The 288,358-nt window shown below is 43.1% G+C and overlaps 1 protein-coding gene across 3 annotated transcripts; it reads left to right on the top strand.

Annotated features, from left to right (window-relative positions):
• Nucleotides 1–71,620: 71,620 nt before the first annotated feature.
• On the top strand, nt 71,621–236,116 carry ntrk3b (neurotrophic tyrosine kinase, receptor, type 3b). Of its 3 annotated transcripts, none has more exons than XM_056413122.1 (17): nt 71,621–71,985; nt 97,598–97,672; nt 101,364–101,435; nt 133,681–133,749; nt 143,801–143,955; nt 144,487–144,629; nt 146,255–146,396; nt 160,065–160,367; nt 163,417–163,440; nt 164,136–164,191; nt 165,132–165,234; nt 202,477–202,665; nt 213,573–213,703; nt 216,739–216,911; nt 218,172–218,415; nt 230,602–230,760; nt 235,931–236,116. In XM_056413122.1, the coding sequence occupies exons 1-17, from the start codon at nt 71,744–71,746 to the stop codon at nt 236,114–236,116; spliced, it is 2,466 nt and encodes an 821-aa protein (XP_056269097.1). In that variant the 5' UTR covers nt 71,621–71,743. The 3 variants fall into 3 exon arrangements, with proteins under 3 accessions (XP_056269097.1, XP_056269099.1, XP_056269098.1); XM_056413124.1 differs by lacking the exon at nt 163,417–163,440 and adding an exon at nt 160,975–160,989; XM_056413123.1 differs by lacking the exon at nt 163,417–163,440.
• The last annotated feature ends 52,242 nt before the right edge of the window (nt 236,117–288,358 follow it).

Here is a 288,358-nt window from a genome sequence, read left to right as displayed (position 1 = left end):
CAAATGTAATCATATTCTTTATTATTGACCTGGATTGTATTTCACTTTGGAACTTATTGCAATATATATGAATATAAACAGTACAGTTGCAGATACATGGTTTACTGGTTTCACTCCTGCCTTGTTTAAGCCTATCCGAAGCTACAACAATTCCTTCTTAAGTCTGTTCTTTCCTATTCATGAATCTACAATGAAACAATATTAATATCCGGCATATATAGTACCACTAGTTTAGAAGCTCTGTTCATGATTGTGTGCTCTCCAACTCATCCATCCTACATCTGATTGCCCTGTCTGTGGATGCAGGGACATCTTTACATTGGTTTTGTTTCTTTAAAAAAAAACCAATTTTTGGATAGTATCTTAATTTACAAAGTATACATCAGCACAGGTGTAGTATTCAATATATACCATCCAGTCTTTCAAATTAAATAACGTTGAACATTTTTGGGAGAGTGTACATACAAACAGAGAAATACATCGGACAAGGGGGAGACGAGGGAGGGAGAGGGATAGAGGTCGGAGAGGTTTCCGAAACTAGAGCAGCGTTGCAGGCTCATTCAATTATTATCTCCACAGGATCTGTCCGTATTGGATTTGCATATTTCACCCACTTGTCCCAGAGTTGAATAAACATACTTCTCTGAAGGCGGAGGGAGAAGGTGATCCTTTCCATAGCATAGATGTCATTTACTATGTCTATCCACTCCTGAATCGTGGGGGGCTCAGGAAGCAGCCAGCGTCTAGTGAGCGCTTTTTTACAAGCGGTTATTAAAATGCCAAACATGTATTTATCTCGTCGCCCTGTTTGAAAATCAAATTTTCCGAAGAATAAAGTTGCAAATTCCAGGGGCAAGTCAGTGTTAAGTATGATTTCCAATATTTGATGAAAATCTGCCCAGAAAGGCCTGATGACAGGGCACTCCCAAAATATGTGCCAGTGATTTGCTTCTTGAGCCCCACACCGTCTCCAACATGTGTCATCCCCTCCTTGTTTCTTATCCTTCTTCAGAATCTGTCTCTGATACAATTTAGGCACGATACAATGCACCTTCCCAGAGAAATGGACGGAGACCTGGCTTGGTCTGATGCCGTGGCGCTGCTGATTCCCCGCCCTCTTCTTCTCTCCACCTCCATCTGCCTGATGGATCATGGAGGTCTGGATCGTGGTCCATGCCTACTACCAACTATTCATACCCTTTGTCATACTCATTGAATGTGTTGTAACTCTGTAATGATTCCTCCTGGTCACATGACATACAGGACTGTCTCAGAAAATTAGAATATTGTGATGAAGTTCTTTATTTTCTGTAATGCAATTTAAAAAAAAAAATGTCATGCATTCTGGATTCATTACAAATCAACTGAAATATTGCAAGCCTTTTATTCTTTTAATATTGCTGATTATGGCTTACAGCTTAAGAAAACTCAAATATCCTATCTCTAAATATTAGAATATCATGAAAAAGTATACTAGTAGGGTATTAAACAAATCACTTGAATTGTCTAATTAACTCGAAACACCTGCAAGGGTTTCCTGAGCCTTGACAAACACTCAGCTGTTATAAATCTTTTTTTTAACTTGGTCTGAGGAAATATTAAAATTTTATGAGATAGGATTTTAGAGTTTTCTTAAGCTGTAAGCCATAATCAGCAATATTAAAAGAATAAAAGGCTTGCAATATTTCAGTTGATTTGTAATGAATCCAGAATGCATGACATTTTTGTTTTTTTAATTGCATTACAGAAAATAAAGAATTTTATCACAATATTCTAATTTTCTGAGACAGTCCTGTATATTGCTTCTGTCCATCCTGGAGAGGGATCCTCTGTTGCTCTCCTGAAGGTTGCTTGTAAATCCCTCTGAGGCTAATTTGTAATTTGTGATATTGGGCGATACAAAATAAACTGAATAAAATTGAATTGTTTGTATCTCTGGGTTACACTGACCGAAGGGATTGATTGATTTTATCAACACAATTTGTCTAGTCACCCTCTCCTTATGACCATTGTGGCTCTTTAGGTTGAATGTGGTACAAGGATAGTTGTCAACATGTCACATTGAACCTGCCCACTGAACTACAGACGCTTTCAGAACAGAGCTGCATGTTGTTGTTTTTTTCTTCATGCATTCAAAAGTTTGCATCTACTTTGGCTGTTTGTAGTGAGATGGATGGATTCATGGATCAATAATTTGAAAATTGGGTATGAAAAGACTGCGTAATCCTTTGCTTAATGTGTCAGTGAACAGGGTCAATTATCACGACTTGACGGGGCGCCACGGAACGTAGGACTCAATTGCGGAAATGAGGAAGTCAGAATTCAGGAAAAAGCAACATCCTTTACTGGGCAACGTTTAGAGACGAACCGACACAGACAAGAGGTCGACACAGACTAAATACACAGGGGAACTAGAACGGGCACTCGGTAGAGCGCATACCTTCGCATATCACAAGATTGGGCATTGAATTCTGAACATTTTGGCATTAGTTGCATGTCAATTGGACAAAAATGTATCGTGCTATGGTAAAAAAAAGATTTTGACCTTTCCATGACCTTGACCTTGACCTTTGACCCGATTGATCCCAAAATCTAATCAAATGGTCCCCGGATAATAACCAATCATCCCACCAAATTCCATGTGATTCAAGAAGATTTGACCTGTTCATGACCTTTGACCTTGACCTTTGACCCGATCGATCCCAAAATCTAATCAACTGGTCCTCGGATAATAAACAATCATCCCACCAAATTGCATGCGATTCGGTTCAATACTTTTGAGTGTTACTTCTTACATTAAAGTGCATTGATGATGTGACCCATGCAGATAAAGACCATCACTGGGCTAACGAAGCCGTGGCTAAAAGCAAAATCCTACACAAAAAGATAACCCGGCACTTTAAAGACAGTCTCTCTGCTAAACAACCTCACACTCTCGGCCCACACAAGACCTCCCCCACGATCAGGTTCTGTGCCTGTCTGCTGCCAGCGTGAAGAGGACTCTCGTCCATCAACACCCACAAGGCAACAGGTCCAGACAACATCCTGGTCGTGGTGCTGAAGGACTGCGCAGAGGAGCTTAAGGACGTCTTCACGGATGTCTTTAATACTTCTCTGAGACAAGCTGTTGTTCCATCATGCTTCAAGGTAACCACCATCATACGTCCTAGCTTTCCATTACCCGAAAGTGAGCACTGCCCCCATAATCATGTCCATTCTCCCCACTCTAGATTTTCAGTTTGCATACTGGCTAAACGGTCCAGCCCTCACCCACCTGGACAAAAAGACTTCTATGTAAGAATGCAGACTTTAGCTCAGCATTCAACACAATCATCCTAACAACATACTAATCTGCAAACTTGACCAGCTGGGGCTCAACACCGCTGTGTAACTGGCTGCTGGACTTCCTGAGTGAGAGGCCACAAGCAGTACGTGTTGGCAACAACACCGAGCAGCATCACACTCAGCACAGGCCCCTCAGGCTCTTCACCTTGCTGACTCACGACTGCAAAACCAGCTACAGCACCAATCACATGGTCAAGTTTGCAGTGATAGGTCTCATCACCATCTACAGGAGGGAGGTCAACCTTCTGACCACGTGCAGAGCCAACAACCTCCTGCTCAACAACAGCAAGACCAAAGAGATCGTTGTTGACTTCGGAAAATCACCCACCACTGACCATCAGCAGTGCGGACATTGAGCAGGTCAGCAGCATCAAATTCTGGGGGTGGAAATCAGTGAGGACCTCTCGTGGACAACACTACAGAAAGCACAGAGGCGCCTCTTCCTCCGGAAACTGAAGCCCCATCCATCATGTGCACCTTCGCGGCACCATCGAGAGCATCCTGACCAACTGCATCACTGTGAGCTGCACAGACCACAGCAGGAACGCCTGCAGCGCATAGTGAAGGCAGCTGGAAGGATCATGGGTGCCTTCCCATCCCTGCAGGACATAAAAGTGTATATATATACAACACCCGCCTCACCATAAGCGACCTCGATTGTACCCTCACACGGTCTCTTCAGCCTCCTGCCCTCTGGGAGCCTCCGGCTCACACCGCCAGGCTGTCATCCTCCCTCCATCCTCTTTCAGACTCACATGTCTGAATGCTGCTAGCACAATTTATGTTGTCTATATGTTTACATGTTTCTTACTATTTTTGCACTTTATGTTGTCTATATGTTCACAAGTTTTTTACTATTTTTGCACTCTATGTTGTCTATATGTTGCACAATTCACTTTATGTTGGACAGAAGAGAAAACACTCGATCTTCTGTATGTTTGCACATATGGAAAATTGACAAATAAAACTGACTTTGACTTTGACTTTGATCTGATTGCCCTGTCTGTGGATGCAGGGACATCTTTACATTGGTTTTGTTTCTTTAAAAAAAAAATATTTTTTTATTTTTCGTTTTTGGATAGTATCTTAATTTACAAAGTATACATCAGCACAGGTGTAGTATTCAATATATACCATCCAGTCTTTCAAATTAAATAACGTTGAACATTTTTGGGAGAGTGTACATACAAACAGAGAAATACATCAGACAAGGGGGAGACGAGGGAGGGAGAGGGATAGAGGTCGGAGAGGTTTCCGAAACTAGAGCAGCGTTGCAGGCTCATTCAATTATTATCTCCACAGGATCTGTCCGTATTGGATTTGCATATTTCACCCACATGTCCCAGAGTTGAATAAACATACTTCTCTGAAGGTGGAGGGAGAAGGTGATCCTTTCCATAGCATAGATGTCATTTACTATGTCTATCCACTCCTGAATCGTGGGGGGCTCAGGAAGCGCTTTTTAGCGTATTAAAATGCCAAACATGTATTTATCTCGTAGCCTGTTTGAAAATCAAATTTTCCGAAGAATAAAGTTGCAAATTCCAGGGCAGTTCAGTATGATCAATATTTGATGAAAATCTGCCCAGAAAGGCCTGATGACAGGGCACTCCCAAAATATGTGCCAGTGATTTGAACATGTGGCATCCCCTCCTTGTTTCTTATCCTTCTTCAGAATCTGTCTCTGATACAATTTAGGCACGATACAATGCACCTTCCCAGAGAAATGGGGTCTGATGCCATAGGCGCTGATTCGCCCTCTTCTTCTCTCCACCTCCATCTGCCTGATGGATCATGGAGGTCTGGATATGCCTACTACCAACTATTCATACCCTTTGTCATACTCATTGAATGTGTTGTAACTCTGTAATGATTCCTCCTGGTCACATGACATATATTGCTTCTGTCCATCCTGGAGAGGGATCCTCTGTTGCTCTCCTGAAGGTTGCTTCACTTTTTTCCCTGTGAGAGGTTTTTTTTCTATTTTTTGGGTGTTTTTCCTGTAAATCCCTCTGAGGCTAATTTGTAATTTGTGATATTGGGCGATACAAAATAAACTGAATAAAATTGAATTGTTTGTATCTCTGGGTTACACTGACCGAAGGGATTGATTGATTTTATCAACACAATTTGTCTAGTCACCCTCTCCTTATGACCATTGTGGCTCTTTAGGTTGAATGTGGTACAAGGATAGTTGTCAACATGTCACATTGAACCTGCCCACTGAACTACAGACGCTTTCAGAACAGAGCTGCATGTTGTTGTTTTTTTCTTCATGCATTCAAAAGTTTGCATCTACTTTGGCTGTTTGTAGTGAGATGGATGGATTCATGGATCAATAATTTGAAAATTGGGTATGAAAAGACTGCGTAATCCTTTGCTTAATGTGTCAGTGAACAGGGTCAATTATCACGACTTGACGGGGCGCCGGACTCAATTGCGGAAATGAGGAAGTCAGAATTCAGGAAAAAGCAACATCCTTTACTGGGCAACGTTTAGAGACGAACCGACACAGACAAGAGGTCGACACAGACTAAATACACAGGGGAACTAGAACGGGCACTCGGTAGAGCGCATACCTTCGCATATCACAAGATTGGGCATTGAATTATGAACATTTTGGCATTAGTTGCATGTCAATTGGACAAAAATGTATCGTGCTATGGTAAAAAAAAGATTTTGACCTTTCCATGACCTTGACCTTGACCTTTGACCCGATTGATCCCAAAATCTAATTAAATGGTCCCCGGATAATAACCAATCATCCCACCAAATTCCATGTGATTCAAGAAGATTTGACCTGTTCATGACCTTTGACCTTGACCTTTGACCCGATCGATCCCAAAATCTAATCAACTGGTCCCCGGATAATAAACAATCATCCCACCAAATTCCATGCGATTCGGTTCAATACTTTTTGAGTTCTGCGAAAGATTTTGACCTGTTCATGACCTTTGACCTTGACCTTTGACCCGATCGATCCCAAAATCTAATCAACTGGTCCCCGGATAATAAACAATCATCCCACCAAATTTCATGCGATTCGGTTCAATACTTTTTGAGTTCTGCGAAAGATTTTGACCTGTTCATGACCTTTGACCCGATCGATCCCAAAATCTAATCAACTGGTCCCCGGATAATAAACAATCATCCCACCAAATTTCATGCGATTCGGTTCAATACTTTTTGAGTTTTGCGAATAACACGCATACAAATAAATAAATAAATAAATAAATAAATAAATACACGGCGATCAAAACATAACCTTCCGGCATTTTCAATTCAATTCAATTCAATTCAGTTCATTTGTATAGCCCAATTTCACAAATTACAAATTTGTCTCCGAGTGCTTTACAATCTGTACACATAGACATCCCTGCCCCAAAACCTCACATTGGACCAGGAAAAACTCCCAAATAACCCTTCAGGGGGAAAAAAAGGGAAGAAACCTGCAGGAGAGCAACAGAGGAGGATCCCTCTCCAGGATGGACAGGTGCAATAGATGTAATGTGTACAGAAGGACAGATTTAGAGTTAAAATACATTCAATGAATATGATAGAGTGTATGAATAGTTCATGATGGAGACCTCCACGATCCATCAGGCAGAGGCGGTGGGGAGGAGGTCTCAACAGTGGGCGAGTCTCAACAGGACAGTGGCGTGTGATGGCAGGAATTCCACGACCCAGACCTCGATGATCCATCAGCAGATAGATCTATGTCGTCTCAGGGTCCGATGACCCCATGAGACGTAAAGTCAAGGACTCCGGGAGAAAGCAGAGTTAGTAACGTGTGATTGAGAGATGAAAATTCATCCTTAAGGAGAGAAAAAGAGGAGATAGGTACTCAGTGCATCCGTCCCCGGCAGCTATAAGCCTATAGCAGCATATCAAGGGGCTGGACCAGGGCAAACCTGATTCAGCCCTAACTATAAGCTCTGTCAAAGAGGAAAGTCTTCAGTCTACTGTTAAACGAGGTGACTGTGTCTGCCTCCCGGACTGAAATGGGAAGCTGGTTCCATAAAAGAGGAGCTTGATAACTAAAGGCTCTGGCTCTCATTCTACTTTTTAAGACTCTAGGAACTACAAGTAGTCCCGCATTTAGTGAGCGTAGCTCTCTAGTGGGGCAATATGGTACGACAAGCTCCTTAAGATATGATGGAGCATCACCAATCAAGGCTTTGTAGGTTAAGAGAAGAATTTTAAAAGTGATTCTTGATTTTACTGGGAGCCAGTGCAGAGCAGCTAGTGCAGGAGTGATGTGATCTCTTTTCTTAGTTTTAGTGAGAATACGTGCTGCAGCATTCTGGATCAACTGGAGGGACCTAAGAGATTTATTAGAGCAGCCTGATAATAAGGAGTTGCAGTAATCCAGTCTCGAAAAATCACGCGTGAACCAATTTTTCGCTCCTTTTGAGACAAGATGTGCCTGATTTTTGAAATATTACGTAGATGAAAGAATGCAGTCCTTGAGATTTGCTTCACGTGGTAGTTAAAGGACAAGTCCCGATCAAAGATAACGCCAAGATTCTTTACAGTGGTGTTGGATGCTAGGAGAAACCACATCACCAGATAATTGATCTCTGAGGTGCTCAGGGCCAATTAAAATTACTTCGGTTTTGTTTGAGTTTAACATCAAGAAGTTGCAGGTCATCCATGTTTTAATGTCTTTAAAGGGTACCTGTAGTGCAAAACAACAACGTGCTACATCCATTCGGCGCATCAAAGAAATCATATTTACCCCGCTGCTATTGTCAACAAGTCACGCATAGCCCGAGGATTTACATTTCTTTCTCAAAATTCCGAATCCGGGGCAGCCATTTTGCTTCAGCTCAAAGCTAACTAGAGTCGTTGAAAGAATTCACTTCTACGCTTCTTGGGATAGATCGTGGCCTCAAGAATTACACAATCTGTATCAGGGTGCTCAATATGTCGATCGCGGCGACCTGCCAGTCGATCGCGCGTAGTATTGGTAGATCGCATGACATAAAAAATTGGCCCGCCCTGTCACTTTCATAGCGCCACATTACAGCAGAAGCACGTCATTTCTGTCTCGTGTTGCGTTGACAGTCCTCTGCCCGCCGTCATATGGAGCTCCGACACCGGGTTTTACGCGCGCCGGGACGTGACGGAGCAAAGAAAAGTCACTAGCACCCCAGAACATGTGGCCGAACATTGCATCAATGAAAGACATCTCCAGCGCTGGCTTATGCGCGATGTAGCTATCAAACTCACTCTTTTGTGTGAAGCAGATGAGGTCTAATGACACTATATCATCGGACATAAGTTAGTGCTCTTTACAACAAATGCACTCTCTGTCTGTTTTTGTTTTCCCACAACTGCACCAAACGGACTTGCGTGCACGGTCCGCACGGTGAAGCATCAACTTCATCAGAATCATCGCTATCATCGCTGTCACAATTCACTAAATGGGGATAGTCTGCTTTTAAAGGTTCAAACAAGTATCCAGTTGCTGAATCAGACAATCTTTCATCGTCCATATTCTCAATCTCTCAGCATTTGTTTGCGGCGCGACGTTGTTTACATTGGTATCTGAACACATCCGCTGTGGCTGGCTGTCGATCTCTCAACGATCTGACGTCACACCACCCGCGACATATTCAAGCTCCAGTGCAATGTCGCATGTCGGATTTGAGGACTTTGAACAGCCTAAACTACGTATTGTTATTGAATACTGGACCGTCAGTGCATGAATACACTTTAGAAACACATTATCTTTTGATCTGGCTACATATTGTTTTGCACTACAGGTACCCTTTAAGACATGCTTGAATTTTACCGAGTTGGTTGCTCTCCTCTGGTTTTATCGATAAATATAGTTGAGTATCATCTGCATAACAATGAAAGTTTATAGAGTGTTTCCTGATAATATTGCCCAAAGGAAGCATGTATAAGGTAAATAAAATTGGTCCAAGCACAGAACCTTGTGGAACTCCGTTGGTGGTTATCGAGGCGTCATCGTTTACAAATACAAACTGTGATCGATCTGATAAATGAGGCACAGGTGGAAGGTAATGAGGCACAGGTGGAAACAATGAGGGCGGGGTCTGCAATCACACAGGAGGGCGGCACACAAGGAGGGAGGAGTCTGAAACGAGAGACAAGGTGAGTGACAGACACAACAGAAACAGACAGTGAACACAGAACTACCCAGAGGGTCTGGGTGTAACACAATAGGAAGGTTTATCTTTGGAGTAAATCCCACAAATCTCCATGGAAGACAAAACTTAAAATGACAATAGATGTACAGAAACAATTCATAATACAGAAAAATCACAATCAGAATAAATGGACTTGATACATTTGTTGAAACCTGAATCTGAATCTTTTATATCTAAATATGATGAATTAATAATGTCTATCAAATTACATGTATGTTCCAAATCCATTAATGTTGCTCTGACGATGACGGATCGGAATGCCTATTCAATACCTATTCAATACCTTTTGTTTCTAAAGTTTGGAAAGAAAGTCCGGACGGTTTATTTGTTTCGTATTATGTGCCATTCATGTTGCTAATAAAAATAAAATCCTATCGAATCCAAATAACACTCAGTATAAAAAGGTTGTCTTGCCAGCAGCGGTTTAAAATAAGATACCCAGACAGGCGAGCTCCTCGTGACACAGCGATGTGTCCCCAACCCGGCACATGGCTGTTCGGGAAACACTGGCTGCTGAGCGGATCAAACATGTGATTTTACAATTATAATCTTTTTATCCAGTTGGTCACTCCGTTGCCCTGGAGATCTGTGTGCAGTGCTGACAGACCTGATTTGTTCTAGCTGGAGCGGGAACGAAATTTGGAATGTCCACCCAACTCGGATGACTCAATCGCAGCGCGCCGGCCATGCTTCATTGCCTCGTCTCATATCTCATCCCGACCAGCCCCTCCATTGCTTTTCTCTTTCTTTCTTCTTCTCCCTCTGCTAGTTTTCTCATTACATTCCTAGCACTCACGCGAAGGAAATAATACAGAGCTTTTCTATTGGTCTCCGTTGAAAAATGCATTTCCCTTCATCTAGCCCTACATGTGCGTGCTGAATCCAAGTTCACTACCTGTCCTATCAAAATGTGTATGCAGCCCCCTCCCCTGCTCTTCAGCCCCCATAAAAAGGCTATTTTCTCCTCTAATGTTGTTTCCCCCCTTCTCTTCCCTTGTATTGATTGGACAAGCTTGCCGGATCAATAGATTGCTGTAGATCAGAGCGATTGCAGTTCAGGCGGGTTACCGCATCTCCCAGCATTCAACACGGCCTCCCTATAAACCACTCAGAGAGGCTCTTATTTCTGCGCCAAGGTTATGAAATACAGGGCTGATAAAAGTTGACGGTGCGGGCTGTTTGTTGTGACCGATGAACAGGTTAACTGCTCTGGCATCGTGGCAAGCCTTCCGCGAGCGCTCTGGGTCTCACCTCATTGTGGAGCAAATTACCTTGAATCTATGGTCTCTTTATTGCACTCACAAATCCTGAAAGTTGTTAGAGCCACAGGGCTGAAGAACCGAAGGGAAGATTGTATACTAATGGCCCCATGATGCAAGTGTTTTTTGTTGTTGTTGTATTCAGTTGAGATATCAAACCATCAATCACTGTGTTTTTTTATTAAACCAGAAGTTATTCCCCACTATTGCTTCACTCGCTTTTCTTTGCACATTTTTGACATTTTGTCTGACACTGCATTCTCGGCGGAACAAACCCAGTCTACCTCCACTTTAATTTCTCCTGCATTCATCCTGTTGAAATCCGAGAACAATTCCGTTGTGTGTTGCACACAGGTAGCGTCCTTCAGAAATAAAGCCTCATGTGTCCACCAGGACATTTCGGGAAGAGACCACACAGTTTCCCGACGTCTATCCAGTTATTCACCACCGCTGTTCTAGCTCCTTCTATTCATTTTCAGCTTCTAATATTAAATCCCTGAGAAGTAATTATCATCCCCATTTATGTATCTGCTGTATAAAATGCTTTCTCCTATCAATTGCAGAGCAAGCAACTTATAAATAGCAACGCAACAAGCCATGTTTTTAAAAACGTATATGGATGTTTTTAGTAAAACCATATATTTTATGTATGCTGCTGTTTCAAGTCAATAGGGCTGTTCAGTCTTATTTTTTGCACCCAACAAGCATTGCTAAAAGCCCCCTTTTAAAATATTCTGCAGACCTTGAGACTGTTCTCTACCCTTTTATAACATCTTGTTTATACGACTGTAGAAAATTCCACTACGGGTTGAATCAAAGGTTGCTCTGTGCTGCGGCTTGTCCAAAAAACGTAGGCAATATTCAAGGCTTCTAACAAGCTTTAAAGAGATTGCGAGCGCATATTTCCGTTTTGAAATTTCTCAAGCAGCTGACGGCTTCAGAAACACACATTATTTATCTGAAAACAACAGTTTTCCCTTTAAAACAAGTTAATGCACCGTGTTCCGTTTTGCTCCATTTATCCAAGGTTTTCTCTATGCCGTATTTAGTCTGCCTTAAGGGCTCCTCTTATTGTTTAGGGCTTTTCAAAGTTCCATTTTCTATTCTTTCTGTGCTGTTTCTGCTAACATGTGTCCTCTCTTCTAATTATGTAAACCACTTTACCTGCTAATCACGATGGCCCTCGGCAAACTCGTCATCAAACACATTTTTTTGTTTTGCTGCTGGCTTATAATGATGTATTAAGGTCCTATTTCCATATTGGAGTTATTGTACTTCTATACACGTTTTTTTTCTAAAGGGATACTACAAACTCTGAAACAAGGGGAGGGTTTGAGTAGGAGAATTGGGGCAAAACATTATTATTTGTATTACGACAGAAACTTGTTAATTTATTGTGGTAGCCAGCATATAACAGACAAGGTCTGAATGAGGCCACATCCATCTTGCGATGCAGCCTGCGAACACAGTATCCAGCACTCCAAAGCTCTGTCTATTTTTAAATGACTGACTTCTTCACCTGTGCTACATGCTCTGGGACATTATGCTAATGTTCCGTCCCTTTGCCAGCAGCCCTGACTCTCCGCCTGTAATCACTATAGTGATTATGGATCGTTGGCTGCAAACGCTTCTTCAGCAAATAAATTCTCAATGACCATTATCATATTCTGTCCTGGTGGGGCGAGGTGAGAACAGAGTGGGTTTAAACATAGTCATGAATACATTGTGATCGAAAAAACGAAACAATTGTTTTCCATTTTGGAAAGAAACTCAACTTGCTCTTCGTGGAGAGATCTTTAAGATTTCTCCCTAAAGCCATGGCAGCAAGACCCTGGAGCCAACACACCCACAAAGAGCGACCGCCGCCATGCTTGTTGGAGCGCCATCCTCCTTGTGTCCCTGTCTACGTGGCACCACGGAGGTCTCATTACAGGCAGGGAACACACTCTGCTCTGATGAGAGCCTGTTGGCCATGCACGATATCTGGTTCAATATTTAATCATGCCAGAGAGAGTAAACAGCATCTGCAACTCCTGCCAACCCCGTTTTCTCTGCCTCTGCTAACCCATCTGTATTTTGACTCATTCGGTCCACTATCATCTGTCTTTTGTCCTTTTTGTTTCTTTCCTCAACTTCAGATCATGTAGATCACCACTACAGAGCGCGCAGCGGGTAGTTCAGAGGTCCTGGGAGAGGAGAGCTTTAACGGGAAACCGACGCGTCTGCGCCTTTCATAAAGTTTGAAATCCGATACATTATGTTGCCTTTGACTGCAACTTTTAAGATCCTTAAGGTCCTGCTTAAGACAGATTTCTCATCACACATTATCTAACAGTTTTTTTCAGTATTCATTGATGGCCTATATTCACAAGTGGCTTTATGCTAGCATGCTTACTCCTGATCCATTTCTCTGACTCTCCCTTTTTTAATAGACCCTTGTCATTGTCATTAGTTTTTTTACGAGTTCCACCCTCTGACCTAGATTAATTGGTCAGAAATGCATTCAATGCCATTTGAAAATGCCATAAAGTATTAATAACACCTGTATTCATATGAATGACAGTGCCAAAGAAAATCTAATGATTTAAAGAAGATCACCATCAGTTAATCCAATCAAATTAATATCGCCACAACATGCACATTCTGTGTGTGGACTAATAGCAAACTGTCTTTGGAGGGTCTATGGGACAAAACGTGGTTCATTGATGAACTCTGCTAACTAAAAAATAACTTTTCATTTGTTGTAAAACACAAGGTTTCGCCGAGCTGCGACGCAAAGAAATCTGTCACCGGGTCTATTAATTCTGCTCAGTCTTATGAGCGATGAGCACTGCACACGGATGTATTGCTGCTACAACTCGAACACAGGCATGCGTCTTAATAATTGACGTGGTCAACTTCATAGTTTTGAATCACGCCCTTCGCTTGTGACAAACAGAGTGTGTTAAACTTAGGAGGTTACCATGCTACTTCAGTGTGTCAGACACATATTTCATCACATTATTCATTCATGCATTCTTTGGCCAAGGTATCGGCAGGTGCTCGAAGTAAAATGGGTGCCAAAAAAACCCCTCTAGGAGCCTGTTGTCCTCTTAGCGACCCAGCTGGCCATGCACGGTGTTGTTGTTGTACAGCGTTAGCAAAGTTCCAGCACAGCCTGTTTAATGAGGACAGGGGGAATAAATTGACCGGGGCTTCACGCTCGCCACCATGTAGCCTTTAAGGTGTCAGCTATGGACCCAGCGAACAGCTGTGTGCAACTGTAAGTAGCTGAGTTGATGGCGAGTGCAGCCGAAGAGGCGACACACCATCAGCAACATTCTGCTCTGGTGCTGCGTTGCTGCCACAGTAAGAACAGCATAACAGACTGTGAACTTAATTCCTGCTGGACTGACACCACTGATACCGACTGGAGACTGGACTCTGAAGAACACAAGTCTGTGTGTGTGTGTGTGTGTGTTTGTGTGTGTGTGTGTGCGGGCCAAAACTAGGACTTGCTCCATCCATCATAACCCAGAAACCGAGAACATTATTACACTCGCAGCCCTGACAGCCATACTCGACAGTGTGACCAGTTTGGAGCTGGTCATATTGTTGGTTGTCAGGGTGAATTGTTGAAACACATGCTGAAGTTCCTCCAAACTGGGTCAGCGAACCAGTGAATCACCGCGCTGCTATCTTATACCCCCACCCACATCCTCCTCCTTGTTTCTGACTCTGTGAAGAAATAGCCTAACTACCTTTCTCCTTCTGCCGGGTTTTCTTGATGTATTCACAGAGCATCTGTCCCGGGAATATCGTCAGGCTACTCAGTGTCCTGCATTTCTTACTCGCAATATTTGTGCAAATTTGCCGATCTGGGTAACAGCTAAATGCATCAAATCTCATGTTCCTAATAGTAAGACTGGATAAGTAAGCAGTGGCTGATCCTCTTCTGAGGGTTTTCTCATGGCGGTTCTTTCCCACAGGGTCACAGTGCCAATCCCTGAGTGTGTTCCAGAGAAAGCTCAAATAAACCTGAATCAAAGTCAATCACTCCCCGTCTCTCGCTTCAATACGAATTGCCTGCGGCCGCAAAAAAGGTGTGTGTTCCACATAACCCAATCACCACATAATCGCAACAATTAGATGCACACTAAACTGTGGCTTGCATTAAAGTCCACTCATCGCCGTGGCTTGTTTTGGTATCGGGGCCCCTCTGTGCCCACACATAACTGCATTCCCCCATTCGATCCCGCTCCCATTTCAATTAGCTGCGGAGCGACTTCCCTCAGGTAGAATAAACTTGTGGACCCTCAACAATACAAGCAAGTAATAGTAATGATGATGCAGGCCGATGGTCCCCGAGCGCCGCGACAGTGATTAAGCATGCATGGCTATCAAAAGTGACGTACATAAGTGTTAGATGAAAGTAATTGATTATATGAATTAGCATTGACAATGTGCAGCCCAGAGGACAGGGATGAGGTTTTAATTAATTTGCTTGATTGTTTTGACGCCGAGTTCCTCGTAAATGGCTTATTTGAATCTTTGCTATCTACTTTTATCTCTTAAGCTATTCTTACAAAATTGAAAAGGTGTTTATGTTGAAAATAGACATGCATTCCAGGAACATGACAATCACTTTGTATGATTTTTTATCATTAGTGGAAATTTACACTATATCTCCTCTTTTAATAATACGTCTTGCAATATTATTCCAAAAACTATGAAAGACCGATCAATGAGCCGAGCCGCTGCAGTGGGTGACACGTTTCTTTGTTCCTGTGAACGTGGGCACTGTAGTTTAACTTCAACCCCACATGTACTTTCATTGTTATGCAGACATCATAAAACCAGAGGAGAGCAACCAACTCTGTAAAACTAACTCAAAATTAAAGTGTCTAAAAAAAAAGACACATGTCAACATGCGTTAAAAACAGACAAAACCACCTGCAGTTTAAACCATCCCTGCCTGAGCAAGAGATCTACTAATTTAGAGATCTGGTATCTGGTGCAGATTGAGCTCTGGTGACCAAGGTCTGGCATCCAACACCACCGTAAAAGAATCTCGGCGCTTTGAATTGGACTTGTGCCTTAACTCCCACTAAGGACTTCTCCTCCCTCATTTAATATTCTTTCATATAAAATATCTCGTCTCGTAGTACAAAAAAGCAAAAAAAGATTGTCTCAAAACTATTCAGAAAATCATACCAGGACTGGATTTTTACTTCTCTAACGATAGCAGTAACTCTTAGGTCCCTCCAGTTGATCCAGAATGCGGAAGCTCGTGTTGATCCGAATGCTAAAAAAAGAAGAGAATCAGACTCCATCATAGCTGTAATGCACTGCTCTTGCAAAATCAAGAATCACTTTAAAAATCCTCTTTAACCTACAAAGCCTTGATTGCGGATGATTGGTCCATTCTTAAGTTATCTTAAGGGATATTAGGGTACCATATTAGAGCAACTAGAGAGTTGACCACTACTTACTTGTGGTTTCCTGCAGTAAAAAGAGTCTAATGGGAGAAATTTAGTTATCAAGCTCCTCTTCAATTTTATGGCGGGAACCACCTTCCAGGGTCCAGTACACAGTCACCCTCGCTTAAGAAGTAGACTTAGACCCTTGACCTGACAGAGCTTATAGTGTTAGGGCTGAATCAGGTTTGCCCTGGCAGCCCTTGATATGCTGCTATAGGCATAAGCTGCCGGGGGACTTTAGGATGCACTGAGTACCTATCTCCTCTTTTTCTCTCCTTAAGATGAATTCTCTCAATCACACGTACACACTAACTCTGCTTTCTCCCGGAAGTTTTTTGACTTTTACGCCCATGGGGGTCATCGACCCCCCTATGGGCCATAGAAATCTATCTGCCTGATGGATGCTGTCGTGGATTTCTGCTCATGACCTACGCCACTGTCTTGGTGGCCTGAATTACTCACATCGCACCACATGTGAATTAATCCGCAGTTGAAAATAGACTCTCCCAAAAGCAGGATGTACTCTTTGTTTGAGTATCGTTTGCTAAAAAGTGTCCAGCAATTCTGTGAATGTGTTTACAGTTAGCCATGTTCAAGGTTCATGTGAAATGTAAGCAGTAATTTCCCTCAAGAGCATCGACACTGCCAACAATCCATTCATGCAATCCCTCACATTTTTGGGATTACAATTTTACATCACAAGAAAATTCTCACTATAGACTAAACTAATAAGTGTTTATTAAACAGGTAGTGCAGATTAGGATGAACACGTTTTTTCCAAAATGTAATTTTTCTCTTCATTTGGTTTGTTGACAATATTGAAGACAGAGAACACGGCAAGCTTTATCTTTTTTATAGAGCTTTGAGAAGGTTTGGCAAGTGAAGCGGGAAGAGGATGGGTGAAGCAGAAGCAGAAGAAGAAGAAGAAGAAGAAGAAGAGGCCGTCAGGGCTGCTAATTACGTCTGCTCGAGGTTTTAAACAGCAGGTCCTGCAGGTTGAAAAGCAGCTTCACTTTGGAGGCTGTCGGGACAGTCAGGTAGGGTTGGATGATGGATGAACCGGCAAATGGCCTACGGTGGTCCGTTAAAGAAAGCTCATCAGCAGCGCGTACTCTACAGACTCAATAGCTTGTGGGGACGGACAGTAGCCTCCAACATTCGTCGCCATGAGAACTAACATGTCAATAAACTGCTGCTGTTTTTTAAATTTGTTATGATCAAGCCAATTTTACAATTTTCATTGACTAGTACAACATTAGGTAATTAATCAATGAAAACTGACTGGGGATTAGTCATCATCATATATTGCTTTGTCATCGTCAGCAGCATCCAATCAGACAGATGGTTCTCTAACCTTTTTTTGATTCAGTGTGAAAGGAAGTGACTTTTTCTTTACAGCTTTGAGCCATCTGTGTTCATCCATATTTGCAGAGTTCTACATGGATGGGTATAACACTGTCACCGCAAAGGCCACGGGCTTATTATATTGAATGAATTGCGGGGAGGTTAAGAAGAAACCATACAGATGGCAACTGCAGAGCCCGCTGGCCTGGAGCAACACCTGTAGCAGTGTGATTGATCGAGAAAGAGGGTGTTAGGAGACAGGAGGCCGTTCTATAAATCAAATAGTAAATAATAGCTAAAAAATATTTCCATATGGGCTAAATCTGTCTGTGTCTCTACACTAATGCATGCATTTGGATGTCTTTAAATGTGCAGTTCATAATGGGGTATTATTGCAGCATGCTTTGTTGTGCAGGTGTACGTCTTTTGTCATGTTAATGGCCCTCATATTGCTGATAGGGGCGGCAGGGTACTCAAGTACTAGGGGAGAGACAGACCTCCGTCAACGCATATTGACCCTTTCAGATTTTTGTCTCAGATTTTGTGGGCTGGAGGTCATTTTGAAAAGTTAGAGTCAAATATCTTAAACTGCTCCTTGTAAGATCAGACTGAAACCACCTCGCTCCGTGGCTAAACAAATAAAACCTATTAAATACTTTGGAGGCGTTTGTCTGTGTGCAAAAAGCTTTCCATGAAATGTGATACTTCGTCATTCCTGTCATTACCTATAAGTGTAAAATAAACTAGTCCTATCACGCTTGTGTACTCGATAGCATACGTAAATATTCTATCCTGAGGCAAAACTAAGTTAAAGTCACAGCGAGCGAATGCAACGGCTAATCCCCCGTTTCTAATCCCAGCCCGAAGAGAGCATCAACATGCTGACAAACTAAGGGTTTGGTGAGAGAATTGCTTGGATGAAAATGTGCATTCGCTCAACGTGGTATTGACTAATGTGATGTGAGGTGGTTGCGAGCAGGATAATCCAACGGAACCATGCACGCGGACGGCCAGTGCAGGTTTTGTGTTGCTGCCATGTTCTCCCGTGATGTCCCCCCGTTCCCCTCCACTCACTGGCCAGATACAGCAACAGCTGCCTCCACCGAGACAAAAATAATTAGATGATTGTGATAATGTGGCAAGGAACGGCGTTCACTGAGAGAGAAGAAGGATTTGTCAAAAATGTGTTGTACACAAAATGCAGTTGAAAGAAAAGAAGAAAAAAAAACACAAAAATAAATGCAAAGACACTGGACACTGATGCTGTAAAATAAAGTATGTTTGTATGAACAGTACGTAAGCCTTTTTAAAGACACGCATAATGATGCTATTTAAATGAAGGTAACACAAAAGGTTAAAATTAGAGCTGAGGGAGCATTTAGTCAGCAGTAAACAAGTCATTAGTCATTCCACCTCCTCACAGGATCCACTGAAAGAAATGTTTCTTTATATTCCACACTCAAAGAAATGACTCATTGGATGAACTCAATTAAATTGTTGGCAGGTTTTCCATCCAATAATTATATGCAACTCCAACTCAAATTTAGCACATCAGTGCAATACAATGTAATTAAGTTAGTCCAACTCATTTGTATCAAATAAATCTAAAATAAAATAACGATATTCATTAAATTAAATTAATTTGTGTTTGTCCAACTCAAAATATAAACTAACTAACTAAGAAAATATGCAAACTCCACACAGAAGGAAAGCCCCGACTGGGATTTGAACCCACAGACCTCTGGCTTTGAGGTGACGGTGCTAGCCACTACACCACCGTACAGCCCTGAAAGTGTCTTCACCTTGTAAACAACTGATTTTCAGAAGGCGCATGCGCAAAGGGTAGTCCTCAATGAAACACATTTATTTTGAGTTGATATGCACACCATCTAACCTAAATAAATCTAATAAATGAAAGAACTCATACATTTTGTGTTCCACCCATTAAATATAAATATCTATTTTTGTAATTGATTTATTTAAATGTGTCAAACAATATTTAAATGTGTCACCTCGAAGAAGGGCTTGAATCGTTTTTGTGAGTGTAACCTAAATAAATCTAATAAATGAAAGTATTCATACATTTTGTGTTACACCCATTCAAAATAAATATCTTCGTTTTGTAATTGATTTATTTAAATGTATCAAACAATATTTAAATGTGTTACCTCTAAGAAGGGCTTGAATCGTTTTTTTGAGTGCAGTTGTGAGAATATCAACATTTATACACCACGTACAGTTTTAGTTTCCTCGTTTGAAAGGTTTGTGGCAAAGCTGCTTCACACCGTCTCTCTACAGACATTCCCTCTGGTTTTGAAGTGAAAGAACGTTGCTCCTTGTAGATTAGTAAATGTTCTGTTTTTCACAGAAACTGTCTCAAAAGTGAGCAGTCAGTACAAATTAATCAAAGAAATTATAAATAAAAAAAACCTGTCTGTTCCTTCGAGGGTCCCCGAAGAGACCTCACGCAAATTGAGAACAGGTTGCCAATTATTGGAGAATATGATGGATATGAGGAAAACATGTCTAAGAAAACCGATAAATGCACATTTATAAAAAAGTTACAAATGACTGATAAACAAGCTGCCAGGCAGTTTATCTCGGGGTCATCTACAGGGAGAGCGATGGTCCGCGGGGGCTATTTTCCATTCAGGACAGCTCATCTTCATTTCTCAACCAAACTAATGGCCGAGGCGAGTGTTTGAGGAGGAACAGGAACACCATTAACATACGAATGTGCTATGTTTACCATCTGGGATAATTGATGGCTTAAAACTTAAAATGTTTCCAGAAAAAAACTGGTACTCTTTGATGCATCGATCATTGGTGGACCGATAATTCACTATTCACAGGCAGTAGCTCGACTCCATCAAACAAGGCAGTATTTTATTTTGACACTCAATAAAAACATTTCTTTACTAAAAGTCATTAACTACTGCTTTACTTAATTAAATTGAGATAAAAGGTAATTATTAAAAGACATGGTATAATGTAATTAAGGAGATCAGTACATACAAAATAATATATATATATATATATAATATGTATAGATATATATATAATATTATTTAAATGGTAGTCTCTCATAAATACGAAAATATGAATGTTTAATATGAATAATAATTATATTCATGATAACAATAATCAATAATACTTCTTCTTATTGTTATTATTATTAGAAGTGTGTCTGATCGTATTAAAACGCTGGAGGCTTTACCTGACTGGCAATCAAGCTGGTGAGAGGAGAGCCAGGGACCGCTGGGCTTGTTGGGGCCTGTAAACCCAAAGGTGCGTGGACTTTGGAGGCTGAACGATAGAGTGTGCATGGACCCCGCCCTCCCTCTTGTTCTCCAACATGCTCTTAGCCCTCAGTCTCTATCCCACGGCCCCTAAACAGCATCAAGCGAGCCCCACTGTGTTTTGCTCCTCTGCTATAGATCCACTCGCCCTCATGTGGAGCATCAGAGAGCTCCAGCGAGCGCACAGAGGGGTCTGTGAGCCTGACTGGCTGGCAGGAGAGATGTCAATCCCCCAGAACACTTTTTTGTTGTAATATTGCCAACATTCTGAATCTAAATAGTTGATTTCTCACCTCATAATGTACCATAAATGAGTTTAATGATGAAAAAACATCCTTTTTATTTAATATACAAAAGCATTTCTTCTCAAGGTGACCATCGCATTGTTCCCATTTAATCTTATTTCATGGGAAAGAAGTTTGATCTTTATTTTGCCTATTGTGATGAAACAATTACACCATTCACTGTTTACGTGCACTTAACCTACCTATTATTGACTTTCTGCAGTAATCTGATGTAAATGAGAAACCTGGCTTTCTTAAACCTACAATCCACCCTCACAGGCCGTGTTAATTATCATGCCTGATTAGACCTCGAGGAGTGTGTAGGTTTGCACAGACTGAAATCTGTCTGATCAACGCATTAGCTTTGTGGCACCTGTTTGGGTTGAATGTCATCACCGAGATCATTCCATGCAGTTTGTTGACCTCGGATCATTCCAGCTCCACCTAACGTCAGCCTGAACCGGAGTCTATTAGGCTGGCAACGTGAAAACACCCGAGAACCCCACGCGTCTATTTCTGCTGGAGAAAATTATTTTCTTGATCATGTGTACACTTCACTGGAGTCCCAACAGGGTTTTCTTTTTCTTATTTGTTTCTTCTTCACATGTACAGGACAAAGTCTTACGAAAAGGAAGGAAGTGACAGTAATGTGGTGGGATACAAATACTTACTTGTAAGCAGTGTGTTCTCACATAGGAAAGAATCAAATTCAGAGACTCAAACTTAAACCAATCAATCAAAAATGAGTCAGTTTCTACGGCTGAACAGAAGAGCGTTTGTAATATCCAGACGCGTGCACACTGTACGGGAAGAACTGTGCTGTCACACCACACAGCCTGTCCTCTCACTGCACCGCCGCTCCAAATGTTACGAGGAAAAGGCTGCAGACTCGTTTCACAAATTCACTTACAATGAGACAGCCCGACTCGAAGAAATTGTCACAGGATCTAGGAGGAATCTAATTACTGACCAGCTGAATGTAAAGAAACCAGCTAACGACATTGCATGTAAACATATTCATCTGATTTCTTCTAATAACCTGGTTTCCAGCGTGCATGCAATAATAATAATTGTTCTGTTTAAATTCGTTACATCAGTCCTCTTTGCTCCAATCATGTGTTTATTGTCCCACACACTTTAAATAACAATAATAATGATGATGATATTAATAACAATACTTAATTGTTATTCCATCAGTCTGGTTCACACTATGTCAAGTCAACTTGGCAGCAGGCAAGAATTAATTAGCAATCATCTTAATTAATCCAAATTAGCTGCCCCTGTGCCAACTCCTGGTGTTGATATCAAAACAGCAGCGTGAAGACGTCAAACATGAACAATCAGTCTGCTGGTGGTTTTGTTTGACGCGTATCTTTGGTCCCTGGGTCCTCTGATCCCCGGCTCAATATCCTCCTCTCAAAGGGCTTTATGCTCTTAGCCCCCTCGGGTCATTTTGGTTCAATGTGTTTCCCCGGGTCAGTTCTGTTGCAATCACCCACCTCCAGCTTATGTCACAGGGAGTATGCTGTTGTTATACTCCATGAAACCGACCCCTTCAAATTTGCGGACATTGAAAAACGCCACAGTGGCGGAATGGATTTTGAGCATCTATCGTCCATAAATCCGTCTCCCTTCTTTCTTTCGTCCTGAGGACTTAACCCATGCCAATCTCCTCCAAACAGGACCCTGCCAACATAGGCATGATCTCGCTATGTTCACCAACTGTGTTGAACCAACTACTCATTATCCTCAGATGTGTCACGTGATACAAGTAGATGGCCTCTCTTTCAAGCTCGCAGTGTGACAAACTGGTACCGACGGACCCGGGCTGACTTGGTGCATATAAGAGACGATAAACAGGTGGCAACTCCTACTGCATACGAGAGGAAGTATATATGGCACCGTGTGAACATTACAACTACTCGTTAAATGACTGCAGTTCTCAACTGCAAATCCTCTTGTAATAGAGTTTGGTTAAGTAATGGGGTGTACGTAAAACTCTAGTACAGGAAAAAGCCGCCCAGAAACTGCATCGAGAAGAGGGCAAAACAATTGGACTCTATTAGCACTTTAAAAAAATGCTTTTAGAGGCACAGTTTTTTAAAATCTGGAGCAATACTAAATAGTTATGAGTGCCCTTTTTGCTGCGTTGCACGTTAGAAGTTTGCAGCTCACTCTATTTCCAAAAGGGCTTCTGGTAACCCAACTACAAGCCATATTGACTGAATTACTCAACCACAAAACGTCTGCATTGGCGCTTACTTGATCAAATTATCTCATTAATATTGAACTGCAACAGCACCTCCAGGCCATCATACGACTGGGCTGCATTTTAGCTTCACAAATTACTCTGTGATTGGACAAAACATGCTGATATGCATTTTTCTTTTATGAGGAGGGGGTGTGGGGGGGGGGGGGGTGGGTAGCATTAGTGGTTTGGTATAGCCAGAGGGGGAGAGAGATTGGTTATTTGCAATAATTACATTACGAGAGTGATACTGGCTGACTTAAAATGGAATAAACATGAGTGCTTAATGGACCCCTGCATTATGCTTCCCATCCCCCTTGCATTGTTCTTAAGAAATTGGGCTTCTGAGAATGTATAATTACCTGTTTTATTCTTGGCCTAGCTTATGAAAGATTCACGTTACGTTTAAGGCAGGCTTGTGCCTGTGTTGTTGCAGAAGTGCTTTTGTATGCCAATATCTGGGGTACTTATCACGGACACGGACGTCTCTCCTTTACGTACTCGCGGCTACTTTGTCAACTCTGCTCAGACATGTTGGCCGAGTGCAGCCCAGAGGAGCCCTCTTAAGAGGAGATGGAAGGGACCAAATGTCAGAAAGTAAGCGGCGCGGAAAAACATGGGCTTATGATAATAGTCTACGGAGAAATGGTTTGCTGGCCCTCTGCCTTTTAATATCAGTTTGCATTTTAATTATATTATTGATTTCTTTCTATTTTCTTTCTGCAGAAGCGGCCTGACAATCCGCCTGTGGCCAACGAGGAAGAGAGCGAGGAGACAGAGGCAGAAAAAGGCGAAGGGACGGAGGGAGATGAAGAGGAACAGGCAGACGGAGACAAATAGAGGGAAGGGTGGGATAAAGGATGAGGCAGAAGCATGAGTGAGGGGATACTTGCAGAAATGGAATGACTCCCCAATCAATTGGCTGCCGGTAGCCCTGCTGCAGGACTGCAGGGGATCCCTTAGCGGGAACATAAAAAGGAGAGGTCGTAATAGGCCAATACATTAGATAAATGGCATTTACTGCTATGGAAACGACTCCGACCTGGCAGGAGGTTGCCCACCGTGCTGGCAGCAGGACTTTATTTATAGTCCTCTGCTGCATCTCGTTGTGCAATTTCTCTGCCAACCTACCATCACACACACACACACACACACACACACACACACACACACACACACACACACACACACACACACACACACACACACACACACACACACACACACACACACACACACACACACACACACACACACACACACACACACACACAAACCACCACCACCACCACTGCCTTCTCCTCCTCTTCAGCCTTGTCTTCTCTATCCTTCTTCACCTCCCTCGGTCTCAGTGAGCTGGCACCCTGCCACCCACGTGCCCCTCCTCTGATATAATCGGGGTTCCTGGCATCAACGATGTTCAATGATGGCGTTGTTGGCGACTCACCACTTCCGGTCAGCGCAAGAAAGGCCCTGCTTTGCCCAGTGCGGCGCCAGGGGGCACCAGAGGGGAGGAGCAGTCGTGAGGGACGAAGATCAAACAAGTCAAGATTGTGTGAAGCATTGCCGCACATTTCAGCATTCTAATCCCAACTATGCCTTGGCCCTGTTGAGACTCCGCCCACTCCTCCTCTCTACCTCCATCTGCCTGATGGATAGTGGAGGTCTCGATCGTGGAATATGCCGACTACCAACTATTATACACTGTCATATTCATTGATTATGTTGTTTCTGTGTTTTTTAATTTCTGTGTAATGATTCATTCTGTACACATTACATCTATTGCTTCTGTCCATCCTGGAGAGGGATCCTCCTCTGTTGCTCTCCTGAAGGTTTCTCCCTTTTTTCCCCGTGAGTGTGGCAGCTGTCTCCAATTTGTCCTCGGCTGCTGGTGATTGGCAATCAGTCAGCAGCCGAGGCCGCCCTCATAAAAGCTCTCAGGTGAGAGTGGAGCAGGAGAGTGAGCAGAGGCGCAGTGTTGCGGTCTGCTCTGGGTTGTGTGAAACACAATAAAGAAATGTTTCTAAACAGAACCTTGGTCTCGTCGTTCATGGCTGATCCTTGGTGCTTTTGGGGAAAACCCACCGGTAGCGGCGTGAGAGTTGCTACAGGGAGTTTATCCTGATCCGATGTGAGGTTTTGGGACAGGGATGTCTATATGTACAGATTGTAAAGCACTCAGACAAATTTGTAATTTATGAAAATGGGCTATACAAATAAATTGAATTGAATTAATACATAAGATAAGTACATACAAAATAATAATGTGCAATGTGAAGGCTATCGGTTCGAGTTACAAACTGTTGGAGAATTATCGCCTGACTGAATTCTGTTTCAGCACATTGTCTGTATTACAGACAATTCAACTGTTTTAGTCCGGTCTTACGTCAACCTTCTTTTCAGCTACAGGGCCACCCACATACTGGTAACTACCTGCCCAGCACCAAACCACTCGTCAAGGTTGGCAACCAGCTGGTGAACGAATGGAGCATCTAGCCGCTAAAGAGCCAAATGTTACCCTCAGGATTTGGTGGAGACCAAAAACAGACCAGCAAGTGATTCTTGTCAGCTGGAGGTTTATATGAACAGCCATTTGCTATCACCTTCACAATGTCAACATTATGTTAGGTGATCATATTTCGTGGTTGTGTTTACAGCTTGTCGCAATGCCCCAAAGTGGCCACAAAGAGTGTTTACTGCCGGTGTTATTGAGATTATCATTTGCAAACATAGCAAGCAAATCAACGGTGCTGCTGATACAACATTGCAAGAGCTCTTTCTTCTGTGGGTTATCTGCCGCAGTCAAACCTATTCAGCTATAATGAAGGTCTTCTTTTTTTCTTGCTGGAATAGGTCCCAATAAAAGAAAAGTGTGCTTCTGCTTCCAATGCCGAGGAGCTAAGGTAACATTTATAAACTCAAATTATCTCACATCTCTCAATGAACCTTTGCCTCCTCCATCATAACGCAATTATTACAACCCCATAATGGCAGGCATTTTAATTGGTTCATGATAAGTAAAGTGCATATTTAAATTGAATTGTGATGATTTAGGATTAAAGTTGTGAGTCAAGCCTCAGAGCGCTGACATCCGTCGGGCCTGTGTGAGGACGTGTTTTAATCGTGAGATGGTTGAGTGATGGCCTTACAGTCCGACTGAGGGACTTAAATGGCACTGTAAAAATGAAACAACACAAAGATTAGACCGCCGCTGGCTTCTGGAGGAATGAATGATGTGGTACAGACCCAACAGGTGATGGCTCTTAGCAACGTCTATTCATTACACAGATTGTCTTAACAATAGAGCTGGACGTAATGCATCTGCTTTACACATCCTCCATTATTTATAAGTGTAGAAGCGCTTATAGTCAGAATGGGTTCAAAGCTATAAAATGTTTGTTGAGGGACTAGTTTTTTACTCGGAACATCCATTGCAATGGTGAGATTCTGAAGGGAGAGACTTGAGTAAAAATTACCATAACTGTGTTTTTCACAGTAACAAAGCGATAAATAAATAATTTATATTCTCATATTGCAATAATTCTGTGCCTGTCTGTCGCGCAGTGGGCTTTTTTATGTGTACGCACAGGCCCACATCTTCCTGTTATGCCTTCAGGTATTCTCAAACCACTTAGCACGGTGTGGTGTTCGACTGTCTTAAGACGAGAGTTTTAAAGCTTTTTAGCCACACTCAAAAGAGCGTCAAAGTGTGTGCGTGTGTGTGTGTGTGTGTGGAAGGGGAAAGAAGAGAAGACACAACAATCATTCAAAATGTAGGATAATAGCTCACACTTTAGGACAATATTTCCTCTGAGGCTATTGAAATATATATAGGGGAGAGAATTCAAAACCTGCTTTCTTTCTCATTTTCTCACACCTGGTCGAGGCTGCGAGAATTGGCCGCGCTGTTCGTCTGTTCTGGAAAGGGGAACAGAAAATGTCAGATGCAACCTCCTGATTTCTGCTTGTCGGTCGGTCAAGCATTTGGTCAACACAAGATCAGGAAATGTCAAGGTTTTGTTTACACGTGTATTTTCGGCCTCACAGCAACCAATCCAGCTTTAGTTTAGTGGTGGCGGCGTGCGACTGGAGTGTGGTTTATTTATTGCCTAATCTGACGATTTTATCCACGCCTCAAAAATCATAAAAGTGGTGTTCATTTGTGAAAATATCTTGCTCAACAAAACATCAAAGTATCACAACACAGAGCTTATTCTCTGCAATAATCCAAATTCAAACAATAAATCCTGGGATGCTTACTTAGTCTATAAAAATCCGTTATCCCATCAACACTTTATTACAAAGCCCATTTTTACTCCTCATATACTCATGGTAGCAGTCATGTGTCCTGCTCGGTGTCCCGTGCTAAATTGGCCTCAACAGTTGTAGTTTATGTAAAATCTGAGATTTATTTCTCAATACTTTTTATATAACAAGACTTTCGAACAGTTTTTCCAAAAAAATTTGTTCAGGATTTTTTTGGACAGGCCTGAAATCATAGCTGAATCACACCGCCCCAAACAATAAATACCTATTTAGCCACGTAGCATCAGTGGTTCTGCTGCTGCAGTTACGTCACTGCAGCCTACAGTTTGCTAGCAGTGCCGTCCAGGTCCCGGTGGGCCTCCACATTTGTGGAATGGGGGTGGACCTTGTCGGCCTCTTTTCCTGCTCTCTCTTTGCTGCCGGCTTACTTTATATACTCGCCCAATTTTTTATTTTTATCTTTCAATTTTGTCTGGTTGGTTAATACCACATCTTTCTCACTACATTCCGCAATGGAGGACAGCGCTGTGTGTATGAAATATAAAGGATTAGCATTTCAGAAATGGAAAACTCTCTTCCCAAATGCCGTGTTTCAATCTTTCAATTACACAGGAAACACATTCACACGGCCTTGGTATAATTCTATTCATCGACATTTGAATACATAGATGTAACCTTTCAACTAAATAATAAAATGGGCAGTTTGCCCATTAATTGCTCACATTCTCCAGCTGTTGGGTTTCTGAGAATTCTAGGTGAACAAAAACATGACATGGTCTTCCTGTAATACACACACGTCTTTCAAACTCCACTGAGCCAAACACCACAGACTCATGCCGGGTGGACAACTTGTTCATATAATCATGCCCGTTCAGTCAGTGCTGTAGTGTATTTGGACCGCGTTCACCGGTCAGCTGAATGGAATATATTGTATCATTAACCATGGCAATAGCTTCACTTGGTTGGTTGTTCCACCACTTTGGTCCAGACTGAAATATATCAACAACAAATAGATTAACTATAATGATGTTATCTCCAAATTGTTGGTATCAATAACAATAGATATCACAACTGTAGAGAGAATAGTTGCCCAATACCTTGAACTCTAATCACTCCCTTGACTTTTCATCTCGCATCAGGTCAACATTTTAAGTTGTCCAATACATTGGTTTATGACCAAATACTTGCAAAGCTAATCCTATTCTCACCAGCATCCATTGTAGTTTGTTTAGAGTATCACATATCAGCATGCCAACACATTAGACCAGGGGTCGGCAACCTTTCCTATCCAAAGAGCTATTTGGCCCTATTTTCCACCAAATAGGAGCCGCAAAAGCTATTTGATATCAAAGCTAATTACGTTTTATATATAGTCATATTATATATACAAAAACTAGAGTTTGTTGTATTAATGAAATTATAGAACCAGAAAAAAGACCATTGTTGTCATTGTATTGATATTTTACCGGTTGTAGAAAAAGAAATACACTGGTCAATTAATCAGAAACTGCACTGCTCCTAGAATACTAAGAATAGTTTAAATGCAATAACTTATTATTTTAATGTATTAAATATGTCCACACCACTACGTAACCATTTAAAAATGCATATCTTCTGCTATGTTTACAGTGAGTGTCGTCACTTGGACAGAGAGCACCGAGGACGGAGGAGTTATGAAACGCTCCGGAGGACGGACACGTTTTCACTAACGGACTCCTTAGTGTCACCTGAGCTGCCACAGAACCGGCAGCAGGAGTTGAGTTTGGAGACTTCGTGAAAGTAGATGTATTTGCTCAGTTTGCTGCAGCAGTTGAGAACTTGCTCTTGTTCCCTCGTCTGCAGCTTGACACACACACACACACCAGACAGCCAGCAAAGTACTGAGAATGAGAATACAAATAAAAAGCAATGAAATTCAAGTGTGTCGCTATCTTTGTGCTGCCCGAGATACATGCGGGAGTAACGGAAGATTGTAACATTAACCTGTTATTTAAAAATAACAAAGCTGTTTTTTGCAAGAGGAGATATGAGATAAAAAAGCTTGTTTTTCCTGAAATATCAAGATAATCAACACATATTATTGTAATTTTTTTTTTTACTTTTCTTAATTTACTTCACCAACGAGAAAATTTACAAATGATCTATATATGCTCCTTTTCTCTGGATAACATATCAATTAACGAATCATCTTGAAATAACAAATAAAATGTTATTAAGATAACGAGAACTTTTCTGAGATAAGATATTTGGTTATCTTGACATAATGGCATGAAAAAAACAATTGTAAGCAAACACGGCCTCCGTAAACAAACCCAATCCCTTTTCTTGAGGTCTCTGCATGGCGACTCCTCATGTACTGTGTAGTTTATTCCACTTCCTTGACGCACGTATAGAAATCCGGTCCAACACACACATTCATATACGGTAACATGCAGAACTTCACACACTAACTCACGCACAGATCTGGCATCTATTCTGTGTTCTCAGTACAGATGGGTAGTTAGGGGTGATTTTATGAGGTGTGTGTGTGTGTGCGTGTATGTGTGTGTGTATGTGTTAGAAGGGTGATAGTCGGGCTAATCGTCAGCCTGCTGATACATCATGTGCTCTGTACCTCTCACTTCCACCTATACCATCACCTCTCAGCTTCCAGCTGATTGTGTACATGTATGTGTTTTTTACGGTGTTTAATATAATGTCGCACACATTCAGCTCGTGTATTCGCACAGATGGAGATACCAGACAGAGATAATAACAAATCACACATATTAAGGCAGATAAACATGCATAACATTAGAATCAATGTGTACATTTGCTATGTGTGTGAATTTCATTTATGCCCAATATGCAAAACACTCAGCAGTCCCCTTAAGCCTAAATAGAAAAACCCACTTTCAGACTCAATACCGGACTCAATGACTCAATAACGCTGCAAACAGCAACCAGCAGCAAATTAAATCAAATACTTTGATAGTGTTTAGGCTTGATTCATCATCATGGTAAGGCGTTACATTCAAATGTGAAATATTTTGCAAGAAACTCCAGATTTAAATTGTTTCTAGATTTATTGTAAAATAAAGCTTGAAGCAACCCAAACCACATGATTTGAAGGAGTACCCCCCCCCCCCATACTATCAAAAGACCCTAACTCTTAAGGAGTGCGTAGGCACAGACGACAGTCTGAGCCTTCCTCTCAGCGACTCGCATCGAGGCGATTTGGCCGTCCTCTGGGGAGAGCTCCGACACAGCGGCGCTAAGCCGGTAGCTCGAGAGTGTCCCCACGCCTCTGACCCTCGAGGACTTCTCCAGGAGCTCAGTCTCAGACCCAGATGTCTATCATCTCTGCGATGTCTAGGATCATAACACTCACGGATCTGATCGTATAACGGATCGGCACAAAAGGAACAAAGGGTGCACGTATACATTCTAGAGATCCCAGATCACGTTTTGTTTTGCCGCCGATACTAAATGCTGATCATTGATGATCCATATCGGCAGATGCAGGTCTCCAAGGCTCTATTTTTCTGCTGTCCCAAAAATAATTCCAACCGCTCTGAAGTCAGTGTAAAATAGTTCTAAATGTTATTCATTTATTATAGTTTATTAAAGTCATATGTTTTACTTTTTATTTATAAAAACATATTAAAATGATTAGAAAGTCAAATGTTTATTGATTAGTAGTTGTTATGATGTATTATGAGCTAAGTGCAAGTGTGATGAAGTTAATTAGGTCAACATTTTTTTCATACTTATTTTATATTGCTGTGAAAACCATCTCTCTCAAGTTTTTAACCACCTTTTACAGGATGTCACCCTCTCAGGCTCTGCTTCCAGCTCCGCCAGAGAGGGTGACATTCCACGCCCCGAAAAGTAGCCTGCGATGCCAGGGGTCAGACAATGTGTCCTCACCCACAGGGTGTTGGGCCCACAGGGTCAGACAATGTGTCCTCACCCACAGGGCAGCCTCCATGTAGTCCACGGGTCAAGGTCTGGTCACTTGACGCTCCGGTCTCAGTTCTGGTTCCAGGAGGGGGCCCAGTTTCCATGATCCAGGTGAGGTGCTGTAGCTCCTCCTAGCCCAATTCTGCTCGCACAGTATACAAATAATCAGTGAAATTAAACACGGGACTTGTTGGTTTATGACTTCTTTTTTAATTTCCTGGCAGCTTACAGCCTGAATCCCACACAATTACTGTAGCAGTTCCAATTGTCCCTCAAAGGACTTCTGGACTTAATGCAGTGATGGAATTGATCGGTCATCGTACTCCCAACTGCAAGTGTCAGTGATTTTTTCTATTAGAGTAATGAGGTGTTTCTCTCAGTTTATCTTGTTGAAAAGTATTATAAATTAACCTCAGGTGTCTGGGGTGTTAGAGCTGTGAAGAAACGAAGAACAATGCATTGCAGATCAAGCAAACCTTCAGCCAGAACCAATCAATTAGAGACTACAAGCTCGTCCTAATAGAATGAGACACATGATGAGCTCCCTGAAAAGAATAAATAGCTTTTATGATGCTTTACCCAATCCCCGTGGAAACACAGGCCTCTTTTCAGATACGCTCCTTGTTGGGTAAATGTGTTGGAAAGTTAATCTGTTGGTCTCACATCTACAAAAAGCACCTGAGTCACTTTTATGTAAAAGTCACGAGGGCCATCCCAGTAAATCAGACGTATTAACATTAACTCGGCAACAGCCTGAATTGACTGTGTTGGATATAACATAACGTAGCCTGGATATGCATCAAGAACGATTGAATGCAGAATTGGTTAGGCTTATTAAAAGCATAACTTAGCATTACAATGATTTTAAACAAATAAAAATTATGTGTTCAGTGTTTTTCACCATGAGTGTGTGTGTTTGTGTGTGTGTGTGTAGTCTGACAAACATTGCGTTTTCCTTCCTCATTGACCGCCTGTAAAGCTGATTTATTGATAATATTTTAAATAATACTTACTTACTTGTCTTCTGTGGTGTTTTTATTGGTGCACAGCTATGTTTCAACACAGAGAGTCTGTTTCCTGTTCCTGGGGAACGAGCGTCGGGTCCTGAGTCTATTAACTCCAAAGGGAGAAGTGAACTTGAACACAAATATATTACGACCATTTTCACCGTAAGTTGATGTTGGGTCCATTTACCAAAATCCACATATCATTTGAGCACAATAAAAATTCCTTGAACACTGAAGTCAGGAAAAAAATAACATTCCCCATATCACCTTTCAGCCTCTGTAACTAAATTTCGTGATGGAATGCTAAATGTGTCAGCTGTGTAAATATCTCTCTTTAGCAAAATAAAATATAAATACATTATCTATCAGTTTTCATCCATCCACACGGCGGTCACGCTTCCAAATGACGCGGGGAGGTGAACATGCAATGACTTTGCTCGTTTAGGAGACAGGAAGTGTCAATTTCAAACAATTAGCTGAGCGTATAGTACCACGTTTCGTTATTGCATCTTTAGTAAAGCTGACGGCAGGATGGGACCAACAAAACGCTGAATCAACCTCAAGTTAATGAGGAGAATCTTCTCATGCCAGGTCCGTCTTAAAAACTGTGCGAGCACGATAACCTGGAATTAAAATGAAGAAATTGATTGTGAAGCTTAACAGGAGATCCATTTGAGATGCGGAGGCAATAATTTAGTCCTCAATTAGAAATCATAGTGTGAGAGAAGTAAATAGACTTTTCTTGATCATTGCTCCCCAACTCACGGCGCTCCTCCAGCAACGCTCCGTCTCACACATCAGATGCCAAATATTACCTGAGCGTAGTGGCTCTTCCTTTTATCGCCCTTCCTTTTATTGCGTTCTTTCTTTAGTCTCACCTGCAGGACACAAAGCAGCACTTGTGTATAAATTAGAGTATTGTCTGTTGTGAGCCATCGCTGATGGTATTTGTGCTTGGACACCTGGAGTTGCACTGCCACAGTGCAGCGATTGAAAACATATAATCCAGTCACTGACGTGGATTGACCGATTTTCAAGCAATTTTACACTTGCAAACAGGTTAAACCATAGGGTTACACATAAAATCGTAAAAAAACACAAAAACAACAAGAGATGCTGAGTGCTAACAGCAGCTGATCCCCGTCTGTTTGCAAGGTGCTGCAGGCTGATGAATAATTGAAACTGGATGTACAGCCACAACGTGGAGCACTGGGCTGGCTGTGACGGAACCTGGCTGAACAAACGGAGAGCAGCAGGAGTGTTTTCGCAGGCTTGGCTGCCGCTCCGCGATTCCACCTCTCGTCTGGCGGGGACAGATCGCCGTGTAACGAGCCCGATTAGAACACGACTCCATCGCCACATCAACGGCTTCCCTTTTCATACCAGGAGTGGGGTCACGAATCCTCGGGGCATTTCAGCACCCACTCCGTCCCCAAAACCCTGTGAGAGCAGGGGGAGGCAACGTCTTTTGGGGTCATTTTAAGATCTCTGCTGCCGAGAAGCGGAGGCGGGCGCTGATTAATACAGAATTGTGTTAATGATTTCGGAGGATGGGGACAGGGCAGATGAGGTTTCTTATTATCTCCCCACGGTCAGGTGATGATGGATCAAGGCTTTCTCTAGCTGCTCTCTGGCTTTTGGGGAAGGGACAGAGACAGACTTTTGTTCTCTCCGTATTTTCTCAAGTCAGCAGGCCTCATTTTCTTTTTTTGGCGCCTTTCATTTTTTCTTTTGGTCAGGGCTTTCATACTGGGTTGGAAATATCTCAGGAAGAAGATTATGACCTAATTTCCACCTGATCTCTTCTAAAATCTCAAACATGCACACATGCACCAGTGTTCTGCATTGCTCCAATGGGTGCTCAGGCGATGCAACCCCCCCCCCCCTCACTTCTTCTTTCTATGAGTATAATTGCCGGTCACTACACTTCTTTTGTGTTGTTGATTAATAAATATCCATATTAATCGTCGATCGCATTCGAGCAACACACCACACTACATTACAAACTCTCCTGCCCCAGCAGCTCCACACGCCCACTGCTCTCACAGCACAATATTCAAACACCACGGAAGATATTATCGGTATTGCTATTTCTGGAAGCAGCTGAATACTACTTCCACCACAAGATTAATTTATATCACAGCTACGGAGACACCCTATTTCACAAGTGTCTTCGGTAATGTGGTAACACACGACCCACTTCCAGATGGAAACCCGAAGAAAAGGGTCTATAGGCTCCTCTCGTGCAAAAACTAAATCAAGAGCCAATTGTCCAGCGTCTCATGTCCCACAGTGGAGAGTCAGTTGAATATAATGCCGTGGGGAAACCCTATTGGCTCACAAAACCGGCGATGCATTTTTAGGTGCATGCATGTTTATTCTTTGAGATTTCTGGAAAACAATTGTTGGATGTCTTTAAAAAATGGTCCACAGAATGACCCGAGCATCCCGCTGCCCCACTGCACCGCCGACGTTTCTCAAAGTCTGCCATCCAAGACCAGTCGCCTATTAGCTTGTGTTTTACAGGGCAGGGGACTTTGGCAACACATGGAGATTAGATGGAGATTGCGAGGCTATGGGGAGCAGTGGTTGGCCAGTGGAAGTCCTTTGGCTTAGTTTCGTGATGACAAAATATACAAATTGGTTATACTGCTACAGTGAAAAGACAGAACACGCAGGGAGCTTGAGTGTTCAATAGAAGTTTACATCCAAGTTCCATGACTTCAGATTATTGCAGTACACATAGAAAGTGGGAGGAAAAACCCACATTGATGACACAAACTGTAAAATGAGCATATTAATACCACTAAAAAGCCATTCAAAATAATTAAATTAAAATATAAATACAAGTATTAACTAGTGCAACTAAAGAATTCTCCAAAACCAAATTAACTTTCTTTGTAATGATCAAGAAGATCTTCTTTCCTCTGTCTGACAGTCTCTCTCTCTCGATCAAGGCCATAGCTGTAGTCATTCCAGTGCTGTTTAATGAACATATTTCCAGTCCACCCACCTGCTTATTCAGAGCCGCCCACATCAAATAACCTAGGAGGAACCTTGACTGTTGCTGTGATGAAGACGAGGCTCACCGCTCCGCTACTTCAGCTCCAGCGCCCGCGAGTTCCTCCTCCTAATATCCTTCTTCCTGGAATGGTCCAGAGCCACGATTAAGACCGTGTGCAGTTTTTCTTTTTTTTGTGTGTGAATAGAAAGTAAATACAAAATCTGGTTTATGGAAATTTTAAAGGCTAACCTTACGGTCACTGACAAAGTTGCACATACATATAGAATTATATATACACACCCACTCATATTGTTTTTCAAAGCTCTCGCAAGTTTAAAATCTGTACATGGAGGAAGACCCGAATAGTTTGCATGAAGAGTGGAGGCCTTGTTTGGTTTCATCTTGGAACGAGCACGAGGAACTCTGACTTCATCAACAGAAGTCCCATGGAAACGGTAATGCATTAATCACAGAGAGCAAGTCAAGCGTGCTAAAAGGGGAAGTGACAGTCTGAAAGACAGAACTGTGGCGTTGACACAGCCTTTCCAAGATGAAAAGCACTTAAAAAAGAGACCGGAGGAAGCCGCAGATGTGGCGCTCATCCAGCTCAATACAGTCTGATCACGGCCAGCTCAATCCCTAAAAACATCAACTCAAAAGAGGTTTTGCTGGTCACAAGCAGCAAGCTCTGAGGCCTTTTCCTTCTGAGTTAATTAAGGACCCTTCTTCCAATTCTCCGCCCCCACAAAGTACAAATAATAAAACTGCTCTCTTAGTAGCAGAGATCTGGTGGCTCACTAAGAAGAAATAACTTGAACTCGAATTTGATCAACAGCAGCTCAAGGATGGCCTCTCATCCTAGAGCCCCGTGTGACCCTCATCCATCCGGCTTCAGACCCTGCTCAGACAGAGGTGGTAAATGGATCACTCCTCGCCTCAGACTCGGGCTCACTCTCCGTATCAGCTTCTAGATGATCTTAGTTTCACTGACACTGCTCCCACCTGGTTGAGATCATTCTCATATCACAGATTCATTTCCCACCACAACTGTTCACCAGACCACAGGAAGGTCAGTTATGGTGCTACAGACTGTTCTCGGTTCTGCTCTTTTCTCTTTTAACAGGCCTTGGCCCATAGTTACAAACTATGTTCACATTTATTTCTCCATTAAGATTTTTTATCAAATGGTGTAGCTGGAGGCATGCATATCAGACATTAAACAATGCATGTCATCAAACTTCCTTCTTTTAAATGTTGAAAAAAACTGAAATGCTATTTCTGGGTCCAAAGCAGATAATAAATTAATTCTGTGATTTCACCCTAAACATGACTGGCCCCGAAATTTCTTAAAGCCGTTGTATTAGAAATCTCAATGTCCTATTTGATCCCAATTTCTCCTTTGAAGTATATATCTACAATATTACCCAGACTGAATAACTTCTGAAACATTGTCATGATTCAAGCCATTCTTTCCACGTCTGATGCTGAAATACTTGTTCCTGCATTTGTCCCGTTGAGGCTCGAGACACATCTTTTAGCTTTAGCCTACAACCTCACTTAGTCTACCATAAAATACTATATTACAGTCATCCAACTTACAAATCTGTAAATGTTTGTATATTTAGCTAATGCTTCTAATGTTTTTATTGTGTGTGTCCAATTCTTTCTGTAATACTTTGCATGCAGTTTCTCACTTCGACACATTTCTATTGGTTTTTCGCTGCTGTCCCTCGTTGTATATGTACAGCCCTTTGCGGTGGATGCTTTGTTGTAACGGGCTGTGATTATCTTTCACTTGACTATGCAGACTTTTGTTGACTGCTCAAAAGAGTAATCCTTCTCTCCTGATATTGCATATTTAACATGTACCCCATTGGTTTCCGTGCCGGGTTGAGAGTTAGCTCTGAATATGACGGCTGTCCGATTCGTCATGCGCAGACCCTTATAATCTGATGTGAGGGAAACTCACACGTTCCTGAGGAATCTGTCATGCTCAGCGCCGATTTCAGAAATAGCAAAAGTATACCGTCTGACTAAGGCGCCAGAGGGACAGATGGCATTTTTCATGAATCACCTTTCCAACATGTTTGCGACCAGATGGTCCGGTGGCACAGAAGAAAGATCCACAACATTGTGAATTACGGAATTTCCGTTGAAACCTCTTCGTGAACATCTTTATCTAAAAATACAGTAATGTGGGTGCAAATTTTATTGTAGCCTGTGCGCTCATCTGGCAAATCTCTGGCTTTGTATCTGATAAATATGCCACATAACCAGTCATTATAACTTCTGTCTGTCTGGCAGGAAGTCGACGTGGATTTATCAGAGCTTTTATTCTTTTGTTGAAAACGGCTGCTGCTGCTAACCGGTTAGGGTGAACTAAAACAGTTCAGTATGAAGCTCAGTGGAGTAGAGGGAAACTGCATAAGTAGGTGCTCATTTTATTTGGGTTCATTAAGAGCCCCTTTAATTTGAATTAGTGCCCTTTAATGTAGGAGTAGCATGCTTATAATTGTATTGTGTTATCTCAAGTAACAATTATATTAATTTCCTGTGGAAACAAACCAAATGTTGCCAAGGACAGCGTGGTGTGAAACTCCATTATCATCCATCCTCAGCACCAAGCAGACGCGGAGTGGACAAGCCAGAGCTCTCTCTGTGCAGAGAGGTGCCGGCAGTGTTACAGATATTTTGGGACCTCCCTGGAGCTGCATTTGGAACACAAAGATACTGACGACCTTGTGTGCCAGAAAGAATGTGTTTAGGACCAGCTCTCCCACCCCTGACAAAAGAGGATGACTCCACGCCCACCCACTGGATGACAAGGACCATAATGCCCTCAGCCATGTTTGCTCAGTCACAGTGATATTATTCTATTATTGCCGATATTAATTTTTCTCAACTAAAAGCAGCAACAGACTGCAGGAGCTGCAGACCGTGATAAAAGCACCTTTCCTGCCTCCCTCCACGCCTCAGATGTTTATAGAGCGGACCTAAAGACAGGTGACAGGAGTGAGACCGGTCTTTTCTTACCCCTCCCCTGTCGTGACAGACGTATGGGGTTCGGACCGATGCAACCGTTTCAGTGGTCACCCTCAAATATGTGCAAACCACAATTTAAAGATTTGCAGTGGGAATGGATTTGCTTGGTTTCGTGATGTATGACAAAACAAATGAGGGCATTTAAAAAAACGTGTTTGGTACCTAGTCAGAAACGTCTCAGGGGGAATTTAGTCTTGTGACAACAACACACACGTTATTCTTATATTACAAGTATATCCAGTATGTGTTGCAACAACCCACCAACAAAGACTTTGAGGCCCTGTGATGTCTGAAATGTCCAGCGCTGCCGCTCTCATCACCGCAGGAAGAGTTCCGGGACGCTCCGCCGAATGGCTGTGGGTGAGCGATTCATCCCCTTGAAGGACGCTGAGGGTTGTGAGCAGGAGGCGAAGGTGATCCCTCATTTCTTTGAGAGCCATCAGGTGAGCTCAGTCTCCCTCAACACAGCTATGCTGCTTTAAACCAAGCTAACCTCTATTTTATCAATAAAGGCTTTTAAAACCTTTCATAACAAAAGGTCTATTGTTGTGGAGAACGTAGCGCCATGTGCAGAAGTTATACGTTGTCTTTGTCTTGTCCACGAAGAAAAAGCAATAATACTGGTCGTGAAGATTTTCATTTTTTTGCGTCCATTCTTCTTGTCTAACCACGGAAAGTTATTTAGCCAGCATGCAGCGACGGGCCTCTGGTGATCTGTGGAGGAGCTTCTTAATGTTTGGATTATTCCTCCCACCTCACATCTCAGAGGAACAGCATAATCAAGCGAGTGCCTGCAGACCCGCACCGTGTGAACCTCTGCAACTGTGTCATCACATTTGGAAACTTGGAGGCTGAAACTTACTTGACACAAATCAGAAGCAAAATGTAACTTGGATTTCCTGCCATTTATTTTCTTATTTAAAGCCAAACAAAATAGAAAAGCCTGTAGTGCTTTATCAATGACTGACAGTCACGCTGCTGGATGTTGGGGTTCCATCCTCTGTCCAGCATGGTGGGAGGAGCCCAGCGGTAGTTTTCAAGAGTTCTGAACTGGTTCTGGTTCTCGACGTGACTCCTGTTGAGACTCCTGCACTCATACTATTAGTGTTGGTTAGTTTGATGTGTTTGGAGGTGAGGTTCAAATAACAGGGCAGTATATTTTATTATTATTAAATGTTATATATGTTATTTACCAATAAAATGACCAGACAGCAACATTCAAAAGAGAAAAGTAACAATTGTTGTATTTCAGCTGTCTTCTAAAACATGTTTTTTTATTTTTATCTGTCGAAATATACCTGTTTTAAACCTCTGCCCTAAACACTCCGATTTAGTGCCTGTTTTTAAGGGCCCCCTCCCGAAAAAGGCCCAGTTCAGTCTGATTGGCTATTGAGAAAAATATGGCACACCTTTGCCACAGTGGTTCTGAAGGGGAACCGCATCTGAATGGCTTTGTTCAATTCAATTCAATTCAGTTTATTTGTATAGCCCAATTTCACAAATTACAAATTTGTCTCGGAGTGCTTTACAATCTGTACACATAGACATCCCTGCCCCAAAACCTCACATCGGATCAGGAAAAACTCCCAAATAACCCTTCAGGGGGAAAAAAGGGAAGAAACCTTCAGGAGAGCAACAGAGGAGGATCCCTCTCCAGGATGGACAGAAGCAATTGATGTCATGTGTACAGAAGGACAGATTTAGAGTTAAAATACATTCAATGAATATGACAGAGTGTATGAATAGTTCGTAGTAGGCATATTCCACGATGGAGACCTCCACGATCCATCAGGCAGATGGAGGTAGAGAGGAGTGGAAGGAGTCTCAACAGTGGGCGGAGTCTCAACAGGGCATGTTGAATCACATGCACAACAATTGCAGTTAAAGGAAGCAACTAGACACACATTTCATAAGCTTTTAAGCCCCATTTTTGATATTGTGTTTTAAACTGTCTATAACATTATCATAAACATGAGCAAATATATTAATGTTCAGACATCACATCAGTCATCGGCCTCATCCGTGATGATGACGAGTCTGCATATAGGCGGGAAGTTGAACAGCTGGTCCTGTGGTGCGGTCGCAAAAACCTAGAGCTGAACACGTTTAAAACTGTGGAGATGACAGTGGACTTCAGGAGGAGCCCCCCAGCACTGCCCCCCCTCACCATACTCAATAACACTGTGTTGGCTGTGGAATCCTTCAGGTTTCTGGGATCCACAATCTCCCGGAACCTGAAGTGGGAACCTAATGTCAACAAAATCATCAAGAAGGCCCAGCAGAGGTTGTACTTCCTGCGCCAGCTTAGGAAGTACAACCTGCCTCAGGAGCTGCTGATCATGTTTTACACCGCAGTTATAGAGTCTGTTCTGTGCACTTCAATCACTGTCTGGTTTGGATCGGCCACCAAACTAGACCAGAACAGACTCCAACGGACAGTCAGGTCTGCAGAGAAGATCATCGGTGCCAACCTGCCCACCATCCAAGACCTGTACACCTCCAGAGTCAGGAAACGGGCAGGAAAAATCACTGCAGACCCCTCCCACCCCGGACACAAACTATTCAAACTCCTCCCCTCTGGTAGACGCTACAGATCACTGCTCGCGAAAACCTCGAGACACAAAAACAGTTTCTTCCCCCTCGCCGTCTCACTACTAAACAATAACCCACTGTAGAATATATATTTATCCCTTCTCTTCTCGCACTCTTCACTTCTTCTTGTATATACTTAAGTCACTTTACTCCTTAGACCGTTGCACTGTTTGTTCTGTTCTGCACTACTTGTTTTGTTTGTTCTGTGTTGTAATGTACATTTTGTGTAAGCACAGAGACACTTTACCAAGACAAATTCCTTGTTGTGCAAACTACTTGGCCAATAAAACTGATTCTGATTCTGATTCTGATTCAAATTAAAGAAAACAACTTGGGCTACAAGGATCAGTGAGCCATTTCAACACACCTCAAACACCAACTGAAATAAAAATCATAATCATAATTGTGTCAGGTGTCGGCCGACCCAGAACGTTTCGGAACTAGCGACATGTAGCTTTGTGCTATTGTAAAAACGAGATGTTAGAAAGCAAGAGGACTTCACACAGATTCTAAATATCTCTAAAGTATCACGGAGATATGAGCCAAAGGACACAGAAATATTAATCGCTTCATAGCTTTACAGCCAGCAAATTCAACTTACTTTTGTTCTTGAGAAGAAGAAAAAACGATTCCCCCCCCTGAATTCCAGCTGGCATGGCTTCAAGTGTGTGTGTATGTCCCTTTAAAAACCAGGTGTCATAGGGGGGAAGCGTCATTGTCAGCTGTCAGGAAGTTACATTTCAGCTAATCGGATTTCACATTTCAAATATGGTGACGCCTTTCTGTCTCCCATTGGCTGACAGTGCTGTCAATATTGTCTTTCTTGGTACCAATCGATTCTATTGGCTCTAAGGATTCCAATGACGGAGATATCTGGCGCGCAACAGCTGGGCTGTGACAGATCCAAAAAACAGCTTTACGCAAAGCACCACTTTGTTTGATCGTTATCTTTGGTTTACTGTTTTAAAGCCACAGTATTTGGGTGTATTGAACACCAAAAATAAATTGAAAGTGAAATAAATGGTTTGGTACATGAGAAAAGTCAAATGGCACAGATGGTGCTCCAATGTGCCCAAATGCAAATTTTAGAGACCTCACCTAACTTCTCTTTACTAAAAACTCTCCAACTATTGTTCTGCTTCATTTTTTCTGAGTCATACTTTGCAGAGAGTCTGTTCATAAATTATGTTATTATCTGGGTGATTTAAGGCCTTTGCTGTGCTTTTCTTTGTAATCGAACCTGAAACTTCTATGAAAATAGAAGTTTCAGTTTCTTTATTTACTCTTAACCAGTAACATACTAATATTTACACATCTGAACAAAAGCTCACATGTGTTGCCTTTTTTATAATACCAACATTATTCAAATAGCTTTTGTGATTGCAGAGCTACACCCTTTTTAGTTTGGGTATGTCATTTCGAGCAGAAACCTCAACAATCGGGTGGGGTTCAAAAGGTGGTACCTGACAAAAACATAGACTTCTTGTATAATAATCTATAAACTTTCGTGGAAGAGATAAAGGGACTCGCGCATTTCCCTTTGGATGATGTGGCCAGCTGTGCCTGTGTGACAACTTTGTATTTATCAAAGAACATCTGGTGTCAATCAAACAACGGCCGAATGGCCCTAAATCCATATTCGATTTGTGGGAAAAATGTAAACCCAAACCATTAAGGTTACATTTCCCATTCCCTCATTGACATCGGCGTTCCCTAAAGCCGGGCCTTGCAGAACAACTTGTTGGAGACTCTAAACTGTTGTTGCATTTGGACAGAATGCATCCGATAGTTATGCAATCCACTGGGCTTGGATCATAGCAACCGGGCTGATACCATCCATGGACACTCACTGTGACCCAAGTAATGACTTCCAAACCAAGCCCAATGCACCCTGCCCGACACTTATCAGACATGCATTAAAGTAGTTCCCAAGTACTTTTCAATGATGGTGCACATTTTAGTTGTGAGGTCTTTGTGTGTGTGCGTGTGAGTCAGCAGTGCAGCACGCACTTTAGCCCAAGCCAGTCTATAGAGCGTATTCACGTGACTTCAGAATCTCAATCGCGCCATCTTGGGGTCCCACTTATTAAATGTCAGAAGAAGTTGACCTGGCTATCGTGTCCGCTGTTTGATTATGCGAGAGCCCAGCAACCTCATGTCCTTCTGCATTACCAAAGAAAGATTTCAGCGGTTGGAATTGAATATTTGCAACGCTTTTTTACCTGATTTTACTCGCTCAACACTTTGTGGTTAATTCGCTAGTTACCCCTAGTTACCAGCACATAGCCCGGTCACATTCCTGTAAAACAGTTTTCATTTCCGCTATCGACCATGGGACATCAACAACTATTTCTACGTTATACTTGTTGTGGAAATACCACAAATGTCGGAACATCAAGCGCCCCGTGTCTGGGTTCATATATGATCCGTAGTCGCACAGCTCCGCCTCCAGGACGAGTGTCTGATGAAGCCGCTTCCAGCTCCTTCAGGACCAGCAGTGCCTGGCTGGCCGTGCTGAGTGCTGTGCCCATGTAGCCAGTGCTTTATTTTACCTTGAAATGAATCACAGAGTAAAGGCAGACATCGCCCGACGGAGTTGCCATGTTCATGGCTTCCTCCCAAGTTTCCATCCACAGTTCCTTTTGCGCAAGTGAAACATTGATTTTCGCTCGGCGAAAAAAGCAAAAAGATATAATTGACGAGTGCATTTGAACTTGTTATTTAAAGTCTGTTATTTAAAGTCTTGACAAAAAAAATGATTATTATTATTATTAAAATACTGATTTTTGTTCTCTTTTCCGAGATAGAGGGAAAGACAGGCCCCTGTCTGTCTGTCTGTTTGTCTGTCTATCTACCCCTCTGACTAACAAGTAGGGATGTTTAATGTATTATAATCCATAATGCATTATGTTTGTTGCTATGAAACATGCTCTTGCACCTCAAATAGGCTTGTGTGTTCTCCTTGCCCGAGCGCCTCGATGTCAATCAAGCTGTGAATGTAGAATGTAATGTAAATGGCGCTGTGGTAGCAAACCCCTCCAGCTGGCTTGTTTGACTTGGCTGGCTGGTCGCTCCACATCGTAGGCACAGCCATCTTTTACTCCTGCAGGCTCCCCCCCCATTGCCTGCTCCTTGTCACTGTTTATCTATGGATTACACCTTGTCTGCTTGTCTGCATGTCGCACTCCAATTGCCGCTGAGTCTTCTTGCTGAACAAGCATCTCTCTTGGACGGGCACTGTGGTGCAGATGAGGAGAGTGGCATCTTTTTTTCATTCATACAAAAAACGTGGTTCATGTGAAAGGTGTTCAAGATTTAGTCCTTTCTCTATAAAATGTAATTGTGCTCCCACAAATTGGCAGTATTACATTAAACCTCTTCTTTCAAGCTAGAAATTGAAATGTGTACACTGGGAAAGTTTGTGTAACTCCTTCAGCTGATTTCTGCTGGAGAGGTTCAGGGAAGCTGAGAGAGCAATTACTATTATTTCAATCTTTGATTTCGCATTTGCTCCTCCAAAAGGCCGGCTTGTCACTGTGGGTTATGTACTTTCTGACTACACCATGACAAGCCTCTAAATTTAAGTTATTGTCGCCTCTGGATGAATAAATTAATGACTTTTTAATTTCCAGGCTGTATTTTCTATTAATTCCTTCCAATCCTTTTGGTTGTGGTCAGGCTCATTTTCTGAACATTACTGCACACATAGTCCACCTGCAATGGATAATTAATCATTGGCCGATTGATACGAACCAATCTCCTTTGCTATTCCAGATACTTTCTGATAGCAATGGGCCTCTTGCAAGAACCGCTGGTACTAATAGATTCTTTCTTAAGTGGCTACAATATCAATGAGAACATCTCAAACTGAGAAACGACAAAAAGGATGCTCTAATTGCAGTTTCATGTGAGAGAGCATCTCTTTAGAGAGAGTCGTGATATTAGCCGAAATAGATGGACGGTTCTTTATGCACATTGACGTCCAGTGGGGTGGGGAGGGGGAGGGGACCCATTATTATGCCTGAAATTGCAAACTCACCTGTTATGGCTTGTATTCTTTAAGTCATATTGAACCATTTATTCTTTATTCCAGTGACAGTACGACCCTCAGGTGACACGCCAATAATAGCTAAGCACTCTTCTTTCCATTTTATGGCTGAAGCAGGTCCATTTATTCTGTGGCTGACGGTGTTAAAAAAGCATAGATTTTCCTTTATGGATGTCCGAAAGCATGACGAAACTTTTTAAACTTCAAAAGCGCTTCTTTTTATTATTTGGTGTTCATCAGTGAACACTTCCGGACACGGGGCCTTATAAGGTATTATGTGTTGCATTAATTACGCAAATTCAAAGACTGCTTGGTGGAGGCACAGACACAAAGAAAACACACACATTTGTGTCACTGCGTCAAATAATAGTTCACATTTTGAGAGTGAGGTCCCATTACTTGATGAAACATCGGCTTGACAGAATATATGCTGCCGACATGCACAGCGATGCACAGCGGGCTGGTTGCAGAACCCCCCCCCCCCCTCCCGCTGCAAAGCAAACACCCAGAAGCATCAAACTGACGCTGGCTGAGAGAGAAGCAGGTCGCCGTTTCATTATGCAAACCTGCGAAATTGTCCCCCAAGACAGACAGCCCTCCATCACTAGGCTTTAAACTGCAGGTGGAGAATATTATCGAAGGTTACATTTTAACACAAATCACTCAGTGCATATAACGAGTGAGTATTGACGGCCACAATAAAAAGCATGTGCTTCACTCCGATCATTAATAATGAAAAACAAACAGCATGAGGCAATTGGGTCAAAAGCAAACCGCAGAAACCTTTAATTAGTAATAAATGTAATACATATTTCTTTATTACTGGCATGAGATCACAAGCTGGGGAGGAACAAAAGAGACATAAAAATTAAGCGGGGAGGTTAGACATCTGTTTATTTGCTGCCTCACATAGAAGTTGAACAAAATAATCTCGCGTATGAACTTAATTTCACCCTCATGCCACGCTCTGGTTGTAACATGGAGCGAATTAGATGCGGTGTGGGTGGCCCAGGGGGGAGTGAAACAACGCTATACATGCTGGAATCCTCTGATGGAGCTTTCATACCTCTAGGCTCGGAGACTGAAATCCTGAATACAATATTCTCTGTGGCCTTAAGCTCTCTTTAAGATCCTCTGCCTTCTTTAGTTGTGAAAGGCATTTGAGGAATTCATTATTGTTGAGTATTAATGATTAATACTATTCCAGTGTAATGCATTACATCTGTAGTTCGATCCCTCCGTACAGTTTTGAGACCATCCGTCTCGTGCGTGTCTAACCGTTTCATCAATGCAGCTGTGAGCACAGATGCACATTTCAGGCGTCGTGTCTGTTTACTTCTGCTTTACGCCCATAACTACGGCGACGGCATCTTGGGCTGTGAGCGCTGCCAAAACACGGGTGACCTACACTCAGAGCTCATGCCTAAAACGCATCCTGTGTGCTGATGCAGGACTCGAGCTGCTGCTGTGCTCCTGATGCTGCTGTTTGCCCCACTCAGCCTGTGTCAACACGGCAAGTCGGAGACCGAGTCAGGTCCCAACTCAAAGGTCCCCTCTATCTGATGGTCAGCAGACATATCTTGGGTCATATCATGTCTTGGGTTTTGTTTATATTGTTTCCCTTTTTTATGTTTTATTTCCCTGCCTCTTGTGTCCTCTGTTCACTTCACTTCCTGCCCCTGTGACTGAATTCTTCTTCGACAAAACACATTTGTAATGTTGACCTCGTCTTTTAGGAGGTTAGCTTTGTATGAAGCTATTATATCTACTATGAGCTTAGGGAAAAGAAGAATTTAATTCTCGTGCATATTTATTTGAGAAGAATAGTCCACGGCACCAGACCATGTGGAAGCGTGTGCCTTTAAAAAAAAAAGGAGGGTAAAAGTCTGAAGGACGCCTCACTTATATGACATCCGTCACTCTTTGAGAGCAGGTATCATATTTGTTGATGGACATCTCATCTCGGAAAGAGCCTTAAAGTTGCTGGACTGCGTCTGCCGGTTTCTGAAAGTTGAAGTGTAGTGAAGGTGACTGGAAGCACATTCTCACCTGTTCACCCGTCTCACTAACAACCCTGTAGTTGCTCTCTCTCTCCTTGCCTCTGTCTCTGCTGTGACTCCAGTTGTTCTCCCTGCCTTTAGCTTCCAGGAGTGTGTGGCCCTTAATCATTGTAGAAACGACACGCTTTTCGCCCCGACGTTTGCTGAATTGCTACTCCACTTTGGCTCCGTCTAGGGAAAGAAAAAACCAAATTTCATTCCCCTTTTCACCAGTGGAAATTTACAATAAGTAGCCAATGAGTATCTGCGGTACTTGGCAAGGAAATGACGGAGCAATACATGCAAAGACAATTTTATTTCCTCCTAAAAAAGGGAAATAGGCCTATTCTGTGGCTCTGGCCTTCTATAATGCTTCCTGTCATTTCTCCACAGTGGTGTTTGTCCTCTCAGCTGCCTCCCCGCCAGCCAGCGCTGCCTCCTCCACTCCCCTGCTATTCTGGCCAAGCTAATCCACAACTGTCCCACATGCCGTGTCTGCTGGATGTGTGAACAAAGCTCGGAGGGAGCGAGGCGAAGAGGAACCTCTTAATTGAGTCGGACGCAGTCGGGCGGGACGGCTGTAAATGTCTTCCCTTTTGATTCCCTGAGGAGCCGAGACTGAAAACAAATGGAGTCTGGCTCCCTTATTTTCTCAAGGTCCTGGTAGTGACCTGCTGGCGCTGCGGGACGAGGGGGGGCAGCAGCGTCGATGTTCGTTGCCGAGCTGTCCAGCGGTCTGTCAGTCCGGTACAATGGAAAAAGCTCCTCAACACCCCCCCCCCCCACACTATTCAATCCCAGCCGGAGCACACAACACAGCGGGCACTGCTGACGCCTCAGTCGGCTTGCTCTCACGGCGGTGACCCGGTGAGTAATTGGTCAATAGAAGTCAGCATGCATCGACTTGTGTGGCAGCGACGGCTCACTGTGCGCTCGCCCTCATTGGCCACGCTGCCGACATATGTGCACGCCTGCGCCGGGGAAAAACTCAATACGATATCCTGGGGGATAAAATGGATAATAACAGAAAAGCAGGAAATAGCGTGAATAATTAATGCAACAATAACGGCATACAAGCACTCCCATTTATCTAATCATCCCGCAGTGGGAATGTCCACATAATAAGAATATCATCTGTCGGTGTGGCTGCCAACGGGCCCGGCCCATTTGGCTGGGAACTAACAGAGGAGTTTGGCTACCGGTTATCGCACCGCTGCATCTCAGCAACTGGGGAGCTGACTCATGAATACAGGATTTCCATCCTCACACAGGATTGAATTCAGCATTTGTGGAAATGATCCAGATCCTCTGACAGACAGAGAGAGGGGAGGAGGGGGAACAGGTTCAAACACAAACACAGAGTTCTGCAGGAATGAGTACTTTTGAGTCAGCATTTTTTACATCTCCGGTTTTGATGTCTCAAAGTCAATTTGATTTTAAATGTGGTTAACGTTAAATGTGGAACGTGAAAATAGCGAAGCCGCGGACCACCGTCGTGTGCCTCCCGGGGGCCAGAGCGGGCGACGTGGAGTCTTGTTTGAAGCTGCTGGCTAAGGATAAGCGGAGATAGTCAGATTGTAATACACGCCGGTGGTAATGACGCCCGAGCCCGCCGCTCGGAACTCACTAAAATTAATGTGGAATCGGTGTGTGCTTATGCCAAGACGTTGTCGGACACCGTAATTTTCTCTGGCCCTCTCCCAAATTTGCAGACAGACGAATTGTATAGCCGAATGTCGTCTTTCAACCGCTGGCTGTCGAGGTGGTGCCCAGCGAATAATGTGGGCTACGTAGACAACTGGAAGACTTTCTGGGGAAAACCTGATCTGATGAGGAGGCGGCATTCATCCCACGTTGGACGGAGCGTCTCATTTCTGCGAATATGACCAAGTTGATCACCGGACTTAATCTATGACAACCCAGGGTTCAGATCAGGAACCGGGAGCAGAGTTGTAGTTTAACACCCTTCTCTGCTCTTCCATTCGAGCAGTTACCCACCCATGACTTTAGAGTAGAGACTGTGTCTGTCCCACGGCCACTTCAATTAAATAAATCAAAAGTAAGCAGAAGAGGAGTCGTACACAATAACCTTATACAAGTTAACACCATTATTTCAGCAGTGCAACAAAACAGGACTATTAAATGTGGTCTCCTAAATATTCGATCTCTGTCATCTAAAGCTGTGTTACTAAATGATTTAATATCAGATAATCACATTGATTTATGTTGCCTAACTGAAACCTGGCTGAGCCATGAAGAATATGTCTGCCTGAATGAATCGACTCCTCCAAGTCATATTAATACTCACATTCCTCGAGGAGGTGGAGTAGCAGCCATCTTTGAATCGAGCCTATTAATTAATCCTCAACCAAAATTACACTACACCTCATTTGAAAGCCTTGTTCTTAGTCTTTCACATCCAACCTGGAAAACACTACAGCCAATTCGATTTGTGATTCTGTACCGGCCACCAGGTCCATATTCAGAGTTTATATCTGAATTCTCAGAATTTATATCAAGTTTGGTTCTTAAAACCGATAAAGTTATTATTGTTGGAGATTTTAATATCCATGTGGATGTTGATAATGATTGCCTTAGTGCTGCATTCATCTCCTTGTTGGACTCGATTGGCTTCTGTCAGAGAGTACAGAAACCCACTCACAGCTTTGGCCACACCCTTGATCTTGTTCTTACTTATGGCGTTGACATTGAGCATTTGAACGTCTTCCCACAGAATCCTCTTCTGTCAGACCACAACCTCATAACTTTTGAATTTATACTACCGGAGTGTACTCCGTTAGTCAAAAGTTTCTACACCAGATGTCTAACTGACAGTGCCGTAGCTAAATTTAAAGAAGCGATTCCTTCTGTATTTGATTCGATACCACGTCTCAATATAACAGAGGACTCCTGGTCTAACTTTAGTCCGTCCCAGATTGATCATCTTGTTGACAGTGCCACAGGCTCTCTGAGAATGACACTGGACTCGATAGCCCTCTGAAGAAGAAGACAGTGAGGAAGAGGAGGTTTGCTCCTGGTATAACCCTCAGACCCGCAAACTGAAGCAAACGTCACGAAAGCTTGAACGCATATGGCGTTCAACTAATCTCGAAGAATCCCGCTTAGTTTGGCGAGATAGTCTTAAAACATATAAGAAGGCCCTCCGTAATGCCAGAGCAGCCTATTACTCATCAGTAATAGAAAAAAATAAAAACAACCCCAGGTTTCTCTTCAGCACTGTAGCCAGGCTGACAGAGAGTCACAGCTCTGTGGAGCCGAGCATTCCTATAAACCTCAGTGGTAATGACTTTATGAACTTCTTTAATGAAAAGATTTTAACTATTAGGGACAAGATTAATATTCTCTTGCCCATAACCTGTGCCAATCTGTCCTCAAGTGGAATGGCCTTGGAAACCGCTGTATGCCCTGGTGTATATTTGAGGGCTTTTCTCCCATCAACCGTGTCCAATTATTTTCAACGGTTTCTACTTCGAACACGTCTACCTGTCTCTTGGACCCCATCCCGACGAGGCTGCTTAAAGACGTGTTGCCTTTAATTGGCGGCTCTCTATTAGATATTATCAATGTGTCTCTGCTAACAGGCCACGTACCACACTCCTTCAAAGTGGCTGTTATTAAACCTCTCCTGAAGAAGCCCACTCTGGATCCAGAGGTGTTGGCTAACTACAGACCGATCTCTAACCTCCCCTTCCTCTCCAAGATCCTTGAGAAAGTGGTCGCAAATCAGTTGTGCGACTTTCTACATCATAATAGTTTATTTGAGAAATTTCAATCAGGATTTAGAAAACACCACAGCACCGAGACAGCACTGGTGAAAATTACAAATGACCTCTTAATGGCAGCAGATAAAGGACTCCTCTCTGTCCTGGTCTTGTTAGACCTTATTGCTGCATTCGACACCATTGACCATGACATCCTGTTACAGAGACTGGAGCAGTCGATTGGCATTTCAGGCACGGCACTAATTTGGTTTAAATCCTATTTATCAGATCGATCTCAGTTTGTATTTGTAAACGATGACGCCTCGATAACCACTAACGTTAATCACGGAGTTCCACAAGGTTCTGTGCTTGGACCAATTTGATTTACCTTATACATGCTTCCTTTGGGCAATATTATCAGGAAACACTCCATAAACTTTCATTGTTATGCAGATGATACTCAACTATATTTATCGATAAAACCAGAGGAGAGCAACCAACTCGGTAAAATTCAAGCATGTCTTAAAGACATAAAAACATGGATGACCTGCAATTTCTTGATGTTAAACTCAGACAAAACCGAAGTAATTTTAATCGGCCCTGAGCACCTCAGAGATCAATTATCTGGTGATGTGGATTCTGTAGACGGCATTGCCCTGGCATCCAACACCACTGTAAAGAATCTTGGCGTTATCTTTGATCGGGACTTGTCCTTTAACTCCCACGTAAAGCAAATCTCAAGGACTGCATTCTTTCATCTACGTAATATTTCAAAAATCAGGCACATCTTGTCTCAAAAGATGCAGAAAATTGGTTCACGCGTTCGTTACTTCGAGACTGGATTACTGCAACTCCTTATTATCAGGCTGCTCTAATAAGTCTCTTAGGTCCCTCCAGTTGATCCAGAATGCTGCAGTTCGTGTTCTCACTAAAACTAAGAAAAGAGATCACATCACTCCTGCACTAGCTGCTCTGCACTGGCTCCCAGTAAAATCAAGAATCACTTTTAAAATTCTTCTCTTAACCTACAAAGCCTTGATTGGTGATGCACCATCATATCTTAAGGAGCTTGTAGTACCATATTGCCCCACTAGAGAGCTACGCTCACTAAATGCGGGACTACTTGTAGTTCCTAGAGTCTTAAAAAGTAGAATGGGAGCCAGAGCCTTTGGTTATCAAGCTCCTCTTCTATGGAACCAGCTTCCAATTTCAGTCCGGGAGGCAGACACAGTCACCTCGTTTAAGAGTAGACTTAAGACCTTCCTCTTTGACAGAGCTTATAGTTAGGGCTGAATCAGGTTCACCTGGTCCAGCCCCTTGATATGCTGCTATAGGCTTATAGCTGCCGGGGACGTTTTAGGATGCACTGAGTACCTATCTCCTCTTTTTTCTCTCCTTAAGGATGAATTTTCATCTCTCAATCACACGTTACTAACTCTGCTTTCTCCCGAGTCCTTTTGACTTCACGTCTCATGGGGTCATCGGACCCTATGAGACGACATAGATCTATCTGCCTGATGGATCATTGAGGTCTCGTGGAATTCCCTCTCCACGCCACGCGCCCTGTCTGTTGAGACTCCGCCTACTTTGAGACTCCGCCCACTCCTCCTCCCCACCGCCATCTGCCTGATGGATCGTGGAGGTCTCCATCGTGGAATATGCCTACTATGAACTATTCATACACTCTGTCATATTCATTGAATGTATTTAAACTCTAAATCTGTCCTTCTGTACACATTACATCTATTGTTCTGTCCATCCTGGAGAGGGATCCTCCTCTGTTGCTCTCCTCCAGGTTTCTTCCCTTTTTTTCCCCCTGAAGGGTTATTTGGGAGTTTTTCCTGGTCCGATGTGAGGTTTTGGGGCAGGGATGTCTATGTGTACAGATTGTAAAGCACTCCGAGACAAATTTGCAATTTGTGAAATTGGGCTATACAAATAAACTGAATTGAATTGAATTGAATTAAGAGATCTTAATGTTTTAACGGTTCAACGTCTTTCTCAAGGAAACTTTGATGGGAGACATGGCCGATGATAGGCACAAACCGGCTGCAGAAGTTATTGAATGCATGTGACTACAGGGAGAGGAGGCGTTTCGGGCCACTTAATTTATACAGCAAATACTTTTAGAGAGAAAACACACGGTGAAGAGCAACTAGCTGGTGGAGCCAGCTAGTGTTCATTGACTGGCCATAAAAATTGATCCAAATGAATGTGAATGTTGGATGTGGAAGCACTGCTTGTTAACAGGGTCGATGTAGATGTAAAATGTTATAAGTGTTGTTTACAGCTTGTCTCCAATGCCTTGCCTCCCAAAAAATCTGTTAATTTAAGGTTTTGTGGAAAATATTGAAAAAGTGTAGCGCTCGCTTCAAGCATAAGTGTTTACTTTTGCACCATTTAGACCAAAACCAACAAGTCCCTTTTTCACGACATGATTCCACCATTTCACACCTGCCCAGTGCGACCTCAGCCGTTTAGTTTGTGACCCCGGGGGAGCTCCAGCATTCGCTGCTCGCGGAGTCATTTCGGTGTTAAATACATCGCCTGGTGGCACCCCGACAGGAGACGAGCCCATGATGCTCGCATCTTGCTCTCGTTTTTCCAGGCCAAATTATCCCAGCAGGTTGTGGAGTTGAATAACCAACCTGATGTTCACCAACTCACATCTTTCAAGTGTTTCGGGGGTCTTTTCACTCAAATTTACACAGCCAGAGAACTAATTGTGAGCCATCTAAAAATCACTCGTTATTCATTTTTTTTAAATGATCTCTGAGCAGTAGCCCCCGGGAAGCATAATGAGCGGCACAAATCCTGCAGAGACGGGAAGTGAACGTGGTGGATTTTGTTTGCAGTGTCAGTTTTACTCGAAGCGATGTTGGTCCGTCAGGTCTTAAAAAAATAACAGAAAATCAGGCTGAACTTTTAAAGATTCACCTTGCTGCTGCTTCTCCACGGTGGCACACATAAAGGTCACATTTATGACTGGAAGCTGGATGCACATACGACAGTAGGTATTTTTGTGAGCGTTGTCTCTTTAAATCTCTCATCCGATAAAAATCATTATGCACACAAACCGTGCACACTCAGACAAAGATGAATTCATTACGTGGGTGTAATGGATGGCGGTCGTCCCAAACGGAGCTAATGAATGAATGACGTTAGCAAGGTGTCATGATCTTGAGTTTGTGTCGTCTGTCTCCCTGTGATTGTCTGCCCTGGTCCTGATTGTTTCCTTCTGTGTGATTGCTGGTCCCGCCCTCATTGTGTTCACCTGTGTCTCGTTCCCCGTTGTCCAATCACCTCCGCCTGCCTGTGTATGTAAACCCTGTTCGTCTCATTCCCAGTGTAGCTTCGTACTGTTTGGTCGGAGTTTTTGTCGTTCCTGTCTGGTCTGGTCTGTGATTTTTGGTATTAAATAATAGTTTGTGCAGTAATGTCGGCGTTTGGGTCCTCTCTCGCTGTGACAAGTCATGACAGAACGAAGCCACCAATAATGGACCCAGCCTTCAGTTTCCGCTGCACGGTTCCTGCCTGGCCAGTTAACGCTCATGTTCTTCTCGAGGAGATGTGGGAGTCCCTCCAGGCCCTGCATTCAATGTTGGCGGTTCCTGTCCCCGATATTCCGTCACCGGCTCCTGTTCCCGGTGTTCCAGTTCCCGGTGTTCCGTCGCCGGTGTTCCGCCGACTGTTCCAGCCCCCGATGTTCCAGTCCCCGGTGTTCCGCCTCCGTCCTGCCCGGCCCCGGTTCTCTCCATCCCGCCTCTGTACTGTCCAGCCCCGGTTCCTTGTGACCCGTCCAGTCCAGTCACAGTTCCCCATGTCTCGTCGCCTGGTCCTAGTCCCAGACCCCGCTACCCCTGTGACGTCCTCTCCTGAGCCCGGTCCCCTAGCTCCCCGCTCATGTCCTCCGGCCCCCCCTCCACAGCGCACCCCTTGGCCTGGTGATCGTCCTGCGGCCCCCCCTCCGGACTGCTTCTGCAGCCTTGGACCCTCCTCCGGCTCCCCTCCACCCACCCGTGTGGAACGCTTGGGACGTCTGGAATTCGTCCCTTGAGGGGGGGATACTGTCATGATCTGGAGTTTGTGTTGTCTGTCTCCCTGTGATTGTCTGCCCTGGTCCTGATTGTTTCCTGCTGTGTGATTGCTGGCCCCGCCCTCATTGTGTTCACCTGTGTCATGTTCCCCATTGTCCAATCACCTCCGCCTGCCTGTGTATGTAAACCCTGTTCGTCTCATTCCCACTGTGGCTTCGTACTGTTTGGTCCGCGTTTCTCTGTGCTGTCCTGACCAGAACCAAACTTGATTAATACATTTTTAATCCGTGGGAGGCAGGGACGTGCCTTGATGTTTCATTTAACCGGTGTTGACGGCTGAGATGGTCATGCCTTTGTCAGACCGACACTGGGTCGGTGATTTTCTCATGAATTCCCCCTTTCAGAAACCCATTTGACGCCCCGTTTTGTCTACGTAGTGACCCCATGCATTATAATGATGGTGTGGTTTACGTTGGTTTATCTTAAGGAATGACCAGCTTGGAGCAGCAGCCAGCTCCCTTCCCTCACCGTACAGTAGTGGGGCGAGATAAACCTCCAGTTGAGGAGAATTGCTTCTAATTATAGGCGACAGACACAGAGTCCCCCAGTGCCTTCCTCCTCCCAGTGGGAAGGGAGACGCTTCAAAAATAAAGGAAACCTTTGCCCTTGTATTGCAAACGAGAGAGCGAAATGCAACATGAGGTCCGGTGATGTGTGCTGAATGTATAAATAGTTATTCTATTATTAAAGAAAGATGTGCTTGTGACAGGTTTCTAGCCGTCCCTAGTAGGTTCTCCCTATAAGCACCACGGAATGAGCAGTCGGAGTGATATTTGGAAATATGTTTTATTATTCCCGACAGCAGACAGTGTCTCTGCTCGGCACTCCACTCCCGTCTTCAGTCCATCCAGCTCCTTTAAAGACAAAGCCTCGCAGATACACAAAACACAGATTGTCATCAGCTGGACTGATTACCCATCAGACCAGCTGATGACAATCAGACACCGTTCCCTGAACCACACCCCCGCTCCACCCACTCTGCAGCCAAGCCTAAACACACCCCGCTGCCACAGTGCTAAAAGGCTATCGTGAGTTTACAGTGATGAACTGTTCCCTCAGTGTGAATTCAAGGCACTTAGACTGCACTTGACTATTTCTCTTTCACGCGTATTCACCTTTACTCTATGAATTGCAATTGTTACTACATTTAGATCACGTCAATAGTTACAGAAACAGTGTTTCTGTTTCTGATTGATTATTATTAATAGACCTGAGCCTACCTGGGTTGGTGGTAGGTCCCAGTAAAGTGATGGTCCTTGCACTGGAGCTAGGGGAGAGAGGAGTGGGCTGCTTGCTGTGAGGCTGCAGCTTTCTTTGTTTTTCATCCGTTTTATTTTTATCCCGTTTCAGAAAAACATTCTTTTAATAAATGTGACTATTCTTTTTGAACTGCTGCTGCTTCTCGGCCTGTTTCTTCAACATCCTCTTTTTCATGTGTTCTGGTGCCAAACCACCTCATCTGGCCTCATGAATGCAATATGAGCTCATGGTCACGCCAGACCAAGTAAACACGTTGGGAAGATTGTGTTATAAATTCATTCATTGCTTGCTTGAATCTACTCATCTCTGTATATGAAATAGAAGTATGTTACTGTTGTCGTTTCTGGACCTATGGAGCACATTTGAGAGACTTGTTTTCAGATATGTGGTGGCGGCAGATACGCAGATCAGAAAGTAGAAAGGGGAACTTGTTTATTGTCAGGTGAAAGAAAGACAGGGTCAGAGGCAAGGCAAACACAATTAGGTTGAATCTTCAACGTAGGAGCAGCCAGGAGCAGCCACTACAAGGTCAGCTGAGACAGGCCTTCAAAATAAAACAGGAAGCACACAGTGTGTAACAAAATGCACCTCAGACATTTTCTCAGTATAATTGATTATTCATGTATAATAAACAATATATCCTAGAATCTTTTTCTTTAAAAGCAAAATGTGGTTATTGACTTGGATACTAAGCTATAGCTGGACATTTGCAGCTGATGTTACTGCAGATAAAGACACTGTTTAATCCATTTCTTGCACTTTCACCCCTCGTTTCTGTTTTTGGTTTTGGGAAAGGCTTGAGTCCTGTTGCACTCACTTAATCTAAAGCTGTGGATCAGAATGTTAATCATAATTGACAGAATACCCTGGTTAAACATGGATATTTCAGCTGATGATTATGTTTTTGTCTTCGTCTGTACCGCTTTTGAAAATAGAGGGCAGATGAGTCACGTGTGGCTGCCGTGCCGATACGTCTGACTGTAGATGCTCACAGTTCCGTGTGACGGTGCTCAGTTCACGGATTTGATATCTTTTGATGAATTCACACCACCGTCACCAGTCTGAGGGGATTACTTGCTTCGTCTCGTGGCAGAGGCACTGGGGCGGTGTACATCTCAGGTTAGAATGTGTGATGCACTTTGACTTGACTGTAGCATTTTGAATGGAGGAAGCTGAATGGACAAATGAAGTTTCGGGGCTGCTGTGGCGCACGGCGGGGTGCATATACTGTACAGCTCCTAGACCGCTGGGTGTGTCGTCTGCATCCTCCACAGAACTGGAGGGTCTCGGAGGGTAAACATGAATCACTCCTCTTATCCCGTCACTGTGAGTAAGGCCTTTCTTTCCAAATTCGCCAATTTGTCCTGCCGCCTTCATCTCCCCTTTCCTCCCACTCTTCATGATCAATTCTTTCTTTCGTCGCTTTTTCTAGCGTTGGTTGTCTCACACAGGAGCCTCTTCAAAAATCAATTTTTATATTTCTCTGAGATTCCCTGTAACAGTGCGCACAATAAAACATTAGTCCCCATTCATTCCTCCACAGTACTTTCACCGGAGTAGAGACCAGAGAGTTTGAATGACACATCGACACAAGCTGTGCTTCAGAAATAGAACAAAGTAAAGATGAAAAAAAAAGAAGAAGAAAAGTACCTGACCTACGTTCGGCCACGCTTCCCTTTCTTCTTGTGAAGTAGTGCGACACATTGGAGTTGAGGGCAACATGAACAAAACGGCTGAATCACAGTGAGTGAGAACTTTCTTGAGTGAGAACTAGTTGAAACCCTTCAAACCGAGTATCTCTCTCTCTCTCTCTCAGTTCATTCTGAGAGTCACTGGGTGTGTGAGCGATTGTGTTTCTTTTTCTTTCTTTCTTTCCATAGTTACGTATATTAATTTAATTTGGTTTATTGTTTGGGTTTCATCTTAGTTTAAATTGTTTGGTGTTTCTGTGGGTGTCTTTCCTCCTGCCGGTGTCTCGCCGGTCGGCGTCTGACGCCATAATAGATGGAGACACGCTGTCCCACCTCATGAGGAAACACGGCATCAAGATCACCTGCCGACTTCCCGTGCAGCGTGGAGGACATTGGGATGGCCGTGGAGGAAAAGGTCGGGCACGGCAGCCTTAAGTCCGCCCCTCGTTTAAACGGCGCTGTGGTTATCTTTCTGGATCAGGTGGAGAAGGTAACTCGTGTGGTAGAGGCGGGCCTCACGTGGGTGATTTGTTTGTACCGGTGTTTCCGCTGGTACAGCCTGCAGCTCGTGTCTAACGTCCCTCCGTTCATCACCGACGAGTTCCTCAGCGGAGAGCTTCCGACACGGGAAGGTGGTCTCTCCGATCAGGAAAATCTGTGGCGCCCGTTCCAGCGCAGCATCGCTGCTGTGCCTGACCCACATGTGGGGAGTATGATTGTGAGTGTGAATGGTGATGGTGATGGTAATGGTGGGGATGCTACCCAGGGCAGTAAGGGCGAGGCTGTGGTGGGAAATGGAGAGGATAGAGAAGGGAATGAAAGTGGTGCTGAGGAAAAGCCCATAGAGGTGGCAGAGCAGGTGGGTGGAGGTGTGGAGGCGGAGGAGGAAAGTGTAAATGGGGGAGAGGGTCTGGGCAGGTGGAAGAAGTGCAAATCTGATTGGCTCCCGTTAAAATAAATTGGACTGGAAGCAGCGCTGCCGGATCGAAGCACACACTATTATTTTTATTATTATAAAATAGCTATAACTTTGTAATTATGTTTAAGGCTGAGAAGAACCGGACGGCCCGCCACTGATATGTGTATATATATATACATATATACATATATATATATTTTTAATCTTCATCCAAAATAGTTTGACCATTTTTTGGGGAAAAGATTGATACACAAGCTACAGCCAAGAGACGATTAGTTGGAGAGGAAGCAGGCGGGTCAGGAGCAGAGGCAGTCTGAGGGCATTGATGAGGAGGGGTCAGGCAGAACCGACCCCCCTCTGATTTTAAGTAGTAGTCAGATAAATAAAAATGATGCGGTTGAAAAAATTAGACTCTTTCTACTGAAAACAAAAGGCAAGAAAGGAGTCAAAGTTAGACTTCTTTCATAACCTCGAGATATCACATGAACTGGATGGAGGAGTCTGGCCTCTCTCAGACGGGCTATACACTAAATAAACTTGTGCCAAAGATAAAGAGAGCAAAAAATAAGACCTGCAGGTTAAAGCTCCAATGTGTGTTTTTATTTAATGTTTTGGGTTCTGTTTTTTACCGCTCTTTTAATGAATCATTGGTGTTTTAAATTTTATTTGTTTGTTCCGTCATTTAAGAGTGGGTGTTTGTAGTCTTTTTTTTTTTTTAAACAGCACATGATTTTGAACACTTTATTTTGATTTTTTTAAAAACATTTTAAATATGTGAATAAAGTGTTTTTGAAAAATAAATAAAAATTCTCTCTTTCTCTCTCTCTCTCATGTGTGCATTGATCCAATGTGATGAGATCCTCCATTAGTCTTGAGCACTACACAAGGAAATGGATTCCTTTCTCTTAAAACAAATTATGATCTTGATAATGCAATATCGAAATAGACTTCTCATTTTTAATTTTTGTTTTATTCAATCTTAAATCTCAAAGGCTAGCCCATTGAGATATAAAATTCAATTCAGTTTATGTGATATGACCCCAAATCACATATGACAAAATTTGCCTCAGAGGGCTTTAAAATCTATACACATGACATCCCTGACCTTTGACCTCACATTGGATCAGGAAAAATAGATTACATTTTTTTTTCTTCTTTACTTTCACGTGGAAGAAAGTGAAGAAAAATTCAGGAGAGCAACATAGGAGGATCCCTCCAGGATGGACAGAAGCAATAGATGTCATGTGTCATTACAGAGTTACAGCACATTCAAAATCGTTCTTTCCTAGATTCCTGGCCAAGACGGCAGCATTAAGTGCGCACAAAAGTACAAATAACCAGCTGGTCGTGAAGTAGTCACAGAAGACAATCTTTTATCAACAATTAGAAAATAACTTTGGCTCGTCCTCGCCGCCGCCAGTATATTAGGAAACGTTCCCAATATAGGCTACATTTTTTTATATTGCAGATACCCCTTATTTTTTATATGATATACATGAAAACTAAATTGGCATCACACGATTATCTAGATAGGACCTGTATTACTTTGCTGGGAGTTGTTGGGACGACATACATACTGAAAAGGCAAAAGAGCCAAAAGTTTCAGATAAAAAGGACACAGAACTGACTCGATGCATAAACCAATGAATTATCAGCGTGATTCAGGAACAGGACGAGTACTCTCACTCTAATGGTCCTTAATCTTTTATATTTGATGGAAATTTGATCTTGACCAAAAGGGATTATGTGTTAAGGGGTGAGCAAGGCAGGAACCCAAAAGCAGCACAAGGAGTCTTTCTTTCCAAATAAAAAGGTTTCTTTTAATTGTTCACTGAGCAGAACCACAGTCTGGCAACAGGAGAGAAACAAGCGATCCAACAACATAAAGGGGTATGAGGGCAGTTTAAGTAGCCAGCGTTCTAATTGATGATCTGTCACAGCTGCTCTGGCAATCACTGCCCAGGGGAGGGAGGAGACAGCCACACCTTCTTGGTGAGCCCTAGACAGACAGGGTAAACACACAGGAGACAGAAGGACAGGGAAACACTGTCTTGTCGACAACATGACAGTACCCCCTCCTCAACGGGAGCCTCCAGGCGACTCTCTGGGCTTGACAGGGTGAGTCTTGCGAAAATCTCGAATTAACTCCGCATCCAAGATACGGGAACGGGGTTCCCAGGACCTCTCCTCTGGGCCGTATCCCTCCCAATCAACCAAATACTGAAAGCCCCGGCCTCGTCGTCTGACATCAAGTAGTCGTTTGACTGTATATGCTGGATGGTTGTCAATGACCCGGGCGGGAGGAGGGATTGGTTGGAGGGACCAAAGGACTGGTGAGGACCGGTTTCAGTCGGGAGACATGAAAGGATGGGTGAACCCGGAGAGCCTTGGGAAGGATGAGTCTGACAGTGGAGGGTTAATGATGCTCTCAATCACAAACGGTCCAATGAAGCGTGGTGCCAATTTCTTAGAGTCAACCTTCAATGGAATGTCTCTTGAAGACAACCAAACTTTCTGACCTGGAGCGTAGTCTGGTGCCTGGGTTCGGTGACGATCAGCAGTCCTCCTGTTTCTCTCGGTTGTCTTTAACAGCGCTGCCCTGGTGTCTCTCCAAATCTTGCGACAGCGTCGAAGATGATGTTGCACCGATGGGACAGCCAACTCCTCCTCCTGTGCCGGAACAGTGGAGGCTGATAGCCTAATCTAATGAAACCTCAAATGGAGAAACACCTGTGGCAGAGGAGGAGAGTGAGTTGTGTGCATATTCAACCCAATTTAGGTGAGCATTCCAGGAAGTAGGATTAGAAGCGGCAACACAGCGCAAGGCGGACTCCAGATCTTGATTTGCTCTCTGTCTGTCCATTGGTCTGTGGATGGAAACCAGACGACAGACTGACAGTTGCTCCCAGAGCGTGGCAGAATGCTTTCCAAACTTGAGAGATGAACTGTGGGCCACGGTCTGAGACGATGTCTAATGGAATGCCATGAAGGCGGAAGACATGGTTTGTCAAGAGGACTGCTGTTTCATGAGCTGAAGGGAGCTTGGGAAGACCAACGAAGTGGGCGGCCTTAGAGAACCGGTCTACAATGGTAAGTATCGTGGTCATACCATCAGAAACAGGGAGACCGGTGACAAAGTCCACGCCGATGTGAGACCAAGGACGGCCAGGCGTTGGCAAGGGGCGGAGCAACCCTATAGGTGGTTGATGAGAGGCCTTAGCCCGAGCACAAACAGAGCAGGCAAGGACGTATTCCTTAGTGTTGCTACCCATGGAGGGCCACCAGAAGTGTCGTCTGAGGAGGGACAACGTCCGACTAATCCCTGGGTGACAAGCGAATCGAGAGTTATGTCCCCACTGCAGAACCTGAGAGCGGGCAGCCTCAGGAACAAACAACCGATTTGCAGGTCCTGTGCCCGGATCTGGTTCCTCCTTTTGCGCCTCACGGACCGCTGACTCAACCTCCCAGGTTAGAGCTCCCACAACCAATGATGCAGGCAGAATGGTGTCGGGCCCACTGGGGGTCTCCTCAAAGGCAAACTGGCGAGACAGGGCATCGGGCTTGATGTTCTTTGAACCAGGGCGGTAAGTGATGGTAAAGTTGAAGCGGCCAAAAAATAATGCCCACCGGGCCTGGCGGGAATTCAGCCGTCTAGCTGACTGGATGTAGGCCAGATTCTTGTGGTCTGTCCATACGATGAAAGGGGTCTCCGATCCCTCCAGCCAGTGTCTCCACTCCTCCAGAGCCAACTTCACCGCCAATAGCTCGCGGTTACCCACATCATAGTTGCTCTCTGCTGGAGACAAGCGTCGAGAAAAAAAAGCACATTGGTGCAATTTCTGGCCAGGTCCGGAGTGTTGGGAGAGAACAGCCCCCACCCCAATGTCCGACGCATCAACCTCAATGACAAACTGCCGCGTAGAGTCGGGTTGCACCAGAATTGGTGCAGAAGTGAAGCGGTCCTTTAATAAGGCAAAAGCTTGATCCGCCTCAGCAGACCACCGGAAAGGAACAGCAGGAGAGGTGAGTCTTGTCAAGGGGGCCGCAATCCTACTGTAATCCCGGATAAACCGACGGTAATAGTTGGCAAACCCAAGAAACCGTTGTAACATCTTCCTGGAGGAGGGTTCGGGCCACTCTGCCACCGCTTTGGTCTTCTCTGGGTCGGTCCTCACCTGCCCACTCTCGATGATGTAGCCGAGGAATCCAACAGAGTTGACATGAAACTTGCATTTCTCTGCCTTCACGAACAACTTGTTCTCCAACAGTCTCTGTAGTACTTGGCGGACATGATGTTGATGTTCTGAGCGGTCCCGGGAAAAAAATCAAAATGTCATCAAGATACACAAAGACAAAGCGGTTCAAAAAATCTCAAAACGTCATTAACCAGTGCTTGAAAAACTGCAGGTGCATTTGTTAGTCCGAAAGGCATTACCAGGTATTCGAAGTGGCCCAGTGGTGTATTGAAGGCAGTCTTCCACTCGTCTCCCTTACGAATTCGCACCAAATGGTATGCATTCCTTAGGTCCAGTTTGCTGAAGATGGTGGCTCCCTGTAAGGGTTGAAGGCAGAACTGATTAATGGTAGAGGGTACTTGTTCTTAACAGTGATGTTGTTTAAGCCACGGAAGTCTATACAAGGGCGGAGAGACTTGTCCTTCTTGCTGACAAAGAAAATCCTGCCCCTAAAGGGGAGGAGGATGGTCTGATAATGCCAGCAGCCAGTGAGTCATTAATGTATGTCTCCATTGTCTCTCTCTCTGGTCGTGACAAGTTGTACAAGCGACTTGAGGGAAACGTGGTACCCGGTAGCAACTCGATAGCACAGTCGTAAGGGCGATGGGGTGGCAGAGAGAGTGCCCTCTCCTTGCTGAATACCTCGCCGAGGTCATGATATTCCGTAGGCACAACCGACAGATCCAGAACAGCAGATCTTGGGGAGGCAACGCTGACCTCTATTGGGGGCAACGTGGACTGCAGGCAGGATGAATGACAGAAACTACTCCATTCAATGATCCTACTTGTTGTCCAGTCAATGTGGGGGTTGTGTTGCTTCAGCCATGGATGTCCGAGAACTAGAGGTGTCTTAGGAGCAGAAAAAACAAAAAACTGAATAAACTCACGGTGGTTACCAGACAAAATGAGGGACAGGGGCTCAGTGCGGTGAGTGACCAAAGCTAGAGACTTGCCGTCTAATGCACAAACTCTGACTGGAGGATCCAGAGGTTCCGTTGTGATGCCCGCCTGGGAAACTACCTCTGTGTCCAGAAAACTCTGCTCAGCACCAGAGTCAATCAAAGCTAATAAGGGGAGAGTGAGCTGTTTAAGACAGAGTCTGGCTGGGACTTGAGTTCTGGATCTGAATTTGCAGGGGTCTTCTAATGTGCTCGCCAGGACCCCCACGGCTACTGGTGAGCCCTGTCTTTTGGGCGGAGCGGACACGCAGCAAGAAAATGTCCAATCCTACCACAATAGATGCACTCACCTGCTCTGATCCTTCTCTGGCGTTCAAATTGAGAGATTGAAGCTCGGCCAACCTGCATGGGCTCCTCAGGCTGCATCGAGGAACAGGGGTTTGGCTCATGGGTGTTAGAGAAACCGGAGGAAGGTCTCACGAAAAATGGGGTGGCATGGACGCTCCCAGAAGAGTGGGCCGGGTCGTTCCTCTCCCGACATCTCTCTCGAATACGATTATCTAACTTTATCGCCAGATTGATCACCATGTCTAGGGAGTCGGCCACATCATGAACCGCGAGTTCATCCTTGAGTCGCTCAGACAAACCGTGCAGAAAAACTCCTCGTAGAGCCTTGTCGCCCCATCCGGACCCCGCTGCCACAATGCGGAACTCCACAGAGTAATCTGCAACACTCCTTTGGTTCTGTCTTAAATTAAGCAGACGTTTAGAAGTATCTTCAGCACAAACAGGATGATCAAAAACTTGTTTTAGTTCACTCATGAAACGGTCAAAGCAATACCCACTGATTCCTCCATCTCCCAACACAGACTTAGCCCAGACTAATGCTCTTCCTCTTAGTAGTCCCGTAACATAAGAGATCTTAGCCTCATCGGACGTGAAAGTGAACGGTTGGCGAGAAAACACTAGTGAGCACTGGAGTAGGAATCCTCTGCACCTCCCCAGATCTCCAGCATAAGGTTCAGGAGGTGGCACAGGTGATTCCTTGATTACCTGAGGCGGAGCGGGGGATGGAGCTGATTGACTGCTGACAGTGTCCAAAAATCCTTGAATCTCCGACAATTGGGTCTTGATGGTTCTGCTGTCATCCAAAAGCTCTTGTATTGCCTCCTGGTGTCGTCCTAATAAATTTCCATGGCCAGCAACTGCCCTTTGAAAATCTTCCTTGTCAGCTGGGTCCATTCTTTTGGTTGGATCGTTCTGTTAAGGGGTGAGCAAGGCAGGAACCCAAAAGCAGCACAAGGAGTCTTTCTTTCCAAATAAAAAGGTTTCTTTTAATTGTTCACTGAGCAGAACCACAGTCTGGCAACAGGAGAGAAACAAGCAATCCAACAACATAAAGGGGTATGAGGGCAGTTTAAGTAGCCAGCGTCCTAATTGATGATCAGTCACAGCTGCTCTGGCAATCACCGCCCAGGGGAGGGAGGAGACAGCCACACCTTCTTGGTGAGCCCTAGACAGACAGGGTAAACACACAGAGAGACAGAAGGACAGGGAAACAGAGGAAACACAGGGAAACACTGTCTTGTCTTGACGACAACATGACATTATGATCAACTTCCGAGCAAATGTTTTAGTTTACAAGGTGGTAACGGTGGCTCAGTGGTTAGCACTGTCGCCTCACGGCAAGAAGGCCCTGGGTTAGAATCCCGGTGGAATCCTGGTCGTTCCAGGTCCTTTCTGTGTGGAGTTTGCATGTTCTCCTCGTGACTGCGTGGGTTTACTCCGGGTACACCGGTTTCCCCCACCATCATAAAGAAATACATCGTATGGATAAGAATGAATGTTCTGGTGACCATTCAGTAGAGCAGCTGGAGGTTAACTACTTTGCTGTTGGGTTTACTCATGTATGGAGGTTGGTATACATGCTTATTACTGACTACAGCCAAGAGACAATTAGCATATACGTTGAATGTCGACCTTTGTTAAAGAACAACACATTTCAGATAAGCCTTTTATCTTGCTTTCAGAAACTCACAATGCCACATGGTTAACGTTGCGAAACGACTGGTAAGGCAACACAACTACTAAAGATCATGGTTTGTGATAAGATAATGACATAATAATGTGACATTACAACCACAACAATCTAACTGGCGGACATAATTAGAAAACTTTACTACAATACAAGTTTAAAGTCAATGATTCCACACAATGGACTCCTGGGTGAAAGTCCTGTGTTTGTTTGACCCACGCACTGCCCCTCCCACGAGAGTAGGGAACGTTCTTGCTTGTTATACTCGTTATCATACTGCCTAACTTTTGACTGTCAACAATGTAGGCAAAAAAAGATCAATGTGAGTACAACAAAACAGCAACTTCTCTGTGTGGGAGCTGGAAAGGCATCAGTCCAGTGGTCAGCTTGGGTCAGATGCCAAGCCAAATGAGAGTTAAACTACTTTTTTAAGTGTGTGGTTTATTCTGCTAGCAGACAAGGCTGAGCCACGGGGTGTCAGGTCTTTTTAAAATTCCTCAGATTAGTCCAGAAAACTAAATTGACCAGTCGCATTGACAAAATGCTCAAAATACAACACATTTTCAGCTGCACAAGATCCATAACTGTAACATGAAAACACACAGAAACCTCATCTGCTTATCCATCATTTCCGCTATTTTTTCCTCACTTTTTTACAGCATTGACATATGATGTAAAAATATTTCCAGCAAACGCTCAGGGTTATTAACAAAATACCAACTTATTTCAAGGATCTTTGAGTGGATATATGAAACCCGTATAATAATGTGTTATGGAGACTTGTAGGATAAGGGAGGAAAGAACTTACGAGGAACTTGAGCAAAGCCCCTGTTATTTCACTTCTTGCCTGTTAGATAAGAAGATTGATACCGCTCTCATGTTTGTCCATTCAATGTAATGCTGGAGCCTGCAGGCCGGTTAGCTTAGCTTAGCACACAGACGGGAAGCAGGTGGAAGCAGCTATCTTACCGTACTGGTCAGTTTAAAGATAACAAAACTTGCTCTCAAACTCACTTTTCATCCCGTTGTATCTTGTAATCCACACAAATCGTGGTTATACAGGGACTATTTCTTGGTCGGCATTTTCCTATTGTCGTGAAAAATGTGTCTACCTGGAGTGTGTTCAAAATGACTTTTTACTTGAAAATTACTCGTCGCACTTTCCACGATCTGGAGAGAACTCACGAAATGTATAGTGGTGCAGAATTGTTTATGGCTAAAAATAAATGAATGAATAAATTTGACTATTGAAGCTCTGTTAAAAAAACATTTACAATTAACTGTGATGAAACAAAGTCTTACTGCACTTTTGTTTAGTGAAGCTGATAACCAGAACCAGAATGTTCTGCTTAACTTTACGTCTGATTCGTTGCCTCGGTTCTCGAGCCAGACTCGCCTCTCGCTCGCCTCTCGCTCCTTTCACTGACACGCGATGGATCTGAGAATGCGTCATCTTTTAAGTTACTCAGTTTGGAGCGATGGCAGAAACGCTCCCTGCAATTAATTAGTCCTCCACAACTCCATGCTCTGCTCATGCAGCCCTTCATCTTCAGCCGGACCCTTTGAAGGCTGCACGGTCATAACGGGTGTTCCTGATTGATTCTAGCAGACCAGCTGAGCTGGTTAAGAACTGAAGAGGGGTGGAATTCACGGCAAACACATTTTAAATGAGACGGGCCTTGTGCACTGTCCACGAGCCAAAGAAGGGTCATAATTGATTGAGCAGGAGGAAGAAGGAAGATGGGCATCAGGTTGTGACGTAAGCTCCACATGGTGAGGTTGTCAAGAGGGTGATTTTTTAAAAACCTCATTCATGGAAATATTTCAAGTAGCTGGATTTCATCGGAACCAATCAGATTTGGATATTGCTCTGGATGACCGTTGTCGGAGGGCTTCCACACAACATCTATTTTCAGATTAGGTCAGAAGGACTTTGACAGGCGGTTGCTGCTCCCAGCTGCCCATCTGCCCTGAAACTGTTTCAGAGGGGAACATGTCATGAGCAGGTTGCATTGGAGGTTTAGAGAACATTAAATGTGACTAAATGAGTTCAATTATATAAAAGCAAAACACATAGATGCATTCAAATATAAATGAAATACGTTGACAATGTTGGAAGTGATTCGATATAAAGTATTTATATACTGCACATCTTTATATAATAGTCTGTAAAAATATATCAATATTGATTTATGTATTATTTATTATTATCTAATGATATTTATATGTCATTATATAAATATATAGAACTAATCTTAACTCTTATTCTTAAACTGTTTCCACATCTTGTTGATCAAGATAATGTTAAAAACATATTTATGAACATTTTCAATAATTTGGCCTCTGCATTTAACCTAGCCTGGTATTACGAGCAGTGGGCAGATTCCCGGGGCTTTGCTCAAGGGCACCTCGTGCACATCCAGATATATAGCAGGAGTTCATTTAACTTCTCGGGGAAATATGTCGAACTTTACTGGCCTAATATGTGGATGATATGTGCACTCCGGTGTTCTTCAAGTGTTACATCATTAATTGGCTTTCAGATTTTATAAGTTGTATTTCTATTAGGAGTTGAATGAACATTTCTGGGGGGGAAATGTTACATGGTATAGTTTCACAGAATAAAATTGGACCCTATAAGTAAAGTGACTTATTTGATTATTTAGCATGGAGGCGAGTTGCGCCAGCAAATTCTGTGTTCCGTGCAGTCGTGTAAATTACCAGTAAATAAATATAAATATTGTACATTATTTATTTGATGCCATTTACTTTTAAAATTGCCTTGATAATTACATTTGAACGTTAAATCCCGTTCATCCTGCCTCCCGCTGAAGCCGGCGTTTCCACATCGTCACAGGATCCAACACAGAGAGCACCAAGCACTGCCTCAATGTTGTATCTCTTTGCTCTTTCTAATGACTTTGCATTCACAACATCATGGTATCGGGATTTCTTCTTCTTTGCCACTTAAAACGTCAACGTGGCTGTGTATTAATGATCATCATAGCTGAGCTGCTTTAAACTTCACATCTTAACTAATGAGGGCAGAAGAAGTTCCTGACTGAGTTGATAGAGGAGATTGTGTAAAAATAGAAATTAGGGAAATCAGCAATAAAGCCACAGCATGAATAACCATTTTGATCTCTATATTAAAAGCTTGTGTCCATTCGCGGAAAAGTGTAAACATCTTTAACGTTTTCATGGATGAATGACAATTACAAAATGCATGTTTGCATAAGTACAGGCTATTTGCCATCTCCAAGTCAATATTTAGATTCACCTTACGCACCAGTTCCAGCCTTGAGTCTGTGTGGAGAAGACTTTATCAGCTTTGCTGCATTTCTCCCTCTCCTCTCCTTCTTTTACATAACTGCTTGAGCTCTGCCAGGTTGCATGGGGACTCGGCTGCTCCAGCACATTAACACTGACAGATGTGTCCGTGCTTTCTTCTTCATCTTCATCACCTCGTCTGCATCTGAACTGTCCAGGCACAGGGACTATTTAAACCAATCACAACCCAACACGGGGGATCTGTGACTTCTAGAACCATCAGCGTTTATTAAGGTGTGTCTCCCACTAAAGAGGGTTTGGACACCATATGTATATATATTTCTACACTCTGTATATATACTCTGTATATATGTACTGTATATATACAGAGTATATATATATATATACATAAATACAGATATCTCCAAGGATAGATATATATATATTTCCACACTGTATATACATGTGTATAAATATACATACGGACAGATCTCCCCTTCTCCTATATATATATATATATATATTAGGGCTGTCAGCGTTAACGCGTTAATCTATGCGATTAATTTGGCCGCGTTAACGCACTAAAATATTTTAACGCAATTAACGCAATTTTTTTGTACATTTTTTTTTTTTAAACCGCGGCAGTACGGTTTGACACTGTTTCCGTTTTTAAAACAATTATTTCTCCGCGAAAATAAGGAGCATAAATCAGTTTAACTCGTGGATGAATCAGTCAGGTTTCCTCCTGCTCCTCCTTCCTCCCGTCTCCCCCTCTGATACGCAGAGGAACGGAGGGCGACGTGTCGGGACACGCGGCGCGGAAAGAACTCGTCACACGAAACCTTCACCGTGATTTGTCAATCCGTTTGTCTGTCAACATTTCGGTAAAAAAACAACCAATGAACACTCAGTAAATCACAAAGGACCTCCCACCTCACAGGTTAGGCTCATTTAGCAGCCTGTCAGTCAGAGAACCAGAGAACACGGCGTGAGGACAATGAGCCTCATTTCAGAGCTGAGATTGTTCTGGAATGTTTGATGTAGAACACGTGGGGGTGTGTCACATGCAAAAGACTTTAAACGGTGAATTTAATTTATTTTGTAAAATGTATAAAATGCCCACAGCCTCCAGAGGGTTAACGTGACATATTTGAATGTCAGTCAGTTACCAAGGCCACTGGTTCTGCTGCTGTTCAATGTTAAAGATGACGGGACCAATGGGGTCTCAATATATATATTTTTTTTTACTAATCTGATGTTTCACTGAAGAAACAATTTATCATCCACGATATTAAATACCTCGCTGGCACTGTATATGTAGGAGCCTCTTTGAAAACAGAGTTTTCAAAATGTGCGATTAATTAGTTACTTTTTTTAAATCGATTGACAGCCCTAATATATATATATATATATATTGGAGAGATCTGTTTTCACTTTGACATAAAAGGTATTTATTTCTGTTTATTTGTCCTGATTGCTCTTTTTTGATTTAGTGACTATAGTGATTTTGTAATTTAGTTTGAGAGATTATTGTAAATGATTTGAGTTTATCCTTCAACATTTTAAGACTCAGTCGGTTTTATGATAATAATACCTGTTCTGGCTTTCATTTTTTCCACTGTCAGTTTAAGGACTCTGTCACGCTTCTATTTGAATGCCATCATTTGTATTCCGATGGTTTCTATGTGCATACCGCCGTTTGCTCGCTGTCGGCTGCATGCAGTTGCTGCAGGTGTCAGTGTGACTGTAGCTGGTAGGAGGGACTTGATGCTCCAACTTCTCATTCAGCGCCTCTCCGCTCTCCAGCCAGTCGTCCTGGTCCTGCTCGGAGAGAGACGACGGCAGCAGCAGCGACAACAACACGGCATTCCGGGGGAACACACCATGCATCTTGGGCTGAACGGACGACCGGAGCCTCGCGTTATTTCGCTTCCATATTTGTGATTTTGGATAAAACATTTTTTGGTGTCCTTTTTTTCTTCTTTTTTTTCTTTCTTCTTCGTTTTTTGTGTGTGACTCCCCTCACCCCCCTCTCTCCTTTTCACCCAATCTCTGACGCGCAAGGACACTACAGCATCCATCCACGGCAGATAACGCTCACATAGAGCCTCCTCTGTACAGACGCACCACCACCATCAGCCTTCCTACCTACCTTCTTTCCTTCATTTCCTCCCACTCTGCTCTCTCCTATTTTCGGCATCTATAACCCAGAGGACATCGGGACTTCTTCTCCAACCCCCCTATTTCAACCCGGAGACATGGATCTATGGTTTCATTCGATCCGGATTTGCTGGTGGAGGGTTTTGTTCCTGATGAGTGTTTTCCAGGACTATCTGAGCTCCATGCTGGACTGCCCGCCGACCTGCAGCTGCTCTCAAATAGAGATCTATTGCAATAAGTCCGACAACGGCAGGTTTTTCCCTTTACTCGCCCTGCAAGACACTGGAATCAATGGGACCAGTATTGACATAGCAGAGTTATTCAAAAACATCTCCTCTATGTAAGTAGATGCGGCATTTCGCCGTGCGCTTTTTTTCTCTCCTTTTTTTGCATTAATTGATCATTTCTTAAGCGAGGCTGTCTGTTGCTTTCTTTGCTCTGATTTGATTTGTTGGCTGATTATTTCGATCTTTTTCTCTTTTTTTTGCACTTCCACCCCTCTGTTAATTGTTCCTTTTTATGATCACATAGGATCGTCGGTCTTGGAGGTTGAATGCGCTTATTCCATCTCCCCTGCACACATCCCTTGCACCCTTTTGTCAAACTATCTGATCTTGAAACCTTTTTCTCTCTTTTATATCGTCGATCTCAGATTGCGTGTGTGCGTGTATAGGAGTGAGTGTGCGCGGGCGCGTGCCCTCGTAAAGTTGCTCCCTCCGCAGCGGCTCCCTGCAGGCCTGCGGGATCCAAAACGACAGAAGGATGTTGCGGACAACCCCTCACTCAGATTCCCGCGGCCTCGTGCGACAGTGGCAACTGCGCCGACAGATTGTGCCAAACCAAACAGAAATAAATGGCGCAGTGGGCTTGACCGGTTGATCACGACCCGGAATTAAAAAAAATGTTTTATTATGTGCGAGATGGCGCGGGGGTCGTTAGACAGTGGTGGGTGGCTGTTGAAAACGTCTCTTGTTGGCCATTCACCATCATCCAAAGAGACTGATATGTAGCAGCAGGGTTTCATAGGATCCATGAAGGGTTTGGTTAAAACAGAGAAGTCCCCTCCCATCTTTTATAGTTCATGTTCAGTTTGCCCCTCCCCCTCTCTCTTCATCCTTCCTGCCAACATCAAAGCTTTCTTTCTATATAAAAGTCAGGCAAAAAAATAAAGCGTGGCACTTGGGCCTTAAAATAAGGCCTCTGGTGTCGATGAGGCTCATTTGCATATAAAGTAAAGTACACACATCTACCATTAATGCACTGGAACCCCCCCTCCCGCCCCCCACCCTACCCCACCCCCGCATCGCCATGCTTTTGCTCTTCTGTTTACCCCTTTTCATCCGTTTGAAACAGACAACAACTTATTTTAGTGGCACAGCTCATCACTTCCCTGTGCCACTAGAGGGTAGTCTGCTACCCTCTTTATACACACACACACGCACACGCGCACACACACACACACACACACACACTCACTGGAATCAGCTCTTTTTGCAGCACTGGAGCCAATTCAGTTGTAAGCTCAGCAGCTTTAAAAGCAACTGAGGCTGTTAAAGAGACGAAAGGTCAGAGGTCACACGCGCACACTGTTGGTGCTAAAGAGTTTCTTCTTCATAAAAAAGCATCTCCAGTCATTCATCATTCATCTTCTCTCTCACCTCGACCAACAGTAGAATAAACTACCACCTGTATTTTCATTGCAAAGTGGCCCACAAAATAATAAGCACCAAGCTACACATTGATCACCCCCCTTTCCTTCTTTTTTTGCCTTTGAGACACTAATTCAATTGACCCGGGGCTAATTGTGCATCTCGTGGCCCCAGGCCAAGCCGCTTGTTTTCTTGCTGCTCAGCACGGACAGCACAACCTCCACCAAGCAGCAGCAGCCCAATGACAGCTTCATGAGACCACGTCTGATAGGAATATTCATACATTCCAAACACACACACACACACACACACACACACACACTCCTAATGATGCGGTTTAAAAGCATGAGTTGATTATTTTGGCTTCAAAGAAAAGCGCTCGCAGCATATTTCATATTTACTGTGATAATTGAAACATACAAATTAAGACGTCTACTTGATAATGGTAGTTATTTGTTGAATGCTAATTTATAACCTGGCCAGAAAACATCTTTACAGATAATAACCGTAACTGATACAGTCAGTGATGGAGGCCATGTGATGTCTTTCTCTCTCTCTTTCTCGCTCTCTCTCTCGAAGGTGTTGCCTGTGTGCTTTTTTGAAAACAGCAGGACTATATCTCATCATGATTATATCTCATCATGAGAGAGAGAGAGAGAGCATTTATGGAGATGGAAAAACTAAAGTGGAAACCGTAGGATGATCGGTCAACCAAAACTGCCTGGTCCAGATAACAGTTTTCCAGTTGTCTCCCATTAGAGAGTCATCACAAGAGGCATCACTGTTAAAGTGGAGGAGATAAGGCCTTGCTGTGATACTTGCTTTCCCCCTTGTTCTTTCTCTCCATGAGAGCAGGTGAAGCAGGTTTGACAAGTTTGTGTAAGTGCAGCTCTGACTGCAGGTGCTCGTTTCGTTGCAGAATCCAATCAGTTTCCACTGTGGAATGACGTGATGACGCTTGACCTCATTTTGTGCTTCCCTTTTGTGTGTGTGTGTGTGTGATAGCGTGGTTTGAAAGAAGAGACTTAAGTCTCAGAACTGAATATGTACAATCTCTACATTCCATACATAACGATTCCCCTTCACCCCCTCCTCATTTCCTCTGCTCTTGAGTACATCTTTCCATCCTTCCATTCGTCTGTTAATCCGTTCATCCATTCATTCCATGTGTTAATCAACACGTATGCGTTCGCTGTCAACGATGAGGTGTTAAATCCATCTGTGAGCGTTAGCAGAAGCAACCTCTTTAAATAGTTGCCATTTTCGACAGTAATATGACAATAAAACAGCCGTATAATGTAATATGGCAGTAATTATTTTACAGGGACTCATCTTTAATGAAGTCGCTGTTCACATAAAAATAGAAAATGTTCTTCAGTGTGTGATATATATATATATATATATATATATATATATATATATAGCATATTCAGCACACCAAAAGATATGTGCTCAAACACAAAACTTAAGTACAAGCTGAATGTTGTACACATGTCCAAAGAATATGAGGATATTTCATGAATGTGTTCCACTTATCTCCACTTCTGGCCACAGAAAATAAATATGATATAAGTTTGATATAAGTTTATCAATATATGTGGTTTGTCAGCTATGTATAGCCCCTCCCAACCCCTCTCGACATCTCTAAAAACACAAGCTGTGCTCTTTGAATCATATTTTCTAGTTCAGTTACCTTGTTAAGTCCTTCTTGACTAATACACATGAGAGGAGCCACGATTGGCTGTTGTGATGTGATTGGCTGTTGTGACGTCTTGAGCGAAGGTTTGGCGCGAGCACAGAGAACAGTCAGTGAGTTTACATGATGGTATAATTCGAATCTTGCTTTAGTCGGACTATGCTATCTTTTGGGGGATCCGCTGTTATCCCAATATACATGGCAGTGAGTAATTCGAATCATTGGCCGAAAGCATGTCATATCCGATACGATAGGCGGCGCTGTTTTCATTACAACTCGTGGTGATACAGCAATTTCCGCTTGACCTCTTCACCACCACCAACAACAACAACAACAACATCAACATTTCGAGAAAGAACCATGAACTTTAGTATGTTCAACTCCTTCAATACATGAAGCATAAATTCTGTCTGCTCTTCGGTCCAGAAATGTGTGGTGGCTCTTGTGTTCTCCATAGCGTTGTTTGCAGCGCCGCCGCTCCCATAACGCGCACGACGCGCTGCGCGTAGGGCACCAAGTCCTGAGGGGGCTCCACAAAATAGGCAACTAATAAAATCCTCATAGTTATAATAATTATAATGCCGATATTATTTCAGTCTAGAAATATTAGGCGCCTTTTAGGCATGTATATCACAAAACAGGCAGAACAAGAGATATATTTAATCGCTCAGCACCCCCGTTAACACTTCTCGGGTCGCATCGCTCTGCCGTGATGCGCGCCGACACATCCGCGCACACAGACCCTATCTCAGGGGGCATCATGAGGAGTTATGCTTAGGGCACCAACATGGTTAGCAGCGGGACTGGTAATTTGTTTGTTTTCTGCCGGCCAGGCTGCCGGCAGTGACAACTTATCGTCTCTTTCGACTTCCGGGTCACGACATGGGAGGGAGAGAGGGAGGAGGGCAGCGGGATCTGGAGCATGCGCAAAGACGCAAAGTCCAGTTCCGAATCGAATTCAGAGTTACATGCCGCGAGAGTCGAATTATCAACCGGATCGGACCGAGCTATCCAGGGGTGTTAATCGGACCGAAGTCGGACCGCACATAGTCCGACTAAGGTGTTTACATGAAACGGATAACTCGATTTCAGTCCGACTAAGCCAATAATTCGATTGCATGTAAACGCACTGAGTGTGAAAGCATATATGCGTCCGGCTCTGCGCATACACGGCATTCTGTGGTGGAGCTATACATCCAAGTGAATAATAAACACATTGTTTTGAGTCTGTAAAGATGCAACTCCATGATTTAATCATGAAACTAATAGCATCGTAAAATTACACCCAGCTGTCTGAAGACGATTCATCCTCTGGGGGCCACGGCAAATCACTTCAAAATTATATCCTGTGACCTACAGATTCTGCATTCTTATGGAGATATATCGGTTAAACAGATTATGGGAGCGCTCTGAAAAAAATTGTCTTGTGATGCTATTTGATTTTGGCTGAAACACTCATTAGAAGGTATTGCTTTCTCTACATTGGGATGTTAAAATCCAATGTCCTCCATCTGTCTTTGAAAAGAGAATGTTTTTCTATTAGGGTCAAAGATTTCAAAGTATTTCTTCAATCAAAGAGATTTATGTGGACTGGTAAAATTGCCATCTGTTCATCTGCAAACAAACTTCAGACTTCCACAATCTGGAATGGTTCAGTGGTTAAATATTTTTTTTTCCTGCTCTGTCAAATGCGGCTTGACGTTAATTGTTTGCTACCTATAACATCTTCGATCATCCAGTTAATAAAAGTCAGTGTCATCTTATTTCCTAGGATTCAAGATATCCTTTAGAAATGCATCGTGATGTGAGGTTCATCGTGATTGATCTCGTGTAGAATTAATCTTGAAAGTCAGATTTTGGAGACGTGGCTCAATGCCAGCCTCCTCTGCTCCCTCAAAAAGTAGTTTGAGAAGTTCTTTCACTCAGATTTTTACATTTTCTTCAATGGCTCGGGCTCTGCTTGAAACTATCGATCTGTGGACACCTTCAGATACCATTTCATACAACACTGACGCTGCCAGAGAAACCAGATTTACACATGAAGGTTTCCAAGGGCCGCTTATTGGTGACTTGTGTGGGCTGCGAGTTTCCCCTGGCTCAGACGCGGAGCCTTACTGCAACACTTAAAGCTACAGTTCGTAGCATCGAGGCGGATTTATTGGTAGTATCGGATTTAATATAAAATACTCCCCCCCCCAAGTAATCCCCTGAAAATATAGTTTTGGTAAACTGAGAGTGAGCAGTTTATATATCCAAACAGAGCGGCTCTCTACGGTAGCCCACAACGGACAAAGTAATTACTGGCTGGAGATAGGGTTGTTCTTGTTCTCCGACCTACATGCTTGGCATATGGGAGAAGTTTCACTTAGTTGCAATCTATAAACTCACCACTAGATGCTGCCAAATCCAACACACTGTCCCTTTAAATGCTTTTCTCGCCGTAGTAAAGCTCCTGTGCACCCTACATAAGAGTGCGAATGTGGTCAAGGTAGTTTAGTTAAGTTAATTTGCATAATAAAAAAGAAATACACTAAACATTGTGGTGATAAATAATATCACAGAGCAGGAAGAGGCAGAAAACCCACTGGGCTTATCTGAAGCCTCCACCTAAATAATGTTAAAATGCCCCAGGATTGTAAACAACACAAAATGAAGATCCATAATCAGCTTCAATTCCACACATCTGCTATTTAACGGCTCCTGAATGGTAATTGATAAGTTAACGCCCCGTTAAACTGAGACTCTATGCTGAAGTGACCCCACAATGAAAACAATCTTTTCAACATTTGGATCACGTATTAAGAGGGACACTCTGGCATAGTATTGCATCTCCATAAAGTCGGGGACAAATACATAATGATGGTTGAACCCGAAGCAGTGCAGCCTGAGACCTCGTGAATTTTATTTTTTATTTCCCATGATGCAGCTCTCATTGCTTTCTATTAGACCCTCCATTCTTGCCTTTCAAACTTACACCTCCAGTTTGGGACAGACCATGACATCACCAGGGTTAATTCCTTAAATCTTTGTCTCAACTTCTACAGGCTGGTTAGTAAACGGATTGACCCTTTTTAAAAATAAAATTAAAATGCGTCATAAAATAAAAGTGTGTGGCATTCGTCCTTGATCTGATACATGCCACAAAATGCCGAAACACTTTTTGGACATTTGATTATGTAATCTAGTTTAATTGGCAATAAACAGATTTGCAGTCTGTGGGCATTTCAGAGATTCAGATTAATATGTTTTGGGAAATTAACTGACAACTTCCATGGTTTCATGCCCAGTCAGCAGGAACCCGGTCAAAGTTTAGTTTGGCCCCCTAATCTCGGATGTTAGATGGATGTACAGATTGGAATGTGCCCGCCCCCTCTTCCCCCCTCCATCCACAAGCACTCACACACTTTGAGTCTGACTGCAACACTCCCACCTCCGCGGCCTCACTGCCAGTTTATGTGTTTATTCCCCCACCTCCTCCTGTTCTTTATCCACGTCTTTGTCTTTGTTCTCTTCTCTCCGCCGGTGACGTTTTTTTAAAAGTCTGGGTTTCTGATGCCCAGCTCACCTGTATCGGTTTAGCGTCTTGATTTAGTTTTCTTTGTCACCTTGATGTTTCTCTCTGTCGTTGTCTTTGCTCTTTGAGTTTTTTTCGGCAGTGAGTATCATTTGAAGGCACACATACAGTAAATTACACTTACACCTCACCTCTGTTATCGGCTCTGCCTCACACCAAGATTCGGATACCTGCTTTCATATCTCAGCACAAGGAACACAGACATGTTCTAATGCGACATGCTCCACTGTTGGTTGTTATTATTACGTTTGATTAGTGCCGATACGAGACCCTGAAACCAAACACGTTCTTGATTTATCACTTTGAGAACAAAGAAACCATTTTTTAAATCTTTTTACAAGCAAATCAATCTTCTCAAATGGTGAATGTCTAAATAGAAGTTTGCTTGAATCACATAATTACATCTCAAACAGGCACATCTTTTTATTTGATATCACTAACTGGAATCTGACCGGATACAACCTTTAGTGTTTGATATTAAAAATAAATAATTATATTGTTGATATTGAGTTTTGTTAATCTGCTTTATTTTCTTCTTCTTTAGAAGACACAAATTCAATAATAATGACTTGCAAATGGTTTGGTTAGAAGCAGCAGTATTTACTGTTTTGGCAACACAATTGACTACTACCATTTCGAAAACTATTTAGAAATGCAGGATGGATGCGGCAGGATGTGTTTTTATGGCTATAACAGTCAATCAAATAACTTTTTTAAAGACTTAAAACCTTTAGATTTTTGTTCTACATATAAACGGCATGTAAACACAGCTCAACAAAATAGTTTAAAACTGGGAATAGGTAAAAAAGATAAAAAGAAATCTGGCTAGTCAGTTCACGCCGACAAGTCTTTGATTCTCTGCGCTATTGATGCATTTTGGAAAACAATTAATTATTTACAATATTTTTTTGCTTTAATAAGTTTCAAATATTTTGGTAAGAAGCAGCAGAATAAATGATGGAGTGTTTTTTTCTGCTCATCCAGCCCCGAACACTATTTCAAAGAAGTACAGAAGCTACAATGCTTGCTAAAGCATTTTGAATGTCCGCCTTTGTTAGTTTCATGATAGCAATAGCCAGATTTATTAATTTGTGTCTCTTCGGTGGCTATAAAAATGATTTTGAAATGAAAGCGCCTTGTCTTTCGGGGTTCAGGTGGCCGTGATATCCTGTCGCCACGGATGCCATCTAAGCGCCCATGACGGAGTTGCCAAATGCCCAGACCTGCCAGTCGGGGTCCTTACCACATGGACCCCCTGCCGCCTCCGCATTGCGGGGCTCACCCCAGGCGCTGTGCGACGGGCTCTTCTCTGATAAGCATATCATCAAGTTTGCATGAGCTTGTCTTTGTGGAAAGTAGGTCACGGCTGCCATCTGAGAATTAGCACGAGCGGCGTGTTTCTTTTTCACACCGTGAGAAGACTTTCGCCCATTCCCCCCCCCCCCCCCTCGCCGCATCTGCAGGCTGCCCTCACACCTTAAAAGATGCATGCTAATGAGCACAGACACACACACACACACACACACACACACACACTTTAACAATCAAAAGTTGCATTGAGGATGGAGGGGGTTAAGAAAGATACTGAAGGCTCTGCTGATTCTCCCAGGATTAGAAGAACCCTTTAAAGCCTGGCAGTGGCGTTCCAGGGGCTCTGTTGAGCTTCTGCTTTCATACTGTAGATCACGAGTCAGTGGGCAACACTTTATCGTGTCAAATTTGTGAGATTGAAGGGAACGGAAGAAAATAATCATGTATCCATCTATTTGAACCTTAATTTTTTCACATGGCATGAAGAAAGAGCACAAAAATGAACCCTCGTAAAATGTGTCCCTCATGCATAATCCATCAATTTACATTAATGGACATGGATATTGGTGCTATGTGATTGCTCAGCAGTACGAGGAACACTTATCAAGGACTTGCTGCAGTTAGATATCTGAAGGTTTTTCTGAGGGTTGATTACAGATACCATGTTTAAACATGGTGTGTTTAAGCTCAGTGAAGCCACACAGAGCAGCATCACAGCGAATTCCTTCCTCTGCTCCTGTCTCCTTTATAATGCGCGATGGCGGTGGTTTGGAAACTCTCTTTTTTTTCAAACATAAGTCTCCATGTATTATCAAGTAGGAGGAGTCACCCCGCTGTGCTCCATGTCAGCACTGACTGGCAGAGCCGTGTGAATAATAAACCTCCCTCCGTTCGCGCTGAGCTTTGTCCATGTTCTCTTACGTGCCGCACATGTTGATGGATGCTATTTCCACGGCGATCTCTTTCTTCTCTTTTTGTGAAGAACTAAACGCTTATTATTTGTTCATTTATGTGCACCTGACCTCCTGCATTGGCCATAATTGCCTGCAGCAAAATCTCGCTTCAACATGTTTCAGTGTGACCCCGGATGGCTTCAATTCAGGATCACTTGGGGGATGGAGCTTATCTCATCTTTGCACAAGATTATTCCTATTCCCTTTCTTAATAGATTAATCATTTTCATAGCCATGGCGTTTTGGTTTTGTGTTTTTGGCCTTTCTGTGTCTTCGACAAGGCGGAGCGGCGCATTAGGCGCAGTAAGCTGCCCTCTCCTGCCATGATCCGTCCATCAGCTTCCCATCCGTACGAATGAGTGAATTCCCTTTAATGCAATGTTTGAGCTGATGTTTGGGCCGTAAACACTCAGAATGAATGGCTCTACCTGGCGATTTAACTGCGACCGCCAACATCATCAGCAGTGAGGACAGGATAAAGCATCGCAGCACAAATGCACCTTTTTATATATATAGTCCCTGAGCAGCCTCTATTTATTGATTGCCTCAGATGCTCTGATATCTGTATTTGCTTCATTCTGTAGCCTATTGGTGCGTATTGCACTACATCAAAACATTATGGACCTGGCAGGCCATTCAGCCATACTCACCCATCATTCTCAGTGAGCCGAGGACTCTCAGTGGCAGCAGTCAAGAGCACCAGGAGGGTTTTTTAAGACACAGTCAGCTATGTGTGGAGGCAGATGAGAACACATTAAAGTAAATGGTCCACCGGGACCCAACTCTCCTTCCTCTACTGGCTCCCCTGTTGGCGCAATGACCTTGCTACTCCAGTCAGAACATCCCAGTCCATCTTCCTTCATAGGCTGAGCAACTCATCTTTTTAAAAAGTACCTGACATCACCCTCACTTCCAGCTGATATATCAATCCTCCTATATGCCCTTTCCTTAAAGTTGGCCATTATTTATCATATCCCAAGCAATTTGGAATTTGAACGATTGGTTTTACAAACTCTTCAAAACCATGACTCTCCATGCGCACCCCACCCTCCCGTACCCACACATACACACTTCATATACAGAGCTGCCAACTCTCACGGTTTGACCGTGTGACACACGCTTTTGCATGTTTTCACACGCTCTCACGCCACACAACCAATTTCTCACGGCAAAAGAAATTCTGATTTTGGGCCGAGGCGCGTTGGTTCCTTTTCAAACTCCGCGACGATAGATGGCGCTAAGGAGCGCATCTGTAAACCTATTCGCTGCATAGACATCCTATTTACCCCAAAGAGTCCCGGAGTCAGCAACAGAAGAAGATTTTCAAACAGACACAACGAGCAGAGACTACAGTGTGTTAATGCAGGGCTCTCGTGTCACGCATTTCGGTCTTACGTCACGCACTCCCGCCACACATCGTATTTCTCACGCTGAAAAAACTCTCTGCTATTTAATGTTTTAATGTGCCGCAGCACGCAAACATGAGCCGCGCTGCCCTCACCGTGGAGGAATCAAGCGCTCCCCTGGAGTTCTGCTGTGAGGTCCCACTTATCAGCCAATCAAAAAAAAGAAATGGGCTACACAATAGCCAATCAGAAAATAACCTATCTGGGTAAGATTTAATCCAGCAACCAATGAAAATAAAGCATCCTGGATAGATATGTCACTCTTGCCCATCTTCAAAACTTAAGAGCCCTGTTAATGACATGTGGTTCAATTAAGTACTCACTCTCTTAAACTTTATATCTTGAAATAATTCGGTGTGTTTGTGCGTGTGATTTTGTGTGGTGATGTAAACTCAGCTGTCATAACAAGCAGCAGGAGAGCATCTTGTTAACCTCTTGGTATCCTGCATGCTCAACACATCAGAGCATTGATTGTTAAGGCTGCCCACATAGCATTTATCACTTTATTTACAGGCCTAGGAAAAGGACCTTCTCAAAAAATTTCCAAACAGCACTTTGAACAAGTAAGATGTATTATAAAGAATTTAACATAAAGACAGGACATTTGTGCAATAGAATTAGGCATGTTTTTGTAAATGACAGTAGAGTTATTAAAAAACATTTTAATTCTTTACGGTAGCAAAGATGTCTCGTAAAAGACCTTTGCCAGGCCAGAATGCAGGGTACAACATGGGTACAACGCCACATTAATTCAAATGTCCTGATATTATACCCACCAACGTGTGTGGCTGCGTGCGCGGCAAAATGTTGGTCACCCCCGACAAAATCTCACTCCAAGGTTTTTTGAAAAGTTGGCAGCTCTGCATATATGCCACATGACATGACTGATATCTATAATAGGAGATATGTGTCTGTCCAAGCCAACAGCCTTAAGCTCTTGATGTATAAAACATCAGCTCTTTTGTGTCCATCGCTATCTGCAAACTAGCTCATTCGCCTCTTGCCGAGAGTAAGATGAGGACATCGATATCGTTCTTGTATCCGTCTGCTAAACGTGAAGCTACAGGTCAGCAGCACAAAGACTGCAAACAGAATAGCATGTTAATTAGTTAGCTTTAGAGTGGTTGGTGGATGGATTGTGTTAATCTTCTGACAGAGCAGGGCTAGCTGGTATCCCCTGCTACAAGTCTTTATGCTAAGCTACGCTAGCCCACTGTTTCTATATTTAGAAAACATATATGTGTGGTATCAATCTTCTCGTGTTACTCCTGCCAAGAAAGCAAATAGGTGCATTTCCTGTCCAACTGACATATGGTAATTGGTTAAATGTGCTTCTTTAAAACTAGCTTCTATATTAGGTTGTCAATGACACAAAGCATGCACATGTGACGTCCATTCATCCTGCTTTTCCTTTATATTGCTGGTTGCTTGAAGTATTCACTGTCTTTGCTGGTGAAATTAAGGTGTCTTGTTTTAAGATGTCTCCTGAGCTTACTTAGAATTATTGTTGCATTAGATATGTTAGGCACATGAGGTACAGCTAGCATCCCTTCTCCACAAAAGTAACTTTTAGTGTGATTTGAGTTGACTTTTTATTTATTTGGTGAAATGTTACTAAAAAATAATAGTTATAATTATGGAAAGGGTGTTTTTTAAAATTGATTTAATGTTTGGGTTTAGGTATTCAGATGCATTCCAAAAATATAAATGCAATTGGGAGAGTGAGCATTGTTTATGAGGCTGTATGGACACATTTTTGCAGCTGCTGCTATGACACAGATGTTCTTTAGGGATGAAGGAGGCTGTGAAAGCAAAGGCTTCAACATGAAGACGTGTGTCGGAATCTTTAGAAATAATTAGCTATTAGTTGTTTGCGACATGCGGTGTTTGCATTAACAGTTGTTGTAAAGTTAAAAAAAATCCCCACACAAGTTATTAATGTGGTCCAAATTTAATCATAGTATGTTTTTTCGCATTCATTCTATTTCCTTTTTTTCTCTTTACAAACAATACAAACAATGACTTTGAAAACACTTCTGTGAACAATTTCACTATTTCTAAATCACTAAGAGACACACTTCTGGCCAACGTTGACCTCATACAGCCAGAATCAGGACACGGGAGATTTCAGCACATTTCATCATCCCATATTTCATGCACTGCATGAATTTAGTTTGTAATTCATTATTCACATGAGGTCCCCACATAATGTGAGTCAATGTCAACAGAGTCAACAGGGCTAAACAACAACAACAACATCCATGAGTGCATATATTACTGGTCGGAGTGACACCTTTGGTAGTTAAACTAATCCGGTGCTTTGGTTAAATTATCCTCCAGGTGGAACCGGCATCTCTTATTTTTAAAGACTGTGATTGAAAAACTATCTGGCATGTCATCCATGGGACGTGACTTGTGGCGGCAGCTGCCCACATTTGATACCGGGAACTGGAAAGGCTTCTTATTTCCAGAGGAAGCAATCACCTGTCGAGCATCACTCATGTGTTTCTTGTTACTGGAAAGATGAACGTGTTCCCCTCAGGTTATTTCAGAGAGGACACAGTAGGAGTGACAGGGATTGGATGCTCAGTAATATACAGATTTCATGAGCGGCTCAAGTGAATTGTTTTAGAGCCTGAACATTATTTTTCTGAAATAAATATTCCACATATACAATATAAAATAAGTGCGGACAAGCCCCCCAGATTGATAGTCATACAAAAAGTTGTTTTGTGTTTTTCTTTTGTTTTTTGGTCTTATAGTGGTCGTTTATTCGTCTTTTTAGTTGTTTTGTATCATTGTCATATTTTTGCGTCCCTTTGTCGCCATTTTGCACTTTTATGTTGTTATTTTGCAAAATATAAAAAGTACACATTGCATTTTCATATTCATGTGCGTTTTCATAGTACGATATAAAGTGGAACAGGTGGAGGGGTTGGAGATAAAATACAGCTTGATGAATTTGATCTAATTGTGAGCATGAGTTGTTATATCAGCTGTTAATCACCGACAATTGCAGTCTACCAAAAAAATTAAATACTCCTTTCTCTATTCAGTTTAGCAAAAAATCTCAATGATCACCTCTTTGATGTGAAATAAAAACTAGAACACACACAGTCTTTAATCCTTATTTTTTTAAGGACATAATAGTAGGTTTTTTATAATTTTTTTTGCTCATCATTAAACACCTCGGTGTGTTTTACTCCCCGAAACAAGACACCTTCACTCACTGTCAACCCTGTTATCAGTGTCGGTGTTCTTGCAGGAAAAAAAAGCCAAAACATTGTTATTTTTGACACCTGGCTAAATATCACCGCGGCTGAGTCCTATTCCAGCTGTGAGCCTGGTTCCTTTGCGGCATGTGTAATTTCCTCCTGTCAGACCCCTTCGTCAACACGGAAATGCTAATTTCTCCCGAGCTCTAATTAGCAGAAGGAGTCAGGTGGAGAAGTGTCACACACATGATTCAGCTTAACCTTTTGCTTTGATTTCCCTCAAGCCTTGTTTCTGGCATTCACAGGAAAACAACTCTGTTTGCCCCTGTGGCTCTGAAGCTATGTCGTCTCAATCTGTATCAAGTTTGAAGCTCTTCCCCGGCTTCAAGTATATATCCTTCTACATATTTATAACCGTACGTCAAATTATTACGTGGTTGAAGTGTCCTCATGCTTTTCGGGGTCGGCTGGATGGGGCACGGGTTCTCCTCTCATCCCAGGCCTGCAATTAATGATTGATTCGTCATGAACGGATGTATTGTAGGGAGAATTTGAAAAGCATTGTCACTAAATATAATATCGAGGTTTCTGTCTGCCGATATGGTTGGAAATAATGTGTACCTTGCGGGGGTGCACTACAGCCACTGACATGCAGAATCACACATTTCTTGCATCATTACTTATATTTCCTGCATCTGTTATGTGATTATGTAAGAGGAGGGGGAAAAAAGCTCCCGTTGCACCAGATGTCCAGTCGGCACTTGCTGTAGATGTTGTCATTGGTCCACCTGAAATACAGACAAATATTACATATTCAGCTTACTTTTAATCATTTCTTTGCAAAGCTTTGCAGCCAGTCGGTGCCATCATCATCATCATCATCATCATCATCAGCAGCAGCAGCAGCATGTCAGTGTATAATCAGTGAACGTTGGGGTGTTCTCTTGCCCCACGGTTCAAAGCAGGTAGGTATACACTGACAGTGTGTGTTCTGAGAAATAAAGTCCGCCAACCTTTAAATATCAGGCTGTCTTCAAAATGCTGAAATTTACATTTAATAATAGCTTTGAGTTTACTGCCAGTCTCAGTGTTGCTGCATTATGTTGTCTGACTCCGTACCACCCTAAACAAGGAAGTCCAATTCACTTTTGAGCTGGGCTTTCAACAAGAAACAATTATGATGTCAATATGAATCGATTATACTCCTCAGGGATACAAGACTACGTTTTGGCTGCAAATGTAGGCGGTGAACATAAATGGAGTGAGTTTTTAAAATAATCCGCAGTAAAGCAATCATAGCATCACAGACCTGTTACAAAGAGGTCAGTCAGAGGTCAGAGAATCTAGACAGCAAAGGGTGATAAAACAAAATGCATGATAAAGAACTGTCACGTCGAGAAATGAAAAATTAACAGATCTATAAATGTCAGGTTTTACTTTTTTTGGTGTAAATTTGACCAGAATGCTGCGATGGAGTGCAGCGGAGTGTATCTCAGCCTAATCCCAGTAGTTACTTTCCCTCAGCTGATGGGACAGCCTGGACAAGGAAGCTGAGAGGCTGCTCATAGCTTTCATGTCCCTAAGAAGTGTCCAAATACATAAAATGGGACGCTCTCCAGGAGAAGAAGCCTTTATTGTAAGTGCACAGTGAAGCATTTAGCGAAAAAATGACAGTGGCTTAAATGTGTGGCTGCAAATTTGGCAGCTCTGAACATGACGTCATTGCTGAACCAGCTGAAATGCTTCTCGTCACACAACGATAAAAGTCAACCAAGCGGATGGGGATGTATCAGAAGTAGACGCATTGAGCTAATTTATCATGATTGTGATATTTGTCAAAAAAATCTCACAATAGAGATTCTTATCAGATGCTATTAAAGCTAATTATACTATTTATACTCGCACGATTAGGTAGATCCTTGAGGCTCACTTTCAGGACCGCGAAGTGATCGCAGCTTCAGATAGAGATCGTGGACACGAGCAGAATGCACACATTACGACATTAACGCCGCACCGACACACAAACGAGTCGGCTAGCAACGAGATGCAACGTTTTCAAAAGTGTCCCATCAGCCGGGCATCCGCCTGCTGGGAGAAGCAGTTGAGGAGCTGTCGCACTCACGAATACTTTCCTATCCAGAGTACATTTAACTGGTAATTGAGATGTGAGGGAACTACGGAGCAGAATGATCTTGTCTTTCAACGTTTGAAAAGATCACAACCGTCATCTTGACATGCTGGCAGGTGTCCCGTGCAAATCCATTTCTTGAGAAAAATAAAATAAATTATTCACATATTCTCCTCTCCACAATAACAGCCAGCCGCCGCTTTTGGGGGGGGGGGGGGGGGAAATGACTTTAAAACGAGGATGAACCCTGAGCTCGGCTAGTGAAATCAATCTCGTCACGGTGGGGGAACGGAGCGGTTCATTACCGGGAGGGCTGAGGAGCTCTCCGACCAGCCCTCTAATATCGCTGTGATCCCCTTCCCTTTTCTTACCTAATTGAATTCTCTAGGAGAGATGCCCCTCAGCTGCAGATTTATCATATCCTGAAATTGGAGGAGACTTGCTCCATGAAGGATGTGAGCGGAACATTTAATCCACTCCTGGTGCTGTAAACCGAGCTCCGCGGTCCCCTGCCAGCACTTGACTTTATTCCACAATGGACCACTGGCCTTCGTAGAGTGGAGTATTTATCCCGCATTGCCCAGGACGAACAGGAGTCACAGCAGGAGGTGCAAGCATACCGCATCAAATATGCTGCCTGCCATGTACAGTATGACCACCGCTCGCAGCAGATGGCATCGTCATCTATAATCAAAGCCCCTTAACCCTTGTGTTGCCTTCGGGTCATTTTGACCCGATTCAATATTTAACCCTCCTGTCGCCTTCGGGTCAATTTGACCCGATTCAATGTTTAATGTCGGTGTTCGAGTCAACAAACAAACATAAAGTACCTCACACTTAAACTTGGAAAACAATATTAATTCTAATAATTTTCTGGAGATTTTAATAGCTGGGGTCATATTGACCTCAAGGGTAAAATATGTTAGTAAATATAAAGGTAACAGGAGGGTTAAACATTGAATCGGGTCATATTGACCCGAAGGTGACAGGAGGGTGAAACATTGAATCGGGTCAAATTGACCCGAAGGCAACACAAGGGTTAAATGCAACTCACTTGGACCATATGCCTCTCTCTCTCTCTCTCTCCATCCAATCTCCCGTTCTCCTCCTAATTTGTTTCCTCCCCTTTCCTCCCTGCATTGTCGTGCTGGAAGGTTTTGACACCAAAGATAAGATAACCCGGAGGATTGTGTTTCAAAGCCACTTCATCAGGAAGGTGGTCTAACGTGGGACGCGGTGTCTTGTTGACATAAAGATGGAGTGCCGATAAGTAGGTGAATCATACAGAGGAGGCAGCTGTGGAGGACAGTTGCACACTTTAGAAATCTGCAGAGGGTTATTAAAATGACCAGATCCCATGACTCACCCTATAAGAAACTGTCTCTCATTATTATTATTTGAATCTACGCCAGGAAGATCCTGCAATCGTTTTCCTGTGTGGACGCTTCGTTCGTGAGTGAGTGAGCACCTCTGGGTCTGTCCGCGGCTAAGCCCGCGTTCTGCTGCGGCAAACTGCTTTATATGTTGGGCTGCCAGTTATGAATGCACGCTCAAGGATCTCTCCCGGTTGCGGCGACTCACTCTTTCCTCAAAACGCCTTGAATAGCCTGCTTTACTGCGCAGACTGTCTGCGGTCTCCTGACTCATTGCTCTTGGCCGGTAGGGGCAGCTAGTGATAACGTAGCAGAGTGCACCCGATCTATTTTACATTTGGAGCATATAGATCCCATCCTGGCTTCTCTTCTGTCCCATATATGTTATTTTAACTACCCTATTGTAACGTATATTATGGTGTGGTTTCCTATATCCTATCCTGTATGATTACCTTATTTATCATTTCCTTTCCTATTATATCCAAAGCCTCTTTATTCTCATCTATCATATCTAATCCTTTGCCCTATTATGTATCTTATCCTGTCCTATCCCATATATCATATTCAATCCTTTATTCTAAATCTCTCCTATCATTCCCATTTCCTTTCCTATCCTGTATTTAATGCTGTACAGTAGCCTCTCCTGCCCTATATTGTAGCTTATTCTATGCTATATTGTATACCATCATATCCTATTATATTTTCAGATAAATCCTACCCCATCCAATTATATATCCCATCCTATTTGTTCGCTCAACACATCATATCCTATCTCAGGGGTTGGCAACTTTAAATGGCGCCATGCAGTAGTTTAACCAACAGGTGCTCAAGGGACTTTTTGGGAATTGCTGATGTGCCAACTCATCGGCTTGCCAAGTTGCCTTTTTCACAGCCATTGGTAGTAATGTGTGGATTGATTCGGCGAGGGCACGCCCTTCTCTGCTTCAGATTGGCGAGGACTCGTTCTTTCTTTGCATAATTTATTAAATGTATTGTTGATGAATAAGATGGGTGAAAGGTTGGCAGGATTCATGACTTTAACTCAGACGTGTATGTGTTCATAAGGATGGCAGCCCTCTTGTATTGTGCTCCCATGTATCCTGATTATAGTACAAACATGTTTTAATTAAAACAATGATATGTTCCTCTGCACTTTGCCTACATGGATGATATAATAACAGATCTCGTGGATTTTTTACTTTTTATGTGGTGTCATAATTAAACTAAATGTTGATATAGCACATTGGTGCTAACAAGAAAATGAAAAAAAGGCACTTCATAAAAAAAAGTATTTTCCTATCTGGTCCTGTACTGCTCTGTATCTCCTCACTGTACAATTCCTTTCACAGTATTACCAGATATCTAACATTTATATTTATACTATATCTTTATAGTATGAGATTGTGTCTCGTGCGTGAGGAGAATTGCCAAGTTTGAAGGAGAGCCGACTCAATAATTATGCATGTCTCCAGATGGGATGGACTAAGTAAATTCCACATCTCCATGCTCCTCCATTTGCATGCAGTATATGGACTCTCTGGCAGAGATCCAATGCTCTTGGATCACTTATTTGATTAAACATAATCATGCTCAGTAGGACAGTGGAGCTCTAACAAGGAACAAGGGTTGAGGTAGAACTGCTGTCGGAGGCAGAAAGCCTCGTGAATCAGGCTCAGGATTGAATAGAAAGAGATTCCTCTGCTTCTCATAGTCAGAATCTATACCTGGAATCATAATCATCAGGATTCTATACATGTTTAAATGTGTTTCCTGTCTCATCTTACATTTGACATTTTCTCAGTGTTTTGTTCATTCACAAATGGTTTCACTCTATCAACCTTCCTTTTTGTGTTCGTTTCAACTATTATTCTCCTTCTACACATTGGTAACTGATGTCCCCTGAAATCATTCAGTATTTTGACTCAAATTAATCAAAATCGTTGGAACACCCGTTGATTTCACCAACCGATTCCAAAATGATTGATCCACTTATTTAAAACTAAATGAAATGCTTACATTCATCTTTTGTGAGCTTAAAGTTGCATCAAATAGCAGCTCTAGAGACAGCAATGTCAATGCTAAGTTTAAAACGGGTTACGTCGCCCCCAAGTGGCCAAACAATCCATCGCCGCTTCTTTCAATTGTTGATCGGCATTAATTCCAAAGCTGACTGATTTCTCGAGATGAATTTCTTCTTTTCTTCTTCTCAATGGCATGATTCAGGGCATTTCCATGGTGCAATGACAACTGTGGGTCGACAGTGTTGACGCACTCTGCTTGTTGCACAGCCGGAGGTATGAAGTGTTGGGAGGCAATATGCGTTTAGCAGATCCATCGCCTTCGGAGCCGCCGCTGAGGAACTCACCAATCCCGAGCGGATCATAGCTCGATGACTCTTGGCAAAATGGCACGCTAATTATTGTCATTTTCATTTTCGGCAGAAAGGCATGAGCTTAGTCATGTGTGAAGTGTTGATACCTTTCAGAGCGCAGACCAATGCTCCTGTGACATTTAGCGCTGCCAAATCTCTGCTGCGGATTGGCTGAGCCTGTAGAGAACAGTGCCATCCAGAGGCTTAGGTAGTTTCCCACCCGGGGCTGGATCGGCAAACCGGTGACACAGAACAGTCCGGGTTCAGCCGTGGGACGAACAATAAACAACAATACTCGTGGCTGATGGCTCTGCCACGGCTTCAGAGCAGCGTTGGCGCTAACGCATGCAGGACGTGAACAGAATGGTCCATTTATTGAAAGTTGTTTTCACTCTGCACAAAGAATAATTCAATCACTGGAGACTTTGATATGAATCATTAAGTTTCTGAATTTCATAGTTTATTATTTTCACATACACACACACACACACTCCATGACAACAGCCATGCGGCCATAGTACTGTCTAAAATATGCAAATCCCTGTTGACAAAATGAGTGATCAAACGTTAGACTTTATGTGTGTCTTGTCTAAACAATTGGAGCGAATAAAAACTTTTACTGGTATATTATGATTATAATGTGGAATAGAATATTATTGTCTTTTATCCTGATTTAAATTTTTTTTTTTTTTAAATCCACTACAGCATAAAATAATAGAGGTTTAATTCTAAGAATGTTAGAAAATAAGGACTCGAGTAAGGGTGCGTTTGAATGTAGAAAATAAGGAAGGAAAGCGAAGCTACCTATTCCTTATTCCACTTTATCCTTCATGTACACACCACCTGCTGTTTGAGTGCTCTTGCAAGGCACAAGAGCTTTTCAGTGTGTGTTGCTCTATCAGCACGAAGCAGGGCGGGGCACCAGCAATGCTCTCCGAAAAAAAAAAGTAAAGGTACAACGTTGGCTTTGTATGTTAACCCTGCCAGATGCTTTTTTATGATCAGATTTTGTCCAACAAATGGAAGGCGGATATCATTTCATAGGCCCATTCATTTAGGAAGGAGGCTGTGAATCTGATTGTGCTTGGATACAGGTAACAGTAGTGGGGTTGTCTCCGTGAGAAACCACATTGATTGTAATACGTACTTTCTATTTACAAGCTTTGAATGCCAAATGTCCCTGGGGATTTTTCTGATGATCAGTTCCAGCCTCCCAGTTGCAGGTAAATGTGAAAGGAAACAGCTCCTTTTTCTTTGCGTTTCATCATCGCTTCTTCCATCATTTTAATGCAAACACATCTTTACAAGGCAGCTTGCAAAAACGACAGCAAAAAAACAAACAGGTTATCTTATTGATGTGAGGGGTGTGCTTTAATCTAGAGGAGTGCCACTTCACCCCGCTCATCTGCACACTGAAGTGTTTGGGCTTGAGGAAACTGCTGCTCAGTAAACAGGAAGGGAGGCAGAATGTAGATCAATATCCTAGAAACACACCAGAGACATTGTATTTTATTAAAATTTTTCCCATTAAGGTGAGCATTATAGATCATCGCAACAGAGTCGTAAATCACAGGCAGCCAGCGGTATTGAGCGGAATCAGAGGAGATTACAGAGAAAGAGGAGATATTTTGTAGTTCGTGCTACTGGGAGCCTTGTGTATCGTGTCCTTATATTACCACATATTTCCACCGAGGGATTGGTTCAGTTTAAATGTGGCATCAAAATCATATTATGTTGATCACAACACAAACACCACATCTTCATGACATGGCTCACTGGATAATCTCCAGTTTCTAACCGTACTCCAGACCGAAGTCACGTTGGTTTTAAATGTTCCGCATCTCTATCGTCCCCTTCTGCCGTTTCATTGGAGCTGTAAAGTTGGAAGTGCCTTGCTAAAGGTCTCCTAGAATAACAGAAGCTCATCAATGGCAAAACTTCAATTTGAACCCGAAGCACATTTAAAAACCGGATCAATTATTGCAAATAAAAACCTAAACGATAGCAACGATCTTCTTATTAGCTTTTCATTAAGCTTTCTTCTCTTCTTTCGAATTCTGCCTTTGTACTGTAATTTGTTGTTTTCACCTATTAAGCCACGAACACCCCCACCCCCACCCCCACACACCCACACCCACACACACCCATCCATTATTTATGTTGCTCATATTCACAGGGGCTCAGAACAAGATAGCAGGTAGGGGTTCAGTGCGGTGCCCAGGGCAGCTTCAACACAACAGATGGCTGTTGCTGGGATCAAATCTGTCACTGTTTGGTTCCAGGGTGTTCTCCTCAAGCGCTGAGCCACACTGCCACCCAGTTCAGACTGTACTTTGTTGGAGGCCATTTTCGAAAGCAGATGGATGGTGGCTTTAATTCCGTGGGCTGGTATGCTATAGATAAAGCTATTAGAGCTGCCTGTACAATTTGTTCTGAGAGGAAAGTCCTTTTGGAAAACAGGATTGTTATGAACGACTTTGAAGAGAACAAATAATTAAAGACAGATAAGAGAGAAAAGGCAGAAATAAGAGACACATTCTAATCATGTTGTCAAGAGAAGAAAAAAAACCTCACATCCAAATCTTCTTCCTTCTGTATAGTATTCATTTTGACAAAGCAGCGATTTAAGATTACTGCACTGTGTCTCTCGTAAGCGCGGTGATGAGAACGTCGACTCGAATGCCCGTTTGAGCTTCTCCATTATTTTTCAAATTGTGTTGACTTTCATTCTGGTGCCATTTTTTATTTTGTGAATCATTCAAGGATGTGGGAATAACAGGGACATGGATTGAATGCCCCTGTATAGTCAAAGCATATTTGTTATTCATATCCATCTTTTCACGGCAGCCTGATTCACATGCATATTCAACATGCCGCGGACAATCAGACGCTCCGAGCAGACAACATGCTCGGGTCCGCGGGGAGGTTGTTCCCCGCTTTCTCTGTGCGGTTTGTTGACGGCAGCTTGATGGAAACGGGGATAGTGCAAGGCATAAAGCGGCGCTGCAAATGAAAATATTTTGTGCTGACATAAATTATATATATTTTTTCTTCTTTCCAATATCACACTATTGCATCAGTATCTTACGAGGGCATACAATATTGTTGAAACGATGTCCCACTGATGCAAGCCGATCATATTGCCTTTGTGTATTTAATCACTGTGGATGACACATTCCTGTTGAAACATTCCCAACGAGGACAGAAACATTATGAAGCTGTCAGCTGGTACAGTGCATCGAGTTAGCCTGAACAAGCATGGAGAAAAACAACTGCAAATATCTGAACAAGGTTCAGTGCACGTTAGCTCTTTCATTATAATGGAATTTTGTTGTGTCCTACTTGCCTATAATCTTTTTGTCATGTGCAATCTCCAGAGGACAAAGAAACGTGTCACGTTCAAGTGGTTCGAGCTCGATGTCTCTACATCACCAGTCACGTATGTCAGTAAGAAAAGCACTGAAGCTGAGATTAAGTTCAACCACTTCCACATTCATATTGTTCACCTTCGAAAAAGAACTAATGTTTTGATAGGATGAATCAATATTATTCCTCTTGTCAAACTAAATATCATGTGTGCTCACCTATGCTAGTTCCAACACATTTTAACCACTATGATATAATATCCGTCCATCAAACGATCGGAAACAATGGATAAGGGAAGCGCTACAGTCTACGCCTGCTTACTTATCGCTGAAATCCCTCTTGTAACTAGGCAGCCCTAAAATATTCTGTTTCACTGGGACTTTACATTCTGCACCGGAGCTTTGAGGCCACTGTTGAGAACTTTATTGCAGTTTTAGCTGAAATCCTGTAAAAAAAACATTTGGGCTTGTGTCATTTCCAGAGTTCCCCATGGTTGATACAAAACAAAACTCTCCTTTAATAAAAATCTATAGGAATTCTCAAAAAACGTGAAAAAAAGTTGATTGGATGTTTAATTATTTAAGCTTGCATGTGAGGTATAGCTGAGTCTTTTTCTAGATATTTAATACCGTAAACATGTTTCTTACTTTTTGTTCAAATATATTTTTATCCAGCTTTGAAATACTCTGCTTATTTCTTTGGCCCTCTCCTCTGGATTGCGTCATCTTCTTTTTATTTGCGAACCTTTTGTTAAGTGCTTAAATTTTGTCATGCCTGTATGTGAGGAACAGCATCCTTTAGAGGCCGGCCACATGGGTCTATGAGTTTAACTCAAAGTAAATGATGCACGGAGTGAACTTGTAAGTCCAGCTAGTTACAGAATGTGGCAATCGGTAGTTGTTAACAATTGTTACCTGCTTACATTTAGGTTTACTTGAGGCAAATTCAAGGTAATAACAAAATAGCTAGCCCCTGCCCTCAATTATTTGGACTTTAAATTGTCGTTCAGTATAACCTTGCCAGTGTTGCCAGTTTCATGGAAAGATAAGACTTTCCTCCCAGTCCTGGGGGGTAACAGTGAGGTCACAGAGTGAGCCAGGCCTAGCCTTACTTCATGCGTGAGATATCTGATCAAACAAACACATTTGAAAAGCTAATCGTAATTCATCGAGGCATTTAGGATAGATTGAAAAATTGTGAACAGATTGCAATCAGATCTGTGATCTGGTTGACAGAAACAAATGTGTTTTAGAGCCCCTTTACACCTGGCATTGAAATGCATTCTGGGTGCTATTGGTTAGCGCTTGACCACATGGAAGTGCAGGTGTAAATGCCCACTTAAACACAAATTAAAACACAATTGAATCCCTGTACAACATCTAAATACCCAATGCTAGAGTGGTCATTTTTTCCTCAAAATCAACCCAATGCAAAAACAGTGTTAGTCACAGGTTCACCCGCACACAACGGCATATGTCTGCATTGAGTTGATTGATTGATTGATTTATTTGTCGTTTGCCAGAGTACAGGTACAAAAGCATCGAAATTGCAAGAAAGGGTGGATGAAAGATTACAGCATAACATGAGGGAAGAAGGCGAGAAAAAAACACCAACCCCCCGACTATGCCCCGAGAGGGGTACAGTGTGGGAGCAGGAAAAAAACACCTTAGCACATAAGCACATACATTTTAGACATGACTTGCAACGAGTAGGAAGGGGGGAGGGGAGGTAATCCAACAACTGGGTGATCTACCATTGGAGTTGGTTGACGCAGACCATTTGGCAAATCCAAACTAAATTTCCTGTGACTCACATTACAACCCCAACTGCTGGTTTTATGGCAATAATCATAATTTTAGGACTCATTTACTGGAATAAAAAACTTTCTGAAACGACATTACTCGTGTTCTCTTACTGCTGACTGCTCCCACCGGCCAGCCCTTCTAAAAAGAAGAAGAAATATTGGCAACCCAGGAGCCAACAATAAAGTCATGCACGGCCGGGTTCCAGCAGTACTGTTCACGTTTGGCAGACCTGTATCCTCCTCCCCACCAAAGCAGGAGATGCACCCCAGGGGATTTAACAGACTGCGTTGTCGTTGAACACGAGAAATGCACAAGAGCCAAAATATGTGCAGCGGGAGCCGGTTTGCCAAAACCAATCGTGAGAATGTTATCCACCAGACAGTGGTTTGTCACAGAAATACAAACCGCTGTCTGGTTGCAGAACTGAGACTGAACAGGGAAGTGTGAGTGCAATCATAATCTTTCGGTTTATGTTGCATTATTACCATTGTTTTCTATTTGCATGCATCAAGATTCACGTGTCTCTATTTCTGCTGTCGCGCTGTCATGTAAACACGTCAATGTGTGTAGCGCCGGTGGTTCTGTCTGTGATATTAATTTGAAATCTGACATTTAGGATTAGGTTCCGCTTAGCATTTTAATACCCCCCCCCCCCCCCCCCCCATCTCCTCATTTCCACCGGCTTAATTGAAACCGGTGTGTCCTGCGTGTGTTGCCCATTTAATTTCCAAAACCACGACAATACAAACGCTCGTGGTCCTGAAGTGAATTTTAAGATGCCAGGACGGGGTTGGCCCCAGGGAGTCTAGTGAGAAGAAGTCATCTGCGGTATTTATTTGGTTATTTAGACCCCCACCCTTCAGAACCTGCCTCTTGGCAATTAAATCTATTCGAAGGCGGCATTAAGCACTCTTTCAGAACTGTTCCAATAATTGCTATTTAAATGGATATGGATTCAAAAAAGCACTGGTAACACGCAGCTAACTCGGGACAGACTTTTCCCCCATCACATCTCCCGGTTTGCTTTCCTTTCTCCCAACAGATGAGTGGGAGGAACTCTCATTTACTGTTCTCTTTTTCTCTCTTTCTCTCTCTTTGTCTGCAGACACATCGAGAACTGGACGGGACTGCAGACTCTGAGAGACGTCGACATGGAGCTGTACACCGGATTGCAGAGACTGTGAGTGTTAATGCCGATTTCTGTGCGGGGCGTTGATGAAGACACAGAACTGGAGCCTGTGCTGCTGTCATCTGCTTTGTTTACCGCACGGCAGTCAATGTGTTTTGTTTTTAGTCGTTTTTTGAGAGCAGTAATTCAGCTCAGAACACAAGTGGCTACAGCTGCGGCGTCAGTGGTTTTAGCGATGCCTCCCCGGATGTGACACAAACCACAAGCTAATACACAGAGATGAAGGTGGATTTATATCTTTATTACGGACAAACTAAATATGTTTTGAGAGCAAATTTCTCATTTGTAAGAAGAAATATAAAAACTGAGAATAAATGAAACTAGAGTTGTTAGTTGCAAATCCAAAATCTTTGCTAAAAAAAACAACTGTTGCTCTTAAAACGAGTGCATGCAGAATGTGGGGCTTCATGTCCACACAGCAGCCCTCCATGTCGTTCGTCAAAAAAGAGACTCCATGGCATAACAACATGAAAAAAGTAAAGTGCTGCTACATTTAAAATACTTTTGACAAAACAGAGCAATGTAACGTCAACGTTTTTTGAGCACCAATTTTGTATTTGCAGCCCAAAAATCTAGTTTCAAAAGCAAAACTAACACTTCATTTATTCTCAGTTTATATATTTTCAATTAGGCCTACAAATGAGAAATTTGCTCTCAAAATGTTTTTTTTGTTTGCGTAATAAAGACACAAATATACGTTCATATTAGTCAGGGGGAGGGGAGTGTGTGCTTCTGGTCCTGACACAAGCCGATGATTAAACAGGCTTTTAATTCTCGATAGTCGCACGCCGGTGGAACATCCCCTTCGCTTTGCTTAGCCACTGATCAAATAATGCTAAAAAGCAGCAAGGAAAACTGAATTAGGGGTTCCCTGATGTAGCGTATTTTTTTATTGTTTTATTTATCTCTTTTCACCCTCCTTTCCTGCCTTGCTGCCATTGACGAGCAGGCCCCATCCTTTACATTCCTCTCAACTCGCCACTCCTCCATCTGCCGCTGCCTCCGACCTCCCTCTTCCTTTTTTTCTCCTCTTTTCTTTCCCCGCTCTCTGCAGAGATCCGTATTTTCACTTGCCCTCCAAAAGTCAAAGCCTCTTCCCTGATCCCCTTGATCCCCCATCAGGGACGCCAAGTGCAATATCTCCAGCCACTGCTAAATTAGCATTTTTCTCATTACCCCCACCTCTCTCCCGCTGCCTTGTCTCGGAACCGCCGGCTCCTCCCCGGTTGGAGTCGGAGGCTTCCCAGGGAAGGCTGCTGCGTTGTGGAGCTGTTAGCGGAATGAAGGGACGAAGGGATTCACCTCCTTTTTTCTCTCCATTTGTCCTAATTCATATTTATTTGAGTCAAATAAAAAGGAACGCAATAATTGATTCAAATAAACATTGACTTGTTGAATATATTATTCAGCAGCACGCTTTCATCCCCTCAACTGTTTATTATTCATATATTCTAAAAGCACCACCATGGATGACCCGTGCCTTTCTACGAGTGTAGCCTTTAAGGCACTTTGTATGAGAATGTGAACATTCATATACAGGACTGTCTCAGAAAATTAGAATATTGTGATGAAGTTCTTTATTTTCTGTAATGCAATTAAAAAAACAAAAATGTCATGCATTCTGGATTCATTACAAATCAACTGAAATATTGCAAGCCTTTTATTCTTTTAATATTGCTGATTATGGCTTACAGCTTAAGAAAACTCTAAAATCCTATCTCATAAAATTTTAATATTTCCTCAGACCAAGTAAAAAAAAAGATTTATAACAGCTGAGTGTTTGTCAAGGCTCAGGAAACCCTTGCAGGTGTTTCGAGTTAATTAGACAATTCAAGTGATTTGTTTAATACCCTACTAGTATACTTTTTCATGATATTCTAATATTTAGAGATAGGATATTTGAGTTTTCTTAAGCTGTAAGCCATAATCAGCAATATTAAAATAATAAAAGGCTTGCAATATTTCAGTTGATTTGTAATGAATCCAGAATGCATGACATTTTTGTTTTTTTAATTGCATTGCAGAAAATAAAGAACTTCATCACAATATTCTAATTTTCTGTGACAGTCCTGTATAGCAGCAAACAACTATTTGCCTATAGATACAATCGCCACATGAGCTGTGGATGAAGACTTTGCTCCATGCAAGTCACTGCCTTTGAAACGGCAGACCCTCCCCCACCTTCGTATATGGAGGATAAGACAGCGAGATGGCAGTAATTTCACCCAGCGATGTCTCTTATACAGAGTTTTTATGTCTTGCAACCAAACTCATCCCTGTTATTATTGTACATATGTGCTTAAATATGTGTTTTCATTTCAGATAGTTTCCAGTTGGCATTTACCACGATTTTGGAATTGCATGTCCAGGTTGATTCTTTAAAACTTGTCTTCACCTTGTTTTGATCTGTCCAGTATTTTACAGGCTGGTTCACATACATTGTTTGGACTAAAATGAATGCAATTTAATATAATATGTCTAGCCTGCAAAATCATTTATACCTCGTGATCTTAATCAAGGAAGTATAAGGAGCTTCAAACGTCACACAGGGAGGAGGCCGAGGTGAATGGATGGGTGGTGGAACAGGTCTTTTATCCTGAAGACTGCTGTGTAACCTGAAGTCACCAGATTTTTTAACTTTTGTAACTTTTGTTTTTTGTTTCGTAAAAAAAATACAACTTGTTTCCTATGTCGATGTTTATTTATTGAAGTTTGCTAAAAGGAAAACATAGAAAAAAGCACAAAAGTGAGGAATAACTTTACGTAACATATAATACGAACCGTTGTATGAGGATACGTTCATCCTTAAAGTAGGAAAGGTCTGTGGCCTTTCAGTTTGTTCTTTGGGGGTTTGGAAAACTACATTAAGCAAAGATAAAAAAAACTTGGTTTGGTCTTTCCTACAAAACCCATGATTAAATGTTGCAAGCCTCAAATCCCTGCTGCTTACAGAGATGTAGCTGTTGGGAGGATAACAACCAACGCTTTAAAGTATCTTAAACTGTCTCACCTATCTCGCTGATTACTATGGAGTGAAGTAACAGTGAAGTATTTGCAAGTTTTATTGGGAATCCATCAGAAGGTATCGATGAGCCCCAACAAACTATTAAAGGTCCTAAAGCCCCACTTTGGGAACGTTGGTTGTGATGACATCCCTGTCGAACACCTCAGAGGTGATCAAACTTCGAGAAGGTAATTGGCACCAACAGGTGGGTATCATGATGTCGATGACTTCAATTGGATGAGCCAATCTGTGATTCCAAGATTGTCAGTCATTACCATCGAGGTCCCAGAACAGCAGCTCCAAAAATGGGTCGCCGGGAATCTCGAGACTCCTCGTGAGGATTCCACGGGGTCCCCGACAAAATGGGGATTAGTTAAATTTCATGGTTATTTCACTCCATGCAAGTTGACACAATGTTGGAATACCCGCTCCAATTGTAGGTTTCACTCGCTTGGAAGAGACATGGTCTCCTTACTGGAGTTTAAAAATGTATTCTTGAGTATGCCATCTTTCTACCTTATAAACTATTTTCTTTCCTTGTGACGAGCACAAATATATGCAGAGGCAAGAACAAGAAAGAAAAAGAGGGAAACAAACATCTAAAATGGCCCGATGTGTTACGTGCCCACGCTAGGTCCCATCTGTACTTCATCCTCTTTCTTTTTTTCCCCATTTCAGAACTATCATAAATTGCAACCTGAGGGTGATCCAGGCTCGGGCGTTCACTCAGAACCCACACCTACGCTCCATGTGAGTAAATATTTCTCTCTCTGACAGCCATGTTTCCCGTGCCTTCAAAAGATTTGTTGTGATCTGTAATGCCCAGTTAGTGTCGAGCAGAAGATGATGCAGTCGATAGAGGGGCGGGGGCTCAGGCCATTACTGTCGCGAGAGCTGCAGCATCCTAAATGAGACATCCATTCTTTGCCTGGGATAATTGCATCCTATCTGGCCGCGCTTCATTGTGCGAGCGGCGGAGCAACATGCCAAAGACGCACTTCCATTTAGTCTGCACTCGCCAGATGTACAATTTGTCCAGGAGGCCGTGCATCAAAAAGCCACAGGGAGAGCAAAGTCATTTCTTTAACAAAGGCTGATGTGTCACCGTGTGACAGCTTGCTATTCCCCAATTTTCCAGGAGTAAACACGCCGAGGAACTCACCCTCTTACCTGAACACGTTGCCATTTGCAATTTCCAGTTGTCAGCTGAGAGGCAATTTAGTCTCTCGGATGACTGCTGTTAGACTTGAATCTCTGCACGTTGTGTGTGTGTGTGTGTGTTTATGTGAGGAAGAGATAGCAGGCGTTGGTTAATAAATTGGATGCGAAAGTAAATTTGGCATTCGAGAATGAAACACAGAAAGGTCTAGTCTGACCATCGAACTCACTGCCGTTGTGTACGTCCCTTTGGTGTGTACGGGTGCGATGTGGTTAAATGTCTCTCGGGTGGTGGAGCTGACTGAGCTCATCAACATTTAATGAAGGTAGGTTATTTCAATCTCCCCCCCACCCCCCACCCCTCTCTTTAATTTTCTCCCCAGAAGACGGATTCACGAACAAATATTGTTTCCCCTCATTCATTGTCTCTTGTGGTGTGATGGGAAATAACGTGTTACTCAATGCTCAGTTTTCCCTCTTTGAAGGTCTCACACTACGTGCAATTATCTTCACATTTGGGCTAATAAAGCATGATAAATGCTGTTCTACAAATAGAAAAGATCAATCAAGTGAGTTCACGACATCCTCACTCCTCCCACATGGAGGCGTTCGCTCGGTAGTCAGCCTGGCCGCCACAGGCTCCATTTTATGTGGTCTTATTAATGCAGATGGAGCGTTGCTAGGTGACACCGAGGATGATGATGTCAAAAAGATTAATTATTATGCCTTAGCTTAGCCTCAGAAGGCTGACCTCATGGATGTCTGTGTCAGACGGGTCTGCTTGAAGCCCCGGCCGTCAAATGCTCAACCGGTTGCTCCTTTTGTCATGTTGTTTGTGGAGGTGGACCCAAGAGCAGTACACAGACAGTATAAATGGTTTAATATCCTTTATTACAAAAAAACAAGTGGCTGGAATCTGGTAGCAGGTTGGAGGAGTGGTCAGCAGGCGGGAGGAGGCTGAATTAGACAAAAGAGATGACCGAGTGTTCGAGCTGTAGCATTAGTTCCTGGTTGCGAACTGATGACCTGGCAAGGGATGAGTGCAGGACTGGAGAATATCAAGCCTGGAGCTTGATTGGGGAATGACTTCCAGCTGCACCGGTCAATTAGTGGAAGAGCCCAGCCCAGAACATGACACCTTTTTATTAGGAGGCGAAATTTGTATCTGTCCCTTGGCAAATGTACAGCATTTGTTCAGTCATGGATTAGCAGCTGTAACTAAGGTGTTGAAGGGCCATGGACGGGGTCCGTGATCGTGTTTGATGGTACAAATCAGCTTCCAGACCAATGAAGCTAATATCAGCGGGTTCAGTTATAGTGTGTGGCGGCTGCAAATAATGTAACCCAATCTGAAAAAGTAATGAAATTGAAATCCATTTGCTTCGTACACGTGCATGTGTCGCTCAGCACCAAAACAATGCCAATAGAAAATCAACTGTGAGATCCTTTTTCATGGCAGACACACAAGTTATACACATCCCCGTAACTGTGCAACGATCAGAGCACAAGGCATCATCAGGTTCTGGAGAGTGCAGCCAATGTGGGATCTTAAACTAGCATGATATCTAATGGCCAGCAGGGGGCGACTCCTCCGGTTGCAAAAAGAAGTCGGATCGTATCAAGATGAGAAAATGATTTCTCACTTGATTTATTCCATCAATGAACATTGTCAGTTTATGGTCTCAATCTCTAGTTTCAAGTCTTCTTGGAGACAGCATGATGTTCATTTAGTAAATGATGGTCCATTTAGAGTCAAATAGACCTTGTATCAGGTTGCTACAACTACCAGAGTTGTATACGGCGTCTCTATGTTACTCCTCCGCAGTCAAATTAAGGGAACCTTCATTCACCGGTTGCAAAAATTCAAGATGGCGTTGGCTATATTCCAAGATGGCGACGGCCAACGGACGATTGGGTGACATCTAAGATGACTTCTTATAGAGTGTTGCCAATGTAGTACCAAATATTAAGAATGAACACTGATGGTGGATGTGGATGGGTCTAACGGGACCAACACAAGGCTGGTGTTAGAGGCCGCGAGTCCCAAAGCATAGTTTTCAGCGACATATTTTTTTTGCCTTAACCTACCTTACCTTGGTCTCAGCAGAAACAAATAGTTATGGGGTGATCTCTTCTGGACCGCTTTTTTCTTCTTCTTTGATGCCAAAATAAAGCTAAGTACAGCATATCCTGTAAGAGGACTATATTGTGATCAGCTGGCTGAAGATGTAGATATTGAATCAATGCAACAGCCACTATGTTCAATAACCCTTTATCCTGCTGATGTGTCCTTGAGCAAGACACAGGGTCTCTTATTTTTCCACTTGGAAGGGAGTCTCAGCTGAATGACATGAAGGTAAATAGCTGTGTAATGTACACTCATAACACAAATATTTGAGCAGCACTCTGAATTAATGTGAATCGGAATTAGTTTGCTTGCAAAATGCCAACAGGAAATCAACAAATGTATTGACTTTTATGGTGAATGATGTGCCATTAGTTTGACAAGATGACATTCCAAGACCCCACTCGCTCCATAGGTTAGCATGGCTTCATACATGTAAATGTTCTCTATGGAATCGAGGGTGGACGGTTCTTAAAAGAAACAGATGCACCATGAGTCCGAATATTGAACAGTTGAAAATGTTTGAACACTTGCTCATTCTTTTTCTTGATGATAGTTGGATAAGAAGATCCTCACCGCTCTCATGTCAGAATGCAGCTGCAGCCAGCCAGTTAGCTTAGCATAGCATAAAGTCCTTAAGTTTCCAAAGGTGATGAACCATCTCTTCTGAGGCTCACTTCTTAAAACTTCGGGTCTTGTCTGTCTACTCTGTACATGTGATAAAATGGCACAATGTTGTTTTTTATTGCCAGAGATATGCCCATAAACCAAATCTTGATGTTTTAAAGAGAGAAAAACAAGATTAATTATACGAGTCCATTTCTTTTTTGATGACATATGGCGTTTTGTTGGCAATTGATGATGGTATGAACAGTTGGTACATTCCTCTCACACCAGATGGTGTTATTCCTTTCATAAAGTTGAAAGACATACAGTATATTAAAATGGTCCAAAGTATTGAAATGTTAATATAGTCTTTTGCCCTAAGTTTAATAATAAAGTCATAAATAGTCATATAACTATTCTCTAAAGGCTCGTAATTTACTGTGGTCTTTTTTCTCTCAGAGATTGCTATGTCAGAGTTGAGAAATATCTGCTGTTGCAGCTTCTTATAACATAAAAAGGGTCTAATCTTGTCTCCATAGGGTGAAGAAAATGTGTTCGCTTACTTAACCCATAGGTGCAAATGAGTCAATTTATTAATGTCAAAGTGAAAACTCATCTCGAGTCCAGCAACAGTCACATATTTCTGCAGGTTATATGCCTTAAAAAAATGCAACTCATCAAGTAAACATATTACCGTGGCGCCAGTGACACAGCAGCAAATCCTCCCACAGCATTATTGTTGGGTCTGGAGAAGCTGATGAAACCACCTCAAACCTCCTAAGTACCATAAAGGCGACAGTAAAGGAACAATCAGTATTATTTTTGCACCGTCTTTGCAGAAAATGACCAAACTCAGCGCCAGTAAGTCCACAGTTGGTGTCAAGCTGTCTCTCGGCCTCACTCACATATTTAATTTCATGCGTGTCCAGCCTCGGCTCCCTGGATACCCCTAATGTGTGCCACCAAACTCTGCTTTTGTTTTATTTGCCCGTTTGTCGAAAGACACTTGGCTACCAGACGACAAGGAAAAATGGATCCCTTGGTGGCTTCACATCTTAATTTCACACCGAACAACCGAAACTAAAAGGAGACAGTTTTCTAGTAATTGCATCTTTGTTATCTGCAGGCTTCAGCATCGTGGCGGTTATAAAGGTTAGACTTTCTCCTTCCAGCTCTTACATATAACTAACAAAGTCCATATTACTGTTCTGTTTACACAGTAGAGCTGCCTGCTGTATATTTACGTCAAAGGACCCTATGAAGAAAAGACGAGGAAATGCCTGTCATTACTTTATTAAGAGAACAATATTACAAGCAGTGTTAGTTGTTGTGGCCAGCTGAGGGGTTTAGCATAAAGCATAATTGTCTGAATTTAGTCTAATTGAGTAGGTGTGAGATCTCCTTAGTGTGGGTGTTAATCATTCTTGATTAAAAGTACTAGTATTTTTTTCTCCCATCCTCTATTTAGTTTTTCCATTCAGTTCTTTTCACAAAGCGTCGCTGAAATGACAAGAATGAAGCCAATGCTACTAAATCACAATGTTGCTCTCTGGGGTGATTACATAGACACCAACAGATGGCTTTTAGTCACTTAACAAATACATAAATATAGCCGCTGTTGACTCAGATAGTATCACATTCAGTTGAATGATCGGCTCACCGAGCACAACTGGTTACAGTCCCCCCCCCCGAATGTTCTCGAACCAGGACCCTTTAACCCTTGTGTTGCCTTTGGGTCATTTTGACCCGATTCAATGTTTCACCCTCCTGTTACCTTTATATTTACTAACATATTTTACCCTTTGGGTTCAATTTGACGCCAGCAATTAAAACCTCCAGAAAATTATTAGAATTAATATTGTTTTCCAAGTTTAAGTGTGAGGCACTTTATGTTTGTTTGTTGACTACCGAAAGAACACCGACATTAAACATTGAATGGGGTCAAATTAATCTTAAAGCGGGGGGAGGGTGTAATATTGATTCGGGTCAAAATGACCCGAAGGCAACACAAGGGTTAAAAACAGCCTCCGGCCATAGTTGCCGTGTTGGATGTTCAGTAGCCCGCAATCGATTGTAGTTGTCATTCAGTCAGAGATGGACTCTTATCCGAGCTTCTCACCTGCTGGATGTGATGGCGGAGATATAAAAGGCCCTCGTGAAATGCCTTTAGATAATGGTAATTGTATGGCAGCTTTAACCCCCCCCCCCCCGAATGTTCTTTGAGATTACGCAGACACCTGTTGCCACTGAAGGTATTTTCTCCCCGCGCCTCCTCCCGCACCACCAGCGTTCACGGGAAAAGGACATCGTCTCGTGCATTGTTTCCGCTGAGGTTTTTATTTGTATTTTTTTAACAGGGTTGAACGGTGTTATCTCAGGAGTGGCTGCGCTGGGTTTTTCGCTTCATTATCATTAAATCATGATTGTTTATTGCTCCGTCTCCGTTCTCTCCTACAAGCGGCCGAGAAGTGACAGTGTGACCTTAGCTCGGTGAGGTGGGCGGAGGAGGAGGAGGGTTAGGGTGCCACTGAAAAGCGGTCGCACCACACAGGGTTGTCCTCGTTAGCAGTTAGAAATGAGATGCTTTTCCCCGAAGGCTTTGGGTGAGGACATGTATCCCTAAATCTATTTGTCCTGTGATAGGCTTTTCTGGCACACAATTTGATAAGAAGCTTGATGTCACTGATGCTTAACGAGGTATAAAGGTACCAAAAAAAAAGGTGCTAAAAAATAAATGCCTGATGAAGATCTCGGTGTGATCGAAAGGCTGCACTGCATTGTGCAGATCTATTGTTTGAACCTGAGCTTGATACTACTCTCATAACTGTCCAAAGATTATTGTTTAAATCCACCCGCTAGCACTTTTAAAGCTCACTAACACGTCGTATCTCAGTCCTTTAATCCATGGAAAAGGTATCAAGACAATAAGTTGTTGTTGTTTCTTGCGGAGTTCCGTGCTTCTTTCTTTACCAAGTGTTATCAATCTGCTCAACTAACTCTCTGCAACAAATCAAATTTCCTCAGACATAAGCCTTGTGACTCTTGTGTAATGTGAGGCAGGGTGACTTGCACCTCTGATTGAAGACAACAGCAGACCCCTATGGTGGATACGTCGCAGCGTCATCTCAACAATCACTTCCTGTTCCATTTGCTCCCTTTTTGATTCATCCATGTGTCCGGGTTTGAATCCCCAGATTTCTTGCTTTGCTTTCGTGACATTCATCTTGCACGCGTTCATCCTGCTCTCAAAGAACCAGGTGGAAATGAAGTCGGTCAACAAAGGCGCCACTGCGGTTCCCAGCCTTCCGGCCTGGCTAAGCCAGGCGTTGTGCACCGTGCTCGTCCCCCCCGCCTCATATTAAAGGTCAGCATCTGGTTGGTGTGGCAACTCTTCCCTTTCCAGAGCAGCCGAGGGAGAGGCCCAATAAATCTGGAGGGAACGTTGTCACCGGGGAGCCGGAAAGGTCACTCCCCACAGGGAGAAGGAAGTGGAGACACTGCCTCATTAAAACTTCCTGACTACCTCTTTTTTTTTCTTTTCTTTTTTTCTTTCAGTCCTAAATGTCACTTTCGTACTCGGGTCAGCTGTTCTGCCAGCCTAACACCAGCTATAATTAGAAGTCTAATTATAATCTGTTTACCTTGCCGAGGCTTTTTAAACTCACGTTATTTTTTAAATTGACTTCCATTTCTCCCTCTTCATCCTCTTCTGCCTTCTGCTCGATGCCTTAAAAAAAAAAAGAGTTGTTCCTTTAGGTCTTCAGGCAGCCTATTTCGCTTCAGGCGGCGGCTGTGGAGATGAAAGGTGGCCGAGGAGATGAAACGGTTATCCAGATGACACCTGCGGTCTCTATAGTGTTCCGCCTGCCGCTTCCACCGGCACATAAAAAAAAGATCGAGCGGTGTATCTCAAAGGTGTAAATCAGGGGTCACCAACATTTTTGAAACCAAGAGCTACTTCTTGGGTACTGATTAATGCGAAGGGCTACCAGTTTGATACACACTTAAATAAATTGCCAGAAATAGCCAATTTGCTCAATTACCTTTAACTCTATGTTATTATTAATAATTAATGATATTTATCTTTGTGGAAACACTGATCATCTTCATGATTTCTCACAATAAATATATATAGAAACAGATAAATATCAATATGCAACACTTTATTTTTATATTTTCTCTAAGTGCACATTTTTCAAATTGAACATTTTAAATGATCACTTCTAAGACAGTCTTGTGAAATCACAATATCCCATTTTAACTAGCTAGCCACTAACATTTTTTAACAAATCATGAATTACTTTGCACCATGTTTGTACAAATAATAACTCATGTAAAATACAAAAGTCAACTCTCAAATTTTTAAATAAATCATGTCACACTTTGAACTGGACACCAAATTTGTTATCTGTTTCTTTGTCAGTTAGTGGGAAGCCTGGCATTGCATGCTGTTAACTAGTGTGTTGTACTCTGGTGTGTAACTTGACACTGCAACTCTGAGTGAGTCCTGCAGATGTGCATCAGTGAGGCGTGTTCTGTGTTTGTTCTTGATGAAGTTCATGTCAGAAAAGGCTGATTCACAAAGATAAGTTGAACCAAACAGGCTTGCAACCTTCATAGCTGCTGCGCATACACCACTGTACTTTTCTGTGTCAACAAGGCACCAAAAGTTTGGTGCAGCCTGGTGGGCTTTGAGGTGGAGGTCATTTTGCAGTGTTACAATTTCAATCTCCACCTGTTCAGCATCCAGGCTGAATGTTGCACTTAACTGCTCAGCAATGCATGATATGTCCACGTTCATGAAAGGATTAGAAATGAACGACACACATGGCTCAAGCTGATCCAGGTCACAAAACCTGTTCTCAAACTCTTGCCCAACTCTGTTTATGACCTGAGAGTACTTTTCTGCAACTTTGTCAAAAGTCTCAGATGCAGAAGCATTGTCTTTCAGCACCATCTGCACAGAGGAAAGTGCAGCACTTTTTACTCTGTAAATGCACAGAGAAAAGGTTCATCTTAGCTTTAAATGCATTTAAAGCACTTATCATATCGGCGATAGTTTTACCTTTGCCTTGCAGCTCACAGTTCAAACTGTTCAGTTTTCCAGTAATGTCCGTTAAAATGCAAGGTCAAGTATCCACTCAGTGTCCTCCAGCAGCACGGTGTCCTCACCTCTGGACTGCATGAACTCTTTGATTTCACCCAAAAGTGACAAAAAACGTTGCAAAATTCGTCCCCTGCTGAGCCATCGGATTTCTGTGTGTAGTAGCAGGTCACCATATTCAGCTGACAGCTCCTCCAAAAGTACCTTGAATGTCCTGTGCTGTTTAGCTCTGGAGCGGATGCTGTTTATGATCTTCACGACGGGAGTCATTACGTGCTCAAAGCAGATCACTTTTGCACATAAGGCCTGCTGGTGTATGATGCAGTGGTACTGCAGAAACTTTGGGAACTCTGGGTCAGCTTTACAGTGAGCAACGAATCCTATGTGTCGGCCGATCATAGCAGGAGCCCCATCCGTAGTCACTGATACCAGCTTTTCCAGCGGCACCTTTTTTTCCACCAAAAACTCCTTCACTGCGTTATAAATGTCAACTCCCCTCGTAGTTGTCTTCAGGGGCAGTAGTGTCAGAAGTTCTTCTTTGTGGAGAAATCATCAAACACCATCCGGATAAAGACCATCAGCTGCGCCGTACTGCTGCTGTCCACCGACTCGTCACACTGGATGCTGAACCACCGGCACCTCGCCAGATCACGGTCCAGCTGGTCGGTCAAGTTCCCAGACATCGCCGACACTCTTCTTACCATTGTAGTTGCCCGAGTTGAACATCGGAGAGACTGGAGAGTACATCGGTTCCATACTTCGCCTTCAAGCACAGTTTTAGCGATTGTCAACATTGCTTCTTTGACAACCTCCCGTCTGTAAATGCCTTCTTTTCTTCATCAAGAATTGCGTAGCTCTAAACGACGCTCGGTTGCTTTTGGGAGTTTTTAACCGGTCTAGTGAAAAAAGACTGCTGTTTGCACAAAGCTGCCTTTAACTCGCGGGCTTTTTCTGCGCGCAGTGCGCTGCCCGGTGGGTAGTTAGCATGGTAGCTTGTGTGACACGTAGTAAAATGTCTCTCCACATTGTGCCGCTTTGCTATTGCCACAGTTGCCCCGCAAATTAAACACACGCAGGATCCTTTCACAGTGGTAAAAAAAAACTCTACCTCCCATTCGTCGTGAAAATGATATGTTTTCTTTCTTTTTTCTGACATTTTTTGGGGTAACTCTTCTCCTCATATTAGCTGCGTCCGCTAACGTTAGCTTGTTTGTAAGAGCGCAACAAACGCTACGTTTTGGTCATGCGCACAATACTGACCTTTGAACTTTACTCGGTCAGAGTTCATTTATATTAAACACAAAAAACATTTTACATTTTAAGTGTTTATATATATATATATTGTCATTTGTAAGTTACATGTAAGTGTGATTTAAACAAGAATAGCTAAATAAATAAATACAATTTAAAAAATAGAGGCAGCTCACTGGTAAGTGCTGCTATTTGAGCTATTTTTAGAACATGCCAGCGGGCGACTCATCTGGTCCTTACGGGCGACCAAGTGCCCGCGGGCACCGCGTTGGTGACCCCTGGTGTAAATGATCGCTAAACCCACGCCGTCCGTGTCAAGCATCTCCCATTCATCCCGGGGAATGTGGTAATGGTCTAGTGGGATGTTGGAGGTCATCTCATTCGAACTCGGTGCCGTCTTGACTCGTTGGCCATTTGAGGGATTCAAATGGAAACGTATTTTTTCTTCTTTTTTTCCGTGAGACGGATCCTGCATACATGATGCTACTGTAGACAGGTTAATAGTTCAGTGTGTATAAAATATTTCCTTTCACAAAATACATGCTGATACACCATAACTCCTGACTGCTCATCACCCTGCTGAGATAGTCTCACTAAACATCTTGTTGAGATCCTTTTTTCTTCTACAATATAAGACTTTATATGTGAGCGAAGCTTTGTTACGTCAGCTTAAGATAAAACACTTTTTGAGGCACACATGTAGCAAGGCTAAACCAAAGTCTGTGTCAGTATTTCTAAACAGATAGCAACACAGCATACGTTAAAATAACACTTCAGCCTTCTGTGGGCAAAGCTGTAAGAGTTCATTCAGTAATGTCGGTCTAAGGCTTCTGTCACTGCATCTCTTTTGGTAGTAACAGCTGTTTATTTTTCCCTGGTTGATTGTATTTGTTTTCTTCTTCTTTTTAACCAATCACAGTAGTCTTGGGCAGCTCTTAGTGAGTCGGACACATTTCTCCCCTTTCCCTTCTCCATTTAGCATCGCTCTGGAGGACACCTTCTCACACTAATCTTAACCCCACCGAATGATTTGTAGACTGCAATCCTGAAGCCCCGACTTTGGTGTTTTGGCCTTCTCCATCACGCTTGTTGGGCATCTTGGCTTTTTGTAAGCAGACGCGACACGAGAGGGTGGAGATAACTACAACCGAATGCTGATTAAGAACTTTTTAGGCCCCACTAAAGTGGTTGGGGCCTTGCCGAATCCTCACTTGAATCAATAGGTAATTCAGAGAGCACACTCACAGTCGGCTCTCGCCCACCGTGTTCTGCGTGGTCGCATTCCTGCTTTCCAAATGTGTTAAATTGAACAATAGATTTTATAGTAGACCACCTCCGCCATTTAATAAAAAACACAACTCAACACCCACAACTCACCACATGAAATCACTCTTCAGTGTGGGAAACAAACCGTCAAAGGCTACAGTTGGTGAACCAAAAAACAGTGTTTAATAATGCCCCGGCTTGGCTTTCCAGAAATGGATTTTTCCAATACATAAAAATACAAAAACAAAAAACAAAAGAAGGGACTATTTTCATATGAAAAACTGCCGCTCAACAACAGAGAAGAACACGTACTGTGGTGAGGCTTATTTCCCAGACGCGGCGGCTTGGGAGAGCGAACAAGCAGTTCAAATTGAATAAGCTTATTCATAAATGTATACTCCGTTCAAATTTACATTCCTACCTCATGCTCCAGTGCCTGGATGAGCGTGTGGCTAATCTCACTGTAAACACAAACACGGAAGGCTTGCCACCCTTTGATAGCGGTGTCATGGAACATGTGTGCCTGACCTTATTTGGTGGGGGTTTGATGTTTTCTGGATTATTTTCACAATCACTTAATAGATGCCATAATTCTAATTGATGGATTTGCATGTTACATATGTGATTCATTTGATATCACATAATCCATACAGAGATGTTAATTTTTCTTGACCCTCCAACTTGTAAACTCATTGTAATACATAACCGCAATCGCTCGAAGCGCCATTAGACCGGGTTTTCTCAAACTATGGGTTCAATGATTTATCAGCTTCTTAATAGCCAACAAAAGAAACTTACTGTCAACTCTGGATTTTCAGATAATTCAACAGACCACACAATAAATAGCATCCTCTCACAGCTAACACAATCAGATCATACCCTCTCTGCCCAGTTAATAAGCGACTTGCAAGATTCTTGCATTCTTTATTCTCATACAAAAATAGTTTAAAAGTTTGCCAGCAGTAAAAAAGAATTATAATTGACTTTATTTTTGAAAGGAGCAACGCCGTAACTTTGGCAGAAGGGAAAGTTGAGTCAGGTTTGTGTATTTTAGTTCTGTTCACCTTCATCTCTTCCAAATAAGTTTAGCATGACTGCAAGTTTCAATAAATTTGGCTACTTTGTATTGTCCCCAAATCTCAGCGACGACCAAAACTAATTGAAGGTATGTAAAAAATCTTGAACAATAACACCCAAATTGCTTTTTCAGTCTTTCTACCTCCTAGTCAAAATATTGTATGGCTAGATGGAAGTTAGATGCAAGTGTGTGTTTGACTGTGTGTGTGTGTGTGTGTGTGTGTTTGTGAGTCCCTCTGTGTTTCTTGAGGGCTTTAATTACTTTTCTTGCTTCACTCAGTCAACATCTGTACAAGTTGATGTGGGAGTGATGCATAGCTATGAAATGCAGGGTCATTCACACAATGTATAATAAAACATTAGCAATGTGTAACGATTGTTATTCACTAGACAGCAAGGCATTACTCACGAAGCACTGTCCTCTGGGTTTGATGGATGCCCATTTGACACTTAATCAGATGTTGGCGCGAGATCGCAGAGACCGAGCCGGTGTTCACAGGAACAATCACGGGAAGAGGACAGGTTGTCGAAAGACCGAGAAGAGCCTGAGCAACTGAACGTAATAAAGAAGATAGTGAAGAGAGATTTAGAAACTGTGGCTGCAGCAGATAACGACAGGGCAGAAAGGGCAAGAGACAAAGAAATTAGGTATGAAAGCACCAAGCAGAGAGAAAGGAGGCCTTCACCTCGAGGCCCATTCTGAGAGACAGAGAGTCGCCAGGCTGCGCGGGCGATCTTTAAATCCACAATTATGGCTCACGGAGCCTAATGCTTTATGACGGCTCTGCCCAGTCCCGAGACGGCGGTAGGTGGCTGCGGGTCGTGGAGAGCCGCAGGAACAAAGGGCTTCAGTTAATCTGCAAGGGACTCCATGTCAACCGGTGTGACTGGATCGATGACGCCTGCAACTCTATCCGACCCAGCAGCCTCAAGTTCCAACCTCCCACCGACAGTTCACTGCATCCTCACCTTCCGAGAACGACGCTTGATCTCTCTCTCGGACAACAGAGAGAGAGAGAGAGATTTTTCGTTTTCCTGAGTTGACAGAGCAGCGTAAATCTGTCCGGCGGTGTCCAGGAGCATCTCAGTGGCTCCCTGTCCTCTTCGCCCCACGCAGCCTTTTCAAGTCGTGGTTGCGCAGCGTCATCACGCTCCGCTCTCTCACAGTGTTCACTGGTCGCTGCCCGAAACTAAACGCTGGCGCAGCAGCAGCAGTCAAATCCCAGAGGCCAGATGAGGGCCTCTGATTCCTGAGGCAGCACTTTGCTCCGGCCTCCCTCCCCATTCCATCCTCCCACATCCATCCCCAATCACTCTGCAACCTGTGAACTGGCAGACAGTTGTCTGGCTGAGGCCTGACATTGGTGTACACAGCGCCAAGCCCTTCCACACAGGCCACTGTCAATCAAACGACACCGGCGAGGAGCCCTCCGATGTGTTTGGACAAGAGGATGAGGATCTCAGCACAGCAGATTGCTATTTACTGAGCCGGGCGGGGCCGCTCTGAGGGTCTGTCACCTGGCCGATGCCGTGAGTGGTTGTGGTTGGATCTCTCTGTGAGACAAACAGATAGATGAGACTGACTTAGATAATGTGAAAAAGGAAATAATTTGTATTTATTTACTTCTGTGTATTCATGGGTATTTCACAGACATTTAATTATAGACAATCAAGTACAATCATGACTAACTATTTCAATCTATTAAAACTATTTTTTATTTTTGCCTTAACTATCTTACTATTAACTGTTTTAAAGTCATAATCGAGAGTGGAAAGTTTATTGTTATCTACAGTACATAATTAACAATGGACTAACTTCATTGGCTTGAATAAAAACTGCCTCATACTAATTCACTCGCCTGCAGTTGGTTCACGTTAATTGGTGTAAACTCTGGTTTGGCCACTTGGTGGTTTGCTGGTAATGTGCTCGTGCTGGTCAGTGACCAGTCACGCTCGGACAAAGCTGGTTTAGGGGAAACGTCACTAGAACATCAGGGGGATAATTTCCGACTGGTGGAAAGGTAGCGGGGAGCTCTGTGGTGGTTGAGTGTATAGCAGATAACGGGTGTAATGCATTGAAGTAATCTCCCCTTAAGCACTTAAATGAGGACATAATGTGCTTTGAAAGTTTAATCGTGATTTTATATAAAATGTCTGAGTTGAAACCCGGAGGAGTCAGCGCTGTGAAGAAGCCAATCCTGTCGGTCTTTGAAGCAACTACAGCACATCCGGTATCAAGAAGGTGGGAGAGTAGGTAGCTGTTATCAATAAATATTGCATCACTTTGCAATGTCCTTGTGCCAGCTGTCTCCAATCTGGCCTCGGCTGCTGACTGATTGACAATCAGTCAGCAGCCGTCAGTCAGCAGCCGATGCTGCTGATATAAAAGGGCAGCAGAGCTGGAGGTTGGGAGGAGAGTGAGCAGACGCGTCGTCGTGCGGTCTGCTGTGTGTGGTGTGCGTGTAAAATAAACCATGTTATCCAACGGAACCTCGCTGTTGTCTGGTAATCCTTGGAGCTTTTGGGGGAAACCCACGGGTAGCGGCGCGAGACCTGCTACAGTCATTTTTGGGAATTTGAATAGTGTAAATAGCTGCCCACTAATGTAATGCCCATGTACATATGGGCTAAATGTGTCAATTAATTGTCGAGAAGGAATGCCAGATTACTTAGGAGTTCACTTGGAATGAATTTAAATGGAAATATTGGTCAGAAAAATTGCAATTACATATTTTCCTTAAACTATTTAGCTGCAATTTGACATTATAATCCACACAGCTCTATTCCAATGTATGATCAATGATGTGCTCTTGCAGTTTGTTTGATCTAGATCAGTCGCATGTGTGTACGTTATACCGAAGACAAAATGTAAAGTGGTATCAAATGAAGTGCGCTATCAAAGCAAATGGAGCGTATAGGAATTATTGAGACAATATACTAAGCGGCTTTACACTCCAGATGGCTATTGATCTTTAAAATAGCGAGCACATTTAATAGAAAAAAAGAAGAAGATAAGAACTGTATTTGAGCCTCCTATCGCAGCCGTGGAGATGAGAGTGCTGGAGTCAGTGATGATTCTCAGAGGTGCTAACCTGCCTCTCTCCAAACGTCTAAAATACTCTGAAGTGATGTTAGCAATCACAGCGTAAGACTCTCTGAACCCTTTGGTAAACAGGAGAGCATTCTGATAAATGTCTCCACGAGTGCACACACTCGCTCTCTGCTGTCATTATCACTGTCCGAATCGGCGCTTTCCTAATTACGCTCCCTTTACTTTCTGTTTTTTTGGTGTCCCTCTTTTTCGTTGCTTTTGGTTTTTAAGCGGTATCTTTCTCATTCACACAGTTGAGACAATTTAAACGATGAGTGAATGAACGTACATTTTGCGATATAGAGCATTTCCTCCATTTTTGGTTTCAAAGCTTGTGCGTCGAGAAATGTACGTTCTCTGTTCCACAATCAACAATAAACACGCAGATTAATGCACTGTAAACTCTCAAGTCAGTCAGAGAGGATTTGTTACTAAAATGCTCAATGGGCACCGATCACCTCAGTTCAGCAAGCAGTTTAACTTCCTTCAGAGTTTGAGTCGGATCTCTGGCCGTTATCAGAATGCAGATTCATCTTTAAACCCCAACAATTTAAACCTTTTTTTAACAACACCTCCTTTTCACTGGACCATCTACATTTGCTAGTAATATGAATATGTAGTTTTTAGGTTGGAGTTGTTTCCTGTGTGACAACTGCAAAGAAACTTGATCAGGACTGAAGTGTGACGGTCAGTCCATTCCACCACCTCCCTTCGATTAACAGCTGCAATTGTTGTTTCTCTTTTGATATTCAACCAAGTTTTTCAGGTGCAGATTTAATACATATCATTCAGCTCTGGCTATAATTAAACCTCTTCTGCTAATGATAACATTAAACCTGAAGAATGTAAAGAAAAAGCTATGGCAGTTAAATTAAGTAATGTCAGCGTAGAGTGAAACATTGGCATCGCCTTCCTTGCCTTCACCGTTGGCTTGCTGGCGAACTCAGACTGCAGAGGATTGCTATCGAGACTGTCGACTATTGGTCTCATTTTTCCGAAGTCCATTTTCTGTTCAGGCTTTTGCGCATGAACCTTTCCCCTCCCTCTCCCTCTTTCCCTTAGCTTTCTCTTCATCAAACAATCACATTAATATGCTCACAGTCATCAGGTTGTTTGTTGCATTTAGTGGGACAGAAACTGAACATAGACACACAGAAGTATCCCTGATAGGATGTTTGGCAGAGTGCTAGCCAATGACTGAGAGGATGCTGGGAGCCCGGGCTGTCTGAACTGTCTTCACTGGCCCTTTGTCTCCAGTGGGGCGATGGGAATTATGCTCTGGCAGCCCCGGCTGGGTCAAGGTGGCTTCCTGCTGTCTGAGACTCGGAGGGACGCCCGGCTCGATGCCAGCCACGTCACCCCTGCCAGTTTAACAGTACCATCTGCCCCTGCTCCTCCTTCCACTCAGCCAGCCTCGTCAAAACAAGTCAAGATGGCAGCCCCAGGTGGCCATGTATGACAGCTACGGCAGAGGGGATGCTGGGAGATGCTGTGCGGTAGTGGCAATCATCCAGGAAAGCCCAGGCTTGGGTTTTACCGCATACGCACCTCAGCACACGAGACGGCGATATAGCGGGCTGCCGGCCCCTCCACCTGACAGACCCTCCACCAGACAGAGACCCCTGTTCAGGGATTTTTCAAGTTCTTTTGATCAGCTCAAAGTGGCTGGTAGACCTAACCCTCACCCGCAGCCGCGTTTTGATTTCTAAGCTACTGTTTTGTCATTTGTATGGAGGACTCAAAATGACTTAAGTATGCATGAATAAATACAAGAATAAATAAATAAATGCTTAAATAAATAAATAAATGTATAAATAAATAAATACAAAAATAAATGTATAAATACAGAAATAAATACGAAATTAATAAATATAAGTTATAACTCAACAGGACATCATTAAATAAATGTATTTCTGTATTTCTTCATTTATTTATATCTCTATTTATGTGTCCACACGTATTTCTTCATTTATTTATGTGTGACATTTACGTGTCCGTATATTCAAATGAGCTGGGCGGTCCGAACCTCATTGTTGAACAGGATTGGTCAAGTCAGGGAGCAAGACAGAAGCAATCGATCCCTAGCACTTGGATCTGTAGACGAACAGCGTTTATTATGCATTCTTGTCTGTACATTATAAATACTACTGTTGTTGAGTCACAGAATGTAATTTAAGGATGTTTTCAGCCGAGAAGTTAGTAGTTTAAGCATCAAATCTGTGGTTGGTTTATCGAGATTCAGCCTAATAAGGATATGCGACGGAGATTTGAGGTCCTGCTCGCGGGACCTCTGAGCTCCGGGCCCTGTGTGGCCGCCGAGAGAAGCCTGATCTCGGCAGGACTTTTTAAATGCTCCGCTGGCTCTGACGTCTCCGTAGCGGCTAAACATGAGATATAATTAGGTTTTGGAGGATCTAAAGAGCACAAAGAGTTTATTATTTACTAAAAGATAACGTTACGTCAATTTGACTGAGGGTTAAGATTCATAACTTCATAATGTAGCGACCCTGGGTCAGGAAAGCTACGAGACGTTGTATATTTATTATCGTTTATTCGTAGCCTACGCCAAACAGTGAACACCGCAACACATTCTACTCCACTGTAAAGTATTTTACAGTGAATAATTGGAGTAAATTCATGCGCAAGAACAGTTGATGTGGTCACGTCACAAGACCAGAAAGACCGTCCTGCGTCCTCGAGAGTCTGGACTCCCAAGACCAGACTCACAAGACCAGATTCCAAAGACCAGACTCCAAAAGAACACAAGTCTGTACTCAGTGTTCTTGGAATTGATAAACGGCTGAAGTTAAAAAGCTGTCTAGGCTAACTTCTGCTAACGGTGAGCTGAGCGAGTCAACTTCAGCATCATGTGCCAGGCAGAAGTAGTAGAGCACAACACATCAGGTGCATCACATTCCTGTGACCAATCATGCTTTAGACAGAGGTTCGGACCTCCCCAGCTCATTTGAATATACGGACACATAAATGTCACACATAAATAAATGAAGAAATACGTGTGGACACATAAATAGAGAAATAAATAAATGAAGAAATACAGAAATGCAGAAATATATTTATTTAATGATGTCTTGTTGATTTATAACTTATATTTATTCATTCCTGTATTTATTTATTTATTTATACATTTATTTAAGCATTTATTTATTTATTCTTGTATTTATTCATGCATTCATTTATTTATTTATTTATACTTAAGTCATTTTAAGTCCTCCATACATTTGCTCCGTTTCTGTTTCCTGAGTCTTTGAGCTCTGGAAAAAACAACGTCAATGGTTTCAGAATCTTTGTTGAGTGTGGCGACCTCATGTTGTGAGATGGTTACAGCACCTGTGGAGCTGTTTAACGAGGGCAAATGTATTTATTTAGATACCTATTTATGGCATTATGTTTAGATTAAATACCTAAATGTATTTTTTATTGCATCGTGTGGTGGCTGTAAAAAAACAAACATTGCGCTATTGTGCTTGTTAATATGTTGCTTTCATAGCTGTTAAATAGTCGATAGCTTCCTCAGAAGAATATTTAAATCATACCATGTACGAAACTTAAAGGAGCACAGCTTGCTGGTGCAATAATAACAAGTTATTAATATAATACAATTTATTTGTAAGCTTCAGTTCATCTTAAGATTTTAAAAAGCATGCACGGTTAATGTACACATAACCTTATTTGGTTATTACTGTTTGTCTGCACAAAAAACAGGTCGAGAAGAGAAGTTGACAGTTTCAGGTGTGAGATAAAGAAAAAAAAAGCTGAACCGCATCCCCAAATGTAAAATGTCCTTGCAGGTAATGTCATCATCGTCTAATCTTTTCATTTGGCGTCCGCTCACCCCCCGCTCCCACACACACACACAAACACTGTGGAGGAGTTTAAACCCCCTCGCACCTCAGTCGACGTGATTAGGCCCCGCCCCCCCCTGCTTCTTTAAACCATCACTCATTGCTGGGGACGCTGAGGAGACACCACTTGGCCAGAGCCGCCCCGGTGTGCGAGGCATGGCAAGGCGATGGTGTTATTGTTGCAGGAGTGCGGCGTGATGAAAGGATAAATGGATCCACCGGGCTAATGGAGCGAGGCGGCCCAACCTGCAGCCCACTGAGTGGAGGCAGCTGTAGCGGAGCTGGGAGGAACCTCTCTGGCTGGGCGGCCGAGAGGTTTTTCATGGTTTGAATGTCGCAGTGCTCATTTCTGCTGTCGGGAGCGCCGATGATTTGGATGTCACCTGCTAGGGTTATGTTTCTGAAACACGAGGTCCGGCCACCTGAATGTATCATCATCATTCAGCTCACGGGCCTCCGAGAAGCTGCAAGCTGTGCAGATGTTAGACATGAAAACTCTGGTGGAGCTGAAAAACAGCTGCTGCTCACTAAATCTCTCGTTTAGAAGGAGGCCTTTTGTTTTTGGAGAATACATTGACCGGGCGCAGCGATGAGGCATTTGATGTCCGTGTTAACTGCCATCTTTAATAATCCCTATTAGTGTTTTCACTCTGTCCTACTAAATGTTTCTTATTTAGTATGTTTCATTTGGCGTCGGACAGGATCTGACGACAGGATGGTCATACATTATTTCCATCGCTTTCATCTGCTATTATTATGCCTTTGAGCATTTCTCAGCATTGTTTTGGGAGTTGGTCAAGTAATTATTTCCAATTGGCTGCCTCTGGAATATTATTCATTTTGATGCAGTTCCTTGGTGAATTTAAGAAAACGCCTCCTTTTGGATTAGTATAATTATTTCTCTAATATCAAATTCCAGAGGTGCTGCCTGGCTTGAAATAATTTATAGTGGCTCATTTAAAGTTTTGAGTAACCCCTTATTGCATCTTTGTAATATTGCTCAATGGCAACTATTGGGACCGCCGTCTGTCACTACTGCTACCCACCGCAGTTTGTAAAGATTGATTTGATCTATAAGGATGCAGATACTACACAGGGAGGGAGAGAATGCAGTAAACATGTGTTCTTTCATCTTGTCCATATTCATTTCTTTAAATTTTTTTAAATTATGTATATCTAATCAATGCACTGGGCTAACAGAGCGATAATGCAATTAGTACAGACGAACAGTTGAGTAAAAACAATGTAAAAAAAGTCAGATTTGTTACGTATAGATGACTACGTATTGCTCCTCCCCCCCCCCCCCCCCCCCTACATATCCATGTTGTATGTCGGCAGTTGTTTTCAAGGGTTTGGGTGGCAGGCCATCACTTTTACGATAACAACACATTATCTGAAGATGCATCGAGGGTAGATCTTCATCCCCCATACCCTTATCTACATTTCCATACATTTGCATGGTTGTGTTAGTCAGTGAAGCACAGAAAAGCAGAGTGTCCTTGAAGCCAGTGTCTTTGAGCTGCCAAGGAGAAACTACTCTCCAGATTCAATTCTTTCTTTCTTCCATCTCCCTTTTTTCCCTTTAATTTAAATGAGTGGAGACAGGCCCATTTTCATGTATCAGATTTTGAAAATACTTGAAGGCGATAAAGCGTACACACTTGAAGCCCCGGGCCACTGGCTTTCTTGCTCTTACATATTGTTGTATTTAACACGCTGTTTGGATGTCATATAGGAAGAGTGCACTGAGCAGACGTGTCCCCAGGTCTCATATACACGTTCTGGCATCACTAGGAACCATTTATGATAGAAAGACAGGAGTCTGGCAAAACAACTGTTAGATTTGAAGAAATATGGAGTACATCTCAGGACATGACCCTTTACATAATGAGGTGATCTTACATTGTATTATCTACGTCTGACTCAAACATTAATCCGTGCATTTGTTGAAATACTTCAAAATATTTCAGTTCCTGCTGCGACTGGTCTCCTGGTTTCCACCGTAGCCGATGTCCACACATGGTGTGGAGATGCACGCTATGAGGCTAAGCTACACTGCGGCCACAGAGAGATGCCTTCCTTTGAAATGAATGAAAGATTCTCCATTACTACAAAGCGCTGGCAGCCGTGCTCGTGGGCAATGTCTCACACTGACGTGGCATCTGCATCGCATTCCTGAGGGAAGCAGCCAAACTCAACCCTCAAAAGTTGATGGGGGCATTCATGTTCTTGCACTGCATTTAAATAACTGGACATGAAGTTGCTGTTTGTGTATTGATGATGGACAGGGAATCATAACATGAACGGTGATGTTCGCAAGCTTTGATGGCCAGTTCACAAAAGTCTCCACATTTGTAACCCACCGCTGTATATATATTTTGACGTGTACTAAGTGACAATGTTACAATGCTGCTTTAGATGAAAAACTTTGTTTTTGCCGGTGAATGTTATACATCAGTGATGGAAAGCAATTTATATTTACTGCAGTATTTTTCTACATTGATACCTCTTCTGTCTGAGGGGAATATTGTACATTTTATTCCACTACAGTCATTTGACAGCTATAATTCCTGGTTATTTTACAGACAAAGCGAGAGATTAACAGGATGCCTACATTTAGTGAAAGCACAGCAGTTAAATGCCACTTGAAATTAATGCAATTATGACTGACATAATAGTATAATGTATAATGACCCCATTGTACATGATGGGCCATTTATCTGTAAAAAAATATTAACTCTGTGCTTGTACTAAATAAACATGTTTGGCCTGCTGGTCCACCACTTTGGTTTAGACTGAAATATCCCAAGAACTATTGGATGGCTTGCCATGACATCTCACACATTGATGTTCCCCTGAGGATGAACCGGAATCATTGTGGTGATTCCTTCCAATTGAGCGTCATTTTCTTTGACAAAATTAGATTTCTCTTTGAAGTTTGGAGTTGAGCAAGTCTGCAGTAAAAACCAAGGATTTCTCAAACAGTTTCACCTCGTTGCTTTTGATAGCTACACAGGATTCCCCAGGTCCACATCGGGGTGGTGAGAGCTTTGATTGCGGAAGCTTCCTGTGCTCTTAAGTTATGTCCATTGTCCTGCAACTCCCATGGCCGTTTTTCTCCGTTTATTGGTGGGGAGAAACAATCATTTCGGCAAAGACGGACTTAGGGGCCAAGCCGGGGTTCTCTGTGGAAATGCTTTAATTAACTGAGACAATTCCTTACCCAGTCCTCTGGACTGTGGGATTACAATGGACAGATGGCCCTTGTGTTGCACTCTGTTCTGACTCCAGCAGCAGCGGATTTGGATTGAGATCCAGATGGTGGGAATGCCTCGGCTACTCTTCTGAAATCTCAGGATTATGACTAAGATGGACTCACTCATTCTCTCACTCACTCACTTATTCACAGAGTCCTGCTACGGCGAAATAGACACACGGCTATCTTCAACGTCTTATCCGTGACTTTCTTTATGGATGGAAAGTAATGGAGGCCAATGTTGTTTGAACTCAATAACAGAAATGACCTATACCTGAGGTGCACTATTACCTCTGCCCGAACAAATCAGGGAGAATGTTCTTCCATCCCGCGGATATTTCCCTATTTATCAAACAAATACAACGATGGAACGTATTTATCGTTATCATGCTCTGTTGACCTGCTTGCTTGCTGGAAAAAGCACTCTGAGAAACGTGGCCTGAAGAAAGGCTGAACATGTGTCTCACAGTCATCTGGAAAAATACTCCCGGGTGACTTTATTGGTGTTTTAATCAACTCTAACATTTCATCGATTTCAGCAAAAGGCCTTTCATAAAGCAGCAGACCAGAACAAGAGGGCAGTGGGTTCCCTCAGCGAACGTCTCTCTCCCCTCTCAGAAAAGCTCCACCACAAACCCGGCCGCCACTGCCCTCTCTCCTGGAGTAAAGACGTGTTCTGCGCACATTTCATCTGCCTGATTACCAAAGGCATTCCGAAGTACGGCCGCACACCTGTGGCAACGCTGTCAGCCCGGTGGAAGTTCTGTCTCCGCTTGTCTCATTATATTGATGACAATTTTCATTAAATTGCTCAGTCAATTTTCACATCTCCATCCCCTATCTGGGAAGAAGAAAAAATAATCAGTCATAGCTCAAAGGCTTCGTTCTCTTGTGTCTTGGAAACAAGACTTGCATCTCTGCCTCACAATCACCTACGGAGACGGATGGCTGTGTACAATATTGTCTTTCGTTAATTGCACTGATATTGCAGGGATGTATTCCAGTTCCTTATGCGCTCACCTGACTCAGTGATTTTGGGCATGCGGTGCCTTTTTCCCGTCGGATCTTAACCCCTTTTCGCTTCGTCCCCTTTTTTACATTCACCAAGCCCCCCATTGCTATCAACTAATTTAGAAACTCTTCAGAGATTAGTCAGCCAAACAATGGCGCTACAGAGAGACTAATTTTTTGGCGTTATTATACAGAAAGCAGGATGCATAACACGCTACTGAAAAGGCAGAAATAGGCCCTTATTAAAAGTCATCATTCCACGTCTCTCGCAGCTGTTGCCGGAATGAAAGTAACAGATATTAGGGGCTGTTATGAGTCGTCACGAGGCATTTAGTTTACAGGAGTTATTGGGCTCAAGACAAAGTCATCTATTCTCAAATAGTGATAGATTAAGGAAGCATTATTTTTGTGATCCCCACACTTTTCTTCGGTCACCATCATTTGGTCAAAATTGTGCTTCTTATAATACTTTATACAGGACTGTCTCAGAAAATTAGAATATTGTGATAAAGTTCTTTATTTTCTGTAATGCAATTAAAAAAACAAAAATGTCATGCATTCTGGATTCATTACAAATCAACTGAAATATTGCAAGCCTTTTATTCTTTTAATATTGCTGATTATGGCTTACAGCTTAAGAAAACTCTAAAATCCTATCTCATAACATTTTAATATTTCCTCAGACCAAGTAAAAAAAAAGATTTATAACAGCTGAGTGTTTGTCAAGGCTCAGGAAACCCTTGCAGGTGTTTCGAGTTAATTAGACAATTCAAGTGATTTGTTTAATACCCTACTAGTATACTTTTTCATGATATTCTAATATTTAGAGATAGGATATTTGAGTTTTCTTAAGCTGTAAGCCATAATCAGCAATAAATCAGAATAAAAGGCTTGCAATATTTCAGTTGATTTGTAATGAATCCAGAATGCATGACATTTTTGTTTTTTTAATTGCATTCCAGAAAATAAAGAACTTCATCACAATATTCTAATTTTCTGAGACAGTCCTGTATATGATCATCAGCACATCCATCAGTCTACAGCTATACAGTTTAGTGCTTGCTATAAATCCAATGTTAACTCATTGACATCTTCATTAGACTCTCAGAGCAAACAGGAAAGTTCAAGTGGGGCCCTTGGGAGTGGAGGTTGGATGGGTCAAATGAGAGCGCTGTCCATGTCCTGTTTGAAACCAAGACAGCGTGGACTTCTTTCACTATAGTCTGGTAAGGTAACTCCTGTACTTTGCTGATGCTAGTTCCATAAAAAGAGTTATTTTACATAGGAAACATCGTCGTTTTAAACCAAACCACGATGGTTTCCGAAGCCAAACCAAGTGAAAACCAACGTGAAACCATAATACAGACTGCTCCGACGTTTATCATCAAAAGCTGCCGTCACATGTTTGACAAACATTTGGATTAAAACAGCTGAGGGTTGTGTACCTTGCTCAAGGGCGCTTTGATAGCAGGCCCAGTTTCATGTTATTTAACCCGGCTCGGCTGCGGAGGGGGAATAAACAGGTTTTTACGGCAGATGAGAGGAATTGTGCTGCGAGATTAGCGAGACACATGCACACACAAACTACAAACAGAGGCTCTCTCTGAGATTAAATAATTGACTATTTGTATCCCTCTTCCCCAGAGCCTGTGCTTAATGCAGATTCAGTGTGAATACTATTCCCGATTATAATGAAGTGGTGGCTGTTTGAAGTTTCTCCTTGGCTGTTTTGACGGAATGAATTCCATACGGTACCGCCGACTTTAATTTATAGATCTCCCTTCCTCTTACACTTTGTATTTCCAGTGATTGAACTGCCTATGGGGGGGATTTAATGCACATTCCCTCTTATTCCTGTGTCAATAATGCTATGCAAGCGCTGTCTCGCTGAAGCACATCCATCAGGAAGATGCACGAGGGAGATGTGCTTATTCTTTTTCATAAATTGATGATTTACTGCTTGTCCTCGGTGGATCGCTGGCAGACCATTGTGAGGTATCTTGACACGACAGGAGGTTCGAGATACAAAATAAAAATATCAACAGAGTATATTTTTGATAGTATAACATAATAATAGAATCAAATTAATTGAACTTTATTGTTGAACTAAGATGGGAAAATAATGTTGAAAAAACTACTTTATTGTGTCGATACATATCATTAAAAAAATCTTTTTCCTTTTTAATTTCTGTTCAGTACATTTTTATGTTGAATCTACATACATATTACTCTATATTCATAAAGCATAATAATAAAAGCAAGAAAATAAAAGCAAAAAACACACACAAGAAATAAAATAAACAAAAGAATATAAGTAGGCCTACGACTAATTATCTTTGGTCTCACCCAGGAAATATTTCCCAGAGGAGTTTCACCAGAAGGAACACAGACCTCTGGAGGACAAGTAGCAACTGAAGATTTATCGGTTATGACAGGTTATTGTTTTCTACCTGTGATCGCCCCCAAAGACAAAGACGCCGGATGACAGACCATGTACTGAATGTGTAACCAGGGAGGGATAAGATAATATAATTATGTTCCACATTTTGACATTAATAAATCATTACCTCATTGATTTTTGTAGACATTTGGGAAATGACTGTCAACAAATGAGGCAATCACTGAGTCGCCTGTCAGCGTCTGCTCCGCATTTTATATAAAGTGTCCCCAGGTTAGATTGTGCCAAAATCAGGTGAAATTTTTCTTTCGAAATATAAAAGGAGATTGTTTTTTTAGCACAAATCAGAAAAAGGACAGGTGAACAGCTGATCCTCTTTTGTAAGACCTGAGGGGGCCAGAGTCTCTGTATCGCTGTGACTTTGGAGTCATTGCATTATTAGAATGCAGGTAGACATTTGATACAATATGTTGATAAGAACAGATTTTTTTTTTTATTAGATTTTTTTTCATGCCTTTATGTTTTGATAGCAGACAGTATAGAGATGACAGGAAGCTGCTGTTCTCTCACAACGCTGGCAATGGCAGACAATCCCGGCGTCGCATGACACAAACAGACACAATACAAAAAAGGAAAAAAATATATTTTGGATGTTTGTGTCATGAGCCTTGTTGGAAGGAAACAATATCTGTAGAGTGCTTTGCATAATGTCATTGTCAACAAGCGGACCCTAACAGTGGCAGTGTCTACTGCTCTCTCTCATATGGCCATCAGAGGGCGACTCCTCCGGTTGCAAAAAGAGATTGATTGATTCTCACTTTTTTTCACCTCGCTAGACATTGTAAACTTGAGTTTCACGTCTCAACCGCTAGTTTCAGGTCTTCTCCGATACAGAACCATGTTGTTGAGTAAAACAGACGATCGGGCTGGCTCTGCTTTAGGGCAGGGCAACCCTGTGATTGACAGCTCGCTAATACACCGTTGTCTGGGAGTTGTGTTTTCGCCTTTAAATATACTGCAAGGCACTTTGCGCAGAATTTAACCCCAAGGAACTGATGACAAAGATAACAAATAACTCAATAGAAGTAGCCAATCTACTTGCTAACGGTGTCCTTTACGTTAAAACAGTGGTCCCCAAACTACGGCCCGTGGGCCGGATCCGGCCCACCTCCACATTTGGACCGGCCCCCTGAACAATACCAGAGACGCGTTCCGATTTATTATTTTTTTCACCTGGCCCGCTGCCGTTGAGATTGCAGTGAGACGCGGAGAAAATGTGAAGTGGTGCTCTTCGCAATAAAACATCTTTGATGGGACGTGTCGCGTCTCGGCCAATCAGCGTTCAGATGTCCACAGCGTTTGGGAAGTTAGGTTAGCTTGAATGTTAGTCCGCTACATCTGCTGCTGTCACGCTGCACGGTGTACCGATACTAACAAAGTACCCGTACGTTAAAAACGAGATTTAGCATATTTTTAGTTTCGATACTTCATTAAAAGAGCACACTCTCACCTCTCACTAGCACCACCCCCCCCCCCCCCCCCCCCGGCTGGCCCTCCAGCAGACAAGGGAAACGTTATGTGCCCTCTCAGGAAAAAGTTTGGGGACCCCTGCGTTAAAAGGTCATATAGAGGGATCAGTATTACAGAGATAGATACACTGATTAACTAGTTAATAGCCCACACTGTCACTTTAAGGATGCGCTTGGTCGTATAGGCGCATTGCAGCCACTGAAGTCATCTTGAGGATTGCGTTTTTTCGATCGAGCCTGTGGAAACATGCGGCATGGCTTATAGCTCAGTAAAATAAATGAAGGTCAGGGTGCTGGGTGGGCATAGAAACCAGAAATCCGTTAGAGCTCTTTACAGCTTTTCTTCATTTTTATACAAATATCTATTACACCAATTTATTTCTAACCTCAGCTGTACCTTTTACCACGGTTCAGTGAGAGGCTCCTTTTGCAGCGGTTGTACAAGTATCTACAATTAGATTGGGTAGAAAAGACTCCGGTTTTTGATGGATTCTCAAAGAATCTGAGCAGCAAAAGGGAGACACGTTTTACACCAGCTATAATACCAAAGCGTCAACATGTTAGGTGGAGGTTGGAGCGAAAACACATACATGAATAGGGATTTGAGGAGGTACAGATGTGAAGTTGTTTGTGTTTTTGAGATTAGATGTGGTATATTTTAGGACTCACATTATATTTATTTCATGTTTTTTAAAATGTGAATTGAATTCTAATGAGATGTCAGCCCTAATAATAATAATAATAATATCTAACCAAGGAAGCCAATTTATTTCTACTGATCCTTTTCAGCTGTTGACAGAGGCATTGCAGGTTTGTCCTCACATGCGTATCAATGGACAGAAACCCCACCTTCATGTGCAAACCGGCAGGATACACAGAGATTTCCGCCGGGCGGAGGAGGGTTGAGCTTTGGATCGCCGGACCAGGAGAAGCATGGTCGCAGTGGGTGGGATGAAAGGCATGAAATAAGTTCTGGGTGTTACAGGCAGATGCTGGCAGGAAGCTGGAGGGGTGCATGAGCAGATCTTATCAACAGCTAACACTCGTCTTCTTCACTGTGGAGATTGTTTTTGATATTTGACCTTCCGGCTCTAGAAGAGTCTTGATGGTTGCAGTTCATCCTGTGCAAACATGGGCCAGCATTTATTTTGGGAATACCTTTGGGGATAAGCGGGGGAGTCTTTGATGAGTTATGCACCGGCTCAACAAAATAAATACATAATAACAAGTGACATTTAAGACATTTCATCTTCTTTGTTTCCAGGCAAAGAAGGATCCTTTTTGGCCGCTTTGGGTGAACAGAAGCAGAGTGAACGTATGTTTTCATTAAACAGGTTTAAAAGCAATTTTTGTAAGAGCGTATTTACCCCTTTAAGTAATCTATGACACAGTATTCTCTGAATTGTACACAACAGTTTCCAGTTTCCAACTAAATATTGTCTAGATTAAAGTACTTTGACCTTGTGTACATTATTAATGCAACATTCATTTATAAAACGCACATGACTGCTTTGTGCTGCTCCTTTTCTAAAATGTCAGCTTTTTAAGTCTGAAGATTTCTGATTACAACCCGTAATATTTTAAAGTTCTACTACAGGTTTGTTTTCTCGGCTTACAGTTGTCAGCCTTACTCGTAACATAAAGGCCTCCGAGACATTTTGGGAAGTATTTTTTTTTTAAAGAAGAGAAAAGGATGCAATTAGTTTATGGCGCTGCGGCAAATATTAGCCGCCTCTGCTCAGCTTGACAGATGACGACTAGATTTCTCGACGTCCACGCTGCTGATCCGTTGAGACTCCTCGTTCAGTGGCTGTCTGGTTCTCCTCTGCGTGGCCCTGAATGTCAATCTGCAGTGCTCCCCCACACTCAGACAGTAGCCACCAGTGATGCTGCACTAATTAGCCAACCCTCTCGAGTAGCCGGGCCCTCCCAATGGCATCTGTGCCAAACAGAATTATTAAAGAGGGAGGGAGAAGGAGTCACACCTCCTCTGCAGAGGAGCAAACACCCGGGTTTCGGCTTAGCATTCACTTCGACGCCCTCCAGCTGGGGAGCCGATGCTGCCATCAATATTAACACCCAGATACATCCGTCGCCGTAGCGCATATTTTCCATCCCAACCTCATGAAAATTTCATGTGAATCACATCATTCCTTATTCAAATGAGCACTGTCTGGAGATGATTGGTGGTGGCTGAGTGACTGAACAGCAACTGTCTGTTTTATGGTGTATTAAAAGCAGGGGAGGTCTATGTGTGTATATTTGTTGGTGAGTTTATGTCCTTCCAGGCCCCAGGCCTGGCTTTTCATTTTCCACACCACATTGATGCCTTATTTGCTGATTTGTTTATGTATTTAATAATTCATTTACCCCTCACTATCCAATTTAAACTGTCATTTCTTGTCGAGATGCGAAGGATGACCTTTGAAAAAGGAACACTTCCCGCAGGAGACGTGAAGGAGGTCACTCTCTCGCTCTCACTTATCGTTGTGCCAAAAGCGGAAAAACATTTGTCACTCATTAAGGCTCATGTGTATAAAAACGTGTATTGCTGTTTCAAGGAACATTTTTTTTTGCTACACCCTAACACAAATAAGCCTAAGCATAGTTGATATTTTAGTGTCTCTACGAGAAGTAAATGGCACGTCTGTAAATAACATCTGCATCAGCATGTTAAGGATGAAGGCAACAGTCCTCTAAAGCAAAACATTTTAATTCTAATTTTCTGGAAATAGGTTTATTTGATTTTTTCAGAGACCATTATATGCAATGAAAGTGGTGTCAATCTTATCATCTGACTCTGCACGCAAGCAAATAAGTTTATTTCCCAAAACGTCAAACTATTGCTTTAATTGGATCTGGGAGAGTGACATAATTAACACAAATACAACATAATATGAATCTATTTCTGATGATTGTTACAGTGAATAAATACATAACCAGCTCTACAGGAACAGTGTTGTTCATTAATGTCACTGTCTAGATCTCCAGGTGATGACTTGTACACTCTAATCCAGGGGTGCTCACACTTTTTCAGCATGCGAGCTACTTATAATGTGACCAAGTCAAGACGATCGACCGACGGGTGACATTTTCTTTGCTCCGTCCCGATGCGCGCAAACTGGCGTCGGAGGTCTGCGGCGAGCGAGACGGCGGGCAGAGGACTGTTAACACGACACGTAGAGACAGAAATGACGTGCTTCCGCTGTAATTTGGCGCTATAGAGAAAGTGACAGGGGGGCGGGCCAATTTTTTTTAATGCCGTATTGAGCACCCCTGCTCTAATCTATATGCTTTATGCTTCTATCTTTATCTTTATAACAGTCTCTGAAATCACTTCTTTTTAATGAGTATATCTATGCAGGGATTGCTGTTAGTGACAGTGTGGGCTCCCTCGTAAACGTAGAGGGGGGGGAGGGGAGGGAGGGGCTTTGCACAGGGTTAATTACTTTTTTATTTTATTTACAAAGCTCATACAGCTCGCTATCCACAATGTTTGAAGAACATGCATATGGCATCGCAAAGGAAAGTGAACACATTTAAATGGACTTGTAAAGTTAAAATCCATATACTCCGACATATATGCAACCAAAATGAAAACTGCTTTGGCTAGAGTTATGATTATTTGTATTGGAGGCTAGCATCGCTAACCTGCTGTTGGTCCATTGTCCAGAGGCCTGCGGGGCACTTTGAGGTGTTTCCAGGTGTCCCTAATGTGGCTGCAGGGTCCTCTGCTGGTCCTCTCTCTTCCAAAATAAGAAATAGTTTCTCTTTTCTTTTTTTATTCACTCACCAGATGTGTGTGTTGGGATGTGTGTGTGATTTGACGAAAGTGCCGAGCGGCCCTGCTCTTAATCACCTAATGAGCTGCTATTTGCTCGCACCCCCCCCCCTCTCTCTCTCTTTTTCTCTCTCTCTCTTAAATATTCTTTCTGTGTATAATTCAGTCCTTTGGGATAGCAGGTTTTCTTTGGGAGGTGCATTTTTTAATGCATCATCTGCACCAGCTCTCACCCCACATCCCCTGTACTCAGAGCTGCAATACATTTGCACAAGCATTATTATTTAACCGCCGCGCGAGTGACATACCTGTGCGTGAATGTGTGTGTTTTTTGCATGTGAAGAGCGTGTGTGATATCACAGCAAACAAGAAAGATCTGCAACATCCTCAGCTGCCTGTTGCTATGGCGACACTCCTGGTTACAGGCGTATCTAAGTCTTCAATACCTTTAATGTTGCAATTTTATAACACATTCATAGCATGTTAGGGTTTGAACATTTGATTAACTCCTAATGTTTACCAAGCCCATTTGCTGTGTTCTGAAATATACACCGTTTTTCATTTATATGCGCTATTAGTGGTTGAAATGTCTCTTATCACCCACCGTGTTCCGTATCCTGCGAGTGTCGCTCCAATTAGAAGCTGAGTGGATGACTCCTCGATACCCTTATAGACACTGAGCTGTAATATCTGGTGTTGCGTTTTAAAGTCACAGTAATGTGTAAAGCGTGTGAGTCATCAAGCGAGCGTTCAGTACATGAGAGGAAAGAAATGATCAGATGGAGCGTTGCTCTTGGACTGCATCACAGGATTTGATAGTATGCGGCTGCGTCAATGAGCCCATTTTGTATCTCCTATGAAGTGTAGAAAAACTAAATGTATTTCCTTCATGTTTAAACTGGTTCTGGTCGGATCACTTGTAAGTCTATTGAATTTAGCGGCTTCCTGAGCCGGAGGGGGATCCTTAACTCAATTGAATTATTTTAGTAGAAAGCGGCCAACTTTCTGTTATTGAGTTGGCAGAGCCTTGAAGCTCCACACAGTCAGGCCTGTTCCCCTTTTCCTGTCAATAGTACTTTGCCTTATTTTCAGCCATAGATTCAGGCCTGTTTATCCACTTCCCCCACTTGCTTATTCATACTTATACTTTATTCTATTTTCGTTCGGCTGAAATATAGAAATGTAGTTTATTCAACCTAAAGATATGCAAAACAGGACTGTGGACAGACAGTATGTGCACGATGATGTGAAGTTGGGACACCGACAGTTAAACAAATTAAACTCCACAAACAAACAAAAAAGAGAAAAAAGTCAAAAAAAGACCCGGGGAAAGATTTGCTCATTGGGTTTTCTAGATCCAAAGCACATCAAAAAGAAAAAGAGAGAAAAGTGAGACTAAATGGAGCAGAGGGGACATCAAACTGGAGGCATGAAATTAAACACACCCATTTAACCCTTGCTTTGTTTTCTTCCTCTCAGAAACTTGTCGAAGAATCCACTCGCCACCCTGTCGTGGCAGCTCTTCCAGCACCTCCAAATCTCCGAGCTGTAAGTCCTCCTCCCGCCTCTGATCTCTCTCTCTCTCTCGTTGGCTTCCGTTCTTGTTTTATTAGAGCGGTTCATCGTCTCTCCCTGCAAACTATCTGCCGCCACACAAATTGTCCTCACTGCACGCCTCCCTTTGTTGTACAATACCCTCTAATTTGTCCAAACATGTGTACAGGCCAAAAAAGTAATTTGTAGACTTCACTAAGGCACACAAAGGAAGTGTGGTGGTCTGGTATAAGAGGAGGGAGCCTCACCCCTTGTTTTCTTGTTGGTTATGAATATTTCAGCGGTCATCGTGTTCATGAAATGAGTTTGCTCTTTCACCACCAGGGACAACATTACAACACCAATCTGCTTTGTAATTTACAAATCGCTTCGCCCGTTGGCGCCGTCCATCATGTGACAGCTCGAAACACCTCCCCCGCCCCTCCTGGCCTATCGAAGCCGAGGTGTAGCAGAATGCGAGGCGGTGCTATTTCAAGCAGGCCTCCTTATTGTGCTATTTCCGGGAGGGAGAAGCGGGACAGGTCCTCTGAGAGAGCAGCACAATGCTGACCCGGGGTCGTCCTGCTGCCGTACGGTGTGAGGTAGCAGAGCGGAGGAAAAGTGCTGCTTACATTGGCAGTGTAATTATGCATTTTTCAGCGTTTAGCTTTCACGATCCTGAGGAAAACTCAGGATGCGTTCTTTTCCATCCTGTGTAGGAAGAGACTCGTGGGGGACCCCATACCGGCGCTGCATTAGTGTCATCTCACTGTGGGCCCTCAGCGGAGGCAGATGGGTCTCTGAAACCCTCTTTGTGCCTGTTATTGGGTTGTGAATTCCATTCATCACTGGACTGCACAAGTTCTGTACTTTTGTTGTCTCACCAGCTGTCCAATTCTGCCTTTGTAAAAGATCATTTTGGCCTAAAGCTCCTCTTGTTGCTGCGGCTGCCGTGCCTAATCTTCTAATCCCGTGCTTCTATATGCAGAGTATGTTATAAAATACACTCAGATATTTTACTGCACAATATCAGGCATCAGTATCTAAAAACACCTAAAGGCATTAAAAATGTAATTTCAAGATCAACGTTTTACTATGAGTGAAAAAAACCTGCCTGAACACACTGCTGTCTGCCAAAGTCCATTTTGGTTAATACCCAAAAGATAATTCAGTATTTGTATTTTCCTCTGCGCGCGACTGACTGGTTTGAAGTGTTAGAAACGGTTGATGTCTGTATACTACTTCTTTGCACCAATCAGGATTGAGACACTTTTGAATGAGTATCCGTTGGTTGATTGTTTGTTCACTGCCGACCAATCTAATCCCCATACAGTCTACCAGAACCCCCCAAAAATACACATTTATCAAAGCCAGAAGCTGTAAAAATTAATCATTGGATTTGAAACTTTCCGACGGCCCTGACACACGATATGCGTGACAAAAGCTTCCATTAATAAGTCACAAAATGTAATCTTAAAATGATATATTATATTTGAGTGATAATTTATGAATAATTTCACCTCAAATAAACCTTTTAACCCTTGTGTTGCCTTCGGGTCAATTTGACCCGATTCAATGTTTCACCCTCCTGTTGCCTTTATATTTACTAACATATTTTACCCTTGAGGTCAATATGACCCCAGCTATTAAAATCTCCAGAAAATTATTAGAATTAATATTGTTTTCCAAGTTTAAGTGTGAGGTACTTTATGTTTGTTTGTTGACTCCCGAAAGAACACCGACATCAAACATTGAATCGGGTCAAATTGACCCGAAGGCAACACAAGGGTTAAACGAACCAGATCCTGTAAAAAAAACACGATTGACTTGCCTGACAACCAACATGCTCACATGAAAAAAACGGTGACACTGTGACTGTACTGCAGGCTGTTTAGAGAGGACAACAAAGTAGCAAAGAAAACATATATATGTATCTGACCCTAAATAACTCATAAATCAAATTTGTTATGGTTTAGTGCAGCTTTCAACATGAGAACATACAAGAAAAGCAAGATCAGGATAATTGTGCACACTGAACCACGAAAGAGAACAATATTAATGTTCAGATGAAGGGCCTTACATTCTTGGACAGAGTACATATCATGCAACAGAACAACTAGCGCGGTCCTCCCTTAACCAGATCACCGTCGCAGCTCACGGAGCGCGACTCGCTCCGATGTGCAATCCCATTCCTCCCCCAAGCAACCATTTTAGATGCGGACAAGCGGTGCCTTTGTTGTTCTACATGGAACGCAGGGCCGGGGTGATGCCCGGGCTTACCCAGGGAATGCTGATGAGCAGCGAGGGTTTGTGTCTATTCAATTTGCTGTGTTTGGTTAAGAGGTGTCAGTTGGAGTGGCGTGGCAGCACAGACGCGGGCCGGGGCGTTGCGAAAGAAGCAAGCCATGTGGAATCAGGCCTCGTTAACATGAAATGAGTCACTCCATCATTGGCATGAGTCAGCAGCGTGGCCGTGCTCACCCAAGCCATATAAGCTCGGCAAGTGCCAATCATTCAACCGCGCCAAATGAAGCGTGCTCACCGTGCGCCCGTAGCCTTTAATTATCAGAATGATACACAAAGCAGGACCAATGATAAGTGCCCACCCATGCTGCTGAACCACAAGGATGTTATGTAAAAAGGGGGAGATCAAACCGGCCGAAGTAATTTCCGTTTCATGTGACGAAAGGGGAGCGTGGCCCTGTGCCACGATGCTGTCGCTACACCGTGTTATCTCAGTCACTCTAGGCGCTGTTATTCTAATTGTATTTCATGTTATTTTAACAATGAAAGAGTAGCAATTTCAAATCTGCAACACGGTGAAAGTGACCTGCGCCGACTCGGAAATATGGAAATAATTTTTTTTAAGCCTGTAATTACAATGTTAGCCCTTCGAAAGCATTACAGTAACAACGCGTTTAAGGATTACCTCATTGTATGTTCCGGTAAGGTCCATTGTTTTGTTAAACTGCTGCTCTCTAATTGCTTCCGCGACATTGTTCTTTTGTGAGAAGTGAAAATAAAAGAAGCGGAAATGGAATTCAGCGGTGGCACGTGGAAATTAGACTGTAATGTCGCCAAAGGGGCAATTTGTGGTACAGCACAGTAAACAGTAAGCATAACGTAGGTGCAATGAAAACACAGAACAACAAAGACAATAACACAAGTCCATGATCACGATGTATCAATACAATTTGAGAAAAATACAAACCGATCTGTTGTCTGTTTCTATTAAGAAAAGAGTTCATATTTACATATCAAACGCACGCGTGAAATCTCCAGCAAAATGCGCTTTCATCAAAGAGCTGCGATTGGCTCTCAAGAGCTCCACATCGGTTCGGTGTAAAAACATGTTTCACTAAATAAAAAGAGGTGTGTAACAGTTAAAATAATTATTCATCCAGCTGTACTCTAACGTGATGGCGGCGCCTGCAGTTAAAGATCCCACTTCGGAACAACTGGCGACCTTGTATGATGATGAGGCAATGTTTAAAAAGGAAAAAGTACTTTCCTTCAGTCAATGTGCATTATTAAGTCTCTTATTCCCCTTTATCCGGCACTTCCAATCAAGCCGAGAATCGCTTTGTTTCTCAGGTTGGTTGCACCGATTTTTCACACTCCCTGCAATATCTTCATATCAGTGACAACGACAAAGCTATCCGTGAGGTCTCAATAATCTCAAGTCTTTTGTGGCTCCTGTGAAAAGGCCTGTAAAGTAGTTCTGAAACTGGGCACTTCGCAGATGATGGAAAACAGGCTTCCGGACGCGCGTGAATTAAGTTATCAACATTTAATGGCAGGAAGTGTAAAACAAACATTCAAGGCGCTCTTCCTCGGCTCCCGGCTGCTCCGCCCCTCAGCCTTGCGGCCTCAGGGATACCTGTAGGAGAGACCCGATTTCTCTAACAACTGGGGTGGCTTTAGCTCAAGGCACTGAACCCCAGTTGCTTCACTGCTTAATAACTAAGGATGGGTTAAATGGAGAGAACTAATTTCCCCTTGGGGATTAATAAAAGTGTATATTTATTTATTATTTTAATCCACGGAGCTTTAGACTCCAAATCACTGGCCCCAGTCAAAACGTCACTTCTGGTCAAGTCGCTAAACAAGTATTTTCACAATAAGAGTCCCGTCTTGTTATTGTCCGCATTAAAGTCACTTTCACAATAAAAGTCTCTTGTTATTGTAAGTCACTTGATGGAATTCAACCGGCCTCGTCAATCTATAATACTAACATACAGTCACTCTCATGCAACATACATTAATTCTTGCCATTTACATTTGCATAGAGTAAACATTACCCCTATGCTTCATAATACATTAATAACAATATCAATATTCTCCCTAATATTTTCTATTATAATATCTTTCTATATGTATTAATTTAAAACATAAGACCTCTGCAGATGTTATCAAAATAAACTATTACAACCTAACAGGCCCCAACATTATATACAATATGCGGCCCGGGATGAGACGCGGATATTCGCCTTTGTCTCTGTGCCCTTTGGCCAGGGCGCCTGGTGCTCGGCGCCAGCCAATCGGAGAGCGACAAAGTGCCAACATTGGTCGCCGTACCATTGCTGGGTGATTATTGTTGGCGGTTGTTTGAAGCGGAGTCAGCGAGGAGGCTCATTTTATCTGGTCCACCAAAAGAGTAGTTCATTCTCCTTATTTGGTGAATGTATCGATCGGCCTCATATTCCTTGACTCTAATCCCTGCCCTCAGGAGGAAAATGACGTTTTCTTTGAATATGGATGAAATATGCACAGATCAAAACCTGAAATCTTCAGATGTGACCGCTAGTGGATTAGGATGAATTCAACTTTACGTTTCAGACGGCTTGCTGACAGGTAAATTACTGAACGTTGACCTTCATTTGTCATGATCTGGAGTTTGTGTCTCGTTTTGTGTCTTGTTTGGAAGTCCTTGTGTCGTCTGTCTCCCTGTGATTGTCTGCCCTGGTCCTGATTGTTTCCTTCTGTGTGATTGCTGGCCCCGCCCTCATTGTGTTCACCTGTGTCTCGTTCCCCGTTGTCCAATTACCTCCGCCTGCCTGTGTATGTAAACCCTGTTCGTCTCATTCCCAGTGTGGCGTCGAACTGTTTGGTCCGCGTGTTTGTCGTCCTGTTAGTTGTTTGAGATTAAATATTGTTTTTTGCGACATCCGTGACTTATCACAACATCATTTCTTTAGGGTCCTGTCGCACTCAGAGGAAACTCTCTCTGAGAGTACATGAGATCTACAATAACTCCTCCAAAAACATCAAGGACTGCCTTGCGAGAGGAAAAGAGAGAATTGAAATGAGGAAGTGGATTCGGGGCAGCAGTGGCCTAGACAAAGCAGAGGTCATCGCCTCAAAACCCAGACTGCTTGGTATTAAATACTCTATGTGGGGGGAACAATCCTTATTCACACTATTTTTTAGAGAATCAGCCCCAAATGCAAATATCAGGCCTTTCCCTATCAAAGCTACTGGTGCGGTGCTCGTGCTGAGCGGGCCGGCTGCTTGCAGCATTCTTGAGAACTCATTGTTTGTGGACCCAAGTAGGTGAAGAAGAGGCACCAGTAGAAAGAAAAAAAGAGTGTAACAGACTCACAGAGGATGACTCATTGAAATAGAGTCTCTATAAAGTATGACCGAATATATAATTAGAGTGATTGCCATAAAAGAAATCTCAGTTAAGTATCCGTTAAATACAATGAAATGAGTTTGAGATTGTACACTTACTAATAAAATAAAAATATATATTATCCAAAAATAGCCATATAAAGTATATCTATGGAGTGGGCCCGGCGGCCGCCAGGCGTGTGGCTGAAGCGAGGAGAGGCACTCGGAGCGGTGCGGTGGAAGCAACTGTTTAGCTCATTCAGCACCGCTTCTGGCTTTAAAAGCCCCTGCTGATGAGAAGAGTATTACATGTGACACCGGCTGTGTCAACTCTCGCTTTATCCACATGCATTCCCTCTGATTGATTTATGCTATTCTTTGGTGGAACTCTAATCTCCCCAACCCTTGCTGCAAAATAAACTAAACGTAATTTGACATTCTGGCAGATAAAAAAAAAGGAATACAACTGCATGGTTACATCTGTTAATTCAGCTTGTTGTCAATGAGTAGATGTCCGACTGTCAATTAGTTGCTTCAAGACTCTGGAAGCCAATCTGATGGCGTGACAGCAAGATGATCTTTTTTTTCACACACTAATGATAATGACTGCTGGCCACGATGCTCGGTTGACAAGTGATTTATGGGTAGCGTAGTGCACGAACACAACAGCAAGGAGAGCTGGGGAGAACAACAATAAGAGTTATGTGATTCTATAACAAATACAATTCAATACCATCAGAGGAAAAATTACTGTTTCTTAAGCTCCGCCCTTAGTTATTGTTGCTATTTGCCAGTCAATATTTCCTCGAGTGCATCCACATACCTCGTAAAGTTTACTATGCTAGCGGTGGCAGGTTTACCACTTAAAAATCTGTGATTTTTCTCATTTCTATCTAAAGACTGGAGTTTGTCAGATGAAATGATGACAACAAACCAGACAGCTGTAAAAAAAAAAAAAGGGTTAATGGTGACATCAGACATGATATAATACTAAACAACAACGTGCTGTACTTGTAGTAAAATGGAAATCTCAAGACTTTACAGGACATTTTTTATTGGGTCTACATTTTGTGGACTGAGAAACCTTCTGGAACTGGGAGAGCACCGAAGTGAAACCATTTTTAACATTCAATCAGTAGTGCTGACTAGTTTTCATTGTTAAAATGTCATTTTGAGGCATGAAAATATCTTCCTTTTTTTTGTCCAGTTAAAATGTTACCGTGAATGATTTAATGTCAGAAGAGCTCCGGTAGTGTCGCCGCTCCACTGTGTGTGTGCAGGGAGGCGTCCACCTCTCTCTGTGTCGAGCATCAAAACAGTATCCGCAGGAGGAGACAATGAATAACCTCCTGCATCTTAACTCAATTCACCAACCTGTTGTCATTCCTAAAAATATTGTGCAGTCTGGAACATGGATGCATTACTGAACAGGCTGACGGGCTCAAAAAGACTACAAAGAAACACAGCACGACCACAAAGAGGCCAAAACAGCAACAAAGAGATGCAAAGAGACACCAGCAACTGCAGAGACTCAACATGACTACAGAGAGACAAAGACTCAAAGCCTCATTTTTATTGGCGGCTACCTTTTTGGGAACATCAAAACAAGATAAATATAAATTTTCTTCCACTGTAAATATGCAGGTGGAGAATAGGATATTCCCTCCCATGATGGGTTGGCTGATGAGCCGGTAGAATGTCCTGGACCGATGCACTTGTTTTGGACTAAATTAAAGGGAGAATCAGATCAAGGTCAAGAGTCATTCAACACATATAATATATTCCTCAATACTTGAACTCTCAAAAAGCTGATTTAGTGTTTTTTCTCAAAAAGATCTCAAAATAATTACATTGAAAATCACAATTTAAAATTAGAAGACATTTGACTGTACAATGTTGCAGAAGATTAAAGGGAAAGTCACTTTTAGAGTAAATGTTTTAGTTTCCTACATGTACTCCTTTATAGTTGAGTCGTAAAATACCCCTTCATCTCTCTCTCCCTGACTTATGACTAGTCAGGGACAGATCCACAAATCTGTTTTCTCCTATTAATATGCATTAACATCTGAGTCTACTGTATTGTAGTAAAAGTGACTTACAACCCCTGGAACAACTAACCGTTCGTCTTTCTGCTGACTTACCACAAAGCCGGACGTCCCTGGAAATACAAACCACCGTCACCCACCCGTGATCAGAAGCCCTGTTGTAAATAATATGATTTATTATACACACAGGATTTCAAAACCTCAAATAATTCCTGACAACTGCATGAGGAGAGGAAGCGGTGCATTCACGCTGAGATCAACAATGCGGTATACGGTATATTGGCTGCGATGCCGAAGCACCTGTGTTTCTGTGTGTGTGTGTGTGGGGGGGGGGGCGGGGGATTCCCAGTAAAAAACGCCTCCGGTGGTGATCATTACCTCTTTTCTGGAGTAGTGGGGTGGATCGTTAGCCAGCTTCAAGGAAACACCACGCTGTTAGCTCTCTGTATCTCGGGTCACAGTCCTGTTTGCTTTTGTTCTTTTCAAAGTCTAATCTGCTCTCCTCCAGACATATACCAATTTCCTGCTGTCGGTTTGCTGGTTTTATCTTTTTTTAATCTCCGTCTTCTGTTTGTTTTATAGCTTGTTTAGATGTTGGAGCTGGAGAACGCTGTAACAAACATTTCCCCCGTGATGTACAGGTGAAGGGTTACAGCTTTTATTATTTAAGTGCTGTACCCTGCTATTTTCAGCTTTTAGCTGCATGTCGGCTGTGATCGGCTCTGCCAAGAGGGATACAGGGTACTGTATGGAGGTGGTAGTTCTGAATAACAATTAACATAATTTATCTTTGCTTTGGTGACCTTTGTAAGAAATGAAAAACACAAATTGCCGCAGTTACCAAACATGACACAATCCATATATGTGTAGATTGTATCTCATTGACTGTTTTAGATTGGATGTGCAATATTCTCAAGTAATATAGATTTTGACTGACATTGATGTTGGCATAAATGGTTAAAAATATCTTCAATGCTCACTGCAATAAGAGAACCGAAAAACTATTATAATGAGAATGTCAAGAAAGAGAAAAGGATAGACAGTTTCTTGTCGGCTCAATGGGAATGATGCCTTCCAGAGAATGGGAAAAGGCTTGGCTCTAACTTTATTATCACCTGATAATAAGTGAGACCCACCTGCAGAGATCTATTCTCATTACTCTATATAGCATGCTGGACATGCATTATTCATGCTCTCTGCAATATCTTATTGACCTCTGTCAAGGACATTTGGCATTCATCTTGACAAAATAGGCCAATCGCAGCCTCCAATTTGGACATATGCAAAATACAGCGAAGGCGCACGATGCGGAATGATGCGACTCTCGCACTGCACGTGGCCCTGAGAGGGACATTCACGCACGAGTAGCCTGATGATTCCTGCCAGCCGCTAATACGGCCCGAAACTAAGAGCCTCAACACTGCCTTGACCTTTGACCTTCTCACATTTTAACACTTCTGGCCTTCCTCTTTTCTCATATGGTCTGCTGATTTCAATAAACCCTCTATATTGGATCTGTGGTGACGGTCACACACCCACACACACACACACACACACGTACACAACATTGCAGGTTTTGCATGAAACCGCCACTTGCTACGTTTCTGTGTTGACAGGGATAACTGCATTGACATTGTTTCTAATAAGCTCGAGGGTTGCTGAAATGTGACGTTTGGTGCAGCTGACGATAGTTATTGCTTTCTTTTCTCGCTGTTGCTAATGGAAACGGTTAAGTGTGTGCCCGCGACCTGGTGGAAGCGGCATAATGTTGCCTCCAAAACACTGGATCCAAGACGATAAACCATCAACGAATCTATGTGTCAAATATTCATATGCGTATGCTCACTTCTTCCCAAACGTGTGCATCTTTGATCTAATTTAGAAAATGAAGGAGTGACACTTTTAAATAGAAAGGTTTGAGTGACAATGCGAAGCACTGTGCGTATGACTGGATAAATGAGAGAAAAGGTAACAAGGGCTGATATATATATATTCCCATTTTCATTTTGGGGATAAAGAAGTTCTTTAAGTTCTCTCCTGTCATGTCTCCCTCCAAATCTATGTGACAGAAACTACCAGATGTGTTACTCAGTGTGACAAGTAGCTTGACTGGTGAGCCTCTCATTAACAGGATAGCAGTGAGAAAGCCATCTTGGAAGTTCAAAATGGCAAAGAAAGCTTTCCAGACACTTGAAGCCATCTCTCAGTTCTTCTGGGCTTCTCCCGCTGCACAGCACCGTCCCGAGCCAATGAGCTCTTTTGGCCCTTGTTTTGTCAGATCAACTTTACATTTATATTAATACCCCAGCTATGTTTGTGGCACTGACAGATAAAGAGAGAGTAGCATTGTGTTCTATCCCTAATGATTAGACTTATGTTGTTGTTGTTGTTGTTGTTTCTTAATCCAGGCACCTGGACGGAGTGGTGTTCGACTGCGGCTGCGACATCCGCTGGATCCAGCTGTGGCAGCAGCGAGGAGAGGCCGGGCTCCACACGCAGCAGCTCTACTGCAGGAACGGGGCCTCCAACATACGACTGCACAACATGTACATCCACGACTGTGGTGAGTGGAGGAGGGAGGAAAGGTGTCATCTATGTATTATCTTTTATTTGATTTTCAAGCAGAAGAGAGGAGGATAGGGGGAGATGGAAGAGAGGGTGAAAAGGGGGAAGGCTGATGGAGGGAGACGGTAAAATCAGGAGAAGGAAGGAAGGGGTTAAGGTTGATGCCGAGGCAAGAGAAGAAAAGCAGGGAGACGAGTGGGTGGCGAGAAGGGGAGGAGGGGAGGAGGTGCGACAGAGTTCAGAGGGTGAATCTGATGCAAGGAGCTGTGCGTTGATTCTGATAGAGGATGTAGACTCTGCAGTATTATCTCCTGGTGGTGACTCATCCCTGTGCCATCTACTGTGTCTGTGTGTGTGTGTGTGTGTGTGTGTGTGCGTCCCTGTGCCTCCGTTGTGCTCATTTTGTAGCATTAATGAAAAGTGATTAATTCATTGTGTGTCCAAATATGTAGATACAGGCAATGACAGGTGTGTATTAACGTGAACCTAATGTGTGTGTGTGTTTGTGTGTGCGCGTGTGTTTTTCTAGACTTACCAGACATCAGTGTGAGCCACAGCAGTGTGTTGGTGATGCAGGGCGACAATATGACGGTGAGCTGCAATGGATCTGGATCACCGCTGCCTGAGGTGGACTGGACCGTCGGAGGCCTGCAGTCCATCAACACGCACCTGGTCAGCCAACACACACACACACACTGCTTTAAATTGACTGTAATCGTGTGGTTTTTATGACAGTTACTAAATGACACAAACAATGACAGAATGGCAGATAATGAAAAAGATCCCAACATATGATACATTGCATTAAGGTATCTAGAACGCTAATTTTTTTATAGAAAAAGTGACAGGAAGTCATTTGGGTCAACACATGTATTATGCGCTTGCATGATATGCAGTAGACCTGCTGGGAAACCTCCCATCATGCACTGGGGGAATAGACTCCCTTTCTTTATTGTTATTGGCGGTGTGTTGTGTGGCACTCCACAACGTTTCCACAATCCCATCATTCATGCGTTCAGTTATGGTAAGTGAATCCGGTTACACTGTGAGGGATGATGTTTACACTGTTGGGGAGGTTCTTGCAAATACGAGAGCAAAACAAATATTGTTGGAGCGTTGATCATAACACCACTGATGGCCCACCTGGTATTCATACTTATGAGCAGTTGCCGTCCCCCTGGACTTTATTAAACTACGTGTCCTTTTGGCTCATGTCGTCCACAATTTGGATTGCTTCTGTTTTTGTTTTGTTTTGTGTTGACCGCTTCATCATATGCAGGTATCCAACTCTTCATCGAAAATATGACACCAACAGATTGTAAAAGGTATCTAAAAACTTCATTTATCGCAATAAACCCAAGAAAATGTAGGACTTGTTGCTACTACAACATCGCCGGATACATGTGAAGCCCGCTTTGAATAATTAAAAACATCCAGACGTATTTCACGTCATTTTCTACGATCAATTAGAGCAAATTCACGGATAAAGAACTGGGACCGCAGCATAGCTCATCATGTCGATCTGCCACTGTGCAAAAACAAGTTCTTTGCGAGACCTCAAGTTCTGGGTTGAACCCGGGGGCCCCGCGGGGATGTCTTGGCGATAACAGAGATAAACAGCGAGGAGACGAGAGCAGCGGTGTCTGGAAATGCTGCGTGGATTCTCAGGTGAAAGTCACCTCCGCCTCAGGCTTGATATTGCCGGGTGGAAAGAGCTCATCGGGATGAGTGAGGTGGCGGGAAACCGGGTCAACACGCATTGTATTCAGCTATCTTAAGATATATATATATAATTTTTCCCTAATCATTTAGAAATTAGTTCCTTGCATTTAACCATGTAGTTGTTAAGGGCAATGCGTTTTATTGATGCGCCGGGGGGGGGGGGAGTTGATGCCTTGCTCAAGAGCTAATGACTTGAAACCTGTGGGGAGAGTGGGATCGAACCTATTTGGTTGGGGGCCAGGACCTCCCTCTTGCCACACGCTACAAAAAAAATGATGAAAAGATGAAAAGTGGTGAATCGGTTAGTCACATTAGTGCCATCATATACAATATGTCCCACTTTACATCTGATTGTATTACTGTGGGATTAGAATCCCACAGTAATACAATCAGACTAGATCAGTGCAGTGTTTAATTCCAACTGGTAGGTCGAAATCCTTCATTTTGATTCAATTTAATCAATTCAATCAATAATTAACTTTAATTTTAGTATTTAAATATCTAACCCCTCCCCTTTTTTATATCCTTCACATATCTAACTGTCTCTTTTTCGGTCTGTGTCTCTCTTTCCCCAGTCTAATGTGTACTGGCCCAACATCCACTCCATCAACCTGACGCTGTTCAACATCAGCCGGGATGACAACAACTTCCAGCTGACCTGCATTGCTGAGAACGTGGTGGGCATGGCCAACTCCTCCGTCCAGCTCAACGTGCAATGTGAGTTACATTTCTTCCGGGATTCGATGCAGGGAGACTGCAGAGGAGCGAGGCGGAGAACACATTTAAGCCAATGGTGGACAGCTAGTGACACACACCTTTCAAATGTACACTGCGGGATCTACTTGTACCTGCTTCTGCTTTTTCTAGTTTATTGCTTCAATGTGTATGTTATTAAAGTATTCCTTTGAAATGAGCAAAACTCTGACCCAGAGATTATACTAATGCTGCCTGTGTGTTAAGTGGAGGAGGGTATTTTGACGAAAAATATATGCTTATGTTCTTATTAATGCATTTTATTAATGTTCTACTTCATATCAGTTGGCGCAAGGGGTGAAAATACTCGAGTAATCATACGAGGACACCTATGGCATCAGAAAAAAGTAGGGCTGTGAAACGATTAAAAATTTTAATCGGGTTAATCACAGGTTTCTGTGGATTAATCATGATTAATCACATATTACCGATATTCTCGGTATATTTTGTGAGAACATAGAGATTTATGACAAAAGACGGATATATACATTCTTCTATACAATGGTGCTGCAACTCAGCAGTTATTTAGCAGTTTTCTTCCATATGGAACATTAATACATCTTCATCCTAAACAGAATGTTGAACCCTCCTGTTACCTTTCGGGTCAATTTGACCCCATTCAATGTTTAATGTCGGTGTTCTTTGGGGTCAATTTGACCCCAGGCTGTTTTTCACTGTGTCAAACTTATAAGAAATATCAACTTTTTTATATATTTAAAGGGCTATTTAGGTAGTCAACATTCAAACAAACATAAAGTACCTCACACTTAAACTTGGGAAGCAATATTAATTCTAATAATTTTCTGTAGGTTTTAATTGCTGGGGTCAAATTGACCCCGAGGGTAAAATATGTTAGTAAATGTAAAGGTAACAGGAGGGTTAACCTCTTCCACTCCACTGAGGACGCCGGCGTCCTTAAGACCCTCCCCTTCCCTTTAAACGGCTTGCTCACGCAGACCACGTCAATAAACATGGGCATGTTTGGTATCCCAGCATTCAACATATCCTCATCTTTGCAAAGAACATATACATTTTCTTTTATTTCGTAATAATTTTTCACAAGAGGAGCCCTAACACACAATGTCTAAAGTCGCGATCAATGTCGGGTCTTGCAACATTTCGACGGAGAAAACGTACAGAATACACTTTCTAAGTAGATGTATTAGCGGAGGTATTAGCGGAAGTACTAGCGGAAGTTAGCAAAGAGCTAGCGGAATCAGAAAAGGTAAAAAGTTTTACAAAAACTTTTTTTGGTGCGCTGTGTCTTCCTGACAGTAACGTGTTGAAGCCAGGAGACCGCGCTGTCTTTGCCCGGCCATGAACACGGTGATTTGCTCCGTTTTTGTTTGACTACATTTTATGAGTAACAGTTAGGGGGGTGCTAGTGACTTTTCATGCGCGAAGACCGGCATCTGAACTCTGCGGCAACCGCGATCGACATATTGAGCACCCTGCATTAAAACATTGGTGCAAGTGACTTTTTTTCGTCCCGATGTGCGCACACACGCCGGCATCCGGCGAGACGGGGATCGGAGTCGTGTTAACGTGACACGTAGAGACAGAATGACATGCTGCTGGTTCGAGACGACCAACAGACGGATTGGAAGCTCATTCTGCGCATGCGTTAAATGCGTAAAAAAAAATAACGAAGTTAAACCTGTAATTTAATTAACTGAGTTAACGCGTTATTTTTCACAGCACTAGAAAAAAGATAAAATGATCCTCAACAAAATAAATGAACAAGGGAGCTCGGTACTCAGAATATGCTCTTCTGCCAGTCTTCGTTATTTTTCTCATTCTATCAGGCCAGAAAGGCACGTGCATGCACCGTAACCTTGACCCCCATCGGCACATCCACCGGACTCTCAAACCCACGAGTTGTTGATACGCTGTCTCGTTTGTCTGACAGCTGAACACCACATAACACTTCTTATGGCTTACATTTAAAACAGACTATCAGGAGAATACATAAATCATTTAAGCTGTGTTAAAATGGAAGGAAAGGATTCCTCTCTCTTCCTCGCTCACACACCAGTGATAACAGCACACAGTCTCGACTGACACCTGGTCAGATACCACACAGGGTAACCACAGGGTCAACAATCATCGAACAATCTCGTTCAGTATTTATTTCTTAAAATACAAAAAAAATGATCACCAAAAATTAAAAATAATAGCAAATTTTTTTTTTTTTTTTTTTTTTTTTTTTTTTTTTTTTTTTTTTTTTTATTTTTTTTTTTTTTTTTTTTTTTTTTTTTTTTTATTTTTTTTTTTTTTTTTTTTTTTTTTTTTTTTTTTTTTTAAAAAAAAAAAAAAAAAAAAAAAAAAAAAAAATAAAAAAAAAAAGGAAAAAAAAAAAAAAAAAAAAAAAAAAAAAGAAAAAAAAAAATTATTATTTAAAAAAAAAAAAAAAAAAAAAAAGCATTTATTTATACTTAAGACATTTTCTGTCTTCGGTATGTATGAAGTGTAATTCATGGTCTGGATATAAGAGGAATATCCTGATGGTTAACAAATCATTGTTTTATCATTGCTGGGGAGAATCTTCTTTCTTTTTTTTCTTCTCTTTTTCCGCATCATGTAAGTTAAAAGAATAAATGCCCTCCGGTAAGGCTTACACTGTACTGATGTCACATAAGGCAACTAAACTAATCAATGTCAGAATATGCTGTTTTTCTCAGGTGGTTAGACCTGATAAGAAAGGCAAGCTACATTATATTAAGCTAGATAATACGTTTATCACAATCCCAGGGTAATTTAGAACCACCCTGATAAACCGAAATTACTGCAGGTAAATTTCACCTTTAGCCCGATAATAGCTGTTACCTCCTATTGCTAGGGACCACATCTTCTTCTTGGTTCTATGAGACGGGCATTGTTTTTTAGCTGGGCTCCCCATGTTGTTTTTCTCGTTTCTGTGAGTGTCAAGGGCAATCCCCCTCTCCAGCTCCCTCAGCATGTCTACTGGTATTCTGGAGTGGATTGACCACGCCTTGCTTCTACTCGCGTCGGTGGCCGGTAGGGCTTTGCCGTGATGGTCTCCTCTTCTCTCTTGTCTTCTGGCCTTCCTTATGGTGCTTCTGCTTTGGTGCAGTGTGTGATGTGGTACCAGTGTGGTCTGCTGTGGCTAGTCCCCCTTCCTCTTGTAGGTTTTGAGGTAGAACCAATGCCCTGGATGGACCGCCTCCTTCTGTGAGTCTGGACCAACGTGCCTCTCCTCCGTGGCTCCTTTTAACTATTGAAACAGTGCTTCCTGCATACTTGCCGCTCGCTGGACATAGCTTCGTTGTTTCTTTGGTTTACAGATTCAATGGGGGACCTCAATGAGGTCCCCCCAGGTAGGTATGGGCCTAGGCTGTCCCGTCAGCACTTCCTGGGGAATTACATATATACTACGGATAGTTTGTATTCTCATGCTCATTAATGCCAACAGCAGAGCCGTCAGTCAGTCCATTTCAGTCTACCTGCAGATTTTAGCTTTGCTTTCAGTGTAATACCAGCTCTCTCCCTACCAGTCCCTGGGAATGGGGATGATACCCCCAAACTAACCTTTGCTTGACCCTCAATAACTGACATGTTTTTTCATTATTGTGTTGTCAAAATTAATCGCTTGAAAAAATCGAGACAGTTTGCTGTTGTGGCTCCTCAGTCGTGGATCGAGCTCCTTACTGACATCAGGACAGCACAAAGTCTCAATATCCCCCGCCGGAACCTAAAAACACATCTTTTCTGACAAAACCTTGAATAAAAACAAACTAGCACTTCAGTGGCAATTACTTATGGTATTATTTATGGTAATACTTTCTTGAAGAAATATTACCCTCTTGATTACCTTCACATTGAAAATGCGGAAGGTTATGTTTTGATCGCCGTGTATTTATTTATTTATTTGTATGCGTGTTGATGTAGCAAAAACTCAAAAAGTATTGAACCGAATCGCATGAAATTTGGTGGGATGATTGGTTATTATCCGGGGACCAGTTGATTAGATTTTGGGATCGATCGGGTCAAAGTTCAAGGTCAAAGGTCATGAACAGGTCAAAATCTTCTTGAATCGCATGAAATTTGGTGGGATGATTGGTTATTATCCCGGGACCATTTGATTAGATTTTGGGATCAATCGGGTCAAGGTCAAGGTCAAGGTCATGGAAAGGTCAACATCTTTTTTTACCATAGCACGATACATTTTTGTCCAATTGGCATGCAACTAATGCCAAAATGTTCATAATTCAATGCCCAATCTTGTGATATGCGAAGGTATGCGCTCTACCGAGTGCCCATTCTAGTTCTTGTTGTTTTGAGTTGCCTCACACCGGACCCACAACAATCCTATTTTAATTTGACCAGTAATGAATGGAGGCCAACGGCCATTAAATTTCCCGTATATGATCAATAATTTCCCATTTATCTAATTCTCTATCCCATACACTTTCTGCGTTATTTATAGTTATCTTATTCCAGGTTAAAAACAAAAATAAATGAAAAAGGGAGCTCGGTACTCAGAATATGCTCTTCTGCCAGTCTTCGTTATTTTTCTCATTCTATCAGGCCAGAAAGGCACGTGCATGCACCGTAACGACCCCATCGGCACATCCACCGGACTCTCAAACCCACGAGTTGTTGATACGCTGTCTCGTTTGTCTGACAGCTGAACACCACATAACACTTCTTATGGCTTACATTTAAAACAGACTATCAGGAGAATACATAAATCATTTACAGTTTTTCTCGATTGATTACACACAAAAACTGGAACTTATAACACAATGACCACAACCTGTAACTCATGTGCCAACTCCCTAAACCAATTCTGCTAAACTATAAGCACAAGTATCTGCTTTAAACACAGATTTCAATTGTGAGCCACACTTTCTTCAAAATACAACACACAAGTATCTGCTTTAAACACAGATTTCAATTGTTAACCACACTTTCTTCAAAACACTAAACACCATCCTTTCTACTTTGCACACTTCATCAATGTCAAAACCTCCTTGTGTTTCGACAGAACACACTGCTATTCAATTTGCAAAACTTCCATTTCCACGGCTGTTGTGCAATTTGGAATCAAGGCTTTAGCAATATAAGGGCCACAGGTGACCTCCTGATTTGAAGAAGAATGGATGAAAACATGGAAGGTAGAGGAGACCAAAGAGGCAGGGGAGTAAGGGTAAGAGGACGAGGAAGAGGAGAAGGAAGAGGTGGAAGAGGAGGAGGATGTTGATGAGGTCCTGTGGCCAGACAGGAACCGACGACAGGACGAAGACATTTTAAGTCCTTTTATTTAAACTTTTCTTTCTTTTTTTGTTGACTGTTGTGGTCTATTTTCTATTGTTTATTCTGTGAAACAATTATAAAAAAGAAAGAAACATTTTTGTTTTATATTTGTGTGTTGTTTTATATTTTGAGTTAAAACACTATACATTTACAATATTTTACAACAGGAGAAAGCGTACAGTACCACTGGACATGAAAAGGCATACTGCTCCTGATGAGGCCTTCATACTGGTGTTTTCCCATTTCATAGTCGTGTTTTCCATTGAGCACATCAGTGTTCAATCGATGCTTAGAATGTCTACTCATATAATGGGCTGTGTTTGTCATTTGAAAACAAAATACCCTTTTGAGGTGACATAACACTGTTCTGAAAGCAAAGTGGCATTTTGGAGGAGACATAAAGGGTTTTGCATTTTGTGTGAGTGGTTTTGGGATTTGTGTTTAGAGTTTTGAGAAAACGAGGCATGCTTTCAAAAAATGTGTTTAAGCAATCGAGAAAAACTGTAAGCTGTGTTAAAATGGAAGGAAAGTATTCCTCTCTCTTCCTCGATCACACACCAGTGATGACAGCACACAGTCTCGACTGACACCTGGTCAGATACCACACAGGGTAACCACAGGGTCAACAATCATCGAACAATCTCGTTCAGTATTTATTTCTTAAAATACAAAAAAAATGATCACCAAAAATTAAAAATAATAGCAAATTATAATTTTATAAAACAATAAGGCGTTCAAGCTATGAATGAATGATTATTGTGCCTTCAACTGTTGAATGGTGTATGAGAGTGTAATCTAATTCTATCTTAAAAGTTCTTATTCCTCCTTTTCAGTATTTTATTCTTGTTCCTACCCTCACCACTTTATTCATTTATATAGTTAATATCTGAGATTATTCCCTATCTCTGCTGTTTTGATGGTGTATGTAAGCGTCAGTTTGGCTGCCTTTAGTATGTGTGTATATATATTAATCTCGTTGTTATACTACCTAACTTTGGCCACACAAACTTGTCCCAGGGTTAATTCCCTGCAATACCCTGTCTGCCAACTGAGGTATGAGTCTCCCTACCTCTATACGCGCTATTTCGTAGCATGGGTGAAATCAGAATCAGAAAGAATCAGAATCAGAATCAGAATCAGAAACAGGTTTATTGCCAAGAATGTTTTCACAAACAAACAAGGAACTTTTTTTGGCGGAAGGTGCAAGATTCGCGCACCAAGACACCGAGGCGCCGTCCGCGGCGCCATCTTGGAAAGGGTGGATGAAAGATTACAGCATAACATGAGGGAAGAGGCGAGAAAAGAAAAAGCCACCCCGACTATGCCTAGAGAGGTACAGTGTGGGAGCAGGAGAAACAAAAACACCATTGCACATAGCACATACATCTTAGACATGACTTGCAGAGTAGGAAGGGGAGGAGGTAATCCAAAGACTGGGCGATAGCCCCGCCATTGAGGCAGAAGGTAACCAGCACCGACAAGCAGCCAGCCGGTCCTTCGCCCGTCACGGCGCCGGACGCGAACCCGTCCTGTCACCCTGGGGGCAAAGCAGGCGGCGTGGGATGGGGGGTAGTGAGTGCATTTCAGTGTGTTTAAGTTCGTGTGTGAGTGGCCTGATGTATCGTCCTCCCCCAGTCCACAACAGACAAAGTTCCCAGACCGCAAGATGGTCGTTGCCATGGAGATGGCCTTGAAGGTCCTGGGAGAAAACAACCACAGGTGTCTGTGGATAGGGGAAGGAATGAGAGAGTCTCGCTTCAGTGATCTTGGGAGTTGTTGTTCCAGTCACGGCCTTGGCCAAGGCCCGTCCTGGTAGAGGGCCGAAAGCAGATAAGATTGGGATTGTTTGGTCTTCCAGTAGCTGCAATTCAATTTTGCGCACCTACTATTCCTCCATTTTCCTCCCGTTTGCCAATAGGATTTCAAATCGATCCAATTTCATTTGCAGAGCCATCAGCTTCTCCACGATGTTGTCATTCTGACGGTTTAATGCCAAAGTCTGGTGCCAACAACTCTGCCTAACGTCAATCATGTCGGGCAGCCCTAGGGGGCTTTTAACGGCTGTCACCGTTTCCTTAATTTTCCGATAAGCCAGGGCAGCGCCAAATCCAAACAGCAGAAATCCTGTAATCAAAGTTCCGAATAGGTAGATGTCTTCTCGTCCTCCACGGAAAGGGCTGCTAGGCACAAGACCGCCACTTCCCCCAGCGTCCATCGTGTAACCAGCAACCCGTCCGGCAGGACAGGCAGGTTCCCAGAACCCGAGCTTCTCGTCGAGAAGATGGTGTCAGTGCGTTTAAGGACCAGTTGATTACGTCCATGGTTTTTAGTTCAAGAGCGATCACGGAGAGAGTCTCTCAAGTATAGAGACAGACAAGACATGACGAGAGAAGCCAAGCAGGGAGGGGAAGGTCATGGGGAGGAGAGGGAGAGAAAAATGCGACCGCCTTCGTCGAGAGCCAAATCCATGCAGTACCACCCCCGACCACTATGTGCCCTCTATCCTGTATCTCGAGGCACTCTTGTCTCCTCTTTCTCTATTTCCGGTCTCGCTCTTCCTGTCCACGAAGGTTAGCTGGAGGCTAGCCCTCCTGCCTTAATGCTTATCAACAAAGAAGCGAGTGTGTATGCCACTGTGAACCTCCCTAAAATAAATTTGACTAAATTCAACGGACTCTCAAACTAACAGATTGTTGACACGGCCTACTCCCACCTGGTGATAACGGCCCACAGCCTTGATGACCCTCGGTCCGCTCCTACGCAGAGTCTCCCTTGGTTCCACATGAAATGATTTCGCTCAGTAGTTAATGTAATCACTTCTTCATTACGTTAATTATTTTATTACTCCTTGTTATATTTATCGTATAACGCACCCACCAGTCAGAACATCAACAGAACATTCACAAAATGCTCGTTAGTTTATATATGATATCTAATAGTTCCCAGGGGAATTTCTATTCCTTTTAATTCCACCTTTTCAGCTCCAGATTCATATTTTATTCAATTTATTAATAACGTAGGTCTACTGTCATATCTATCAATCTACCCCTTTGTTAAACATCCTTTTCCCTTTTTCTTAAATAGTCAGAGCAACACACACACACACACACTTTCTTGGCTTCTCCAAGGTTCCTGTCTGCGGCTTATGACACAGTTCTGCAAAACTGTGTTTCACACAGTTCTCTATTCTATATGACACACTTCTGATCAATCTGTCCCAGTTTATTTTATAACCTATGTCTAAACTATGGGCTGAGGCTTGTTCTGCTGTTGACGACAACATTTAGTTTTTCCAATCACACAGTTTTTAGACAAAACGTCGTCGGTACACCTGTTCTTTATGAGGCCTCTTATTGTCAATCGCCAAACAGCCGCAGACCCTCGTCAGGGGTCCGTGAAATGGATGTCTTTACTCCCTTTATCTTAAACCAGGTCACTCATCTGAGTTCAGGGTCCCCTATGTATTTAGTTATTTGTCTACCAAGTTAGAACATGTCACAGCAACATACACAGGCCACGAGTTAATGGCCATAACTCACAGACAACTTCATTTCAATAAGCAGGCAGTTTATCAAGCATAGTTGGGATTTTAGTAATATAACTATATATATACAAATATATATGTACGTATAAATAACATATGTTTGATATATATTCATATTTATATATAAATTATATATTTATAAACAATATATATATATATAAATGTAATGTACGAATACTTTACAGTGAATAATTAAACTGATGAGCAAGAACAGCTGATGTGGTGACGTCATCAAGTCAGCTGCTGTTCCAATCGCAGAAAGACCGTCCTTCGTCCTCTCGTCCTCTGTAATCTGGACTCCCAAGACCAAAATCCCAAGTCCAAACTCCAAATGAACACAAGTCTGTACTCAGTGTACTTGGAATTAATAAACGGCTGAAGTAAAAAAGCTGTCTCGGCTAACTTCTGCTAACGGTTAGCTGAGCGAGCCAACTTCAACAACATGTGCCAGGTAGAAGTAGTAGAGCATAACACACCAGGTGCATCACACTTCTGTGACCAATCATGCTTAGACAGAGGTTCGGACCGTACCAGCTCATTTGCATACAAGGACACATAAATAGACGCATAAATAAATGAAGAAATACAGAAATGGAGAATAGATTTATCTAATGATGTCCTGTTTAGGTATAACTTATATTTATGTATACCTGTATTTATGTATACATTTATTTAAGCATTTATTTATTTATTCCTGTATTTATTTATTTATACATATATAAATAAATAAATAAAGGAGTTATGCTTAGGGCACCAACATGGCTAGCAGCGGCACAGGTGTGTATATATATTATATATATATATATAACTCTTAGATAACTTAACCCTGTGGCTTGGCCCGGAGCAGATTCGGGACAGGTTGTATTCAAAGCCTGTATTTATTATAGGTGTCTGACGTTTTTCTTTACTGTAGCGAGCCGGCTGTTTTACAGAGCGCAGTCTATTGTGGCTGTTTGCAATGCATCACGCTGCAGGACAGGGGAGATTTGTCACCAATTCAAACACACCTCTACGAGCTGGAAATGACAGATTGGCTTTGCTACATCTCGTCCTCGGGGCTTCCTCCACACGGACACTCTATGGATGTATATCTCCAGGCATTCTTTTTTCCTTTTCTTCTTCTTTTCTATTGATGCTCTCTGCTGGTGCTGCAAATTAACTTATTAATTTGTCACTACATGCTCCGATGGTAATTACATTTCCTCCCCTGCGCAGCCTATTGTCTGTGGAAATGTCATAAAATAGCTTAAACTGCCACTCTGATTAGGGAGTAATTTGATTGACAGCAAAATTACCAGCCGTCAAGTGACATTCTCTGCATTCAAAAGATGAATTCCATTTTTCTTTTTTTCTTCTTTCTTTTCGAGAAACCACAATGCAATTTCTGCCAGCCATTGTTCTGCTGCTGCCTGGAACAACAGCTCTACAGCATTGTGCAATCACACAACTTAACATGTGTTTCCTTTGGTCCTACTGCATATAGCTCTCTATAAAGAACAAGCTCCTGGGTTAGGAGTTATATTCCCTCAGAAGTAGCTCTACAGGTAGAGCAAGGCATTATATGAGGCGGTTCTGATTGGATCCCTACATAATATCCATGTGCTGCTTCTTACAGGTTAAAATCGTCATCACGATATGCCATCTAATTTCCCCTTGTGTGGATTAATAAAGTATATATCATCATCATCATCCATGATATCCTATCCGGCTGGAGCTTGGCATTTGAAGTGTGCCACCAGTGTTGCCACTAGATAGCATTGCACAACTAGACTTCACGAACACTGTTCTCACGGATCAAAGGCAAAGCCTGTTATCTCTCTGAGCGCCACAAGGACACCATGTTGTTGTTGTTACGGTCCAGTGTGGAGCGCCGTAATGGCTTGTATTGTATCGGCTGAGACTGAGGTCACAGTCATGCTGAGGGGGTAATAGATCGTTCTCTAACTGTCCATCAACATGAGAATTCGCTCTTTTTCTTTCTCTCTCTCTCTTTTTGTGTGTGTGTGTGCTGCACAGCTGTATGCCGCAGTCACTTCATGCCCATTGTCCTCCCGCCTCACTTTTTCTCTTCTCATTAATATATTTTCTCTTTTCTTTACATGAGCTCCAAATCAAAGCTTTGTACACGCCCCCACACAGCCAGCACGCTCACACACACACACACACACACACACACACACACACACACACACACACACACACACACACACACACACACACACACACACACACACACACACACACACACACACACACACACACACACACACGTTCTTGCCTTAGCCTGTAGTGCAATTGAATGACTATTGTCACTATTGTCTAGCATGAACAATTTCGCCAAAGCAGTTAATAAAATGACAGCTTTCAAATGTCAATAAATACGTTATTCATCTTTATACTGGGTGATTATTCGGTTTGAAAACATGAGCTGTCCATCGGGACATGGCGGTTAATAACCAGGGCTGCAATTATTTGTATTATCCATTTATTTGACAATCATTTATAAAATAGTCAATCTCTGTCTATAACTTTATTAATGACAAATCTCACTTGTTGTGTTTACAATTAGGGAGTTGGTTATGCTGAAAAAGAAGTGTGTTGTGCTAGCGCATCAGAAAGCCAACGTTTTCACTTATCCAGTAAAGTGTCTTAACATCTGCAGAGATGGGATGGATGAATCGTCCTTACTTTGCTGATGTCCTACAGCGCCACCAAGATGTTGTCTCAACATATTGATTGGCCAGATGTTAGCTTCAGACATTCTTGGTTGTCGCAAGAGGAGTTTCAACATGTCTGGGGAAACAACAAAGCTGCAATTCAATTTCAATTCAGTTTATTTGTATAGCCCAATTTCACAAATTACAAATTTGTCTCAGAGTGCTTTACAATCTGTACACATAGACATCCCTGCCCCAAAACCTCACATCGGACCAGGAAAAACTCCCAAATAACCCTTCAGGGGAAGAAAAAAAGGGAAGAAACCTTCAGGAGAGCAACAGAGGAGGATCCCTCTCCAGGATGGACAGGTGCAATAGATGTAATGTGTACAGAAGGACAGATTTAGAGTTTAAATACATTCAATGAATGTGACAGAGTGTATGAATAGTTCATAGTAGGTATATTCCACGATGGAGACCTCCACGATCCATCAGGCAGATGGCGGTGGGGAGGAGGAGTGGGCGGAGTCTCAACAGTGGGCGGAGTCTCAACAGGACAGTGGCGTCGTCAGGAGCAGGAATTCCACGACCCAGACCTCGATGATCCATCAGGCAGATAGGATCTATGTCGTCTCATAGGGTCCGATGACCCCATGAGACGTGAAGTCAAAAGGACTCCGGGGAGAAAGCAGAGTTAGTAACGTGTGATTGAGAGATGAAAATTCATCCTTAAGGAGAGAACAAAAAGAGGAGATAGGTACTCAGTGCATCCTAAAACGTCCCCCGGCAGCTATAAGCCTATAGCAGCATATCAAGGGGCTGGACCAGGGCAAACCTGATTCAGCCCTCACTATAAGCTCTGTCAAAGAGGAAAGTCTTAAGTCTACTCTTAAACGAGGTGACTGTGTCTGCCTCCCGGACTGAAGGTGGAAGCTGGTTCCATAAAAGAGGAGCTTGATAACTAAAGGCAATATAATCTGCTTTGTTTGGACTACCTTTCTTACAGAGATGGACACTTGGAGGGTACATACACAATACGCAAAGGATCATTAGTCTTAGTTAAGGGGGGAATCTGGGGGCCCAACAAAAAACGTTTGCCCTGGGGTCTCCAAACAGGTTCACTTGGCAATGCAAGTTCCCCAACTGGTGCCTATAATCATCAAATATTTGGTATTTTTTATGAAGAAACGACTAATCCCAACCCTATTTCTTGATTCAAATTACAAGCTTTAAAAATGTTCTATTCATTTGCACACTGCTTGAAACTGCAGGTGGGGATTCATCAGGGCTGCTTCAGGGTTATCTGAATGACGACATAAACACACATCCAAGGAGATCTAGCCAATGTAGATAGGATTGCTGACACACGCCTACAGAAAGTGCAGGCATTGAAGCCCAGCAAGAGACAAAGCAATAGCTTATTATGAGTGTGTGTGAGCAGTGGAGTTTATGGGTAAGTAGGGAGTGGGGAGGGGTCTGGTATGTAGAACAGACACAGAGGTAATACTGACTGCCAAATATTTCTTTTTGATGATGTAGCTGCGAGAGTGGCTCGTCACATAGACAAGTCAGTGTATGAATTGTTTATGAAATGTGTCTAATGGTATTAAAGTGATACATTGCCTCTCAGCTTGGCGGCGTTGTGGACTCGGAGGTGTGTTGCTGTGTGTCAGGGAAGACAGGCTTTGTGCTTGTTTATGCTGCAGAGATTCCTCCAGGCAAGAGGAGCCCCTCTGTCTGCTTGTTTTTCTCCACCACTGTGTACTGCTGCAATATGTAACACACAGTAAAAGGCTCATTGCCACTCGCAGGCAGGAACCCTGTATTCCTAAATGCCATGGTCCCCAGAACAAATCAGAACAGCTTTGTAATGAGTTGGCTGCTGCATATTTTTGTTTTTGAGGTCTTTCACACAAATAGGACAGGCTTTCCTCGACCGATAGGTTGTGGAACTCTGGAAAATAACGTTATGACACAAGAATCTGACTAAAATCCTCAAGAATCCTGTCTTTAATGTTTCAGGACGGGCCATACCAGGTTCAGGGGCATCCAGGAAGTGCTCACTCTGGTGTTTCCCTCGTGGTATGGGTGGATTGCCCTTTAGCCTCGAATCTGTGCCGTGAATTAAATTGTTTGTTTCCCTCTTCACTGCAGTTCCTCCGGTCATCTTGAGACTGGCTGAGCCCGAGCAGCGCCACGATACCTGCATCGAGTTCACGGTTCGGGGCTACCCCCATCCCAAGCTGCGCTGGTTCTACAAGCAAAAGGAGATCCTCCAGAACGAGTACATCCGAACCGAGATGGACTTTTACCAGGACTACCTGGAGGGCTGCCTGACCTTCCAGAACCCAACGCACATAAACAACGGCAACTACACTCTCGAGGCAAGCAACCCTTTGGGAACGGTCGCCAAGACCGTGTATGGCCACTTCCTCATGGCCCCTGGCGCTGAAGAAGGTGAGTGGATCATTCTCGAGGGGTAGCCATTCCTCACTGTGCTCGTGGCTGATGAGCTATGCACTGTTTGCAGCGGCTAGCGCGGATGTCCTAATAATCAAAGGAAAAAAATAATTATACACGGGTTATTAACAATTTTTACTGCCTGAACATTGCCTTCCACCTACTGGATTTGAATTGGAATAAAAGTACAGGAGAAAAAAGGAAATACTTGATTTTTCCCAAGAGCTGGCATGGCCAACTAATTTTTAAATGGGCATCACAATTTGAAACAAGTTTTTGACGAGTGGGATTTCTATTTTAAACTGCCTGTTGTATGAATTACAGGTTTCACCCTAGGTGGAAGAAGTACAGGGAGCTTTTAGTTGCTATTAAAATCTCCCTGTGCAGGGTTTAGGTGTGTGGAGCTATTCCCTGCTGGCTGGATCACAGCCAGGGTTTATACACAGTTCAGTCAGGTAGATTGTTCGCCTGCAGTTCACTCCAAGTTCACAGGGAATACACCCACAAATACTGGCAAATGTGTCCCCATGGTCAATATTCCAAGGTTAATCTTTTGTGTCAATTAATTGACAGGACGTGACTTTCTCTGTCTTCTCTTTTGCAGACATAGTGGAATTAGGTGAGTGTTTGTATTTTAAAATAACCCTGCAGTTTATTTGGTTTTCATTTATTCTTTTACTTGTTTGTCTGGGATCAGTATGCACACACATACACACCTACACACACAAACACATCACTTCATGTTGGATCGTCACTGTTGAGATAGTAACCATGGGGACATTTTTTGACTAACTCAAAGTTCTGGTCCCGTGGTTATCTGCCTTTATTACTTTTCTTATGGGGGAGAGACGATGCTTCAGTAATGCCCTGCGTAACCCGAATACGTTTACATATTCTTCTGACACAGCGAGGTGACCTGCACTACCACAGTCTATTTCTGCTGGTCGGTAAGCAGCTCATTGACTCAAGCAGCTGGGCTTTGATGCCTCGATCAATCGTTCACTCAGCCCGGCCACGCTTAGTTACTGTTGCAACACCTGACAGTTGATCTACCACCCAACATTTTTTTAATGGTCGACGACAATTACCTTGGATGGCACCTGGATTCTCGCAATCACAGCCTCTCGTGATCGCACATCACACAAAACTCTTGAGTGCGCCTTAAGGCAGAGCACGACCAATCGGCGTCATGGAGCTACTGACAGCTACGGGCTCAACAACACTGATGGCTCTGACAAAAGCCAGTAAAAGGAGATTGATCCATGGTTCATCTAATCATCTGCCAAGTACTCAACAATGTCCAATGACTGTTGGAAAAATGTAAGGTAGACAAGGCAAACTTCGACTTAAATTAGGCAACTATCAATTTAGCCAAAATGTGTCAGCTGGAGCTATAAAGCAATACATTAGCAAGCTATTCAAGCTCGAGGGATGTCCATGAGTTGGTTAGACATGCCAGGCAAGGACGAGAGGTGAATGAGTCAAATAAACCAACGATCGTATTTTTTCTAAATCTTCGTAGGTGGTTTTGTTGGTTTAACTTACGTTTACAACCATAAGGATTTTCTCTGACCCAGTGCCTTCGAAAGTGTCGGACAAAGCATATTTCAGGTAATGTCGGCAGGGGTCGCTGGAGTGAACATTCCCCAAAACTAATAAAGAGAAAGACAAAGCCACTCACTTTTGCTTACATTCTGATATAGTGAAAAGATAATGCTTAATGACCACCGCTTGGAGGATTAAAAGTCAGAAAGCCTCAGTATGACGGAGCATTTCCGTGGTCGTTGCACTAGAGACCCCAGGTTTTTAGTCATTCTTTTCTCTCGTGGGACTTGCATCAGCAAATCGGCATTTCGTCATACCGCTTTCTTTCTAACCCCTAAACAAGCTAATTTCGTTCGCTGGTCACATGTGAAAGTGGCCAATGCAGTCATACTGCTGGAACGATGCTTTGGCCAACTATCGCACTGCATCGTAAATCTCCTGCCCGAGATCTCCATGTGTGATTTGGCCCCCGGCTGTTGTGGCAGCCTCTCTGTTGACGGCTTAAACTAAGTGGGCCGGTCTGATCTCTGACCTTCGTCGGAGTCTTCTTCCATCTCCATATGAAGGGCCATTCTTTCTCATCAGCCATGGATTATAAAGCAGCTTGGCTGGCGATGGGAACGGAGGGGCGCCGGCCGAGGACTTCACGGTGCCACACATATACGCACACACCCGCACACTGTGAGGCAGGTGAGGGAGAGGTGTTTGGGTGATAAGAGTGTGAAACATTAAAGCGGCGGCGTGGGAGGGAGCTCAGCCATAGAGGAGGAGACTGACAGGCCGGCTGATACTAATACTGCTGAGGAGAGAGGAGGGCAGGGGGAGGGAAGAGGGAGAGGGATGAATGCTGGGAAGGAGGGACAGATAGATGGTAGTTAGGGCACACTCACAGACTCAGACGCAGAGCAATGCACTTTACTGTTATGTGCGTCTCGGAGCCAGTGGCAGCCAGTCTACCATGCAGCCATTAATTTGCCCACAATTACTCTCTGATGTCCTGGCTGTAGGCCTCGGACTGGATTGTCCCTGACACCAGTTAATTTTGTTTCATGGCTCTGTCTCCATCCTCTTCTCCCCACACTCCCCAGAACTCTCATATGTAGCACGTTGACATCTTCAGGATCATTTTGAGACACTAATATCTAGTCCAGCAAGATCCAGTTCAGTCTGAAAATGTGTGTCAGCTCATTTAATTGGATCCAATTTAACATGTGTTGCTCTTGGCTATATGTATAACTTATTTTTCTGTTTTTCTGGTTGTATATTTGTGTGTAATGTACAAGCATGAGCATGCGTTGGTGCAAAAACAACAACAACCTACAATGTCTTTTCTGTTTATGTCACCTAAGACTTTAGGATAGCAAGCATCAGGCTTTGTTTGGAACCTTGTGACAGATGCCAGATGTAGTTGTGCATTTGAGATTGTGCAGGCTACTAACTGAAAGCCTTTTATCAGCATCTACACAGAAACATGAACAGTTCATCGAAATTCCACAACCAGTGAGATCGTGGATGAGCCCTACCGGCCAATACCGATGTTTTCTTCTTTACTTTTGGTCATACCAGCTGGTTTACGAGGCCCCAGACTGGCTGAATGTATCATAATGTAACTCAATGGAATATCTGATGGCATCAGCTGTTGGCTCTGCTTTATATCCAACCTAGCTCTCTTTCTGCCGATTATCTATCACAACACACCTCCTTAAGTAGTGTGTCATGCCTGAGCTACCACATGGGCAGTGCGGTGTGGTTTTTCCCAGAGTCTCAAGTATTTAGCAATTTATCGCTGTTTTTTTTATTAACATTGTAGTCAATGTACTATTGACGAAGTAGATTGAAATGTTTATATGAAATGACAAACACATGAATGAGGAACGCACAATATGATATGTTTAAACTGGCAATATCGCAAAACATACATACAAAATATTTGGCCTTGTGTAGATCCTGAAAAGTGTATACACCAGAGACCACATCAGGTCGTCTCATTCTGGCCATTTAGGCTGTGCAATAACCCGTGTAAGTGTCACTTTCAACTATTTATTGTGATGATAGACATTAACAGGTAAATACAGGGGATGTGCATGCTGCCATCAAAAATCCCACATAAGTGTGAAACTCAGTTTAATATGTATTCACTGGAAGTGTGGGAGTAAACCACAGCCATTAAAGGTTTATTCTCAGCTGCTGATGCCTGCTTTGTGCATTTCTGTGTTTCAGTTACTTCGATGCCGTCAGATGGTGATTCGGGGCGACCAGATGAAGACACTTTTGGGGTGAGTTTTCTCCCTAATGATGTTGATGCAACAGCTGCTAAAGACATTGCCCCTGGGCTTAGCGGAGCTGCTGCGCGTCACAACACTAAACCGAACTGCTGTTGTCAGGGGACCCTCGGAGGGAGTTTGTTCTGTGTGTTGACAAACAGCGCTGCTGAGGAACAAAGTCTACAAAACGCCAAACGATGTTACAGTCCTTTTTTTTCTTTTTCAGAGCTGTATGTTTGAACATTAATGATGTTAATGATGCACTCTGTTCACGCCCAGTGCGGGCGAGTTATTCCACGGTTGTCCAGTAGATCGAAAGAGATGCTAATGGAATTTTTTTTAATGGCACTTTGCCATGTGCTGCTTTCTAAAGTAAGCTAGTTAGTTGGACATGCTAATAGTTCAAGTTTACATCAACCACCTTTGCTCATGTGTTTCTGGTGTGACAAGGTATTTCTTCTCAACCCAGTCCTATGTACACCACTTACTGTAAATACAAGAAGATCTCCAAAGCTTGACAGGCTTGCCGTTTTCTTGTCAGACATTTTGACGGATCATAGCGGCAAAAGCAAGTAAAACAAATGTCATTAACGATGGCTTAGTCCTAGTTGGTAGATTGTATTCTTTTTTTGATAAAACAACAGCTCTTGATTGGATTATTCAACTGTGCATTAAATATGAGATCAATTAATTTAGTTGGTAACGGTGTTGACTTAAAATGTATAATTTTTTTATTGTATAAAATTACATTCTGTGAACTGCAAAGCATCGCAGCCAAGACAGGTATTGAGTTGTGTCTTTTCTTACTCCAGACTGCCGTAATCTATGTGAAAGCAGTCGTCACAGTCTAGCGAGATTAAACTCTGATTTGCAGTGTTTAAGGTGATGATGAATCTGGATAGGATTACGATGTGAGCGCAGTCTGACGCAGCGTTTCCCTCCTTCCTCTCAGGTTTCCATCGCCGTGGGTTTGGCTGGCTTCGCTTGCGTCCTCCTGCTCGTCCTTTTTGTTCTGATCAACAAATACGGCCGGCGCTCCAAATTCGGTATGAAAGGTAAGTCTCCGTGAATAGGCAGAGGGACAGATAGGCAGCGAAACAGTTAGCTTTAGTTTTCTTTGGCTTTTCTGCCAGTTGCATCATTGTGCAGAAAATCCATTCCCCTGGCTAATCTTCTCTCTTCAAAACCTTTGTTCATCAGAAAATGTACATATGCCGCTACTGTAGAAATCCTACTTTTACTCCACTTTTGCAGAACCGCGACCGCACTTTAGTCACCCAAGAGGATTTTTTAAAAAGAAAAAATGGGATGGGACTATAAATAGACTTGATGATTGTTGCAGGTCACAGAAGTTCTGCTGTGGCAGCGGGAGTTCTGCTAAAGGCCATACACTTGCAAGCACCCGTGCTCATGCGGCGCAGGCAGCTGGATCAATACCAATGAGGACATGCGGGCACATCCAAACGAGGCCTTTGCGCTGCACATGTACGCCAAACACATGCAACCTGTCTGCAATGTGGAGCGATCGAGGAAAGGGATCCCAAATTAATTAGCGGACCCGGCGCTGTCAATCACGCTGAGAAATGCAATAGGATTAACATGGCTTTTGTGCATGCTGAGCTTTCATTTTGTGTCAGCTCCAGGTTTTGCTCATCTCTTCCGGCGTTGGCGTTGGGGAAGAGGCAAAAAACAAAAAGATGAGAGAGGGCGGTGTAGAGGCTCAGGTCCAGGTTCAGTCTTAGTGTTTGCTTGCACGACTGCAGCTCTTATCAGTTGGCAGGCCGAATGGCGGCATTTGCTCGTGTTTGGTGTTCGTTACGTGGGTGGGGGGGGGCGGCGTTGTCAACCATACATCACATATTCCTGTGCCCCTGTCCCTGTGTCCCTGTGCGTGGATTCCAGCTTCTGATCCTCCCCGTACACATTTGCACTGGCTCACTCACTGCTCCTACCTGTTGATTCAGAGCTCGGGTCACTTTCTTCTTCTCTCTTTCACCAAGCAACGTTCAAATGGTATGCAGGCATGACCTCGCGGCATCGAACCATGCACATTCCTCATTTCACACCGTGAGCGTGGTGTAAAGTTGCATTAGCTGCTGTCACCCCTTAATTACCTACATTACAGGATTAGAGTTTGTTACTTACCTCGGTAAAAGACTCTCTGCTGTAATTATTTAGGAGAAAAGCTGGCTGTAATCAAGGATGAGCCTTAAACAGTAGCTAATGAGGCTTTACGTGTTTGTAATGTCATGGCATGTCATATGAATTAAGCCGCGTGAAAACACTGGTTCGAACGGTGAGGAAACAACAGTGTCAGATCCCGATAAGAAATAAAAGATGCTGGGAAGAAGAGATCACGTAAAGCTCATCATGAGCTCCACACACACCGCCACAGCTGCACATGATGCGGTAACTGTCTTATACTCCGATATACGGTACTACATATATATAGTAGAGGGATCAGTTTGATATTTATGATACCATGTAAAACTCAATCAACCATCAATCTTATTTTTACACTTGCTTTCGAATGAAAAGGAGGCGCTGCTTCATGTTCTTCGTTGGTCGGAGCGCATGGCGTCAACAGAGGGACTCTTCTCCAGAAGGGTGCTTAAAGTGCAGTTTCGGTTCTCTCCGAGCTGGAGAGATGAAGAGTGTAATTTATCTCCTTGATGGAGAGGTCCAGAGTTCTCTTGGACACTGTAGGGCCTTGTTTTAAAAAATTGCATCGCTGGGCCATCTCGCTGAGCGCCACTCTCCAGCAACTTACGCTGCTTGGCACGGTGTGCTAAGATTGCTCGCTTTGCTCAAGGGAACCTCAACATCTTCTGTCAAGAGACAGAGAAAGCTTTCTTTTTAAATACGTTTCTTTTCTTTTTTCTTTACTCGGCTCATATTTTGTTCCCAGCCACTTGTGCTCAGCTGCCTAGTTAAAGGTAAGTTAGTACTGTGGCTATTCGGTGGTGCAGTGGGGCTTCCGGCAGGTGGATTACATATATCAACATTTAATGGCAAGAAAAGTGAAAAACACATTCAATCACACTCCTCGTGTCTCTCTCTCAGCTCTCCCGCACCTCCGACGGCACCTTCACCTTCCCCGGGCGGCTTACCTGAAAGAAAGAGAAAGATCAAACAACAAGTCATATACTTCTTCTTCTTCCTGTCGTCTAACGCGTCACTCCGGTTTCTTCGCTTTCAGATTCCGATTTAAGTCACCTTCTGTTCAATTCTGTTGTAATTGTGAGTGTTGTCAGTGATTTCATTTCAACCGTCACAATGTATAATAATAATATACAGTCACAGTCTATAATATACATTAATTTCACATTTATATTTACATTTTGCATAGGTACCTTTTATGCTCATAATATAATAATAAATAATATAAATATCTCTTAATATTGTCTATATTATAATATCTTTCTATATGTATTAATTTAAACCATAAGACCTCTGCAGATGTTATCAAAATAAACTATTACAACTTAACACTACTCATATTGAAAGTGGAGCATATCACTATGTTGAGCTATTACTACTGTTTTTCTCCACTTTTTACAGTAAAGCCAGTGTTATGAAGCGCCTGTTTCGGCTTCATAGTGTGAGCTAACCGGGGGGGGCAAAAGCACAGAGGAAAAGCTCAGGTGGACATTACCCTACTCTATCTTTACATAGAGAACAGTCCTTTGCTGCTACATTAATGCTCTGAATACAGTACAGAGAACCGTCAACGAATAAAATACATCAATATCGGTGTCCTTAGTTCCTCATCTCCTTTGTGCATCAGGCAGTAGTTTGTATCTCCAGACTGCGGTTGCTACACATGAACCACTTCATCTTAAATGGAGACGTGCTCGTTCCACTGTGCCTGTGAGTGAGTGAAGGTATAAATGACTTAAAGAGAGGTGATGTCAGTGTGGACTCTTTCAGGACCTCACACTGTGCTATACAAGAGCCTGATTTGTCCTGTGTGTGTATGTGTGTAGGTGTGTGTGTGTGTGTGTTTTGTTCTGGAGAATCAGCTGGAAGGCCTGAAGAAGTCATTACCTTTGGTTGGAGCCATGATGGATTTTCGCTCCACTAAATTACTGCGGCTCTTTTGGCTGTATGAGTTTGATCACCGACCGTTTCTGGGCATCCAATAAAAACGCAGTTTTTTTAGGTTTTCTTTTTTCTTTCTTTCTTTTTTTTCTTTGTGTGGCTGGAGGGTGTGTGTGCGTGTGTGTGTGTGTGTATGTGTATGTGTGTGTGAGCTATACATTTAATTGATTTGCTAGCATCTCAAGGCCTCGTCGCCCGGTCTGTCGACTGGCCGCTCCGCATTTACTGCTCTGACTGATATATTCCCGCTCCGTTTATGTGGTTGTAATTGTGGTTTTATGAAAGGTGCTTCACCTGTCTGCATGTGTTCCCTGAGTGCCCATGAACATGTATTTTCACTGTAGATAACCTGTTGCTCTGATCAATATGTTGTCAACTCGCCTCCCAGCCTCAGCATCTTGCAGTCTAAGCAACGGACTTATCTTTTACAGGGAATCACACCAGTGGGTTTGAAGTGTCTTTCACAAAGATTTTTTTCAGGAGGGAATCAATAATGCTTCTTTAGAAAAAGACACTCAGCATGTCAGTAATGCGTATCGTGCTCCCCTGTCATCTTTTATTATGTTCTGGTAGAAATTTACCTCGCCCTTGCTGCTGTCAGTTCAGCCAATATACAACTAAGTGTATATCATTTTGTCATCTTCGCTGTCTTCAAAATAAAATCTCTTAGATCGTGGCATTTAGTGTTGAGGCCTATTTGTTGCGCCTTTTTAAAGAGTGGGTGCAGTAGACCTCATTTTAAAACTGTAACCGACTGCAAAAACAGGAGAGAAAAAAGTGATTTCTTGCATTTCTGTAGTTTCTGTATTGTCCATCAATTAGATTTAAAGAAATCTGGGGATGAGTAAAAACGAACACCATAAGATAATAAAATACAAAGGAACTGAAACCTGACAGATAACTGTTTGACTTCTCTGTTCAATACTTTTTTGTCACTATAACATATACAGTTACTCATCCCCGATCTGAATTTTGGAAATGAAAATATTTTGTAAAATAATATTTAGGAATCCTAATAGGGCTCGGGAATCAATGCCATATTGTGCTGCTTTCTGGGTATTTCTGGGGCTCATCCACGATAATTGTTGGCAGCTGCTTTGTGTTTATATAAGGAGCTGATGATGCCGGCGCTATTTTTGGCTCCATGTCACTGCAGAGTTAAGGCTGAAAATATACAGTGAACAAACAAAGACGGTGAAGGTACACGTTAGGAGAGAGTGACACATGATTGAGGAGACGGCAGCACCGGGTGACGTCTATTTTAAGAAAGTAGGACACAGGTAGTCCAGTAGCTCACAGATGCATGCTTTTCTGAAACAAGAAACATGATATTCTTTTTATTGCACTTTTCTTTTCTTTTTTTAAATGCAGGATTCAAAACACTAACAAGTCTCTACTAAAATTGTCTTTGTAATGGAGCTATAGCGCAAGTTCAGATAGGAAGACCATACCCCTCATGCCAGGCATCTATCCCTCATATGTCTGCTTATCATTTCTCACATGCTCTCAAATGCTCACTCATTGTTTACCCGCTGTCATCGCTCGGCGCCGTCAATCATGACACCGGCTCCGCAAATCAGCTGGTCCACTCTATCCAATAAACACGGGGAAACAATGTCATGGCGAGCCAATCATCTCGCTGCTGTCTCATTCAAATATGACTGTCTCTCTACCTTCAGTTGATTCAGGTTGATGTTACGCACCCCTCCACCTCCCCATCTACACCCAGTCTTCACGAATCCATCAGTTTCAACACATCATTCCATCAGCTCATCAGCACCACCAGGTCTGGACTCCACGGGGGGATCCATATTACAAATCTCCCCGTAAAGTCCAAGCGCCAAAGACTCTGCGTTGCATATCATCTGTTAACTTATTGTTACATTATCCTTTCTTCATCTAACTGGTCCCTCCCAGATTGAAATGTACTGCTGCTGTATGGCTTCCTATTGTAGGCCTAGTTAGGAGGAAGTTACTTCAACCAGAGATGTTATGTTATTCCGCCAAATAACCATCGGTAAAATCACAGCTTGTTACTTTTCAACGTCAACAAGTTGACAACTCAGAGATACGGTTGTTGTTTTGCAATCCGGCCTAAAATGCAGGATTGCATATTGAGCCTATGCCCCGATAAGATCTGACGTTACCCGATTAGTACGATCGGCTCACCTGCAGATGCTAGCGGAGCATGTGTGGTGTTAGCCGGAAAATCTGTCAAACTTCTGCTATTCATTTTCTGTAAGCATTTGGTTGTGTTTTACAAAGGGCTTAATGTGAGCCAGGTGATGAAACAATAACAATCAGTTGAATATATACGTAGGCTATGGATGTGGTATCGGGCCAATTCGCAAGATCATGTATCGAAATCGGGAAGGAAAAATTGGGATTACACGCTGTGACAGAGCCAGGCTGTTTGCAGTCTTGATGCTAAACTAAGCTAACTAGGCTGCTGACTGTATACTCATATTTACATATTTACTCTGGATCTGATTTAATCTGTGACATGGGGGCTGATCCATTCAATTTAATTCTGTATTTATATTTCTTATTCAGTATATTTGTATCCATGTATTTATTCGTCTCATGGTACGAGTTATTAAAGCAGTTTTTAAGTCAAGCCTGATGTTGCCTTACACAGGAAAGAATGACCTCAGGCACTTCAAAAACACAGTGAGCGTTACAGCTCATCGATTAAACACTGGTATCTAATCAGCATTCTGTGGCGGCCCACACCCAGGTGTCGCTTTCGCAAAGGAATCATGCCCTCATTCTTTAACCCATTAAATACAATGGGGCTGAAAGCGCTGACGGAGGCAAAAAGGAGCGACCCGTAAATGCTGCAACGCCAAGAAAGTCAGGGTGAGACGAAGCAGTGGTAGAAGCGTCCGGGCAGGAGACCACCTGGGACCCGAGGTGAGAAGACGCTGTTTGTCATTTAATCAGGTGGAGCCATCGAGCTATTTGCCCCCGAGTGCTCAGTGGAGCTGTGTGAGGTCAAACTGTGACTTTTAAGACTTTCTTCACAGTTTGTTTTATCAGGTTATCCGACATGCAGATAGACATATAAGACATCTCAGAGATGACCAGAACCCACTGATACACAATTGCTTCACACACAGACACAAACACAATCCGCACTCCTGCTCGCCTCTATGATCCAGGCGTGTGTGTGTCAAGGCGGCTTACCCTCCTCTTCGCTACATTACCTGAACCAGGCCTGGGGATGATTAGGCCAACACACACACACACACACACACACTGCAGACTTTACCACATCACTGCCTCTCTTGGCCTCCAGTGGCTGGAGTGACCCACAGACAGACGGCTTGCTCTGCGACTGGACGGATGTAGAGCACACGCTCGTCCAAAAATCTCTTATTTAAATGTGACTTACATACTGTAGTTCATTCAACACAAAGCTGCGCGTGCAATGGAGTGGTGGTAGGTTACTGACTGCGGTTTTGCGGGTCACACTTTGCTTCCTTTCAGGCAAACATTGCACTTGTTCCTCCACTATATTTATCCAGCAGCTATAGTTACATTTTACACAGAAGAAAAAACCCATAAGGACTTTGTAAAAATCCTGCATCGTTAAAGTGTTAGCTGCCACTTTATAACTAGTATAAAGTACAGTAGTTTAACACCTCGACCACCTTACAATGCTGAATTATTGTAATATTCATTCAACTCAGTTTATTTATAAAAGGAGCTTGATAACTGAAGGCTCTGGCTCCCATCCTACTGTTTAAGACTCAAGGAACCACAAGTAGCCCCGCATTTAGTGAGAGCAGCTCTCCCGTTGGGCAATATGGTACTACAAAATCAATTAAGAAGTTATACAAATTGATATGGTTTCCGAAGCAAAGAGTAAATTATTAAGCACCAGTTTCATCAATTTGTCATGCTCGTAAAGATATTCAAAATGCAAGTAGCTCACTGGACCGCCAATTTCACACGTTGAAAAATTCATCTCCATGTTGCCAAGATATTGCATTTGAAGATCTTATTTCGGTGGACGTGACACAGGATCATGAAATACATAGTCAGTCGACTCTGAGCAAAGTCTTAAAAGAAGAAAACAAAGAACTGAATGTGCGAATGGAGACTTTTGACTGGAAGAAACCAAATGGTTTGTCTTTCCTGTTTCTGGACACGGTGTTCAAGGGACATTTCAAACACCTTGTAAACCTCATTGTATTAGACTGATTCACTATCCGTGCTGCAAAAGTACTCCATGAAAATGATTTTATTACATTTTGTATTTGTTTTCCCTTTTGATGTTAACAAACAGCCCATATAAAACTACTCAGCAGAGGCATAACAGAGCACAAACCCTCCCCTCCTTTCTGGCGCAAATGGTGTTTACCCTCTGATCAGAATTGCTGCCATCTTAATGGCTGTAATTCATTCTTCTGAGCGCATGCAACAGATGGAGAATGCCAAGAAAACAACAAAAAGGCATACTGTGTGTTTGTGTGTGTGTGTGGGGGGGGTTCTTGCTTGAAAGAAGGCCCCCTGTTATTTCCAGGAAGTAGAGTTCCTCTTCCATCAGGTCTGCCACCGCTGCACATCGCCGGGCATTTTTACTGAACACTAAAAGGATTTGGATGCCGCCTGTGACCTCTCAGCCGCTGCATTATCTCACATGTCGTTCCTCAGCTCATTTTGCACCTCATATGGAAAATGAAAAAAAAATTGAAGAAGGAAAAAAGGGTCCTGTTTACTTATTTATCTCAGTTAAAAGTTGCGTGAGAGCCTTTACTGTGAGTTTGGCTTCTTTGCCTTTCCCTGGATGGATAAACAGAGTGCAGGATGGCCTATCGGGTTGTCTCGTGCGCCCGGTACGAACAGGGTTGCTATTTATTGTATAGTATAGTATTCTGGAACTCGAAATGTCAGCGCAAGCCTGCGCACGGCTAACTGCCCTCTGTCCTCCCGGTGTCCTTCTGCAGAGCCGCAGCGCCGCTCTATCAATGCAAAGTTACTTCGTGAGCTTGCAGAGTGGTTTTGTTAAAATGCACTTTTGACTGGGTGTTTGGAAGCCTCTTCCCTTTTTATATTTTTTTTTATGGGTTAGCTATCAATAGTTCAGAAGGTTGCTATAGGGTCCAACGAGTTTAACAACAGCTTAACTCTCCTGTTATGTTCGTTTCTTACATACAGCCATGAAGTTCCTGGGTCAATTTGAACCGGTTCATGTTGAATCACTCAAAAGTGGTCAGAAACCAAAAAATCCTAATAACTATAGTTTGTACCTCATCACCAATGTCATTGCTAACAATTCAATCAGTTTTTAGTGGAATGGAGTTATTCAGCCCTCCATAGATCAGAGTTCAATCAGGAGTCGAGAACTCACTCGTTTTAATGAAATATATGTGTGTGTGTGTGTTGAAAGTTGGTGGGAGGGAGAAAGAAAGAAAGGTAAGCAGAAGAAGTTTTATACAGAAAAAGTACTTAGAAATATTTTTCCTAGATTTTAAAACTTTAAAACGAGTCAATGTGAGAACATATTTAAATTTTTAACCGCAGCCTTTCAGAGCTGCTTTGGCTTCATTCCGCACAGAGAATTGTTCAACAAAAGATAATGTCTGCTCCCTTTTTTAAATGTTTAATCAGCCACAGAAAAGCAACACGAGCCCAGCCGCGTGAGAGCATTCAGTCTTGTAATGAATACACATGTCGTGGCACTTTGAACCATTTAAGAGGCAGGACTGTCTACGGCGCGGCTGAACAAATGGTCCATGTCAATGCATCAGGGACAACTTCTACATCTCCGTGTTTCAATTAGTATCGATCAGCCGGAGCTCCACGATGCCGCACGGCTTCAATGTGTGCCTGTTGTGGAGCAGAGGAAAAAAGACATGCACAACAGCACACACGGTGCTTTTTTTTCCAGTCCGATTAAGTTTATTAGTGTTGTTAGATCAATTACAACGCCAAATCTTTTCTGAGCTTTCGCACTCAAAAGCTGCCCTGAGTTTATTGCGGCAGCACATTTCTTAATTTCTACTCTGCACAGCCCACACTGTTTTACTTCTTTCTTTTCAGACTTTACATTTAGAGGACATGGGTTTTGCTTGAATTCACAGTTGGAGGTTTTGTTTTGGCTGGAACCCAGAGCAGACACAGAGACAACAAGGTTGGGTGAAGGTAAAGGGTTTATTCAGGAGGAACCTGATGAAATGGTACAAGAGGGGAATGCAGATTGAATGATGAGGTGGCGTGAGCTGTGGCGGCTGAGCAGGCACGGAGATCCTGGGCACTAGGAACAGAGGTTATTAGGAAGTCAAAAAACACAATAAGAGCGCAATCTAAACACTAGAGAGGTCGAGAGTGTACACACTCCTGGAAACAGTGAAATAATCTGGCAACTGGTGAGAGGGATTAAGCGGGGGTGTTTTAACAGGAAGGAACTGATGATTTGATTGAAGACAGGTGCTGGACATGACATATCAGGCGTGGAGATGAGTCCAGGTGCCAGAAGCCACGCCCATGGCACACACACACACACACAGACGTAACAGCGAACAAACGGGACACAAGAGGGACAGAAATAAAAAGGACATGAATCATGGCTGAGCTGTGACAATTTATACGTTTTACTTTTCAGCCGTAGTCGCTCACTTAGTCCCCCCCTCACCCACACACACCATTGTAAATCACCGTTCTGGGTAAAGATGATGCATTCATTCCATATTACCTTTTATTATTTGCGAGGGGCTGGATGATCTTTTTGAGCTCCGTAAGTAATCAGAGCATTTATTTCTGCCTTGAACTTTCATTCAACCTCCCAACCATACAGTACCCCCCCCACCCCCACCGCCCATCACCACCACCGCCATCCCGGAGGACTTTGTAATGAATATTGCGCTCATATGTTCTGCAATTTTACACAGGGCCTGGAAATAGTCTCGCTACGTAGCGCTGATGAGTTTCCGGTGAGTTAATGAACATGAAGGGGCTCAGTCTCGCTACGCGTCCCTCGGCGAACTCGGACATCACGCCTCACAGCTTGCAGTGCAGCTACGACGGTTCCCAGTTGGTCACACTGAGTCAGAGGGACGTGAGAGACATTTTTTAAAAAGCCACGTTGAAGGCCTGCTGTGGCTAAGATACGGCCCAAATATGAGAGTTGTCCTCTTCAACTGCTATTACGACGACTCAGCAACCAGCTAACTGGCTGTAAAGACAGCAAGCTGCACCGTGGAATAGAAGCGGCTGAATGAGTAGGTGTGCATAACTCCGTCGTAAGCTTTTTATAATATTTTTGCCATGAATCCTTTCTGAGGGCTTTTTATACTTCACGGGAGAGCGTCCACTCAGAGTTGTTTTTCCGGGGGTCTGTGATGAGTCCGTTTTAAAATTAGAAAAGAAGAAAAAGAGAAACACGTTGTGACCACTAGATTATTCAGTGTGAATTCTAGCCACCGGCCTGGCAAACAGCTCGTGTTATGTAAGCACCTAATGTAGGGTACCGCATGCTCTCGACTCCCACGCTGGATAGGATTGTGATTCTTTTCTACCGACAGAAACAAAATACCAGCTCCTGCACTGGCATTGATTTCCTCGCTGAATCAATGGTGGCGTGACGGCGTGTTTTAGTAATGACAGCCTTCTATATAATAAGACATGTACTGCATTTACTACAATATATCCAAATATAATGGCAACATCACTTTAAACATTGCATCATAGGTTTAAACGTGGCATTGCTCTTGACAGGATTCTGCTACACTTTATGCTTGATATTCTACTTTGTATTAAAATGTATGCATATGTAAGGATGACAGTATTAAACGCAATAATGATAGTTCTCCTACAGTAATGGCACTAACACTGCAGTGTATGTTCAATATATAATTATTTGAATCATACAGTGGCAGAGCTGTACTATATGTTATTATATTTAAAGTTATACACTCATTTTGCTTTATTATACATACATTTATTGTAAGTAACTCTAAAATAATTATATGATATGCTTATATAAAAGGACTAGAGTAGTGTACCTTAGTCACAGTACTACCACACTATTTTTGATAATGATATCAATAATTCTACAATATTCTCAACATGCTGGTATCATCAGTGTTATGGGAAGCATATTAAATAGCAAATATACTCTACTGTTTATATCTGTATATGTTTACCGTCACTGGCTTGTTGATGGAATGCAAATTCGATTAAAGTATAAATACGACACATCCTTTTATTTCATCTCAAGTTACACTAACCATCATTGCATGTGCTGACAAACATTAGAGTGAAGGTGTCGATGAATAAATAATAATGGGTCTTTGTGACAAGTGCGTCGCTGTCACTAGTAGGTTCCCCCCCCCCAAAGCACCAATAAGCAACAAGCAGCCAGAGGGATATTCGGTAATATTGTTTATTCCGACAGCAGACTGTGTCTCTGCTCTCCACGCTCCTCTCTCAGATACCGAGGACACCAGAGAAACAGACTCCGCCTCCCTCCATGCTTTTAGGAGGTTGAGGTGGTAAATCTGTGTAGCTCCGCCCCTATCAGAACGCACCACCTCATAGTCGACATCCCCCACTCGCCGTGTGACCACAAAGGGCCCTTGCCACTTGGCGAGGAGTTTAGAGCTGGAAGAAGGAAGCAATACAAGTACCTTCTCTCCCGGTGTGAATTGTCTCAGCCTGGCACCTCTGTTGTACAGCCGCTGCTGACGCTCCTGGAGCAAATTCTCCCGTGACAGCTGACCCAGTGTGTGGAGCTTTGCTCGCAGGTCCAGGACGTGTTGGATCTCGTTTTTACTGGTGCTCGGCCCCTCCTCCCAGTTTTCTTTAATGAGGTCGAGCACCCCCCGTGGAGTCCTGCCAAACAAAAGTTCAAAGGGAGAAAATCCCGTGGAGGCCTGGGGAACCTCCCGAACTGCAAACAACAGAGAGTCAAGCCATTTATCCCAATTACGTTCATCGTCATTAATAAATTTACGGATCATGGACTTCAAAGTCTTATTCAGACGCTCCACCAGACCGTCGGTCTGTGGGTGGTACACACTGGTCCGAATAGACTTGATGCCCAGTAACCCGTAAAGTTCTCTCAGTGTTCTTGACATGAACTGGGTGCCCTGGTCAGTCAGAATCTCTTTCGGGATTCCGACTCGGGAGATGACCTGAAACAGCGCCTGCGCGACACTCTTTGCAGAAATGTTGCGCAAGGGCACCGCCTCCGGGTATCGTGTTGCGTAATCCACGAAGACTAACACAAAGCGATATCCGCGTGCACTCCGGTGAAATGGCCCGATGAGGTCCATAGCGATTCGCTCAAATGGAACCTCCATTAATGGCAGAGGGCGCAAAGGTGCCCTCGGAATGGCCGGAGGGTTTACCAATTGACACTCCGGGCAGGACGCACACCAACGGCGCACATCCGCCCGGATGCCCGGCCAATAAAATCGGGTCATTATCCGGTCCAGAGTTTTATCATACCCCATGTGACCAGCCAGGCACAGAGAGGTTTCGCTCAATGACATATTTATTCTGTCAGACACACACCGAGCAGACCGCCAAACATGCGCCTCTGCTCACTTCTCCCCTCCCTCCAGCTCTGCTGCCCTTTTATACAAGCAGCATCGGCTGCTGACTGATTGCCACTCAGTCAGAGCAGCTGACTGATTGTCAACCAGCCAGCAGCCGAGGCCAGATTGGGGACAGCTGCCACAGTCTTAATTACAAAAGTTCTGATCAGTCAGCAATGACCTCGGTGATTAACATATTAACAGCTATGTTCAGGCGGTGTGAGCCAAAAGGACAAGAGGGCTAATAAACTATTTAATTGGCCTGTTAAATTACATTTGGGGTGGAGATGTGTGGGGGGGGGGAACTGTTTATCACAGTGCAGTGTACAGTTTTACAACAGTACACTATCACTGTAAATGACTATGAACACAGTGAGGATCCCCGCGCTGCAGTTCTCCCACAGAGGCGGCTCCAAAGTACTAATGCAGTCCTGCTCTCTCTGGTGAAATAACTGCCTACTTTCACCTATTCGGCCTGTAAATATGTAAACAGTCTAGGCAGAGACTCTCGCTCTGAAAATATTCTTGGCTACAAATATGAACAGTAATAGATTCCCCGTATGCAGCGCTTCTAGCAGGCCCAGTGGGTCGGACTTCCTTCCGCTGACCACGGAGCTGTCCCTCCATCTGCTGCAGTCTATTCCCATCGGCCCGTGTTCCTCATCAGCCTCACCTCTGGGACCGAGGTGTCCGTGAAAGCCTCCATCTTTTATGAGGATGGTTAAAGTTTTAGCTCTAGAGAGCAATTGTTGTGTAATCACAACTAGTCGATTCATTATTCATAGAAGCACGTGCCCACAAAGTGAATCTCCTGCAAGCTCTTTCTGCATATCTATTTGAGTCTCTCTCTCTCGTCTCTCTTCCCACACTAATGGAGTTAGTGAACACAGAGGATGAAACAATTAAAACAAAATTAATTTGAATGAATTAAAGAGCAGGGAGCTGCGGTGTAGCTGACACTTCTGAGGCAAGACCAATTGTCAAGCATTTTTACAGTGGCCTCTCGCCTCCTCATTAACCTGTGCACCAACACACGGTCGAGGCATCGATAGTGCGCCGCATTTCAAAGTAAACCGAGGGGAGTTAAGATGTACGGAAGGGAAAGGGTTAACGCCGCTCTGGGCTCTGATGGCCGACTCAGACATCTATCTCTGAACCACTGGAGTCCCCTCGGAGTGGTCGCCGTGCGTCTTTCCCATATTTCCCAGTTTGCAGCAACAGTAGATGCACGCCATCCACAGCCCCAGCTCACAAAAGAAACACACTTCAGAGGCTGATAAGGAAATGCCAAGGCCATCTGTGCTGCTCTAAGAGGGTGTGAAATGAAGACGGAGAGTTCATTACTGACTCCCCAAAGGCAGCAGATCATGTCAGTTTTACAGGTCACTGCATTTGATTTCTTGATTTTCTATTTCATTTTTCCCCTCTGCGACCCTTCAGCGCTTGTTAATGAGTCCAGGAGTGTTCGTGGTTCAAATGCACTTTAACAATTGTTACGCTCAGGGAAACGGCAGCTAAACGTCCCATCGGATGAGGCCAGATAGCATCTGGGTGCCGCTGCCGTCACTCTCTCCCTCCTTGACTCAGTTTACGCGCTTATGCGTGGCGTGATGGATGAACGCACCCGGCAGGTCGTGCGTCATGCTCGCTCAGCAGCGCCGCCTTCATTTGACCGGGCTGTCTGGGATCCAGGAGGCCCACCTGCTCACCACAGGTTCTATAAGAGAGCTCGGCTCATGCTGTGTTCTGTTGCTGATCTGTGACCTATCTGTGGCAAGGAGCAGTAGAAAACTGGAGCCATATATAGCTCAAGGTATTCAGACCCAATACAATGAGGGATATTTAAGGTGACCTTCTTATAATGACATATATGATTAGCTCCGGAACAGATAAATGCATTTAAAGGCTAAAAAACACTGGAGGCCACTCCCTTAATTGAATGAGAGGGCTTGTTTTCTTTCACGCAGGACAACAGTCGGTCGGAAAGCGCTCGGGGTCTTAGTTGGTTGACTGCACCCTGATTGTATGCAGGCGCCAAGCCAGGACACATAGATTCAGCTGCAATGTCATTTTCACCAGTTCCTATGCTTTCTTCTCTTGCGCCACATTAGTGTTCACTTCCACTGTGTTTATACCGCGATCATCCGGACTGTCAGAAGGCCTCTTCTGATGCCCGTCGATCTTGGGGAGTATCGCATCGATGACAGTTTCCGTCCCTTCTCCACCTGATGCCACTGCATTGCCTCCTGCTAAGGGCCCATTTAAGGTTTGTCAGTGTGCGCCACGATTTATTGGACTTTAACTGGAAATCTGACAAGAAAACCCTTGTGTGCTTGCGCCTTCAGTGTGCCACCCAAACCTTGACCTCTCTGTCAGAGGGAGGTTTTTTTCACAGTCGTTCCGAAATAAAAAACAAAGAAAAACACTCCCAGAAGAGATTCTGTCTTTCTCTGTTTCACTCTCTGTGCATTCTTGAGCCCTCTGAAAAATCCAATTGATGTCGCGATATTGTATTTGCGGCCCTGTAATATTGTGCTGCAGCTGCATGGCAAAGCAGCTTTATTTCTGTGTTTGGGCTTCATGGCAGCTGACTGGCAGCAAGATAAACTCCATGTGGCCCAGGGGAGCGTGGTGATGATGAGCTAAACAAACAGGCTAACGGCGCCGCAACACCACGGAGTGTGCTGAACGCAGCACGTTCTTTATGCATGGAGGGGGCGGGAGGAGGTGGGGGGGATTCAACAAGGGTGGAATAGAGGAGGGGGCTGGGGGCTGAGGAGAGCAGGAGGAGGTGTTCAGGGAGCTCTGACAGGCTGGCTCAGCTGTGTTTTAGCTAATGGGTGGACTAGGTCTGGAGATACATTAAGAGACCACAGCACTTTCTGGGTCATGTGAGAGCTGGCATCACTTAAATGTAACATCCTTCCACTGCCGACACACACACACACACACACACACACACACATTTTGTAATGGTGGTGTGATAGGTGTGTGCAGACAAAGACAGATAGGAAGACAAGGCCTAGCTTGTGTGCTCGTGCTTTATGTGTGTGTCCAGTATATTTGCTCTGTCAACAGCAGAACACAGTTGAAACCGATTTCCACCAAGAGAAGGGCAGCAATATGTTTTGGACCAAAGCTGCGGTGAAGATAAGATCCACAGCACTGCAGCCCACAATCTGATCCTGCCACTGGGCCAGAGGGCAAAATCCAATTTCCTCCACACTACGAGAAACGAAAAAAGAAAAGAAAGACAGAAGACGCAAAACAAGAAGAGCAAAACATTTTTTACTCGATGATCAATGCTTTGCAGAAGATGACGGTTTATCTTTTGCATAGGCCTACTCCAGTTTGACAAAGTGTAATATATTGTTTGTACTCTCGGGAGGTTTTTGGAAGAATAATTGTACGATAAGGCCAGGCACGTCTTTCACCCGGGCTTTTTTCTCTGTCTGGCCTTCCTCCACCAGGCCATGTTTGCCCTCCCACAACATGACATTTGAAGCGCAAATTGTCTGGCCTTTCAGAAGGCCGGACTGTCTAGCTCGTCAGACAAAACAGTCTCTCAGATAACTGCTCTGTCCTCAATTATTAGACTTCTCTGAACTGAATGCTCCCTGCGCCCTGCATGTCTGTCATCTGCTGCAGATAATCATGGGGTGGACGGGGGAGGGCACAGGGCCGATTTGCTACTGGACTTTATCTGACTGTGTTTCTCGAAGGTGGGGACAGGCACTTGCTCAAAGGTCATCATGACACTATCTGCCCAAAACAATAGGAGATAGAGAGGCTCAGTTGTCCTATTTTGTAAAGAAAGGTGTACAGTTGTCCATGGATCGGATTGTGCCATGTATTACACATGTGCTTGTCGACATAAAAGATAACTTTGCTTGTCAAGTCGCAGTTTGTCATATATTTGTCTTGACATCAGTGAACTACATCTCTTGTCATGCATGTCACCAACGCGGACATCACCTTGGCTTGCTACCTAGCTCGGCGATGACTTAAATCACTCTACCTGATGTGTTCTATACAGCAACATTCAGTAGTCAAATCATTATTTGTCTCTCGATATTGACTACTGGATATACGTCAGGTCCATAAATATTTGGACATTGACACAATTTCTCTGTTATCGCGTGTGGGCTCTGTACACCACCGCAATGGACTTTGAATGAAACAATCAAGATGTGCTTTATGTTCAGACCTTCAGCTTTAATTTGAGGGTATTTACATCCAAATCAGGTGAACGGTGGAGGAATTACAACACATTCTATATGTGGACCCTCCTTTTTAAGAGATAAAAAGGAATTGGACAAACTAACATAATCATCAATGAAATCGTCAATTTTAATACTTGGTTGCAAATCCTTTACAGTCAATGGCAGCCTGAAGTCTGGAACCCAGAGACATCACCAGACGCTGGGTTTCATCCCTGGTGATGCTCTGCCAGGCCTCTACTGCCACTGTCTTCACTTCCTGATGCTTCTTGGAGCATTTTCCCTTCAGTTCGGTCTTCAGCAAGTTTAATGCAGCTCCATTGGATTCAGGTCAGGTGATTGACTTGGCCATTGCAGAACATTACACTTATTTGCCTTAAAAAGCTCTTTGGTTGTTTGGCAGTATGCTTCGGGTCCTTGTCCATCTGCACTGTGAAGCGGCGTCCAATGAGTTCTGAAGCATTTGGCTGAATATGAGCAGATAATATTGCCCGAAACACTTCAGAATTCACCCTCCTGCTTTTGTCAGCAGTCACATGATCAATAGATACAAGGGAACCAGTTCCATTGGCAGCCATACATGCCCACGCCATCACACTACCTCCACCAGGCTTCACTGATGAGGCGCTATGCTTTGGATCAGGAGCAGTTCCTTTCCTTCTCCAGACTCTTCTCTTCCCATCATTCTGGTAGAAGTTGATCTTTCTCTCATCTGTCCATAGGATGTTGTTCCAGAACTGTACAGCTCTTTTAGATGTTTTTTGGCAAACTCTAATCTGGTCTACCTGTTGTTGAGGCTTACCAATGGTTTACATCTTGTGGTGAACCCCCTGTATTTACTCTGGTGAAGTCTTCTCTTGATGGTTGACTTGGACACAGATGTGCCTACCTACTGTAGAGTGTTCTGGATCTGGCCAATTGTTGTGAAGACTTTTCTTCACCAGGGAAATAATTATTCTGTCATCCGCCACAGTTGTCCAGGTCTTTTGCATAGTGCGAAAGCAACCAAAGAGCTTTTTAAGGCAAAGAAGTGTAATGTTTTCCGATGGCCAAGTCAATCACCTGACCTGAATCCAATGGAGCTGCATTTCACTTTTTGAAGACCAAACTGAAGGGAAAATGCCCCAAGAAGCATCAGGATGTGAAGACATTGTCAGTAGAGGCCTGGCAGTGCATCACCAGGGATGAAACCCAGCGTCTGTTGATGTCTCTGGGTTCCAGACTTCAGGCTGTCATTGACTGCAAAGGATTTGCAACCAAGTATTAAAATTAATAATTAAAATGATTATTATGTTAGTTGGCCCAATTACTTTTGATCCCTTGAAAAGGAGGTGCCACATATAAAATGTGTTGTAATTCCTACACCGTTCACCTGATGTGGATGTAAAGACCCTCACATTAAAGCTAAAAGTCTGCAATTAAAGCACATCTTGATTGTTTCATTCAAAATCCATTGTGGTGGTGTACAGAGCCAAAATTCTGAAAATTGTCAATGTCCAAATATTTATGGACCTGACTGTATTTCTTTGCCAAAATAAGGTCCCATGGCGAACAAACAGGAGGCGGCGGGACTTTTCCTCTTTAAACTAACCGTTTGCTAAACTGCACCCCTAGAAAATTATTATCCAATCAAAGCCTTGCAGACCAGATAAAACAAATGCTTGCGGAATTCTTTATGTTAGCCGACCAATGTGTGCCAATGCAAGAGCAGAAAGCTCAGCAGGCGGAGCAACTTTAACTAACCAGGACTGAGCTCTGCAAAAAGGTCAACTGTTCTGCATGTGTGTCATAACGACAGTCCAGGGGATAGCTGTGGTTCGACGGGTAGTTATGTGTGACATAAAAACGTCTGAGCAAACAATTCCATGTTACAATTGAGGACGATGCATAAAGGGGTGGAGGGGGGCACACTTACATTTAAGATATCTCTCTTGAGGAAAGTTAGATCATCAAGCATGCAGCAAGGACATGCAGCGCTGCAGCAGCACCATCTGTATGTAACCCTGTGTTCATTAGCATGTGGTGTTACTGTGTTCCTCAGCTACCCCACCCCCCCTCCCAGGAGTCCTAATCCTTCCTCTGCCTGTTGTGTTTCTGCTCCACTGGGACCAATCGTGCCAATTCCAGTCGTCGAGCTTGATAATTAGTGACAATTGTAAAAGTAATTTACAAACTCCAGCGAAGCCATTGAGCAAATGGTGCCAATTAACTGGAGATGCTAATGTGGGCAGAAACGCGGCAACGACAAAAAATAGCGGCATCCAACCTCTATTCTAGTGAGAGGAGGAGGGCCGGGGAGCTGTCCTCTGAGTGTCTCGGAGAATTGTCCAGGGAGGAGAAGGGAGGCGATGGACATTGTTGGGACATGTCAACATCCTGCAGATAATTCGGACAATGCAACAACATGTACCGTGACCAGGGCAACAACCTGTTAATTTGCAGCGAAGGCTATTTAGCCAACACTAATATTTACAGTCACTAGAGCTCCAGCAGCAGAATATGGCTCAACTCATTTTTCAAAAAGAGTTGGGATTTCTGGGCGATAAAACATTTGACTGAAATTCTTAAATAAAATTATCCTTAAAAATGAAGGGCATCTCATCAACCGAAACTGAGACGCTGGACATCGATGCAAACAAATGAGGTTACTGGTTGAAAGTCTTTCACACAGAAGCTTATCAGCTGAAACTTAAGATAAGGAAACAGCAGCAGACCTCGATGTTACAGGTGGATCTTAGCCCAGTGGGATGATTTATGGTGTGAAAAGGGTTTTTTATATCTTGGACTAATTAACATCTGCAGTCTGCAGGTTCACTCCTTTTAATTAATCAAGTAAAACAGCCTTGAATTGGGAAATAAGAATCGTTAGCCTAAAGGTTCACCATTTTGACCATTAGATGTGTTTTAAGTCCCCAGCAGAAGGTCACGGTTGGAGGGGAAGCACTTCCAAACCACTGCTGTGCAAAACTAATCTTAACAAACCAGATGCAGGTGCTAAATTGAAAAGTTAATTAATAATAATAAAAAGAAGTGAAGAGGATATCTATTGCGTCCACACGGCTCTCGACATGGAGACGATTGAGCCACCGGCTAGAAGCTAACGGCGCCAACAGTGCAAGCAGGGTGGAACTAGAGGGTGACCATGTCGATTTGTTGGGCCGGCACTTTGATCCATAAGAAAAGATCTCGCCAATTATGGGATGGATTGCTGTGAGATTTTGTGCAGACATTCTTGTCCAACACTTTTTTGTCCAAAAAGATTTTGCCGTGAGTTGTGCTTTGTGTTCAGTGCTACTGAGGACATGTTTAACTTGCTAACAGGTGTAATGTCATTATGAACCTGTTAGCATGAAGATGTTAGCATTTAGCTGTGTCTCATTGCAGCCTCACAAAACTGCTATTTAATTTCAGAGACCTCCATTGTGTTCTGCTACTGGCTACATCATCAGACATGTTATGAATTCTGCACTGTGGGCGTTAAGGAGGAATCTTATTGGGTGATTTTACTATTTCTTTGTGCTTGTTTTCTCACAGTTGTGAGGTATTGAAACTTTGTTCACACCATCCAAATATTCTCTGCCACGACCCAAAGTTTCCATCCTCTGTTTGGGGCTTAAACTGACAAGCTTTTACGAAAGCACTTGCCTGCGTAACGTCTAAGTTAGCGGAGTGTCAAGAGACCCCGCTCTCCATTTCATTTACAAGAATGCTGGCGTGTGGGAACGTGTACAGTAGATGACATGGTGCCATCAAAGTTTTAGCGCAGAAAGCATCTCAAAGAGGCTCGTTATTTAAAGTCAAGACCTCGCTGTCTCATCACGAGTGCTGTGGTTACCCAACGGTTCAATGCTGCCAGCCTTCCGAAAAAAGAACTAGTGATGTAACTTATCCAGTGTAAGCGGCAGGGAGCGCACTGGTTAGTGGTGCAGTATGTACGGCCTTTTGTAGAAACCTCTCCTCTGCACGCTATATTCAAACTCCCCCCATCTCTTCTCTGGGATTAAAAACAGGAGGTGTATTCCAATTCTGTCAATCACAGCTACTCTGCCTCCGAGGCCTCAGCCCCTATCAGTGTAAACAGAAGAGGGGAAGCAGTGTTTGCTGTTTTCGCCTTTCTAAAAAATGCCTTTTAGTGTCTCTTTGATCGCAGGCGCTGGAATAGTAATTGCTATCACTTATGAAACAAAATAACAAGCGCGAGCGACAGCTTAGCAATGCAAATACAAAAGAAGATATAGAAGTGTGTGTGTGTGTGTGTGTGTGTGTGGGGTTAAGGTCTATGAAGATAAATGATGTGGAGTTACTTATTTTGCACTTGGGATGCTTTTGATTGATATTGGATAAGGAACCTGAGATGGATATGTTTATAAATGTGTATATATATATATATATTAGGGCTGTGAAACGATTAAAATTTTTAATCGGGTTAATCACAGGTTTTTGTGGATTAATCAAGATTAATCACATATTACCGATATTCTCGGTATATTTTGTGAGAACATAGAGATTTATGACAAAAGACGGATATATACATTTATACATTCTTCTATACAATGGTGCTGCAACTCAGCAGTTATTTAGCAGTTTTCTTCCATATGGAACATTAATACATTTTCATCCTAAACAGAATGTTTAACCCTCCTGTTACCTTTCGGGTCAATTTGACCCCATTCAATGTTTAATGTCGGTGTTCTTTGGGGTCAATTTGACCCCAGGCTGTTTTTCACTGTGTCAAACATATAAGAAATATCAACTTTTTTATTTATTTAAAAGTCTATTTAGGTAGTCAACAAACAAACATATAGTACCTCACACTTAAACTTGGGAAACAATATTAATTCTAATAATTTTCTGGAGGTCTTAATTGCTGGGGTCAAATTGACCCCAAGGGTAAAATATGTCAGTAAATATAAAGGTAACAGGAGGGTTAAACATTGAATGGGGTCAAATTGACCCTAAGGCAACAGGAGGGTTAAGTGCACATGATGAAGCCTGACTTCCCTGTCCCAGCCTCCGAGGGAACATTGAACGAAGTGCCTTTATTATAAGAAACCCTTCCAGGAGAGAGAGGAGGAGTCGGCCCTACTGGGAACGCACATCTGGCCATAAAGCCGCCAATGAATTGATGGCAGGATGCTGGTTATTCAAACGGAATACTGAAAGAGAGAAATGAAGAAACTGGATGGCTCTTTTTGCCTCTTTAAAGCTGTGGAAGTGGATAAGCCTCTGGTGTTATTCACAGGCTCCCTCTGACATCTTCTGTTGATGTTTATTTAAATGGCGCTCAGATTGGTGTGGAAATCGGCCTGTTGCGAATGCCCAGCAGGACACAAAACAGCTGGGCTTTGGAACAGAGAGAGACAGAGAAAGACAGAGGAAGAGAGAGAGATTTCTGAAAGGACAGAAGAAGAAAAAGAAGAGAGAGAAAAGCAACGTGAGGGTTTTATGTAAAGGAGGGGATTTTGTGTTAAATGTATTTTGTGTAATGAGATGCCCCAATTCTGCTCTGTGAAATAACGTTACCTGGAGCTGGAAAGTAAAATTCTCTCCTCTTGCCTGTCCCCCGTGGAGCCGGCTGTTCTCGGCTTACACTGGGCCCTATCCTCCATTTCACACAAAAAACACACATGCTCTGAATTTTTTTTAACGATGTAGTCGTCAGGCTGCTCGTCAGGAGAATGTTTCATTTCAGAGCTCCTGCTGGGAGATTGCTCTTTCTTCTCGGGGCACCCTGACACAGAGCGTTAATAATGTAGCTCGCCTCAAATAGCACTCACACAAACACCGCCATCGACCCAGTTGGCCATCCACGTAAATGTCCATCCGCCGAATAAACTGATATTTTCTGCCACGCCTGTCGGAGTAATTCTGCAGATGTCACGGGGTTGTTTGCCTCTGTGTGGAGGGCGCCGGACACCCATTTCGGCTCTTACAGCATGGGAACACTGTTTTCCCAGTGTGATGACCATCCTTTGACAGCCTCAGCAGCCTCTGTATCCAACCCCATTTACAGCCAGCTCATTCACTTTATTGCCATTTCGCTGATCGCAGCACTTTGAAGTGTTTGCTAAGAGAGGGCAGGGGGTGGGGGAGAGTTTAATTGGCTGCAAAGGTTGGTTTGCTTCTCCTCTTCTTCCTCTCAGTGCCCCCCAGTTACAGAGAGAAGGATTAGGCAAACCTACATATTAATTTGGCTCTTCCGCAATCTTGATTAAGTCGTACCAGTCGTCCTCATGTTGCGTTTCGGTTGCTCCTCTCATAATGAGTCTGTCTTCAAACTCAAGTTCACAGTCTCCTGCATTTGACATTGCCATGGATGCATTCACACGGACTGCAGGGAAAGTTACATTTAGCATTCATCTCTATACCCATGACACTGATTGACAGCCCGCTGTGGGAAACGCAACGCGTCGCCACAGCAGTCGTCCTCGGAGAAGTTGTGATGTTTGTTTTTATTTGAAATGCCTATGAGCTGTTGTACATCCAGCGTGACATCTCCTGCAGTATGTTTGGGCTGGAAGGAGCTTCCATGTGGACAAAGACAAACAAATCAATCATTTATAAGTAGGGATGCTCCGATCTGATCGGGGCCGATCCATATCGGCCGATATTCCCATTATCGGTTTTGATCGGCGTTCTCAAAACGGCCGATCAAACTTGGCCGATCAGATGACATAAAATCTGTGAGAACTACTATGAGAGACGTTTCAATCGTGGCGCACCGCAACGGAGAAAATGCGCCCGGCGAGGGCCAGCCGGCTGAGTGCAGAGGTCCCACGAGGGGATCCTCACGCACCGAGCGGCGTCCCTGTCCCCCGAGTTGAATCTCCGTGGTCAACTCAGCTGACACTCGGATCTCCGTGATCAACTCACATTTCTGTGCACCTATAGACTGATGTACATGGTACACGCATTCGATCGGGAGCGCGCGAGGGTTTTGATAAAGTTCGCAGAAGGATTCACGTGACAACGTCCGGTTTTGCAAAGTTAGCGGAAAGAACCACGTGAAACAACATCCGTTTTTAAAAATAAGATGTCGACAAATCATACACTAGCATATAAAAGTAAACAATGAACTGATTTTGCATCTTTATAGATCGTTTCTGAGATTTAGCTTCAGAAGAAGTCAGACTTTTGTATGTTAAAAAAAGTCCTGTCTATAGATTTCCCCAAGAGTTCCAGGAAATGAATGATGCAGATGTGTTCCATACATATCTGAAATCCACTAGACTGGCAATCAATCAATTTTAATGTATCAATTAGGACATTTTTCAAAGTAAAAGTCCTAAATGTTTAAAGAAATCGTTAATTTTTTTAATGTTTGAGGTGCTTTATATATCTTTTTCCTTATAGTCCCAGGCAATGACTGATGCAGATGTGTTCAAGACAGTCCTGACTTCTATTACCCTGGAAATCAAACATATTTACTGTCGCAATTAGGAGATTTTTCAAATTAAAAGTCCTACATTTCTACGAGAAATCGGTAATTTATTTAATGTTTGAGGTGCTTTACATATGTATTTCCTCATAGTCCCAGGCAATAATGCTACACAATAAATAGAATGCTTCAATCGACACTGATCGGTGATCGGTATTATCGGATCGGAAGATACTGATTTTAATGATCGGTGATCGGCACCAAAAAACCTGATCGGAGCATCTCTATTTATAAGGACTCTGAATGTTTGGGGAACAAACTGTTGATCGGCCCCACGAATGATCGCATTCTGGTTTCAATACATTTTTGTATTTTACTGATTACATTTCTGTACTGGAGCTTTGAGTGAAATGTACTCAATTAATACAATTATTTTATTTATATAAACCTATTCTGGTGCTATAAAGATTCTTTTTTTATACAGAGAAAATAAGGATTGATGACATTTGGCGAAAACTCATACATAGCAAATATATTTTAGGTAAGATTGTCATTCAAACTGAAACTAGTAGAACTAATTGTAATTTTTTATTCCTGGCCATGCGTTTATGTGTGTAGAGTTTCCATTAAATTTATTTCAGACCCGATTGCAAAAAAATATACATTTAATTCATACATAACCCTCTTAATTGATATTTGCTAGTCCTGCCCCCCAAGGGCAGACTCGCCAATCAAAGCGCCACCTCAGCCGGCTCTTACCAGGGTCCGACAACTATCCGGTTATTTTCCAAGGTTCGTATGCAGTTGTTTCAGATGTTCTTGCTGGTTTTGTGGGCTTCGAGCTAGTCATGGTTAAATGTTGTGTCATACATCATGATACTCGTTACCCAGAGAGCTGGGCTAGAGATATGTTCCTAAAGCCTTTCGGTAAAAACCTGTGGAGGTTACATTTGCAACTAATGTGAAGTTATACTGATCACTGAGTGATGTGGTGATTCTGTCGGCTTTAGCTTCTATGTTTTCACTAAAATAAAATATTAGAAAGTATTAGGGTTGAGGCCTTATGTGAACTCCTACAAGAACCATAAGCAGCAGGCAGAGTCCTCGTCCTTTCTTCGGGCGAAGCAGGAAAGTATTCGGGTTCAAAAGAATGGAGGTTGATGTTTCAGCTCACCTTGGCTATGCGCCCTGCATGGCTGCCCCTGTAAGCCATCAGTCTGGTCGGGGTCTGCCTTAAATATTAAAGAGCCTGCCTGCTCGCCTCACCACAGAGCAACCAGAGTGCACAGTGCAGTACATTTCATATAGGAACAGTGGGCATGTAATAGATGGAGAACCGAGTGAAACAAGAGCGGACCACCAGTCTCAGTTTAATTGACGCTCATATCACCATCAGTCCTTTGATAGATATATCCATCCCTCCACACATTCATTATCTGCCCCGCGGTGCATTATATGTGTTGCTCATCGAAGATTGAGGGAATAAATACATCCTGTTCTTATGGAAGTGGTGCCCTTGCAGCGGCAAAAAGAAGATGGACGTCAGCTCGCATGGCCATGGATCATCATACGGCACACCAGACTCCTCCATAAGTGCTCGGATGATTGGCGTGTAGTACAGCAGCCAAATCACATAAACACATTTGGGGAACGCCTCAGCATCCCTCGCTATTATTCTCATATATCTATACCTGGTGATTTCACTCCAAAGACAACTTTCGGTGCCATCGCTGCCATACACTACTTTGTGTGTCCTTTATGTAGCGATTCGACAGAGTAAGGAGGTTGTGATAAGGCAGAGGAGTGGGGAGGTGGATAACATGACATGATGTAGGGTTCATTGGCGGGAGACATATTCAGAGGGGGGGGGGGGGGATCTGGGGGTCCTCCCCCAGGCATATTTGAGCATAATTTCCTACACTTTGATTAATTTCAGAAAAACACAAAATGTAGCCTCTGGCTGACCATTCAAATATATATGAATAAAATGCAGTAATACATCTGTTTTGCTGTATAGCAACAACTTCGCTCATTTAATGGTATCTCTGCTGATTCAACACACATGTCGGTATGATTTACTCTTCCTTCCTATTTAGTTTTTTCTTAGTGACCTCTTTGAATGTGCATGGGGCATCTATTCACATAAATTATACATGATTTGTTTTTAATAACTTTTTTTTAAAACTGGATTTTCAAAACTCATTTGTATTGAATAAACATTCCTGCTGAGGTTGAACATATATATGTGGGAGAGGGATCCTCCTCTGTTGCTCTCCTAAAGGTTTCTTCAAATTGTGTCCCCGGGAAAGTTAATTTTTTATTTTTTGGGAGTTGTTCCTGATCCGATGTGAGGTCCTGGGACAGGGATGTCGTATGTGTACAGACTGTAAAGCCCTCTGAGGCAAAATTTGTAATTTGTGATTTTGGGCTATCGGAAAAAAAATTAATTGAATTATTTTAAGAAGTTATTATAATATAATATATATCATATTTGAGGAAAAAATCATAACACTTCAAGAATAAATCAGGGCAGATCAGGTTGAGCACAAGTCGGAATTCATTTCAATCATTTATTTATTTTTATAAACAAACATTGGGTGCTCAAGCCCACTCAGAGTTCTATTTATGGATTTCCCAGCAATTCATCATTTTATTGTCCAGATTGGAAGTGTGGGAGAAAAGCAGTCAAGAGCCCTCGGAGTACCGAGAGTAAACACACACCACACAGCAACAAAAAGTCAAGGTCCTGTGTTAGCCTGACCTTAACCGCTGAGCCACTGAGCGGCCCTACGGACCCCTGGTCGTGGACTTCGCTGCATTGTTTGACGCCTACTTCTCATGCAGCTGCTGGTGTCATGCTTTACGGGAGGAATGCGATAAAGAAAAAGGTAGACGGTGTACCTGCCTGCAGAAAAGCCATTACCCGGAGCTCTTTAATCTGTTCTTGCAAAGACTGGTTGATGGCTGCGTGAAGAGCCGGGTCCTGTAATAATGTGGGAGTCCCAATCCCCCGGGAGTAGGCTCACAGCCAGAGGCAGGAGGAGCTCTAGACTCTGCACATGTTCATCTTCTTTAGATAGGGCACTTGTTTGTCGTTGGTCTATTTCCTCTACAATACCCACACTTGTTTGATTGGTATCCGGTATGAGACCTGATCCTCAATCTGGAAAACTATGGGCTGCAGCTGAGTGATAGATTCTAGAATCCCAATGTAATGGCAGGCATTCACAAACATAGTACACAATTGTACCATATATTTTTCTTCTTCTCCTTCTACTTCTATTACAATACTACTCTTCCTCCACCTCCCAGGCAAACAAATGTGTCGAGTTGAGAAGCCTCCGATGGAGAGAGGTAGTTGTGAGAGAACTGAGGCAGCAACCAAGACCCCTGGGGCTTCAAAAACAAGAAAGAAGGAAAACGCAGAGGCATAAAGAAACAATTGAGAGCGATGACGGGAGTCTTTTTAAAGCTGCTTTAAGTGAAGTTGAAACAACAGTATGCTCAAGTAAAACATGCCGATAGAGCAATTTAGATTTTGAACAGATGTTGCTGTCATTTTTGGAGCATTTTATTGTCTCATCATTATTGGTATGATTGCAAGTATTTTGATTCACTTTGGAGACACCTTGACAACAAAGGCGAAACAGTGGCGAGAAAATTAAGGCAAGTGACTGCATGAGACACGGTAAACAATAGAACTGATCGATTGATATCCCACGGTGAATCAGGATGTTGATTGTGTTTGTGTGTGTGTGAATGAGACCGGTTAAATGCTAAGAAAATGGGAGCTGATTGCACCCGAGTGCACAAAAAGTGGTTAATGATGACCTTAATGTGCTGACTCCAAGCCCTCACAGATTGCTTGCCTCTGTTACCTCGACCATCTGGGACCCCAGCAAATGATATACATGCTAATAAGTAAGCTAAACTAAGACGGAGAACAAGCTAAACATCAGCAAGTTAGCATCATCATCAGGGAGCATGTTAGACCGCTGATGTTAGCACCGCTGTGTCTCAGAGCCGCCTCACAGAGCCGCCAGCATGGCTGTCGGCTCTGAGGCTTGTTTTCCTGCAGTGTTCCACATATACAGTATATAACAGTGAAGAGTGCACTGCCCCTGACGATTTTTGCAGACAAGCTGGTTTTGCCCTTTGGATTTCAAGTTTCCCTTTTATGTTCTCGGCAACATTCTTTTTTATTCTCTTGGGAGCACAAAGAAGGAGATGTCTGTCTAGCTACCGATCCAGCTATACACATTTATGGAAAGGGAATTATTCAGGTTCAATGCTGCCTTTGAAATCAATTTGATGATATACTGTGTGTCTGTTAAGTAAACCCCTCCCACAATTCCAAGACATTTCTTACCATAATCTATGACATTGGGAACAAAATATTTTCAGCCCCTCTGACTTTTAATCCCCCCCCCCCCCCCCATCCCACCACTTAAACTTTCATCCCAGTGGATTTGTGGACACATTACCATGCGGAGGCTTCAGCTGCACTGATGTGCACAGTCATCAAGCCGTTCTGTGGGCTGCAGTGGCTGAATGTGGCACTCCTTTGTGATTCTTAATGCAAACTCTGCCAGATGCTCGACGCTGGGGAATCGTTTCATATTCTAATTTCATGATGAAGAAATATAGCCGTGGAGTGTGCGGCTGCTGCTGTGTTTGTCCTTTGTTTTGTGTGCGTGTGCGTGTGTGTGTGTGTGTTTGTGTTTGCATGGCTGTTGCCTTGAGTGCTGAGTTTATGTTGGAAAGTAGTTTCCGTAACAACGCCGCCACAAGCTTTTCATTTGGCCCTTTCTGATTACATTTCTGCGAGAGAAGAGTGAAACCCCAAATATTGTTGCGACTCGCACAGCTCCAGATATATTCACACATTTATTTTTCAGTTTATTCTCGGGTGCGTAACATGTAATACTGGGTCCCAGTTTCTGGTAAGGACCCGTGCTGTGTCGCGGTCGCAAATCCGGAACAGATCTGTCTGCCGTGTGATGTCATTTTCCATCACTTTTCAGACTTGTGTAAAATGACTTTGCCTGTCTTCAGGGAGTTTACAGAGAAATGTCTTGTCAAGATATAAAGGCTGATAGGGCACAGGGAGAACAGAGTCGGAATAGCAATCTCCCTGTTTTGTTGTATTATCATTCTGAGCATCACGATCACAGATGGACACGGCGACGCAAACTCTAATTTGCTCGCTGCTGTGTCATTGCAGATAATGTTTGGCGCGGTGCCGGTGCCGAGTTTTAGAGGACGTACGAGTGGCTTCACATGCAATGACTGATGGGTTTACAGCAGATATCGGACGCATGCTTATTGTTGTCTCGACTCTGGCTGTCCTTCCCATCAGTGGTCGCCGTTATTTACACCACGATAAAGAGAGAGCACATTGAGCCATAAATTGTACATGGCCCACGTTGCTGAGGCGCATAAATAACAGCTGTCATGGCATTCAATATTTCCCAGTTGTTCACCATCAACTGGAGTTGAGGCAGCGGGCGGTCCGAGCCGAGCGTCACCGCGCAGTGGCCGCTTTTTTTAATGCCGCTATTTTGGATGCCGCCCACGTGCGCTGCTGTCACACGTCCCCCGTGCTCGTCTGCGTGTGGGAGGTTGAGTGAGCCGGTAGAGCCCATTTGTCAGACGCGCCTACTACATGTCTTCTCCAGCGCGGGGAGTAATCGTCTGAGCCGTGCACGTAACCGTAAGGTTTCTTCACACAATAATGACATTTCGCAATTAACTGGCCTTTTTTATTTAACACTCAGTGTGTGGATTTTTAAAAAAATAGCTGCGACTGAGCAAGCAGTGTAGTGGTTCATGTGAGGTGACTAATTAGTTTGTCTTGGCATCAGAAGTTTGTAGGATTGTGTGCTTTGTTGGCCGGTTTTAAACAAACAGTTCACCCTAAAATCAAATGTACATATCTTTTTCTCTTACTTGTAATGATGTTCAATCTAGATTGTGTAAGTTGCCTATTTTTGGAGGTATCGGCTATAGAGATGTCCGCTATCTCTTCAATATAACCGGAACATATGGCACTTGGCTTGTGGTGCTCGGAGCATGCAACAGCAAAGTTTCTTTCCAGATATCATGACCCGGTTACTCAAGATCATCCCCAGACCTTGATGTGATTAGTTTCATGTCGGAACATGTTTTTTATTGGCAATTCGAGTACAACAAGCCGAGTGCCATCAATTCGTATTATATTGGCGAGGAGATATCTGCAACTCACACCAAAACCTAGATTGATAAAAAGAAAAAAGCTATGTCAGTGGAAGTGTATGTAGGCTATTTGAATTTTGGGCTGAGCTGTTCCTTTAAGATGTTACACAATGTCTTTTCTGGTTTCATTTACAGCTTAATTTCAATGAATTAGCCTGCTGTGTAGTCAATGCAATGCTTGGCAAAGACCACCTCTGATAGTTTCATTTAAAAAAGGTGTCACGTCACGGGCTGTCCCTAGTGCCGTCTAGGGTGGGGCAGTGCAAGGGACAAGTAAAAACAGGCAAAATTGCAAGGTTTAAGTGAACGGGAAGGTTTATTCATTCAAACAAAAATAAGAAAAAGTCCATTGCTCAACAAAAAGTGTCCCGGGGGAGAAAAAGGTTCCTTAAACAAAAACCTATCTTTAAGCAAAGTCCACTTAACAAAGTCCTCCTCTTGTTCATTCTCTTGGGCTTGTCTTCGTCCTGGAGGCCCTTCCACTCCTGGCTTGTCCAGCTCCTTCCCTCTTTCTGCTTTCCCCTCTGTCTCCTCTTAAGCTTCCCAGCCCTGCCTCAATTAGCTGTCCTAAACACCTGCAGCTGGGTGAGTGGTGAGGCAGTCTGGGAGCTGGAGTTTCCGCCCGAGCGGCCATTTTGACATGTGGCCGCTGTACTTGAGTGGGAATGTAGCGTCCCTCCACTACCTGGCCCCTTGTGATGCCACAAAGGTTTAAGCCCTATGGCAGTTGGTAGGGATGGGCATCGAGAACCGGTTCTGTTTTAGAACCGGTTCCCAGTGAACCGATTGTTTGGGATCGTCAGCCAAATTCTTTAACGGTTCTGCTAACGGTTCTCTGTGGTGTTGCGCATGCGCAAACTTTTTTAGTTTCTTCTTCAGACTGCAGCAAACATGGCAACTAGGCAGAAGCGTTCTAAAGTTTGGCTCTATTTCACACGACAAAATGACAACTACGCCACTTGTAACGTGTGTAAAAAGTCTATTTCGTCGAAGGGAGGAAATACAACAAATATGAATCAGCATTTGAACACCGCATGGAATTAAATGACAGGAACGTCATGTGTTCAATGCAGCAGCAGCTCAGCTAACGTCGGCGCTTCATCTCTTTCTGTCCAAGGTAAACTCCTCAAAAGTGATCACAACCACTCACTGTGTGACGCAATTTGCCTTTATTGTGTGTAGTCGATCAAGTTATCTTCTGTCCCTTCGTTTGAAGCATACATTTGAGATCCGGCATTGGTCTCCCATTATTGATCACTTCACGTTTGGATTGAAAGTCCAGTTTTGAGAAATGTTTGATCGTAACGGTGTTAATGATCGGAGGGCGTGTGTTATCAGCAAACGTTCGCGTTATCGTGTTAACCCATTATTAAACTGAGCATATCAATTTTTAATCCATTATTAAACTAAGCATATAGCTACGCTAGCTTAGCTATAGAATCTTCCATTTTCAGCCCCCTACATTGAGGCAGAGGTCGTGTTTGCCTCCCCTCTTAATGTGGCTTTATGTCAGCTCAGCAAATTCAGCGATTTTGTTAGTGCCATTTGTTTCATTGTGTAAACCAGCTTTCACTATATAAATAATCTCCATTGCCATCCAATTTAGCTGATGACGTTCAGAGTCAGACCGGTTCAGAGGCTGGTCGTCTGTCTGGGTCACAGGCTACAGCACGTCTTGTACACCTCCAGCCCATCTGAGAGAGTGTTCTCCACGGCTGGAGACACAATAAGTCCTGAGAGATCGCGTATCCTCCCGGAGAAAGCAGACATGCTTATTTTTCTGCACAAGAATTGTTGATGATCCATACAATTGATGGTTGCACACTTGGTATTTGCCACTGCTAGTTTCATTTTTGGCAGCTCAGTTCATATACCCTTTAAAAAAAAGGAAGGAGCACTGTAATTTCTAGGAACATGTTTAAATTAAACAGAATACATTTTATTTAAGTTATGTAAGTTTTATTTTAAGTTCAAGAGGAATATGTATACATGTTTTTGGTTATTTAATTTTTTTTAAATGTGTATGTATACATACTGTATATGGTGTGTGCAGCATTATAGAAAATTATATAAAAGAAAATTAATGTAAATAAACCCGTTAGTGCTCTTTTTTTCATCCCTTGCCCAATAAGAATCGATAAAAGAATCGATAAGGAATCGAATCGATAAGCAGGAATCGATAAGGCATCGGAATCGTTAAAATCTTATCAATTCTCATCCCTAGCAGTTGGTCCATATGGTGTTTCCTTCTTCACAAGCATGATGTTTGCCTTGATTTGAATGTTTTCTACGCTTCCAACGTAATTTATACATAAATTAATATTTAATTTGTTTCAAAATCATCATTAAGTAGAAGCTCAGCCTTGCCTCAGTAAGTTATCCTTCCTGTGTTCTCTTGTTCATATTACATGTCCTCAAGTTAACGACAGTCCTAATTAACTAACTTTGAAAGGAATGTGTGAAATAACTATCACATGGTGGTAAAACGGAAACAATCACACTTCGCACAGTTTATTCCTCACCACAGGGAACAGCCCACAGAGTCACCCGCTGGCTTTTTTATTTTGTATTTTTGTCCAGAGAATCACCTTCAGCCCTTCCTTTAAAAGCAGAGACACAGACAATCAAGGAGGCTCACAACAACCCCTGTCGAGTTTTAGTCCAATGCGGTATATTTTCACATATATTTATTCTAGTAAAAAACATACTGTGCAAAGAGAAATGAAAGCTCTGTAATAAATAAACCCAGACGCTGTTGTGAAAAAGAACTCCTCAGCAGAGAACGAGGAGGAACAATGGGATGTGGACATTCTAATAACATATATTGCACCAATGAAGAGAAAAATGCATAAATAGGGACCCATGGTGTGATGCATTGAAGCACCCAAAACAGATCCGACAAATATGGTCCAGCACCAGCAATTTTAAAAGCAGAGTAAGTCAAAACATACAACTTAGTTAGGTTTAAAATAATGATGTAGATTAAGTAAACAACAAAACACAGGAGTACAGGTAAAGTACCGGAAACTCCAAAATCACTGAACAACACGTTTGGTCATGAACACGGGTCTCCTCGATGAAAGTCCTGTGTTTGTATGACGTGACCTCATCTTATATTATTGTCCAAGAGGAATGAAGCTGCGTCCATTTCATAGATATTTACAGGACAAAATAAATGCTTTATCCAGTCTTTTCTTCTTCTTCTTCTTCTTCTTCTTCTTCTTCACAAAAACACACACTTAACTGCTCCCCCTGGTAGATACCCTGCTGCTGAGGCTCCATTAGGTGCTTCCCGGGCAAGAGTAGAAGCACATGTATAAATAGCTCAGTCTGTGGGTGTGTCAGGGGATATAAAAAGGTTTTCTTTCACAATTGCAGGTAATTTATTGAGCACTCTTAATGTGATCATGCCCACAAGGTGACAAGGTCTGGAGATCAAAGTCGACCGTGTTTGAAAGGGGCTCTAGTTCAAAGGTTAGCATGCTCTTTTGATTCGCCACTGAGGCCCGGTCCACAGATGGACCTGCTGGCCCGGCACTCCGACAAAGCTTTAATCAACGAGTCCATTTTGAAAAACCAGGAGGGGCCGGCGCCTCTGTCTCTGCTCCTGGAGAGTAAATTAGATTGACTTTTAAACTGAGAGAAACAGACGAGGCAAATGTCAACCGTGATCAATTGATTTGGCTGGATTAGCTAATGCACTTGCGAGCCGCACCATACATGAACATAACGTGCTGGCAGAAGAACGTCACGGCAATAACCGCGGAGTGATGCCGACCGGAGTGACGCGAATGATACATAATCTTCAAGACGACGGCCCGCACTGTGATCTAAGACGTTCCCCAGGAATCCCTGAACAAAATGACAGATTTTATTTTGTTTTTATTTTCTTGCCAGTGGCAGCCGGTCCTTTGATGATCAATTGTATTCTTGGCAAGTTGTGTGTGGAAAGCAAAGAGCATGTGACCTGCTTAACACGATGAATAGAAACAACTGGATTTTACTAAATGTTGGAATGTGTATATAAGTTGAATTGATATTTACACATTTATCTTCACATCTTGTATAACATAAGACTGTTGAAACTTGAGGAATAGAAGACTTTGCGCTGGAAGAAACCATCAAAAGTCTTTAGTCAAGGTCTGAATTAGACCTGGTGGCCCTTCGTGGTGCATGGCTGAGTTTCCCTACTGTATGAACCACATTGCTGCAAAAAATGTTGTGAAGAGGTGAGATGGAAAGACTAGAAAAATAGCCCAAAGTTGTCTGATTTCATTTCCCAGTTCTCTTGAATGAATCAAAGTTAGTTTAATAGAGAGGAACTTTATTCTCAGAGAGACGGTTCGGGGGAAGACGTCCACTTCCTGTTCCAATTCCATTCTGTGCACAGGCAGCGCCTTCGAAGATTTAAAAAAAAAACCCGCTCAGGGCCCTTTCATCACTCAGTAACATAAATGCAATTTCTTGGTGGATGTTCTGAAGTCAAAAAGCACAATGTTACCTTCACTCCTCAGGAAACCTTCATCTCCCAAAAAATCTAGTGAGAGTAGTGCAGCCGTTTGGAGGGAGGCCAGGCGTTCCCCAAAGCCTCATCGATCTGGCTCTGGAGTCGGACCAGACGGGTTTTCATTCCCATTCATTATGTATTAAAAAGCAGAACATAATACAAGGATCATTTCTGAGCTATTTTTTCCCTTTTTTTTCCCTTCAAGATTTCTTTCTCCCTTTGACTCCAACTTTCTCCGTAATGATTTTATTTCAAGTGTAGTGATATTTGAAGCTGCATACTTTGAATATGTCTGTGCTGTGTAGAGGAGGATCGGAGGCATCGGCGGAGATGTAGTGCTGTAGCCAGCGGGCCACTTTGGTTGGTAGTTCCCTCCAGTGAGAAGAACCCATGCTTCACCGTGCACATTGCTCAAATAAAGTGATGCTCAGCTATGAAAACCCTGCATAAGAGCAACTGTTGTAACTAAATGTCGGCTCACATGTCTCACTTCATCACACCCGGCCTCCTCTGCCGTTCTGGGTCTATAATTTGATATGACTGAGTCCTGATTACTATTTACTGTGTTGTCAAGGTGAGCAAGAGACTCAACTCTGTGGGTAAACAGATTGACTGTCACAGCTCCAATGAATCAGCTGCTGTTGACTTTATATCAGCTCGCCGCTTCTTTCCTCCTTCCGCCTCCAAAGATTGCGGTTGTCAGAGCTGCGTGTTGCTTCAGGAACAGCAGTGACAGAACGGAGAACGGGATCACACGGGCCAACAGTAAATCATGTCTTTTGGAATTTTGATTAAGGAAAGGAATTTGGGGTTGCTTGGCAGGAATGTGTTGTATGACACCATAAATCCAACCAGCCGAGAGAGTGCCAAGGTTCTGGGCGCGGCCCGTGGTCCAATGGCGACCTGAACTTGACATGACATGTATGCATTATTTTCTCATTATCCGCGGTCCGATTCAGTACTTTCACTTTTAAATCGCCTACATTCAATACACTACATGTAATACACTACCCGGCAACTGCGTCCAACTACAGGACCTGAGTTGTGTGCCTTTTTCCTGTCCGGCTCACACTCATATTGTGGCTCCCAAAATGTATGCTCTGTCATTAAAACTTTGAGAACCTCTGCTTTACATGCAAATAGATTTCATTTTGTTTGCTAAAACAAGAAAGACTGGATGAAAGGATTTATTGATGAATCAATTCATAAACTGGGCCTGCGATGATTATCGTGATTATTGATTGATATTTGATCTTTAATGACGATAATCATTAGTCCAATCTAATCCAACCTGCCGAAGAAAAGATGCCTGTTTTATTTGATATCCAGTCCAAATACCAAAGATAGGCAATGACAAAGAAAGTAATACTATTTAAAAAGCTGGAACCAGAAACATCTTTGCTCAAAAAATGACAGAAAGGATTAACGACATATCAAAATGTAATAATTAATATTTTCATACGAACAAATGTTATGATATTCAGTTGACATTCTGCTGGACCATGTTTATGCCATCTGTCAATTAATTCAGATTTTTCTTCAGCTAACATTTTGACATAACAGAAGTTACTTCTTAGTTGATTTCATTTTGTTGTGGTTCATGTGGAGGAAACGACTGTAGATTTGAGTTCATAAGGTGGATTTCAAGAGTAACATGATGTTGTTTCTAACCTCGCATACTGAGCATAAACACTCAGTTTCACTGGCCTGTGGCGGGAAGCTGAAAGCAAACCACACATCTCCCCAATAGTTACCAATATCTCATATTTTATGAAGCTGACTTTTAAAATCTCTCCTGCAGACATTTTTTAAGATAAAAAAAAAAGAAAACTTGTTTTGAATAATGTCTGCTGGTGTTTTTTTCTCCCACAAAACCCATTTAGCATATTACAAATTATTGTAATACATTTCTCATTTATTGAAATACACAGAATCTGTGAATGCGCATATATTTTTTTACTTAAAAAATATATCAAACAAAAACAAAAAAGATATCTCCTACTTCTACATCGCATTTGTGTAAGTCGCATACTGGAACCCAATTGGCCTCCAGACTCAGAAAATCCTATCAAACTCATGCACATCCATCATTCTGCACAGTGCGATAACAACAAACACATTTCTAAATGTTTGTAGGTGGAGGGGGACAGAGTGTATAACTTTCATGTGTGATACCTGAGGGAATCTGCATTCATATTTTAGTCAAGGCGTATGTTTTTGCATGTGACAATGAAAGAGTTTTACATCAAAGTCAGATATAATTTGGACTTTAAATTGTAAAGTGACTCATCATTATTATGTCCTCCTTCCAGGTCCGGTAGCTGTAATTAGTGGTGAAGAAGACTCTGCCAGCCCTCTTCATCACGTCAACCACGGGATTATCACCCCCTGCACTCTGGATGCGGGTCCTGATGCGGTCGTCATAGGGATGACTCGTATTCCGGTGGTGGAGAATCCTCAGTACTTCAGGCACGGACACAACTGCAACAAGCCAACCACACGTGAGTCCCTTTCCATCTTCATCTTTCTCTCCATCACGTTGGCGTTTCCCTCGGTGACCATGACCACACATTACTGGATTTTATGAAGATGCAAAAGGGACCTGACTGTTATTCAAGCATGATGCTCATTGGTACTGCAAGGCACTTAAGAAAACTGTATCTAAAAAAGTATTATGCGCTGTAAAGTTAGTCAGTCAGACAGACAGACATCAAACACGTCTTTCAGATTCAGATTCAACTTTATTGTCATTGCACAGAGTACAGGTATGAGGCAACGAAATGGGAATGTCTTGATGTCTCTGACGGAGGTGACGCTATCAATGTTGGAACTGATGTCGTCAAAAACGGAGGAGGAAAAAGAGTCGATGTCCGTGTGGGAGTCCAAGGTGGCCTGGGTGGCCGATATACTCCAGTGTGTGTGTTGAAACCGGTGCTGTCGTGTAGAGACTTTATTAAGGTCACTCCCAACTGTTGAACCCCCGTCGTCATTTGCTTTTGAGTTTAACAATGATAAGAGCCACCCGGGGGCCCCCGCGGGCCCCCGGGGGCGATAGTGTAATTTAGTGTTTTCAACAGAGTCAGTGTGATCATATGGCATCAGCATCTGCTGGCTCCATTCCAGATAGGATCTATTGAGACAAGAGCAGCCTTCGGTGTACCAGCCCCTGGTGATCAGACCCCCCTCCTCCTCCTCCTCCTCCTCCTCCTCCTCTCTCCACCCTCCCTTAGGACTTGTGTTCCAGGTTTGGGAAAGACAAGACCACTTTAAGGCCTAATTACTCACAATTACATCAACTGCTCAAGAGAATCAGCAGAAAAACAACTGTGCCAGCAGCCAGCCGCAGCCCGCCGTCTGCTGCCTGCTGCTTCCTCTTCCTCGCGATACCAGGCGCACTATCTGGATTTAGCTGGGGAAAAGACGCCACTCCTCCTCCTCCTTCTCTCTGAAAGTCAGTCAGTGCGCGAGATTAGGCTTCTCCGACCCATTTTGCCCTGGATCTGCGTTGTTTAGGTCTTGGCTCGCTCTCAAAATGGCCGTCAGACAGGAAAATTGACTCCTGAGCTGTGGAGCCAATGAGAGGGAAGGAAATCCCATTTAGAGGTGATGAATAAATGACGGCTCTTATGTTTTATGAATCGCATGCATTGTTAATGTCCGGCCAGTGACTGATTTATGATGTCTCGTGCCTTGCACAGAAGATCTGTGAGCGAATCACTGTGATGAAACTTTCTCCCGTTCACCGCCGCGCCTGGAATCAAAAGTCAGACGCAAGACGACGGTGTCATGATCCGGAGTGTTTGTCTCGTTTCCTGTCTTATTTTGAAGTCCCTGTCCTCCACCTCCTGTCCCTGTGAATGTCTGCCCTGTCCCTGATTGATTTATTCAGTGTGTTTCCCTAGTGTGTCTTGATTGTTTCATTCCCTTCACCTGCCGTCAGCCACTCTTGTCTCGTTAGTGTCTCATCCCTTTTTGCCAAGTAAAAGAGAGTTTTGTGTCATTTACCTGGAGTCCTGTCTGGTTCCTCTGCGCATGCGCTCTTGTCTCACCCGATCCATGACAGACGGCGCCTTTCACAGAACGTTCTCCTCTCAGAATGCTTCGCCCTTGTCTTGTTTTTTGTCTTTTTAAAATATTTTTGTTATTCTATGTGCGTGCATCGGAATGAATAGAAAATAAACCCCCGAATCCCTCTCAAGGTCACAATGGCCGCTGCTTCCCTCAAGCGGCTGGAGAAAAAACCAAAATGGCTCCGAAAAGCTTCTGTGGATCATTTGCTGAATGTGAATGTGTTCTCTACCCTCAGGACAAACACGGACACACACACAAACAAGCAGATAAACCCCCACACACACACATACACAGACAGATGGGGAAAGGAAAAGCCTACGTGTGTCCATGTACGTGTGCCACGTGTGTGACAGGGAAAAATGAATCTGTGAATGTGCGTGGTTGTAGGCGCACGGTGACTATGGCTTGTGGGTGGAGTGGATTGGATGATATCTCACCTCGCTTTCCCTCCTCGATGGTTTGATAAGTGTCCCCCCCCCCCCCCTCCCTCCCTCAGGTTCTCTTTTGGATGCCCCATTGTGCCGCTGGTCTTGCTCAGCCCGGCTGTCCTGCAGCTTCACTCCACTCACATACAGTGCGGCGGCTTTGTTGACACTCGGCCACCAATCTATAATGTATTCATTAATTTACGTGAAAGCTTCTTATCCCGGGGAATAGCTTGCACAAACTCCCGCCCCCACACACACACACACACACACACAGTCCTCTCCCTATTGTCCGCAGTAGTCACACCAGTGTGAACACGCTCCTCCTCTCCTGGGTGGATCAGGAGGTAACTAATGGTTGGTCCCAGTCCGCTCCCACAACCAGTCTACTGCGAGTAGTAGTAGAGTTCCCATTGGTTGGGCTCTGTGCAATTTGAAACCAGATCCACCAACCATAACGGGGAGGAGGGGCGGTCCACTGCTACTGTCTGCCGCGCTGGCTTCTGGTAAAACAGCTTCATGCGATGAGCAACCGGCACGCTGTAGAGCTCACACCAGTGTTTACTGTGCCCCACCAGATGTATTATTCATGAGTGTTTGATCTTCAAATGAATATACTGGCAAAGTATCTCGGCTGTCAGGATGTGGCAGATTGCAGGGAAAAACATTATATTCATATAAATATTCTCCGATCCTAGTTGCCCTCTAGTTGAACCTGGCAACCTGCGCAAACACACGCTTGAGCATTACGGGAAAAGTGTTGTCACAGTTGTTATTCTGATGCCAATTCGAAAAGCATGAAGTGCCGCTGTTCGATTGGTTCGTCTCTTGGGTGAATCGGTGGTTGCGGTAAATAGGCGAGCCGTGACTGATTAGGACGTTCGAAGAGATCAGCATTTTTTTCTTTCTGTGAAAAAACGACAAATCCCGGGGAAATACAGCCATATTAGGGAGATAAAGGCAGAAAAGACAAAGGGCAATTATTTATCCTAATGAACGATCTATATCTAGTCGGATCCGCTGTCTCGCAGCAAGTGGCTTTGTTTTATCACTCGCTTGCTATTTTAATTATTGATGTGTTACATCCTGCTGGCCCAAATTAGACAATTGCGTGTAGCCTTTCATTATATCCATGTTATTAGGGATGTCACGTTTGGCCGCAGCTCGGACTCGACCCACTCGTCCCCACTCTGTGTTGGTGTAGCAGAGACATAATTATGCTCAAGGTGATGCTTTTTGAAGATTAACATGTTTCCAGCAGAGTCGAGGAGTGACTAATTTTGCAGCTTGAGAGCTCGGCGAATGTATGGAAATGTGGAGCAGATTGATTGAAAGGCAGTTATCATGTCCCAAGGCTATGATTGCATGAATTATGGTTTGAAACAGAACATCCCCACAGGTTAGGCAGTTCAATTCGAACAACCTTGTTGCTCAAGAAGTCCAAAATTAACTTCTTTTTCAGTTCGGCCTAGAACGGAGTGAAGTGGAAACGTCGTGGCAGAATCAGCTCGGAAAATATAATTGTTAATGAAAATAAAACGCATTCCAAACGGCAAAAAACAGGTTGAGATGGGTTTCACTGAAGAGCCCATCAGGAAAACCTGCAGACGCAGTGACAAGTGCAAATGCAACTGCCTTTTTTAGCCCATATAGGGAACAACTGCACAGACGAAGCAGTAAGCAATTTAAAACTAACTACATTACAGAGTAAATTAGAAATGTTTGCTTCTGCAAACACGTTTTAATTACTTTTGCAAAGTAGAGTGGCTGCAATAAGCAAAAATAAAAATAAAAACTCCACATTTCCGAGCTCTTGCCGCTGGAAACTGAGACCAAGGCTGTGGTGAGTCTGCAAACACGTCCACATTAGCATTTACACTGGACCAAAGAGCTGCCAATTAAAGTTGGACGTAAATGTAACACATTCTCGCGAGTGTCGACATGTTAGAGCTATAATGAATAATTTATTCCCGTCATCACTGATTACGGGAATACATTTCGTAACCCTCTTCTGCTTTATTACAAACATATTTGATACTTTCTCTTTGAGGACCAGCAGCTGCACTGAGATGTCAAATATAACTATTTTGTGTAGGTCGTCACTTTCAAAGAAAGCTTCCGTGAGCAGCAAAGGTGAAGTACTTAAAGCTTAAGTGTGCTTAATGCTTCAACTTTAATCCGGCAATAACACAGAGGTTGAGCTCAGGGAGAAGCAATTTTCAAAAGGAAATCAATGTACAATGTTATCTCTCTTCGTAAGTGTAGTGGTATGAGGCACTAAGTGTTTAATTTTAATTACATAAATAAGAAATTATTAAATTAATTATTAAATTCCGTAAAATATTGAATTTGCAATTCATAGTTGTTATTTTAATATTAAGAGTTTCATTGGAGCTACTTTGTATTACGTCATAGACTTTTTTTTATTTCGGAATGTTTTTCATAATGAAACTTATCAAAGACAGCGTTGTCACCAGTCATCCCCTCATCGGTCAGCCAATCACATGGCAACTCCCTCTCCGAAGCCAGCTTTATTGAGGCAGTTAGTTAACACATTAACAACTAATTATGAATTATAAATCACCCGACTAGCCCGTGCTGTAAACTCCTTTCATTTAGCTTAATGTGCTAACGCAGCTAATCAACCGGGCTGGTGAGATGAGAAAACGTTATTCCATTGAATTACACAATTCAATTGAATATCATTCATCATTATTTCATAATTTCTTATTTATTTAACATTGAAAATATTGGGACTCTGTATCTCTGGACTGATATGTGGATGACTGTGTGTGATAGATTCATGTTTAAGTTACCCTAGTTTAGCCAGGATTGGGTGTCTATACACACAAGGCCAGGCGGCAGCCACAGAAAGCCCGGCGGCAGCCAGCAGGTCGGAGCGAGATTCCCACTGAGAGTCCACAGTAAGCACAACATTGCAAACAGCCCCTGTGCTACAGTGAATTGGATGGCGGAGATATTTTCGTATGCTTATAACTGCTGGATGAGTGCGTCTCACCTGACTAGCAGCTCCCCGGGGTGCTCTTTCTGTTTCGGCATCTTAGCTACGTGTGCACGACACATATCTCGGTGAAATTACTCCCCCTTTGATTTTTTTGAAAGGCGAATCTCAGAGGAAATTGAAACGATTGACACAATATTTATCCGTTGTTATAAATATACTGCGTTGTTACTTATTAATCCAATGATGCATGATTAATGTATTTAATAGGTCTCTGTGTGAAGTTATAGTGGTCATGTTTGATGAGAGCTGACTTAAAGTGGCAGTGTCTTGCTCTGTTCTTTGTGCCTGAGAGGAAGAAAAAATAACAGCGGGAGTGAATAATAATTCCTGACGAGTGACTTCAAAGCAACTAAACTTAGAGCTGATGCAGGAAATGGGAATTTTATTTTTTGGGGGGGGGGTGACAATTTCAGCCTCAACGGTAATGTTTCCACCCTGAATTTTTTTTGTCAATAAGGAAAAGCCCTGCATCAAGCAACCAAACACACACACACACACACACACACACACACGTGCGCACACACACACATGCACAGACACAGGTACAGAACAAACCCCTCCAAACAGCTGCGCTCCCCCATGACCTGACTAGCTGGGTAAAGAGTATCTCGGACCTCCCGGGGAGAACGTCTGCTGGTGTCGATGCCTCAGGTGAGGTTAAAATAATGAGATCCAAAAATCAACCTTCAAGCGAGTATTTATTCCTGCGCGGGAATGAACGAGTCTGCAGGACGATCATCATTCAGCAGAGGAGCACCAACGCACATTGGTTTTGGACTTAGTTATGAACTCTTCCTTCCGAGGGGTCGAGTAACTCATGGACATGCATAGTTAGTAAGTATGAAAGGGAGAGGTGAGAGGTGCATCTGAGGTGATATTGTTTGCTTCATTTTATTATCACAATTGTGGCGAGAATGGGAGCAACTGGTACAAATGGAACTTCAAACATGGTGCTGAATGATACATTCAACAATGATTTGTAAATGTCTAAAAAAGACTTAAAAAATATATGTTACTAGAAGTAACAAAGGTTTGATAGCTCTTGAAATCTCTTAAGTTTCTGACATCAGAGACAGAAAACAGCTCTGTAATGAAGATAGATAAACTGCAGTGTTTTAAATTGTAACCTAAATTTCAATAGCATTTCAGAGACTGTCTTTCCACGTGTGGCATGTTTTGCAGTCACTCCCCGTCATTTTTCTCGGCAAAAATGGGCAAAAGTGTAAATATAATAAATTACAGTAACAGCAGGTTATTTTTGCCCCCCCCCCCTCCCCCCTCGACACGGATTTGTCTATATGTAAACTTCTCGTTGCATTCACAGTACACTGATGGATGGGTTCCTTTTTATATCAACATCAGTCTCACTCTTACTCTCACAGCATGATGATGTATTCCTGTGTTGTCTCATGTTGCCGGAGGCGATGTGTGTCAGTGTTTTTACTCCAGAGTCTCTTTAGAAAATAAATATAATCCAATAGGCTGAAAGTACCTTCCCTATACATGTCACATGTTACCTCTGAATATCCAGAGGAGTTGAATGAGGCCCAGGGTATAGGTAGGACATATATCAGTGTGGATTTACCAGGAAAAATGTGTTTTAATGGTCCTAATCAACAATGGTAAGAAGAATTTGCTGTTTCTAAAAGGATAAAGCGATTTATGTTTCAGTGTTCTTTGGCTCACATCTCGCTGACGCTTTGGTGTAGAGGGATTTGGAAGTAATGTGTGGAATGAGTGCGGAATGGTAATGCTTTTTACTATCAGGCTTTTTCAGATAGCACCCAGCTATGGGTTGCTGGTTCCAGAAACATGTTGAGAGGGCCGAATTGTGATAATCATATATTTATGATTATTTGAGTTTTCTGTTGTAGTTTTTTTAAATTCTTGTAGCCCAGGCTCTGTTGTTTAATTTTATGTGCCACATTATTATATGTGCTTGTTTTTTATAGGGGGCGTCTACGGCTTTCAAAAGGTTAAACAGGGTTAAACGGTTTCAAAATCTGGTGACCAAGTCGTTAAATGGGCAGCATTTAAAGATGACACTCGTGTTCTGCGGCCTGATTAAGAGTCCGCATGGCTTTGTCAAGCTTGGTTGAGTTTACATCAGTTATTCTTTACAATAATATTTCATGCTTGACACATTTTCAGGCTTTCCGATTGAAATCTGACCTGTCATACCCGCGACGGTAGTATGAGCTTCAATACCTGATCACCTGCATGACAGGCACGCAAAGCTCATCCTTGGATGATCATGAACATTGGAGGAGTGCACGGAAAAGAATTACTGTGAAAGATTATTCATATTTCTCGAGGAAAAATACAATCGTGTAGCAGTAGAGATATGATTCAGTGGGGATTGCATATTAAGTCTGTAAGCTCTTAAGACCAGAAAAGAAGACAAACATCTATGTTCCTTTATCAGTTGTGAAAGTGTCAGAGACATTTGGCCTTTGAAATCTAGTCAAAACACATTTTGAATTAAAATGTGAATTGACTTCAGGATGTTTTCTTTCAGCTCTTGGAGAGCAGCTTTTTAGAGAATGGAGCTTTGACAGCACTGATGTGTAAGTGTCTCGGGGGGGACTCTCACCTGGCAAACTGGCTGCTAGCTTCTGCAGACACTCGTGTTCTGATCTACTTCAAAAACTGGGACATTTCTTCATATTTAACACAGATTTTCAGCAATGCTGGTTCTGATACCGTCTGACAGGAACACCAAAAGAGCAGGTGATGTTTTTTTATAATTCGCCTTCTCAACATGTCCGCCGCCAGATGGTCTGATGAGTCTGGAGAAGTTGCCAAAAAGAATAAGGTGAAAACAATTTTAAAAATTAAAAAAACAGAGGAACGTTTAGGTTGAACAGTAATGTCTGTTAATGAGGAAACATTTCAGAGATTGCACCTTTTGGTGAACTCCTTTTGCTGCCTCCCACTTATTATCTCTATCAGAGCACGATCAAAGGTGGTGTGGGTTCAAATAGATGAAATGGAAAATTGCAGCAAGCTAACCAATCGCAGACTAGATACTGTATGTATTCATCAAATTGGTTCAACAGCATTGGTCAAAATCATAGCTTAGCGTTAGCAAGAATGCCAACGTTGGACACGGGGACTCGTCTGTCTTTTAACATTTTAGCCATGATGTGCAATTCTCAAGACCTTTTTACTGGACTCTTGTTTCAGAACGACTGGAAACATCCAGAAGTCAGCTGGAGACCGAGATTTGTACACGACTCTTGAAGCTAATGTTAGCTCAATTTAGCTAGCTAGCTTCAGCTGTAGGAAAGTCATCTCAGTCAACAAAAATGACGGTCTGGTTGAAAATTAGAGGTTGAGGTTTTTTATTTTGGATATTTCCACCACATTTTGTCTTCCTCTGTCGGAAACCCTTAGATGTGTTATATGTGGTATTTCAATAATTACTACAAACCGTGAGTAGTAAATCCTTACTCATTGTCAAGCAACAGTAACTTAGTGGAAGTTGTATCGTCTAAAACAGAAAAGAAACAACAGATGGGCCGATGTGCCTGCCTGTGGAAAGCTACCATGCAATGTATATGGAAATGGTCCTTTTTATTTCACTGCAGAAAGTTTGGGATAGTTTAAGTTTTGCGTCCGAACAATATCCCCAAGAAATCAGTAAACAGAGTCTCCTGACCTATTTTACGAAGAACTTCTTCCCACCTGAAACACAAGAACATGCCTTCCGGGCAGCAGACAAATAAATGTAATCATTGAGGGGCGCCACACTCCACCGGTGCATGGTGGTTTTCTTTCTTTTTTTCCTTGAAAGTTAACTGCCTCCTCAGCAGAAAGAGATCAAATAGCAGAACTGTAGGTATGGGGAGAACCTGAAGTAACACTGACCTGCTTCCAAGATCCAGGATGCCTCACTTTTGTGTTTGCCAGGGACAACAGATTCAACAACTCATGAGCTCTAGCTGCAGGGACGTCTGTGTTTTTTCAGTATATAGTCTTCTCTGCTCATGAATCCTCAGTGTCATATTTGATATAACACCAACACTGTGATTTCAACGAACCCACAGATTTGCCAGAAGATTTAGCTTGATTTTTTATTTAATTTAAAATCTGGTTTCAATCTTTTAATAATTCATGTTATTATCTCGCGGTGCCCTATTTATTTATTTTTGTGTAAACTGGTGTCCCTCAGGACTGAGATCTTAGGCTCATAATGCTTTTGATCAGATTAAAAGAAGAGTGGTCCACAGACACTGAGTAGTCTCTTCGGGACATAAACAATTAACATAATGGCTCATTTTAAATCGGTGGCATTTCACCCTTATGTACTCTAGAAGTAGTTAAAGTGAAACACATATTGGACACTGATTGGTTGCAACCATTAGAATGTAATTTAATTCCAGTGGTTCACGTTTTATTTAATTTGGGATTCATGATTTGATTTAAAATGTATTGAATTAGGTTTGGACCTTCCCCCTATGTTTGTGTTTCCAGTTGCTGAGCATTAAACATGCTTGTTTAATTTGAATCATAATTTATGTATATTGTGGTTGTATAGTGCTTCTCATCTTTATTTAGAGATCATGTTGGGAAACCACGTCTATGTGGTACACTTTTATAGAAGTGGTGCAATGTTTATGCTAAATCTACAAACTGTCGTGTTTATTCAGAGTAGTTGTGTTCAGGAACCAACAAATCCTCCACTTTCCCCCACTCTTTCATTCTGAGCCAGCCAGGTATCAAGGTGGAACAGTTAATGCCTGACGCCTGACGGTCGCCATACTTTCTGTCTCACTATTTTCTCACACGTTCTCTCCCTTTCGCTCACACATACACAACATACAAGGTTGAAGGTCACAACATCCAAAAGGACAGGAATTGATTGTCCTGCAACTCTTAACCCTTGTGTTGCCTTAGGGTCATTTTGACCCGAATCAATATTACACCCTCCCCCCGCCGTTGGGTCATTTTGACCCGATTCAATGTTTCACCCTCCTGTTACCTTTATATTTACTAACATATTTTACCCTTTGGGTTCAATTTGACGCCAGCAATTAAAACCTCCAGAAAATTATTAGAATTAATATTGTTTTCCAAGTTTAAGTGTGAGGCACTTTATGTTTGTTTGTTGACTACCGAAAGAACACCGACATTAAACATTGAATGGGGTCAAATTAATCCTAAAGCGGGGGGAGGGTGTAATATTGATTCGGGTCAAAATGACCCTAAGGCAACACAAGGGTTAAACGATGCTGTAGATTGAGAAGTTGGGGGAACAAAATAGAAAAAGAAGTAGAGAGAGAGAACGAGAGAGAGAGAGAGAGAGAGAGATTCTCACCATGCTCATCCCGCTGTTTCATTTTCCTCACAGTGATTTTACAAAAGTAGACATTTTACAATTCTCCTCATTACAAAAAGTCCTGTTTTCCCGTTGTTTTCAGTGTCGACAATAGAAACCAAGGAATCCAGATCAGAGAGTTGTGTTTCGTTGGGTCTGGTGTCATCTTGCAGTTCCTTTGAGTTTGGAGACTTAAAACCACTTGAACCCCGATGTTCCTGCAAATGTATCTTAATAGTTCAATAAAACATTGTTCACCTTTGACAAGAATGCATCCGGGACCTGAAGCTGCATCACGCTTACATTAGGAGAAATGACGAAATATTCAAGGCGTTTGATTTTTTGGGGGATTCACTATTACATCGGAGAGATGCAAACTAACTTGATATGTGAAATAGGATACTATAGCTGCAGCCAAAGTGCAGCACACAACCACAGCTTGATTTTCTGTCCCACAAAAATGTTTAGCATCTGAGGAAAGCCTTTATTCTATTTTTTAAATGACTCATATAACTCCATAACCCCCATTCCTCGATCTTTTTCTCTCCCTGCCTGTCTGTGGTTCAGTAGTCCAGCACATAAAGCGGAGAGACATCATCCTGAAGAGGGAGTTGGGCGAAGGAGCATTCGGTAAAGTCTTCTTGGCAGAGTGTTACAACCTCTGCCCCACCAAGGACAAGATGCTGGTGGCTGTCAAGGTATGGTGTGTGTGTGTGTGTGTGTGTGTGTTTGACATTTTGGGTAACACACTTTCAATGTGGAGAGTGAGATGAGAAGAGTCATATCTCTCTGAAAATGTGAAGCCAAGCCTTGAAACCATGATATAATGCCCCTCAAAAAATAAAGTAGTGTCCATCTCATGGACAATTTGAAATGCAATTAGTCTTATTTGATAGTTTGAGAAAAACATACACTTATGTACACAGTAAAATGTGCTAGGATTTGGGTGAGTCCAGTTGTCGTGCTGAATGATGCTTTGACCTATCACGAGGCCCCGCAGTGAGCTGTGCCATCATAAATCAGTTTTATGTGAAAGTCATGGCCCCGCAGGCCAACCACCATCACTGAGCATATCTCGGTGGCTCCCGTCTGGGGCAATGCGCCCCAACCTCCACCTGTCTTTGTACATTATTACATTATATTACATGTCATTTAGCAGACGCTTTTATCCAAAGCGACTTACAATAAGTGCATTTCACCCTTGTACGCCTTTAGAACCAGTCTAAGTATCAGCCTAGGGACGGGCAATTAATGTCAAGCTAAGTTAATACTCCGGAGAACTATATGCTTTGTTTTAAAGAGCTTAACACGGTTAGAAGCATTGACGCCGTGTGCGCAATGCTTTCAATAGTGCTCAATATTAAGTTGCACCTGCCAGCTCACAGTGTGAACATGAGCGATTGTGTGATGGTCAAGCTGGGTTACACGGAAGTTGCAGACTCAACAAAGTAAAATAAAAATCTGAAATCTAGTCAGAAATCATCCCTGACAGGAGAAGTTAGTGAAAGTGTAAATGAAGATGATGGGGTATCTGTCTGTCACTTACTTTTCTTACTTTAGTACCAGATTAACAAATACATTGTTTCATAATAAACATTGTATCTAATGACCTCTTCATTGTCAAAAAACACAATGCAATGTGCATTTTCCTCCGAACATGCTCCTGTCTGTGATGGAGCAGAAACATGCTCTCTGAATACACTAAAGGTTAACAAAGGTAAATTCATTGCGGCGCTTTGCCTCAATTTATTGTAGTCGAGCACTTGAAAGTATTGTTTTGGACGGATGCCCAGACGAGAAACATATCCTGAGGAGTGCGGTTTGATTTGGTAATTGATTTTCACGACCATTTTACCCACTCTGCCATACACGTCAACCACCTCCAGCACTTCACTGCAAGAGCAGCACATATGAGTAAATGTATTTCCATCCCAAGGTCTTTCCATCTGTAACAGCTGAGAAAGCAGGTCTCCAGGCCGAGGAGATCCTAAGAAGCCACTCGTTGTGTTTTCTTCTTCCGGATGTTGTGTCAAGAGTCTTTTCCTCCGATAGACGCTGCAATACAGAGCATGCTATTGCCGTTATTTTATATTCTTCTCGCTTCTTTTCTAATACTGGCGCCAACTGACATCCCATTTCATATATTATGTACACTACCGTTCAAAAGTTTGGGATCACTTAGAAATGACTTTATTTTTCAAAGAAAAGCACTGTTTTTTCAATAAAGATAACATTAAATTAATCAGAAATACACTCTCTACATTGTTAATGTGGTAAATGACTATTCTAGGTGGAAACGTCTGCTTTCTAATGAAATATCTCCATTGGTGTATAGAGGCCCATTTCCATCAACTATCACTCCAGTGTTCTAATGGTACATTGTGTTTGCTAATCGCCTTAGAAGACTAATGTCTGATTAGAAAACCCGTGCAATTATGTTAGCACAGCTGAAAACAGTTATGCTGGTGATATAAGCGATACAACTGGCCTTCCTTTGAGCTTGAAGTTTGTAGAACAAAATTAATACTTCAAATATTAATCATTATTTCTAACCTTGTCAATGTCTTGACTATATTTTATATTCATTTGATAAATAAAAGTGTGATTTGTCATGGAAGACACGAAATTGTCTGGGTGATCGCAAACTTTTGAACGGTAGTGTATGTACTCCACTTCAAAGGAGTTCAAGGCACTCCTTTCTTGATTTGTTGACCAATCAGATAGATATGTTTTGTGTACTGTCCCCCATCCCCATCTTAAAAAAAAAAAACCTGAGGTAAATGTATTGCATAGCCACCTACTGTGTGTAGAAATACTGTTCAACCAGGATAAACTACTTCACAGTTATAGAGGTTTCTTCATCATTATGAAGACATTCTAACATAATTTGGTATTAACTCAAAATCATGTTTACCATCGACTATTGGGCAAACAGCAACTGTTTCCCCCCTGTTATCTTTCCTGTTCCCGTGGAGTCACGCTGGTGCTGGTGCTGTTTGTGATAAAGGAATGGAGGTGGGCGAACAAACACAGCAGCATCAGATGGAGGCAGTAACAAAAGGGAACACATTATTGGGTCGAAAGAAAGAGTTCAGGAGATGTCAAAATTTTAAAGTCGCTGTGGGCAGGAAGTGAAAAGTCATGCAATCACCAAAAACTTGTTTATCTGTAAAATGACATGTTAATAATCCAGCAGTTGGTCGAACTACTTTACTTAATGAAAAAACTGCCAAGCTTGTGGTGCCGGAGGTGATCAACAAGTCAGTAGTAGTAGTAGTACTAGTAGTAGTAGTAGTAGTACTAGTAGTAGTACTTAGTAGTCATCTAACCTTGCACGGCAGCTTGATCACACGCACATCCATCTTGCCAGGCTTCAAGTAATATGTGTTGTGTCAGCACCGCCAGTATCTCGACCAATCAGCATCCTGTGAGGAGCTACTGGCAGCTATGGGCGTGGTTATGTTTATATGAGTGGACTCGGAGAGGGATACAAAGTAGGATACTTGTTCTGCTTCAACAAATTAACAACAAGCAATTTATGTATAGTATTATTACAATGCTATTACTTTCTTTTATCTAGAGTTGTGGATAGCTGTATCCCTGACTTCCTTGAGGAAGACTAATGATTGGAACAATTGGACAGGGGCAGGCCGAGTCAGCTTATTATGATTGCACCAACCATCCGTGACCTTTTCTGAATGCGTGATGGTGACGTTTGTATCTTCCCTTCCAGACACTGAAAGATCCCAACCTGTCGGCAAGAAAGGACTTCCAGAGGGAGGCAGAGCTGCTGACCAACCTGCAGCATGACCACATCGTTAAGTTCTACGGAGTGTGCGTTGACGGAGACCCTCTCATCATGGTGTTCGAATACATGAAGCACGGAGACCTCAATAAATTCCTCAGGTCAGTTCGTCAATCTTGTTTTTGAAGTTTGAGTAATAGTTGAAAAGATGACATCTTACGATTGGGTGTGAGTGTGTGCGCAGATTCGAGAGTGCGGAAAGATTTTCTGTTGGGAAGTCAGTCCTGAAATGAAAGAGAATGTTGCGAATGATGAAATTCTTTCATGCAAGGTGCAAGACGTGGCTGATTTCTGGTCCATTGGCCTCTTGGTTACATTTAACAAATGAGATGTGTGGGGAATTGGGAGGAATGACTAAGGGTTCTGATGTGCTCGACCTTTCAGATAAAAGGAAGTCGACCTGCCGTCATTCGACCACTACGAGATTTATCTCAAGTGAATTAGAGGAAGAGAGACAAAGAGACACTCACTAAGGAAGAGTACTGCTAATGGAGCGGGGTTATTACACACACACCTAAAGCAAAGGAAGGTGAATTGTACCAAAATGTAAAGATTGGGAAAAGAAAGTGGGAGGGAGTGGCTTTCCTGCATGGCAACGTCTTTAGTCACGGTGAAGACAACAGCCGGGACTTCTCACAGGAAATGAGTTCAAATGCCAAGCAGGGAAAGAGCTCTCCTCCCATTGTGGACTTGGCCAAAACCGCTCCACCAGTGACTCATATACAGTAACCTTGTATTCATGAAAGCAGTTTGTCTTTGCAATGTAAGCTGCTTGAGTGCTTGCAGGTTATAGTAAATGTGTTAATGATTTAACAGCCCTGTCTTTGTTAATGCTAATTTTTGCAAATAGGTAAAAAAAAATATGCCAATACTCACAGCATACTACTTTATTAGCACTCTCAGGAGCCTTGGGTTACTTATTAAAGGGGCAGTGAGGTCACAGTCTGTCATGCTGAAAGGCCTTTAAATGGTCCCTCATTCCGTTGTTAAAGTGAGATCATGTAACTTACATAGTAAAAAATAACTCTAATTTCCTCACGAGTTAAACGGTTAACTGCTAAGCAATAATACAAATGAAAAATAAAACCTTACTTCCATACAGTTGGATAGGGACTTATTTGGTTTTGTATGACCAGAAGCTAACGTGGCTAAGGTCAGCCAACTGGAGATAGCGTCCTGAATGTCATGAGTCAGTTCACTGATTTGTGTGACTGTCCCATCACAATATTTTTTGTTTGCATTATCCTGTAATGACTTCTCGCTAATCAGACTTTCAAAACAAAGACTTAAACTCCATCATCACTATTAGATCATCAAATCAATCATTAATCAATGGGATTTCTTTATCTGTTGTCACCCAGAGCCCACGGCCCAGACGCCATGATCCTGGTCGACGGACAGCCTCTGCAGTCCAACGGAGAGCTGGGCCTTTCCCAGATGCTGCACATCGCCACCCAGATCGCCGCGGGGATGGTCTACCTGGGCTCCCAGCACTTTGTCCACAGAGATTTGGCAACCCGTAATTGTCTTGTGGGCAACGGCCTGCTGGTCAAGATTGGAGACTTCGGCATGTCTAGGGACATCTACAGCAGTGACTACTACAGGGTAAGGCCTCGCCACGATCATTGCGTTATGTTTGTCATTTGCCATCAAAGTACAGGGGGCTGGAGAGCTTTCAGAGTTCCGACTGCCAAAGGGATTGAGATGGACGAAATGTACATTTTTGCCTGACTTCAAATGTGTTTTTGATGGTCGTCTTGCTTTAACAATATGGTCAAAAAGAGAAAAATGTCAATAATAAATCCACTTTTTTTTCTCTGCCTGTACTTTTTAACATAAGACATATATAGCAGGAGCATTGATAGACTTCCACTGACACATAAATACTATATTTTAGTTCACAATACTTTTTATTTAGTTTGTAATTTGGTCGAAAGGTGCCCTAAATAAATCCTGTGGGACGGCGAACTAAAGGATTTCTAAAGGATGAAGACTGCCGCTCTCTTGGAATTCATTTTTGTTTATAGTTTTGTTTATAAGTTTTTGTTTCCGTTTTGTATTTTCTTCGGACAGTGAACAGCTCTCCTTCCCCAGTGCAGCCCAAGACCCCCCTCACCGGTCATGCGAGGGTGGAGAGGTTTAGCAGTCCCTGAGCCTAAAGCCTGATGCTTAGAGGCTTGTTTGTGTAGCTCACGATTAATGTCCTTTCCACCATTTAACGAGATTACCAACTCTGAACGTCACAAACCAGGCGACAAAAGCAGGGGAGTTTAGCATTCCGCTGAATAAAAAAGTGGTTATTATGGAGGGATGGCTGATACATATCTGGATCCCTTCAACCACCTGCTCGTGTGACTTTAGGTGCGTCTGATTTTGTTTTCCCAGCGTGGCAGCTGGGCCAGTTCGGACCTTGCTGGGGGCAACGCCAGCAGTTATGAAGCACTTGCCTGCTGGGTGAGCAGCTCTGCACACATAAAATAATTTGTAAAGGAAAATTGTGCGAGCTGTCTTTAGTGTTTGGTACATTGCTCCACCATGAACACCATCTGTGTGGTGTGTATATTACCAACATCCGAATATTTTGTTTTAGAGTTGTTAAAGAATTATGCCAATATTGTGTTTGTCTGTGTGTATGTCGGTCGTGGGTGCGTGTCGGTTGTGTGTGTGTGTGTGTGTGTGTATTGCTCTGTGAAAGCTAGGGTTCTGTTTTCAATAGACAAGTGTCAGGTTGTCAATGGGGACACTAAGAAAATCAGTACTCTGACTTTAAAAAATTAAAAGAAAAACTGTCATCAATACATGTAAATATCTGTGATCTCAACTAAGTCAGGAGGCTGGGGAGACCAAACATGAAACGTAACTAACACACATACTATATCTACATTTTGTTTATAAATGCCTAAGTTGTCTTGAATCTTAGATCACTTTCACGACTGAATTTAATTGCGTGCTCATGTGAAACTATTTCAAAGACTACCCTTGTGTCCCTGGACATGGCTTAACGGCATATCCGTTTTCCAGCCACGAGTCACAAACGGTTTATTGTCAAGTACATTTGCGCATACATATTCAGAGTTTATGGTGGGTTTAGCATCAAGGGTGTACAACCACTCTCCTCTTAGTCTTGAATACTTATTATAAGCTCACTGTTGAGGAGTTTGATTGGATGTTAAGACACTGGCGGCTTCATGTTGGCCAGTTTGATGGAAGATATGGTGCTGTTGGTCTTGCCTGCAGCATGTAATTGTGTAGCTGTTGCAGCATCCAGTCTCTCTGCCAAAGTCATGGGTGTACACATGCATGGATTTTGTGTGTGGCATCCCCATTTTGTGTGTGTCATCTACATAGCTATTATTCCATGGCTGCCTATTAATTAATTTTGTGCGCCCATGTGTTCGTTATTTGCGAACTGAATTGATTTAAGATTGATTGTAGAGGGCCAGGGAGTGAGTTCAGTAACTATTCGGATCCTTGAGTTATTTTTCCATTTCTCTCCCTCCACTTGAGTAACTAGAATGGGCACTCGGTAGAGCGCATACCTTCGCATATCACAAGATTGGGCATTGAATTATGAACATTTTGGCATTAGTTGCATGCCAATTGGACAAATGTATCGTGCTTTGGTAAAAAAAAGATGTTGACCTTTCCATGACCTTGACCTTTGACCCGATTGATCCCAAAATCTAATCAAATGGTCCCTGGATAATAACCAATCATCCCACCAAATTCCATGTGATTCAAGAAGATTTGACCTGTTCATGACCTTTGACCTTGACCTTTGACCCGATCGATCCCAAAATCTAATCAACTGGTCCCCGGATAATAAACAATCATGCCACCAAATTTCATGCGATTCGGTTCAATACTTTTTGAGTTTTGCGAATAACACGCATACAAATAAATAAATAAATACACGGCGATCAAAACATAACCTTCCGGCATTTTCAATGCGAAGGTAATAAAGTAGTTTCAGGTACATATCTTTTGCTATAGCAATATGCAGTACCATTTTTAGTTTTATTAAAGAGAGAAATTGGTGAAAAAGAAGAGTCCATTTCACAGATTTATTTTATTTTATTTATTTATCTTTGCTAAACCCATCCAAGGACAATTACATGGTGTGTGTGTGTGTGTGTGTGTGTGTTTGTTTGTTTCCATGTTTTACTCCAAACAATAGTTCATTTAATTGTCTAAGACCAGGTCACAGCTGATTTAGCAGGCAGATACCCACTGCTCCTTTCAAAGATTAAATGGTTTCGCGGATTGTTGTTAACTGAGCAATTATACGCCTAATATAGTATCAAGGTGGTGTGGTTTCAAGAGACAGAAAGAGAGTAGCTGCAGGTTTCAACAGATATAATAATTAACAGGGAAACGAAGAACTGTATGAGCGTGGTTTTCTCATCTGCTCCTGCACGCCTATTAACAGCAGTCGGCAGAGTCCCACACAGTCGTATTCATGAGTGGGAAGCCAGTGAGGGATCACGTCCTTGACACTGCACTGGTTGCTCAGGGTGTCTGTGGAGAGGGGTGGTTGGACCTCCAAGCCCATTTTCCTCAGCAGCTGGTGACTGTGTGTATTTACAATCTGCCCTCGTGGTAACAATGGAGTTAGCGGTAGAAAAGCACCGCAGTGTGAACAAAGGGGAATGTGCAGCAAGACGCCAAGTAAATGACGTTTTTTACAGTCAAACGTCGGTTCACTCTGTAACACTCAGTGGGGAATTTATTGAGGAAAGTTTACACTGTTGAATAATTTATTGGATACTATACTGATACAGCACACACACACACACTAACTCAAACACACACTCCAGTGAGGAACACTTCTTGCCAATATGTATGTTGGATTTGGCCGTAACCACAAAAAGCGTTCGCATTAAAAGAAAAAGACCAATGTACGTCTGAATTTAGCGTGGTGTGTGCATGCGTGTGTTGTGTGTCTGTGTCTGTGTTGTGAAGTTGCTGTTTGGTGCGTTGTGACAGCATCACTGCCCACCCACACACAGGAATATTGACAGAGCCTATAGATAAAGAGCTCCTAACACTATTAGACACTTTCCCTGTGTTGAGTGATTATAAATAGCATCGCCCTGCCAACAACACAATCTTCCCATCGCTGACGAGTCGCATTGGCGCTTGTTGCCCTCTGGGGCTCCCGGGACTCAACCTCAAGAAAGAGATGAATATTGTCCTAAATCACATCCATCTGTCATATCCTGCTGCTCCTCCTGCCCTGAATGTGCTGCCGTGTTGTTTCAGAAGAGACGGCTGTGGAACCTGTGCAGGTCTATGTGGGTGGTTTATGCCACTGACTCACGACACAAATCAGGGATCGTTTTCTTAAGTTCAGGGCACATGGCGCTGAATTATGCATTTTTAGGAAGATAAATGACAGTGAATGCTCAAAAGGTGCAAATGCATTAAAGTAGGAAGAGTGAAATGTTTCAGAAACAGCGTCTAGGGGAGAGATGGAGAGGAGCTTACTTCATTCTTCTTAAATATCATAATGATATGCATTATTTTCGCACAAGGTTGTGACAGCCTTCTTTGTATTTCATATTATTCTTTAATATAGATTATAGTTACTAGTATGCACAACATATGATGGCCCTTGAAAGCTAATTTCTGTGTGTCCTCTTATCCAGTATATTATAGCTTGTGTTGAATCCAGAGCTCTCTGATTTAATACAGTAATTGCATCTTTTCATGGTTAAATCACAATTCGTAGTTAAATTCAATTCCTTGCATGAAAAATAATTTCAACAACAAAAATTCAGTTTGGCTTTCTGGAAGCTGTTTGGAAACTGCCATGTCAAACCCAGGAGAGGAATGGCTTCAAAATTCAAGTCAATTCAGTTTATTTTGTATAGCCCAATATCACAAATTACTAATTTGAATGAGAGGGCTTTACAGTCTGTACACATATGACTTCCCTGTCCCAGGACCTCACATCGGATCAGGACAAACTCCTAAAAAATAGAAAAAACCTTTCACAGGGAAAAAAGGGAAGAAACCTTCAGGTGAGCAACAGAAGAGGATCCCTCTCCAGGATGGACAGATGCAATAGATGTGTACAAAACAACTCATTACAGACAAATTATTTACAGTGACATATAGTTTCCTGTCAGAGGCTTCCAGTGTCTACTTATTTGCGTGAGACTATTAAAAATGCTCCCAGACTTCTCTCCAGAGGCTCGCTCGCAGCCTGAGCGTTTTCACTCAGCAACAGCAGGGTTCTGTTCTTCTACCCAATAACGGTAACGCTGTCTGAATGTGAAGGAGGACGGCGTTGAGGAACAGAAGGTGTCTGTCTCGCCAAGTTAGGTAAAGGAAGAAAACAATCATTACAATCATAACACTGGGCTAGGATACACAAATAGTTTCGAAGCCACAAACTGCATTTTAGAACCAGAGCAATCAAACACTGCAACACTGTTACAGTCTAATGACTCAGTTTCAAGGACTTAGTGTTCTTTATGACTCTGCCAGGAAGCCTCTGCCTACCTGCACTGCTTCGCTTTGAAAACAAATGGTCCCCAGGTTTCTTCTGTTCCAAGGATCAAACAGACGCTCCTCTGCTGCATTATTTATCATGCACAAGCTCCTCAAAACTGTATGCGGCTTGCTGCTAATGAGTGCACAGGCCATATTTATTACTGCTGCATGAAGGGATAAAAAACTAAAAAATCTGTTATTTCTCTCACCACGAGCCTTCCTTTCCTCTCCTTCGCCTCGCACTCCTGTCTTACAGGAAGGACAACTTAAGAAATGAAGAAAGAACTGCGGCTGACCTCAGAGGAGGTCTGGCACAAGCAACACTGTATTTAATGTAGGCTATTTTCTGCATTCTTTAGAGCCAGTTCAACATTTTGAGAAATGTGCTTCGTAGCTTTCCTGAAAGACTTCGATGACAAGATTGATGCCCCTCTCACGTCTCGCGAGTGACTGCCAGCGGCGAGTGAAATGAGCTGGCCCCGCTACATTCAAAAGAAGCTACATTAGCTTCTAAAGCATTTTTCAGCACACTGGCGTTAGCATTTATCTGAAACATTGCTGTGCCCGAGTAGGCTACAGTCAGGGCGCTCAAGTTTTGAAGACAGGCAAGCGTGAGATTTCCATCAGCACCCGATACAGCTGACCGTTGCGCGCGCCGGCATCGAGCCGAAAAGAGTTGTTGACGGGGGGGGGGGGTGCTAGTGACTATTTTTTTGCTCCATCCCAATGCGCGCAGACCGGCGTCGGAGCTCTGCAGCGGAACAATCGATCGGCGTATTGAGCACCCCTGCATTCAAGCATTAAATAGCCGAGAGGTTTTTTCAGCGTGAGGAATTCGATGTGTGGCGGGAGTGCGTGAGATAAGACCGAAATGCGTGAGACTTGAGAGCCCTGGGCTACAGACTCTTGTAGCTGCTAGCATGACTGTGGACTCTTTTGGGCTCTAGTCCAACGAGCAAAAGCGCGGCTTCTAAAGTGTGCGTGGCGCAAGTGTATTTAAGGCTTGTCCGACTCCACTCTTGCTAGTTTAACGGCACATAATCTGGGAGCAAAGTAAAGCTCCCGTTCCTTTTAAAAGCCAGGGGCTCCTCGAACTTGGCCGTTGCTTTTTCTTTAAAGGGCAGATTTGTGAAATTGGAGAAGCGAGCAGTTTTCCCTCGGAGGAAACGAATCTGCTTGTGCACACATGTAAAACCCCATACGTACACAACAGGTGCGCTGGCCGTGAACATGCAAAGTGCGTAGATCTGAAACTGAGCGCCAGGGGGGGGGGGGGGGGGGCATGTGTGTGTGTGTGTCTGTCTTCAGAAACTTTCACCACCCACTGGCACATGGGGCCAGAGTAGATACCACTTCATCTGCACTTGGCAGCGGCGCAGCAGCTAGACACCTGATGGACATCCTCTAGAAGTGAACTTGTTTTTGCCGCTGTTTGAGCTGGGAGAGGAGAAATAGCAGTGAGGTTAGAGCAGGGAGAGAGAGTGTCAAGATGGTTATCGATGGTTTAAAATGTCTGGGTTCTCCCAGGGCTCCCTGCAGGCCATGGAGTGCCCAGCGAAGAGCCCGACTGGGCCAGTAATCTATCCCCTTGCCATGCTGCTGTGCTCTCCTCACCGTTAATCCAATCACTCCCTTGCCACGGTGGTACAGGCAGAGCACTAATCCAGTTTACACAGCAAGAAAAAAGAAAAAAGCCCCAGACTCATTCCCCACTCCCCACAGAGCATTGCCAGCTTCGCCATGTGACATTGAGTGGGAGGGAAGAGGATACTTATTGGGGCAATTATTTTATTTTTATTATGTTTTTTTCTTTTCTTCTCTCCTCCCATGTTCCAAGCTAATTGCCATGGCCTTGTGACAAAAACCCAAGGTGATAGCATGCAATTATTTGGGAAGCAGAGAGTCAGCAATGCCCCTCGCCACGGCAACAGCGGTTGAATCATTAGCATGCATCTGATGAGGTTTAGCCTTGCGTGGAATGGCCTGGGTGGACCTCAGATAAGTCATTTAGACTAACAGGAACTTAATTAGTTTTGTTTAATCTTTATAAAGCTCTACAGGGGGACATATTCGTGTACAGCCCCTCTCCAACTACTGCACCTCACTCAGCACACCCAACCGGGCTTGACCCAGAGGTTTTACACAACGGGGGTAACTGTTCTCGGCATCGATATTGGCATAATCTTGTGTACAATACTAAAGTAATTATTGTCTAATTAGACTAGGTGGAGAATAAGTCAATGTTCATTTGGCCATTAGCTTTCAGTAGAAACACGGTATTTAAGATTAAGGGTGAACAACCCTACTCGCCACCACAGAATTAATTCTGGGACTGTCAACAAATACTGTATGTTTAAGATGTAAAGAAAGGAACCTTACTCGAAGCACCTCTCACATTTCATTTAAGTATGTCCAACCACTGATGGAAAGAGACCAACAGCTTCGATAGTCTGAGGCGAGGAGAGTGAGCTGGCCGGCAGGAGTTAAACAATTCAGGAGGTTGAGGACGTTTCTGTCTTCAACATGTCTACTGTCACAACAGGTGCCCTTGGGCGAGTTAAAGATAAGCAGAATTCTAACTGGAGGATCCAGAGAAAATTACACAAAATTGTTCTCTCCTCACATTATACCCTGAGATAGACTGAGATGCGGCTGAGCGCAGCGCTCAACCCCTGGTGGGATTAGTAGGTTGTACTGAGTGCCTCTGAGGCATTCGTGTGTGTAAATGTATTAATGTGAGGAAATAAAACATATTGTGCTGATAAGTAACTTGATTCCCAATAACTACATTATTTCATCTCTGTCATAACAGATAGGATTTTAAAACACAAAATCTACTTATTTTCATATAAACATCAGCTCGATTTTTGCTCAGGGTGACATTTATAGTTCCACGAAAGGGTTGAATACTGACTACAGCGTTAACTGACTTGTTTAGATAGACGGATCTTTGGTGGGCCGAATAGAATGGAAGAGTAACGGTGGCTGAAACACTTTTAAGGCCAAAAGTTTAACATTCTGGAGGTTAATGGAGTGTGCTTTTGATTTCCTGTCAGCATTGAGGTGTTGTTGCAGAAAGTGGTCTCTAATGGTCTTGTTGTCCTCCAGGCCATGTGCAGAAATGTCAATTTGTGGGTAATGTAAGGAAGGCAGATATGACACTTCACACAGTTATGGGCTTCTTCATGACACACAAATCGAAGTCGCACCTGAAGCTGCAGAACTATAATGTAGATCCAGTATTGAGAGTATCCAAGGAACCTTGAAGATGTGTGAGCCTTGTTTACTATTTATGAATCTCTCTCTACAAGGCAAGGTCTTCGGCTTCTCTGAATTTTACATTAGCGCACGATTAAATTGCTGTTGCTGTTAATGGCTGTCATCCCTCCCCATCCCTCTTCACATGCATCACAATGTATTAGATGGGTGGCAAAACACAGGGAATGGGTGCTTGATTGGATTGTGAGTTGATTGTAAGTTCCTTAGTGCTTGTATGTATGTAATTGCTCATAGAGAACCATCATTTTCCCACCGTAATATCTCTTGATTATTGTATCAAGACATTTCTCACGGTACACCAATACAGTATATGTGCCAATAATGAAAAGGAATCTTCATTTGTTTTTTTATGGAAATATGGATATTTCATATCCATTTAAAGACTGTCTATATGGTTTGCGTGCTCCAATGGTTGCCATAAGTGTCTCCTGCAGTGTGGGATTTGCACAGGTCTGGTCGCTTGACTACCACACTGAAGGCACTAGTCAGGTAAAGAAGAAATGACAATCTATGTGTTACTATTATCCCCCATTTGCCCACAGACCAAGTACACTTTAGCTGCAAACCCCTTGAGGGTATTGCATTGTTACCTTTTATTGATTATAAATGGGACAGTTCTTTTCTAAAAGGAAGATTGCGTTAACAGCAGCTGACTGACGAGACTAATGATAGCTTGCTCATATAGTTTGACCCTTTTAGCCAGATTCAAAAGTACAATATGTACTATAACGGTATATGAGCGACACACTTAATAAAAATGCTAATTAATTACGTATGTAAAATTGGGAGGATTTGACATTACATTCTTCAAAAAGTAATGCTCGGAATACCACATAACATTGGCTTTGTTAGTGTAATTTAATATGTCTCACTCATTTTAGACCACTGTGTTGTGGATAAATTCACTTATTCTTTCAAAATTAATTCTTACATGAGGCTGTATAACACACACACATTTTGACAAGTAGTAAAAAAAACTACAAAATATTGGCAGTTCAATTTAATATAGAGTGTGGCCTCTTAAACCTGTTACATTTGGAAGTTATGCTACAGTTACTCTCTGTTTAACTTTAATTAACCCGTTCACACATTAAAACAAGTGTTCCTTAGGATTAGAATTGTCCAGCCGGTGTTCATAAATCACTTTTCTTTGCAACGAGCGAATAGTTACTGTGAACTTAAAAAGGACAAACGCATAGACTACGGAATGGCTGTGCGAATAAGTGTGCGACCCATGCCGGGACTTCAGAGAAGGTTGCCGGCCTGCATGAAGGACAAGAAAAAGGCAAACAAACAGGCCTCGTACTCAGCAACTAAATTTGATGAAGTGTACAAACTAGAGGACGTTCTCTCGAAATGCCCAGGAAGGAGTGGCCTTTTGGCAGAATGACAAATCTCATGTTTCTTTAAATCATCCAGACGATTCATCTGCTGTGTCAAGCCGACACGCAGAGATTGTGTTTGACTTTTAAAGGAAATGTGCGATGAGCGAGCTACGGAACTAGGAGGTAATTAGTGAGACTTGAGTCGACTTTTTTTCTTTCCAAATGCCACACAATGCTCACAGCTGAAGACCCACAGATGTTGGAGCTGGTAAATAGAGTTGGGGAAGAGTATAGTATGATTAATTGAATGTGATTGTGTTGTACACCAGAGAGGAAGAACCGCGTAAGGGTGAATACAGCTGCAGTAAGATGTTCTCCTAATGATGATTTTAAGAGCTAATGGCGGGTGCTTTCGATTTCCTTTGTTGTCTTAAGCACAGAAACATGAGCTGAGAAGGATAGATGCTGCATGAATGGATGAATCAGGATGGTTGGTTGTGATGGTGGATGGATGATGGATGGGTGGCTGTGATAGTGGATGGATGGGTGGCTGTGATGGTGGATGGATGATGAATGGGTGTCTGATATGCTGACAGAGCACTTCACTAACTTAGAGATAGTAAAAGAAAAATACCTAAAGTGGCGTAAAAATCCATCTTATTGTTATCTTGATAAAAATGTCAAGATGACAAAAACTGAACGTGATAAGGAAAACTAAATGACGCCAAAAAGCACAAAGGAAGGAAGTAAGAGGACAACAAAGTTCATACAATAAATATTGTAAGTTTTGCTAACTGAATTAGATTCTATGATCAAGTAGGATTGGAACGCTGTAAACGTTCTTCAGTATAATGCAATAATTTACTCTATGTTTCTCTATTACTGTTGTGACCAACATTGAATGTCTTGCAGTGCAATTGAGGGAATTGACTGATTTTGAACTTCACCTTGACAAACTAAATGTATAACAAATACTAAAATTCCACTTCCATGATTTCTTTCCCACGGACTGCGTTTCATGGTCTTTCTCGTTCGATGAAGTTTCCTCAGTGTCTGTGTGTTCAATGAGGCGACTACACAGGAAAACAGTTTAAATCTCTTGGGTGAAAAAAGGATTAGCAAGTGTAACTTGAAGGTCTGATACGCTGCAGGAGCATTTCTAACTTTGAGATAAAAACCTGAAAAAAGGGATTACAAATCCATCTTAATGTTATCTGGAGCAAAGTGTCAAGATAACAATAGAAAAACCCACAAAAAACTGAACCAGATAAGGAAAACTAAATGACAGCACAAGTCACATAGGAAAAAAGTAGAACAACACATTACAAGCAAAACATATTGTCAGTTTTGGAATTTATTTAAACAGATGGACCCTTGGTCAATCAAAATGAAATTGTTTTTAAACTTGTTCTCCTGATCAAGTCGGATTGGTACTGTGTACAGGCACTAAAGTTGCTCTATTTTGCCTTTCTGTTTCTGTCTTTAGAGATATTTCGTCGACATGAAATGTAAAAAAAAACCTGCATCTCATGCTCTTCCTCAGTAGATGAAAGTGTGTTCACTTGCGCAGTTCTCCTTGAGCCACTCATATAGTTGCAATGTTAAAAGTTGCATTCGGGTTTCTGAAATGTTTACATTTTAAATGTTTGAGTGTCAGTCAACTTTCCAGACATTCTGTTGTATAAAAACACTTCGATGTAGATTTCCAGAAATACAGCGTGATGTACAACAGTGGCTTCCAGCAAGCATCACATCAAATCCCTCCAGTATATTAATAACCCCATCTGTCAGTCATGCACTTTGACTCCGGAGCTCTACAATCATCTCTGTAATTAATACTGTCCGCATTCTGAGCTGAAACCTGCAATACTTTCCCTCTCACTGCCACATTAGTCTTGTCCAGCTCATTAAAAGCGCAGTCACCGACATAAATGGGAAATAGATTTTAAAACAATGCCTGATGATGGGAGCTGAGAGCAAGGATGATTAATGGACGATTGTTTAATCGATTAATAACCAGCCACATTGGATTTACAGCATGGCAGTTTTTCGCTTCAAGTTTCGTGAGTTTAAAGACATTTAAGAGTTTACAGCTGCTATCTCCCCTGTCTCAGTGGGCACCTTGCATCAAACAAACCTTCATATGAATGTGGGGAGGGCGGGGCGGGGGGGTTTACATGTGCAGATGTGGAGTTTAAACATTCCCATTTGCAGCCATATGAACATCTCTACGATGAGGATCCATATGAGTATGTGTTCAGCAGTTTTCTGGTTGAAAGCGAGTTATTTAAAACACTGATTACAACGCATTCAGTGCCTCGCTCCAAGTCCGATCCTCTGCTTAGTACCAGCACTTCTGCAGAGAAGGGATTGCAGATTACTATTTTTCACCAAGAACAAAAAGGGCAATTCAATAACCTAACTTAAGGAATTTCACAATTCAATACATACAGAGCAGGTGGCAGATAAGTCAGTCATTTCCCGTATTGCATCAGTGTCTCCATCCAAGTGCACGGCAGACATTCATGAGATGTTAAGCCCGTCGTATCAGCTACATGCAAGGACAGGTAAACCCCTGGCGCCTGGGAGTTGTGTTGATGATTGAACTTTCGTCAGTTTTTTTTTTAGCTGAAACGTTTCGTGTGCAATAAAGATCTCCTCCCCTTTTCTTTTCTTCTCCTCCACTCAGGTTGGAGGACACACCATGCTACCTATTCGCTGGATGCCACCGGAGAGCATCATGTACAGGAAGTTCTCCACGGAAAGCGACGTCTGGAGCTTTGGAGTCATCTTGTGGGAGATCTTTACCTATGGGAAGCAGCCTTGGTTTCAGCTGGGTAACAACGAGGTAACAAAGAGCCCGGAGCATGAAGATAAACCTTAACAAGAAACAGGACATATAATTATAATATTAATATATTTATAATCGCACAAAAAGCTTTATATTAATTGAGTTGTTTTCTAAGTAGGAATCTAATAGCTGGCCTTCTCTCTAATCGCAGATTTAAATGAACACTGCGGTTCTGGATCTTAATCCACTGCCTCGTGTTGTTTCTTTTCTCGCTCTCTGAGACTAAACCCAACGAGGTGATAAATTGACGCCGCTTTGCCATCAGATGAGATGCCGCATTACATAACACCCATGATTGCTTTGGTTTTTCATTTGAGGCTCTGCTTTGAATCAATACAATTCAATTTGGATATCTATTGTAAAGTGAGCATATTAAGACAATTCAATTGACATGAAAGAATAACCTGGCATGCAACACACTTCTATGTATTTCAATTGAAACATTAATACGTTCTTCTTTTCTGAGTATGTAAAGCTGAAAGATTTCTGAACACTCAGCTGATTAAACTCCACTGCCGAAAACTTTTGACAACGGAAAGATATGAGCACTATGTTACGTGGTAGCCAGAGACAATTCAAATCCATAAGCTATTTTTATCTTGTAAGTGTGTCCTCAGGTAAAATGGAATATTGTACTTAATATTCAGTTATTCTGATTTGTCCAACGCATTACACATTGATACATCACAGAAACAATTAGAAATGGCTATCAGTGACAATGATGAATGATAATGGGAACCTGGTCTCAAACGGGCCTCATTCTCTACTCGGCTCCGTTGGCTTCACCACTTTCTTTCGTTTTTATTTTCAGAAAAAGGAAAACAGACATCACAAACTGCCAACGTTGTTTAAACCCACAATAGTTCATGATACATACAATGTCAGGCTGAATTAAAATTTGGGAGAAATGTGTACAAAAAGAAGTTTGTTGAATGACGCAGACATAGAGAAAAACCACATGGATTTGTTCACTCTGTAAACAGCACACAGCTCTAATGAGCAGCTGGATACTGCCAGGCAATGAGAAATTAGATGTTTTTCACAACTCTCAAGCTACTTGATCATTGGGATCATAGATTGCTCATTTGCTTCTTATTAGAGTAATACCTGGCCACATTCTCAAAACAGAGAGGGGTCAACATGTAACCTCTACTATTGTGTCCATACACCCTCAAAGTACAGTTATCAGCTATTAAAAGAGGAAGAAAAAAGGCAACTTCTATCTAATATTAGTGTTAGCCTGTTCACATCAGTCAATATATCTGCAACACATTTCATTGATGTCTTTGACAAAACGTCAACAATGTATCCTCTTAATAGCCTGTACATAATGTAAAACCCTGGACTGATCTTACATATAACACCTTTAACTAGAATGGGCACTCGGTAGAGCGCATACCTTCGCATATCACAAGATTGGGCATTGAATTATGAACATTTTGGCATTAGTTGCATGCCAATTGGACAGAAATGTATCGTGCTATGGTAAAAAAAGAGTTTGACCTTTCCATGACCTTGACCTTTGACCCGATTGATCCCAAAATCTAATCAAATGGTCCCCGGATAATAACCAATCATCCCACCAAATTTCATGCGATTCAAGAACATTTTGACCTGTTCATGACCTTTGACCTTGACCTTTGACCCGATCGATCCCAAAATCTAGTCAACTGGTCCCCGGATAATAAACAATCATCCCACCAAATTTCATGAGATTCGGTTCAATACTTTTTGAGTTCTGCGAAAGATTTTGACCTGTTCATGACCTTTGACCTTTGACCCGATCGATCCCAAAATCTAATCAACTGGTCCCCGGATAATAAACAATCATCCCACCAAATTTCATGCGATTCGGTTCAATACTTTTTGAGTTCTGCGATAGATTTTGACCTGTTCATGACCTTTGACCTTTGACCCGATCGATCCCAAAATCTAATCAACTGGTCCCTGGATAATAAACAATCATCCCACCAAATTTCATGCGATTCGGTTCAATACTTTTTGAGTTCTGCGAAAGATTTTGACCTGTTCATGACCTTTGACCTTTGACCTTTGACCCGATCGATCCCAAAATCTAATCAACTGGTCCCCGGATAATAAACAATCATCTCACCAAATTTCATGCGATTCGGTTCAATACTTTTTGTGTTTTGCGAATAACACGCATACAAATAAATAAATAAATAAATACACGGCGATAAAAACATAACCTTCCGGCATTTTCAATGCGAAGGTAATAAACACTTCCCATTCCCAAAGCCATAAGTTTCATGACACCCCTCCTTCAGAGTAAAAGGGGGCGGGTACATTCATGGAGCCTCCCTTCTGTTGGTTTAGTGGGATTGCCTTCACTTGAAGGTCTGAATTGGTCACTTAATAAAAGTGGAACTCTTTTGCTCAGTAAAATCTGTTTCCAGGTGTTGGAGAGTACTCGTAGCTATGTCAAAAATAAGTTTTATAAAGTCACCGGTTGCATATTATGTTGTGGTATAACACACTCAAGCTTCCAACCAAACTATCAGCGGTTGAGTTAAGTTGCATTGTGGGTAACATAGCTCTTGAAAAGGATGGAGAATGTATTAAAAAATAATATATATTACGCATCCTTTATTTCTAGCTGTTTGAAACGTTTGGGATCTGGGAATTTATGTAAGAAGCTCCATAAAGTGTTTGGAGGAATTGAAGCTCTACCCCCTCAGTGTAAGTCTCAAGGCAGTCGCTCTGCCAGACGTCTCATTCTTTGGTGACAAGACATGAATGTAACAATACAGAGAAAGCTGTGCTTTACCTTGGTAAATAGATGCAACAGTTGGAACAATGTAACAGGGTTTCCCCAGTTGGTTATTGAAATATCCTGTATTGTTTACTGTTTGTGGCACTCTTGAGTAAAAACCACAGGGAAATCATATTTATTTATACTCAGATTAGGTTTTGTCGTACATGCTTGCTAGAAAATTAGACTTCAGATAGCACAGGGGTGGCCAACCAGTCAGAGACTAAGAGCCACATTTTTTACTGTGTCACCGCAAAGAGCCACATCATACACATATGTGTGCGCGCGCACACGCACACCTCTGATCAGCCAGATTTGTTGTAAATGTCACACACCAACATGATAATGACAGAAATGGACTCCTACAGTACTAAGACAACAGGTCTGTCATGTTCAACAATGAACATTGTGTACACTGTCTCACACACACACACACAAACACACATTATCTCAGTTCAACCAAGTCCACAAACAAAAATAGAATAATTTACAATGGCGTTTTTCTTTTACTATGCATGTTGCTTAGTGGGACTTATGGGATTCCTTGCCTTGAACAATCCTCTTCAAATCTGGCTTAATTCCGTTGTTGCCACTCGATGCAATTCCTTCACATGGTGTCAATCAGAACAGGTGTCCGAAAATCGAACGGTGCACTTGCGCCATGAATGCCGCATTATGGGGGGCTGGAGTAATCAAACGCCCACCAATAAACCACTTTAGCCGAAGAGAGTGTTCGACATTCGGATGCGGTTCTCCCGCAACGCTGCTCTTACACCGTGTCCGCTGAATTGAGGGCGGCTGGAGAAAGCGTCACCGTAAACTACTTTAGCCATAGTGCGGGACATCCAGCTGCCCATAATGCGGCGTTCATGGCGTAAGTGCAGTGTTTGATTTTCGGACACTTTCATTCGCGTAACCCACCGTAGAACGGCCCGCTCGACATTCGGATGTGGTATTTTTGCGTTTGGCCCACGAGTTTGAGACCCGTGCCCTACTGGGAAACTTTGCGTTTTTTTCATCTCACGCATGCGCGTTTGACGAAAAATACCGTATTGAACTCAAGCGAAGCGAACACGCACATACAAAAAAACACAAACTTAGATATGAACGTAAGAGCCGCATGACACCAGGCAAAGAGCCGCATGCTGCTCGCGAGCCGCGGGTTGGCCACCCCTGAGATAGCAGTAGATTATCAAAGGCTTTGTTCTGACACCGTGTTGTGCTGCTACTGGAGCTTGCAAGAGCATGAAATTGCACGACACCATGATATCAAAACTTATGGTAATTATTCTATGCCTCAAACGCTGAAAAGAACATAAAGAGTGTAACATTAGAGCTGGTTTCAGTTAAAAGCGTAAAGAAAGTTTACGTGGTGACAATTAATAGAATACAAAATGGAAAATAACTCAAAAACTTTTTTTGTGCAGTGCCGAGTCATTACCCTCAAATAGTTCCCCATTCATGTTAGGGTGCTTTCAAACCTGGAGTTCACTTAATTTTTTGGGGGACGAGAGACTAAATCCTATATTGTTTTGGTCAGATAACTGATGGGGAGTATGGGGAGCGCAGGGATACACGCATTAGGTGTCTTGTACAGTAATGATTCAGTTCTTATTGTGGGATCACTGTCACACATTTTTTTAATGGACTTAAAGAAATAACAAAAGCACAAAATGTCAGATTAAAGTACAGCTTCTGACCTAATCAGAAATACTACCTACGCCATCATGCATACTTCTTGATATGCGTAAATAAGGTATATACGGGGTCTTATACAAATTAATTATGGGACTTTGAAATTATACACATTCCACTGTCAGCAGATGCATTTATTCATGAACTTTTGAATTTGTGCTGAAATCACATATTTGCTGACATAAAATCCTAAACGAACAGGACTCGATGCCGCCTGGAAGCGGTTCACGGCCCGGCTTTTCAAGCTGGTCCTCACCAGGGGTTTGATTGACAGCGTTGTTTGTTTTAGCCGAACCAATGAGATTAGGCGTGAAAGCACCCTCGAGCTAGTAGCCTGGAATTCACACGAAAAAATAAAGTCAAATTGTTGCGGCAGCAAAGAGTCATCTGACTAATCACAGATTATAATCACAAGTCCAACAAAGAAATGATCAATACCCCTGTATGTCAGATCTCAAACATCCTTCCACACAATTCAGTATTGTTATTGTTGTGCTGTGGCACAAAGATCTTGTTTCCCCTTTAATATTGGACACATTTAAAAGTGGGCGGTTTATTTCTTTCATCTCAGTTTCATTAGTTCTAACCTCAAAGGACAGTCTGCTCAGTGTCACTGATTTCTCATTATGGCCAAACCAAAGCAAGCAATCAGTCAGTGGAAATCGTATGTCTCACTCCACTGCCCTGTCTCCTCTGCAGGTTATTGAGTGCGTAACCCAGGGCCGGGTTCTGGAGAGGCCACGGAATTGTCCTAAAGAGGTGTACGACATCATGCTGGGCTGCTGGCAGAGGGAACCGCAGCAGCGACTGAACATTAAGGACATGCAGAAGGTCCTCTTCGCCATGGGGAAAGCCACACCGGTCTACCTGGACATCCTGGGCTAGCAGTGGCACGGGGGGGGGGGGGGGGGGGTCACACATACGGACGGACGGACGCAAATCCAGGAACAACCAAACCAACCTACTCCACTGTCGAAAAAAACACCTACAATGTTTGGGAAGGACTTTAAGTGCCTGCAACACTTTTGGATATAGTGGATAAAACATATTCAAAAAACCACGCACTTTTACATTTTGTTTACTTGCGTATGAGATGTACAGGTTTGAAGAAGACTTCTTCTTTTTCTTTTTTTTCTCAAAACTGCAAAAATACTAAAAAATGGAGACAAAAAGGGAAGTAAAATCGACTGTCAATAGGAATATGACCACAGCTTGATTACATTATGGAAAGACACACTTGAGAGTTAAAAACTTTCCTGGGTTTGGTTTTATGAATATATAGAGAAATATTACATATATTTTATATTTATTTCTTTTTGCCAGGATGTTGAAGTGGTCCACCATTTGTGTTGCAAAGGGCTCGGCCCTGTCTAAAGACGTCACCGCCAAACTATTGGCAGGGACTAGACAATGGTAGCCTTACTTGCGCTCTGATTGGCCGGCAGTGAGCTTTTATTGGGAACTCTGCTTCCGCGGAACAACACTGGATGGTTGAAATTAAAAGAGCGCGCTGTAAAGTACCGACCCAATCAGACGACCGACGAATCTATTTTAATTTAAAAAAACATAATGTACATATTGTAAAATTCTGTGTCAAAATTATGTTAACTTATTTTTTTGGGGTGTTATTTTGGTTCCTTTCCTGACTGTGACCTGGGTGGCTAAAGTGTAAAGCTATGGTATTTGTGTTCATCCTAACCTCGAGGAGGTTCCTCTTGAGAATTACCCGTGTCAGGTAAGTTCTCTTCCTTGGCGAATGAAGGTGAGTACAGTTCAATAAGTCGGCTGGCGCAGAATCCCAGAGACTGTGGAGGATGGAGGGGACAAGTCGGAGCCATCAAAGTGATGTTTTTCCAAAGAGGCAATGGAGCCTCACGTTCACTTTCCAGTTCTTTTGGGGTTTTTTAATGGCGAGAATAATGCGTTGCTGCGTAACGGCTCACGCCAAACCGCTCGGACACGTAGGCTACACGTGCTTTGAGAAACCTCCGTGAACATTTTCGCGTGGAAGCTGCTTTTCCACTCTGAAGGAAACATTTTTATATATGGGGAAACGAGAATCATTCGTCAGCTTTCAGGTGTGTGCCTCGCATACACAACTTCCGAAAATCCGAAGCGCTAAGGAATAGGAAGACATTTTGGGGATTATGTGCTTGCAGCTGAGCATGAACTCTCGCATCCGTCAGATCAACGTGAAGCTACAGCTGGGAGTCGGTTAGCTTAGCATAGAGACTGGAAACAGGGAAATGGCCCCGCTCCATCCAAAATAACACATTCCACCTCGAAAGCTAGCCTAACACGGTTAGCCGAGCTAACCAGCTAACGGACGTAGCTTCATATTTACTCTACAGACACAACAGTGTCACTGATCTTCTCACCTCACGCTCAAGAAAGAAAATGAGAGCATCCCCCCCCTCCATAAATGTTTGATTCCAAACATTTCAGGTCAATCCCATAAGGATCCTGTCACTTCACAAGCCGGGAACAGGAACGCGGCGGCCTCTCCCCTCGCATGCCATTGAGCACAACACAATAAAAACTCATTTAATTTCACCGTTCTGATTTGTTTTCCATCAACTGTACATGACTCACAGCTTCTTCTGTGCTCCCTCGCACTCGTGGCCTTTGCATGTTTAGCAATGACGAGGTTTCGCACCCGTCTGTTGTTTGATAAAAGGAACCCCTCCTCTGCTTCAACCAGAGAAGAGCCACTGAAGCAGAGAGACACGTGTGTTCATTTACGTCAACAATAATAATCACTGGATTTGATCAGCTAACTGTGTGGCATTTTGCATTCCATATATAATTTTTTGGGGAGGGGGGGATTATTACAGCATTTAATGAACTGGAAATCATGAAGTGTTTTGTTCCAAAATGTGGTGGAAAAAATATGAATCCCAACAAAAGAAGAACAACAACTAAATGGATTTAATTTTTACAACTCGTTGTTTATTAAGTGCTCAAAAAAAGTTCATTGTCACAGGATGGATTCTGTAGATCTATCAGACACTGAATGAAAAACCTCAGGCAACGATTTCCTTTTATGTCGTATCTGGATATATAGCATTTTGGAGTAGAACTCTTCACATCACTTCCTTATTATCTTGACATGAATTCTCACAGAATCACAGTGTTGTCTCTCTTCCCCTCGGGACTATGTAAATCATTAATGAGCATTCAGTTATTTTAAGTATTTTATATGATCAAATCCAACGAGTTACCCAAAGCTTTGGAGTTTTTGTGTATTCTCTTGTGGTAAAGATAAACGCTTAAAGACATTATGACACAGGCTGTGAGCATTTGCAGGGTATTGTAATCCTTTCATGGTGATTTGAATATTGTTTAAAACCTTTTGTTTTTTGTTTTAGTTTTCTTGGATGAACTAACTGAACACTTTTTGAAGCAAAGTTGGCATATGTACACATGTTACAGAATATAAAAATGTGGTATAACAACTGCAGTCTATAAAATACTGGTATTCCATGATAGATCTTTGTATTAATGTGACTCTTAAGAAAATGTCTTCAAACAATCAGATGATCTCCTTTTCCATTTTGTCCTGTCTTATAAAGATGTGTACATTTGACAAAAAAAAGCTGGTCTTCAACTAAATCTCTCAGTTCGGTGAGCGTTCTGCGTACTCTGTGGCATCTCCGCCCTCTTCTGAAGTGACGGAAAGCGTGTCTTGAGGGGGACCAGGTGGTCGACAGGACTAGTCACTGGGATGGCGGTTCGATCTTTGGCTCCTGCACTCCACGTTTCAGAGAGTGACTTGTGCAAGTTCGGCAGGTCAGCTGTGTGGCCAAATCAATATTTATCAACACAAGTTTGCTCTTGCTTTTCTATAATTTCGTATTGGTGGTTGGTCAGTCTGAACACAACAGTCAAAAGTCCATTAGTCATCTATGAAATCCTGTGTTCCCTCTAAATTGACAATGTGCCATTCATGCTTATAAAGATGTCAACAGGAACTTCCCGTAACTAATGTAGCATGACTTTTCATCTTGAAGATTCACCAAAATGTAAACAAATATGCAGCCTGAAAGGAATTCGAGAGACGAGACCCTGCTCTGGGATGAGAAACACATTACTGTGTCTTGATCTCTGGGAAGGATACATGTTTTGTAATGTAAAAAACCCCATTATATTATACCTTTTAATATTCGAACACACTTGAATCAAACGCCAGTAAAAAAAGAAGATAAGATATTAGGGTATAGTGTACAGTGTGCTTTGGTCTACAAATGCAAATACAACATTATCTATCATTAATGATCAGGTCTGGGGGGGGGGGTATATAGTTGGACCATCAAGGCAGCGGGAATCCTCCAAACCTGAGGTGCATAACCCATCAACTAAATGTATGTTTTTGTTGTTGTTGTTATAGTTCTCATCTGGAAGGGGTTTGTTCAACCTGGATACAATTTATTTTTCTTCTATTTGTTATTGTTCAATTATGTACATTGGTACAATCAGTTGGTTGGACAACCGATAATATAAAGACAGAGAGGAAATGAACAGAGAGGGAGAACAACAAAGCTGGACTCTAACCAAGTTCAACAACATTAACCCTCAGTATGTCCCCGAAACTCAAGTTACTGTACTTCATGACAAATCATACAAACAACGTATGAATATATGTTCATGTGTTCAACCTCATGTTTGCCACATACCTTTAGGTTTCGTTGGTGTGTGTCCACAAATGGGAAAGCGGAGACAATGTCAGGCCCAAAGGATTTGGTCATTTAGCTGTATCTTATGACAGTGGTACCATCACCGTTTATCCATGTTACAATGTTTTCTGTGTTGAGCTTGGCCTGCTCATATTTCTGGTTTAGCTTGTCTCTAGTGTCCATGTTTACTTTTGCATGCTCTAACTGCAGCCTATAGCATCAGATGAGATATACTGGGTAGAATAATGAGAACAAGTCACACCAAAGTATTTCAACGACTGTGAGCTAGCCAGTGGGGCATACTCACAAATATGCAGGAACACGCACTAAAAGCACACGCAGCCTGTCTGGAGAAAGCAGGGAGAAGCTTGGATTATAAAACACCGAAAAGGAGAGCGACTTCATCCTCTGCTGTGGTAGACATTACGCCACTATTTCTTGACATATAAAATAGTGGTTTGCTGCTCTGATAATGCTATGAATTATGTGTCATGCATCTCTAAAGGTGCAATGAATAATAGCAACCTGTTTTAAAGAAATAGGGGGCATTATCATATCTCTTCTATGTGGTTCACACAAGTTAAATGTACAGTCACCAGTTATAATAGACGTATCACGTATGGCATTATTAAAATTGACATGGACTTCAGATGACAATCGATTTTTGCAGGTTTACTTCTTTGTTCTCTGAGGGCAGACTGGTGCTACAGCAACACAATGCAGAGACGTCTTTGTTGAAACATCAACACTTAAACCTCTTCATGTTCTGGCGATTATGTTCTTTCATCTTGTGTTATGATCTAAATCTCTGCTATTTGCTTAAACATAGGACCTTTAACGAAGAGAAACAGGTAACAGTTTATCAGGCCTCGAAAATTGCATTCCAAACTAAAAAGGGGTTCTCTCTGTCTCTACAAGTTCTATTTAAATACTTTTGGTGTTATAATAAAGCCCACATGTAATCTTTCTTTCAGATGTGTAAATATCCGTCTATATTTTACTTAATTAAAAAGTGCAAGTGTCACTTTTGCCAAAGATAAAAGCACTTTTAGAATGATTATCTCTTTGAAATGATGCAGTTGAAAGCTTTAAACTTCTGCAATAATATAGCACAATATGTGAACATTCTCTCTGCAATGTTTGACTTTGATAGAGTGAAGCAGAACAACATTAGCCTCATTGTATTATAGAAACATGAAGAGTGAGCTTACTCCTGCATGGTGAATTATGGCTATTATATTTTATAATTATTTTAGTTTGTGTTTGAGTTGTGTTTGAAGTAGCTGACTCATTATTGTAGCGCAGGTCCCGTTGTTTAATTTGATGTGCAGCATTACAATTATGTAATATTGATCCACTAATTAGCCCCACCTCCTTACTAATGATATTAATAACTAAATCACTTTAGGCAGTAAAATAATAACTTATAAGAGTTGTGTTAACTCTGAAATATTAACACGATGTTCAGTGTTAGTTTACATTACATTTAGCTGATGCTTTTTTTCAAAGCGACTTACAATCATGTTACAATCATACACCATAGACACAACCACAGGGAGCAACTCAGGGTTAAGTGTCTTGCTCAAGGACACATTAACTAGGCTGGGGATGGAACAGCCCACCCCCTGACTGAAAGACGGACCGGCTAAACACTGACCCACAGTCGCTCTTTAACACTCTGGAGATAGGGGCCATATCTTTACTGGCTGAGTGTTAATGTACTTAGTCAAATTTGCAGTGTCAATTTAACAGTGTAGTGACTCGGTCACGTTAGCCATCAGAAATTCGGTATTTAAGACACAAAAACAGCTTGAATGTAAGATGAACACAGTTTAGAGTTATTCTAAAATGTTGTTTCTGTTGAAACATAATTATTTGATAGAAAAAAGTGATTTAGAGGAATTCACCGCAGTCTTTCCAGAATTAGAAAGCGTGATCAAACTCAATTTGAAAGGAGAAGGAGGGGACGGAGCTCTCCAGAGTAACAGTGAACGTTGTCATCAACATGGGGGTTTTACTCTTGCTTTAGCTGTAATGACACTGACGGAGTCAATTCACTTTAACACGGTATATTTTACGTACAAATATTTAACTGAATATTTACAGCAACACTGGGGGCTAAATTGGTTGTATTTACTCTTGCTATTGTTGTAATAACTCTGAAAGAGTCAATATACTTTGACATTTTACTGCGTACGAGACAAAGCCAACTCACATCCGAAATGAAGTTACAGAAAATAATCAGACAAATATGAGCAGAATCCTATTACAGTAATTCACTGCGCAACAATAATTATTGAAAATAATAGAGCTGAAACAAGTAGTTTCAGCAACCACATATATAACAATAAACCCTAGTTTATGGTATTTAGTACAAATAGTTCCCCGTGACCCGCTGGCGTTGCAGACCCCCGTCCCCCTATCCCGGCCGACCCCAGAGCCCCCTCCTCCTGTGCCCGGTCCCCCAGAGCCCCCACGTCCTGAGCCCGGTCCCCCAAAGCCCCCGCGTCCTGAGCCCGGTCCCACAGAGCCCCCACGTCCTGAGCCCGGTCCCCCAAAGCCCCCGCATCCTGAGCCCGGTCCCACAGAGCCCCCTCCTCTGCCCAAGCTCTCATGGGGGGGGTGGGGGGGGGAAGGGAAGTAGGTTAGGCCGGATAGAGCCCCGGCCTAAATCGGGTGGTGGGGATGTGTGGCAGCTGTCTCCAATTTGTCCTTGGCTGCTGGTGATTGGCAATCAGTCAGCAGCCGAGGCCGCCCTCATAAAAGCTCTCAGTTGAGAGTGGAGGGGATGGAGGAGTGAGCAGAGGCGCAGTCTTGCGGTCTTGCGGTCTGCTGTGACAAATAAAGTATGTTATCCAACGGAACCTCGTTGTTATCTGGTTATCCTTGGTGCTTTTGGGGGAAACCCACGGGTGACGGCCAGGGAATCGTCTCAATGATAATATGTAACTGAACAGAAAACATAAGTCTGCATTTTGTGGAAAGTCTCCAGTTCTCCTTAAACTCAGCATGAGCCACATAGTTCCTTATCTTAATTATGCGATTTTTAAACCCTAACAGTTTCATTATCAGTTACCAAGGAAGCCAGACAAAATGTTCTCAACTGGGAGGAAATAGCGCGCGAAGACACACCAGATGTTTCTAAGATAACGTATGAGAGCGTTACTCTCTGTATGCATACATACTGTTGTACAATGGAGGCTCATTGGAGTGCCTTCCAAAGCTCACTGAGAAACGTGGCTGAGGAATGTCCTCCCACTTGCAGGCTAGTTAACAACAAAAACAACTTTGATTCTTCTGAAGACTGTTTATTGCAGATGATCAATTTGAACCACAACTCTCCTCTTGATAGAACATAGAAATCTTCCATCACCCACATCACTAGGATACTGATAATGCACACACATGTGGCCCATGAGCTGAAATGAGTCTGACAGCCCTAGTTCAAGTGTGTGTGCTGTTTTGTTTAGCTTTAAGATGTCTTGCTTTAATGAGGTTTAGTCCAAAATATCTTGTATTTCCATTTCCTGAATGGGTGTGTATATCCTAGCACTGTTTGTTAGTGTAGGCAAACAGTATGAATTGTAGGCACTAGTGTCCTTTTAAGTTGACCTTTTGGTGTATGTAAAATTGGTATGAAATAATAATTTATGCACTGTAGATTAACGGCTACAAATATGTATCTCTATCCTCAGTGGTTGTAAAATTCATTACAAATAGGCAGCACAAACATATTTTTGTTTACAAGACACTCAACGTCTTTCAAAGCAATTTGCCTCCACTATAAATAGATTTTGTTATGTTTTCTGGCATTTTCTTTTTAATGACTAAACAACTCTTGCAGGTGCATGCACATGTCATATATTGGAAAATATAAAGTAAATCCGATCTGATTGATTTAAAGACAATATTCATTTATCCATTTAAAGTGCATTTTAGAATTGTAGCCATTGGCTTTCATTTATTTCACTACAAAAATTAAAATGTATTTTCAAACAAATCCAGATAAATAATCCATCATTGTGCCTGTTTAGTGGATTCAGGGTTTTATTATTGCTGCAGTTCGAGTGGAGATTTGAAAGCTTGAAAGTATTAGACACACTGAGCACACAGCAAACTTTCCTCTATGGACAATCTAATCCTCTTGTCACGTCCTGGATAAGGTGGCCAACATAACACTCAAACACCCAACGTGGTCCATTGATGATATCTTCATTATGTACAGGTACAAAGAATTTTGAAGGCAGAGGCAGAGATATGAGACAAGGAAACAGCTTGAGGCAACGGAGAGTAAATTATTGTAGGTTAGTGGTTTATCACAATAATCCGCAATTTGGAGCTCAGTTGCTGTGACACACAGCTCATGGGTCCAAATAAGTAAAGTCATAAGCGCCCGAATGCCGGCATTTGTGTCAAGTTATTCCAAATTTGCCAGAGAGCCATCATGTTTTTAAAGGTGCAGTGTGTAGGATTTAGCGACATGTAGTGGTGAGGTTCACAGATTGAAACCAACAACACCCCCCTCCGCTCACCCCTCACTTTCCAAACGTGCCGGAGAGCCAAGAAGGCCTTTAGATAAAGATAGGTATCTTTAGGATTTTATTACTACAAGGATACACTCTTATCAAAACTGTTTTTTTCATTTTCACAACTAAATACTCACATTAAAAAACATATATATATATATATATATATATAAAATTCAGAACCAGATTATAATGTATTTATATCCTAAATATAACTAAATATTGTTTCTACTATAATGTCATAATTATCTAAAATGTCAATAACATAAATAACATTCCTGGGTGAAGTTTATAATGAATGAAGAATGCAAAATAATAAGTGAGTATCAGTCATTCCTCCTCCTGTGTCTCTTTGTCTCAACCAGCTGAGAAATGTACAAACAGAAGTTAAACAGTTATTTATTACAACAAAACATACTTTTGTGTGAACATAGGTTTCACGTTTGTTTACATGTTCATGCATGCCGAACAATTGTGTTGATGAAGTACATGAAATAGTAACATGAGTAGTTTTCTTCAACTTGAGTATTCTTCACTTCACCTCGTTCACTTCACCGTCTTCACTTTTGCTCCGTTACTTGCTGACTTTGTGTGTGTGGGTGTGTGTGTGTGTGTGTGGGTGGGTGGGTGGGTGGGTGGCCGTGTACTTTGAAGAGCTCAGCCCCGATCGTTAGACTGAGAGCATAGGAGGGACAAAAGGAAAAAGGAGTCTCAAGTTGTCACCAGCTAGTCACAGCAAGCCTCCATGGTACCATTGTTCTTTCTGTCTACATCTTCCAAAAGCCCCCAAATTATGGAAACTGTAGTTCCAAAACTTTGTGCACAATTGTCCCCCAAATACAAGTCAGACAACGAACTTTTGACGAAAGTTGTTGGGAAAATGGCAGTGCAGGGGTCTTCTTCTTTTTTGTCTGAGGTGGCGTGGAGGTGGAAGGGGAGGGGGGTACAGTGTCAGATTAAAGCAGCTGTAGACATTTGATTAAGATTACCAGTGTAAAGAAGACAGTTCATATTAATAATTAATCTGCTGGTTCTCCAGTTGCCAAAAAGTATTTACTGTATATCTTCTCATACATACCAGCTGACTCTCCCATATATGCAACATGCAAGCTCCTGCTGAGTGTATTTGGAGTGAATGCATTGTTGTGTTTTTCAGGTAGCTTCTTGGTATTCCAGCATTGTTTGTCAAAGCTGCAGTTTGACTCAAAATTCAAACATATACAGAAAAGGTGCTTTAAATTTTTTTTATGTATTCAATCTTTGCGTATTTCAGTCTGACTTGCCCTCCGTCTTTCAAAGGCAAAATGACGACACATAAATGATTTACCCTGCACACTGAAGACGGTCTGTCTCAAAAAGAATCCTGAACTGTATTCCGCTGCGTCGGCTTATCTTGGATAAGCACCGTGATAGAAAACACAAGGACAGGAAATGGGGGTTTAAGGTTTTCCTGCATCCACTCTTTGGTGCACAGATGAGGAGGCAAGCTCATTTGTGAGGAAGAGATTGTTCAAAAATGAAGAGAAGCTACACCGATGCTCATTATATAATCCAATATCTTTCCTTACCCGAAGACATGCCATACAAATGTACTGACCTTGAATGCAAAATTGCCCACCGCTATTTGATCAAATAGTGTTTCTTTCCATTTGATAAATTGGGAAATAATAATCTGCATTTCTGCCTCAAAGCAGTCTCCAGTGCTATCGTACTGTAAACAGTGTTTTTGCTGAGTACCTGAACCCAGAGAATCCTTCTCACCACCCAGGGAGAATGCCTTTGACTAATCCCCAAGGCTTTCTTATCAAGTGGGATTGAATAGAGTCTGCAGTCCCCGGAAGACGGGCTAACTTTTATCTTGCCTATTTTCTATTTCTGCATCTCTTGCTTTTCACTCCAAGGTGTTTGTGGGGGGGGGGGGGGGAGACCTGTTTACTGTTAACTGTTTACAACCTCCAAGATGTACGTTGTTTCCCAAGTGCACATGCATTTGAAAAATGAAAGGCTCCAAACTAAATGGGAAATTTCCACCCTATTTGCTAGGCAGCCAATCCGTGAGCAGTGACCCAGATAAGGACAGAGATATCGATGATGACAGCAATAAAGACGTGTTTTCACCACAAGCCTTCTTTCTAATTACGTTGATCTGTGGGGGAAATAAATGGATTTTGACAAAATGCAAAAGGGTGGTGTAGGATTAGGACAGTGACAGCACAAAGGAAGGGGGGGGGGGATTCAGAAGGTTTCTGTTAAGTGAGTCCACTGTTGTTGAATGGGGGACAATTACCACTGAAATGATATTTAGTGCCTTTTGAATAGTGTTCTAGCGGGTGATACTCATTGATGCTCTGGCTGTTTCTGCATCTCGCGACTAGTTCCACACGGGACAAACTGCAGCTTGTAGAGTATTAAAAGGGTGCCTATTACCATTTCAGGCTTCACATTAACTGCTTGTGTATTATTTAAAGGAATGCCTTCATTCAAATTAAATACCAAGTGGTCGGAAGCCTAGAAAGGCGCTATACAAGTCAACGGTGATTTACCATGACCGTTAAAGGGCTTCTAAACTACATGTCATTCAACCATTCACACATTTATGGCAGAGGCCAGCTACAATAAAAGGTGCCAATGGACTAACTATGTATGCACACTATTCATATTCCGTAGGCATAGCCTTCGGGAGTCATTTTGGATTAAGTTTCTAGCTCACATCGCCAGGGAGGGAACTGCTAATCTCCTGATTGAAAGTCGACCCGCTCATCCTCTGGGCCACAGCTGCACAATCCACTGTCGGGATGGGATCCTTGAGGGTTTTGTGTTAGAACCAGACTGTCTTTATTGAAATAGCATCATGATGAGGGAGCTCTACTCACTCCTCACTCCACTGTTTGATCACCTTTGAGTCAAAAAAGGACAATTACGTGATCATAATTTGCTTTTATCGGGTTTGTTTTTTAGAATTCTTAGATGTATTTTTAGAATTTTAACAATTTTATAAAAGTTAGAACATGTAATTAAGAAGAGAGCAATTGAGCCACACTTTTCAAAAATGTAGCTGTGATTTTAATGTTATTGCATTGCTCCGGACTGTCATACCAGTCTGAGTGTTTTTTTAAAATGTGCTGTCATTGACGGAAGTTATGAATCACGGAAGTTAGAAATTGATGAGAGAATATATTTTGGAAAATATCTGTATGGATATCAGTAAGAAAATTGCATAATGCCCATATACTATACACTGGTAGGGGAATGCGGTGCAACTTCCGTATGGCAATTTATTTAAGCTTTAATCTTTAAGATATTCAAATTTTTTAACAAATTTGGATATTTTCATACTATTTATTGTTTTCTCTGGAGCCATTACATGGTTGGTTACATCACTACGACATCCCATCATTCAAATGTTGTGCACAAATGAGCTCTTTCTTTTGACAAACCCATTGTTTTCGCATAACTTATCACCAATATGGTCACAGTTTAAAAGAAGGTATTCTTGATGAAATCAGCTGCCACATTAAGTAGAGGGGAATGCCTCCCTCGCCCCGGCTATCCACTGTAAACTCAGCAGGTGTTGACATATAGATTAACCTTGGACCGCTGTGAGTTCAATTCCTCTGGAAGGCAGTGTCTTATTAGAATGCACACAGATCCAATGCCCGGCTTCCAGGCTCCCAGTTCTGCTTCTCATTCATCAGCCTGTCAATCAAATGGTCACCAGAGCATTATTGCAGGGACCCGGGAAACTTGTGTGGCTGGCTGGGTCTTTTAACCCAACAATAACCGAGTCCTCGACTGGTTCTGCGGGAGCTTTTTAACTTTAAGCACGAGCAAGAAACGTCATAAGGGGAACTTAGTATGAAGTATGCCCAACTTGACGATTAAATGCCCAGGTGTTTACATGACATTCCTAATTCTGCATAGCTTTACGGCCAAGTGCTTATCTTTCATCACAGCCAATTGTAAGTGTGAAAAAAAAACCTGGTGGCAATAAGGGTCACTTCATTACATGTCATTTAGCTGACGCTTTTAACCAACGCAACTTACAATCCTGTTACATTCATACACTGTAGACGCAGCTACAGGGAGCAAATTCAGGGTTAAGTGTCTTGCTCAATGACACATCGACTAGGGCAGGGATTGAACCTCCAACTCCCTGTTTGAAAGATGGACCTGCTACCCACTGACCCAAAGTCACTCACGGGGTCTTAAAGGGGTCTTGGACCCCCTGAGACCTCACTGCTAAGTCACAGACACTTATAGTAACCACCTACCACAGTCACGGTCATTGCAAGATGGTTGTGGTCCAATATTTAGCATTCTTAGTGACCAAATGTTGCTTCTGAATCATTTCATTACTTGGCAGAGGGCACATCCTCATTGCAAAGTGAGTGCCATCAAAAAAAACTCCAATACCAATTAGAATTGTCTCCTACGTGTTCGCTAGATATCACTTTGTATTCCAACTTAAATGTTCACAGCTAATGCTAACGCTAGATGAGCGGGAACGACAAAGAGAGGGCGGTTTCTTATCAAATGCCAACTGGAATTACTGAGGAGAGTTATTAATCTGTTGAGTCACCGCAGAGCAGAGTGACATGGGCACTGTTTGCGGACAGATACACAATGTCTTTCCCATTAACCACGGAGCAGATAGGACGATACATTCAGGGTGAAATTAAAAGATTATGACAAATATTAGATACAAACTAGACAGAAAAAAACCAGGTATTTGTTTATGTATTATTGTGCTATACAGTTCGCGATAATACGTGACGAAAACAAGGGGATTAATGAAAACGTTTGTTGTGGTGAAATAATTTTCTTCCATCCTTTTAACCAGCACCGCTCGTATGCTGAATAAAAAACACTGAATATATATCTGGCTGCTGCGTGTGCAGACAGACATGGAGCCCCCTCTGCATCTTTCACACACAACTGCGACAGGCTTGTTGAGCAACATGTCAGACCGGTCCATGGAGACTGCCAACATTGTTTTTGTCCTCCATAGTGTCGCCATATGTCTGTTAATTAACCCACACACCATGAACCAAATTCCATTTTCCTACGGCTGACAACACGCATGTCAACTTACAAAATTGAATTAATATTCTGTTGTACCCACAGGTCCCACAGTGGACATTACACAAGCTGTTGCCATAGCGACTCTGACATGCCCATCTGAAATGCCATTCTCTCAAGATCACTGAAGATCAAGGTCGAAAAGTACGGACCACATTGTCCCTCTCCTTGAGACTCATTAAACAAGGTTGCAATAATAAACTTTTCAAAACATGGTTATAAAGATTTTTTTTTTTTTTTTAATAAAAGTGCCAAATGTGCCTGCTATAGTCACAATAAATTAACCAAAATATATCTAAAAAAATATTTGTGTATTGTTCACTGGTAGCTTATGTCAGCTTCGACTGGTCCACATATAAATCACCTTTGTCTTTGTGAATATGACAGACACACTCGTTCATGCACATGAAGGTCAGTTCACTTGTCATGAGAGCTACTTCTCACTCAAACGAGTGCGTGTCGTCTTTTTGTGGCTCTGAAGGGAGCTTTGTCACGTCTGCTAAAATAACCTTAACGATGACATGAGGGTTAAGTTCGTGTGAGATTGGAGAGTATTTGTAACAAGAATCTCAAATTGGGTTACACACTGGAGACATGCACTTTGATGTACCAGCCAGGGAGGGTCGAATGAAATGATGCTCTTGGTTCCATGATGGGAAATGTAAGAGGCAGGGCTTTTATTGTTCTATTTATCCTTATAAAGCCAACTGCCCATCATAGCTCACTGCTTTGGGGATTGCTTTGGGTTCATCGAAAGCTGGATGGGCCCAGGCGGCAACCTCTGGTTCTGCAGAGGCAATGAGGTAGTGCCTTACACTTGTAGTGCCTTACACAACTGGCCGGCCGGCGTTGAGATTGCAGAAAATGTGATGTGGTGATATTCGCAATAAAACATCTCGGATGGGACGTGTCGAGTCTTGGCCAATCAGCGTTAAGATATCGACAGCGTTTGGGTGGTTTAGGTTAGCTTGAATGTTAGCCCGCTACATCTACTGCTGTAATGTTGCACGGTGTATCGATACTAACAAGTTTTCCGTACGTTAAAAACAATGTGCTTTTGCATATTTTCTTGTATTGACACTTCATTAACAGAGTATGCGACCAGAGTGCACGCGCTGCTCCGTGTCAAGCTGTCTGCACGCGTGGCGGAGCTTTTGAGACCGTCTTCGGCCGTAACTTTCTTTTTTTTAAAGATTCCAGAAGTGAAATGTTTAAGTGCTTAGTCTACAAATGCAGACAGTCTGTAAAGTTATGTAACTCTAAAATTGCTCATACTGAAGGAACTCTGTATAATCTGGTAAGAAACTGATAAAAGCCACATAGCTGTGTCTAATCAATGCTATGATGGCACCATGCATTTTTCATTCATATCTTGCTGTAGGCTAAATAATACAAATTTTACTGCAATTTGTTTTGCGTTGAAAAAGTTGGTAACAATTGAACCATGCAGATGTTTTATTCATTACTATTACAGATAAATATACCAGTATCGTATTTATGGTATCATATTGTTTTCATGGTATTGTATCAAATTCTGGTATCGGGTATCATGATATTTATGGCAGGTATTGTATAGAAGTTATAATTGTTTTATCGTGACAACCAGGTAGAGGCAGAACAGACTCAAGGAACAGACTCAAGGCTCAGCAGAGCACACGAGTCCTTGAAGACTTGTTCAGGACAAAAAAAAGGAAGTTGGTTCATGAATGATTTTATTCATATTATATATAATGACAATGTATATTTGTTAATATCAAAAATCACCTTTTTCACCCCTCATGAGTTTGCATGTATACATTTAGAGTCAAACCTTCTGACATTTGTACTGAGCTGAAACAAAACACTTTACAAAAACAAGTTTGATACACAGATAACTCCAGTTGTCCATTACAGATTTTTCAGCTTCACAGATGAAGTGCTGATACTTCCTCTACTCGAGCATCTCCCACCCCCAACTCTAGCTATAGGCTATCGGCTGCTGACTGGAACCACGAAAAGAGCCCACATCACCCTCATCCTGCACTGGCTTCCAGTGTGTCTCCACTCTCGAAATTTGGAAATCTTGATTGGACGAACACAATGTCCACATAATATTGTGTTTGCTGATTGGTAAAATCAAGGGAGGTTGCATCATTTTACATCTTTGGGCCAAAAACAGATTAGCATAACAATAATTAATGACATTACATTGATTCAATTCAATTCAGTTTATTTGTATAGCCCAATTTCACAAATTACAAATTTGTCTCGGAGTGCTTTACAATCTGTACACATCCCTGCCCCAAAACCTCACATCGGACCAGGAAAACTCCCAAATAACCCTTCAGGAAAAAAAAGGGAAGAAACCTGGAGAGGCAACAGGAGAGGATCCTCTCCTAGGATGGACAGATGCAATAGATGTAATGTGTACAGAAGGACAGATTTAGAGTTAAAACATTCAATGAATATGACAGAGTGTATGAATAGTTCATAGTAGGCATATTCCACGATGGAGACCTCACGATCCATCAGGCAGATATGGTGGGGAGGAGGAGTGGGGAGTCTCAACAGGACAGTGGCGTAGTCATGAGCAGGAATTCCACGACCCAGACGATCCATCAGGCAGATAGATCTATGCCGTCTCATAGGGTCCGATGACCCCCCCAGGAGACGAGTCAAAAGGACTTCGGGAGAAAGCAGAGTTAGTAACGTGTGATTGAGATGAAAATTCATCCTTAAGGAGAGAAAAAGAGGAGAGGTACTCAGTGCATCCTAAAACCGTCGGCAGCTATAAGCCTATAGCAGCATATCAAGGGGCTGGACCAGGGCAAACCTGATTCAGCCCTAACTATAAGCTCTGTCAAAGAGGAAGGTCTTAAGTCTACTCTTAAACGAGGTGACTGTGTCTGCCTCCCGGACTGAAATTGGAAGCTGGTTCCATAAAAGAGGAAGGACAGATGTCCCGCCCTAAGGGAGGACAGCAGGAGCCCCCCACCACCACTACTACTTCGCATTGACTGCCCTTTCAGTTGAAGTATTTCAATCAGAATTGTAATTCTCTTTTCGAAAGACGAGTGAATAAAAAAAATAAAAAAAATAATGATATTCAATCAAGATAACAAAAAGGAGAATAAACCTGTCGTGCCCTCTATGGATCAGCCTCCTTTTTTCACAATGAACCAACAAAGGCAGTTGAGAATAAGAAGCACAAAGAAAGTTTTCAAGAAGAAATCCGCTTTGCAAATGTTTTATGAGGAAGGAAATGCACTCAGCACATTTCTTAGACTTCAAGGATACACACAATGCGCCTGTGTGAGACATACCGAGAGTAAACACAACCCACAAGGCACCTTTAATGTCTTTTGATCAGTGGCGTGCTGTGGGCCTGGGCCTTCAGTGAGGTCCTACAGTCCCATCCAAATTAATCCACCTCTTATTACCATCATTATGATGCCATGGCTCTAGACACGATACAGTTAGACAGAGACGCAGTATAACCAGGCGTTGCGTCACCTTGAAATTGACATTTTTATTCAGAGAATTGCAGGGGAAGAGTACAATACAGTACAGTTCAACTAATAGGCAAGAACATAGTCGAGTGCAACAGAGTTATATTAATATTCTTCTTCTATCCATTTCTGGTCCACAAACGTTGAGCTTTAAGTCCAAAAAGAAAAATACAGTGTGTTCACTAAACAGCGCATTGTCGCCCCAAAGCAGTTTCACCGTGATGATGAAGATGAAAGTTCCTGTTTACCCAAACACATGACACAATGAATGAGTCTTTTAAATATTTCCCTATTTTTCTTCACCTTTTCATTGTGCAGCTCCGTTGCCCTGCGCGCTTGTTCGTTGATCTGGAGATCCGCTCCGTGTCCCCAAAAGTTTTCAAAGCACCGATGCTTGTAAGTGCCCAGCCGTACTTTGGTGTCTCGTTGCTGCCTCGGTTAGACAACTCAAGTTTGCAAAGCCAGTGTGGCTCCAAACACCAAATCGATCACTTGCAAATAATAGGCATTCCCAGCAGTCCGGTGTGCAGAGCTTCTCGGAGCCTGTGAGCCATTGGTAGCGATCGTAGAACTTTCGAAAGTGGCGAACGAACCTCTTTCCCACCTGTGACAGGCTTTGTAGCGTCGGCGTCGGGCGACCTATCCTTACAATGTCTAACTTTTCTTGAAAAGTTTGTCTTGAGAATGGCGTTGTAATTATATCCTCGACCAAATCGATATATTCTCCTCCTTCCGCCATTGTGGGTTGAAAAAAACGAATTAATACGCGAATTAATTCGTTCATCAAATTCAGTTTCCTTGTTCTGAGGTTCTGCATATACCTGCCCATAGGACCCGCCTCTCAATATTGGTAATCCAATCAAAAGACGTGCACGCACTACGCCTGCTAGCTGGCCCACTGGAGCCAGCTAGCAGGCCTACAATAGCCAACTCTAAAGCTAATTGGTTGACACTAAATTTTCATTTCCATTCACTTTAAGCTACAATGCCCGCACTGTTGATTTTGATGGCCTGAGGGCAGATTTTAGACCCCTGGCAACACATGATGGCTGAATATGATTAGATAAAAGATCTAACATAAAGACAAGCCCTCCAAATCTCAACCTGGGGCTGGAAGCAGTACAACCAAGAGAAAAGCTATGAAATGAAGAGTATAACTCTTACTCTGGGGAATAATTTAATACATATTTCTGGGAAAATATATATTTTTAAATTATATTCTGACGATGTTAAGGCCAGCAGAGAAGGCCTTGCTGGCCCTGACGGCCCACCACTGCTTTTGATTAATGTCTCTGTGGCAATGTTATGAATCATTACCACAGTAACACATAATGTGAACGCAGTCCACCAACTTTGGGTTTAGTTTCTCCAGTAATTTGTTGCACACTTGGACACATATGACATCCAGGCGTATATGGGTTTGATAACTGTTTATACCAACTGAAAGCACAGAAACACATGACACTCAGCAACTTCACCGCAGGCTGCAGGCTATAACTCGCTAATACATCTAGCGTAGCATTTTCCCTCGCTTGCTTATACATAGAACATATCTGCTTATACTATCACTCTAACTTCTTCATTCACCCTGGCGATGTTCTGCACATTCACACATCTCTCATTCTCACAGGTTACAGGTGGTGGTTACGACACTGTTTCTCATTCGCTAGCATGACTCAGTGACGCACTATATCCCCTTCGACACATCATAACATTACATTTGCGCAACTCCGACATACATTCACATTCACATATAACATATTCGGATTACTGACGGTGATGATCCATGTCGCTACCTTTATACAGTTTATCACTTTTACCCACCTGAAAGCACAGAAACACATGACACTCAGCACTTCACCGCATGCTGCAGGCTGTTGGTCTATAACTAGCTAATACATCTAGCGTAGTGTTTTCCCTCGCTTTGTTCCTGAAGGACCCCTGAGCTGACCTAAGTGCCTGTATGAGCTTTACTCATCCTAACCATTATTAACACTTCACACAATTGCAGATACACACATACCAGGAGAATAAATGAAACAATTGACAACCAATAAAAACAATAAACACATGAAAATATTGGGGGGTCAATGTCCAGTTCGTGATTTTGTTTCCATTGTTACTGAGGGCCCCACAAATTGCATTCTAAAAACGGCTTTCTGTTATATTTGCCACTTCTATGGCGAGCGTGAGTTTGCTGACAATACTGTCCAGATACTCATTAACATTTTAACACTTAATATTGAAGTGCTCCAATGTGTTGATGCAAATACTGTATATATATACTGTATATATATATACACATGTTATCAGGCACGTGCACAGGTAGAGCCCTAGTGGTGCTCAAGCACCAGCCCCTTTGCCCTGGATGAGAAAAGTGCCCTTTTTGCTCGAGACATATTTTTTCATTCATCAGTATTTAAGAATAAAAGTTTCTCTCTCTGTCATCAAGTCCCCCCAAATGTGTTTTAATATCCGACGGGGCATTTATTTGAGTTATTGTGAAAATTTCGGCCCGACATGCTCCGCGACGCTCGCAATTCCATGATGCTTTATTTTCATTGGTTGCTGGATTAAATCTTACCCAGATACAACAGATACGGGTTTTTTCTGATTGGCCCATTTCTTTTTTTGGGATCGGCTGATAAGCGGCTCCTCACAGCAGAACTCCAGGGGAGCGCTTGATTCCTCCACGGTGAGGGCAGCGCGGCTCATGTTTGCGCACTGCGGCACATTAAAACATTAAATAGCCGAGTTTTTTTCAGCGTGAGAAATACGATGTGTGGCGGGAGTGCGTGACTGTCACGCTCAATGCGTGACACTTGAGAGCCCTGCAAACAGATCATGACGTGTTTGTCCCCTGACGTTGTTTTGTGATAAATCAACCACAACATTAGCGCTGCTGAAAACATGACGTCACAACGGGTCCGACGTTTCCTAAAAAAATAAACAAACAAACAAAAACTCTGTGATTTCAAAGCCTCGTCCAGCTGTTTACTGACGTTAGTTATGTTTAGAGAATAGAGAGAGGGAGAGAGAGAAGAGAGAGAAGAGAGAGAGAGAGAAGAGAGAGAGGAGAGAGAGAAGAGAGAGAGAGAGAGAGTTCTTATTCCGTTCTATTTAACGGGCTAGTCTAGGATTTGCGTGGTCAGACTGAAAAAAAAATCATAAGGCCTCTCTGGTATTGTTCAGAGGGCCGGGCCAAATGTGGAGGCGGGCCGTATTCGGCCCGCGGGCCTTAGTTTGAGGACCACTGCTCTTGGCTGTTGATGTCTATCAATATCGCTCATTTTGAAAATGACGTAAGAGGGCGATACGGATCCGTATCAGACCGGCGAGGAGGGCAATACGTGGCTGGCATGACGACCCATTAGCTAATCAGAACGCTTGTCCTGTTGTTGCTATATAATAATTCATCTTTATTCATAAAGAAAATGTAAGCTAGTGGTCTGATGCTGCCCAGAGGAGACGCAGGTTGAGGACAGCATCATCAATGTAATGCTGCTTATGCTTCAACTTTGTCAGAATTTTTTTTGGCATTGGGTGCCCTTTTTTTAAATTTGAGCACCTGCCCCCCAAAATGTCTGTGCACGTGCCTGCATGTGATTGTATCTGTAGAACAATAGACAGTAATGCAAATGTGAAACCAGACAGCTCTGGTGAAATGAGGTGCTTTGTAATAAATGATGATAAAGCAAAGGGGAAAAGCATGGACCCATATGTGGCCACTCCAAACAAAAAAATTGGAACAAGAGGAATTAAAGAACTCTTGTTGACAGCAGCAACCAACCTTAAATTGCTCGTAAAAAGTTATCCGCTTAGCTGATCTAGTTAACTAAGCATGCAGCTTGCGTGAGCAGCTACCCTCCATGTTGACTGTCGATCATATTCAGCTGTCCGCAGCGATCAGCTCCTTCATTGGAAGCCGACATGGCAGATGACCATGAAATGTGTCGCCCAACCCCTGGCATCGGAGCACAGATCAGAATGCCCCTCCCAAAACTCCCATGCGACCCACTCTGTTCTGCAGGTTACTGTTACAACATCCCGGCGCTCTAATTCAAGTGGTTACAACAAAGCGCTGACTTTACTCAGCTGTAACAGGGTTCTTACACATTTTGACCAATGGATTTCCATGACTTTTCCATGACTTTTCCATGACTTTAAACCAAATTTCCATGACCAAACTGAAATCTCGGTGTATACATGAAAGTGAGAAAATGTAGTATTTAAACAATGAAAATTCCAAAGCATACAGTATACCTGAAATGAAACAAATAAATGAGACAATAGTTTGATTTAAAAAATAAACATTCATATACAAGTTTATTCTTAGAAACATTTATATAAATGTTTATTCTTTTAATCAATCTATTGTCCTCTATGTGCAAATACATCTGTTAGACAGTAAATAGTGGTTCAGGATTTGGTCAGACAGAAAGACATCGGTCCTTCAACACGTTGACCACGTGACTCTTGCAGTGAAGGAGCCACAATGAGCAGAGAGATGAACGTTTGCTTTCAACACAAGTGTCAAATATCAGGCTGGCATCTTCGGATGATTTAAAAGAACAATGTGAATTGTTAACCTTCAGTGGCCACATTACCACCACAGTCAGGGCGTCACTTTGTTACAGCATCGGGTAACCGCGCCTGCTTGTTACCGAAAAGACAGAAGTGCCGCTCGGCGTAGCAGTTGCCCTCGCCTTGGCTCCGCTAGACGGTGATGGAGGAGCCGTAGCTCCGCTAGCCGTAGCTCCGCTAGCCGTAGCTCCGCTAGCTCAGTGCTGTGACGTCTGCTTCCTTTAGCACGGCTCGTTAACGTCTCCTCTCCCATGTTTAAATGTCTAATGTGTTGCCACCACACAGAGTAGCCAACATGGTTAAATCTACACTTCTCTGGCATAGTAGAATATCCAGACCGCTTCCCAAGCTATGGCCAGCGAACTTTCTAGTTAAGGTGCGTTCACTTGCAACGAGAAAAGAGAGCGCCGCCAGTAAGAGAGCGTATGCCGGCTTATATTTTGAGCGTCTTTCTTTCAAAAACATATTAATTATTTGAAACTCGATGCAAATGAACATGTGAATATAACAAATTTCCATGACTTTTCCAAAACGTTTGTGATTTAAATTTTTCCATGACTTATCCAGGCCTGGAAATTACCATTTTAAAATTCCATAACTTTTCCAGGTTTTCCTTGACCGTACGAACCCTGTGTAAGCTTCGCTGGCTGGCCCCGCTCGCACGCTGTGAACGCCATTAAGTGGAAGCCTCGCACTGAATCCCCTCCTGCCAGCACTGAGCACACTTTATGTACAAATACTCACGGTTTGATGGAGCATGTGTCTCCCGGTTTTTCTCACGGGGGAGCAGAAGATTAAAACAGTGTTAGGGATACTCTCCAGTGGTGACTGAGGGGGAGAGTTCGTTTATGAATATTAGGCTTTCGATTAAATCTCAGTCATGTAGCCCACATACCATCCAGTCACAACATGTCGTGTTAAAAAAAAATATATATATATAGATATATCTATATATTGTGGTGGATAACATAATTCACCCACGGAACTATGGGTGGGGGGAGTGTTTAGCACGGATCCGTTTAGCGGACGGAACGACCGTCCAGTTTAGTCCGTTTTTGACTTGACGAATGAACGTCTTTTGGTATTGTGTTCATTAAAGCTTTGTGCTGGATACTCCGCCTCCGACTCCCGTCTCTCGGCACTACACTGGCGACCCCGACGAAGGTCTCGCTGAAGCTTCAGAGACCAAAACGAACATGGCGAATAATGCTTTTATTAAGTTGCCGGAGTTCTGGGAGTTTTCACCGACGGCGTGGTTCGCGCAGACAGAGGCGCAGTTCGCCATCCGTGCCGTCACGGACGACACCACACGCTACTACCACGTCGTGTCGGCGCTGGGAAGATCCACTGCGACCCGGGCGGCGAATTTCATAGCGAATCCCCCGGACCACGGCAAGTACAGGGACCTCAAAGCCTTCCTATTGAAGACTTTTGGGCTGTCACAGTCAGAGCGGGCCCAACGCTTGTTGGCTATTCGGGGCCTCGGGACAGCAAACCCTCTGAACATATGGAGATGATGCTTAACCTGCTGGGTGCTGAAGAACCTAACTTCCTCTTCATGGAGCTGTTCCTCCAACACATGCCACCGCAGGTCCGGACGGCGCTCGCGGGCACGAAGATTACTGTGCCACGCGTTGGCGGAGGAAGCCGACCGTTTTTTCCTGGCTGCTCAGAGTTTTGCACCCGAAGTGCTAGCCCCAACACGCAGTGCCTACCCACCGGACAGGGACAGGCTGACCAACAGAGCCCCAGTAGCCGCCGATGGCAGTGCCAGCAATGGTATGTGCTATTTCCACGCACGTTTCGGCGCTAAGGCAAAGAGGTGCCGGTCCCCGTGCAACTTCAAGCCGACGGGAAACGCCAAGGCTTGCGCTCTTTAGTGGCCGTGAGTGCAGGCACGTCAACCCGGCTATTGTTCATCAGGGACACCCTCTCCGGCCGCGAGTTTCTTTGCGACACCGGGGCTCAGAGGAGCGTCCTGCCGGCTACGGTGGAGGACACCGCCCCGGGCATCCATGGTCCACAGTTGAGGTCCGCTAACGACACACCCATCCGCACGTATGGCACAAAGACCGCAGACCTGTGCTTTGGAGGCCAGCGATTCAGGTGGGATTTTGTCACGGCCGACATCTCCTTTCCCCTCCTCGGCGCGGATTTCCTTTGTGCGCACAATCTGCTGGTAGACGTGAAAAACAACCGCCTGGTGGACGCACGGACGTTCTCATCGTTTGAATGTGCCCGCAGTCGGGCGGCTTACGGCGGACTCTCCAGCTCCCTCTCAGAGGGAGACGAATATCAACGCCTGCTCAGGGAGTTCCCCGGTATAACCCGACCTACCTTTTCCGCGGTCACGGCGAAACATGGTGTAGAGCATCATATAGACACCAAGGGCCCACCCGTCTACGCTGGGGCCCGACGACTCAACCCCGACAGGCTGAAAGTCGCTAAGTCGGAGTTCGCCAACATGGAGCGCCTGGGCATCATCCGCCGCTCGGACAGCCCCTGGGCCTCACCACTCCACATCGTTCCCAAGCCAGACGGCGGGTGGCGACCTTGTGGGGATTACCGCCGCCTGAACGACGCCACCACGCCCGACCGCTACCCAATCCCGCACATCCAGGACTTCTCAGCACACCTGGCGGGCAAGCGGGTCTTCTCGAAGGTGGACCTGGTGCGCGGTTATCACCAGGTGCCGGTGCATCCCTCGGACATCGCAAAGACAGCGGTGGTGACGCCGTTCGGGTTGTTCGAGTTCCTGCGTATGCCGTTCGGGCTCAGGAACGCGGCTCAGACCTTTCAGCGGTTAATGGACTCGGCGCTCAGGGAGATGCCCTTCGTTTTCGTGTATTTGGACGACATCCTGGTCGCCAGCTCCTCCGAAAAGGAGCACCAGGGTCACCTACGCGACCTCTTCAGGAGGCTCGACCAGCACGGGCTGATCGTCAACCCGGCGAAGTGCCTGTTCGGGTTGTCCTCCATCCACTTCCTGGGGCACCTCATCAACAAGGAGGGGGCCGCCCCTCTTCCGTCGAAGGTGGAGGCGATTTCGGCTTTCCCCCGCCCACACACCGCTCGGGCGCTCCGGGAATTCCTGGGGATGGTGACTTTTTACCACCGGTTCATCCGCCAGGCGGCTCACGTCATGCGCCCACTGTACGGGGCTCTCAAGGACAAGTCCCCTAACCAGGCTGTCGACTGGACGGCGGAGAGGGAGAAGGCGTTCGAGGCCACGAAGGCCGCCTTGGGCGAGGCCGCCATGTTGGCCCATCCGTCGCATGATGCCCCCATCGCCATCACCACCGACGCGTCTGACTACGCCGTCGGCGCGGTGCACGAGCAATGGGTCGATGGTGCCTGGCAGCCGCTCGCCTTTTTCAGTCGCCAGTTGACCCCCAGGGAGCGCAAATACAGCGCTTTCGACAGGGAACTCCTTGGACTCTGGCTGGCGATCCGCCATTTCCGATTCCTCCTGGAAGGGCGGGAGTTTGCGGCTTTTGTGGATCACAAGCCTCTGACGTTCTGCATGTCCAAGGTGGCGGAGCCGTGGTCGGCCCGCCAGCAGCGTCAGCTGGCGTACATCTCCGAGTACACCACGGACATCCGACACATTGCTGGCAAGTCTAACGTGGTCGCAGACTGCCTCTCGAGAACGGTCATCGGGGCCGTCCAACTGGGCCTGGATTACGTCCGCATGAGCGTGGACCAGGCCTCCGACCATGGGGTCCAGGCCCTGAGGGATTCGGACACAGGATTGCGCCTGGAGGAGGTCGCGGTTGACGGCTCGGACGTGAGGCTATGGTGCGACGTCTCCACAGGCCAGCCTCGACCGCTGGTCCCGTTGTCCTGGCGCCGGCCCGTTTTTGAGGCGTTGCATGGCCTTTCCCACCCCGGCAGGAAGCCGTCTGTGAAATTGGTTTCCCAGAAGTTTGTATGGCAGGGACTGAGAAAGGACGTTGGTGCGTGGGTCAGCTCTTGCGTTGACTGTCAACGATCCAAAGTGCACCGCCATATTAAGGCCCCTTGGAGAGTTTACCGTTCGAAAGGAGGTTCGACCACGTCAACGTCGACCTGGTGGGACCGCTTCCCTCCTCTCACGGGTTCACCTACCTCTTCACCATGGTCGACAGGACGACCCGCTGGCCTGAAGCTGTTCCCCTCTCCTCGACGTCGGCTTCTGACGTGGCACGCGCTCATCGGCACTTGGGTCGCGCTTTGGGACTCCTTCAGACCTCTCCTCGGACAGGGGCTCGCAGTTCACCTCGGAACTCTGGAACGCGGTGGCTGAGGGGTTGGGGGTCAAGCTGCACCGCACTACCGCCTATCATCCCCAGGCGAACGGCTTGTGCGAACGTTTCCACCGTTCCATGAAGGCAGCCCTACGGGCCAGCTTGAGGGACGGCGACTGGGTGGATAGGCTGCCATGGGTGATGCTCGGCCTCAGGTGCGCTAAGGAGGACCTGCGGTCCTCTTCGGCGGAGCTGGTCTACGGGCAGACCCTACGAGTGCCAGGCGATTTTATTCCCGACGCCTCGGTCCCTGGTCGGCGGCCAAACAACGTTCCTCCCTACTGGAAACCGCTAGGGTTTTCGCGCCTGTTCCCACATCGCAACACGGCACTCCCACTTTCCGCATGCCCCCCGATCTGAGCACGGTGGACTATGTTTTCATTCGCCACGACGCCCACCGTGGTCCCCTACGCCCTCCTTACGATGGCCCGTTCAGGGTTTTGAGCCATGGAGACAAGTGCCTGGTGGTGGACGTCGGGGGTAGGCCTGAGACCGTTTCCTGGGATAGGGTTAAGCCGGCTAACGTGGACATTTCCAGACCGGTGGAGGTGGCGCAACCCCCACGCCGGGGACGTCTGCCTGCGCCGCGCCCCGCGCTGCCCGTTGAGACTCCAGCGACCTTGTTGACCCCCGGGACCTCCGGGGTAGCGGACGGCGCCGACGTGCCTGCTGCTTCCTCTCCCTCGGCCCCTGTCATCCGCTCGAGACGGGGTCGGGTCGTCGCCCCTTTCCATCACGAGGACTTTGACTATGGGTGAATTCTGGGGGGGCTTGTGTGGTGGATAACATAATTCACCCACGGAACTATGGGTGGGGGGAGTGTTTAGCACGGACCCGTTTAGCGGACGGAACGACCGTCCAGTTTAGTCCGTTTTTGACTTGACGAATGAACGTCTTTTGGTATTGTGTTCATTAAAGCTTTGTGCTGGATACTCCGCCTCCGACTCCCGTCTCTCGGCACTACAATATATGCATTTTTTTGCTCATCGAATCTGTCAGACCCTGAAGTTTGGAGTGTCCGCTTCATTGTCTTGCTGTGAAGAGGTCCAACAACCCACTCCCCCTTCTACCTATCATGGAATTTTGATCTGGGATTATGGATGTGCGATGGAAGGATTAAAAAACAATTAACTTGAGGGCGGTGAATGATGAAGATGTTTGAAGACTTTTCTTCTCTTGCTTTGGCCTCTTTGGAGAGGAGAACTGTGTGTTGTGTTCTTAAGATATATTGTCCACAAATCATTTCTCAGGCAGGTCACAGGCATTTGCTATAGGTATTCTGCTATGTTATGTGTGTGTGGGGGGGGGGGGGGGGGGGATTGTGCACCACACAAACTGTCTGGTCTCAATGGCTCTGAAGAGGCTGGCTCATATTTTGGGTGATATTCAGATTAAACGTGCTCTAAATTCAAATAGCCTCACAGCTCAGTAATTCCAGCGTCACATTCACTGTGTGAGTGTGTCTGCTAAGCCACAGCGCCTACATGAAGTTTCCTTTTCACACTGCATCAAGTTCTCTTCTCTACCAAAAGTACATAACCATAAAATTCAATTACACAATCCGATTCTTGAGGCACTGGCAGGAGTTGAACGGCACCACTGTGAAATGCTTCTTCTCAAATTATTTTCAATTAATTTTTTTGTCACTGCGGGGGCTTGATTTTTTTTTGTTGAACGATCTTTCTTTTCACTGACGGGGCTTGAACACAGGACTTTGTGTTCACCAAACACGTGCTTCAACCCACTAAGCCACAGCACCTACATAAATTTCCTTTTCACACTGCATCAAGTTCTCTTCTCTACCAAAAGTACAAAACCAGAAAATTCAATTACAGGATCCGATCCTTGAGGCACTGGCGGGAGTTGAACGTCACAACTGTAAAACACTTCTCAAATTATTTAAGATTTTTTTTGTTTCAAGTTTTCTTTTGTCACTGATCGAACCCAGGACTTTGTGTTCACCAAACACGCACTTTAAGCCACTAAGCTACAGCACCTACATGAAATTTATTTTTCACACTGCATCATGTTCTCTTCTCTACCAAAAGTACAAAACCATAAAATTCAAATACACAATCCGATTCTTGAGGCACTGAGTGTGTGTGTGTGTGTGCGTGTGTCTGCGTGTCTGTCTGTGGATGTGTGTGTGTGTGCATGTTTATCCCAGTATCATACCATTTTGCATGAACTATAAACTTCTTTTTTTTCCCCGGACTCTCAGACACGGCTCTGACATTATTGCAAATGCTTCAGTGGCATTACAGTAGAAGTGCATAAGACTCAGGCCAGAGAGCCACACACACACAGACAGATTCTTTATTTTTTCACCTCAACTGCCCTCAGAGATTACATTTTTTAATCCATCTTTCCCATTGTCAGAAAAGAGAGACAGGGAGAATACTGTGTTCTGACACTGCCAAAGTTTGTTGAATGTGAAAATATGCAACAACCTCACAGCTCCTTCTGCAGAAGAGAAGAGACCCCTTTTTTCATTTTAGGATTGAATTATGTATAGAGGCTTAGAAGATGCTCTCGGGCCACGGTGTTACTTTCTTCGCATTACTTATTCAGCATGTCAAACCTTGGGCCCCATTAGCGTTGGAGAAGTGGAGATTTTTCTCCGAGCTCTTCCTGTTAAAACACAGGCCCAATGGAGAGGAAACCCACTGAGTTATGTGTCTCCCTTCTGTGGATACACTCTAACAATTAAGGCACAATTTCATAGCTTAAGCTGCAGATAGCAAGCAGTCGAGTCCCGGGGTTCTGCCATATTTGTCGACAAGATGTGCCATTGTGGCTGCACGCATATTTGATCCCCCTTGTGTTTGTTTTTTAATGTTGACTGCGAATTACGTTTATTTCAGAGAAATGTGCAGCGTGCCAGCCGTCACCTGGATGAGGTGATTTGTATGTACTGCTTCGGCACATATCAAGTATAATGCCTTGAGTGTTCACTTCATATCGCGGCCCAAAGGGCCGTGCCGCAATTTAATCCGGGCAGCTCTTATTCCTTTGTGACTGATTGCCTTTGACATGTTGTCAGCATGAAAATTCTCCGCGCTCTGCCACTCTTCCTCCAGCAGCCTCTTGATGTGCCACAGTGAGACACACGTCATGAATAAACATGCCGATGTACAAAGGGATGAGAGTCGGTTCGAGATGAGATAGACAGTTTACACGAGTTCGAGAGGGAGGGTCTGCGTAGAGGGGAGTGACAGGGTCATGTACACCGACAAATAAAATCCACCAAAATGTGTTTGAACGTCTAGGGGCTAATACATGACTGCGTGAAGCTCTGGTTGTGGCTCCTGCTGAGGCTCTGCGATTGCTGAAATCCTGTTCGTAGCCCTGCTTTTCTAAAAGTTATTTAAGAGTATTTTCTTGGCTCTCCAAGTGGTAAAGACATGCTGAGCTCTCAGCATTGTCAGGAACAAGGAACAAGACCTTCTTCAATTTTGAAATAATCTGGAGAGAAGGGCTGGGAAGGCAAAAAGAGGATGCGCTTTTAAACCTCGAGCCTCATGCTGCTTGTGATGGACCTCATCCCCACCAAGGTGTATTTCATCACCTCTACTGAACAGCAGGGAGGCGAGTTCTTCGGATGCATATATCAGTCACCATCCATCCATCCATTCGCATCTGCTTAGTCCACGGTCGGGTCGGGGGCAGCAGACCCAGCAGGCTGACCAAGACTTCCCTCTCACCCGCCATTTTCCAGCTCATTCTGGGAAATCCCGAGGCGTTCCCAGGCCAGCCGCAAGCTATAATCCCTCCAGCGTGTCCTGTGTCTTCCCCGGGGTCTCCTCCCAGTTGGACGTGCCTGGAAAACCTCTAAAGGGAGGCGTCCAGGAGGCGTCTGAATCAGATGCCCGAACCACCTCAGCTGACTCTTTCCGACGCGAAGGAGTAGCGGCTCGATTCCAAGCTCCCTCCTGATGTCCGAGCTCCGTACCCTATCTCTAAGGCTGAGTCCGGCCACCCTACAGAGGAAACTAATTTTGGCCGCTTGTAATCGCGACCTTGTAGGTCAGGGCTGGAATGTAGACTGACCAGTAAATTAAGAGCTTTGCCCTTCTGCTCAGCTCCCTCTTCACCAAGACGGTCCGGTGCAGCGCTTCTTTTACTGCTGGAGCCGCACCATGGCCTTAGATTTGGAGGTGCTGACTCTCATCTCCCGACTTCTCACTTTATTGCGTGAGTAAACATTGTGAACATCAAGCAACATCGAAACCACCAATGGGTGACGTCACGATGGAGGGACCCACTTCTTATATACAGTCTGCGAGTGTAGCATGAGCATCTCTGTCCTGCTCTTTGCTACTATTGGGGAAATAGAGCCTTTTGCTTTGCAGCCGAACATGAACAGTGAAGTTGAAAAACATTCCTTATCAGACATAAAAATACTCGAATACACTTTGTCTGCACTTCCAACGAGGATAGTGCTGTTTCTCGGTGAGAATTGCTGACATTTTGCCTGCAACACAAAACTCCACCCTTTTGCGGGATTTGCAAGCTTGCGTTAGCTTAAATTAACCAGCCAGCTACAGCAACAAAATGTATCGTCTTCTGTTATAAATGACGCAATTGCTTCCGTCTTCCTCCGCATGAAATCAAGGAACCATTATTTAAAATGAGTCCATCCTGTATCATTATATTTCATTCTCTTGCTGCCACGTGTCAGCTCGGTTGTCAACCTTTATTCACTGCTGCCCATGTAAAGGAGTATTACCTGCTATAGTATTACGGAACACGGCCTATCCCTCACCGCTTTCAGCAGATTATCAGATGAGTCACACATTCAGCTGCTTTCACATGCATGTGGCACACACTCCGTCTGTCTCTTATCCTTTGTGGGTTGTGAATGAATGGGATGAAGCGCTGAATAGCAGCAGCTGAATGCAATGGCGGCTAGCAAAGCGGCAAAGAGATGTTATCGGGGAAGGGGGAAATAGTTGATTTTCTAGTCATGTAGTCTGCTTGTCTGGACTGCAGAATAGCAGATAGTGTCAAATAGACATCAGAAGAGGCTCGAGGGACTGGCCTGCTAACATATCCACCCGGGTAACACAATCTCAATGACTTGGTGCCTGTGTAATGGGCGAATGCTGCGTTTTCACTGTGACACGAAAGCTCATTCTCAAGATTGACTCTAATATTTGTAGTGTTCAAGGAAATGAACAATGTGTATGTATAGATGCAGCCTTCTTATTGAAACAAAGGTGTGGACTGTGGAAGAGAAAACGTATTTCAATACCTCTGACTGAGATGCCATTGATTGACCCTGTTTGCCTGCATTTAATTCAGGTATGGACACTGATATGGTAAGTATGCTCCCCCACAGGAAATTAGATTCAATAATTAAAAGAGATGCAAACAATGTTTTTAATCAGCAGTGAACGAGCTACCAACCCAGAGAAAGCTTTACTTTCTCTTTCTTTTATGTCTTACCTTTGGGGCTAAAGCACCTCTGATTGGCTGGGTTGTTAAATTGGCAAGATTACTATAATGACATTGTCTTGAATAATTTCTCTGTAGCGAAACCCAAACTCTGTGAAGCTTTAAGCTTTGTGTGTGGGGCTGCAGTGGTCACAACTATATCCCAGCATGCACTGTGTAAGAGGCAGGAAGACATCCTGGATTGGTTAGGGGCCAACACATTATTTTCTGAATCTACAGTTTACTGTTTATCAGATATTACATGACTGTCGGAGGAAATAAAAAGGCCTGGGGAAAACACAAATTTATTGACTCCCTGTAGTTTTCTTCAATCTATCAATCCTGTTTTGAATATGCTGTATAGAAAAAAACGACTATCAGGGTGAGATGGTTTTGAGTTATTCCAACCTCATCGCCAGAAAAGAACAACGATGTTGGAAGATTCTGCTAAACCCTGGATTACGCTCCATCTTTTTTTATTTTTGGCAAATACACCATGATTCACTCCATGTATTAACTATATTTATTACATTACATTACATGTCATTTAGCAGACGCTTTTATCCAAAGCGACTTACAATAAGTGCATTTCAACCTAGAGTACAAACTAAGAACAACAAGAATACAGGAAGTAACATTTCCTCAACATAGTCGAACTACAAAAGTACCATAAGTAAGTGCTATCTAAGTGCCACTGAAGTGCTAATCTGTGTTTTAATCCAGATATAGTCGGAAAGGTGTGTTTTCAGTCTCCGACGGAAGATGTAGAGACTTTCTGCTGTCCTGATGTCAGTGGGGAGCTCGTTCCACCACTGAGGAGCCAGGACAGCAAACAGTCTGGATGTAGAGTGATTAGCTCGAGGTGCAGGAGGCACAAGTCGATTGGCTGTTGCCCGGCGGAGCGACGTGCGGGGTGTGCGGTGTGACCATATCCCGGATGTAGACGGGGCCCGATCCGTCTAGAGCACGCGCCAGGACCAGTGTTTTGAAGCGGATGCGAGCAGCCACCGGTAACCAGTGGAGAGGCGGAGGAGCGGAGTGGTGTGGGTGAATTTCGGGAGGCTGAAGACCAGTCGAGCTGCTGCATTCTGGATGAGCTGCAGGGGTCGGATGGCCTTAGCAGGTAGACCAGCCAGGAGGAGTTGCAGTAGTCGAGGCGTGAAATGACCAGAGCCTGGATCAGAACCTGCGCCGCCTTCTGAGTAAGAAGAGGACGTATTCTCCTGATGTTGTGCAGCATGTACCTACAGGAACGTCGTCGCAGCGATGTTGGCCGTCAGGGAGAGTTGACTGTCGAGTGTCATACCGTGGTTCCTGGCAGTCCGGGTAGGGGCCAACACAGAGCTGTTGAAGGTGATAGTCAGGTCGTGGGTGGGGAGCCTTTCCTGGAAGGAATAGTAGCTCAGTCTTGTCAGGGTTGATCTTCAGGTGGTGAGCAGACATCCACTGAGAGATGTCAGTCAGACAGGCAGAGATTCGTGCCGCCACCCGTGTTTCGGACGGTGGAAACGAGAAGATCAGTTGGGTGTCATCAGCATAGCTATGGTAGGAGAAGCCATGCGAACGAATGACAGAGCCGAGAGAATTTGTGTACAGAGAGAAGAGGAGGGACCCAGGACGGAGCCTTGAGGAACCCCAGTAGTGAGAGGACAAGGATCAGACACAGATCCTCTCCAAGTTACCCGTAGGTGCGGTCTTTAAGGTAGGAAGAGAAAGAGCGAGTGCAGTGCCTGAGATCCCCAGGTCCTGAAGAGAAGAGATCAGGATCTGGTGGTTCACGGTGTCAAATGCTGCAGAAAGGTCGAGAAGGATAAGGACAGAGGAGAGAGGCTGCTCTAGCAGTGTGAAGCTGCTCAGAGACAGCAAGGAGGGCCGTCTCTGTCGAGTGGCGGCCTTGAATCCAGACTGGTGAGGTCAAGAAGGTTGTTACTGTGGAGATAGGAGGACACTTGGCTCAAGATAGCTCGCTCCAGAGTTTTGGAGAGAAAGGAAGAAGAGACCGGTCTGTAGTTGCTGACTTCAGACGGGTCGGCGTGGGTTTCTTCAGGAGAGGTTGACTCTCGCCTCCTTCAGAGAGTTGAAACAGCCAGTTGAGAGGGAGCTGTTAATAAGATGGGTGAGGAAGGTCAGAAGGTCAGGAGCAATAGCCTGGAGAATGGGAGGCGGACGGGGTCAAGGCGCAGGTGGTCGGTCGGGCGGAGGTCACCAAGCTAAGAACTTGATTGGGAGACAAGGGGTGAAAGAGGAAAGAGGGGATGAAGAAGTTAGTGTTGGTGAGGTGATAGAAGATGGATTTGTAAAGGAGGGCGTATCGTCTATCTTGTTTGTAAAGTAGTCGACAAAGTGGCTCGGCAAAAGGGTGGAAGGAGGAGGGGACAGGGGGATCAAGGAGGTTGGAAAAGATAGAGAAGAGTTTTTGGGGTTAGAGAAGGAAGACTGAATTTTGGTCAGGTAGAACGAGCTTTTGGCTGCAGAGATAGAGGAAGAGAAGGAGGAGGGAGAGATTGATAGAAGAGCAAGTCTTCCGCTTGATTCGATTCGCCATTTTCTTTCCGCAGGGTGGCTCTCGTCGCACGTTTTGCAGTCCGACAACCACGGAGCCGGAGAGGATTTCGTGTCCGAGGTCTTAAAAGGACAAAGAGAATCAAGAGATGAAGACAGGGAAGAGAGGAGAGTGTCTGCGGCAGAGTTAGGATGCATGAGTGAGAAGCAGTCAGTTGAGGGGAGAGCAGATAGGACAGAGGAGGCCAGAGAGGAGGGGCAGAGGGTGCGAATGTTGCGGCGTACAGGTGCAGGGTCTGTAGATATGGGTGGGTTGTCAGTACCAGAGAGAGAGTAAGAGATGAAGAAGTGGTCAGAGACATGGAGAGGAGTCACAGTGAGGTTAGAGGTAGAGCAGTTTCTTGTGAAAATGTAGTCAAGGTGGTTGCCGGCTTTGTGAGTAGGAGGGGAGGGACTGAGTGAGAGGTTAAAGGAAGACAATAAGAGTAAGAGATCACATGACTTCTCTGTCTGGATGTTAAAGTCACCCAGAAGGATGAGCGGGGCCGTGTTCCTTGAAGTTCGATAGGAGGACGTCTAGCTCGTCAAGAAATCTCCCAAAGAACCAGGGGACGGTGAGAACAACAATGTGAAGTTGGACGGATGAGTAACGGTCACCGCATGAAACTCAAAGTCAGTGGGATAAAGAGTGGAAGCGGGTAGGGACAGAAACACCATGTGGGTGAGATGAGTAAACCTGTACCTCCACCCCGACCAGAGGGTCTGGGTGTGTGGCTAAAGGAGAAGGCAGAGGAGAGAGCAGCCGGGGTAGACGTGTTGTCTACTGTGTATTTATGATTCGAGCCTTGTGTGTTACTGAGTGGGGTAACTTGTTGTCCACTTTTAAGCATATCTCTGGAGAAGTGGTTATAACATTCATCATTTTACTCTCTTCCTGTTCTGTTCAGGTAAGTTTGGTTTGATTTAATCTTTTTGCTCTGGGAATCATATAATTGTTTCACGGTTGCAAGTTCCTGGTCAAAAAATAAATAAAAATGAACCATTTTCTTTTTTCAAGAGCGTTAACCTCTACTTTGGCGGATTTCTAAGTCACCCGAATGACCTCAATAAGTTTCATGAATCTTCTTTCTTTTTTTAATATCAAGAAAACACTGCAGAACATGGAACCAGATAAACAAGGCCCAACACTGCTGGGAGCCCTGCAGCATTTTAAATATCCCTCTAGCTGATAATTACACTGACCAGATCAAGTCCTTTAACAATCTGATGCTAACATTTAATGACATTGTTGGAGTTGGACAGCGACACACCACACCTGGACGGCACTCACTGGAAGAAATAGAGCGGTAGACTTCTACGTTACATCTATAAGCGTTTTATTCAGAAATCAGGATACAAGTAGACATCATGCATGGACCCCCCTCCTGAGGTCTGACCGATGGCCTCAGCGCTGGAGAAAGGACGCCGTGCTTTGCCGCGCGGCCATTTAAATACCCGACGGGAACAGTTCTGATTGGACAGGAGCATAAGGGGGGGCGGTGCCTTCTCATTGGTTCTTGTTGCCAGCTCCCGCCTCTGCCGTCCCTTCATTGGATGTTGTGGCCAGCACATGAATACATATATTTAGTAAGGGGGTTGTAATAAAATAAAGAGATGATTCAAGGTCCTTTTGTTGAGAAGGACTCCTGTCCGGTCATTCATTAATGAAGGTATGGTGCTGGTTCCTCTCAGATGGCTGACTGGACAAAAGGACCTAATCATTAAAAAGTGGGAAAGAGTGTGTGTGTGAGTTTGTGTGTGTTCAGAGTGGGGCCATACGTGACTTTAAGGAGAGAAACGGCCTCGTCCTAATCTTTCTGCCCCGGTGAGGTCAGGTGTGTGATTGCCCTTTCCTAACCTATGAATATAAAGAGCTTTCTTCTATAGTGACTTAGCGTGAAGCGGAGGAGGGGAGTGTGCCTAACCTTCCTTTTAGTGTCTTTTGTTATCTTTTTGGCGATCAGCCAGTTACCAGAAGGGCTCTCTTGTAGATGCTTCAACATTCCTTAGGTGTCACTGTTATCTTTCTTTAGATCAGCTCAGATGCCAGATTGCCCTGCCGAAGTATTCAACTCTCATTCAGTGTTTTTCCATCTTACACATAATATTTATGCAAACAATACTAGGCTGTGCTAAGCTATACTATATATTCTTTACAAATCCCTCTTTTCACATCCGCTGGATGTGAACCCTTTCTCTGGGAATATTTATTTCCCTCTTTATGCCAGATCTTGTCATGGCCTGGCCTCCCTAAGTGGCTATGTGTCCTGGTCTCCTCGTCCTGTCTTAGCTCTGCCATTTGACGTGAATAAGTCTCCTGAAATATAATCTTTCGTTGCCTAGATTAAGGTCCCATAAGACCTGTAAGATACCTATTTCTCGGGGAGAGTCTCTCTCTGTTAGGGATGGAAACAGGGGCGTGGTTCCTGTCATGTGGTACCCCGACCCACCCTCTTAGATCTTCCATCCTAGGGAAGTCAGTAGGTCTGTGTGCGTTAAATCTGTAGTGTGCAGGTGTCGAAGGAAAGAGGTGAAATTGAGAGTGGTCAGGCAGGGGGGGGGGTCTTGCATCCTAGCGGCTGGTGAGTAGCAGGTTGGCATCCTGATAACCAGTTGACGATCCGGTCCCCGCTGCAACTCATCTGCTTCATCCTGTCTGGTCTGCGTCATCTGCTTCATCCTGGTCTGGGTCCTGGAAGTCCTTCTGGTCCTTCTGGTCCCTCTGCTCCTCTGCTCCTCTGCTCCTCGCGTCAGCGTCTCCTCCGGCTGTCGATGGGGTCTTTATCCGGTGGTCTTGAACTTGATTTCGTCTGGATCGTCCTGGCCAGGCTTGTTGTTGTTCTTTCACTGGTGTCGCATGGGTCCTGGATTCGACATGACTCTCATGGGCAGCATCGTGGGTGGTAGAGCGTGCTCTTCATTGGCTCCTCAGTCTCTGAGCCGGGTGATGATGGTGTCCGATGCTCCTGTGGGCAGCTCCTCGTGGCAGGTCCTCACAGCAGGCAGTCAGCACACGATGGAGGTCGATGCTGGAGCGTCAGGTGTAGCTGTTGAAGAGAATGAGAAAACACAACACAACAGCCACTAGGCTGGATCTATACAGAATGTGACACTTGACTATGAAAAATTGTATTTTAATTTCTATATTTAATAAGTATCTAATACTTTCTAGGCTTGAATTCGCAATCTTTAACTGAGTCGGAGGAACAGCTTCTCACCTCGTGTGGGAGGAATCATCTATTAAATGGCCATCCGTCGTCCAACAGAGTCTCAATTACTTATCCAATCCAATCTAACTTTATTTATCTTTACTGGTTATGATAAATGCAATTGATCCTATCTATGGCCCTTGACTAGGGCATAGAAATATTCAAATCCTACTAGGATCTGATAGCAGGCAGGTATTCGTCCGTCAATCTTCTCTTTCGTCCCTTGAAAGCATCATGGGAAAACAAACAGTCGCACCTGGTGGTGCAGCTAATGGCAAGTCTCACACAGTGAACAGTGAGAGTTGATGTCGTATGTCGACAACTTTCTGTGTTGCAGTCTTAACTCGCTCCTGCGCCTAGGCAGAAATGTGTGGAAGTGACCTCACATCTGTTAGTCAGAATTACCCTGATGAGGCAACTATTCAGCGGCTGGTTGTGATTCTTGCCGCTGATCTGCAAATGTACAATGTGTTATACGGTGCTCCTCTCTTGGTGAAGCCTCTCACCTGAGGCGCTGTGAAGTCCTTGCAATGACTTCAAAACACCCTGTCCACCTGGGCTCAGTCCACTTCCTCTTGTGAACCTCGAGTCTTACCCAGTCACCTGGTTCCACTGATGACTCATCAGCTGGCTCCTAGTGGGCTTCAGCAACCTACTTGGAGAAAACTCGGATTTGCTCAGTTAGTTTTTTCCCAGAATATTCTCTGAAATATGTCAAGTCTAGGACTGTCTCCTAACTCTCTGTAGACCCCGCATGGGTCTTCATGTCAATAACTCATGGGAGAAATGTTCTCCTCCTTTGAGGATAATTTAGCCATCATTGTCTCAATTGCTTCAATTGTTGATTAGCTCTCGCGACTATCACCTGTGATTGGGCAATAGACTGCTCCGTGTGAATGTGCTCTCTAGAAATATTTCTCAACTTCTTGTAGGTGCTTGTTTCTAAATGTGGTAAGTGTTTGGTTGCAAAGCTGTGCCAGCCAGACATGATCACTCCTCGAACGCCACATCTCAGTACCAGCCACAACTGTCTCTGCATCTTCTATCCCTCCTTTTTCTGAAACAACCTTTGATTCAGAAAACTCAAGGTGGATGCATGTTGCAGTCAACTTCTTTCTTGTTAAGGGGGATCAGGTGCTGAGGCTTAATATATGTAAGGAAATGTAAATGTAGAGCACAGAAAACATTTAAAATTCAAGTTCAGAATTTTTTTAAAATAATTAAAAAATAAATTTTTTTTTTTTACAAATTCTAAAATCCAATTATTCTACACTGTCTATACGTGGGTGCGGTGCGGTAGGGATACATTTCAAATTAGCAAATGTACAGTGTACACAATTATACAACGTAGTCTCAAATATGGGAAAAGACTGTTACTTTTATGCAAATCTTTTTTTTCATTTTTTTTTTCAATCTTTCGTAAACAAGATGGCAGAAACTGTTACTTTGGTTAAACAGCAATCACAGACAATCAAAACAGTCAAGCATCAAGACTTGTTACAGCCTGCAGCTGTCAAAAATGGGAAAAGGACGTTATTACACAAAACATTTAACAATATACTGTAGAATGGGAGAATATTTGTTTCTTTAAACAAAACTGCCAATTTAGCACGTCGCATAAATAGGTGTCAGTTTCTTAACAGCTCATGAGAAATCGATTACTAAATGCGTCAGCAGACGACGCTATAATAATAACCACTGTTTTCCAAAAACAGTAAACCCAAAACTATCATGACCGACTAAAATAAAACCTCGAGTTTTGAAGCGGTGATAGAAATCAATTACTAAATAAGCCTAATAATGTAATAATAACCACTGTCTTTTCCCAAAAAAGAAACAGTAAACAACACTATTCTCTAAAACTGTCAGTCAAAAAAAACAAAAGATAAACAATAAAACTCAGTACTGAAACAGTAGTAGAAATGTTCTCAGTAGCCTACTTGACATGCTGTAATAATAACCACTATTGTTTATCAAAATCAATAATCAAACCCAACACTATATCTTCAACTGGCAATAGTACTCAAAGGAAACATATCTCTTAAATCCAAATTTGTGTCAAAATGTATTTGGTGAAAACACGGCAGCATGTAACTGGTGTGTCGGATGTAATTTACAACAACAACCGCAATGGCGTCTTCTACTATGCTAACGTGTCTCACCCCACTGACCTAAGTGTCTTCTCACAAAGGAACAAGAAAAAATTTAGTTGACCTGGCCTTGGTTAATCCGACTACTTTTTACCCCATGTACAGTAAAACAAAAATTAGCACGTTGATCTCAGTCATAATAGTCGGCCTAATTATTAAAAACCGGGTTACAAATTTATTTATTGGCCCCCATATGTTATTTCAAGTTTAGGAGATTAATTAATTAATGTATTCGAGGCCTCGTCCTCTCAGTACACCTTCTATAACAACCATTCTGTGATTTAAAAATATCTTGATCTGTTTCCATCCTTAAGGGATGCTGTTGTGATTAAATTGGGTCGTGCGGTTTTTAACTCCTATCTCTCTGGGGAGCTATGAATCAGTCACACATCAGTTCCTTGCTTAGTCCTAAAGTGTCTTGAAATAAATTCGCATGTTGTCAGTGTCCCATGATCAGTGTTCTCTACTATGTGTATAGCGTGTCTGCTTGCATGTCTCCAGCATGTGTCTTTAATAATAACTGGACCTCCGATACATGTGCAGTTCTTTCATTCTAAATATACGATAATAAAGTGTACATTTTGTGTGCACCCAGTCATCAACCTCTGTATCTGCTTCCTGTTCTTCTCTGTGCCTCCATGGACAACACTGTGATGTGAGCTGCGGTGTCAATGACCCGCCACAATCTGCAACTCTGGTGTTCATTCACGAGCCGCTGCTACTCTTGCTTCTCTCATCGTCTCCAAGCCTCCTCAGCTGGGTCTTGCGAACCTCAATCTCGTGGCCGCAGGCAGTCCCTCAGGATCTCAGGTCTCATCTTGTATCAAGGAGGTTAAGGGCACAATGTCTTTCTGGTCCCTGGTGGCGAGTAGGGATGCGGACTTTGAACAAAGTCTCCACTGTAGCTGTTGTCATGCAGAGGTTAACAGTGTCATCATCATCTACTCTACTGTCCCACGGGCTTTACTTCCTGTTCAGTGTCTCTTTTAGTCTTCAGTTGAATCATTGGGTGACTAGTGGGCGTGTCTGTTTCTGTTCGAGTAGTACAGTTCGCTGTCAGCTGTTGGATCTGAATGCGCCCTAATTCTGTGTCTCTGAACCCGGGCCTGGTGCTGTATGGATCACTATTGCCCTTGTGGCTGTGGCTATGTGTTGGGTGCTTGTTGTGGCGGGTGGACATTGGCAGGAGTACTGAAGTGGTCTGACAGACTGCTAACCTGTGGTGGATAAGGACAACAATTGGCCCAATGTCAGCCTGACTATAGTTAAAACAAGTTATCAGCCGTCGTCTAAAGCCTCCGTTGCCCAGTTGTTACTCCTCCTTACTCCTGAGCGGGCTTCTTTTATGCATATTATCTCTCTGTTATTTGTTTGTTATAGGCTCTTTGACCCTGTTGGACATAAGGTTTGAGAACCTAGCTTGAGCGGTGCAAGCGTGGCTTGCTGTGGCGTGATAGATCAGTGTATGGATTTGGAGGAGGCTGAATCTACGGACTATACAGGACTTAAGGTCCATGTTGTGCTGCTGTCTGCTGCACGATGGCTTGCAGCCTGCATTACTTCCTGCTTTTAGGTCAGTCATCTTCCCTGCTCTGTTGTTTTATCTATATAGCGTCGACCTAGGCACAGTGAAGTTCATACTTTCGTCCTATCCTTTCAGTTAAGTCTGTATGTCACAGTCACAGATGATTCTATTGATAACCTAAAACGAACTCAGTCATGCTATATTCAGGAAATCTTTCCTAGTTTGTGGTTCCACCAACTCTCTGATTCTACCTAAATAAAGCTGTTCGCCCTCACCGTCAATGGTGGCATCATCATTATCTTGAAACATCAACCTTTTCTTAGTTTTCTTTTTATTATTTTATCTGGAACTGCTAAGAGGTGCCTTGTAGCTGAAAAAACTGCCGTTATGCTTGAAAAGGGTCAAATCTTCAAGAGAGACTGAGGAAAAATTATAATAAAATATAAAATGAATTGACTATATAAAATAATAAAGGGATCAATTTAAAACTGAATAACCTACAACTGAATTAAAGTCTCATTCTCTACCGACACAGGCTAAGCTAGCAACGAACTGACCGATTAGATTAGAATTAAAAAAAAATAAAAATGGCAAAACAATGCATTTCTTTAAAACATCATTTCAAAAACAAGATAAAGATGGTGCACCTTCCTCCTACTAATTAATACGTTATCTTTAACTTCAAAATTTCCTTCAGTCACGTCCACTGTTCTGCTCTCTGTCCTGCTCTCATCTTGGCTAGCTCTGGGTGCCTGCACGGGGGTGCCCTAAAACAACATAGCTGAAATTTGGAGTAGGGAGGAGCTGCTCTGGCCCTGTGTGGCGTGCGCTCCACATGAGAGGCAACGCAGCAACTCTCTTGTCCCCCTCCTTTCTGCTCTTGTATTTTTAGGTATTAGCGGAGTTACCTCTTTGTTCTCCGTATCTCAGCTCAATCTCAAACTCATTACTGCTTTTTAAGCGTAGTACATAATCGCCAATACAATGTGTGTTTCTTTACTAAACGGTGTTAGTGCCTTTACGAACAATAAATCCTTCCATTTATCACCTTATTGCCAATCTCAACGAGCTCAAGAGCCTGCTTGTTGTACGTCAGGTACATAGTTTAAAACATACAGTATGTTGTTCTTTGATTCGGCAGCGTACACTTTCAGACAACATTCTCATTATCACTAGTGCAATTCAACATTCATTCACAGTTTATGCATTACACAGGTTTAATTTCTCTGGCACCGTCAGCTAATCTGGCCTCACGTGTGCTGGGAGGGACTTGAGACTGCCTTGGCCCGCGTTCACTGGTCGTACTCTCAGCGTTACCATGGCCTCACTTATGCTAGAGGACTTCGAACTTGCGCCCCGGTTCCTTTCGGGGTCGACTCTCCAGCGTTACCCGCCGGCCTCACTTATGCTAGAGGACTTCGACCTACGCGGCCCCGGTTCCTTTCGGGGTCGACTCTCCAGCGTTATGGCTGGCCTCACGTAATATCTGAGGACTTACAATGCGGCCCACACTTCTTCGGGGTCGTCTCTCCAGCCTTATGGCTGGCCTCACGTATGTTAGAGGACTTTTGTGTCAAACTGTATCGTGATTTCCCTTTTTACGCTTTATTCTATTATTTAAATTAAGTCAAAACATTTAGCAGTTCCAATACTCACATCCAATACTCCTGATCAAGTTTAGAGTGTTCAATTTGACTGATTTGAAATAAATAGGTTCAGTCCTACCTTATTTTGACACCGCGCGGTTCGATCAGTTTCTCGGAGCGGGTCTTAGAACAAGTGGTCCGTCTGGGGTCTCAGGTGCTGTCCTCCTCGGGTCTCTGGACCGGATTTCACAACCATTCGTCTGCTACCATTTTGTTGGAGTTGGACAGCGACACACCACACCTGGACGGCACTCACTGGAAGAAATAGAGCGGTAGACTTCTACGTTACATCTATAAGCGTTTTATTCAGAAATCAGGATACAAGTAGACATCATGCATGGACCCCCCTCCTGAGCTCTGACCGATGGCCTCAGCGCTGGAGAAAGGACGCCGTGCTTTGCCGCGCGGCCATTTAAATACCCGACGGGAACAGTTCTGATTGGACAGGAGCATAAGGGGGGGCGGTGCCTTCTCATTGGTTCTTGTTGCCAGCTCCCGCCTCTGCCGTCCCTTCATTGGATGTTGTGGCCAGCACATGAATACATATATTTAGTAAGGGGGTTGTAATAAAATAAAGAGATGATTCAAGGTCCTTTTGTTGAGAAGGACTCCTGTCCGGTCATTCATTAATGAAGGTATGGTGCTGGTTCCTCTCAGATGGCTGACTGGACAAAAGGACCTAATCATTAAAAAGTGGGAAAGAGTGTATGTGTGAGTTTGTCTGTGTTCAGAGTGGGGCCATATGTGACTTTAAGGAGAGAAACGGCCTTGTCCTAATCTTTCTGCCCCGGTGAGGTCAGGTGTGTGATTGCCCTTTCCTAACCTATGAATATAAAGAGCTTTCTTCTATAGTGACTTAGCATGAAGCGGAGGAGGGGAGTGTGCCTAACCTTCCTTTTAGTGTCTTTTGTTATCTTTTTGGCGATCAGCCAGTTACCAGAAGGGCTCTCTTGTAGATGCTTCAACATTCCTTAGGTGTCACTGTTATCTTTCTTTAGATCAGCTCAGACGCCAGATTGCCCTGCCGAAGTATTCAACTCTCATTCAGTGTTTTTCCATCTTACACATAATATTTATGCAAACAATACTAGGCTGTGCTAAGCTATAATATATATTCTTTACAACATCATAAAGTCCTTTCCAGCCTGAGTGCTTTCCAGAGAAAAACAGTCAAGGAAACAACTACAAATCAGTGTTGGCCTGAAGCATCTTGGGTACACAGAACTCATTCATGTGAGAGCTCCTCTTTTATAAAGGAAAGCAATAAGCCGCAAGGTAGGACGAATGTGACCCTGAACAGGTCGAAGCTTCTTTCTGTCCAATATTGGTGATTTAAATGGGTAAAGCTCACGTTGCTCTAAAACCATAAGAGGATGACATCAAGACACATTCAACGATTATTCTAAAGCAATCGTGTTCAGACTTTTGTTCATTTCAAATGTCCTTTTGTCTTGAAATTGGATAATAACCAATAATAACACTGCATGCCCAAAACGGAGAAGCATATTGACGTCAGGATCTCCCTTAATCCGGAGCTTCAAATAAGAGTGTAGTTTTCAAGGGGCCTCATCAGATCTGCTGGGACTCAAAGAACCTTGTTTCTCCTTCACCGAGGCTTAAAAGATGCACTTCACTCACTTTTAAACCAAACACTCAGGCCTAGATTAAAGTAGGGAAGGAAGAAACATAGTTGCAGATTCTTAACAGGGCTCTCTGGTGAGGGATGAAACTACAGCAGGGATGGGAACGGCGCAACTCAGTCTGCATTTCAATCCCATCCGCACACACTCAAAACACCATATTGTCTTCCGTTGTTACATCTTCTTTTATATTTGCAACAAGTTTCTGCAGAAGTTTAGCGCAGCAGAAAGTCATGGACGCTCTTTTGAATTTCAGGACAGTGTTGGAGTTGGACAGCGACACACCACCTGGACAACACTCACTGGAAGAAAGAGCGGTAGACTTCTACGTTACATCTATAAGCGTTTTATTCAGAAATCAGGATACAAGTGGACAATCATGCATGGACCCCCCTCCAGAGCTCTGACCGATGGCCTCAGCGCTGGAGAAAGGATGCCGGTTCAGAGTGTGCAGCCATTTTAAATAGCCGAAAGGAACAGTTCTGATTCGTCAGGAGATAAGGGGGTGGGGTTTTCTCATTGGCTCGTTCCTTTGCTTCCGTTGTCGCTCCTTCATTGGTTCTTCTCGTCTGCCAATGAGAGCATATGTTGTGAAAAGTGTTGGAAGGGGAGATAGTTGATTTAATAGTCCCTCTCTTGTAAGAAGACTCTTCGGGCCTTATCTCTTCAGGAATGGGGCCTGGATCTTCTCGAGGCCGTCCACACACCGGGGGCTTCTTCCCACGTGTGAGTGTGTGGCGTGTGAGGGGATAGGTGAAGGGGAAAGTGAGTGACCTCGAGTGTCTAAAGGAGAATAATGGCCACATCTGGACCCTTCCTATGCTCTGAGAGTATAGAGAGCTCTTTGTATGTGATCACCTCCGAATGTGTGGATGCGGAGGAGGGGGGCTAACAGAACCTCACCAAGCGTCACTGTTATCTTTCTTTAGATCAGTCAGGCACCAGAGTGCTCCGCTGGAGATTTTAACTTCCATTCAGTGTTTTCCATCTTACACATAATATTTATGCAAACAATACTAAGCTATGCTAAACTATAATATATATTCTTTACAAATCCCTCTTTTCACATCCGCTGGATGTGAACCCTTTCTCTGGGAATATTTATTTCCCTCTTTATGCCAGATCTTGTCATGGCCTGGCCCTCCTAAGTGGCTATGTGTCCTGGTCTCCTCGTCCTGTCTTAGCTCTGCCATTTGACGTGAATGAGTCTCCTGAAATATAATCTTTCGTTGCCTAGATTAAGGTCCCATAAGACCTGTAAGATACCTATTTCTCGGGGAGAGAGTCTCTCTCTGTTTAGGGCTGGAAACAGGGGCGTGGTTTCTGTCATGTGGTACCCCGATCCACCCTCTTAGATCTTCCATCCTAGGGAAGTCAGTAGGTCTGTGTGCGTTAAATCTGTAATGTGCAGGTGTCGAAGGAAAGAGGTGAAATTGAGAGTGGTCAGGCAGGGGGGGGGGGTCTTGCATCCTAGCGGCTGGTGAGTAGCAGGTTGGCATCCTGATAACCAGTTGACGATCCGGTCCCCGCTGCAATCCATCTGCTTCAACCCTGTCTGGGCGGCGTCATCTGCTTCATCCTGGTCTGGGTCCTGGAAGTCCTTCTGGTCCTTCTGGTCCTCTGCTCCGCGTCAGCGTCTCCTCCAGCTGTCGATGGGGTCTTTATCCGGTGGTCTCGAACTTGATTTCGTCTGGATCGTCCTGGTCAGGCTTGTTGTTCTTCTTCCACTGGTGTCGCATGGGCCCTGGATTCGAAATGACTCTCATGGGCAGCATCGTGCTCTTCATTGGCTCCTCAGTCTCTGAGCCGGGTGATGATGGTGTCCGATGCTCCTGTGGGCAGCTCCTCATGGCAGGTCCTCACAGCAGGCAGTCAGCACACGATGGAGGTCGATGCTGGAGCGTCAGGTGTAGCTGTTGAAGAGAATGAGAAAACACAACACAACAGCCACTAGGCCGGATCTATACAGAATGTGACACTTGACTATGAAAATTGTATTTTAATTTCTATATTTAATAAGTATCTAATACTTTCTAGGCTTGGATTCGCAATCTTTAACTGAGTCGGAGGAACAGCTTCTCACCCCGTGTGGGAGGAATCATCTATTAAATGGCCATCCGTCGTCCAACAGAGTCTCAATTACTTATCCAATCCAATCTAACTTTATTTATCTTTACTGGTTATGATAAATGCAATTGATCCTATCTATGGCCCTTGACTAGGGCATAGAAATATTCAAATCCTACTAGGATCTGATAGCAGGCAGGTATTCGTCCGTCAATCTTCTCTTTCGTCCCTTGAAAGCATCATGGGAAAACAAACAGTCGCACCTGGTGGTGCAGCTAATGGCAAGTCTCACACAGTGAACAGTGAGAGTTGATGTCGTATGCGACAACTTTCTGTGTTGCAGTCTTAACTCTCGCTCTAATGTCTCAGTCTCTGCTCCTTCTTGTCTCCTTTCTGTCTCCTTTCTTTTCCTGTCATTCCAACCTTTCTTTTCCTGTCTTTCCTACTTTTCTTTTCCTGTCTTTCCTACTTTTCTTTTCCTGTCTTTCCTACTTCTAAGTCACTTCACGTAATTCAACTGGCTTCAATCTATAATATTAACATACAGTCACTCTCAGGCAACATACATTAAAAACAATATTCTCCCTAATCTTTTCTATTATAATGTCTTTTTTGGCAGGTTCTTCTCTAAACCTCACATGACTAATCCTACGATAATGGCAAGGGTCAGTCCCATGACCATTAGAACAGTTTGTCTGACTTCCAGCTGTTCCTATAGTGGTTTGCGGGGGGGACCTTCTAGCTGGGCTATCAGGCTCCCCGAAACACCTACGGAACGACCTCTGTGGCATCAACATTTTTCGATCTGATTGTGTTTCTGTCAATGTCCCTGTTGGACAGGTGGCTGGGGCACAATGTGTCAGGTGGTGTCAAGGTGCCTCTGCCTTACCCTTGACCTGGACCATGTGTGAAGTAACCTCCTTCACTTCGTACAGACCAGTCCACCTAGGCTCAGTCCACTTCCTTTTGTGAACCTCGAGTCTTACCCAGTCACCTGGTTCCACTGATGACTCATCAGCTGGCTCCTAGTGGGCTTCAGCAACCTACTTGGAGAAAAACTTAGATCTGGTCAGTTATTTTTTCCCAGAATATTCTCTGAAATTTGTCAAGTCTAGGACTGTCTCCTAACTCTCTGTAGACCCGCATGGGTCTTCATGTCAATAACTCATGGGAGAAATGTTCTCCTCCTTTGAGGATACTTTAGCCATCATTGTCTCAATTGCTTCAATTGTTGATTAGCTCTCGACTATCACCTGTGATTGGGCAATAGACTGCTCCGTGTGAATGTGCTCTCTAGAAATATTTCTCAACTTCTTGTAGGTGCTTGTTTCTAAATGTGGTAAGTGTTTGGTTGCAAAGCTGTGCCAGCCAGACATGATCACTCCTCGAACGCCACATCTCAGTACCAGCCACAACTGTCTCTGCATCTTCTATCCCTCCTTTCTCTGAAACAACCTTTGATTCAGAAAACTCAAGGTGGATGCATGTTGCAGTCAACTTCTTTCTTGTTAAGGGGGATCAGGTGCTGAGGCTTAATATATGTAAGGAAATGTAAATGTAGAGCACAGAAAACATTTAAAAATTCAAGTTCAGAATTTTTTCAAAAATAATTTAAAAATAATTTTTTTAAATTCTAAAATCCAATTATTCTACACTGTGTCTATACGTGGGTGCGGTGCGGTTGGGATACATTTCAAATTAGGTAGGGAAAAATGTCAAACAATGCAAATGAACAGTGTACACAATTATATATAATCTTTCGTAAACAAGATGGCAAAAAACTGTTACTTTGGTTAAACAGCAATCAGACAATCAAAACAGTCAAGCATCAAGACATGTTACAGCCTGTAGCTGTCAAAAATGGGAAAAGGACGTTCTTATTACACAAAACATTTAACAAAATACTGTAGAATGGGAGAATATTCGTTACTTTAAACAAAACTGCCAATTTAGCACGTCGCATAAATAGGTGTCAGTTTCTTAACAGCTCATGAGAAATCGATTACTCGTACGTCCAACGGACGACTGTAATAATAACCACTATTTTTCCAAAAAACAGTAAACCCAAAACTATCCTTTGAAACCGACTAAAATAAAAACCTCAGTTTTGAAACGGTGATGAGAAATCAATTACTCGTAAGCCTAATGGCATTACTGTAATAATAACCACTGTCTTTTCCCAAAAAACAGTAAACCCAACACTATTCTCTAAAACTGTCAATGAAAAAACAAAAGATAAACAAATAAAACTCAGTACTGAAACAGTGATGAGAAATCAATTACTAAACGCCTAACGGCATTACTGTAATAATAACCACTATTGTTTATCAAAATCAATAGTAAACCCAACACTATATCTTCAACACTGGCAATAGTACTCAAAGAAAAATATCTCTTAAATCCAAATTGTCAAAATGTGTTGGTGAAAACAGCAGCAGCATGTAACTGGTGTGTCGGATGTAATTTACAACAACCTGTAGGCTTCCTGATTGTTTTCACCTGTCATCACTGTCTCCCAGTGTTCCTTGTCAGTTCGTCTGGTCTTTTGCCATGATCGTTATGTTGGGCTCTTGAAAGTTTTGATTCCTCGCTTTCATTTGTTCACTGCAGAACCGAAAATAAAGTACTGACTGGACAAAGTCAGGATGCAACAACTGGTTGCCCAAATGAATAATTTTTCACTCATCAACAGACTAATTTGCCTGTCAATACTCTGCAGAGCCTTTCTGGTACAGTGTGATCAGCAGCTTTTTATCTGAGCATGGTAAAGTGGCGTTAGGCCAGCAGAAGACTGTTTCAAATCGTCAGCTCAACCGTCAGGTGGTTGATTATGCCATCGAGTTTCGTACAGCAGCAGCGGACAGCGGATGGAATGTTCGCCTTCATGACAGGACTGGACCAGCTGGCTCCTGAACCCATGCAGCTTGGAAGAACCAGGCTTTCTCTGGAGGAGGCAGCGCCATCTGACCTGTTACTCAGGTAGACATTTGTATTAACAATCAGACCATTGACCAGGGTGTGTTAATAGACTCAGGAGACTGGGGCCTAGTCAAACAGCTAAAATAAAAACTGTCTATCTCATCCTGTTTACTATAAATAAGGACCATACCATATTTTGAGTCAACTCAGCACCCGATTATTTTGGGGTTTAACAGACTCTAGTAGGATCATTATAGATCGCCTTGTCGCTACCTCCTCACGTCCACTAAATGACATTACGGTGAAGATATCCTCTGCCACTCATGTCATCTGCTTTTGAACAAATGCATATCACTTGGTTAGAATAAAACAAGGGATGAGTGGAAGACTGGATTCAACACTCAGAATGGTCAGCTTTTGTGAATGAGGTTTATTCTTGAATATTTCAGTGTTTGTGTATCTGGATGACATACTGATTTTCGCAGAAACTACTGGATAATCAGCTATATGTCAAGGCAGAGAAGTGCGAGTTCCACACAGAAGAGGTATCTTTCTTAGGATACATAGTCTCACCTAATCACATCCAAATGGATCCTAGGAAAAGGTTCAGCAGTTCCTAGGATTTGCTAACTTCTATAGGAAGTTTATTAGAATTTCAGTTCTGTTGCTGCTCCTCTGCATGGATCTTGCTTTCAAACTTCTCAGAGATAGATTCACCGTACTGTCTCAACGTTCTGCAGAAGACAACAAGATGCATCCATGTGCAATGGAGACACTGGCTGGGTGCAGAGCAACCGTTTTTAGTCTGGACAGATCACAAGAATCTAGAATATGCGTCTCAACTCCCGTCAGGCCAGGTGGACACTTTTCTTTAGTAGATTCAACTTTCTCAGAATCAAAAACCCGATGCTTTGTCCCATCCTTCCAAAAGAGGCAAATGTCATGAATCAGCGCCAGTGTCCCAACAATCTGCTGTTTGTTCCTGAGGCTCTTCACTCCAAGGTCATCCGAACAATGTTCAGGATTCAACAACGTTTCTGGTGGCCATCCATGAAGAAAATAAGACCTCATCTCAAGTTAAGATGGGCTTGCTCCAGCCCCTGCCCGTTCCCCCTCGCTCCTGGTCACACATTTCGATGGATTTTGTGACAGGATTTCCCTCATCCAGAGGCAAGACTACGGTTCTAACAGTGGTTGATCGATTTTCAAAGATGGCTCACTTCATCCCATTGACCAAGCTTCCTCTGCCAAAGTCACCGCAGAGGTCATGATGAATCACGTATTCAGGATCCATGGATTCCCTAATGACATTGTTTCCAATTCATTTCCGCCTTCTGGAAAGAGTTTTGTCGACTCATAGGTGCCACCGTCAGCCTGTCATCAGGTTATCACCCTCAGTCAAATGGACAGTCGGGCGTCTGAACCAAGAACTAGAGACTCGTTGTCTCGTCTCCCGGAACCAGACCACCTGGGTGACCACCTCACATGGGTCGAGGTTGCCCACAATACCGGTCTCTCTCCATTCCATTGTGTCAATGGTTTCCAGCCTCCACTTTTCCTAACAACGAGGAAGAGGTGATGGTTCCATCGGCACATGCCATGATCAGACGTTGTCGCAGAGTTTGGGCTGGTGCTCCAGTCTCTTCTCCAGTTCAGCTCGGATGAAGGCTGTTGCGACAGTCCAGGCCAAAGGTTTGGCTCTCTACCAAAGACTTACCACTCCATGTCGCCTCAAAGAAACTGGCTCCGAGATTTGTGGGTCCGTTCCAGTGTCCAGAGTCATCCGCTTGCAACTCCCAGGACCTTGAGAGTGCACCCAACATTTCACGTTAGTAAAATCAAGCCGGTGTGTGAGCACACTTGTTCCGCCTCAAGCCCCTCCACCGCCCCAGTTCTTTGAAGGACAAGGTCCGTAAGCTACTGGAGGTCCGTAAGGGGAGGGCAAGCAATTCCTGGTAGACTGGAAGGGTTACGGTCCTGAGGCTAGAAGCTGGATAGCTGCTTCATTTATCGTAGACAAGACTCTTATCCACGACTTTTACAATCAGCCTGGGCCATCAGGAGTTGGCCCAGATATGCTAGAGAGGTTCATGTCATTTATGTTCGCTTTCTCTCATTCCAGGCTTCCTGATTGTTTTCACCTGTCATCACACCTGTCTCCTATGCTCATCAGTGTGCCCCTGATTGGTCCCACCTGTGTCTTGTTACCATGTGCTTAAATTCCCTGTCTCCCAGTGTTCCTTGTCAGTTCTGGTCTTTTGCCATGATCAGGTCGGGTTATGTTGGGCTCTTGAAAAGTTTTTGATTCCTCACTACGTGAGCGCTTTCATTTTGTTCACTGCAGAACCGAAAAATAAAGTACTTACAAATACTTTATCTCTGTCTCCCGGGTCGTGCAATTGGGTCCTACTTCCTAAGTGTCTGAGATCGTAACACAACCACGTACTGGCGTCTTCTACTATGCTAATGTGTCTCACCCCCACTGACCTCGTGTCTTCTCACAAAGGAACAAGAAAAAATTTAGTTTGACCTGGCCCTTGGTTAATCCGACCCGCACTTTTTTACCCCATGTACAGTATTAAAACAAAAAATTAGCACGTTGATCTGATCATAATAAGTCGGCCTAATTATTAAAGAACGGGTTACAAATTTATTTATTGGCCCCATATCAAGGCCCATTTTCCAGGTTTAGGAAATTAAGTAATTAATGTATTCCAGGGAGCCCTCGTCCTCTCCAGTACACCTTCCTATAACAACCATTCTATGATTTAAAAAATATATCTACAGTCTGTTCCATCCTTAAGGGATGCTGGTGACGATTAAATTGGAATCGTGCGGTTTTAACTCTATCTCTACGGGAGCTATCGGAATCAGTCACACATCAGTTCACCCTTTAGTCCTAAAAGTGTGTGGAAATAAGTTTCGCATGTTGTCAGTGTCCCCATGATCAGTGTTCTCTCTACTATGTGTGTGGCTAAGCATGTGTCTAAGCATGTGTCTCTAATACTAACTGGACCTCCGATGTGTGTGCAGTTCTTTACATATTCTCAAATGTGGAGTAATGCAAGTGTTAATTTTGTTTGTGCACCCAGTCCGTAGCCTCAACCTCTGCTTTCACCATTGTTCTTCTCTGTGCCTCCACTCTGGACCAACACTGTGACGTGGAGCTGCGGCGTCAACGACTGCATACAATCTGCAACTCTGGTGTTCATTCACCGGCCGCTGCTACTCCTTGCTTCTCTGCATCGATCTCCAAGCCTCCTCAGCTGGGTCTTCACGAACCTCAATCTCGTGTTGCAGGCAGTCCCTCAGGAATTCAGATCTCATCTTGTATCAAGGTGTAGTTAAGGGCACAATG

This window comes from Pseudoliparis swirei, chromosome 4 (genome assembly GCF_029220125.1).
Source record: "Pseudoliparis swirei isolate HS2019 ecotype Mariana Trench chromosome 4, NWPU_hadal_v1, whole genome shotgun sequence".
Classification (NCBI taxonomy): Eukaryota; Metazoa; Chordata; class Actinopteri; order Perciformes; family Liparidae; genus Pseudoliparis; species Pseudoliparis swirei.
Note: the sequence above shows the minus strand (reverse complement) of the source record. Positions and strands in the feature narration are given on the sequence as shown.

Bases quoted from the DNA above. Each gene is read 5' to 3' on its own strand.
- ntrk3b (XM_056413122.1), top strand. From the start codon at position 71,744: ATGGATCTATGGTTTCATTCGATCCGGATTTGCTGGTGGAGGGTTTTG. The intron at 133,750-143,800 runs GTAAGTCCTCCT...TTCTTAATCCAG, and splicing joins CACCTCCAAATCTCCGAGCT to GCACCTGGACGGAGTGGTGT. The intron at 213,704-216,738 runs GTATGGTGTGTG...CTTCCCTTCCAG, and splicing joins AGATGCTGGTGGCTGTCAAG to ACACTGAAAGATCCCAACCT.